The sequence below is a fragment of the Vigna umbellata genome, chromosome 2 (assembly GCF_029865625.1).
Source record: "Vigna umbellata cultivar VRB3 chromosome 2, Vumbellata_1.0, whole genome shotgun sequence".
NCBI classification, from domain to species: domain Eukaryota; kingdom Viridiplantae; phylum Streptophyta; class Magnoliopsida; order Fabales; family Fabaceae; genus Vigna; species Vigna umbellata.
In genome coordinates this window covers 7,366,737-7,655,094 of record NC_142166.1, presented here as the reverse complement: position 1 = coordinate 7,655,094, position 288,358 = coordinate 7,366,737, and the positions used below count along the sequence as shown (strand labels likewise).

Genomic DNA, 288,358 nt, shown 5'->3' with positions numbered 1-288,358 from the left:
AAACCACATCAATTTTGCACATTTAATTAAGAAGGTCTGATTCTCTAGCATCCCCAGTGGAGTCGCCATCTGTCGCAACCGGGATCGCGACGGGACAGCGACCCGAAAAACAAACGGGTTTGAGAAATAGATTTGTGGAGTCGCCACCATAATTTATTATGGAAAAACTATGGAAAACCAAAAAAATAAGACATGGTCTGCGAAAAGAGATTTTCAGGTTCGGGAATCGGTTACGCGTAAGGAAGGTGTTAGCACCCTATCGCGCCTGCCCAAAGGCAGTACCTTTAATTAAATGTATAAAGATTGAAGTGGTTTTTTAAATGTTTAATTTTCCCTAAAAAAAATAATATAAATAAACTATTGAGAGACAAAAATATATTTTTTGTTTTATGAACCCGACAAGAATTGATCTTGGTCCTACGTACATCCATTTAATGGACAATCAGGGATCACGTAGTTCTTTATGTAGAAAAAGGTTTGTGAGTTTGTTAAAAAAAAATATTATAGATTGATTTGGATTTTTGAAAAGTGAACACGAAAAAAGATTTGGTTTAACAAGATTGATATTTTTTTATTTTAAAGATTTTGTATTTTTTATTTTTAAGAACGGTGGGAAAAAAGGAAAGAAACCGACCATATGTCGACGCGTATCTATACTTCAAAAATCATGATTTTTAAAAGAACGTCATTTGTGTATAAAAAATAAAACCTTTAGAAAAACCTTCAAATTGCAACAAAAAGAGAAAAAAGAGGGTGTGAAGATGACGTACCTTTTCAGCTTTCAATACTCTCTAATTCTTCCTTGGTAATTTCTGTTGGCAGAGTTCCTCTAGCGTGATAATTTACTTTTCTCTATACTCTCTCGTACCTTTTCTATCTCCATTATTTCATAGTGTCTCTCTCTATTTTTTTTCCCTCCTCTTTTCTCTATGGCAGATATACACACATCGTAATATTATGAAAATCTTGTCTTAATTGTGAATTAATTGACAGTAAAACAAAACAGGGAAAGAAATTGCATGGTTGCCAGAAAACAAAATAAATAATATTCAAAACATTGATTATCATTATTGTCAGAAAATCATAATTTCCTCTTTAAAAGCAACTGATGCAACAAATTATGTTAATATACTATTTTAATTTATTGTTTATAATTATTAGCATAATATTAATTCAAATTTTTACCATATTAAACTAACATTTCAAAAATATTGTAGTAAAGTCATTATTTTATCCCTTTTTACCCACCATTAATTATTATTATCTTATTTTTTTATTATTTTTAAATATTTACTTACCCGGACGAAATTGGGTGTTGACAGCTGCTATCATGTGATTACAAGAGAGTCAAAGTGTTTGAAAATGATCGCAATCACACCTCTAATTATTTAATCTAACATTGTATGACATTGGTTTGCCATCATGGCAGAGGAATCATATCTCTTGAACCTCAAATTCTAAAATTTTACAATATTACTGATGTACATGACAAAATACTGATTATTTGTTGTTGATTATTTTGAAAAAATTACAGTTATATGTTCTGGATACGGATGGTCTACATTTAACATGGAGTCTGCCTAAAAGTTCCATTCAAGAAATCATGATTTTGTCCTATCAAAGGTTGTCTTAATTATAGAACAAATGAGTAACGAATGTGTTTTCTTTAAAACTAAATTCGTTCCATTCACCTCATCCATTTTGACAATGTAATAAATTGAACTCTCATTATGAATAGTTTTCCTTGTGCAAAATAGGTTGTTTCACCTCATCCGCAGTCACAATATAATAAATTAAATAAGATAAAGTTAAAAAAATTGACAATATTTGTTAAAAAAAGGTTAGTAAATTTAGCATCATGTTAATGACCAACTCAGGATTTTTGAACTTGTTGTTGGAGTTCAATGGTAGATGTTGTATGCAATTGAAAAACGACAAGGGTTAGAACGACTTGCTTGTAGAAATTGAATGAAAAAGCTGATTAATTGAAAAACGCGTAGAATGACTTCCAATTTAATTGGAAAAGTTTGGTGAATGAAGATTAATCTATCAATTAACGTATAGCATAACTCCCACACATCAACCACCCAGGCAATTTAGACATTCAACAAAACCATTTATTCTGCATACAACAACACCTAAAAATTCAATAAAACTCCATAGCATTCAACAGCACCGATCAACAAAACCATTTATTCTGCATAACCTAAAAATTGATACCACCAAATTTGAATGGCACATCACAGCATTTGTTAAACAGAATCTGATGAAACATCTAAAACACTCATATCTTTAACCTCAGCCTTTAACAGTAATCGAGGTTGAAACTCGCATAGAGCTTGAATGAAAAATACCTAGCCCACATATCAACGACGGCCACTACGGCGACGGGGGTCACTGGGACAATTAGGGGAAGAAGATGGAGCGTTGTCATCAGCTGGAGGGCCAGGAGGTCTCTCACTATCATGATCGGTAGAATCAGCAGCAGTTGGAGATTTAAAGGGCATTAGACATTCAACAGGAACAAGAATGTTGAACTGTTCAATTTGCGCTTCTTGAATGGACAACAAGGACACAACATTAATAAGCGGTGGAGGGTTGCAACGTCCTCTTATGACGGTGGCACAATCGTTATACTGCTCCGGCAAGCCTTCCAAGATGGCCTGAATGTGTTCTTTTTCAGAGACCGGATCACCAGCTTCGGCTAAAGAGTTAACAATGGCTTGGATCCTCTCAAGATAATCTCCAAGAAAGCCAGTTTTCTTTATCGTATTGAGCTCTGCTCTGAGTTCTTTAACCCTCGATTGCAGTTCAGAACCCATGTATTCGTTGACTGTGTTCCAAACCTCCCATGAGTGTATGCATCGCGCTATTATGGGAAAAAGGTCTTCGGATAGAGACGATAAAAGCCAACTGTACAGTATCTGATCTTGAATAAGCCATTCTTGATACTCTTTGCTTAAGATATCATTTTTCCGATCGCTTTCGCTCGCGTATTCGTCAGGAATCAGAAACTTTACAACGAACCGCTCCAAATTGTACGAGATGATGGTACTCCGAACTAGTTCTTTCCACAAACGATAATTTCCCACTCCCTTCAGTTTAGTCGGTAACGAATTTAGGAGTAACACTGGCCACGGCGGGGAAGATGTCTGTGCCGACACTGGTGCCGGTGCAGGAGTAAATGTTGGATCGGGTGCCGGTGCTGATACCAGTGCTTGTGCCGGTGCCGGTGCCGGTGACGGTGCTGATGCCGGTGATGTTACCGGTGCTTGTGCCGGTGCTGTTACCGGTGCTTGTGCCGGTGCCGAAGCTGACGCTGAGGCCGTAAACGGTTTTCCTTTTCTTTTGCCGTGTTGTTGCCGTCTTTTTGGCGCCATAAGAATGCAGAGGAAACGACTCAGTATATTGTGTTGAGTAAAATTATACCAAGCAAAATTATTAAATGGTGTTTCTCATATTATAATGATGTAAAATAGTTTAAAATTGTAATGTTTAAGTTTAAAAAAAAATAAAAAGTGATGGATGGCTGAAAGCACTTTACTTCCCGTTAGTTACCATAAAACAGTAACAATAAAAATATTAAATAAAACATTATTATAGTAAGAATAAAATTGTGAACAAATATTTATATTATAAAGTATCAAAATAAAGGCTTCGATGAACACAAAGTTTAAATCGTACAATTATACAACAACGTGGAGTTTCAAATTAATTTTAATATTAACAGATGCAATATTTTATAAAATTTCGTATATTAATTTAAAAGTGTATTCAAAATTGGAATATTACTTATTATTATTATTATTATTATTATTATTATTATTATTATTATTATTATTATTATTATTATTATTATTATTATGAATATATCTGCTACATTTTCTTTACCGTAAGCAATTATTTTTGTTTTGAAAAATAGCCAAATTTAAACACACATTCATATAAAATGATAAAATTAATATTATTATTATAATTATAAAATTAAATGTAAATAATTTTTATAATCTTATTGTTTAAAAAAATAATTAGGTTTAAAAAACTGGTCAAATTAAAAAAAAAAGTGTCAATTGAAAAAAAAATAAAGATTAAATTTAAAAAACAGTTACTTAAAAGATAAAATTAATAAAAATATTATTCTAATTTAAAAATTTATTTAAAGAGTAAAATTGAAAAACAAATTTGGACAGTAAAAAGGAGAATTATTAAAAAAATCATAAAATAAATAATTATAAAAAACTAATTATATAAGTTAATACTTTTTAAATTTTATTATATGTAATTCTTTTATTGTATGACTAATTTTAAACTCGGGTTGATGTTGGTATATGTGTTTATTAAAAGAAAATTAGAGATTGAGGAAATAATAATTATTATTTTTAAGTTTGTAATTAAGTTTTTGAATATAATCAACTTTAAAAATAATTTATATGTTTTTAATTAGAATGTTATATCTATAAAAATATAAATAGTAGGGTTTGTAAAAATATTAAAAATGAAACATATGCAAAAGTATAGTAGACTTTTTAAAAGTATGAAAGATATCCAAAAATATGTAGAGTTGACTCACTAAAAATATAAATTAGTATATGAATAAACTGAAATAGTGTGAATTGTTAGACTCATCAAATACAAACTCATTTAGTATGTCTTGTTAGACTCGTTTAATCAGTATATGAACACATTCGTCTAATGTGTATTGTTATACTCGTCTAATTAGTATATAGACAAACTTGTATAATGTATATTGCAAGACTTGCATAATCATAGAATGAATAGAGTCGTCTAATGTGTGTTAATAAATTCATCTATTATGTATATGAACAAACTTGTGGATTGTATATTGTTAAACTAGTTTAATTAATGTATGAACAAATTTGTTTAACGTGTGTTACAAGACTCATATGATCAAGATATGGACATACTCGTCTAGTGAATATTCTTATACTCATATAATAAATGTATAGTATTTTTTTTGCTATACACATCTAATTAGTATATGGATAAACTCGTGTAATTTATATTGCTAAACCTGTGTATTTTTTGTTATACTTATACTTATCTAATCAATGTATTAATAGACTTGTCTAACATGTGTTGCAATATTCATTTAAGTAGTAAATGAACATACTTGTATAATATTTATTAATAGACTCGTCTAATTTATGTGTTGAAAGACTTGTCTAATATAAATTGTTATGGTCGTTTAATAAATATATGAATGACTCGTCTAATGTGTATTGTTAGACTCGTTTGATCAATTTATTTTCAAACTTTTCTAATAATTTGTGTTCTACTTGTCTAATCAACATATGAAATCAATGTATGAACATACTTGTCTAGGATTTGTTGTTAAAATTGTTTAATCAGTGTATGAACATGGTCGTCCAATCAATGTATATGCAAACTCATTTAATTCAATTGCAAAACTTGTTTAACCAATGAATGAACAAACTTGCTTAATGTGTATTAATAAACTCGTATAATTTGCGTATGGAGAAACAAACTTTCTTATCAATGTATGGACACTCATCTAATGTTTCTTGCTAGATTTGTTTAATTATTGTATGGACAAACTCATCTAATGGATATTCTTAAACCCATATAATCAATGTGTGGAATAATTTATCTAACATTTTTTTATTACTTGTTTAGTAATTGTGTGGACAAATTCATTTAACGTATATTGTTAAATTTGTCTAATTAGTGCATTGACAAACTCGTTTAATATTTTTTTTATACTCGTTTAATCCGTGTATGCTTAGAGTCATCTAACCATTATATGAAATACCTCATCTAATGCTTTTTGTTATACTCGTCTAATTAATATATGGATAAACTCTTGTATTGTGTATTGCTAGACTCGCCTTAAACTTTTTGAATTTACATTTAAATTGAAAAAAATTCTTAGGTCAAAAAATCTATAACAATGTAAAAGTATATTGTGTCCTGATTAGATTGACAAATTTAAGAAAAATTACTATAGCCTCTATTCAACCAGGAAAACTAGATCTAGATATTATGATTCAAAATCAAAAATATTTCACTCTTCCAAGCTTAAGGAAAAATAAAATTATAAATTTAGAAAAAAAAACTATTTGTTTTCAAACCAATGTCTAGAAAAAATAATAAACAACTTTTTATGCATAAAAGATGGGTCTTTCACTAATTTATAAGAATAAATGCAAAATTGATAAAAAAAATAGGGTTAAATATGTTTTTAGTCCTTAATCTATCAAGCAAATTTGCTTTTAGTCCCTCTTTCAAAGTAAGGTACATTTTAGTCATCCTCTTTAGGAAACCTTAATTTTTCGTCCTCCAAAACTAACGGCGTTAAAAAAAACTGAGTTGGCTAACGGTGAATTGTCACGCCATTGTTTTTTTCTGACCTGAGCAAGTCTTCTGAGTTTTTCTGCCACGTCAATCTTTCTCGCCGTCAATGCCACACTGCCAACACAATGTCGCGCCGGCCAACCACCATGTGTCGTGAAACTGCCGCTGCAGAAACCCTAGTCGTCGCCATCTTCCACCACGCACATCCACCCTCAACACCCAGACGCGAGCAACCTCATCGCATCCCTCTTCCAGCTGCCACTAAGATGTTTCCTACCGATGTAGAGGACCTAGTCATCAGAGCAAATATTCTTGTTCAAACAATTCGAGATATCAATACAGTATCATCACATTCTCGGGAAAGCCATCAGAAGGAAACATTTCTTCAAGATGTTGAAAATGTTGCATTTTAAATCGTTGCATTTTTCCATTCATGTTTGCAATATGCTTGGCCCTTTTCCTTTTCTAACTCAGTTACTATGATGCAGGATGGATATTCATTGATAATGAACAGTTTCAATATCTATCCGGGATGATGAGTTCTGTGAAACAGATTTAAAAGGACCCATATTCTGCAACGAATTTTAGAAGTTTATGAAGATGAGTATGACGACTCTTTTGATGACTTGGGTTTAAGTGTAGCAGACTCTGGATTAGAAGAAAATGAGATACTTGGTGACCAAATAAATGCAAAATCAGGGAAGTCATGGGCAACAGAGAGTGGAAACTCGGTAAAAGATGTCCCTAATTCAAAATGGGGCTCTAGGAGAAAGGCCCAAGCAACACCAACATCCAAACGGCAAAGCTCCTCCTGACCTGCAAGACAAAACCCAAAAAATGCAACAGCCCAAAATACCCAAATCAAACCCAGAAACTCAGAAAATTCCTTCTTAATTACGTTTTGGATCAACAAAATCAACAAAATTATGACCCGAATCAACAAAATCTTAAATTGAGGGTCATCGGCAAGGTGGAAATGGAGATCGAAGCCTCGAGATTTGAGGGAGTTGAAGAAGAGAGAGTGTGAGATTCGACGGCGAAGTCATCGAGCAAAACGAGAACGGGCCGATCTGAGGGTCGCTCTAGGGTGAAGGAAGTGCAGAGAAGATCGTGGGGGCCGAAGCGATGGGGACCGAAGTGGTGGGAGAGGAAGGGGGAGAAAGGTGAAGTGAGGGTTGGCGTGGGAGGTGATCAGGAATTAGATATCGGAGGCGTTGCGAAGTTCCTGGAAGAATTGCCGACAGTGGCCGTAGGGGGCGGCGGAGACCGTGAAGGAGGGGTCTTGCCGTGGAGGGCCAAGTTGGAGAGGAGGAACTGCTTGGAGACGGAGTCGAGACGGCGGAGGGAGATTGACTCAGAAAAAAAATATGACGTGACATTCCACCGTTTGCTAGCTCAGCTTTTTTTTAACGTCATTGGATTTGGAGGACGAAAAATTATAGTTTCCTAAAGGAGGAAGACTAAAATGTATCTTACTTTGAAAGAGGGACCAAAAGCAAATTCGCTTGATAGATTAAGGACTAAAAACATATTTAACCCAAAAAAAAATACTCAAAAAAAAATTTATGTTAATAAGAAATATTTTTGATAAATACATTACAAGAACAAAAGATAAAGATAACGGAAAAAAAAAGAATTTTAATTTATTTGTTCTTGAAAACATTTTATATGCTAGATGTAGAAAGTCGAGAATTATCATTTGTTTATATCCAAATAATATAAATAGTATGTCTAAAAACACAATATTTTATATTAAAATAAAGTCTATTGTTTTAAAGTTTTAACTAAAAAAATGAGAAAGAGAAAAAAATAACTATTGAATTTCAAAAATTATCTTTAACCAAAAAATTGATAAGAAGATTTAACTTGTATAAATAGTTATTGATTTAATACCCATAATAAAGGTGTAAGAGCCTGAAAATAATAAGGCTATTGAGCCTTATGTTGAGGCAGTCAGCCCATAAGCTAAGGACCCATGACCTTAGGAAGGGGTTTTCTAAAAATCAGAATTCCTTCATTTTGCCAGCTTTCTTTCTCTCTCTAAAACCCTTGCCCTAAAATTCTCTCTGCCTTCTCTCTAGATTTTCTCTTCACTGAACCGATCAAATTTTGATTTGAAGGTGTTTCCGCGCTTGCTGCACCAAGGGCTTCAGTTTGAACCGAACGTTTTTCCATTCCGACCGGTAAGTGTTTTTTTCCCTTTTCTTCAACCGTTCTTGAACCTAAGCCATGCAACTTGCTGGTTGCCTATTACTGGTAGCTTTTCCTTTAGTTTCTCTATCCCTTCCAACTATAAGAAATGTGCTCTGCACCAATTTTTGGTGGCTTATAGGTGCTGTCAAACTCGCCTCTGTGAGGAGGTACTGCTAGAGCATTCCTAGGAGTGGTACTGTTAAGCTTTCCAGGTAAGGGGAGCTAATTATTTTTGTATGAATTTATTTTATAAAAATATATGCATATGAATGTTGAACTGGTGTGCTCTTGTGAAACTGTTTTATAACTTTTATTGTATTGGGTGTTATAACTGAAACTGTGAAATTGTGCATGTTGTGATGTGATGAATTTAATCTGTTTTGAATGAGTTTGTTGGCTGAAATTGATCTTGTTGGAAGGTCTGGAGTAAGGGTTCTGTAATAGCATGTATATGGGTATTAAATAGATGTACAGGTACTGTTTGAGGTTGCTGTGAGAGGAAGTGAAAATACTAAAATTAGGCATTTCAGATTTAGAGCATAAGAGAACAAGGTAGATAATTTAAATAAATTAATTGTTAATTGTTGAGAGCCTTTCTTTGTTGGTAGGATAGAGGAACCTTAAAAACCTGAGTTGGCACATCCCTGATCATAGAGCAGCCCTGGCCTGGTCCAGTCAGTTGTGACTAGTCATATGTGCTGGCGTCGAAGGTGAGTTTGATGCGTTCAGACATCTGGGTCCTCTCCGGTAACCAATTGGGGTAAAAAAGGATCTCTACTAGGATGAAAATAAAATAAAACAAGTTGATTGTAGATGCATAAAGTTATCATGTGTTAATTTCTAGTCAATTATAATTTTAGGAAATCAGTCACTCTGTGTTTGAAATTTAAAGTAAGGATCCATAGATAAATATATATATATATATATATATATATATATATATATATATATATATATATATATATTAGTTTAATGGTGTGTTGGTATTTCCAAACAATAACTCCAATATCTGTTTTGCACTTTATGATTTACAGGGTGGACAGTTAGTTATGATTAATTTAGAATCCAGAGTAGCCTTGATTGCAGCAAAACAGATGCCTGAAAAGAGAGTTTGATCTGCTTCTAATATAATATAAATATGTATATTTACAAGAGACTGTACGTATCATATATATATAGATATATATATATAGATATATATATATATATAGATATATATATATATATATATCTATATATATATATATCTATATATATATATATATATATATATATATATATATCTATATATATATATATATCTATATATATATATATATATCTATATATATATAGATATATATATATATATATATATAGATATATATATATAGATATATAATAAAGTAAGTATAGTTGTTTCTTATATTGAAACGTGAGTGTTAATCGATAATTATATTACTTGTAGGTATGTATAAATTGATGCATTTTATGAGTTGTTATGGGTTAGTTGGAACTGTTTGGTTCTTGGTATTGATTAACTTAGATTCAATTGTGGAGATGTTATTTTTATAATTTGTGAGGGGTGAGTAATGTATATTGTTGAGATTGTGCATATGTTAATTGTGGCAGAAAGTATATGATTACAAAGTGATGAAAGTATGATTCAAGTTGTAAATCAAGTTCCATCTGTGTAGGAGCTCTTGGTGAGATCCTTAGTGTTTTAGAATGAAAGTAGGAGCTCAGTCTTGGGGGTCATTCTGAAACTCCAATCGCTAATCATACTCAAGTAGAGGGATTAATCCATGTGGTGAGGAGTAGCAGGAGGTCTTAGTCTTGGGGGCTTCTAGTATGCCTCAAGGCCCGGAACAGGCTAACATCGTGAGTGTGGCAAGGTGGGGAACCCAAGTTTCATAAGTCACCACGAGTGCAGGACCAACCACAGCTCGACTATCATTTTAAAGTCCGGACGAGTCAAGTCTAGAAGATGACATGCTAGGATGTATGCCTTAAACTGCTTTGATTTAAGTTAACTCTTGTGTGTTATGTGCTTGATATGATGCATGCTTTTATATAATTAGCTCACCCTTGCTTGTTTGTGTGCTTGTTGTATGTGTTTTCTTTTGCAATGATCATCCACTTGGATGTGAGCAGAGGAAGATGAGGTTTCTTTGGAGGCAACATTGGAGAGAAATGAAGATGATGCTGCAGCTTAGACTCACTAGGAATTCTTAGTTCTTTTATGTCATTTTGAAGAACCTTGTTATGTTTTAAGTTTCAAATTTTGGACATATTTTGGAATACTCTAGTGCTTGAAGTTTTAATTTCTTAGTAAATTCGGAAAGACTGTAATCCTATAATACTTTAAGTACATCTCTTAACTGCTTTCTAATATTATAAATTGGTGATGTCTTTGCATATATATCTGCTATATATTTGGGATGTCACAAAAAGGTCATTTCACTATAATAAGGATACATGAAAATTCGTTAATCTAATTTTGTCTATTATAAATAAGTTAAATAATTATACCATCTTGGGATGACAATCATTTTAATTCAATGATATATACAATAAAAAAGCATTCTTACTGTTTCAATATCAATTAAGTATTTTATAAAAAATTAAAATTTACATAAAAGAACATAATTTTATCGAATATCCAACAGCAAAAGACATTTCTTCTGTGAAACATTTAGAAAAGGATTATAATTGTATAAATTTCATAACAGAATATTAACAATTGAATAAAAGTGAAATAATTATATAAAATATTTCACAGTTACACATAAATAAAATCTCATGTTAAAAAGCATTTTTTTAAAATTATAAAAAGAAAACAAATATTCAAGTTTAAAAATATTTTAAATGTCTATTCCATTAATTTATCTAAATTATAACGAATTTTTTTATACATTTATAAAGATTAATTAAGCAAAATTGCAAAAATAAATATTAAACTAATAAAAATTAAAATTTAAACATAATTTTTTTATTTTTTGAACTTCTGAGTGGTGTAAACAAGATTTACAAAACGTTAAATTATTATATTACTTTAAATGAAATATATTTATTCAATTACAATGATAAAATTATATTTATGAGAATTAATTAAAAAATAAATATAATTATATAAAAAAATCATCAAAATAGTATTTTACGTGATAAAAGCAAATACCAAATAAAAATAAATAAATAATTGAAATAGACCAAACATACACCATTGAATAAAATCTCATCAAAGAGAAAAAAATGTATATTAATGACATGATAAAATAGAAAATACTTTTGGAGATATAATAAAACTTTCTAACTAAATGAACCGTTAAAACATAATGAAAATTGTATTAACAAAACAAAAGATTTTCAAATAAAACAAAAATTAAAGATAAACGAGAATAAATAAGATAAATGTTTATATTATTAGGTAAATTAAAGAGCATTAAACACTTAAAAATGAGAGTCATATATTTTGATGTGAAAAAAGATAAAATGAGGACCAAATTTTTAAACAGTGTTTAGTTTTCGAGGACTAAAACGAACGTTTCGAAAAGAATGAGGACCAAATTATACCTTACTTTGAAAGAGGGACGAAAACCAGAAACGGCCAATAGTTTAGGGACTAAAAACATATTTAACCCAAATATTAATAAGTAAAAATAATCAAATGTGATACCTAACGTATTTCATTAACAGAAATTCATAATATATCAGTTTAATGTAATTCTAAAAAAATGTGTAATTAAAGTTGTGATAAGAAAGAAAAAACTTTAAATATGAATGAATTTTGTAAATACAAAATAAACCTAAACAATTATAAGAGAAAAAGAAAATTATATATATATATATATATATATATATATATGATAAATTATGGATATTTTAATAATTTAAACAGAAACATTAGAAGAACAGAATATGTATTGAAACGGATTTAGGTAGAAGGACGAGGTATGTATTGGCATGAGTACTCGTATATACTATGTCAATACGAAAATTTTTCATCAAAATTGGAACGAGCTTAAATAATACCCATAAGATAAGTTCGTTTGCATTCGGTTGATAATGAGGACTATGTTAATTTTTTTAGACTGTGTTTGTTTGGAGTGAAAGAACTTTCACGTGAATAAGTGACGATGGATTTGGAAGAACAGCGTTGTTCTTTTGCGATGATTTGCGACGATTTGCTCGGATATAAAAGCGATGATTTGCGAGAATACACTGTTGAAGGCATCTCGCTTTAGCTGCGAGGATTTGCGATGATTTAGCATAGAAAGACTGATATGCCCTGTACGGAAATTGTGAAAAGCCCATACTGTTGTTATTCGATTCTGATGTTTAATAACCGATTACAAGCATATTAAATAAGTTAAAAATAAACACATGCATTGTGCTTTCACGTGAAAGAAGCCATGTCCTGTGGTTTGAAGAGTAAAGTGGATTGTGGCTGCATGTGATGACCTAATTTGCATTGTCCTGGCCATGCATATCTTTAATTTCAAAATTGCTTTTGCAGCCCATTGCAGTGGCGAGATTCCCTGTTTGACACAACCATTCACTGGCATTAACTGCAAAGGAGAGAATCGTGGCAAAGAGTTTTGAATTTCAAAACAATAACCATCCACACCATTAATAAGATGGTGGTTGGTAGATAAGTTTACATAGAGAGACAACCAAGTTTGAAGAGGTTTACTTCCACCAGCTTTGCCCGAGTATGTGTACTGAAGTATTGCCTTCAGAGTGAGTAGCTGTGGAGGAGAGGTAATGTTTCTTTCCGTTTTGATGTGGTTGTTGCATGTAGAAGCATTGTGATTTAGTTGAAGAGGAAGTCAGTCGTGAATGGAGGAGCAAGAACGTTGTTGAGGATGATGAGCAAGAACGTTGTTGATGATGATGAGCGAGTGGATGAAGCTGACCAAACGTGGAAGCAAGGGTTGAAGAAGTGAACTTGTTGACGGCTATGTATTCGGAAAGAAGAAGAGATGATTCGGTTGGAGCTTTCGGCAGGAGTTGCAGGCGTAATCGGTATCCGGTTGCAGCTTCTGGAACTGGGAGGCGTATTCGGTTACATCGACGCGTATCCGGTTACAGCTTCTCCAACAACTTCGTTTAATGGCGTATTCGGTCACACTTTCTTGTATCCGGTTACAGCTTCTCCAAGAACACGTATTCGGTTACACAGTGACTTCTCCGGTTGCATGCATAGTGTGCGCGTGTTTATTCGTTTGGACTGTCGTCGTATCCGGTTCGGCAGGTTGTGGTGTGAGTTATTTGGACTTCCATATATGCATGCCTTCCTCCCTCGCATTCATTGGTTAGCTCTAGCGTGTTAACGTTCGTGCATGGAAGCGATGCCACCGTGGGGGTTGTAGAGAACGGCGCAGATGATGGAGGTGGGTTCGTACCACTACCATTGGAGGCAGACACAGACGCACCCATCAGATGAAGAAGGGGAGGAGGGAGATGTTTGGCATGGAGAAGAAGATGAAGGTTTGTGCGGTGGAGGAGAGGTTGATGGGGATGGAGGTGGAGAAGAGGAGGACGACGGTGCTGTTGAGGTTTTACGCCAACGTTTTTAACCTGTACATGCAGGATAAGCCCGAGAGTGATTCGGTTTTCTTAAGCAACAGCTTAATCATTTAATCATTTGTATGTCTTGCAGGTTTATGTAACGATAAGGTGCATTTGGTAAGGTACGGGTAAGCTATGAAGGTGCATAGGATTGGTAAGCTACGGAGAATGTTACTCATTCACATGTCCAGTAAACATAGTTATGTATGTGTCCAATTTCATTCCTTGTATACCGTTTTTTTATTTTTATTGTTGTTGTTTCACACTTTCCCTGGCCACAACAAGACCATTTTTCACATCTCGAGAAGTACTACAAAACGTTTGTCCTCCTTTCTGGACCTGGTGATTTTCCAACCAGCAAGTTTTGGACATTTATTGGTATAAACAAACATTTTGGTTATCTTTCTTTCTTTTTTGTTGATGAAGACTACTATGTTGATGTTTATAACTTTGTCTTTGTAATTAATTGCAGTTGTAGTCCGAAAAAACTCATGTAACTGAGAGGCTCACCATCTTTGACCAGCAAGGAAAACAGGTGAGGGATAAGAACCTGTTTATTGTGTCCAATTGGTTTTTAGTTGTAGTGTTAAAGACAATGTTCTTCTTCCCATAACATGTGTAGCTTATTAATGAACTTCCTTTTATACTATGATTAGAGATCTTTGAGGTGGAAAAAACTTGGTGGGTGTATGTTAATAATTTTTTACCGGTACCTGGTTCAGCTTCCTAACTTGCTGTGTTAAATCACTCGGTAGAGTGAGTTAAAGGTAGATATTTAAGTTTTTAGTTTCTTTTAACCATTATATGATATAAGATATTGATGTCCTTTTTTTAACAGGTTCATTTTGGAATTATCACTCATTTTATTTGAATATTGACAATTGAAAGTAGTATCTGATTGGGATCTTACTGTGAGTGTGTATTGAATCTTGGCTGAAGTCTTAAGTCTTGCTGAAAAATCTTGCTTGAAAGCTTCATAAGTTTCTTCAATAGGTATGTTTCATATTACTATATTTGATTAATATGCATGAATGTGGTTTATTTACTGAATAAATATCATGTATTTTGTTTAATTATTATATGAATGCATGAATATTGTTAAATAGGATATGATTACGTGAATATATGAATTTAATGATGTTGTTGATTTTAGTTGTATGTATGTATAAAGTTGTTAATGAGTATGTATTTTGTTAAATAAATATAGATGGAAAGAGAATTAGATTTATCATATTTGGACCGTGAAGATATAAATGATGATGTGGTTGGTGTAAACTTCAATATTATCGCATTGATACGTCAACAATTACAAATTACGACTTCATTGGTTGCACTAACAATGTTATGCATTGTTGCACACGCGTTGAGTATCTTGAATATGTACTCTAGTGATTCGAGTAGTGTAAGCAATTACCTAGCAGACAGAGACCGTCGTAGGGAGAAATTAATGTCATATCTTGTGCATACTAATCGATGTCGCGACATCATTAGGATGGGTCCAGAGGCATTTATTAATCTTTGTGAGAGACTAAGATCAACCGGGTTAGTTAAGGACGTCATTCGGTCGACAATGAAGCAACAAGTTGTTCAATTTCTTCATATAATTGGCCATAATATTAAGAATCGAAGTGTCGCATTTTTCTTTCATCGATCTGGTTCAACGGTTAGCAGACACTTTCACAATGTCTTGGATGCTATCTTAACTTTGGAATCCGAATTTCTAATTCAACCCTCAGGAAATGAGGTTCATCCATATCTCTTGAACAACAATCGATTTTACTCGTACTTTAAGGTACTCATATGAACATATTTGTAGATGTTATTTGATCAAAGGATGATAACAAATTTTGAGTTATATGATGACTTCTTATTTTTATGTTTAGGATTGTTTAGGGGCCATAGACGGTACTCATGATCGGGTAAAGGTGCTAAGATGTGAAGCTCCGAGATTTCGAGGAAGAAAAGATTGGCCAACTCAAAATGTGTTTGCGGCGTGTGATTTTGACATGAAATTCACATACGTTCTTACTGGGTGGGAAGGCACTGCATCTGATTCAAGAATTTTAAAAAATACTCTTGATCGAGATGATTTGTTGGTTATTCCCCAAGGTGAGTGTGTACATTGCAATGTCGAAGATTTTATTTAGTAGTGACTAATTACCTGTATGTGCGAAAAATTGTAGGAAAATACTACCTTGGTGATGCTGGATTTATGTTGAAAAGCATAGTTTTAACTCCATATAGAGGCGTAAGATATCACCTTAAAGAATATACACGTAGAGGACCACAAAATCCACGGGAGGTGTTTAATCATAGACATTCATCGTTGTCAAATGTTATTGAAAGAACTTTTGGTGTTTTGAAAAAACGATTCCCTATCATTGCAAGTGGCACTGAACCACGCTATGGATTAGAGACAATGACAGACATTATATTAGCGTGTTGTATCTTACACAACTTCCTTCGTGGCGTGGATAACGATGACTCATTAGTTGATGAAGTTGATCATGAGTTGAATGAAAAGGAAGACCATAATGTTTCATCATCTCAAGTTAGAGAAGAGGACCATAGGATTGGTAGTAGTATCAGGGATTCTATAGCAGATCATATGTGGCGAGATTATCAAAACTCGTAGTTATTGTATTTTATTGTGTTGTATGAGTATTTGATGTTATGGGTATGACAAGAACATTATATTAAGGATGTTTAATGTTAACATCTTACCATTTTGTTTATGAATTAGGTATAAAATGAACAGAGGTAAGGCAGCCGCCATTGAGTCCTCTACTCCTACTAGAGAGTTCATGAAGTGGACAGAGGACATGGACGCACGTCTTCTACACTCTATGATTGAGGAATCACGAATCAGTAATAGGGTTGGTGGAAGCTGGACATCCCAAGCATATAGTAACATAGTTGATCATCTTCATAGCTCTGGGTATGTCGCAATTACGAAAAATAATGTTAAAAATCGTCAGAAAGTGTTGAAAGATAAATGGCGTGAGGTACATGACTTGTTTTCTGGATTGAGTGGATTTGCGTGGAACCCGGTTAGTATGACATTTCAAGCTAGGACGAAGTTTGGATGGACCTCATTCAGGTATTTTTAAAAAAACTAAGATTTTGTGGATCCTTATAATACATAAAAGAACTAGTGTGTTTATTTTGTTTGTTGTTTTAGTCGAGGCCAACTGCGGCAAAGTTGAGAGTTAATAGTATGAAACACTACGATTTAATGGTGGAGTTATGGGCTGTTGATCGAGCTACTGGGAGTGGTGTTCGGACCGCTCGTCAAGCACGTCCAGCGGGTTGGTCCTCGTGTCAGTGTTGATTTGAATCAGAATATTGAGTACATTCCAGAACAGTTTGAGTGGACGGGGTATAGAGACCCAACTCCACCATCACCTCCTCCATCTGTGGATGAATATAGTCCAGGACAGACTCAATATGTGCCTCCCGTCCCATCCGGTGGAACTTCATCCTCACGAGGCTCGAAAAGAAAGGCACATAATGTCAATATCATTGATTCTCAATTTGATAAGTTGACGACCAGCCTGGACGGTTTTCGCAAATGTACTAAGCGCATCAAATGTACATTTTGGTGTAATTTCTGATGCAGTCGTGCGTCAAGTCTCAGCAATGGAAGATAGAAATCAAATACTACGTTCCCAAACAAAGATCCTTCGTCGCACCCCGAATTACACATATACAGAGGCGAACATTTATGAAATGTTGAGTGCTATGAACATTGCTGATGAAAATTTGCTAGAGCAATGTTATGATTTCTTATGTGGGGTTCGCACATAAGAAATCATAACACTGTTCGAGTAAGTTTTCATCAGCAATGTTCATACCACTCAACATTTCATAAATGTCGCCCTTTGTGTATGTGTACGTCGATGTGCGACGGAGTATTTTATTTCTATCTTCCATTGTTGAGACTTGGCGCACGGCTGCATCAGATATCACACCAAAATGAATATTTGATGAGCTAAACTCATTTGCGAAACCATCCAGGCCGGTCGTCAACTTATCAAATTGAGAATCAATAACATCGACCATAGGTGCCTTCCTTTTTTAGCCTCGTGAGGATGAAGTTCCAGCGGATGGGACGGAAGGCACAGATTGAGTCTGTCCTGGACTATATTCATCCACAGATGGAGGAGATGATGGTGGAGTTGGGTCTCTAAACCTCGTCCAATTAGGCTATTCTGGAATGTACTCGATATTTTGATTCAAATCAACACTGACACGAGGCCCAACACGCTGTTGACGTGCTTGACGAGGAGTTCGAACACCACTCCCAGTAGCTTGATCAGCTGCCCATAACTCGACCATTAAATCGTAGTGCTTTATACTATTAACTTTCCACTATGCCGCCGTTGGCCTCGACTGAAACAACAAAAATATCAAACACATTGCTTCATATGATGTATAATAATGATCCACAAAATGTTAGTATTTGTATAAATACCTGAATCAGGTCCATCCAAACCTTGTCCCCAGCATGAAATGTCATACTAACCGGGTTCCACGCAAATCCACTCAATCCAGAAAACAAGTCATGTACCTCGCGTCATTTATCTTTCAAGACTTTTTGACGATTTTTAACGTTATTTTTGGTTATTGCGACATACCCAGAGCTATGAAGATGATCAACTATATTACTATATGCTTGGGATGTCCAGCTTCCATCAACCCTATTACCGATTCGTGATTCCTCAATCATAGAGTGTAGAAGACGTGCGTCCATGTCCTCTGTCCACTTCATGAACTCTCTAGTAGGAGCAGAGGACTCAATGACGGTTGCCTTACCTCTGTTCATTTTTTACCTATTTCATAAACAAAATGGTAACAAATTAACATTAAACATCCTTAATTGCTTATAATAGTCATACGCATAACATCAAATAGTCATACAATACAATAACATAAAATAACTACAAGTTTTGATAATCTCGCCACATATGATCTGCTATAGAATCCCTGATACTACTACCAATCGTATGGTCGTCTTCTCTGACTTGAGATGATGAAACATTATGGTCTTCCCTTTCATTCAACTCGTTATCAACTTCATGAAGTAATGAGTCATCGTTATCCACACCACGAAGGAAGTTGTGTAAGATACAACAAGCTAATATGATGTCTGTCATTGTATCCAATCCATACTGTGGTTCAGTGCCACTTGCAATGATAGGGAATCGTTTTTTCAACACACCAAAAGTTCTTTCAATAACATTTCTCAACGATGAATGCCGATGATTAAACAACTCCCGTGCATTTTGTGGTCCTTTGCGTGTATATTCTTTAAGGTGATATCTTACGCCTCTATATGGTGTCAATACTGTGCTTTTCAACATAAATCCAGCATCACCAAGATAGTATTTGCCTACACATTTGGAACATTTACAGGTAATTAGGAACTAATAAATTAAAGGGTTAAATATGTTTTTAGTCCCTAAACTATTGGTCGTTTCTGGTTTTCGTCCCTCTTTCAAAGTAAGGTACAATTTGGTCCTCATTCTTTTCGAAACGTTCGTTTTAGTCCTCGGAATTTTGGTTTTAGTCCTCATTTGTTGCTAAATGAGGACCAAATTTTTAAACAGTGTTTAGTTTTCGAGGACTAAAACGAACGTTTCGAAAAGAATGAGGACCAAATTGTACCTTACTTTGAAAGAGGGACGAAAACCAGAAACGGCCAATAGTTTAGGGACTAAAAACATATTTAACCCTAAATTAAATGTTGAACATCCCAATGAACACACTCACCTTGGGGGATAACCAAAGGATCATCTCGATCAAGAGCATTTTTTAAAATTCGAGAATCAGATGCAGTGTCTTCCCACCCAGCAAGAACGTAAGTGAATTTCATGTCAAAATCACACGCCGCAAACACATTTTGTGTTGGCCAATCTTTTCTTCCTTGAAATCTAGGAGCATCAGATCTTGACACCTTAACACGAACATGAGTACCGTCTATGGCCCCTAAACAATCCTAAACATAATTTACAAAGTGGTTATAAAACTCATAATTTCTTATCATCATTTGATCAAAAAACATGTACAGATGTGTTCGGATGAGTACCTTAAAGTACGGGTAAAATCGATTGTTGTTCAATACATATGGATGAACCTCATTTCCTGAGGGTTGAATTAGAAACTCAGATTCCAAAGTTAAAATAGCATCCAACACATTGTGAAAGTGTTTGCTAACCGTCGAGCCAGATCGATGAAAGAAAAATGTGACACTTCGATTCTTAACATTATGGCCAATTATATGAAGAAATTGAGCAACTTGTTGCTCCACTGTCGACCGAATGGTGTCCTTAACTAGCTCAGTTGATCGTAGTCTCTCACAAAGATTAATAAATGCCTCTGGACCCATCCTAATAATGTCGCGGCATCGATTAGTATGCACAAGATACGACATTAATTGATCCTACGACGGTCTCTGTCTAGTAGGTAATTCATTACACTACTGTAATGACTAGAGTACTTATTCAAGATACTCAACGCGTGTCCAACAATGCATACCATTGTTAAAGCACCCAATGAAGTGGTTATTTGTAATTGTTGACGTATCATTGCGATAATTTTGAAGTCTACACCAACCACGTCATATCTATATCTTCACGATCCAGATATGATAAATCTAATTCTTCATCCATCTATATTTACTTAACAAAATACATATAATTTATGAATTTTATACATACAACTACAATGAACAATATCATTAAATTCATATATTCATATGATCATATCCTAAATAACAATATTCATGCATTCATATAATATAATTAACGAAAATACATTACATTTATTCAGCAAAATAGACTATGGTCATGCATAATAATTGAATATAGTAATATGAAACATACCTCTTGAAGAAACTTTTGGAAGCGATAATTAGAGATTTGATCCAAGATACGGAAGATTGGCAACGGACTCACGGTTATATCCCAGATAAGATACTTATTTCAAATGTAAGTATTGAAATAAATGACTCACAATTGCAAACCAAACCTGTTCAAAAAATATATCAATATCCTATCTCATATATTACTTGTAAAAAAATTAAATTATTTGCCAAATATCAACCTTGTCTTATACACACTACTTGCAGCTTCAACAAACTCCACAGAATGACTGAACAACTTAGCAACCTCAACCACTGAATGCGTTAAAATTTATAACATACAGCCACCAACATTTATGTTCTGTTTCGTTTCATGCAAATTATATCTCCTTTTGTTTTAACACTTCAAGTACAAGTAAGTACTTCGTCTGTTACTACAATACGTACTTCAATTAATTTTAGAAAAAAAATACACAAATAATTTGGTTGATGAAATTTTATCTCCTATTTTTTAACACCTCAAGCACATACCTTTTAATTACTGAATTAATGTAATATTAAAAGGAAGCTTTTGTAATTTTTTTTGCTGTAAAAAGAACTATTTGTGTAGTTTATTTTAAAATCAGACAACGAATATATGAACTTTACGTTAGGTTTAAAACCTACAGATACAATATTTTGGGACAAAATAAATTACATATTTTTACTCTTTCATGTTTATGTTTATATTTGTCTATCTCTTAATTTTTGCTTCGATTTGGTTTTCTTACATTAGATTAAAATTAATAAAATGGTAATTAAAATCCGTCACAACAATATCTATGGGTTCAAACATGTTTCTACAAGGGTAATTGACACATTGATTCTTTTAACAGCAACAATAACATTTATAATTTGCAAAAAAAAATTTAAAAATCGTACTTCCTTTTTTTTCTTACATGGATGGGTGAATTGATTGAAGAATTGTGACTAGAAACATTTAAATCAAAATGTCTTAAATTTTGTGACTTAAGTATAACCACTGATATTAAAAATGAATTCTTAGTAAGAAATATGTATGAAAAAAAGTCCCCATAAAATTTAAAAAATAAAGAAAAAAAATTGAACAATTTTATTAATATGATAAAATTGATTAATATATAAATAAAAATGATCTTATAAAAGAAGATTTTGATTTGGGTAAGTATATATACCTGAACAAAAGAGTTGTTTGCATAGCTTGTTTTTCCAGCACCACCGTTCATGCGCAGTACCTGGGCTACTCCATTCTTCTATCTGATATTCTTCAATGCTTTTATTTTTTCTTCTGATGTGTGATTCTAGTTCATACCACAGACACATATTTATAGACACATACTGATGATGAGCATGCTCTTTTTCACAAGAAACTCGTGTTTTCTTAATTATAAATAAATAACATTATCTTGAAATCTCATCAGAAGTTATTATTGATCCAAAAGTTTGCAGGTTAAGTATGTCTGCCATCAGTTATGGCTTAACGTCACTGTGAGTCCTGTATGGCCATAAAAAGAAATTGATTATAATGATTATATGAACCTCTAATCATAGTATAAGGCAAACTTCAGTAATAAGCTCTATATTCTAAAGATGGCTAACCTGGACACCTTACTAATCCCTCACTGCACCTCCGTCAAATACTCAGCTCGGTTGCTTCCCAAATATTTGATATTGTAACCAAAACCTGCAAAAATATAGCAATGGTTAAGCCTGCTGCCAGTAAATTCCATTTCCAAAAACAACTTCTCTCCCTGTGTCATTCCTCCTGCATGTACACTTTAATGGAAAGCAATATGCGCCCAATATATACGGCGGACTACACTGCTGTCGACGTTGCCCTTCACCCAAAACACAACCCTCCTTCTCCACCTAATGCAACCTCCATCCATCCCCCTCAACCAACATATTTCCTCAACCACTCGACCCTTCATACTGTTGTCCATGTCATCAACGGCCTTCTTCCTCCTCCGCACACCCCCGTCTTCGTCTTCACCTCTTCCAGAGGTCTTCAACCTGCAACAACCACGTTAATGTGTAGCAAAAATTTCCTCACCTGAACTTCTCCACACCTGCTGGACCTCACTCTCGGATAAACACTCTCAGCACACAAACAACACACAAAGATCTCTCACTGCCGCAAAAGCTGGGCTAAGTCTCACACTCTCACACTCTCACAATTAATAACTTATCTACCAACGGCCTCTTATAAATGATGGTGTTACTGGTCAGACTAACTTTTTGAATTTCAAACAGGAATCTCTCCTTTGCAGTGAATTGTTCTCTCAACCAGGGAATCTTGCTGCTATCCAATGCTGCAAAAGCCTGCCTCCACACAGTCGAACCTCCTCACATGCCAAGCCACAGTATTATCCCTTGTGATGACACAGTGCGGAGTAAAAAAAATGAAACCTATGATATGTGTACGTATCTCATCACGCTTTTTTAAATTATCCCTGAATTATTGTAAAAGCACAGATACTAGTGTTCATTACAAATCAACACAAATCTTTGCTGATATGCGAGATGCTGAAAAAGTGAAAATCATCGCAAATAGCTGCATTTACATGCGTTGTATTAAATCACGCCAATCGAACACGGTTTACCTGCAAACCCATCCTCGCAAATTCTTCTCTACAGTAAATCGCCTCATCCGAACGCAATGTTAAAGATTTACTGACGTGAATACACACGTGTCAATATTATTTTTCACATCAACAAATCTTTAACTTTATTTGATCATGAGATTACATTAACTCATTAATAAAAAATTTTGAGAAAGAAAATAATTCAAAATTTAAAGACAAAATCTAATTTTACATTAAAATTAAAAGATTAAAACTTAATTTAATCTTTTAAAATTAGAAAGGGATGTATGTTTCTTAATTAATATTAGATGATTTTGACTTATTAACAATATACACATTATACATAACATAAAAATATAAATTGAAAAAAAATTTAAGCAATAGTTTATTTTATTGTTTATAAGAACAAATAATAAAAATAAAGATATAAGTATTTACAATTTTATTTTATTTTTCTGTAATTTGGTATATTTCTTAACTTATTTACTATTTCTTTTATATATTGTTATACAATTTACATCTTTACTATACTATAATAACAAAATATCACTACATTTTCATGAACTATTTCTATAAAGAACATCTCATAGATTGAAAATTTAACATTAATTATATTTTAAAAATTTAATATGGAATCACTAGCCTGATAGAGTTTTAGGTCAGATTATGTAGTTATGGTTGTGTGGAAAACAATTACATATCCATTATTTTCACATCTTTTATGATATGTTTTCGTTTTCAAAACAACTAAACATATTGGTTTAGTTGCACTTTAACCAAAGAATAATATTAATATAAAAATACATTTTATAATTTACAAACAAAAAATGTATCAATTAATATATATTGAAACAAATTTAATCTTTGTAATTATTTTTATTATTCATGCATATTACTTATTATTTTATTTTAATTTTAACTATTATTTAAGATATTTAAAAGTAAATTAAGCTGACTGGAGTAAATTTTGATAATGATTTCAAAAGAATAAGAAATGTTATTTTACATATATATAAAATTAAAATGTTAATAATAGTGATCAAACAAATTTATTTAATGGAAAAAATATTTTTAAATGTGTATTTTGTAAAATGAGTTACACGTTATAATTATTATATTATAAGAAAAAAGTTGAAAAATAAAGACTGGAATCAGAAATTTTCCAATTTACATTTTCTTTTAACAGTTACCTATACCTTTTGTATTTTAAGAAGTTTGAAATAATTGCTTAAATGGAAAATATATGTATGCAAATCTTGTTCACATTTGCTAATATTTAATGAAATTTTTCATTATAAAGTAAACATTTTATTATCTCGTACACATTTGCAAACATATTAGATAAAAACGTGATATTTAATGAAAACTTTCGTTATGTAGTAAACATTTTATTATCAACTTGTATTTCTTTTGTTAACAATTTAGTTAAAGTATATTAATAACCTTTGATTAACCAAAATTGGTCGTATATAAAAAATATTTATTTCTATTATAACTATTCAAAAGATAAAATAATAAATATTGCACTAGCAGAGGTAAAAGATTTTAATATCATTTAATTATAAATTATTATATAATAAATAATAAATCTGTTATATTTCATAATAATTATCTTAAAATTATATTTATTTTATTTAATGAAAAGATAAGTGATGATGAGGTATGTCATTAAACTTACCATAACATAGTCTGATCTGATTACTAAACTTAGAGGATCTGTATAAAAAAATTATTCATTTTTATTTCTATACCTTTAGAAGCATAGAGAAAAAACTAATTTGAATGCACTAATGTTGCAAAGATTTGCTTATCCCATCAAACAATAACAATTATGTTCCGTTAGACTTGAATGAAATTGATGACATGAAAGCGCCTTACATGAAAGTGTCGATAATAAATTTTATATTGAATAAAAATTATACATACATGATAGAAAATTGTTGATATGTCATCGTGAAGTACCCATTCACAGCTAAATTAGCATTTGGGTGTAACAAAGGAATGCAGAGTGTAGCAGGATCAAAATTCTGCAACTGATATAAAATCACCTTTTGTCAAGTATGTCCATCTTCAAAGCTATTGATTAACCTTCTTTCGTTTCATCATCTGCCTTTGCATTCTTTCCAGTCTCGAGTCTTTGTCGTTTGACTATCTTTGATTTACTCCCATCCTGGGGCTTTTGCCGTCGGACTGCAGAAAGGGAAATTAAAAAAAATGTATAACATCCAAGTAAAAAACCAACAAAAGCATGAAACTAAATCAGCCACTAGGTAAAATTATTACAGAAACTAAAATCTGATCATCGGATTTGGGATGCAGTGAAATGAACAGAAACTCCAATATTAAACTAATGCTTCATTTTTAAGAATAATGGCATATTATACAAGCTATTTTATATATAAAATCTCTCAAAGAATTCAAAGTTCTGTATCCTCCTTGAAAGATACTCTCAAAAGCTTCGTCTTTTGCCACCTCTACCTAGGTAATTACAAAAATCATTCTTCCTCAAAGGTGATGAAGCGCAGCTCTGAGTGAAGGCATTCAAAAGCACTGGTTAAGACTATAAATAAATAATAACAGTAAAGGTCATAGCTTAAGCTGATGAGAACCCCAGCAATCATACAATGTTCATAACTCATATTCGATATACACACAAGCCAGATTCTTTTCCAACTGAGTATTATTTTCCTTTTAAGGTTAAGAACATTATATACTGCATGAATTATTGTGATAAAATGACTTTAATTGTGAAACAGTCCTCTGCTTAAAAAGTCTTGAGGATGACAATATGAGAAAAGATGCTTGGGAGATGATAATCGCTTGGCTGATTCATGTATATATGCTCACACATATATATATACAAATATACCTGAGCTCTTACATCAGAGATATAAAGGCTACACCAAGACTCTAGATGACAAATAGAAACAACAAAATACAGCTTTTTTGGTTTTCCAAGAGCTGGTCAGAAGATAAGCTAAACTATTCTAACACTCTCCTTCAAGTTAGAGCATACATCTTACATGTACCAAGTTTAGAACATATAATTTGAATTCGAGAGAACCTCGCAAGAATTTGACCAAAATATCTACACACTAATCATTGAAGCTGACAAATTGAGTGCAAATTTCCTTGGCCAACAACTCCTCTTGAACAAAATAACAATAATTTCCAAGTGTAAGATTCTCACAAAATACAGGATAGGAGACAATATGAATGTTGATTGCTTCTCACGAAAAACAAGATTAGTTCTTGTCACTCAACAAGCTGCACTAGATTCAGTGCTTGCCAAACATAAGGATGGTGGCCGACAACAATGGATTGTGGCGGGTGATGGTTTCCTCACTATATAATGACAGACAAAGTAGGATCAACCTCCTCTTATACCAAATTGAGAGCAATCTTTCATGTGATTCAAGTATATGTGTGTGTGTGTGTGTACGAGTTCTTCCATTACAGATCCAATGGGAAGATACAAAAAGACCACACTAGGACTCTAGGTAAGAGATAGGTACACCAAAAAACAGCATTTTAGCTTTCCTAGAGATGGTCAAAGGATAAGTTAACCTATTCTAACAAAAAGCAAGTGAGGATTTAATATTTAAAACTTACATCTCAGACTTGTTCCAGCAAGGCATGTCAATCTTGACCGTGTGTTATATTCAGCTAGTGGTTTCTCTCTAGCCACCATTCGAACATCCCAGACACGTATACTGCCATCAGATGATCCAGATGCCACTAGGTAAGGATCATCATCCCCCGTAGAACCATCAGTATCCGTGAGCACAACAATACCTTTGACACGGGAAGTATGTGCATCTTCCAAGCAATATGCAACTTTTCCAGTCTTGATATCCCATGCTGTTATACTTTTGTCCTCACCACCCGTGTAAAGAAGTCCATTCTGCAAAAGGAATAAAAAAATTTAAAATATTTAAAAAATAATCAGAGCTAATTAATTGATAACACCACACAAATTACAGAGTCCCCTAACTCTGATCATCCATGCCAAAGATAGTTCACTCCACCAGTCAAACCGGCTATGGAAAAGGTTACATACCACTGGAATAAAACATAGTCATATACCATACATACCACGACCAGTCCCAATACCAATATCTAAAACCTCAAACAAATATTTTCATAATAGAAGATTTATATTACATTCACATGTATTACGCAACACTATTCTTCCCTCTCTTGATTGGCAGTAAGAGAGAAAATTATATGGGAATTACATACACATCGCACATCATTTAAAATCCAGAACTTCCTGCATACCAGTGGTGTCTGTCTATATTATAAATATGTAGACCATTAATTCATCAATAAAACATACAACAGAGCATTTGATTATAGATTACTATGAAGCCAGCACTCCTCCAAAAGGCAAGAATTAACATCAATCAGCAATGCCAGTACCAATATTTTCCTTTCTCCTTTTCCATCAAAATTAATGATTATGAATTCCTTATCCGAGAGAACATTTCTTCTTCTTCTTACAAGATAAAGAAAATGCATCATTAACATACAAGACAAATCAGCAGCACCAAAAGAAGAAACAGAGAAAATTAAAAATAACCAACTTGATATTCGATGGTAATTCGAGAAAACAGAGAAAGAATCTGAAGCAGCACAAACCCTAGCAGGAGCAGCGCAGAGAACAGGCTTGGAGCATTCCAATTCGAACAATATGCGTGCATCCTCAGTCTGGTGGACAGAAACCTTCTCCTTCGTGGCCATGAAAAAGTGGTCGCCGGACGCATTGAACTTGACCAGAGTAGCTTCCTTGTCGAGGCGCAAGCAGCAGTTGCGGCGGCCGCGGACGAGGTTGACGACGGCGAGGCAGTTGTCACGGGCAACGGTGAGGGCGCGCTCACCGGACGGGTGCAGGGCGAGGTCGTTGATAGCAGCGTTTCGGTGGACGGAGAGCGTGGTAAGATGCACGAAGCCGTCCGCGTCAAAAATGGCGAGGGAGCCAGCGGCGTCGGCGGAGATGAGGTTGCGGGGGAAGGGGAGATTGGGAGGGCCGTAGAAGGAGAGGGCGGTGACGGAGGCAGAGTGTTGGTGGAGGGAACCGAGGGAGGAGGCGGCGGAGAGGTCGTAGAGGTGGATGGTGTCGTCGTCGCCGCCGGAAGCGACGACGGAGCCTGAGACGGCGACGGTTTTGATGGAGGAGAGGTGGGAAGGGTAGGAGAAAAGAGGGGTTAGGGATTGAGATTGGGGCTTTAGGGTGAGACCCCAGATGAATTTCTCGTACGAACCTGCAACCAAACTCATTTTTTTCACTCCTCGCTCTTCTTCCTAAAACCCTAGGGTTTTTTAACCACTATCTCCTCTCGTTGCAACCTTGGACTTTTGAGGTATATGTGCTACTCTTGTTTCTTCAAATATTTCATAAAAAAATTAATAGGGTTCAAACATTTTAAAAAGAAAAATCTACTTTATAAACAATTATTAGTGTTTTTATTTATTAACATATGGTTATTGTTCTTAGTTTCAATAACTTCAAAATTATAATCTTTATTTTCAAGTACTATGAATACTTCTGCAGTTATTTTAGCAAAAAAAGTTATCAAATGTTATAATTATTGATTACTTCCACAGGGACGGATTCAGTGACTTTGGTATTATAGTCATGTGTAACCATTTAAATTTTACTTGAGTATTTATTTATTAAAAAAAATTATGATGATATAAATATTTTAATATCAAAATAATAAGTATATTCTTCTGTCAAATAACAGTGAAAATCATATTTGCATACGTATAATATAAATTAAAGATGTTTAATAATTTAGAATATGAACAAATTTGACGATGGTGTATATAGTTATCTTTTATCTTATATCCGATTTAAACACTAAATTATTTTCATAACTATGTATAAAGAATCTAAATATTCTTTATATTCAGACAATTTATTTTTTATTCGTATTTACTGTAATAAATTATTCTAAACACTTTTATAATTATTTATTCTCATTTATATGTGTTATGTTTTCTTTTTGAAAAAATTATGTGTTATTTAGTCTTCAAATAATTTTTACATATTTTTTTCTTTAATTTTTAAATATATTAAAATTCAATAATTTGCTAAAATTATTGCACCACGAATAAAATACGTTGTCCTATATTTTACCGTTTAATTTTAATTTTCAAGGTATTAACCAAAGAACTAATAACTTGAAAAACAATATTATATATTGTATTTAATAAAATAGCTAATTGTAAGACCCATGAAAAAAAAAATATATATATTTATAATAGTAAATTTTAGCATTTTATTAGTAATAATAATTTTAATGGATAGAAAAATGTAGATTTTTGGATATAAAATTATAGTAATTCTAGAGGGAGAGCTTCAAATTTTTGATAACTTATTTAGGATTTTTTTAAGAAAAGTGAATAGTAAATAGTAAATAGTAAATAGTGAATAGTAAATAGTAAATAGTGAATAGTAAATAGTTAAAAAAAAAATATTAAAATAAATTGTGGAAGAAAACACTCCACGTAGAATTAATGATTAAGAGATAAGAATGGTGAATAAAAAATAATTTTTGAATAGTAAAAATGAATAGTAAAAGTGAATAGTAAAAATGAATAGTAAATTTTTTTGGCTATAAATAGCCTAGGGGGGAAGCTGAATATTTACACCAAAATTCTAGAGAAATTGTGAGAGAAGAGAGTTGGAGGAAATTATAGTTGAAGAGAGAAAATTCTGGAAGTTTCTGGAGAACGGTTTGAGAAGAGGAAACTAAGTCTGGAATAGAGGTAAGGGGAGTTACATTTTGTTTGGTATTATTTTGAGTCTTGTATATGTTGCTTTTGGTTGATCTTAAATCTTGAGTGTGAAGTATTTTGTTTCTGTATGATTTTGAATTTTTGATGAGAACATGCTTTTGTGCTTAGATCCAAGTGTGATAGTTGTAAAATGTGATGTTGATTATGTTATGCATATGTATGCTATTAATTGCCTATGGATGGATTAGAAGTTGTCTAACCGGCTCTGCCAGATTCAACTTCTTGTTTCCCCATACTTTATATTGTTTTCCTTTTTCGTTTTTATTTTTGGAAGGATTAGAAGTTGTCTAACCGGCTCTGCCAGATTCAACTTCTTATTTCCCCAAACCTGTTATTATTCTTATTATTTAATTACGTTGTATTCTTGGAAGGATGAGAAGTTGTCTAACCGGCTCTGCCAGATTCAACTTCTTGTTTCCCCATACTTTATATTGTTTTCCTTATTCGTTTTTATTTTTGGAAGGATTAGAAGTTGTCTAACCGGCTCTGCCAGATTCAACTTCTTATTTCCCCAAACCTGTCATTATTCTTATTATTTAATTACGTTGTATTCTTGGAAGGATGAGAAGTTGTCTAACCGGCTCTGCCAGATTCAACTTCTTGTTTCCCCAAGAGTTTTTATTAAGTTTATTTTAATGATTGTCAAACATTTGATTCTTCTCCGTTGACTATTTATAGTAAGATTTTATTATTGTTAATTTGTTTGTAATATATTTATCTTGTATGATTTCTGTGTTGAATGTATTTTATGATGTTGATATGAAATTATGAATCTGAACATGATATGAGTTTTATGAGGAGATTTTGTAATAGTATGACATGAGTTGAGGAAAATGAGCATGATATGAGTCTCATGGAGAGATTCTATATTGGTATGGTATTAGTGTATATGTTGATGTTGAGGGTCCTGTTGTTGGTGGTTATCCTAAAACTCTAATAATCTTCCAGTATCAATTAGAGAAGGATGTGTTATGTGGTGAGAGTAGTAGGAGGTCCTAGTCTATGTTTATAGACATTAATGGATTAACCTTGTGGGTGATATGATATATTATATTTGGCCAAAATTTTTGTTGTTGAAATCACCACAAGTGCATGACCACCCGAGACTTCCATCAACATTATATCCGGATAATAGAGTCTAGAATGATAATTGCATTTTACATGAATTTATGGTGAATGTATTACGTATAGCAATAGTGTAATGTTTTTCTTTGAATGTTGCATGGTAGCTCACCCTTACTTGTTTGTTTGTGCCGGAAAAATCTTATTTTTGCGATGATCGTATAATGTTTTTGTTATACGGGAGCAGATGAGGGAACGACGTCTGAACCAATTCAAGTGAAGGAGGAAGCAGCAGAAAAATGAAGAATATTTTAAGAAAAAAAAAATAAAACATAAATAAAATTAAGAGTGTTTTATTTATGTGTGAAATTATAATGTATTTCTAGTGTGAACTATGTTACTCCTAAATGGAGGATTGTAATATTGTACGATGTTTTCTCTATTAATGAAATAAATTTGGGTGTGAGATGTTTTATATTTTGGGGTGTTACACTAATACTATTTTAAATTTTAAAGGCAGATCTTTAATAAAAATCATAATTTTGTTTTCTGTTTTATTTCCCTAATCTTGAGTCCCTTAATTTTTATATTGAGTACAACATAAAATTAGCCAATAGTTTCATAAAATAACTCATTTGCATTTTATTAAACAATAAATTTCAGAAGCCATGTTGATTTAAAAACACTAAAACTCCATTCTTTTAACATTAAATGGTTTTAATATAAATAGTTTTTTTATAAATGAGATTCATTATTTTAAAACACAACATCTTTTTACAAATCACTTTTTTATAGCTCTCTCACTTCTCACTAGGAGTTTCCATGCTTTATTATTGAAGAACCAAGATTGTAAGATTAGTCTTGGTCGTGAGTTCTTTAATTTGGACCAATCAGTTTCTTTGAGCAAGTAAGTTAAGTTTCAACCATTTTTCTTTGGTCATTTATTGTATTTTTTACATATGGGTCCTACTTAGCTTACATGTGTCTTTTGAGTCTTCAGTTTGAGTCTTTGATGATTAATGGTTATAACGATGTACCTTGATCGTGTTTCCGTTATTCATAAGAGTAGATAGAACTTCCTGAGCATTTGGAGTTGTTTTAGGACCCTATAGTTGTTTGATTATTTTTTAGGTAATGAAAGCTAGTTACATTGATTTTAGCTTATAAGCAAGTTTTGATTTATGTTTGTATGTTTGTATGGCAGTTGGATTGTATAATTGAGTTGTTTGATGAGATATAACCTTGATTTAAGTTGGGAAGCTTGAATTGTCTTAGATATAATGTGATTGAAACTCTGTTATGATTGAATGATTGAGTTTGTATATGGAGTGAATTGTATTGTTGAAATGCATATGATCTACGAATTAGTGGGTTTGAACATATGTGGTTGGTGTTAGACTAGTTTTGTAGGATTGGAATGACATAAATCTGTAGAATTCGGTTCTACATAATTGTGCAGACTCACTCAACAAGCCTATATTCGTTGGACATAGTCAAAGTCAGAGAGTTCACTAACTTAAAGGTCTTTGGGCAAGAATATACTCGTTGGACGACTTTTTAGAGAATTTAAGTTTATAAGTTCTAATGGTTTTCTCGTTGAGCAAGCATATTTGGTCGTTGAATGAGTGTGCTTTAGTTGAGCGAACAAATCTAGTGACTGAGTGAATGGGCTTTCCTTGAGTGAGCAGATCTGGTGGTTGAACGAAAATACTATAATTTTAACTAAGTTTTCATGTACCTCTTATGATGTTTTAATGAGTGTGATTATATGAATGTTAAAAGCAATGTTTGGTTTATAATATGATTATGAGTATGTATGTCGTTTGTTCATGTATAATATAATGACTAGTCTTTTATGTGTAATTGAGAAAGATTGGAACCAATCCAAGAAGGAATTGATGGTGATGTTGTTAGTGTCTACTTTGACATGTAGGATTCTGAAAGTAGGTATCATGATATACTACCAACCATTCAACTCATATGGAGATGAATAAGGTGGAGGAGAGAATGGGACGAGGTCTTCACCCTAAACTTTTGGTCTCAAGTGTGAAAGATTAACTTCACAAGTAATAGGGTGATAACCCCTGCATTTATGACTTTGGGGGATATATATACCACTATGGGTGTATACTTATATTGAATACGTATGTCAAAGCATCTGAATAATTGAGTCTAAGGTAAACTCATTATATAATTATGAGTTATATAATGTTATAAATGTTGAACTAATATGTGATGTGTTAAATTGTTTGTAAAATTTTCTTTTGAACATTAGTCTTTTTGATGTCTTTGGTGTTTATTTATTTATTTTGTAATCACCTTATTGGTATGAACCAATAATGGATAAATGTTGAAACATCTTTAATGAATGACAATGATGATGTAGAAGGACTTCTTAGTTATCTAGTAGTTATCTTTAACTCTTTTAAATATATTTATTATAATAATTATTTTTTCTAAATAACTATATTAATGTTATATTTATAAGTGAAGACAAATATATTTTATTTTGTTAATTTTATAATGTCTTATTTTATCAAATATATTTTATTTTATTAATTTTATAATTTCTTATTTTATGAGTGATAAACAACTAAAATTATAATATTTCACAAAACATGATTTTTTTTATTACATAATGTACAAAAATCTTACATTTTACTTTAAAAATTATTGTAGTTAGAAGAATCAGATCGAAGGTTTAATTATTCAACTTCTGAACAAATAGACTAAGGTTATCAAAGATGATTCGGCTTTTTTAATTAATGGGTCAAGGGTAAACGCACGGTCTCATGTTGGGTTAATAAACTTTTTTTTTTCTCTTTTAGAAGATAATTTTAAATATAAGAATTAAAAAAAATAAAATACATATTTCAAAACTTATTTCAACATTAATAAAACTAATTTTAAATTTTAAATATGATAATTTGATATATAAATTAACACATCATAATAAAACAGCATCACCTTTAATTTTTCAAAATATAGTTATTAAAAGTCAAACACATAAACTTACAAGTCATTCCGGGCTTAAAGACAGCTGGATAGGCCTATCCATCTTTGAAAAACTGTTTTTTCGATTTTAAAAATTGCAATTTTTTACCAATACTTATTTATGATTCACTCAGTTGATAACCAACCTATCATGTCGAAGGAAACAAACATCATGTTCACTGTTTTTGTCAATACTCTTTCTCCACAACTCCAAAAAGTGTGGAGGTGTGTGTTTGTTTCTTTGTTTCCTTTCCTCAAGACACAAGGAGAAATGTTGCACAGATATTGCAAGAAATATTGAACTACAAAATCAGTGGGGAAGGGGATTAAACCCCAAATTCCCAAGTAATATATTTTCTATTACTTTCACTTAATATTTTCCCCCTATACTCAACCAATTTATTTTCCATTTTGAGACACTCTAAGTACATTAGTTTCCCAACTATGACAGTGGTTTTCTATGTATAACCTATGAAGTAATTTGAATCACAGAAAACAGAACTGTCACCACTCACCCAGCCTGCAGATGCAAAAACATCTAATACTCAGTTTGGTACATCATAGACTGATACAACAAATACTGAGAAGAGAGCATCTTACCTAAGTTTTAGATACAAAGGACCAAATTTTTTTCCATGCGTTAATCAGTGTTTTATGAGCAGAAACATGTCCTTCCATCACACTATCAGCTGCAGGTCCCACTTCACGGACAAATTTGACAGATTCTGAAAGCCGATTCAGAAGGTTCATCAATGCAATTACCTCATTCCTTTGCAGCTGCAGCTGAAAGATCGTCAAGTTCAATTTATAAGGTGTTGGTCAATTAACAATAGTGTGAAGGGAGGAAGAAAAAATAAATTCTGAGGTAAAATGTACTTACTGTTTGACTTGAGTTTTCTTGACCATCAACAGAGAAGAGAATCTTTAATGCAGTTCCAAGACCAAGAACCTGAAGCTTACCCCATAATCGACACTTCTCACATCCTATACAATCCATCAATGCACTGTTTCCACAAAAAATATATTATTCAATTGCCAGTGAGATAAATAAATAAAAAAAGAGCGTAAAATGAATCAGTAGTAGAATAATAAAACGGAGAACAAGTGAAAGGATTGGTCACTTAGTTGTCTTATACAATAAAAAGTTATGTTCAGATGCGATCAGCACTCAAAAAGTCCAGATAAACCCACTTCACATCCATCAGTATGTGGAAACTCAAAAGACTAAAATTCCAAAGCATGAAGATGAAAAAGGAAAATCATACTTATCAATTACAGGATTTTTTGGGAAAAATCCAACCTACACACTTTGATTCCTTCCACAAATATTATTTTGTGAGCATTACTATGAATCATTACTAATCAATTGTCTTTTCTACATATTTGTTAGTAGTATGAAGCCTTCCTACAACAGACTAAGTCACAACAAGCATAGAAATTATAAATGGATAATATTTAGCTAGCCCAGAACCAAGTCCACTAGTTTTCAGTAATACCTGATGTTTCTAAATTGTTGTTGAATTTGCAGTTTTAGCTCAGGTCCACTTTGGCCTCTCCACAAATTAGCTTCATCAAATGGAATCGGACAAGCAGCTTGAAGCTTGGGGTTATGAAGTAGCTGTTTTATCAAGGACTGTGTCTTAAGGTCCTCATAATGGTTACCTGTATCATACTCTGCCTGTTCCAGATAATCTGCAGCCTAAAGAAGAATAAAGAGCAACGTAGATTGCATCAAGAATATAATTAACTAGTATTTTTAAAAGAATAAAATAGCAAGATTAATCCATATATAGATGCACAGTTTGTGACGTTAAACCATCACATTTTATACTCACCTTGGTCACTGCTCGCAGCACAAAGAGAAAAGTGAAATACAAATTGCTGACACGATCAGGGTATTTTAGGACTCGATCATACACCAAAGTAAGATTTTGGCCCCACTGGAATAATAAAAAAGAAAGAAGTTAGATATTGAGATATATTTTTCTTATGTTCAGTGAAATATATTGGAATAACATGGGTATGCCACAAAAATAAAAATGCAGGAAGCTTTAAAATGAGCTACATCCAAATTACTTTAGAGTATAGAACGGCCCATAACTTTGAGGCTCAAATATGCAACAGCTATATTAATTCCTCCACCAATGCAAATTTCTTTCCAAACAGAAAACTAGCTATTGCTAGAAAGAGGAACGTGAGATTTACCAAATTTGAAGTTTCATCAAGTAGATACTCAGCAGCTATATGTACTGATATGGAGGAGTGAAGACCGGATATCAATTTATACAAAATCTTTTCCTCTTGGCATAACTCTTGAGACGGATCTGCAGAAGACATTTTGTTTTTTCAAAATAATGAACCATAGAAACCAGAGAAAAGAAACTCCCCTGTTATTAACATTTCAAAGATATCTTTCACTAAAACAAATGATAAGAACACAACCAATATCCATCCTACGGAAAGCAAGACAATGTATAATTAATGCATACAGATAGAAAAATTACTGGATTTACATTCAAAATTACTGGACTGTCAATTTTTGACAATATGAAAGGTACCATCAAACAACCTAAAATCCAAGGCCTTTTCAAAATATTATAATTTGGTCGAATTATTTAAGTGAATAAGCTTTTCAGAGAAAACTCACATTTGGGGCAGTTCTCAGAGTAGACAGCATCCCATATCCTTCTTGCAGAAGCACCAGAGTAACCAGTATACCTTTCAGGATTCAGTTGAAGATTCACGTATGTCATCTCGTCTGCAAATGCAAACATGGCTTTCAATTGACACACTTATTTTTCATAGAAAAATGTTGAAAACATCATAAAAAGATTTAATAATTTGAATAACGTGTTGCCACCTGTTAAAAAAAAGTTAAAAGGCACTTTTTCTAGAAGTGAATGCTAACTACACTGTTTGCTTTCTGATACTGAAAACCAAGGGCTGATCAAGTTGAAATTTAATCATAGAAAGAAATATCTTGCAGATCAAGATATCAAACAAAACGATTCACAAAGATATACTCATTAGAGGAGTATAAATCTGATGTCACTCAATATACTTAAGAATCCTAAATTTTATACTTCACTGCTAATATCTGCTATTTCACTTTCACACAATTAATTTGGATAAACAACAACTGATAGCACAAATAATTTAGATATCAATTAGAATATAGAGTAATAACGCACCGTTGTCAGTCTCATCATCATTTGTCCATGGATTGTCTATTTCTGTCCATCCTCTGAAAACTTTACTGTCTAAAGTACGGTCAACAGCTGCCTGAGGTTTACCTTCTTGACAAACAAGATCATTCATTGAGAAGGCATGTGGCTTCTTGAATGATTCAGGGAATTCACTTTCTGGACATTCACATACACTACAGTCCCGCAACCGGCACATGCCGTCATCGGGCCAGAAAGGACAGTCACACCATAATTTCACCTATAAAAATTTCACCCACTAAATTCAGTTGACAATGCAAATGAGCATGCATAGACTTGATTGATTCTAAAGCATTGATTCATTCCAACAACATAAGTGATTTTCCCTAATTTCTCATACTGTTGATCAATTCCAAATTCAAATATTTCATGGATCAAGAGAACCTAAAAAAATCACCAATAGAACACAATTTTGGAACCAACATAAGTTCTTTTAGATAGGCCTCTCAATCCTAAATTGCGCTTCTGGTGTGAACAGGATGCCAGAAATCTTTACAAGTAATAGAAGGGATAGAATAGAAACCAATATAAAATTGGAACACAAAAACACACATACAAGAAGGGCCTAATAAAAACCTAATAGTTTATCAGGCTCTAATCAAACTTAAGGTAACCATAAGTATCAACAGAAAACAAGATGATCTTAGTCAACAGGAAAAATGTAGGCATAAAATAAGATGCACCAAGAAGAAAACCTTAAAATATCGAAAGAAAGGGGTCTTCACGAGTTCTTGGAGGGAAGGGTTCAATACTTCCTCATTGAGATGGTCCACAGTTTCGTAATCACAACAACAGTCCTCTACCATGCCACTGAACTTCGGTGCACCCTGCAACCAACAAAGAGAGAATTGCACAAACAATATAAAGGGGGGGAAAACATAAACACAAATCATAAAAAGACACACTCTTTGTCCAAGATTCAGAATCCCACAACCCTAAAATAAAAAAAGAAACTTAAAATGTGGGTTTTCATCAAGAAGAGTTCATAGAAATTACCCGGGCACACTGACAAGCTCTATCAATGGCTCCAGACAGAGAAATTCTGGTAGAAGTTTTAGACGACACAGCCATAGCAACAAACACAGCCACGAGAGCCATCAGAACCCAAAGCCATGGCACTCCCCAACCCTTCTTCTTAGGCTTCGTTTCCACCATCACAGTTTCCAATGCCGGTGCTTCCGAAACAAAGCACCGAGATTTTTGGCGTTCTTCGACGGATCCCAGTGTCGTGAATTTGGAAGGGGAAATGGAAGCGTTCTGCAAGGTACTAAGTTGAGGGCAGTTTTTGCTGTTTGCAGCAGTCAAGGTCGTCGGAGTGAAATAAATGGGCGGTTGTTGGTTTCGATTTTTGGTTTGTGCAAAACAGTGTTCGTAAGAAAATTCCAGTGTCAAATTCGGACACCGTGGTGGCTGCGTGTGGTTACGTGTTTCAACCAATAGGAGTCCATTTCATTATTTTTTTCCCTAAGTGTTAAGAAATGAAAATAATATTTAGATATTGCGGTTTCACAACTAATTCTTATTTTTCTTTAATGGATGGAAAATTTCTTTCACCTCTTAAACAGTAAATCTAATAGTTTATGGTATTTTTTTAAAACTACTCCTCAAATGTTAGCTTTTAATTTTTTATATTTATTCACTTTTTACTTGCATAATTATAAAATTTAAATAAGATGGTAGATTTTATTATAATTTAACACACACAAGTCTACACAATGAAAGTATAACATTTACTTAATTATGTTATTTTTATTTAAAATGAATTAAAATATTTTCATGTATTATAAAAGAGTAATAACCGAATAATGTATATATAATAACTTAAACTGCGTAATATAATTAATGAGTTGACTCGTAAGTAAAAATTACGATACTTTAAAATTAATTGAAAAACATTAAATTATAAATACATTAAAATATATTTTTATTTATTCCGGTGTGATAAAAGTGATAGTTGAAGGTCAGTTGACAATCATGTTTTCACACATTAAAATAATATATTTTTATCAGTTAAACTAAATATAATTATTTTTTAAAAAGTCTATTTTTACTATGTTACCTCTATGATTTACGTTTACATATAATTTTACTCAACACATATAATTCAACTCTATAAATTACTTTTACATATAATTTTAGTAAACACCTGTAATTCAAAAAGTTTGTTTAACAATTTTCAAGTTCTACCTTCGCTTTTTTTTTCCCTAAGAGCTAACTTTTTTGTTGCAAATAAAAAAGGAAGTGTTTTAAGAAGAAGCTAAAGTTACAACTTTTAAATAGTCTTCAGTTTTGACTTTTATACAACTTTTAGGACTTGTTTTCTTGAGTGGATTTGAAGATAAATTTTTTTGTCATTTATTTGAGTGAATTTGGAAGTAAATGAGAGTGGATTTGGAAGTAAAGTTTATGAGAATTAGTATATAATTTATATTGACGTGACAAATTAAAAAAATTTATTTTCAAATCCACTCTCGTTTACCTTTAAATTGACTCAAATAAACGACAAAAAAATTTATCTTCAAATCTTCTCAAATCCACTCAAGAAAACAAAACCTTAAATACTCTTCAATATAGTTTTGACTTTTCTCATGTGTCATATATTTTAAAAGTATATAATTTAGATTTCGAGGTTACGAGAAAATTATTTTTTTAGTTAAAATCCTTTTTATAAAATAAAGTAACAAGAAATTTAAAGTCGTAAAGATTTTTCAAAGTTTAAAATTAATCAAGTTTTATTTAAAAGGATTTATTCTTTACATGATCACTTAACAATGTAATATATATATATATATATATATATATATATATATATATATATATATATATATATATATATATATATATTCTATCGGTAATCAATTGCACTTGAGTTTTGTCTTTTTTTGGAAGAAATGTTACTAGTAATAGTATAGTCAATTATAACATGGATTAGATTAGTGGATTACAACATGCAAAGTATGTTATGAGTTTATATAAAATTATTAGTTTGTTATGTCTGGAGAGATTTTTATTTACAAACGTCTTTTGTAATTTGTATCTAGATTTTTTATTTTTATGTTAAAATTGTAGCAAAAGTTGGTAGTCAACTTATTATGTTTACAAGTATCTTTTGAATTGAACAACCTTTTCTCGTAATGATTATACTAATTTTAACATATGACAAAATATATTTTAGATGTGATTAATATTTCTTTTATGGTAGATAGAGTATGATAAATAAATTTGCATTGTGTAAACAATATTTGTTTTCAAAGTGTTGTTTGAAAATTTTTAAGACAAAACACTCAGGTTTAACAAATATGAAACTTGTTTTCTATTGATGACTTAGTTGTCTTTTTTATTAACACACTTAAAACAAGATATTAATTCATCTTATAATCAAAATGATTGTTCTAATGTGAAAATTAGATTCATTAATCAAACTGATGAGATAAGATTGATTAGCGATTAGATCATCTAGGTTTAACAATCTTGCTAGCCATGTCCATAATTGATTTTCTAGAACTTATTTTAAGAATATGTAATTGATTATAAATATACTATAATTGATTAGTTTGCAAGCCTAGCGCTATGAAACTCTATAATGTAATTGACTAATTGGTAAGGTTGATTGATGGATGACTTTTTGTGTTACACAAGTCTTATCAAATAAAACTAAGTTTTCCTTTAATTGATGTAGTATATAGGTTAACCTAGGTCAGTCCAAAGAACTATGTCAAGTGAGTTCATTAATTGAATCCATAAGAACATGTTTTGGGGGTTTTAGTGAAAACAAAAATAGTAACAAATTAAACAACATTGTTGAACTTGAAACATGAAAATAATAACACTATAGAGAAGTTCAAGACAAGTTTTCTCCAGTAGTTCACACTTAGAAAAAGTACAACAAAAACTCTCCTCTCAAACTATTACATTTCCTTTAATACATAAAAAACTTATGTTCCTCTTGGTTGTTGCCACCAACCCCAAAATCAGAATTTTCCACAATGAAAATTTGACAAGCTGCCAAAAGTTGTTTTGTCTACTGCCATGGCAGTGCACAACCCTAGCTTAACTCCATTTGGACCATTCCATATGCAAATTTGTCACCTCAACAAAATAGAAGTCTCACAGCAAGCAAGTTAGTAACTCAATAGCATAAAAGCATGACAACATGGTCTTGGTAGCTTAGAAGCACGATAGCTTAGTAGGTCGACGTTGTAGCAGCTCGAGAACTTAGTAGGTCAGTAGCTAAAAACCTCGACAGTCCAAATAGGTTCGTACCCAACAAGTCGACATCCCCTGACACTTAACAGATTGAGCTATAAAACCTAAAGCTTCCTAAGATACACAATCTAAGCTAAGATTTAAAATAAAGGAAACAAAGATGCTAAATGAGTGTAATAAGCTTCAATATGAGGGTATAGAAAATAGATTTATCAAATACGCCTACACTTAGACTTTTGCACTCTTGGACAAGACCAAATCTAAACAACCTATGACACTAAACTCATGCAAGCACAAACCCAACCATTAAGAACTGCAGATCAAATATAGGAAAATTTGGCAACGACCATGAAGACAACAAAGACAAACATGAACTAAACAAGACGAGACTAAGCCAAGAAAAGTTCAAACATTGTGAGCATATTATTTCAAAATTATGAGTAGAGAAAAACTTCATCCATCAAACCTAGAATCATTTAAACCATTCATGAGCATGTTTAAAACATTAAAGACAAGAATCTCAATCAAAGTCAAAATTAGGATCAAAATTTACAAACTCTTTGCATGTGTATCACTCAATTCTCTCATGTGTTTCTAGAAGACTTACACTCAGCACCTCATGCAAGCATGCAATGTCATATGCTTGAAAAACCTTTAATTTTTACCATTCAAATGAATGCAACTCAAAATAAAAAAGACTTTTATGTGACTTGTGATGTGGTCAAAGTAAAGATAGGATAAATAAAGGAATTCAAAGCTAAAAACCAAAGAGAAGTGAGCAAACAATGGAGAAATTTGTGAAGAATAAGTGCAAATTATGTTTCAACAAAAGTTCATCAATTAAACCATAAAACTCTTTTTTCTTTTTCTTTTGATTTCTACTTCTTCTTATTTTTCCATTTTCCCCTTTTGTAATTCAATGCATACACTTTTTCAGTTTATTTTTTTCATATTTTTCAATTTTTCTCATTCATACACCCTTCCAAACTCTCACAATGCATAAGAACATACTTTGCACCTCTTCTCTCACACTTAGACTTCTCAATAGGGCTCAAAATAGTTCCAAGATTCCTCATAAATCTAAGGTTGGGTTGATCACAATTTTATGATCCAAGGCTTATAACAAGGTGAGAAATCACCAAGAAATAAGTCAATTAGGATAAAAATAGGTTGCAATAGAGAATAATGCAAGGCAATGGAGAATAATAAAACAAGAGTACAATAAAAAAGAGTTCAATCAAGTTATGAATCACATTGCAAGCATGAATAAATCACACAATGAAATTTTTTGGCTCAAAGCTTACTAAGGTTAGCATTCATCAAATCTAATCCATCATCTAATATTTCATGAGAATCTGACTAAACACAATGCATGAACATGTCAATCAGGCTTAAAAACTCTAACTAAAGACGGAGAATCAAAATTAAACATGTGCTAAAAACCTTCTTTGCAATTAAGTGCAACTTAGCAGACTTAAACAAGGCTCAATCACAACATTAACAACCGTGACTAAGACAACAAAGATAAACATATTTAATCCTAAACAACACGCTCGTCCAACAGCTCGGAAGCTTGGCAACAATCTAACAGCCCGCAACACTAACTCGACTTCCAGTAGGTCAAGTTGTAAATCCTAAACAAATAACAGAAACTAACTATGCTAGACTAAAAATAAAAAGAAAAGAAAAATGTAAAGTACAAAAATTAGTATCTAACTTAATCCGGCCATATATCAAAATTAATTTTTTTTCATTTTGATACAACACAACCTACTTTCTACCATGTTATTCACTATGCTAAATTTACTATTACTAATCACACAAACTAAAAAGAAATAACACTCTACTACTGAAATTTCAAACTAAGGTTAGAAGTTGAATATGTAGTGTAGCATTCTCATGCTCAACAATTTTGCTAATCTGTTCATGCATGTAGTGATCTTTTTCTCCCATGCACTTTGCTACAGTTGCAACAACATCTCATCTAGTGAAGGAGTTTGGAAAGTACAATCCTTGGTAGCTTATGGTAGCAACAATGGCTCCAAATCAACACAATAATTAGTAGGTACATCAAAGGCATGAACTACAACATCAATAGATCTAACACCATTATATGAATATAACTAATTTGAGGAAAATTAACACATATAAGGAGGTTAGAATGTGAATTTATTGCACGATTAATTTCATCACAAATAGAGTACAAACCAGAATTACAATCACATGAAATATCATTTTTTTTTAAAAATTGAGATAAATCAAAATCCAAATCCAAATCTAAGTTGTTTTTAGATTGATCTTGTTTCTTTTCTTTTTCCAATTCTAGAATTGGTTTTAGTTCCAACTCTTCCTCCTCTTCTTCAATCACATGTTGCATGATTCTTTGTTGTTTCAGTTCAATCATCTCAATAGCTAGCTCTCCAATTTGGGTTTTAAGGTCTTGAAAAGTGGTACCACACTTTGTTCAACATGTGCAACCATCTGAGTACATCTATAAGTTATGTGTCATGTGATCTTTTCAATCAAGAAATTTGCATTGCTCTATGCCTGTGGCTGCAAATATGACTCAAACAAATGATTATAATGTCTCAGAAAATTGTTCCATTGGCTCAAAATTTGGTTCATCAAAATGGTTATAATAAGGCTTAGAAAATTATGGCAGCTGCTAGAAAAATTGTGACTCACTATAAAGGCTGCTCAAATGATGATTGTCCATAATATGGTTCAAAAAATTGCAACTCATAATGATTACAACGCATGTTAAAATTTTGTTGTTGAGCATTATGAGACTCAGAATAACATTCAAATGCAAACTAATTATTTAAAGGGAGAGACATTATATACAAACAAAAGAAAGAAAATCAATCAATGAGACTCAATGGAATATGTTCCCTGACAACAACATCATTTTGATAATAATTTTTTTTTGTGTTGCACAAACCTTACCAAATAAAACTAAGTTTCCCTTAACTAATGTAACATAGAGGTTAGTCTAGGTCAGTCAAAGGAACATTGTCATGTGAGTTCATTAATTGAATGCAAAATAACATGTTTTAGGGGATTTAAGAAGTATAAAGAATAATTGTGAAAATAGGATGTAATAAACAACTAGTAAAATGTAATGTGCTAAAGTTAAATTAAAATCAATGAGACTTAAATTAAAGGAGCACTAACTAAACTAGTATGCAACAAGGTTAATTAGAAAGGGAAAATGAACTAAGGATTATGCATACTTGAAAATGAAGGAGATCTTGAAAGAACTATAAATCAAAACAAGTGAATTAATTATCCAAATAAGGAATAAAAGCTAAAATGAAAGAGATGGTTAAGTTGGTGCTTAAAACTCGGCATAATTGTGATTGAATACCAAATGAAAAAAAATCAAACTAACAATAATAAACAACACTAACCTTGCAACTGAAACTTGCTATTAAAAACCAAAAACTAAAATCAATGGAAGGAACAATAAATAAAAAGAAATGGAATACTGAAAAGAAGAACTTAAAACATATGACATTAAAAATGAACTTGAATCAAGACTACACCATAATATTCTATAGAGAAGTTCAAAACATGTTTTCACTGGTAATATAAGCACCAATCATTGAACATGACAACTAATAGATATTTAGGAGAATGTAATGGCAACAAACTTGACTTGAGAAGAATGCAACAATACAGTGTTGCAAAGCAAGAGTAAGTGTGAAAGAGAAAAAAAATGGAGTCTGAATATTATTCTAAAAGTTTTTTAAATACTCTTTTATTGAGATTCTTTAGTAATCGATATAAAATCTCACTATTTTTAGATGTGATATTCTTAGAATTGTTTTATGGTATTTGTTAAATTAATTATTAAATATCTAATATAGAAAACTCATAAATATTACAATTTTGCTACCACATTTTAATTTACGTAATTAAGGTATAAAATTATCATAGAAAAATCCTTTTACAGTAATTCAATCCAAAATGTAAAATTTCAATAATCATACCATTCACTTAGTTAAGAGATTTCTACCATATTTCCCTTAAAAGAACACAGTAGTTTAAAAAAAAAATATTTTCAAGTTTCACAAAAATTATTTTATTGCAATCTAATTAAGTTGACATTGTTTTTTTCTTTAAACATTTGACACACAATGTTACAAATCAATTAATAATATCTGTAAAATTTCTTACAAGAAAAACATTTGAAGATACTCCAACCAACAATAACAATAAAGTAGAAAAGAGAGTAAATGAGCAGTGACGGTCAAAGAAAGTGGAAAAACGGTCAAACGCAAGCGGAGTGCAGAGAAACAGAGATTGGGATTCGGAAAAAAGGAAGCTTCCCATGTCTTCACATTTCCATCACGGTCAAATTTCATATCCTCTGCTCATCATTTTATTAGGAATTTTCCAAAATAAAATCAATATATATACATCTAAATTTTATTTTAGAAATCAATTTTATAAATTAAGTTAAACTTCAAATTTATTTCTTAAAATAATATAACAATTTTCTAAAATCTATTTTAATCAAATTTATTAAAAATTCTATTTTGATTAAAGAAAAATCAATTTAAAATATATACATATTTCATTTTCATTTACAAATTAATTTTATAAAAATAAATTAAACTAAAATCATTTTTAATAAAATGTTTTAATTATGAATCATAAATATAAGACCATTTTCATGTTAGAATTCTAAATATTAAATAGAAATAAAAAATAAAACACCCATCAATACATTGTCTTTACGTCTTAAGTAAAGAAAAGAAAGATGTTAATTTTTTAGATAATTAGATTCAGGTTTTACTGATGTTATAAGTGAACCTCTTCTATTGTATATCCAAATTTAAAATATATATTTTAAATTTTAAATGAAAACATCATTATGAATGAATTTTTTAATTTGATTTATTCTAAATTCCCTTCTTAACCGCATTTATTGTTGTTAAATCTATGCTGTTATCTTATACAAAACTAGTTTAAGATCACCACAAATTATATATATATATATATATATATATATATATATATATTATATAACTCAATATAAAAATGCATTAAAAAATTTATGTCAAAATCGATATAATAAATAACTCAATATAAAAAAGCATTAAAAATGTTATGTCAAAATCAATATGATAAACAATAAAGACATGAAATCTTAGTTTCATCAGTGATCACGATAATCATTTTCTGTGCACAGCTGGTCTCACTTTTAATCGGCGTGCCATGACATGTTCCTTCCAATTTTTTAATATTTTTGTATGTTATTCAATCACCGTAACTTTTCGTTTTCTCTTCATATATTTGGTCCCTCCAAAAGAGGCTCATCACGCAACTTCATTTCATATTCTTTTTAATTACCTTATTCCAAAAGTATTCAATATTAAATTACACATTAATTTCTTTTCTTTTTTTAATGGCACAAGTAGTAATAATTTATGTCTCTTAACAAATTAATTCAAATTTTAATTTTCCTTCCTTCTCATTGAGAAATTTTTTAATTCGCACATATGTTGACGATTTATACACTGGTGTAAAAACCATTTTATATATTTAAATAAGTAAAAAGAACTATGTTTAACAAGGTTGACAATATATATTTAACAAGAATCAAAATTTACATTTTAACTAGGAAGATAATTAGATCATAGTCATTAATTCTCAACTTGAATATCATTCTGAGGGAAGACTACTTTATATATATAATATCATTTCAATAATGCAATTAACCAACCCTAATTGCAATTTTACCATAATAGTGCTAATTAGGGAAGAATAAAACTTTAAATATAAGATTTTGACTTAAAGGAAATTATATGCAGATTCAAACCCTACAAACTTTGAATAAATTTCATAATTTATTTTTGTCCCTTTTTCTATGATTGTTTTGAATTACATCATGATATGCTCAATGGCATATCTCTTAAATAAAAACAAAAATGTAAACTAAGTATTTCCATGCCTTGATAGAAACATAAATTTGTGTGCTAACTTTAAGCATGAAGCAAAACCATCATTTTCAGCGTCATAAATAATGAAATTAAGAGTTCCTACGAGTCTGAATATTTTGTTAGTCATTATTTATTTTTTTCATCTATAACTATTTTATAGAAATCAAGAAAACTATCTGTTTTGTCTTGATAAAATAGTTATTTCCTTTTGAAATATTAATTAATTTTAAATTTACAAGGATATTTTCTGAAATAATATTTATTTTTAACTGTATTCACCCTACTTATGACATTTTTTCATTTTATTTTATATCTTTTATCTTACTAAATGCATAATTCATGCAATGACGGGTGTTAGAGTGTTTGGGAATCAATTTTTTTTTCGTTTTTTATAAACAATGATTGAAATTAATTTTGAAAATCAAACCTGGTTTTGCTTGATTTAATTGAATATAAATTTGAATTAAATCAATATTTTTGTGATTTTTTAGATTAATTTTTTAGTTTTTATATAAGATTGTTACTATATTAATTAATATAACATTATTAACATTTTATAATAAAAATTATTAAATAAAGAGATTTCTTATAACATTTTAAAAGGAAACAGATGAAGTAATAGAAGAAGAAAAAAATATTTTAACTAGAGAAAAAAATATAACATGTAAATGAGTTGAGCCAAAAGAAAAATGAATACTTAACTGAGAGTTTACATTCTCAAGATCATTTGAATGGCACATTTATGTTACAACATTTAATTCAATTTAATTCCAAAATTTGGCTATTTATCATACCATGACCATGCATGACAGAGTGAGGTCATTCTGCAGCCTTTCCTCAGAAAAATAACAAACCACAGAACAAAAAGTGAACAAATCCACAATACCCAATTTGGCTCAACATTAGTTTTTAAAATCACCAAACCAACCCATTCATACTACAATAGACTAATCATCATTTCAAAATTCAAACATTAAAAAAAAACAACATATATACATCAATTTTTTATTTTTTACTTTTTCATTAAAATATCTCTCGGCCTGGTTCACTTGTCTCGATTTCATCCTTGTTCTTCAAAACAATTTGCATATATTTTTTTACTTCCATATGATTACAGTATTATTTTAATTAAAAAACTATTTCTTAGAAAAAATAAAAACTTTGTAAAGATGGAGAGAGTGAATCAAAATATTGGTGAATTATATATAATCATCCATTGAAAATTACAAACATGTCTAGAAATATTCAGAAACATTTGATAGAACACAAATAGAGTTGTGTAACACCTTTTCATCTACCTATTTTATATCAATATGGATCTATCAATATCATTGCTCCATATCCTACCTTATCTATTTTGAGATTCACATAAAACAAGTAAATTCAAAGCCATAAAGCTCCAGCTTCTTTGAGGAGTGGAACCAGGGTGCCATTTATGTGGCTGGCCATGAGGGTTTGCACCCCACCCACAAACTTCCCACCAATGAAGACAGCAGGAACAGGCTGCTGGACCCCAGCAAGCTGGTGGAGGACAGACCGGATTCCAGCACCGTTGGCCTGTTCATCAAGCTCCACGACAATGGGGCCGACGCCGAGGCTGAAGAGGAGGCGCTTGGCGACAGTTGACATGCAGCAGTCGGTGACGCTGAAGACGACGACGGCGTTGCATGAGACCAAGTGGTGCACCATCTCATAGGGTCTCATGACGTTGAGCCCTAGGGAGAGTGAGGAAGAGGGTGGTTGTGGTTGTTGGAGCGGTGTTGGGTCGACTTGAGTGAGAGATTTCATGACTTGCATGTTGATATGTTGGCGAGAGGTTTTGGAGATAAGGAAAAAGAAAGGAGTATTGGAGATTATATAGAGCGAGACATGGTTGAGGTGAGATATTTTAATGTATGGAAATGCTGGGAGACATAAAATAAGATAATATGTTGTTACATAGTATTGCATGGAGGTTTGTGTAAGGTGGTATGGCATGAGTCAAAGTATAGTGAGTGAGTGGAAAGGCACAAAAAGAGTGAGTTTGACGAGGAAGTAGTACAAGGGAAATGAGAAAAGAAAAAGAGGATCATCGATTGTGAATGTTAGAGGGTAAATGAGAGAGAAAGGTTATGGCGTCAGTGTGTGATCTTCAAATAAGGAGAGATGAAAAGGAATATTGAGAAAGAAGAGAAGAGAAGAGAGAATCACACTTTGTTTGAAGGAGAAAGAGATAGGAAACAAGAATTCAGAGGAGACTGACACACTTCATACATGCATGATAAGCAAAGACAAAAGCTGGTACACATGCATACCACATATATATGCTGCTCATTAACTTTTTCTAATTCCTCTCTCAAACAACCTCTGCCTATGTTTTTCGATTTTTAGGAAACAATTAAGCTTATCGTGAAATTTCAAATCTTTATATACTTTTTCATGTCACTATTAATTACCATAGGACAACAAAGGGTTAAATGTATTGAGAGTATGTGTGGAGTTAGAGGTAAAAGCAACCCAATTTCTCAATGTTTTAAACTTTTTTTTCCCTCAACTTACTTATCTAAACATGTAAATAAGAAAAAAAAAGTATTTATAATGTGAACACTTGATTTTTTTTGAATTGATTCTTCTACCTATCATACTAATTTCATGAACACGAGAATCAATGTTAATTGTATTTTAAAATAATTAATAATAATATTATTTCAGTTTTATTTTAAGTTAACATATAAAATACTATTTTAGTATTTAAGTGGAGATTTTGATTTAATTCCCAAAATGAGTAAAATGTTCCATAATATATATTATTACATAATAAATTGTTTTGAAATTTTGCAAATTGATATTTAAAAAGTGCAATTAAAAATTACTTAACTAAACCTTAAAAAATAATTAGAGGAATTTGTACACATTTAAGTAATACATACATTCTTTTAAAGACTAAATTGTAATTGGTCTATACCATCAATAGAAAAATCTAAAATATATCATTTAAATCTTCTCAATCTCATAATAAGAAAATAGTTTATTATTGATAAATATAATTGGTTGATAATTTAAGTTTATTGATCGATAACTAAGAATAAAATTTCATCGATAAAAGGGTCATTAATAAATTTTACTGACAATCACAAACTTTATCGATAACTATCACAAATATACTAATAAATATTAGTCAATAAATTAGCGATCAATTTAGCCATAAGTAAAATTCGTCAATAAATCTTAGGTTTAATACATCATTTGGTCCTTACTTTTAGGGGTTTGGTTCAAAGTGATCCTACATTTTAAAAAAGTTCAGTAAGACCCCATATTTCTTTAAAAAATGTTCAATCCGGTCCTTTTTGCTCACGCCGTTAAAAACATAACGCTGCAAATGCCACCGTGGCCAAACCTGAGTAAGCTGTGTAGTTTGATGAATATGTGACACGTTTGAAAAGGTTGCACTGTGTAAATACTTAAAAAAAATTAAAATGATGTAAGTTAGGTGCAAATCCCAACAACCACACCACCTGCAAATCTTCCAACCTGGTCCAAAATCACTCTCTGATAATGATAGAATGGCAACGCCATTGCCTTTGCATCAGAGGCTTCACCCCAATAATCCTCACCTTTGGATTAACCCTCTTCACATAACAATCGCCGCAGAGGAGATAACTCCCTTTTCCAATAACTCCCTAGGAAGTTTTGCCATTATATTATAAGCTTCACGAATCTTAAATGAGAAAATGAATTGCAAATCCTCTCTCTTGAGCCAAATCTTAACCCCAAGTTTCCCAGAAAGCTTTGGCGCCAATTGTAGAGAGGACTCAATTGCTACGTCGTAGACCTTCGAAGTGAGAATAGTCATCAAATAACTCAACGCATTCATCACGCCGTCGCCACCACTGTCAGATCAAGACCGGTGGGGAACCGCACCGACGTATCCTGGTGGGTACTAGAGGGAATCCGACAAGACCCGAGGGTGCGGGGGAGCCACTAACTGGGTATCTTTTTGCAAGTGAAGAGTTTCAATACATGTGGGGGCCACACTAAGATGAAGAGAAATATTATATTTTCTTCCTGTATAGTGTAGACATTGGAATCTAGAGAGTTAGAAAGGGTTCTTGATATTGACATTTAATGGTTTTCGTGGTAGCTACCTTGGGAGGGAAATCATAATATGGTTAATATCAAGTGCATGAAATTGTTGTTGTGCATGTGCTGTTATGTCCCTTGTTGATAGGTAAAGTATGCAAATGATATTCTGGGGTTGCATGAGTGGATTATAAGAATGGTGAAGGGTTACAGGCTAAGTTTTTCGTTGTGCAGATTTTAAATTTTGGGTCTATAAAATAGGTCTAGGGAAGCTAAAGAATTTTTCTTTGAAGATATAAAGATTGATGAGAGAGGTGCAGAGGTTATCTAATGGTCATAGTTTTGTTGTTAATAAGCAAGGATTCTTTTAGTTATATTGATGTTGTCCTAACAGTGAAATACCTAGTTTTATGGGTTTAGAAAATTATATCATTTTTGAGTTATTATTGAGTGGAATAGTATATAGGGTGATATAGGGTGGAATTTGGAGGTGAGAGTATAAAACTGGTGCATTGTTGGGTAGTGTCCAAAGAAATATTCTCTCTCTAATCAATACATCAATATCTTTCTCTTCAACCATTAAAAGTCATTTACGTTTCTCTCTCTCTACATTTAATTCTTCAAACAGTCATTTACGTTTCTCTCTACATTTAATTCTTTCAACCACGTATTCATCAAACTGCACAGCTCACTCAGGTTTGGCCACGGTGGCTTTTGCACCGTTATGTTTTTAACGGCGTGAGCGAAAAGGACTGTATTGAACACGAAATATGAGGCCTTACTGAACTTTTTTAAAAGGTAGGATCACTTTGAACCAAACCCCTAAAAGTAGAGACCAAATGATGTATTAAACCTAAATCTTATAATTTGGTCTTTTTCTTTCTCCTCCCAGTCTTCTTATTTTTCTTCACTAGTGGAAAATGTACTTTTTATAGCGATTTTTTGTACCTGTTAAAATTCACCAACTATAGAAAGTAATGTTATAGCAATTTTGTTTTGTAAATATGAAAAACTTTTTTACATTGGTTAAAAAAAACAAGTATAAAAAGTGATGCCATGACAATATTGTCATAAAATACAAATATTTTATACAAGTTGCAATCCAAATAGGTATAAATTTTTTTTATACCTGTTAACCTTATAACAAATATAGATTATTGATCTATAGCGGTTAAATATTATAACACGTATGGAATATTTTACATATTCAATTTCTTTTTTCCACAATACTTTCTCTTCTCTGCAAAAATTCATTCTCGTTGTCATTGTTCTCGTTTGATCGTCGAGATGGTTGGATGAAGCTCATCTTTGGCGTTTGAAGTTGTTCGTCACATCTTCTATCTCACATTCACTCACTCACGAAGGAGCATTCACATCTTCTTTGCCTTATTTTCTCTCTTGAACATCATAGAGCATTTCTCGCGTTGTCTTCCTCGAGATTTCAGTGGCGCGAGAGCTCATCCTTCACCATCACAAAGCATCTTCCTCACCTTCAGGTTAGGGTTTCTTTCACATTTCCTCATCTTTAACCGATTGAAACTTCATTTAAACACCATTTCAACTTCGAGCTACATCTTCCACCGATTACAATCACATTCTAGTGATTATAATCCATTTCCACCGTTTAAATTTCCTTTTCCACCGATCAATCGATCCATTCTAGGGTTCCTTGGTTTCTTTAGGGTTTTGCACCGTTTAAAACTCTTTCGACCATTTGTAATCCCTTCCCACCCGTTTAAAACCCCTTTCGAGTTCTCTTCATGATTTTCATCGTTCCCCTGCATTCCTATACTATGAATATACATGGTATGGTGGTATTTTATGACATCAGAGGGCCTGCACTCTTCGGCTCAGGCTCTTATTCATGGAGTTAGATAAAAGTTTCAAACTTTCTAAGAATTAGTTAAGACTATGTGGAAATCAAAAGACACTTTCAACCTTACAGGGAGCTGCTGTCATGAAGAGGTTTCATGTGACAGTTTTTGGACTATATGTTGATTCAATATTTCTTTGCCGTTTCAAAAACAAAACTTTCGTGCATTGGTTAATATATAGTTCAGTCACCCCTAGGCTTGTGAATTACTATCTTAATTTTCAAAATACAATATTTGTTTAGTTCTGAATATTGGTATGGATGTTACAACTGCGTTTAGTAGCTGTTGTGTGCTGGGTTTGAACTGTATGCATATGTTTATACCTCTTGCTCTTTCAAACCCATTTGCACAACTTTTTCAGTTTCAGAAACCATTTTGCTTGTTTCTGTCTCTGCCTTTTCCTTGACTCGATCGTAACTTGATGAAAGTAAATAGAAACAATGTTCAAGAAAATTAGTAATTTGAAAACAAAAACAATATGATAATAATATCAAACAGCCTATATATAATCCTTGTCCTACCCAAAGTACCACAAATCATAATAGAATCAGTATTTATCAAAGAAGACTTGTTAAGAACGAAAAAGTTAGATGAGTTATCAAGATTGGATGTTTAAATAAAATTTTGAATATATCATTATTCATTATTCACAATTTTGTTAAGACAAATAATAACTTATTGGTCAAATCACTCCTGCTTTCCGAATATCATTTTCATTAGGGCTTCAGCTGCAGCAAGCAAGCCCATGTCTCTCAGAATAGCAGCTTTAATAATTACCAGAAGAATAAACCCTGCATTTCATCCCCAACTATTTCTCACTCATAAATACTTCCAAACTATAAGAAAATTCATACTTAATATTTGATAAAAGTATACTCTAACAAACAAAAACTAACACTACTCAGTAAACAGTGTCAGATTCACATCTCACAAACAGTAAAATCTAAAATAATATATATTAATTTATTAGCATCTATTTTCGAAAATCAACGTCATAAATAACGTGAATAGAATCCATATTCTTCCTGCCCTTAATTCCTAGAAGGATCCTTCGTTTCTTTTCATGGCTTGTTCTCCATGAAAAGAACATATAGTCTTAATTAACGATATTGTCTACCATAATACTAAGACAGTACATTTTGGATGTCGTTTTTCAAAACATACATAATCAACACGTCCTCTATGGTGATTTGAGTATGATTTGCTCTCCCTTGAAATAAGAATTCATTTTATGATAACTAAGAAGACATTTGTCCTTCTTCAAGTTGTTGGTCTTAAACATTGAGAAGTTTTAAATATTTGAATCTCCAAGACATCTTTTGTAAACGCCAACTTTCTCAAAACTTTCTACCTAATGTTGATTTTTTACACAACAAGTTAACCAACTTTATTTTTGCATACAAGCCTTGACCAAGTCTAGATACAAGACAAGAAAACTTTATTATCCAAACTACACAGGAAGAACAATAATTTTTAAAAAGATTAATAGTTCCAAAACTTATTTTAGAGAAATCTTGGGTTAAAATAGTCCAAAATAATATATTAGTTGTTGTTTCTTGTAATAAATAATCTAAGCTAATACATTCTCAAAAAAGTGTTACGAACCGAAATTAATATCATTGTGTAACATAAAAAAATATATGATAAGTTTTTCACCATAATAAATAGTCGATAATTAAAAAAAATAACTTGTATATTTATTAGTCTATGTACATTTTGGGAGTTTGGTTTCGACCGGTTTATATTAAACTGCCTTTTTTTATTTGTAAGAAATATAAAAAATTAATTTTTTAAGCTTTGCTATATATGAGTTTTTGATTTAATCTTTTGTGATTTTTTTTTTATTTTTCATCCTGTTTTGAAGTCACTATTTTTTATTCCTAACCTCCACTTCATAACTAGTAAATAATATAGCTATTACCGATCTTAGAATTTTTCTTTAAGTATTATAGATATGCTTATGATCACTTGATTTGTTATAGTTAAACCCCCAATCAGTTTATGGATGTCACATAATACAAGAATACAAAATTAGTGATTTTCAATTTCGGGTGAAAAAAGAAAGAAAAAAAAATGTAGAAACTAAAACCAAAACACAATCATTTATACCAAATAAAAACGTATTTACTTTTAAAAAATTATTAAAAAGATTGAGTAGAAAAATCATTATCGTGTTGCTATTTTTCTTTATTTCTCCCCTTTTCCGTTTATAATTTGAGAAGCTTATAAAAATTAGTGAAGAAAAAAAAAAGAAACACAAAAAACATATATAAATACAAACAGAAAAGAAATCACCACATCATATTCTATCTAGTTAGTGGCAAATAAACCACTTCACTTACTTTTCTTTTTGTTTTTCTTTTTTTCTTTCTTTTTTCCATTTTTATTGCGTACTGAACTTTTCCTTTTGTTCTTGCAACACGTGTCCCAAAATCCATTGTTGGTGTCCAAAACCGTGCTGAAACCATTCCCACTTTTTAATAGGAATGAGACATAGTGATAAGTGGTCACGACCAAACCTAAGAAGAGTGTCCACGTTTCAGATTGTTAGGAGTTAATGTTGGTAACCTTGGCAAATATGAGGTTGCTACTTTGAAAGGTGATAAAGCTTCAATTTTTTATTTTTTTTGTCTTCCTTCTTTGAAGAGAATCTTGTTGTCAAAAAGTAAAAGATGTGTAAGAAGAAGGGGAATGAGAAAAGGGTATGGAAAGAATGATAGGATCTAGAAAAGGGGGAAGAACGTAAATAAAGGAAAGGTGCATAAGTGTAAAGTAATGTTCTTGAAAGTGATTATGACAATTTTGTCGAACTCAAGAATCATCCAGAATCCTCTCTAAGAAAATTGGGAGGAATGATTCGAGGAATATAGAAATAATGGATTTAAATAAATTTGAAAATAAATTTTATTGTAAATGTGAGAGATTTAATTAATGTGATAAATTGGAAAAAGTTTTTATAAATTAAAAAAAATAATATTATCAAAAAAATTTATGTTAGAACGTAATATAAAATGATAGGATTAAATATGTTTTTAGTCCCTAAACTATTGATCGTTTCTGGTTTTCGTCCCTCTTCCAAAGTAAGGTACAATTTAGTCCTCAATCTTTAAAAAACGTTCGTTTTAGTCGAAAAAACGAACGTTTTGAGGACTAAAACGAGGACTAAAAACAAAATTTTGAGGACTAAAACGAACGTTTTTCTAAAGAATGAGGACCAAATTGTACCTTACTTTGGAAGAGGGACGAAAACCAGAAACGGCCAATAGTTTAGGGACTAAAAACATATTTAACCCAAAATGATATTAAGATGAGTTAGAATTATTTTTAATGAATACAATTTTTTAATTATAATTGATCTGTTTTCACAATCAAATTGTTAACACAGTTGAACTGTCTTTACATCCAAGATATTTCTACATCTAATTGTCTCTACAACCGAGCTTTCCATAGTCGAGTTATCTCAACATGAAAAAAAAACAAATAAATGTCTTCACCATCATCATTCTATCACAGGTCTAACAACTCTCCTAACCTAACACCACCAAAAAGTGGCAAAAATCTCCTAACCTAACACCACCAAAAAGTGGCAAAAATGACACACTCAAACCAGGTTAGTTATGTAAAACAACATATTTCACCTGCAAATTTCTTCACATGAAACAGGATGGGATGAGAGGTTGATCCGCTATTCCACATTTACACTCGCCTATAAATTACTCCAAACAGAAAGAGAAAATAATTGCAAATTGATACCTCCTATTTCATTTCAATAACAAATCCATGCAAAGGAACACTACGTAAGACTTATGAGAAAAGAAGAAAAATAATCAGGTTTGAGTATTCCAAAATAAAAATGTAAAAGAAATTTAAACTAGTAATACTTTCGTATTGAAATTTATATTTAAGGGATTTGTGTATCTTTGTACAATTCATAGAAAAATTTAGTGAAAATTCTACTTCTTGAACTTTTATAACACAAGGGAGGTTGGGGGAGAAGGGTTAGCACCTTCAAAAATGAGAGAAGAGAAACTCAATTAATGATTTCATAATTTTGAAGCACTTACGGTTATTGTTCGTGGATAATGACTGATGTCATTTACCGACGGTATTATAGACATATATATCTACTGGTAAATTGCGAAGTCCATTATCAACGACTATAGCTCGTTGACAACTATCCAATCTCTAATCCGTCAATAAATGTGTTTTACTGACGAATCATCAGTCGTCGTTAATAATGTGTCGGTGATTTTAATAATTATTGTAGTGATAATTTCACAATTAACATAAAATTTCAGAATCAAAACATCTATAAATTTTGCAAACATTAATGAAAAAGCTGATAAAGTTAAAAAGTATAAAAAAAAAATCAAATTTAAAAATATTTCAAATGTTTATTTGCTAATTTTTTTCTTATACACCGAATATTATATTGAAGGAAATCACACAAAAAAATATATTCAACTAATAATTCAAATTTAAAAATAAATATTTTTAGCTTTTAAACTTGAATAAAATTTATAACAATAACATTAAATTGTAAGAATAATTGAAAGATCTTTATAGTGATGGTAATATTACTCTTATAAGAAAGAATTAAAAGATAAAAAAATTAAGTATATAACAAATCATCAAAATAATATTTTACGTAATAAAAATAAACAATAAATAAAAATATTAAAACAAGTAAAAAAGAGAAAACTTGATATATAACATCATAGAAAAAAATATAATTAAATATATGATAACACGAAAAATCTTAAAAATCTAAAAAATTTACTAAATATTAGAATACTTAAACTATTTAAAGATAATAAAAATTGTTTTAGCAAAACATAATTCTTTTATATAAAATAAATAAGATCAAAGATAATAGAGCGAGATAAGTTTTTATATCTAATAAATGAATGACTTACTCAATTAGACATTTGAAAGAAATTTTTTGATGTTAAAAAAAATAAATAATAAACAAAAATATTAAAAATAATCAAAAATGATGTCATGTGATACCTAAAATATATTTTATTCACTCATAATCACAGAAAAAAAAAGAAAAAAGGTAATCAAAATTTTGAGAAGAAAAATATCTCGATGATATGTTTGAATTTTTTTGAATTAGCCAAACAATTATAAAAGAGAAGAATAATTGAAAAAAAATTGAATATTATTCATACTATTATATTTGAAGAATTTTTGTGAATATTGTTGATATATATATATATATATATATATATATATATATATATATATATATATATATATATTATGTTTATTTTGAAATATTACAAATTATATTAATAATTTATAATTTTATAAATATATTTAATCATAAATTATAAATTTTAACTTTTGAAAATTCTTTATAAAACTATTAAAATTCAATAAATAACTCGTATTTAATAGACTTAGATATCTTTTATTATTCAATTTGAAGTCAACATTATTTTTGAACTCTAGAGATAGTTTGAATCTCATAAAGTTGAATTTAGGCCACGTTTAACTCTTACTTACTAGAGCTAAATCTTCACAAATTAAAGAGTAAAAGAGGAAAGTTTTCAAAATAATTTAATTTGAGAGACTGAAAATCATTTTTACGAAAATATAAGAAAATATACTATAACTAAACCTTGTCAACAATCTAAATGTTATACGTAAAAATAATTTGCAAGAAGCTCATCAGTTAACGAGTCAATCTAAAGTCCGTAAATGAAACAAACGTCATTTCTCTTACACTTACATAATTTCAACTTTGATCCCCATAAAATTTTTATTTATATTTTTGAATGTATAATTTAGAATATATTTTTTTTAATTTTAGATTATACATTACATAATACAAAATAGAATATATAATTCATATTACATATTATGAAATATAAAAAATTATACTTTAGATTGTATATTTTAAAATAATAAATCAAAATTGTATTATATTTCGGATTTTACAATACAAGAATTTATAGAAATTTAATATAGAAGTGCATGAACAAACTGTTTTAATAAAATTATGAATCACGACTTTTGTACATTTGTAATGCAAACATTCTTTGGTTTGAAAATGGACGAGACGTGGTGGTTTAACTTTTTTATTCTCCAAGTAAAAAAACTCATCTTTAATTTTGTTTCTATATATATCAAATAATAAATATATACTATGTTTTCTTCAAATGTTAATCACAACAAAAGCTATTAAAGATTCAATGTTTTCCTGTTCTCTCTCAAGTCAAATGTCAATGCAGAACTTGTATTAAATATTAAATAATACAAGAAAATTAATATAGGGTTTTAATGCGGCAAATAATAATTAGATAAATATTAAATAATTATTAAAAAGAGTAAAAACAATTAAATACATACCTTATAAATAATTTACCAAAAGATAAAAGAAAATTTAATACAATTTTGTTTAGTTTAGTTAATAAGTTGAAGATATTTTAATAATTTAAAATAAATGAATACGAAAACAAGAGCAAATATTGAGCTGACAGTCATTGTTACAAAAGGTATGTAGATGAAGAAATAAATAAATATATACCTAATCATTCATATTTAAGAAAATAAAATATTCTCATATTAATATTACTTAATTCAAAGTTTTTACTTTTACCTATCTCTGCCAATTGTTACATCCACAAGTACTTGTTTCATAATAAAGAAATCCATCGTACAAAATTAAAATCATACAGTTTGTTTTCATTCTAGTACATTATCCATATGATATTTATATATAAACAAAACAATTATGCCACATAAAGATAAACGATCGTGATTAAATTTTTATATCAAGAATACTCAAATATTACTGACCAATATATATCAAGGGGATAACATAAAATAAAATCGTATACATCATAATTAACGTCTTAAAATAAATTTAAAAAATAAATAAAATGGTTTATTAATGATAAAAGTCTAAAGTAATCTAAGTTAAATCCTAACAAACTATCTCCACGGCAAGTCTCTTGGTAATACTTCCACACGTGGTTGGACCAAATGTTTTCTCCGAAACATCAATGGAACATGCTTTTTCGCCAACACATTCCTATAAAACCAAACGTTTAAGTTATTATAATAAACATGGTTATCACCTAAAACAAATCTTAATGAAAATAATGCAACACTGAAAGAGAATTCTACCTTTTGCAAGACGGACAATGCATTCATTTTGCTTTCACAACTGCCTTTAGTGAATGCTCCACACACTCCTTTGGGATCACCAAAACTTGCAAATTTAATTGCAGAAATTGAACGATCTTGGCAAGACAATTCCAAGGTCTTGTTCTCGTATGCATTTCCACATGCACTACCAACAACGATAGTTTGGAAGTTCACCATAGAAGGATTACCACCCATCTCCGCAAACAAAACCAAGGTATTTTCACCGTCGTCACGTAAAAAGGAGCGAGGAACATGGTACCTGAACGATCGAAAACATAACTAAATTAATATATAAATAATGATATCATAACATATTTTACATTCATTTGATACAGTACAGAAGTAAAATAGTTACTAAAATATAAATTTTTGTATTTTTTTAAGAAAAAGAAATAAAGCGTAAAAAAAAGTCAAATTAATGTAAAAATTTTATGTGTCAAAAGAATAATTTTTCTTAATATATTTTGCAATAAATATATATATATAAATGAGTGGAAGAAGGTAGTAGTAAAACCAACCATCTTTGTGTCGGGTTCCCACAATTGGTAACACATTTTGTGTCAGTGTACTCTCCACGGTAATCACATGGCTCATCACTGCAACCTTCTGCCTCAGCCAAATAATTCGGCCAAATACGTCCAAGATTTTCACCATTCACCCATGCATAGCCTTTGCCCATTCCTTTTAGATCTACCACAACAGGGTCTGACCCCATAGGAGCTTCAAAGGCGGTCTTCATATTATACACACATTAGTTTGATTTTGAGTTATAATTAAACCAAACTGCCATTGTAATTCAAAACAATATTTTTAAAAATTAAGATCAATTACCTTGTACCAAGTGAGCATTCTGTTTGTGGGTAATTCTTCAGATTCCCAATTGGTAGACAAGTCTTCACTAAACAATTCATGCTTCCAACCATTCAATCCAACTTTGTATAACCATTTGTGTGATGATAAATCCTTGGTGATGATTTCATCATCTTTCACACTCACCAGCTCTATTGGCCCAACAAGACCGGAATGCCACGTATCAAAGTATGGTCCATAGTTCTACATTTCAATATTTTACAAAACATAAATCAGTAAAATACAAACAAATAAAAAATAATTATTATTATTGTATAAATTTAAACCATGAAGGGCTATAAGTAAGAACCTGAAGTCCAACGGTGACACTAAGCAAGCTTATTGTATTTATTCCATGCTTGAACTTAATCTTTGACTCAAATTTATCATTGTGAATTCCATACGTGGCCCAATGAGAACCTTATTAAGTAAAGAGTTGTGAGAACTTGTTATAAATTCTAACACAAATAATACAATGTTAATTAACACATGAATCTCAAATAATACCAATATGTTCTCCATTAACGAATGCGTGAATCACATGACCGCTACCATTAATCCTAAGAGTCGTATTTTCACTCCAAATTGGATCATCATGCTTGAGATGAAGTCTGTTACAGAAAGAAAAAATGGTATCATCAACAACAATAAAGAGGAACAAAAGAACTTAGAAATCAAAGAAAAAGGTTAAGTGGAGAGTGGTTACTTTGTCATGTACCAAAGATAGTCACTGGTATCACTGGCCATGAGTTTTTGATCAATAAGTGCATGTGCTGAGATGTTGCTTTTAGCATGAAGAGCATTATCGATATTCTCTGACCTCCAGGTCCATTTCAAAGCTATTGACTCTTTTTCTTGTTTATTTTCTTTCACCATCAGAGAGGTTTGAACATTCACCTTGGCAGTGTTATACTCTTCGTGTTGACAATTAGGAAGAAGACTGACCGACCATGCTGGAATTGTATACTTATTTCCTCTAAATGTTAGGGTGGCATCAGTGGTGGTGTTGGTGTTGCTCAAGAAACAACTTGACGATCCATTCGTGGCATAAACGGTGGCCTTAAATTTGAAAACACATTGTTACAAAAACTCTAGTCTTAAAAAAAAACAAGTTACCAACTTTCTTATTATTTTCGAATTCATATACACCTTAACAGAGTTTTCCAAAATCTATCTCGGAGACTTTCCCATTAGTGAGAGTTTCCTCCATGGACTTTAAAGCACTATGAAGCTCTTTGAGATGACCCCATTTTGGTTGAGCAATGTTGCCTACAAAATATTAGTAAAAATGGATTAGAGGTCAAAGTGTCAATCCATGAAGAGGATAATCAATAAAATAAATACATATAATATCTAAATAAATTCAATTACCATATTCGTCAAGAGGAGCATCATAATCATATGTAGTGGTGATATATGGACCTCCGGCGGTTCTACCGAAATTAGTCCCTCCATGGTACTAAAAAAAAATAGCACTTTAGTATAATTGAACTAAACAACGATACCATGCATGATTAATGTTTTCAATTGTGAATTTTTGTTATTGCTTACCATGTAATAATTTTGGAATGTGCCTCCGGTTTGGAAAAATCTAGCCACAGAGTAAGCAACATCTTCGGCAGTCCTGTGTGGATCTTTGCCACCCCAATTCTTGAACCTTAAACTCATCGAAAAAGAAAAACATAAATATAAGCTCTGGTAATAAAAATGTTGTTTTTAATTAAGAATTTGGAAAACGAATGAATAATATTAGACTTACCAACCAACCCAGTTTTCGGTCCACATTTTAGGACTGTTAGGATTATTGGGTTGAAAGTTGTCACAGTACCAACCATTGCAAGTATTGATCTACACATGAAATTTAAAAACTATTAGCTTCACTTCACATATTAAGTATTTGACTCATAACATAAAATGCATAAGCAAATACCATTGGTTGAGGAGCATCGGACTCTTGACACATGATCCATGGAACTCCAACGTTCAATGACTCGGCCATATTTGCACACCAATTTATGTAAGCTTTTCCCGCTTCTCCATAATGTGAAATTACGTTACCATATTCATTTTCAATCTAAAATATCATTCACCACGTTAGGATTAAACAATTCAATGAAACCATTCTTTGAAGATTGAAAGGAAAAGAGAAAAGTACCTGAGTAAGAATTATGGGACCATCTTGAGAAGCAAAAAGTCTCTCTTTTTTCACCATATCCACGATCAAAGTAGTGAAATTTTGCATTTCATTCTTAGTTCCAAAAAAAATAAAAGAAAGTCAACACTAATATATTTTGGATAAAATTATATAGAAAACAACTAAATAAAACAAGAAAAATTAAACATTACCATAAACACATCATTGACAGTCCTGATCTCAACACCAGGTAGATTGTATACCCACACAGGAATCCCTCTGAAACATGAAAAAATTTATAAACTTGCATTTCATAAAAATACCATAAAAGAGATTGAAAAGAAAGGGTGATCAAATAATATACCCATAGTTCCATTCGGCACAAACATATGGACCAATGCGAAGAACAGCATAGAGACCAGCGTCTTGAATGGTCTTGAGAAATCTAATGAGATCGTTGTTGCCGGAAAAATCATAAACACGACGAGAAGGTTCATGCGCATTCCAGAAAACATATGTTTCTATTGCATCTAAACCTCCTTCTTTGGCTTTCTTGATTAAGTCGGGCCACATCTACATATGATTAAATTACACTAAGATTAAATTAATCTGAACAAACCATATCAAATTAACAAGAAATCAAAATAAGAGTAATGATTACTTCAGGCGTGCTTCTAGGATAATGGATCGATCCTGATATAAGCAATCTTCGTTTACCATCAATCTTGATGGCCCTTCCATCCTTTGAAACTTCAATTGCACTGGTGGCCAACAACAAAACCAGTAAACAAAATGTCAAAGAAAAAAGCTTTGCAGTGGCCATAGTGACTTGAGTAGACGTAAAACCGTGTGAAGGTAATCTTAACCTTGTTTGTATTTATAGAAGAAATTGTTAGTTTCCTTCTGTTTATCATATCTTTCTATATCTATGTATTTATAAAAGGAATTGTTAATTAGTTTCCTTTTGTTTATCATCTATCTTTATCTTTATCTAAGAACAACATTTTCTTTTTCAACAGAATAATTTTCTGTTTCGTTTGCTACTTATCTGTTTTAATTAAATTTTGAAAACCTTTTATACATAATTTATTTTTAAATAATTATGTGAGTGCTGATTTATTTTATTTCATTAGTATAATTATTTTAAATTAAAGTAATTGTTATTCAAATGTCATTGGTTATTTTATATTTTATATTTTATTATTACGTTATTATAAAAAGCTATCAACTGGTTATATTTGAAAAAGAAATTATACCCTTTAAATATTAACAAATAGATAGAGAAGGAGATCAATTATGTTAGTTACATTTAAGGTTGCGTGATTCCAAACCTTATTTACATCTCCTTTTTTTCATTTTTTTTCCTTTTGTTATTCATTTATTTAAAAATCAATCAAACGATTATACAATTCTTTTTTATCTGTTTTTCTTTGGCTTTAATTTTCCGTTATCACTTTACTCAACCATTTATTATTTTCTTTACAAATTCACATTTGTTTTTCGAATTTGTGAAATTAATATTTGAGTAAATTTTTTCTTAGTAAAAGAATTATATCTCTTTGAAATCTTATTTCAATCCTTTTCTTTTCTTTAAGAGTAAATGTTATTTGGTTTTTGTTTTGTAATATATATAAACCTACAGTATGTGTTATATATATATATATATATATATATATATATATATATGAGTTTGCTAACTTATGTAATTCTGTACCAAATTTTAGTTGACAAAAATACTCTTACTATAAGACCCATGAAAAATATTTACTTTAATAGTAATAATTTTATTACTAGTAGTAATAAATTTCTTTGTGAATGGAAAATATAATAAGTTTATAAAATGTGGAAAGATTAATAAGAAATTTTGGTAGCTTAATTTGTAAGACTCTTGAAAAATATTTATAATAATAAATTTTAGCATTTTATTAGAAGTTTTTTTAATGAAAAAAAAATGAATGAAAAAAAAGGAATAGTGAATAGTGAATAGTAAAAAATAATAATTAAAAAATTTGAATAGTGTCAAAGTGATAAGTATGCCACGTTGGTGCAAAGAGGATCAGATAAATTTGAATTAAAATAATATTTTTAATAAAATAAGGAATAGTAAAAAAAAAAACAAATAGTGCCAAAATTTTGGCCTATAAATAGAAATCAGAGGAATGGAGTTTTTGGGCACCAAGAAGTAGAGAGAATTATGATAAATAAGAAATTAGGAAGTTTTTGGAGTAGGAAGAAATTTTAGAGTAGAGGTTCTGAAGAGTTTTCGGGGAAACAAATTCGGAGCAAGAGAAGTCTGGAATAGAGGTAAGGGGAGCTAATCTTTCTATGCCTTATGTTATTATTGTTTGACTATTTATGTATTGAATTATTGTGTATGTTTATGTGTTAGTTATATATCTATTCATGCTTAAATTTATGTGTTAATATTGTTATATAAAACTATGTTGTTATTTTGAATCTATGAATAAGAAATTTGTTAAAACAAGTTGAGGAACACTTTGGCTAAGGAAAGACTTGGTACTTAAGTTGTCCATTGTGACGCACCTCTCTTTCCTGGAAGTCTACTCAACAAGTTTTTAACTTAAATCTTGTTGAACAGATTATGTACTATTGAACTATTGTGCAATATATCTCGTTGGAATGAATTCATGTTATTGGGGTAGATACGAAATTATGAATTTTAATTGTGATGATTGTAATTTATTATATTGAATTTGAATTTATGCGTCTGAACATGATATGAGTATTATGGGGAGATTTCGTAATGGTATAATATGAGTTGAGGAATGTGAGCATTGTATGAGTCTTGTGGAGAGATTCTGTAATGATGTGGTAATTGTGTATATGTTGATGTTGAGGGTCCTGTAGTTGGAGGTTATCCTGATACTCTAATAATCATCTAGTCTCAAGTAGAGAGGGATGAATTATGTGGTGAGAGGAGCAGGAGGTCCTGGTCTATGTGTCGGTTTTGGACATAGTGTTGAAGATTTACCTTGTGAATGGTATGGAGTATTTTGGAAGTATATTTGTAAGAAAAAGTAGAAGTCATCACAAGTGCATAACCTCCCGTGACCTCATCAACGTATCATCCGGATGAGTGTCTATTAGGTATTGTGGGACGAATGTCTAATAGGAATTGTGGTATGATGGTATGAGGGTGTATGACATAATTATTATATGATGTTAGTATCAAAACAATTATGCATGTTTTATAAATGATTTGTTGCATATTAGCTCACCCTACTTGTTTGTGTTTGGGTATGTACGATGATCGTATAATTCGTTATACGGGAGTAGAGGAATGAATGTCGTCTGATCCAGTACCAATGAAGAAAGAGATCGAAGAATAAGTTAGAAGAATTCAAGTTATATTTATGAGTTTATAGTTGAAATCTGAGTTTAAAACATGTATAGACATATATCAAATATGAATTTTTTTTTTAAGTGTGAGATTACGGGATGTTACCGTAAATGTAATGTTACGATATATAAATTATGAATTATCCAATGTGAGAATTTGGGATGTTACACTTACATATTATGGATTCTAAGTTTTAAGGTTAAGGATATTTGAATAATTTTTTTATTTTAAATTAAAAATAAAAATTATTAAAATACTCCTATAGTTCATAATATATGAGAGTATTTTTGTCAATTAAAATTTAGTAGACTTTAGGAGGTTACATAAGTTAGCCAAAAAAAAAAATATATATATATATAATAGGGGTTTGCTAACGCGCGTACGCCTGTTTTTCAGTTGGTACATTTTAGCAATGTGTACCGGGTTTTAATAGACAAAAATATCCTTATATATCATGGATTCTAAGTTTTAAGGTTAAGGGTATTTTAATAATTTTCATTCTCAAAACTTAAAAAAAAAAAAAAAAAAACCTCAAACCCTTACTCACCTCTCTCATTTCTTTCAATCCTTTCTCTTTCATCTCTCTCACTCCAACCTTTTCTCTGTCATCCCGTAGCCCCAATTGAAAAAAATCAGAAACACATGCCTTTAAAAAAATTTCCTTTGTAAAGAGTTGAGTCATTGACATATTCACCTTCAAGGCAAAGGTTCATTCAAGATCTCTTCAATTTCACCATCTTCACTAACCTCTCTAATTTCATCATCTGTATTTGTTGAATCATCATCTCTAAAAAAACCCTTCAGGCCAATTACCAATTCTTTAGGACGTCATTATGCTTGTGAAAATTAGATAAAATTATATACGACAAAAATTATAAAATGAAAACTCATTATAAAGTCATTTTTTGTAAGAAATTGTTTAACAACTAAGTGTTTCTAATTTTTTTCCAGGCCAATTACCAATTCCTTTGATGTCATTATGCTTGTGAAAATTAGATAAAATTAGATTAGACAAAAATTATAAAATAAAAACTCATTATAAAATCATTTTTTGTAAGAAATTGTTTAACAACGAGTATTTCTGATTTTTTTCAGGTCAATTATCAATTCCTTTATGCTTGTGAAAATTGGATAAAATTAGATAAGACAAAAATTATAAGATGAAAACTCATTATAAAATCATTTTTTTGTAAGATTGTTTAACAGCAAGTGTTTCTGATTTTTTCAATTGGGACTACAGTAGGGATAATAGAGAAAAGATTGGAGTTGAGAAAGAGGAAAGAGAAAGAGTTGAGAGGAATGAGAGAGGTGAGTAAGGGTATGGGGGATTTCTTTTTTTCCTTTTTTAGTTTTGAGAATGAAAATTATTAAAATACCCTTAACCTTAAAACTTAGAATCCATGATATATAAGGATATTTTTGTCTACTAAAACCTGGTACACATTGCTAAAATGTACCAACTGAAAAACAGGCGTACGCGCGTTAGCAAACCCCATATATATATATATATATATATATATATATATATATATATATATATATATATAAAATAATGTTTTAAATATTTAGCAACATGTTTGACTTGGACAGAAACAAAAGGTGTGACAATAATTTTAACAACCTTATGTTATGTATTGATAGAGATTAAGGAATTGTTAATTTCATTATGTTTATCATATTTAACTCATAGTACAAGATTTTGTGCTTCAACAAAATACTTTTCTGTTATATTTGTGTTGCTTCTCCGTTTTAATTAAGTTTTGAAAACCTTTTATACGTGATTTATTTTTTTATAATTATGTGAGTACTAAATTTTGTATTGTGTTATTTTATTTCATTAGTATAATTATTAAATTTTGTAAATCTTTAATAATTAAGTAAATTTATGTATGAAGTTGTGTTAAAATAAATATAGTGTAGGTTTTTCTTATTTTGTCACTCATTATATAATAATAATACAGTTTAGCCAATTAAATTAATTTAATATATAGAGAACAAAATCCAGTTAAAAATGTAAAATATAGTAAGTTAAATTAAAAAAATAGTTTGCATAATTTTTTTTTAATTTAATTTAGTTTTTATTTAATTTAGTCTCCTAAAACTTGTAGAATTAATTTTAATGTTCGAGTTGAGAATACTCAGAATAATTTTCAGGTAAACAGCACCTTCCTTGCCTAATGTATGTAATAAGACATGGAAATTAATTAATAAACTGATTTTTACTTGTGTGTGTTTTACTTTAAAGATGTCATCAATTAAAGTTTAAGCTTGTATTTGTTTTTGAAAATAAATTTGGAAAGTGGATTTGGAAGAAAAATAGAAGTCAAAGTTGAATTGAATTATAGGGAAAAAGTTAAGATTTGAATAAAAATAAGAGGAAATATTTTGAAAATTAATAAATAATGAGATGGATATGATAGATTAAAAGTAATAATTTAATTGTTAAAAAGATAAAATTAATAATTTACTTTAATATATTAAAGTAATTGAACTTAAATTGTTAATTAATGTAAATTATATTATAATAAATTTTGAGTGATTTTTTAAAGTGAAAAAATTTAATATTGATAAAAATATATTAAATTAAAATATAATTTTTAGAAATTAAGATGAAATAAAATTAATAAAAATTTTAATTCATTAACTAACTCTACTTAAAAGAATGTAAATTTTTTATTATTATATTATGAGAGATTAATTTGGATTGTGATATTAGTTTATACTAGCTACAAAGATTTAAACACGATAATGCGGGAAGGGAAAATGAGAAATAGAATGATATTTGAATATTTTGGTCCATTGATCCGAACTTGCATAACCTAAAAAAAATTATTATCATATTTTAATCTCTAAATTGGATGAAAGCCTTTTATTTTATTTTACTTTTTTATGCATTCAACGATGTGGCAATATCAAAACAAAAGAATTTTTTATGAAAAATAACAACAACACTCTATGCCAATATAATAACCACATTATCATTATTCATTTTTAAATAATATTTCAAACAAATTTATTATATATACAAGTATATTTGAAAATACATATTTATAAAAATATATAAGATATATTATTTACTAAAAGTTATCCAAGCATAAACACATTTTTATATGATTGGCTGGACAATTTATATATATATATATAATTTATTAGTTAATTATATCTGATTTATTTTCATTTTTATACACGCGAATATTACAATAGCTTGAACAAATGGTAGAAAGCCAAATGGTCATGTATTATTTTAAGAAGAACGGGAAAACGACAAAAACAGGAAAAAATTGAGCTGAAATAAGTAAACATGTGATTGCATAAAAATAAAAAAAATAAAAAATAATCAAATAACAATTCTCTCTCTATATAAATTGTTTAACCAATCATATAAAAATACGTGTATGCTTGGATAATTTTTAGTGAATAATATACTTTATACATTTTGTTATAAACCCCTATTCACTATTTTTCAATTATATATCAATGAAAACCTATCTTATTATTCTTTATTTAATGATAGAGATTAATTAACTTTATTAGTTTGATCAGAAAAACCAATTTAAATGTTTCTTAAAACTAATTTAACATATAAATTTACTATTATAGCCAAGTCCATATATATGTGATTAGCGCAACAAATCAACTAATTCAAAGATGCACTGCGAAGATTATAAGTGTATGATTATATTCTACTTTAATTAGTAGTCTTCATTTTTTGTTCCCGGATATATAAACACATTAAATACTCAGAAACAAAAATTTTACTATTTCTTGTTTTACCTATTTTTTTTTACTATTTATATACTGCGATTATATCTAACTTAAATAAATATATAAATAAAAGTATAGATAGTTTTTAAAAATATATATATAAAATATCACTTAATACTTTAGGAAAACAATTTGATGTTTTTTTTTAATATAAAAGACAAAAGTGAGTGGTACCTTAGTTTGAAATTATTCTTGTTCTGTCTAAACATATATGTTATGAAGTAAACCCTAACTCAAATGAATGGGTTGTTCTATTTGGATTGTTATTCTACCAAAACCTAACTCAAATGACCACATACATCGAACAATTGACTCAGATACGTACTAAGACAACATAATATCCATGAAAAAAGGTCTTTACTAATATTGGTGATTCTTTCTTCATACGATATTATTTTACACAGTATCATTTTTTCTATTTTTTAATCTAAAGTTCTTGATTGTATTTCTACAATTTTTTGTTTAAGAATCACGTGATTAAATTTTCATAAAGTTTCTGTGATGTTAATTGACCATTAATTTCACTTTATTTTGGTTCCATGGGCAATTATAAATGTGGTTCTTGTGGAGTACCAAGAACATGGCGAAGTAAAAGGATATATATGAATTTGAAATGAATGTTGAAATTTCATGCTTTGAATATGACAAAGGATATGGCAAACGTTGGAAGCAAATCTTTAATTTTGGGTTGAGTTTCGGGTAAAACTTTCTTATCTCATTATTCCTTTAAAAGCAAGCACTTTGAGAATCATGGGATCATTCATATTCTGTTCCAAAATCATGAGAAGCATGTGTTTAGAAATATCACATTCACTTAGATTTTTCATAGAGCATAAGACCTAAATAGAAAATATAAAAACAACGTTACAAAGTATAATATTGATTTAATAAAATTAATAAAATCTAAAATTTAAAACGGGAAAACAATTAGAAACTTATTTCCGTGTCATTTCTATTATACACTTGTGTTTATATACCTGCGCATACGCAGGAGTGTTTTTTTTAAAGTTATTTTAAGTGAAATAAAATATAATTATTTATTAAAATATGACAGAAAAATATGTATATGATAGTTTTTCTAACAAGGGTATAGAAATATGTTCCTCAAGTTTTTTTTTGTTTTAATTTTTGAAAGAGTGATAAGTGTTTAGGATAAGTTAATTTTGACATAAATTTGATACTTAATTTAAATTGATTTTGTTAAATATATGAATATCTAATCTCAACACTTGTTTTGAAATTTTTGATGCTTACATAGAGTCAAAATAAAAAAAAAATAAAGGAAATGGAGAAAATTCAATCAATTTTAGACAGAATTGATATTGGTGCAGCTGAGCAACAATTTTAAGACTTGAGCTACACAGAAAAACTCACATTGAAGGAAAACTTCAAACACTAAATCTAAGGCCATGAAGACTCATTCTCAAAGAAGTTATTTTAGGGAATACAACATCGAAGCATTAGGCATGAGCCACAAAGAAAACTCACACTGGAAGGAAACCCCTATAGCTAAAGTCACACGTGTTCTGCTACTACAAGAAAAAAAAACCACAGTTACATACGACCAAAACCCGTATCTAAGGCCCAAAATCCACATGTAAAGTAGTGTTACATACATATTATATACAGACAAAAATCCGTATGTAAAATGGTCGTATGTAAGTTACATACAAATATAGTCATATAAGTTACACACGAATATATTCCTATGTAACTTACATACATATATATTTGCATGTATATTACATACAGATATATCCGTATGTAACTTACATAGATATATTCGTATGTAACTTAAATACGAATATATTCCTATGTATTTACATACGGATATATCTGTATGTAATGATATCAGAGGAGGCAAATAAATGTCCTACATGTATCAGTAGCTCTACTAAAAGACCTGGACACGCACAATTCACATATAGAGTCAGACTTAAACATTATATATTGCACAATTCACATATAGAACCAACAAACATTTCACATACACTTAAATTAATCCTCAAAGAAGCATTGTACATCAATACATAGGTATATTTGTTAAAATCAATACATAAGTATCCAATAAATAAGTTCTAAACATTGTGTAAATAAGTTCATAAACAGGTTCTATAAATAAGTTCAAGAGTAATGCAAATAAGTTCTAAAAAATGCCTAATAATCTCGATAATCATTTATATCTTCTAGTTTTTATCTTGTGGTTGTTGTTGTAGTTGAACATCATTGTCTGACGAATTTTGAACTTGAGAATTTTGGGGCTGGAAAAATTGTTGTGCAACTGCGATTGTCGATCGCGGAAGATATTGCATGATGACGCCAGTAAAACCTTGAAACTGTCGACGTTGCTGATCATGGTGTGCTAATTGCGTTTAGAGATCAAAAATCTCTTATACATTAGGTTGCTTACTAGAAGAAGATGCATGTGTTTGTTATATTTAACTATCGACGTAATCCTCTTAGAAATCAACATTTCCAATATACGTGTTTATATATATATATATATATATATATATATATATATATATATATAACTTAATCTACATATAGTTTGTATGTGTAGAGAAACATATAAATGCTCACACGTCCACATAGTAACCAAAATAACTTTCCTTTTTATGAATATTTAAACTTTACATTGCATTCATGAATTTGTTTATGAAAATACAGGTGGCTAATAATATCAAAATTTTCTAATATCAATTAAATTCATTTATTCGAAATACGAATTATATTCATATTTATATATAAAAGGTATTAGGCATTGATTGTGACTCGTACGTGGGTCAAATCTTGATAAGATATCAACCTTAAGTTTTATTTATTTTTATTGAAAATAGTCAAACTTTTGTTGTTTTTAAAATTCTATCCACCCATTCGGGTCTGTTTTAGAGATGATGAAAAGGAAAAAACAAAATAGAATATTTAATTTTATCTTTATAAACTGCTTGAATTTATTTTAGCCTCTGCATATAATTAATTATGTAAATCGTAGATTTGATCAAAAAAAGTTGTTAGTAATTTTTCTTTTTCAATTTCTTGTCGACATCATTCGCATATGTTATCACAACCACTCTTTAAGCGACAACAACATATAATATATTATAAGGATTCATATAAAATGACGTAAGCTAGCTCATTTTGTTATTAACATTATTGAAAGGCTTTTAATACGTTGAAGTTTCAATTTGAATATTAGTCTCACACTCTCGCTCTAAAAAGAAGTAAAGCTTGTAGAGATATTGGATGAATTATGATGATTTAGAAAACAACAATGTTTTAACATAATTTCAAAGTTAATCAGAACTAATTTTTTCCTATCAAGAAGCAAACTCATGTATTTATTCAACATTTTCATAATGCAAACTATACAATTGGCATAGTTGTATACGAAGGGAAGTTGTTACATTCATAGACCTAAATAATTTTGATCCATCTCTTCAGACAAAAGTGTTATGTCCATTTCATGTAGACAACACCTTGAAACAAGATGATTCAATTTCAACACTAGAAATAATGTGAACAAGATCGGATTCACGTGAGTTTCTGCTTTTCAAAATTAGGGTTGATTGTGACAAAATATTAATTCAAATGTATAACGATCTTGCTTCCTGGTGGTAGTTCTCATTGACCTAAAATGTTGGTATCCTTAACAAGCTGCCCTGCCATATAACATCATGGGATATTGACCTTGTTATTAAGATTGGCCAAGAAACCATCTACTATCTAGGACATGCTGCCTCAAATTATTGCGTCATGAATTTCACCCAAAAATAACAGCCATATATATACACACACACACACACTTTCAACACATTAATTGAGTCCCATACAAAACTGAGTTGGAATTATTATTTTACGGGAATCAAAAATAAATTTGCTAGTTTTGTAAAATAAGAAAATATATTATATTGTATTTAAAGATGAGACCTAGTCTAGTAATAATTTGGAGCGAAATAAATATAAGATGTAATATGTTCTTCCAAGAAGAGGAAGATTTCACAACAACACATGTTCCACTTTTCTTCGTTCTTTAATGTCGTTGTCATTGCAGGGGGGTGTGCTTGTAAAACATTATGTGATAAAATTGAACATAGATGTTAGAATTAAGTAAGTTATTAGAATTAAGTGATAATGTTAGGAATTATGAGTTTAAAGTTCATTGAATATAGATGAGAAAATTGAATATATAAATACTAAATCATAAGATTTATCTTAAGGGTGATATCATAATCTCATATATGAAGAACTAATATATACTTCATTATTGCACGGCCCCATTATCTTATTATACTATATAATATTATAATATCAACTACTAAATACAATAATATTTATGCATGTTTGTGACTTAAATGAAATCATATGGAAGAAAGATATATATATATATATATATATATATATATATATATATATATATATATATATATATATACCACAAGCTTTTTTTATAACCTCAAATGCTCTATTATAATGATGGAAAATGAGACATTTGTTGGTATTAACCGTGGGAAAATGATGTATTTATATCATTTCCTATAAGAAAATTCTTCAAGTCTATTTATTATTAAAATATTAAAATACTTTCACATCAAATTTATTCGTTTAATTTTATATATAATTAATCGTTCGTATTAATTTTTTAAAAATCTAACAAGTAGTTAAAACTTTGGTAACTAAGGTTAGAGAACAATTTAAACTTTAATTCACAAATCAATTATAATTTTTTTATTTATAATAGACTATTTTAGATGCTAATAATTTTTAGTTTATAAAATGGTTTCTAACTTAGTTAATACTAGTGCAGAAAAGAGATACGACAACGAACAATAAACGCAACGTGACTGCAAAAACGAGTTGCAAAGCAGTGATAGTGGTGAAAGAGTGATGGTGGCCCAAGAGTGACAGTGGCCTTCGAGCTAGAGACGAAGTGAGTCGAGTAATAGATGACAAAACTAGTCTGTAGAGGAAGGAAGAAGAAAACTCTAAAATGGTAATCTGTGTTTTCTTTTGCCAATATAATCCTAGGAAGACATATGACAACATTTGTTTGTAAAATCGATGATAAAAAAGTTTTAATAAAATAAAAAATCATAAATTTCAATGGTAATTTTGAAATTTTGATAAACCTTTTGATCTAGGTTGTTCAAATAACCGAGGTCATATGTCCTTTTTAGAAAAAAAAAAGACAATTTTGAAATTTTGTTCAACATTTTGGCCATCGTTGCAAATAGTAGATATGACATTGGTTGTTCAAATAACCAAGGTCACATGTCCTTCTTAGAAAAAAAAAGTGACAAGTTTGCAAATTTCATCAACCTTTTGACATCGGTTATTTAGTGAATCGTTGCAGAAAGTAGATACGACAATAGTTGTTTACATAATCAAAGCCATATGTTCTGTCTAGAAAAAATAAAATAAAAATATATTGGTTGTTTAGTGAACTACTGCAAAAAGTAGATATGACAATAACCAAAGCAAAGTTATAGGTCTTGTTCAGAAAAAAAAAAATAGTGAAAATTTGAGTTCACCTTTCGGCTTTAATTATGTACTAGTCAATGCCAAAAGGTATATATGGCTTGGATTATTTTGTAACTGGAGCCATATGTGCTTTTCAAATAAATAAATAAATAAAAAGCACAATTTTTTAAAAAATTGAAAAATTTGGCACACCTTTAAGCATTGATTCACGATTAATTGATATTTAAAAGTGGTATATATATATATATACTTTGTTTCACCCCTTGAAAAGTTTTCAGTGAAGTTGCAATTTATATGTCAGGACTCCAAGTATATATATATTTGGTTATGAATAGAAATGTACGTGAAGAGTATAAAAATAAGACTTACAAAACTTCTTATTTTAGGAATTTTTATTAGAGGTGATATGTTAGTTTTATGTCAAATGTTCGTTGATATTCATGTGTAGTCAACATCTATTCTAAAATGATAACATCTAAAATATTGATTTTAATGAGAATTAAATTACTTACTAATTGTTTCTGCAGACATGGAACGAGGATAACCGCTTGTGTAAGTTTTCTGTGTGTCGAACGTTCGGGGTGACCTGTAGAATACACTCCGACCTTAAGTCAGAATGTCTCTTTGTAGGTCTTTTGTAATTTAATAGTGAGTAGAACCTCCAAATTAAATTCCTATTTATGAAGTTTAAAAGAATCTCACCAATTAATTTACCTCTTAATGATCATTAATGCAAATCTTAACCACTCATCAATAGTCATTGTAATATTAACTGCGCATTGATTATGTTCAACTGTTGTGGGACTGAGTGAGACGCTTTCTTGTGCATTAATCGCTCGATTCTCTCCATCCAGTTCGTCACCGAACCCGATCCGTCAGCTATGAGCCCATAGTAACACTAATTTTTTACGAAAAAGTATGAACATATTTATTTTGAATGAAACAAAAATTGATCTTTCTCCTCCATATTTTTATTCATTATAAAAAAATCAAGGTTGTATAATTTTTTTATTGATTAATGTTTTAAAAAAAATTAAAGGTAACATTATTTGTTTAGTGAACATTTTAATTAAAAATTTTAATTATGAAATAAGTTCAAAACTTAATATAATGATTAATAATTTTCAATTTTAATTACCAAATAAGTCTAAAATCTAACATAATAATTAATTATTTTACAAATTATTATGTATGTGAATATTTTAAATCAAGGAAGTATTCCCATCAATACAATAGTATATAGTTTTTAAAATTATTATGTAATTAAATTTTTTAGTTATAAGTAAGTCAACCAGACTCAACGTAACTACATTTTTTACTTTTTAAGTATTATACGAATGAACAATATCTTTTAATAAAAGAAATGTATGCATACTAACTAACACTATTTTTTCTATATATTAGAAAAAAAAATACAATCACTTAATATGAGACTAAACTACTAGAAAGACCAATTTTTGAATTTTTCTCACATATGTATTTTTGCTATCTTGTTAATATATGGGCATGTATTTATATGTATAAATGCTTTGGATGATTTTACCACTAGAATTATTTTTTATATGTATTTAAAGTTTTATTTAAGAGCCCTTATACTTAAAAGGAATAAAAGCCAAATGACCACTCTAATTCCAATGGCAAAAAAATAATGTTGAATCTGATTAAGTTTAATAATTCATTCAATTAATTTCAACTAAAGCACAATTAGTTTCAACATCGCATTCAAACAAAAAATAATGATCAAATAGCTTTATATTTCTAAAATAGTCTAAACCGAGCCATAAACATTTCCATGCTATTGTTACTACTATTACTCATATATGCACTAGGACTCATCATTAAAATCATACAAGCCACACAAAAAATAATAATACACGTAAACCTTTATTTTTACGCATCTAATTAAAATCTATATTTTTTATGACATATTTATACATTTCTTTATTGTAAAATCAATAATACTTATATTTTTTTCCCTTTATTTTATTTAACAAAAATGTATTTACATGAACATGACAAAAGGAGTGGTACCCAACAATACTGCTTTGGGCCTTGCATTCTTACGTAGTATTCCTCTTATGTCGGCTAATAAGAAGGCTAAAGTTTCCTAATAAAACATTTTTCCACTTTTTTTTTCCAATTAACACACATGGCAATGAAAATTACTCATATACCACATTTTGCCTTTATTTATTAAAATAATACTTAGAATTTGGTTTCAAAAATTCGAATTCCAAATTCTTTTTGTTGTTATTGATCAACAGAGGGTTGAAGTTCAGTTTTTGATGAACTAAATTCTAATATTTACAAAGTTAATCATGATATTATAGTAAATAATATAAAGTATGTTCTCTATAAGATTTTTATTAACATATGTGTAGTTGGGAGAGAAAAATTCACATTTTTCCATTAACAAATTTTATTTTCCTTTTCTCTATAGATTTTGAAAGTAACTCTTACAGTTATTTATACATGGAGATGATATAATGTTTAGATGGTTTGGTATATTAATTGCAAGATAATATTTTTTTGACATAAATACATTTTTCCTACATATATTTTTTATTTTATAATTTTTTCAATCCAGGTTAACCTGTTCTTTTTTGGCCTATCTTATATTTGATTCGTAAAAATGGATCAAGTCTAAAAAAATACATGTTAATTATTTTTATTTGTCCAATATAGCTTTTGGTCTGCAGTTTATATTAAAAATTTAATAACTTCATTTTTATTTAATTAAATTAATAAAAATAATAATTTTTATAAACTTATATCTTAAAATAAATAATATTCATAATTTTATAATTTTTAAATTTTTAAGTACAAATTTATTAAAAATAGAAATAGTTTTGAGATGGATTGAAACCATAAATAAATGCAAAACAAAAACTACTTTTGAATTATATGAAAAAAAATACGTAAAAGAATAAGTTGGTCAGAAGAAACACATAAAACATGCTAGATTTTAAAAATTTAACTCAATACGAATTATGTAAGTTAATCAACGTTGATGTGCACGAACGGTGAATTATGCGAACCAATACACTAAAATATTCAATCCACATAAGATTACCATTTTTATTTAGAAATAAAAAATTATTTTTTAATAATCAAAATACTCCTAAAAATAATTTTGAACTTATGAGTAAAAATACATTTTTTTCTTACTGTAATCTGAGTGTATATATTATAGGTAGAATTTCGAACACATTGTTACATACTGGTACGAAATGATTAATAAACATTATTTATGATGATAGAAAATTCCAAATTTTATATTTGTATGTGCGTCCAAATTGATTGTCGCATAAAGTTGGTGTATAAATATGCTGCTTAACTCTCCCGTCTTATCTCATAACAATAATAATAGTAATCCCTTCAATAATTGCTTTCTCTCTCCGAGACACAGAAGTTTGTAGCAACGTTGTATTGTGTTGTGTTTGATGGAAGGAGGTGTCGCAGAAGCCGATGTCTCTGCCTTCAGAGAATGTCTGTCTCTTTCATGGAAAAACCCTTTCGTTCTTCGCCTTGCTCTCTCTGCTGGAATTGGAGGCTTTCTCTTCGGCTACGACACTGGTGACTAAATTCATTTCTATTTATTTAACTTTATTTTTCATTTACAAAATTAATTTACTAAATTAGAAAATTATACACAGGAGTCATATCTGGAGCTCTCTTGTATATCAGAGATGATTTCAAAGAGGTCGATACAAAAACTTGGCTTCAGGTAATCTACATTTCTAGTTTCTTCCAAATTTCCTTTATTTTTATGGACTTTTATACCCCTGTCAAATTAACCATACTCAGAACGCCACCCATTCCAATAAGGACAAAACAGGGTATTTAGGATCCCATATTTCGTTTTTCAACTTAACACTTTCTCCTTGTCCTTTCTGATCGGCCGGTATTAGCTTAATTCGTTTTTCTTAAATGTAATATAATATAACAATTACAAAATGTCTTATAAAATAAGTAGTATTTTAATATATCTTATTGTTAAGCAATTTTATAAAATATTCGTTTGTAAAAAAACTTAGAATTATTTATATATTATAAATTAATCTTATTTTTTAATTAATACGAAACTTTCAATCTTATGAAACACTTATAATAAGAATAAGAGAAAATAAAATTAAGAAAAAAAAATATATTAATTTAGGTTGAAGTAGTTTAACTTAGAAAGAAACTTCTTTTATTCTTGTAGACTCTTCTCGAAGTCTTTATAAACACATTTTCACTTATTCATTTTTTATTATTTTCTTATGCCATTCGATTTAGTAAATCCGCATACGTTGACCAGAGATAATATACATGATAGTTTGTGATTGGATAACAAGTATTTTACACAGTTTATATATATTTTTTCTCTTTATTTATGAGAGAAAAATAAGATTTTAATTTTATTTTTTAAAATAAGTTTATATCGGGATTTTATTCAAACTTTAGATATTTTACTAGTTTCCTTTAAAAATCTGATAAACAAATAAAAATTGGTATGCATTAATAAAAATAAAATGTGTCTTAATGATATTATTTTGAATTATGAAAATAAAATTTTACGTTATTATTTTTGCACCAGATCTTTTGTTATCTAGATTATTTATATTATTTCATGTTACTATACATATTCAGTCACGTTTCATACATTGTAGATGAAATAATTTGTTTTTTATTATTCCTACATTCGAATAATGAAATTATTTATTATATAATTATTTTACTATTATTTCTACTATACTTTTTTAGAAAAACTTGCATAAGAAAACCATAAAACAAAGATGGTGGTGGTCACATTCTAAGCGCAAATAACATTAACCAGAAAACTTGCCTAAAAGACAACTCATAAAGCAAATTGGGTGATGACGTAACAATAGGAAAATGGTAAATATGGATGTAATAAAGGCCGTTATTAGAAATTAACTCAAAAGCTTAATGTGAAAATCTTAAAGAGAAAATGAACTAGTATATTCCAATTGTAGCATGGACTTAACAAAATTAAAATATTGTAGATAGCAATAGTAATTAATATTGTATGAAAAAAATACTTGTTTTTTATTGTATTACACAAAATCAAAACTTTTTTGATGGCCACAATTTCGTGAAAATTGTATTTATTATCTTAATTTTTTGTACAAGTAATTGGAGTTAAACTTTAGGTTTTGACTAATGAAAGAAGGTTGTGGTTTTGAATATAGGCCACAATTGTGTGGTCCCAATAACTCTAAATTTATAGGAACACAAAACTCAAGTGGTGATAATATTTTTGCAAGTTTCACTCTGAAGCCGCACCATCCCTTATATGGAAAAACACTAATTAAAAAAATAACCTTAATATGCTTGTAGACAAAGATTTGCAAATAATTCGATTTAGGTTAGATTCTTCCCATCAACAATTTTTCTGTTAATCTCATGAACAACTTTCCTAAATGGTTGTGACATTTCTAAGCTCATAATCAATTAGCTTCTTTCTTGTCAAATATTTTTCTCTTAGTGTCTGTTATTACCATGAATCAAAAGTAGTAACGCTTTTTTTTTAAATAATTCAATCAACATAAAGAAAACCATGATAATATACTGCAAAGTTCAAAAATAGTATCATGTTATAAAGCAAGAGGAAAATAACTCATATAATTCCTTTTTTTCTTTTCTTGTGTTAATATATATATATATATATATATATATATATATATATATATATATATATATATATATATATAATATATATATATATATATATATATATTTATGTGATCGTTAAAATAGATATCAACGACATTGTTGAACAAACATTATATATAAACTAAAAAAAATTTAGATAAAACTAATTTTTATAAGTTAATTATTTTCCTTATGTTTTTCTCTCTTATGAATAAATTTGTCCAAACCCATAAATGTCCATTCATAATGTTTTCAGTGGAACAAAGAAAAAAAAATCACTAAAAAAATCATTAAATAACAATACTAAATTAGAAATCAATAGATTAAATTTGAGATCAATGCATAAAATAAAAATTATTCATATCTAAAATAGTCTTTAATATTAATAGAAAAATATAATTAGTTTGTTTATTAATGTTTATTTAATAATTTTCTTGTAAAAAATATTATATAACTTAATTGAAAGATTTGACATAGTACACATGTCATTTTTTTATTGGATTTAAAATAAGCATAGTAACTAATAAATAAGTAAAAAATAATACAGATTCAAAATGTTATAAAAAATATGTATTAAAATATCTTTTTTCTAATCGTTATCAGTTAAAACTTTGTTGTTCATGAAACAGGAAGCAATAGTGAGCATGGCACTTGCTGGAGCAATCATAGGAGCTGCAGTTGGTGGATGGATCAACGATCGATTTGGAAGAAAAAAGTCAATAGTTGTAGCAGATACCCTCTTTTTCATTGGGTCTATCGTGATGGCTAGTGCAATGAACCCAGCAACCTTAATTGTTGGTCGTGTATTTGTTGGCCTTGGTGTTGGAATGGCCTCAATGGCATCCCCTTTATACATCTCAGAAGCATCACCAACAAGAGTTCGAGGAGCCCTTGTTAGTCTCAATGGACTTCTCATCACCGGAGGACAATTCCTTTCCTATCTCATCAACTTGGCCTTCACAACTGTGAGATCACAACACTATATATTCTCCATATATTTTTCATTTCCAATTTAGCAATTCTCATGAACGATGATTTATTCAGGTACCAGGAACATGGAGGTGGATGTTGGGAGTTGCAGCAGTACCAGCTCTGACACAAGTCATATTGATGGCTTTGCTCCCAGAATCACCTCGTTGGTTGTTCAGAAAGGTTACTACTATTAGTGCTGCTGATTTATTTCTTCTGGTAAAATTCTATGTGTTCACTTCTCTATCTTTCTGGTGTTTAACAGGGAAGAGAAGAAGAAGCTAAAGAAATTTTGAGGAAGATTTACCCTCCCGAACATGTTGAAGATGAGATAAATGCTCTGAAGGAATCGGTTGAAATGGAAGTGAGGGAAGCTGCAGGTTCTGACAAAGTGAGCATAATGAAACTACTGAAAACCAAGACGGTGAGAAGAGGTCTATATGCAGGAATGGGTCTTCAAATCTTCCAACAGTTTGTGGGAATCAACACTGTGATGTACTACAGCCCCACCATTGTTCAGTTGGCTGGTTTTGCGTCCAATAGGGTTGCACTGCTTCTTTCACTGATCACTGCAGGGCTAAATGCATTTGGCTCTATTTTGAGCATATATTTCATTGACAAGACTGGGAGGAGGAAGCTTGTGTTGTTGAGTTTGTGTGGTGTAGTAGTTTCCCTTGTTGTTTTAACCGTTGTTTTTCATGAGACCACCACTCACTCCCCGATGGTTAGCACAATCGAAACCTCTCACTTCAACAATACCTGCCCTGGTTACACCAGAGCTACGAACCCTTCTCAATGGGATTGCATGACGTGCCTCAAGGCTTCTCCAGAGTGTGGCTTTTGTGCTTCTAGAGCCAATAAGGTAAATGTATCACAAACCTTTCATATTAAGTTCATCCTCTAACTCTTGCAAATAGAAGATTGAGACAAATCATGATCTTGATTAATGTTTTTATAGACATTTAGACTTTGTGTACTTCTTCAACAAGTAACAAGAGAGTTGTGGGTATCTTTTGGACCAAACCCTAAGATTTTGTGATTGAACTTGTTTTGTTGAGTCCTAAATCCTAACACTAGTTGAATTATTGTACAGCTCTTACCCGGTGCATGCTTGATTTCAAATGAGAGAACAGAAGAGGAGTGCAACAAAGAGGAGAGGGAATGGTACAGTAGGGGATGTCCTAGTAAATATGGGTGGCTAGCTTTAATTGGGCTAGCACTGTACATCATATTCTTCTCACCGGGGATGGGAACAGTTCCATGGGTTGTGAACTCTGAGATCTATCCCTTAAGGTACAGAGGAATCTGTGGAGGAATAGCATCTACCTCCAACTGGGTTTCAAATCTCATTGTGGCTCAGTCCTTTCTGTCCTTGACACAAGCCATTGGGACCTCATCCACATTCATGATCTTCATATTCATCACTGTTGCAGCCATTATCTTTGTCATTATTTTCGTGCCAGAAACCAAAGGACTTCCAATTGAGCAAGTGGAGAACATGCTCCAAACAAGATCCTTGAACTTTAAGTTCTGGCAGACAAGTCCTCAGTCTGCTCAAGTACCAGACCAAAAGCATCAATCAGTTTGATTCACTCGATCATCTGGTCAAATTAATTCCTGTAGTGGTACTAAAAGAGTAAGATGATGCATGTTAGATTTCGCATTGTATATTTACTGTATAACCTTTTAACATTTGGGTGTCTGTGTATACTATTTATTTGCTGTCACAGAATATCTTGATTCCTACGTTTGATGACACAAAATTAGAAAAAAATTACAATAGTAATAATTGAAAAAATTATTAAATCTTTTGTTTTGGAAAAAAGTGAAACAGGATTTTGGGATCAATTTGATCCATAATTTGTTTAAACTTTTAGACCTAAAGCCCAATGCTGTTTTCAGTCGTGGATTTCATAGTTTTGTTAGATTTCAATGATTAGCTACGTTATATTCTTAAATCACTTTTTGTATAAAATAAAGGGTGGTGGTGTTACACAAATACTTCATGTTTTCCTCAACCTCCATTCATACAGGAATGAAAAAAAATTTGCATTAACAATTAAATAAAATCTGGGACGAATAGTTGGTATCGATACATATTTATTATTTGCGGATTACAGATAATAGATATTTTAATATCTGTTTATAAACAATCGAATACTGATATTATATCCGTATCCGTAAATAAAATTTTAATTTATATTTTATTAAGTTAAATTTAATTAAAATTAAAATTAATTTATATTTTATAAAGTTAAATTTAATTAAAATTTAATTTTAATTTATATTTAATTTAATTATATTATATTAATATATTTTTTTAATTTTATTTAAATTTTATTTTAATAATTTATAGAAATATATTTTTTTAAAATATTTGTAGATATTCGTTAATTTTAAAATACCCAATTTTAAAATAGGTATTTTTTAAACTACTATTCATGCTAGGAAATTAATTTTTTTTTCATATTGGGAGTAGACACTCTCGATGTCCCATCTATTATCATCCTAATCCAATACCAATAGAAAAACAATATTATGAATATTAGGTTAAAATATAAATCAATCAATTAGAAAAGTAGAAAACATTATTATTTTTTATTTAGTGGTGGAAGGGCGTAGAAAAATGAAGAGAGAAATAAAGGTGAAGTATACTGAACTACAATATTCCATACTCGAAGAGAGAGAAAAAAACCACATAAACGAATAAATGGTGATTAATTTTCAGTAATTTTACGTGTTCCTATATTGCACAGCATTTCATGAAAAGAAATCATTAATTGGGTTTAGAATCTTTAGATTCAAATCTTAGTTTGTAACATAAAGATAAAGAAGATCCAAATCTTACCAAGACAGATAAAGAATGGATTTAACCAAGAAAGAATAATCTCCATATAAAGTATTGAAAAATAATATGCACTTCATAAGAATATCGAACATACATTTTTTTTTCTTTTTTTACATAAAAGGTGTCTTATAATATAATACTTCTCTTTTTTTCAAATAAAATTTTTATAGTAATGATTCTTCGTGTCTTCAAATCTGGGGCTGTCACTTTGTCAGTATAAATATAAATCAATAATGTTTGCCATTATTTGTAAAATAATGTATTTGTAATAAAAAAAATAAATTTTGCAGTTGTGGCTTCTATAAAACCAAAATAATTTTTTTGTATAAATATTTTTCCAAACTATTGGTACAATATACACCACGAATTATTTGCTCACTAGACTTGAATTTTATGGCTCCAATTTTGCCAAAGGTATTTGTTCTTCAATTTGATGTTCCTATTATTCAAGAGTACACTGCTATTGTTTCCTTTAAAATTGCTAGTAATGAAAAAGCATGATACTATTCTTAAATAACACTCTTTTATTTATAATTGGTTTAAATTATAACCGAAATGGTGATAAAGTGAAAGAAAGGATAAAACAATATAGAAGCAAATAAAATAGATGTGTTGTTTGGATTAATAATATAAAAATAATAAGGAAACACTATGCTTCTATTTGTGAATTTGGATGAATGAAAGAGTGAAAATAAATAAGTTTTTACAATAAAAACAGTTTTTTTATTTCTTTTAAGAACTTGATATATTTTTTTCCCTTTATTTTAATAGAAATGCATGCTTTTAGTTTTAATTTATAATGAGAGACTTGGAAAATGTAGTGACTAACACCAATTTTGAAAATACTTTGACAAAAGAAAAAAACTATTTTACTCAAATAAACTTAAATGAAAATCTCTTATTTTATAATATAATACTTTTTTTAGAATTAAAAACGAGCAAATTAATCCAAGACCATTTTCCCATCCTAGGTGGACCTTTTTTTATGCGCAATTAATCCATTAAAAAATAATTTTGTTCTATTTTTTTTCTTCAATATTCTTTTGCTTTCCCTATGCATAAAACCAGGTTTTTCTAATTAAATATTGTATATATATTAACTTGCATATTTAATTATATCACCTCAACGATCGTTTTCTGCTGTATACAAATATAATTCGACACATGTTAAATCCACACGTTGACTTAATTATAGTAGGGTTTAGGCAATTTGCACAAAATATGAAGTTTAAAAATTATTATTGATGGGTTGCACTAAAATAATTGAAAAATTGCACTGATATAGCAAAACAATTCAAGAACTAAAATTATATTCTCTTTACATATTATGTCTTAAAAAATATGTTCATAACGAAATATTATTTTTAAAATATCGTAGGTCGTATATTCATGAAAAGAAAAACTATTTCTTTAGCTTGGTGGTGTGGTTTTATCAATTCAAAAAATCAAACATTAAAATGATCAATATATATACGTGTCGACCTTCAGCAAAACATGTTAGAGGAAAGAACAAAAATAATAATAAAAAAATGCATTGAAAGAACATAAAGAAAGAATAATAGAAGTAATATATTTTATTTGATGCGAATTCCTCCACCAAGATTGAGAAATCATTATTTGGGCAGAGTTTTGATAATTTAATTAATAAGAGTGTGACTTTGGTGAAAATTGTTGTATTAGAATTTGTTACTTAGTGGAAACGAAAAGTATATAGAAAGTGGAACAATGGATGATAAATAAGAGAAATGAGACAGATATCCACATGCGAAGAAAAAAAATGAACCGAACAAGTGCTTGTAGGCTTTCTCATAATGTTTTGGTTGAAAAAAAAAACATTTTTCACATGTTTCTCACTTTTACAAACCAACAATTTATGTTTTCTGATGTTCAATCATTACTCGTACTGGATTTCGCCTCCTCAAAATGGGTTGTTGGGGAAGTTTATTATATCTCACATTGTCTTCCATCTTTAATATTCCATTCTTCATCCATTTTCAAATTATTATAATTAGGTAAAGAAAGCAATGGCGTTTTTCCTATTTTCATTATATATGGGGATATGTGTTTTATTCTAAGTATAAGTGTTTAGGAAAAAACAATCTTTAAGGGAAATGGATGATCATTTGCCTTAAGGAACTAGTTAATGTGTTTAGGAATAAATGTTAGATATTTTGTTATTTATGTTAGAATATTTATTCACAGAAAAATTAATCATTTAAATTTTATATAAGAAAAAAGAATATAGAGGAAAATAATATATACGTGCTACATGCGAAAAAAGGATATTTGTAACGACAGATGACAAAGAAGATATGCAGAAAGAATGACAAAATTTGTTAGGCACTAACACTATAAACAAGACAACGAAGAAGGAAAGCTTGCTAAGATGCAACTTTGTTTTGCGTTTCATGATTTATTTTTATATCAAACTATTCCTTAAAAAAAATATTGTATTTTGGACGTTCTTGGTTAAAAGATTAATCTCCGGACAAAAATAAAAGTAAAAATATTGTATATTAAGAAAAAGTTATTAACCATTCAATTTCCTAACACCATATTTTGGAATAAACAAAATTAGAAATTAAACTTCTAAGAATGTTTAAATGGTACATTCGTACATTAAAAAATGTGTGCATCAATATATATATTTTAAAAAAATTATACTGAACATATAAAAAATCTATATTATTATTAATCATATATATATATATATATATATATATATATATATATATAAATTGTAATATATTTTTTTGTAATAATTGCTTTAAAAATTACATGAACAATATTTATGGTTTCATCATACCATAAACTTATTTTTTAGTGAAATATAGACCATTAAAGGCTAAATTTTATTCTTAATCTTTGTGATTAACTTGACGTTATGATTTTGTAGGAAGAAATAGAAATTTCCCGGAGATCCTTATCACTAATGGAATCAGAATCTGAGCTTTTACAAGCTTATTATCGTCCGAATATGAATTTTGTATCGATACCCCAGAGAAAAACGGATACGTATAAAGTACGTATCTTCAATATAAAAGAATTGTGTGAACTTTTTTGGTTCCTTCCACTTTGACTCCTTTCAACTTTTTCTCTTTTTCTACAACTACACACTATAACTTCTTTCCAATTTTCATCTTCTTCCTTCCTTCTTTTCTTGCCTTTTAATTATTCTTTAGGCTTAAACCTATCACCATCAATGCCACCATGTCTTTTCATTTTATCATTACTTTTTTTTTTTCCTTTTCTTCTTCCATCCATTGCCTTTTCTCCAAAGTTCATGCTTCTTCCATCTCTTTCTCCTTTTTTTTTTCACTTTAGATCCCTTTGAACAAGGAAATAAACAAGGCTTTTTTTTCACTATTCTTTATGGTTCTTGTCATAATCAATTATGATAAATCCCACTCATCATTTCTCAAGTTCATGATCAATAATGTCAAACGTAGGTACTCTTTTACTATGAAGCAAATTCTCAAATCCATTGCCATTTTAACTTTTGACATGCTATTTTTTTTTCCTTTTTTATATATATTTTGTTTTCAATCTCTTGTTTTCAACAAAAGGGGAAGTTAAATACGCAATTAAAAATTAAAAAGTCGTGAGTGTATGTATGTTATTGCGCTATAGACAATGATAATCATGATGTAGGGTTTAATGTGATTCCTTCGTCTATTTTGTGGTGCTAGGGTTTTGCCTATTTATTATTATATTATTTTTGTTACTTTAAAACCTTATAAATGTGTTTCCAATAAATGTGTGTCGGAGAAGGAATGACAGAAAGAGCTAAAAGTGGGTTGATGAGAATGAAGCACACGTGTTTGAAATATGTTTTTGAGGTAATGTGAGTGTCTAAGAAGGAATGGCTTTAAATTTTGAAAGATAGAAAGGTCGGTTTGGTGTTATTACAAACTTATGTACATTCCTTTTGATTCTTCAGTTTTCTTAAATCTAATCAAGAATTTTAGAACAATTATATATAGATATTCTTATATATTATACATTTTAGAGTAAATTTGATTCCCACTCATTAATGTTTTTCTCAAATCGTATCGAAATTACATTTTTTTTTTAAAATGAAGAAACTTTCTTTTGTTGTAGAACATCAAGTTATTACCTAATTTGATTACACTTTTTTTTTTTAGTTTTAAAAACACCACTTAGATTTTAGTAAGAGGATAAAGGTAATTAAAATGTATTTTGAAAAAAAAAACATGGGTGTCATTATAATTATCGTCTTATTCTTCTTTTTATTAAAATATTGAGGTTAAATCATTCATTTGATTTCTATAATTGAATAAAATTGATCTTTTTAGTCCATATTTTTCAAACAATTAGTTTAATTTTTGTACATATTATGTTAATCTGTTTTACTTCTTATACATTCAGATGATAAAGTGGATCAAAATGGCATTAGTAGAAACTAATTATATGACCCAAAAGATAAAAGTCTTCAATTTACAGAGGTTAATTGTGTAATTACAAAATTTATAGTCATTATTCATCTGTTTTTACTATATAAATGTGTATTTTCATAGGTTTTTTTTTTCCTATTGAATCATATTTTCCCACTTTCTAAACTAGGGTGATCTGTCCTCCACAACTATATCACTAAAGAGTAAGAACTCAATAATTGCCAAAAATATATTAGTAGAGTAGAGTAAAGGTTGGAGTAAACTAGGCATTTCAAATTATTGAAGTATAACCAAAGAAGGAACTTCTTGCATTGTGTATTGGTGTGGAAGATAAAATATATATTAATTTCTCTTTATACACTAATATATTTTTTCATACAAAATTTATAAATAAATTGATAAGCATTTTCTGAAGAAAAATAATAATAACTTCTTTTAAAAATTCATGTAGAACTAAAAGTAAAAATTCAAAAAATTATATGAAAGAATATCATAAATTAATTTTAGTTTATTTAGTTTATATACAATTTTCCACTTTTTATTTTACTATGAAAATATTTTTCCAATGATTATAAACTTTTGGATAAATAGTCAATTAGTACAATAAAAAAATTACATTTATTATTACAAAAACTTTAATTTTATTAATTTTTTACTTTATAAAAAATTAAGGTAATAAAACACATATTTTGTCTTTAGTATTATCACTTTATTTATTCAAGAAAACTTTGATGTTAATATTCAATAGCCCTTAAACAATCACTAAATATAAAACAAATCCCTTGAGCAATAATTTTTCAATAATCCCGTGTGATAATTATTAAAGACCAATATTCAATTGTTATAACTATTAATAAAATTTAAATAAATTAAAAAAATAAAATATTTATGCTAAAAATATAATCATACACAAAAATAATATGGTTTAGTTTGAAGTATAACCAAACTTCTACGGACGTCTATAAGAGAAATTTATTATAAATACAATATTACAATTCAATTTTTTCTTTCAGTAAATTCTTATTCATTATAAACAATACAAAGAAAACACAAACAATCTTTCTCCTTATATAATCAATAAACAATTTTAACATACATGTCTCAGAAAAAGTTATAAAACTAACACTGTATTTACAGATATCGGATGAAACGGATTTACAATTGTATTTGCGTTCGTTTGGAGGAATTCGGAAGCAATAAGAGATGATGATTTGTGGGATACACGGATTTCTTCATTTACGCTGATATCCTGAAAGTCGAAGAAAATGCATTTACAAGGTTCTGAAAACTCTATGCATGCTCCTGAAATCGATTCCAGAAAAAGATGCAATCGATTCATGATGTAAATTGCAGAAAAGCTGACAGTATCCATGGTGGTCCAAATATATAAGATTTTTTTTTAATTTTCCTGAATCATATATATATATATATATATATATATATATATAATTAAATATTTTTAGCTCTTAAGTTTAATATACCATTGAAATTCACTTTAAAAATAAATAAAACAATCATTTTAACTCAATTAAATTAAACATTTTCACCTATTAAACACATTTTTTAGATAATATGAACTGATTTTTCAAATAATATGGTAAACAATTCAAATATTAATACAATATATAAAGAAATTTAATATAATTAATTTATAAGATTAGATTCATTATTTTTAAAATTTAAAAATTAAAATATATTTAACTTTATATATAATGAATAATCCTTGGAATCCGTGACAGCAGAAATTGGTGGTGTGAGTAATTATTGCGTAAATATGTGGAGGTGGAGGCCAGAATGGAAGGTAGTGGGAGAAGAATGATTATTGCAGTATGATGTAAGAATAGAAAAGCTAAAGTTCATCATTTACGTCTACTGCAACAACTTCATCATAATCCTCCAACTATGCCCACATCACTCTTTGACACGTTGAATCACATACATATCTCTCTGCAACAACTCACCATTCCATGCCTGCTTTCATTATCACTCTTAATAAAAGTTTATCACAAAAGAAATAAGAAAGATGTATAGAAATATTTTTATTTGTTGATTCAATTTTATTCAAATCTATATTCAATTCAGCCCAACCGATTAAGATGAATTGTTTCACTATTTTTCTTTTTAAGAATTATGATTGTGTAACTCCTCCATGAGCAAAATGCAACATTTAATGTAATCATCCTATTAAAAAATTGCATGAAGACCTGTTGCACAACAAAACCAGATCTAGGTATGTAGCAATGCAAAATAATGACAAGAATTTAGAAGGACATCGCCATAAGTTTCCTATAAAAAAAATATCAAAAGACTAACTTTTTCTTTATAGTTTGAGTGAAAAAAATTTAAGAAAGTTATATATTTACTCGGTGAATTTCATTTTGCTTTTCAAACAAAATGAGTTGTTTGGATGAGTAAATAAAATAAAATTTAGGAATTTTAAAAATGTATTTCAAATAATTAAAATAATAGAATTTGAAATTTATTAAAAAAATAAGAAAACAATGTTTTTATAAAGGTGTCAATTTAACTAATGATTCATAGACTAATCTTAACCCACTCTTAAATAAGCACACATCTTATTTGTTCACCAAGTTGACTTGAATTAACATTTAATTGAGCTGTCTCAGCCTAGATTGACTCAAGTCGACTTTTGATTCGGATTGACATGTCTTGACTTTTGGTTCTAATTAGTTTGACTCAGCCTTTGACTCGAATTTCTTAATTTTTTTGGTTGTGCTGACTTAGATCGGTCTTCGGCTCAAGTTATCTTAGTTTGACTTTCGATTAGAACAATTCGACTTGAACTTCGACTGGACTCACTCTACTCGACTTTTGAATTGAGTCAACTTTATTTCAAGACAACTAGGTTTGACCTTTAACTAATGTCAGCTAGACTCAATCTTGACTTAAATCTATCTTAACTCGAATCTTGACTTAAATCTAACTTAACTCGACCTTTAACTTAATTTAAACTTGAATTTTGAAGAAGGAATAGTGTTGGTGGCGATATTGGAGATTATAATTAAAAATATTTCAGTATAGTAATCATTACACTAAACATTATACTCATTATCACTTATACTTAGAAAAGTATGTTGAAAACTATGTACTAATAAAAATACCAATACAAATAGATTTCATATAAGTAAATATTGTCAATGATAGATTCTTAATTAGTCTTTCCTTTACAATAAACTCTGCTGTTTTTATTATGATGTTGTATAATTGTTAAATCTTTGAAGATTTGACAAGGGTATCTACTTTTATCACCTATTGCGGTATAAATGTATGTTTTAGTTTAGTCTTGTAGGACAGGTACTCATAAGATAGTTATTTTTTGTTTTTTCTTTCTTTTCCTTCTATAATTTTTTTTTAAATTTTTTTTGTACAAGTGTTGAGACAATTGTAAGACCCATAAAAAAATATATATATATATATATATATATTTATAGTAGTAAATTTTAGTATTTTATTAGTAATAATAATTTTAATGGATAGAAAATTGTAAATTTTGGATATAAAATTATAGTAATTTTAGAAGGAGAGGTTCAAATTTTTGGTAACTTATTTAGTAAAATTTTTTAAATGGAATAGTAAAAAGTAAATAGTAAATAGTAAAAAGTAAATAGTAAAAATAAATTTTCAGCATTAAGATTCCTTAGCATGGAAGAAAGTAGTAGGTAGAAATTAGGATCAGATTTGGTGAGAAAATGATTGAAATATTATTTTTAAATAATATTAAAATAATAAATAATATTAAAATATTAATGAATAGTAAATTTTTTTTTACTATAAATAGCCATGGGAGGGAAGGGTATTTTGCACCAAGAAAAGAGGAATCAAGTGAGAGCTTGAGAAATAGAGAAGAAAGAGTTAGGGAGAAATTTTTAGTTGCAAGAAGAGTAGAGGTTCTGAAGGGTTTCGGGGAAACAAATTCGGAGCAGGAGATTAAGTCTGGAATAGAGGTAGGGGAGCTAATCCTTCTTGTTTATGATTTTTTTTATCCATGTTATGATAATGAATATGAGTTATGAGTATGTTAAAATTTTGGTAATGGTAGTTATCTATTCACTTATATAAATTTAGTTTTCATTATTATAATTTCTTATTTTCGAGTTACTGTTGTGAAAATTTTCTATTAATTGTTTTCACCGTTGGATTTAGCTAAAATTTTAGTATGTGAATCCTAAGACCTATTACTAAACTTTGACCGTTCGGATTTGAAAATAGAAGTCTGTACTTGGAAAAATAAATACTGCAAGTTTGAGTAAATTAGTCACCCTGTAGTTCTGTTACTAAGTTGTCTCGGTAAAAATATAGATTTTGACCTATTTAACCGTTAGATCAACCTCAAAATTTGATATATGATTCTTAGGACATATTAATACAATTTGACCGATCGGATTTGTAATTGAAGGTCTATGTTTAGAGAAAGAAATTTCGAAAGTGTGAAACAATCGGATGAACACTGTATTGTTGTTCTTAAGCTATCATGGTACAAATTTCATATATATTTCATCTACCGTTAGATTGAGCCCAAACTTTAGTATGTAATTCATAAGACATATTAAGTCATTTTGACCGTTCAGATTTGTAATTAAATGTCTGTGATTAGGGAAATTAGTTTCGCATTTTGAGTATAACCGAAAACCACTTAAAATTCTGCACTTGAGTTACCTCGGTAAAACCTCAATATCTATCTAGTTAACCGTTGGATCAACCTGAAATTTTAATATGTAGTTTATAACAAATAGTGAATTATTGTGACCAATCAGATTTGAAATCGGAGTTACAGATTTAGAGATATTAATTTCGTATCTTCTCAGGGATCTTAATATTGCTTAATTTCGATTTTTTGATATCTATATTAAATTTCGGTGTTAATATTATATGCTGTTGTTTTAAATCTGTAAATAAGAAATTTGTTAAAAACTAGTTGAGGAACGCTTTGGCTAAGGAAAGATTTGGTACTTAAGTTGTCCATTGTGACGCACCTCTCTTTCCTGGAAGTCTACTCGACAAGTTTTTAACTTAAATCCTATTGAACAGATTTTGTACTGTTAAATTATTATGCAAAATATGTTGTTGGAATGAAAATGTTTGATTAATTCATGTTATTGTGGTAGATATGAAATTATGAATTATAATTGTGATTTATGCGATAATTGTATTTTATTATACTGCATTTGAATTTATGCATCTGAACATGTTATGAGTAGTATGGGGAGATTTTGTAGGGGTATAATGTGAGTTGAGGAATATTAGTATGGTATGAGTCTTGTGGAGAGATTAAGTAAATGTTATGGTATTTGTGTATATGTTGATGTTGAGGGTCCCGTAGTTGGAGGTTATCCTGATACTCTAATAATCATCTATTCTCAAGTAGAGAGGGATGAATTATGTGGTGAGAGGAGCAGGAGGTCCTGGTCTATGTGCCGGTTTTGGACATAGTGAGGGGATTAACCTTGTGAATGGTATGAAGTATTTTGAAAGTGTATTTGTATATAAAAAAAAAAAGAGAAAAAAAAAAAAAAGAAGAAGTAGAAGTCATTACAAGTGCATAACCTCCCGTGACCGCTCATCAACTTATCATCCGGATGAGTGTCTATTGGGTATTGTGGTGTCTATTGGGTATTGTGAGACGAGTGTCTAATAGGAATTGTGGTATGAGAGTGTCGAACATAATTATTATATGATGTTTATATCAAGGTAATTATATATGTTTTATAAATGATTTGTTGCATGTTAGCTCACCCTACTTGTTTGTGTTTGTTTTGTTTGGGTATGTGCGATGATCGTATAATTCGTTATACGGGAGCAGATGAAGGAATGTCGTCTGAAACAATACCAAGGAAGAAAGAGATCGAAGAATAAGTTAGAAGAATTCAAGTTATATTTAGGAGTTTATAGTTGAAATCTGAGTTTAAAATATATCAACGGTGAATTTATAAGTGTGAGATTACGGGATATTACCGTAAATGTAATGTTACAATATATAAATTATGAATTATCCAGTGTGAGATATTGGGATGTTACATTAATGGTATCAGAGCAGTTCGTCCTTAGGATGACCTCTGTGTTGTGGGTCTTCCGTGTCTTCTCTGTGAAGAATTGAGTCTAAATGGTATAATTTACCATTTCCTCTAAATCTAGATAGTAGAGTATTGTGTCTAATTACCATGACTTTTACCATAGATGATTTTCCTTTCTTAATTCTGAGGGTTTGAGGAAATATATTAGAATTAGTTAAAGCCTTGATAGGGAGATATAATACTAGAGTTTAAGTTTCAATGGATGAGTGAAGATGTTGGTGTTTAGAAGTAAATTTTTTAGAAGTTTCTAGAACAAAATTAATAGATGAGATATCTTACGTTTCACAAAAAGGAGTTGAGTTCAAAGGCTAGATTAAGATAAGCTTTGGATAAGCAGGAATGTGGCAAGGTTTGAGAAATCAGTTTGGTTTAGTATATCAGTAACGTTAGAAGTCAGAAGAGAAGGAAGTATTGATGAGAAACAGAGTGGCATTGTGTGAGATTGGTAACATGGATTGATGTATCAGCGATGATTGGAATCTGAAGAAAGAAAATGGTGGAAGATTTGAAGATAAAGTTTAAAATAAAAAGGGATAGGAATACTGAAGTAGATTAAGAATAAATCAAATATTAGACGAAGAAGAGTAAATAAGAAGTTGTATAAGGCATAAAGAGGATTGAGAGAAAGTTTAATAGGAGGAGAAATTTATAAGTTAAGAGAACATGATGTCTTTAGAGAAGAATGAAGTATTGGAAGGATTCTAAGCTAAATGGATGATTAAAAGGAGATGGTTAGATTTTTTCAGTAAATGCATTAGAGATAAGATTTGAGAATATGTGAATTTGGTATGAGGAGTAGTGGAGAAAATCCAGGTACGAAAATTTTGGCTTTCGGCTTATGCAAATATTTGGTATTTTTATGATAGGATTAAAATGTCATGATTTATGGTTATAAATTTTATTGATTTTGGAATATTAAAGTTAGTTGAGGTAGTGTAGGTTGAATTGATATTATTATGAACATGACAAGATAAGGAAGAAGAAGAGTTTGGAAATAGATAAAAAGGAGGGTTGCAATGTGATTAGGGAATTTGGAATAAATAAGAAGTTGTAGGTTGTGATTGGAGAAATTTCATCAGGTATAGTTATGTGGTAGTATTCAAACCTCAATGGTGATGTAAAGGATGAGGATGAGTATTTTAGGGATGTCTGACCAATGCAAGTGAAGGATAGATATTGCAGTCTAGGGTATGATCGAAAGGATAGTTTGGTCATGTTACAATATGTTTTTAGAAGTTTATGGTCTTCAAGAATTGTGAGTTGATTGTTGAACATTAAGTGTAGTTAAGGGTGAATGCAATATTATCGAGAATCAGATAAGTTCATCAAGGACGAGTGAAGGAAATGATGCATAATCTTAAGTGTGGAAGAGTTTCTATGGATGTTATAAAGCATACTCAATATAAGTATTATTTTTGGACAAGTCCTTGTTAAATGGGTATAGAAAAGAAAACATAAGGATGAATTGTTTAGTAATAGTGTTTTGGACTCCGTGTAATCATCAGAGTAATTAGAAATTTTACGGAAAATAGAAGTATAGGGTAAGGTGGAGCAATCTAGTATAAAATTTTGGTAAACATAAGTGGCTTTTGGAGGCGTACGATTTCTAGGAGTAGAAACTGTATTAAATAATGGAAAGTTGTTACGGAAAAAAAAAAAAATGATTCTTAGAGTTTAATGGGGTCATGGAAGTCTTAAATAGGGATCTATAAGGAGAATTACTTTCTTGTTATAGTAGGAATGAAAAGTTTTATGAAATCTTGTGATTAATAGTTTATGAGTGATGAGTTCTTTTAAAACATTAATGAATTATTTTGAGACTAGTGAGGTATGTTTAATGGTGGTTTTCATGGGGCTAAAAGTGTCAAGTAAAAGTGTTTTGAAGGTTTATGATTTTAATTTTTTCGTGAATACATTTCAAATTTGACATGCTAGAAATTTGATGCACAAAATAAGTAGAGTAAATGAATTTACAAGGAAACTAGGAGATAAGGTGAAATAATCATAACTTTATTTCGAATTTTTGAATTTTCGAGGACGAAAATTTTTTTTGTGTTGGGGAGAATGTAAGACCCATAAAAAAATATATATATATATATATATATTTATAGTAGTAAATTTTAGTATTTTATTAGTAATAATAATTTTAATGGATAGAAAATTGTAAATTTTGGATATAAAATTATAGTAATTTTAGAAGGAGAGGTTCAAATTTTTGGTAACTTATTTAGTAAAATTTTTTAAATGGAATAGTAAAAAGTAAATAGTAAATAGTAAAAAGTAAATAGTAAAAATAAATTTTCAGCATTAAGATTCCTTAGCATGGAAGAAAGTAGTAGGTAGAAATTAGGATCAGATTTGGTGAGAAAATGATTGAAATATTATTTTTAAATAATATTAAAATAATAAATAATATTAAAATATTAATGAATAGTAAATTTTTTTTACTATAAATAGCCATGGGAGGGAAGGGTATTTTGCACCAAGAAAAGAGGAATCAAGTGAGAGCTTGAGAAATAGAGAAGAAAGAGTTAGGGAGAAATTTTTAGTTGCAAGAAGAGTAGAGGTTCTGAAGGGTTTCGGGGAAACAAATTCGGAGCAGGAGATTAAGTCTGGAATAGAGGTAGGGGAGCTAATCCTTCTTGTTTATGATTTTTTTATCCATGTTATGATAATGAATATGAGTTATGAGTATGTTAAAATTTTGGTAATGGTAGTTATCTATTCACTTATATAAATTTAGTTTTCATTATTATAATTTCTTATTTTCGAGTTACTGTTGTGAAAATTTTCTATTAATTGTTTTCACCGTTGGATTTAGCTAAAATTTTAGTATGTGAATCCTAAGACCTATTACTAAACTTTGACCGTTCGGATTTGAAAATAGAAGTCTGTACTTGGAAAAATAAATACTGCAAGTTTGAGTAAATTAGTCACCCTGTAGTTCTGTTACTAAGTTGTCTCGGTAAAAATATAGATTTTGACCTATTTAACCGTTAGATCAACCTCAAAATTTGATATATGATTCTTAGGACATATTAATACAATTTGACCGATCGGATTTGTAATTGAAGGTCTATGTTTAGAGAAAGAAATTTCGAAAGTGTGAAACAATCGGATGAACACTGTATTGTTGTTCTTAAGCTATCATGGTACAAATTTCATATATATTTCATCTACCGTTAGATTGAGCCCAAACTTTAGTATGTAATTCATAAGACATATTAAGTCATTTTGACCGTTCAGATTTGTAATTAAATGTCTGTGATTAGGGAAATTAGTTTCGCATTTTGAGTATAACCGAAAACCACTTAAAATTCTGCACTTGAGTTACCTCGGTAAAACCTCAATATCTATCTAGTTAACCGTTGGATCAACCTGAAATTTTAATATGTAGTTTATAACAAATAGTGAATTATTGTGACCAATCAGATTTGAAATCGGAGTTACAGATTTAGAGATATTAATTTCGTATCTTCTCAGGGATCTTAATATTGCTTAATTTCGATTTTTTGATATCTATATTAAATTTCGGTGTTAATATTATATGCTGTTGTTTTAAATCTGTAAATAAGAAATTTGTTAAAAACTAGTTGAGGAACGCTTTGGCTAAGGAAAGATTTGGTACTTAAGTTGTCCATTGTGACGCACCTCTCTTTCCTGGAAGTCTACTCGACAAGTTTTTAACTTAAATCCTATTGAACAGATTTTGTACTGTTAAATTATTATGCAAAATATGTTGTTGGAATGAAAATGTTTGATTAATTCATGTTATTGTGGTAGATATGAAATTATGAATTATAATTGTGATTTATGCGATAATTGTATTTTATTATACTGCATTTGAATTTATGCATCTGAACATGTTATGAGTAGTATGGGGAGATTTTGTAGGGGTATAATGTGAGTTGAGGAATATTAGTATGGTATGAGTCTTGTGGAGAGATTAAGTAAATGTTATGGTATTTGTGTATATGTTGATGTTGAGGGTCCCGTAGTTGGAGGTTATCCTGATACTCTAATAATCATCTATTCTCAAGTAGAGAGGGATGAATTATGTGGTGAGAGGAGCAGGAGGTCCTGGTCTATGTGCCGGTTTTGGACATAGTGAGGGGATTAACCTTGTGAATGGTATGAAGTATTTTGAAAGTGTATTTGTATATAAAAAAAAAAAGAGAGAAAGAAAAAAAAAAGAAGAAGTAGAAGTCATTACAAGTGCATAACCTCCCGTGACCGCTCATCAACTTATCATCCGGATGAGTGTCTATTGGGTATTGTGGTGTCTATTGGGTATTGTGAGACGAGTGTCTAATAGGAATTGTGGTATGAGAGTGTCGAACATAATTATTATATGATGTTTATATCAAGGTAATTATATATGTTTTATAAATGATTTGTTGCATGTTAGCTCACCCTACTTGTTTGTGTTTGTTTTGTTTGGGTATGTGCGATGATCGTATAATTCGTTATACGGGAGCAGATGAAGGAATGTCGTCTGAAACAATACCAAGGAAGAAAGAGATCGAAGAATAAGTTAGAAGAATTCAAGTTATATTTAGGAGTTTATAGTTGAAATCTGAGTTTAAAATATATCAACGGTGAATTTATAAGTGTGAGATTACGGGATATTACCGTAAATGTAATGTTACAATATATAAATTATGAATTATCCAGTGTGAGATATTGGGATGTTACAACAATCCTGTCCCATTTCAATTTTTAAAATAAAAAAAATAGTAAAGATAAACCTAATTATTTTTAAAATTAAGAAATGGTCACGAGTGAATGTTGAAGTTAGGATATCACTTTTGATAGACCTTAGGAGTAAGATTTCCTCCTCCCCTATATAAAGTTAAAGAAGCATATTATCCTTAAAAAAAGACATACATAAAATTATTAGAAGCAGGATGGGTTAGAGACCGTTTCATGAACCTTAAAAACGAAGACAAAAGTAAGTGATAATGAATGTATTCTTAAATAATATTGTTTACGTTAAATATTTTGAAATGGATTATAAACTTATATTAAGTGGGTTCTAACGTTTCTTGTATCTCAAAGACCTATTTATGTCCTTTTACCATGTCTTTAACTTCAAATTATAGCTAATTAATTACTATTATTATACTTTTGAGAGTTTCTCAAATTACACTTACATCCCTAGTACTTTCCTTTATTAAGTCTAAGTGTAAAGTTTTCAAACTTAAGGAATGTGCATGTGTTAATCATTGTAATAAACTTTGGGGACCATATTCTAATACACTAGCCCAACCCAATATGATGACAAGTTTGACCTAATATATTATGTCAACCTATAAAATATATAGTTTTATTTTTTGTATTTATTTCTTTCATTATACATGTAACAAACAGATAAATAATTATAAAATATAACATTATACAAAAATATTTAATTTGTAGTTAAGTATCTAGATTTTCTGTGTACAAATTATTATATGAATATATGCATATAACTCGTCGTTATTATTATTATAAGAAACTGTTGGTTAAAGTTAATTACTATAGGATAAGCTTTTCTAATTTGTTACCCAAAATGAACCATCAATTTTATTATCTTTCAGGCGGCATAGTTGTAGGTATTATATACTGAATGTTCCACCAATCTATTAAATTTTTCTTTTTCATAATAATGAACAAGCTCGAAAACCAAAATTTGATAATAGTGACAAAAATACAGAGTTTAATAATAATTATTATTTCAAGTGTAAGGTGAAAGGTTTAGTGTCTTATAGGCGATAAAAGGATAGATGTTGGTTTACAGGCTACAATGTTATGTTTGGAAGTTATTTGTAAAAGGAATACTAATGTTAAAATTAGTAAAGCTTTGTCAGTAAATATAAATGAATACAAAATCATACATTTTTTATTATTATTATTATATATATTTATTGGGGTAACCTAATTATAACTTAATTAAAAATAATCATATTTTATCTTAAATGATTCAGCATTAGGAATAATCATTTTATTATAAGACTGTTATAATCTCTTTAGTACAAGACTGTTAGATCTGATTTTATGGCTACAATTAGATTTATTTCATCTAACTAATTATTGATTTTTATAACTTGATGGTCATACAATACAATAATAATACAGTAAATTAATAGTATAATACATCTTATCATAATTCCCAAATTATGTACAGAGAATATATGTAGTTACAAAAGGAATTTCAGGTTTCATATAAATAAATATAACAAGATTAACAATTAATCCGATCAAGATTCACTGTTACAATAACAATATATATATATTTTTATTTATTATTATTATTATTATTATTATTATTATTATCAAGTATTTCTTTTATGATCTTTTTACATTTTTCATTTACTTCACTCTTTTTATTATATAATTTTCTCTCACAAAATAATTATTGTTTTGACGTCTTACTCGCCTCATAAACCATTACTTTTGTGACTTTGAGTTTAGATTAAGAATATTTTCTAATATGATATGATAACATTGCATGAAAAGTTTAAAAAGTAATTATTTTATAATTTTTTCAATAATCAAATAAAAATACTAATATGTTTTCTTTTTTTCTTCTGAATTTTTTTATATAGACGCACTCTTTCACTGTTTCAGCAGCCTGGGTTTGTCAGTCAACGACATGTATCCGAGAGAGTTGCCATTACCGACTTTTATATTTTTTTAATGAGAATATTCTATTAAAGAATATTAGAGAATCAAATATTGTGTTAGTTATAATTTAGATACTATTATAATTTATACAAATTTATGTATATATTATTCTTTTAATAGATGTAAAATTATAGGATCCTGTATATATATGGTACTCTACTATTTAAAATAATACTTTAAACCTTTTATTATGGTATCAAAAACCAAACACTGATATCCTCTATAATATAGAAATCATTGTTTTTTTCTATTGAATATTTCTGATGGCTTCATGACAATCAATCGGAGAAACATGATTCTAGAACTTCCGCTGCTTCCAAGAGTTATATTTCTAGTCTACCGGATTTGTGACCAAGTAAGGTATATCTAACTATGCCCTTAATCTTTTTGTTGTTACTAAGAATAGTGATTGGATAATTGATTCGGGTGCTACTGATCATAAGACTTGTGATCCTCTATATTTACTAATTTTTTCTCTAATTGTTCTAAAACTGTTATTATTAATGTCAATGGGATCTTATCTCCTGTAGTATTTAAAATAATACATCAGAATTATTCTTTAAACCTTTTATTATTATATTTGTATTTTTTGTGCATTGTTTATGATACATTTCACTTCACAAGATAACAAATATTGTAAAAACGCGTCGTTTTCAGATATACAAAGAAAATTCAAATATATATCATGTGATGATACCTGTCCGCATAGAAAAATATTAAAATTAATTTAAACATATTCTTTACGTATATAAGCAAAGACAATCTGAGATAACAAGCAAAACTTTTCAAACTATAGTTGTGATAGTTGAAATTTTACTATATTCTGTTTACTTCAATAATTTTTTAGATTAATTAGGTTGATATCTATACGTCAGTAGAGTCACGTATATTATAATTTTTTATTAATATTATATTATTGTATTCTTAATTAAAAACAAAAGTTCTTAATCAAATTGCAAGAAACCATGAATCGATTAAAATAAGATAGATTTGTGTGTGCAAAAATAGTGTGGTGTGGAGTTTAATTTAGACGCTTCCTTGTGCTGAAAATTAAAATTCAAAAAATTTGTTGCTGCCAATGTAGCCATCAAATTTTTAGTTGTTAACAACTCATTGAACCAATTTATATCTTGTTTTAATTTAATTAATAATTAATACATATTTTAGTGTTATATTTTAATTAAACAATTTGACATTTTAAGAAATCAAAATAATGTATTCGTTTAATACAATAAATAATTAAAATAACTTATTTTATGACATTACTTTATAAAATTATATATTTTTAAATTATACTATTTTAATGTAATAAAAATATACATATATTTACAAAAGTAACGTTCTTTATTAGTACGGTTAGGTAATAATTCAATATAACTCAGTTAGGTTAGATTGAATTTCACTTACTGTTAGGTTAAATTTAATTTACTCTAAGCTAACCTACTTTTATTTACGTAATAGATTTATTATGAACCTTGTATTATGAATACATTATGTTATATTTTTCTTTTCACAATGTAATTACTTTGAAAAACCTTTTTATGATTTGATTTATTGTAAGATTCATGAAAAAAATAAAAAAATAATAATATATATATATATATATATATATATATATATATTATATTTATATTTATAGTAAATTTTAGTATTTTATTAGTAATAATAATTTTAATGGATAGAAAAATGTAAATTTTGGATATAAAATTATAGTAATTTTAGAAGGAGAGGTTCAGATTTTTGGTAACTTATTTAGTAAATTTTTTAAATTGAATAGTAAAAAGTAAATAGTAAATAGTAAAAAGTAAATAGTAAAAAAAATAAATTTTCAGCATTTAGATTCCTTAGCATGGAAGAAAGTAGTAGGTAGAAATTAGGATCAGATTTGGTGAGAAAATGATTGAAATATTATTTTTAAATAATATTAAAATAATAAATAATATTAAAATATTAATGAATAGTAAATTTTTTTTTTACTATAAAGCCATGGGAGGGAAGGGTATTCTGCACCAAGAGAAGAGAAATCAAGTGAGAGCTTGAGAAATAGAAAAAAAAAAGAGTTAGGGAGAAATTTTTTAGTTGCAAGAAGAGTAGAAGTTGTGAAGGGTTCCGGGGAAACAAATTCGGAGCAGGAGATTAAGTCTGGAATAGAGGTAGGGGAGCTAACCTTTCTATGTTTTTTTATGATTTAATAGTTCTATGCTTTTATATTATGATTTAGTATTATTTTATTACTATTCATATATTGAAATTCTGTGTGAATATTGTTAATGTTTACTGTATGTTTATCTATGTTGAAATCCGGTATAAATATTATATGCTGTTGTTTTGAATCTGTAAATAAGAAATTTGTTAAAACTAGTTGAGGAACACTTTGGCTAAGGAAAGACTTGGTACTTAAGTTGTCCATTGTGACGCACCTCTCTTTCCTGGAAGTCTACTCGACAAGTTTTTAACTTAAATCCTATTGAACAGATTGAGTACTGTTAAATTATTATGCAATATATTGAGTTTGTGTGATTTATGCAATGATTGTATTTTATTATATTGCATTTGAATTTATGCATCTGAACATGTTATGAGTATTATGGGGAGATTTTGTAGGGGTATAATGTGAGTTGAGGAATATGAGTATGGCATGAGTCTCGTGGAGAGATTCAGTAATATTATGGTATTTGTGTATATGTTGATGTTGAGGGTCCCGTAGTTGGAGGTTATCCTGATACTCTAATAATCATCTAGTCTCAAGTAGAGAGGGATGAATTATGTGGTGAGAGGAGCAGGAGGTCCTGGTCTATGTGCCGGTTTTGGACATAGTGAGGGGATTAACCTTGTGAATGGTATGAAGTATTTTGAAAGTGTATTTGTAAAAAGTAGAAGTCATTACAAGTGCATAACCTCCCGTGACCGCTCATCAACGTATCATCCGGATGAGTGTTTATTGGTATTGTGGTGTCTATTGGGTATTGTGAGACGAGTGTCTAATAGGAATTGTGGTATGAGGGTGTCGAACATAATTATTATATGATGTTTATATCAAGGTAATTATACATGTTTTATAAATGATTTGTTGCATGTTAGCTCACCCTACTTGTTTGTGTTTGTTTTGTTTGGGTATGTGCGATGATCGTATAATTCGTTATACGGGAGCAGATGAAGGAATGTCGTCTGATCCAGTGCCAATGAAGAGAGAGACAGAAGAATAAGTTAGAAGAATTCGAATTATATTTATGAGTTTATAGTTGAAATTTGAGTTTAAAACATGTGTAGACATATATTAACTATGAATTTATAAGTGTGAGATTACGGGATATTACCGTAAATGTAATGTTACAATATATAAATTATGAATTATCCAGTGTGAGATATTGGGATGTTACATTTATTAACTTGTTAAAAACCTTCTAAATTAATTTTTGAAAACATTGTATTATTTTTTTAATTAAATTAATACTTGAAAGTCATTATTTTGTAATAAAATATGTTGTTCAAAAGTTTGACTAATCAAATCTAATAATTAAAAACTTAACTCAATGTAATCCGATATTATTTTAATAGATTAATTAATAAGTTGTCTAAATTTTATCCAACCCAACTCAAAATATCTCTATGTAAAATTTTCTTATATTAATATACAATCAAAAAGATTAAAATACACAATCTAACATATATTAACCATTATTGTCTAATGAAGTTTAGTTAAAAGTTTACTTCAAAATATTACATTAAAACTTATGTTATAAAAGTTTATATTAATCCAATTTTTCTGACAAGTCCTATGGAGTACAATCTTTACTAGATTGACCTATTAATCCATTCGAATCATATGTAGCATTTGATAAATATATCTAAGGGTCAAACTAAAACTCAATGTAAATAAGCCTAAAGTTTGGAAGTCAAATCTATCTCTAAAAAGATAAAAAGCTTAAAAATAAAGAATATTATCCACACATTATATTTCTTCGTTATAAATATGAAATTGTATATTATTTTAATCATATACAAACAATTATTTCATCCTAGCCGAAATTCTCGTGGTATCAAATCTAGGTTAAGTATAGCTTATACCACAAGCTTAAAATCACATTCCAATCCCATATTATGCTCCAACCTTTAGAACGACAAATTTCAAATGTTTTGATATAATACACTCTGACTTTTAGAATGACAAATTTCAAATTACTTTGATAACTTGCAATAAGTTAGTTAGGCGGTATTAAAATATGGATTAAATATATTTTAAAAATTTTAATACCGTTTAATTTATAAATTTTAAAAATAAATAAATATAATTATTTTAAATTGTATTTTAAAATAATTATTTATTCATTTTTAAAATTGAGAATTAAAATATATCAAAATTTGATATATGGATAAATTTCAATTTTGTATGCAAATTAAGAAAAAAAATATATTTAATCTTATTAAAATCCTACAAATATTCACCAAAATCTGATATACCATTCCAAATTTATATATAAAACATATTCAAACAATATATAATACAAAACTTATAACAATTATCAAGATCAATCTAATAATATATATATATATATATATATATATATATATATAATGAAATTCCTATTATATATTAATATATACTTAGCTACAATCTTTTAAAAGTCAGTTGAAAATTTTGACTTTTATCTCTTCAACGACTTAGGATCGATTATGTAACGAGAGTTCTAAAAAACAAAAGAACTGATATAATATTTTTTTAGTTAAAACTTTAAACTATAACATGTTGACAAAGGACCAAAATAATATAGAATTATAGTTTAAAATGAATAAAAAATACATAAATTGGTATAATTAAATAGGCCATAACAAAGTGAAAGATCCCCTCTTTCTTTTCTCTCTTTTTCTGAAAGATATTCTCTGAATATATCTTTACTAAAGGCATACGGAGGCTTAGAACTTTCATTGCGACCTAAAATTCTTAAAGACCATCCACAGCTTTCCACCCAAGTTTAAGAAAATATTTTAATTTTGCTCCTTCTACAACCACTAAATATTTTTTCCCATATAAAAAATTAATTTATATTATGAAACAATGTACGTAATCAAAAGTTACCATCTCTTTCTTCTTTCAACCATTGTAAACTTAAATATTTTTAATTACCATGAAAAACTACATTTCTTTATTAACTGCAAATATTAATTTCTGTCCTTCATATATTTTAATAGCTTACATGTGCATATCTTTCTTTCTTTGTACTAGTATGTAAGGATATCATGGAAATCTTTTATTAATTATTTTCAATACATTTTTCACCAATTATATTTTTTAGTATAGGATTAATAATTGGATAGGTGCGAATAAAAGAAGTTCGAAGAGGTTTGATGAATACACAAAAGAATCTAAGAAAAAAATTGTTGGAGACAGTTTTGGTGCGTAATTATGTTCCAAAAGGAAATATAATCCAAATATAAAATTTGGTGGAAATAAAAAAGAATCGATTCTACCCTTCTATTTTCATATTTAGATTCATTTTTCTTTTCTCTAGAGCTTCTACAACCTTCCTCAGAAGACTTTCAAAGGACATTTAGTATTATGCAATAATTTAGGCATCATAAAAGAATTGGTACCACTCCAAAAGACTTCTTACCAATGTAGATATCTTATCTATATATAAACTCATGTTCATCTCTTATTTATCTTATGTGGGACTTTGTTTGTATCCAACATAAAACACGTTTTTAGCATATATTAAATTGTTTAATATATTTTGTATGAAACCTGTTTAAAATGTTAAAAAGAAATTAATGTACTTTGGATAAAATAAACTATATTAATTCATTTTAAATTTTGATAATAAAAATATATAATAATTTTAAATATAAACTAATTTCAATTTTGTTCATATATTAAAAACATATTCAATCTTAAATATACTTTATTATTTTTAATCATTATATATAGATATATATATATATATATATATATAAAACAAAAAGAAGTTATTGTGAAAACAATAATTTTGATGCTGTGTTAATAACAGTCTACAAATATTTCAATATGTGTTTTTGGCCATCACTTTGAGAGACATTATTTAATATTTTAGTTTGATTTTATTTAAATCAGCTATAAGCTAACATGAAATTCGAAATAAAGATCACACGAATGTTAATAATACTTTCTTTCTTAACAATTTCTTTCATATTCTCTTATAATTATTTTTCTAGTTTTTTAAATTTAATGTAATCCACCAAAACAAGAACATCATTAAAAAAGAATGCATTCTTTTTTACATTCCTATGGCCAACTATTTTCATTCTCACTCTACCGTTCTTTATCATTTATGTATGAAGTTTCTAATTTAATTTTATTTTCTGTTCGCAATGTTTTAAAATTATTTTTTACTTGACAAAAAAAGCTCTGAATTTGTAACTTTCAATAATACTTTTAACGTGATTTTCTTTCAAATCCAACTTTTAAGTTTGAAAAATATCTTTGCTATTTTTTTAAAAATTATTCTTAAGAAAATGTTAGGTATAAGTTGATTGAGTTGGCATCGTGTGAGCGAAAGAATTAGTGTAATTTTTTTATTATCAACAATAAAAATGTATAAGCTGATTTTGATTTTTATACACATGTTTTGAGTTTGCATGGTCCTCATGTCTATGAATAGTTATGATATTTCATGGTGATTAAGATTGTTTTTAGCAAAAAGTATGAAGACCCTTAAACTAAAGCATCAGTGTCTTCCTTTTCTCATTGTTCCTCTTATTTAATCTAATATATAGAAATTATGTGTATATAAATATTTTTTGTTTATTTTCTAGATTTCAGGTAATTATTAATAGAGATATTCCTTTAATTTACTAAGAGTGATTTAAATATTTTAATGAAACATCAAAATTCATGCCTTGAATATACATTAACAACATTAAATGAATGGAATATTCAACGACTTAATCTCCATTGTGTTCGTTTCTTTCAAATGTAAATTATTTAGATGCATACTTTTTTAAATTGCAGTTTTTACATTCATTGTCATAGTAACTGTTGCGAAAATTGTTCACATTCTACGATAATGAGATATAAATTAATTATATGGTCATAGTAAAATCTTGAACTTAACCAAGTTTTATGTATTTTTAAGCTGGTTAAACTTAAGCCTATCAATCAGAAGTCAACTGAGTCATAAGTTAGAAACGAATCTGCATTATGATAATATTAAATTCAATAACCCTAATGCCTTTAAGAACTAGAAGCTAAAATTCAATAAGATTGAAATAGAATTAAGAAAAATGTGTCTGAATATTTTTTTCTCATTTCTCTTTCTGTTTCTCTCTATCAGACACAGCTAAAATCTAGACACATCCAAAGAGAAATTTTGCAAGTTGTTGAGGGAACTTTTGTAAGTTAATGCATGTGCAGGTTTTCAGTTTGTGTGCATTGAATGAATTTCCTGGACAACAAACGTGCTGAAAGGAACCAAACAACAACATCAGAACTTTGTAGAACAGTGTCCCACGGTTCAAACACAGCACTTTATGTGGCAACAAAAAAAGAGCAAAATCATTTTCCTCCGATAAATCAAACTCAATCTACGAAATTTTATATTTCAATTTTCCCTTTTAGTTTAGACTTAGCAATATCAATTGTTCTTTCTTGCTTCTTAGTGGACCCTAATTATACAAATTATATTCAATGCCACGATGTTTTACTGTATGTCAATAATTATATCCATTACATCATGTCTAATATTAATATAAATCAAATTATGCTAAGATAATATATTATTTTTTAGAAACGAAATAGCTTATTTTATATCAAGTAACTTTATAATTAAAATGATATAAAACTGATTGTATAGAGAAATTAAATAAAACAGAATAAAAAATGAAATAAATTTCTTTAGAAGTTCGTTTTAGTTTATGCATAAATTAAAAAAAATGTAAAAGAATTTATACAAATTAACCTAAATGTAATTTAAAAATAGAAAACATTATTTCAATTTATTTTCTTAGTTTTTCCTTAAAATAGGTAAAACAAACCAAACAAATTCATAAAAAATGATTGGAAGATAACAAATATTTATTAAAAAATTCGTCTACAAATAGATGTTTTAAAGAAACAAGTTTTGAGTTCCAACATCGAAGATAGTACTAAGAGTTAAAATAGTGAGACTACAAAAAATGATTGATTTTTTAGACTTTTAAAGTCAACAAATTGAAACGTTTAGCAAGCATTATATCTTTATAGGTTTGTGTTCCATTTATAATATTATCATCAACATATAGAATCCGATAGAAGGAAAACACTTGTGAAGAGGACTTTTTTTTTTGAAGAGGTTGTTGCATAACATAAACAAACACAAATGCGATCCTTATTTTAAGGTTACCCACGTTGAATTTAGACTCATATGACACATAAATGTAGACTGTAATATATATATATATATATATATATATATATATATATATATATATATATATATATATATATATATATATATATAATATATAATATAATATATTTCTGAAAGTAGGTTCCATATTTAAAAGTTAGGTGAGACAAGCACACTACTGTGGATAGGATCACAATAATTATATTTTTATGTCTTTTAACCATTAAATAATGTATGAATGTATTTAATATGTAATTGGATAGGATAGAGATTATGATACACTAATATCATACGTGTATAGTGCATTCTGTATTTAATATGTATCAAAATTTTTTTACAACTAACTTTTTAAATATAAGTTTTATGACGAATTCATCATATGTTAGTAGGTAGACTAAGTAAATTTGAATGTATTAAAGTTTGTGTTTTTTTTTCATTAAATTCATTGATTTTTCAACATTGCTTGGGATTTGAATGTCAAACTTGTTGCTACTAGAGGATTTTTCTCGAAATAACTAAACCTTCGTTTTGCCCATGGCTTTTGCACTTTCATGATATTATAAAGTTGCATCTCCCACATGTGCTTACATGTGATAGTTCTTTTTATTTTATAACTGAAGATTTATTTATCTCGTTGATTGGTGAATTTAATAAGTACAAAATGTTCTTACGTACTAGGGTTCAAATGTTTTGAGAGATTTCAAAATTTAAAAGTCAAATTGTACATTTGGATAATATTTCCGGCTTCTTATTAAGCATTTCTTATTTAATTGCACATATTTTTCTTCTTTACACCATTGCACAACAATAACTATATTTTATCAATGAACGTGGCAATCATCACACATTACATTAATCCTCCACCTTATTCTTTGATAAAAAAAAAAAAAAAAACATGTTCGAAATTTGAAATAAATAGCCTATAAAATAAGTGGTAGCAGAGTCAAATGTTTCATGTTCTGATTCGAGTAAGTACTTATTTTACCTAAAGTAATGACTTACATGTCAACCCTAAATGTTTTGGATAAAATGTATGGTGTGGTCTCTACCGCACTTAGATTAATTCAATGTTGTCAAATCATCATAAAATGATGATGGAATTAAATTCTGCCTACTTTTGTTGACTACGTATATACAAACATCATGCCGACTTGGTTATCACAAAAAGGAAAGAGGATTCACAAATATTTATTTTATATGACCAAAATTTATTTAATAAGATTTCTTTAATATTAATTGTAAAAGAAATAAAAAGTAATTTATTTATTTTTTGAGAAAAAGCTAATTATTTAGTAGTTTCTAATTTTATTTGGTTAAAATTATATTTTTCACTGTCATGTTATAAAACTATCATGTTATAATACTTTCTTATGTTATAAAACTATCATGTTATAATACTTTCGGAATATCAGAATTATTAAACCTTATAAATATGACATCTCAGAATATTTGGCTTTTAAAAATTCATTTTTATCATAGAAAAAATCCAATATCGTGTTGAAGAGAATATAAATTAATTATAATCCTAAGATTTTATCATAAAAACATTTGTATTTGATGAAGTGTCAAAACATATTTAATAAAAATTTATTAAATAAGTAAACAAAGAATAAGAGGAGAAAGTCATATTATCTGAAAAATTACAAAAAAATCAACAGGAAACAAGTAGGGATTTCATCGTCTCATACTTATTCTTGAAATAAAATTTTATTTTCATTTCTTCCCATATTTAATGATAAGGAAATTTTGTGCTCTATCTCCATTGAATAAAAAATATATGTCTCTAATAATAAAAGTTTCACGCTACACTTTCTTTTTGAATAGTAAATATATCCATTGAAAGGCATTCTTAATAATGTTGTATACATAATATACTTTTGTTATGATGACCATATCCTGCAACCGACTGCATATACAAGTCAAAGAAGCAATTTGAGAAAGAGAAGCTAAGAAATTTAAAACTTTGAAGTCTGATACTGAGATCCAAAATTATGGTGTATGTCCACAACTCTCACCAAGTCACATGAACGACGAGCTTCCTTAAAGCATGCAGTGCCACCAATGTCATTATCTTCATTGAATGGCCTCTTCACCATCAACCCTTCATTATTTGCTTGGAGAATGGCAAGAAATCGTTTGCAAAGGTTGTTGAAGAGGGTACAACTTCAACAAGTCAAAAGGAAAATGAATTCCATGTCCATGTGAGTTTCTTCAAAATTATGGTAAATAATATTTAAGAACTAAATTTTAAATCTAATTGAATTGTATAAAATCACTTTATAAAGTAATATTTACATTCTTTTATATATATTGAGCTAACATACACAAATTTTTCAAAAGAAAAAATGAATTATTAAATACCATATAATTTCATGTATTAATTATATATCAATAAGTTCAATTTTATCTTTAGAAAAAATACTCTAAAACCTTGCTTATTTAGCAACACATAAGACTATGTAAGATGTATTTAACGAGTAATGAATAATAAATAAAAAAATTATCTTACGATGAATTGTGTCGATGGACACTATATTTAACACAAAAAATGTTCATTGTAAATTCATAAAAAGAAATGAATAGAAAATTTTTTGTTATTAGGCTCACATACATTTAAAAAAAGTCTATAGATCATGATAGAAATTGTACTGTATGAGCGAACGGTCCTGTTAATAAAGAATATCTAATGAATTGGTCGGTCAAACAATATCAATCGACTGTTATTCTTAAATCATATTAAGATTAATAATGATTAATTTAAGTTAAAACACATTATTATCTGTTAGGTTGAAATTAGGCCAACACTAATTTAAAGTTTGTTGTATTGCATTATGTTTGTAATATTTAATATACATTTATTCATAACTGTTGAATCTTTTCTAATTTAGATTGAAATATCTTCTTTAGGTAACGTCTATAACCAAACGAAATAAAGATGAACGATGATCTATACAAAAAAGTTAGACAAAAAAATTTAAAAAACTATTAACATTCACCTTATAAACGAAACAAAAATTAACAATTTTGTAAGACTTTTCAACATAATGATATCAAGATATACACACTCATACGAAAGATCATTTGAACTGAATATATATTATTAAACCGCATTAGGCACTAAACCAATTTCCATATTAGTATAAGCTAAAAGAAATGATTATAAATAAGTAAAAATTCTAAAGTAAGCATTATTAATTTATCATGTGAGTTATACTTCGTCTACTAGTCCTTTCAAGAACATTATATAAAAGACATCTCACCTAAAGAGGAACATATAAAAAGACATCTCACATCAGAGAAGACATAATGAACAAAAAAAAATCTTAATTTTATAAATCAATCGGTAACAACTTCTAAGTTGCACCCTTTTTACTGCGTTTCGAATTATATTTTAAAGGCTGATTTAATTCACAATCTTCTTTGAAATTCAATAATAAAAAAAAAAGGGTTTTAGTTTTCAACTTACGAAATAATTAAATTGACTTTTCTTTATAACTTTAAAAGGTCACATAACACTTCTAGAAGCAAAAAGATCAAAATGAATTCTTCAAAAGGACTAAAAGGGAATATTAATTAACCTTAAAATGGACATTAAATTTATCTAATAAATTATAAAATTTAGCAGGTTATAACTAGAAAGATTTTCCATCTTTCAATCAATTACTTCCAAATGTGATTGAGAAAAAAGATCAATTTCAATACATAGTTAAGCAGTAATGGCACCAATAAGAATCATCCTCTCTCTTATCTTTGTTCCCTCTTTTCTCAAAGGCAAACGGCATTGCATGTGATTCTTAGAAGAAAAACATCATAAAAAAAATAAGGATTTCCATGATTCTTTGCATGTGAAGTACCATAGTGGGCATTGCAAGTTGCAACAACTAAACAACAAAACATTCTGGTTGTACCTTCGTTGTTATTCACTGCCATGATATGTAAACGTACCCACTTAATCATGTGGTATTTTTTTTTTAATTTTTATTAATAACTTATAATTGAAATCACAACTTGAATTAACAGTACTTTATCAAATCACTTTGAATTTCTTGTCCATTTTTGCCTCCAGAGTGTCGTATTTGTTTGTTTAATTATTCAAAATAGTGTCACATATTATTCTTTGTTGTCTCAAGTGATTCATGTGATTTTGGAGTACTTGGTTACCTTTAAAGCTATCATATGGTATGAAACATAAATAACTTATATAAGTTTTCATGCATGTAAAAACAAATTTGTTCGTTTCATTGAGTAAATTTGGCTGATTTTGAATAATTTAAATATCTTTCATATTCGTATGAACCAACTTTTAAAATTAGTATGTAGTCAAACATTAGACATCTAAATACCTAGACAATGTGAGAAATGCTTTAATAAATGCATGCAAGCTTCTTCTTTTTTTTAGTAAAGAATTAATCAATAAAAAATATAGTAGAGTATTTGAGAGGTGTTCTAACCCTTTTACAAAAAAGACGATATAAGGGATTCAAGAAGGCTAAATTACGAGCCTCAACAAAAAATTATTGTCTTATAATTTTTTGTCCTATTCAATAATTTTTGTTAATATCACAACTTCCAAAACAAATTTAAACCCATTATCCACCCTGAATACAATACATAACGATATACATCTCAAAGTACAAAGAGGACAAAGTTATCTTATAAATAAAGAACCCTTAAATGATCTTTTTATTAAAATCACATTTTTATTAAATACTTTTAATTTAGGGTTAGAGTTGGTTTAAATATAATGAAAAATTTTAAAAGTGGACAGTAACACTATTAGTTAAAAATTTTAAAGAGATTAAAAAGTTTTAGAGTAACATCATTACTTTATCTTATTTTTAAGCTCTTAAAATTTTAAATCAACAGTGTCAGTTCTAATTCTTAAAATTTTTATTATAATTTTAAACCATTTGTAATCATAAATAAAATATTTAATAAAAATATGAATTTTAATAAATATATTAATATAATATTTATATAAAAATTAAATTTGGTCTCAAAATATGACAAAATTTCTCTATTTAAACTAAGATTAAATTAAATAAAATAACAAATATAGACATCAAATTGAATATATTCTTTTAAAATATAAAAATTATTTAAAAAAATAAAATAAAATAAGTAACATAAAAAACACGATCCACCTATACTATTTAATGTTCATTAATTATTAAATTACGTTAAAAGATCAAATTAAATAAATTAACGATGGCCAAACTGAAAAAGAAAATATTAATACTAAAGTAAATAAATAAAGCGAAAATAGAAACGAAATTAATATTTAACCCTTTACTTTATTAATTTATCATTATTTGATCGATAATCTAGTATTTATAATTTTGGTTTAATTTTCAACTTACGAAATATTTAGTTTAATTTTATTTTGGCAATGATATTGAAAATACCTCGTAAATATTAAAGCTAGAGAAATACTATGATAATTAATATTTCGTTTCCACAAACATAGTAAATAGGTATTATATGTTTTAAATTAATCTGATTTGTGGAAGATATATAAAACAAAAAGGTATGACCAAAAAGGTTTTTTTCATCAAAGATTGTCCCAATTCTTTAATCCTTACTTTAATATATTAACTACTTTTGTCAAACTCTTTGGTTTCAGGATAACTAATATGCGGTAATATCACTTGACACCTGTATTGTAAATTAATAGTAATAAATAAGCATCTAAAACTAAACTTTATCTTTGTTGGAACTCCTATTACAGATTATTAATAATGAGTACACTGAACACAGAATTATATATATATAAAGTTGACTATACATATCTACTTAAATAAATTACATGCTTAGCTGTAATTAAAGCATAATTAAAAAGTATGAGATATTAATGAAGTTGAAAAGTGTTGTTTGGATTAGAAGGTACACGTGAAAAAGAGTAATTGGATGAATATGAGAAAATGAAAAGCAGATTATAATGTTATTTGGTTGGAGGCAAGAATTAAGGGATTTGAAGAGAGGAGTTAAGAGATTTGAGGAAAAATTTTGTATTGATATACTTAAAGAAATATTTTAATTGATAAAAGAAAATGATTATTATTTTACTGTAGAATTTGATATAAATTTAAATTTAAGTAGTGAAAATTATATTAAAATATATTAAAATGGTTATTGATAAAGAAAATTAAAATTAAAAAAATAAAATTATAAATTATAAAAGGAATTTATAAGAATAAATTTCAAATATATTATTTTAAATAATAATTTGTATATTATTATTTTATATTATCGGTAATAAAAATATATTAAATTTGACATAGTAATAATAAAAATTGTCCACATTATTAATAGTAAATTGAAATAAGTTTTCAAAGTACAATTTACTAATATGAACCCAATAAATTAAATTTAACAATTTTGGAAAGTTATTTAATGCAATGTAAATGTATCAATTCCATCTTTCAAATTTTTCAAGTTTTGTCGAATATTGTTTCACAAAAAAATGTCAAATTGGGAAGACTATCCTAGATATTAATTATGCTCATAATTTGTGTAATCTTGACATATTCATTCGAGACTCCATTTGACTATATTGTTTGCTCAAAAAAGAGCCACAAGTGCAAACATTTTCCTTCCACAGCAAAAACACACTAGTAGGAACTCCCCTAACCAAATAACCATCAACCTAGATGCGACTTTGTTGTGAACGAGGAGCACCAACCACTCACGAACACTAACCATGACCAAGAACCTGGACACTGAAGCAACACCAACAACAAACCTTAAAAAAAACACCAAAAACAAATATATCACACATTAAAAACATTATTCCACACACATTAAAAACATTATTCCACAAACATTTTGATGAACCCACAAAGGAAATAACCAATTTGAGGATACATTTCATTATAGTGGAATCAATTTCATTATCAACAAATATGAAGGGAATCGATTATACCCTCCTTGCAACGACAAAAATCACATAATCAATTCCAACATCTCATAAACAAATTCTAACACCTCAAGAATTGATTCAGCCAAGTCAATAATTGATTCGAACACTAATACAATCAATTTCATCACTCCCATAATCGATTCTCTTGCCATTTTAACATGTCAAGAATCGAGTCTAGCTCTTATTTTACACACCAAGAATTGATTTTATGCTTACACCACTACACACAAAATCCATTCCATCTCCCTCTTACATAGCGAAGAATTGATTCTCTCTCCCAATAATTAATTCCAACCCACTTGCATTCACCCAAACACGAAACCCAACATTCCTATTCCCAATAGGAAATGCATTCCCACTATGGTTGAGCAGTAAGACCTACAACACTAAAACACACAACAACACCAATTCTCACCTCACTGGAATCCAACACTTCTCTTCGACTTCACTTCTCAACGTAGCTAACTTAGATATGGGACTTTACTATGCCAAATAAATACATCAAACCTTCACATTCATGGCATTTTAATAGAACCACCAACCTGTCTTTCTCCCTCTATGGTCAAAGACTCAGAAATATTAGAAGAATTTGAACTATGTGTGTTGGGAATCTCATTGTACCCATGTAAGAATTTTGAGTATATTCTGGAAAGAACCTTATTTCAAAGTAAATCCAAATTAATCTCTCCCTCTCTCATGCAAATATTCGCTCTCAAATTCACACAAAACCATGAAAACAAACGTGAGGACGGATGACAAATTCATTCTCACACTTTCACTGCAACAATGTGGCACGTGGAAACAAATATAAGCTAAGAGTTAAAAAGATTAAGAGCCTATCCTAAAGTTCAAATCTTAGAATTATTATTTGACAACAATATTAATGGTATTTGTAGAGAGGTATATTTTGCAAGATTTACATCATTGCATTGATAAGAAAAAAGAAGATAAAGTTAGAAAAATTTTGAAATTAGAATCGCAAATTAAAGTTGATTTTCCTTAGCATTGTTGTCTTGGTTTAGCATGGGAATAATGGAGTCTGATCCTTTGAAAAAGTTGTTTGTCATATTTTGTGAAGCATGAAAAATGTGATAGGAGAAATTATCCTTGCCACTAAAAGGTATTTTTGGAGCCATTGTGGAACCAAAAGTTACTTTTAGCAATGGTCCCTAGCATAGAAATTTTATTATTTCAAATAAATATCAATATTGCATTTTCATTCAATGAGTAGATAAAAAAAAGATATTGTTTAGAAAAGAAGACTAAAATGTTTGAACAAGTACCAATTAACAATTTTGGTCTATTCTTCTGGCTTTGGCAATTTCATGAAATTTATTGATTGGTTTAGAGCCTTAGAGTTATTGTGTCAAGTCAACTTAGAAATTAAGTGATATTAATTAAGTAAACAAGGTTTTCAAAATTAATTGAATTAATTAATCATTTAAAGCGAAATTGTTTTTTTGTAAATTTAAGATTAGCTTTTGTATCCTAAAATGAAGTAAGCATAATTGAAATACTTAAAAAAAATGATTAAATATGGTATTGAGTTTTAGAAAGGCCTAATGGGTATCTTTCCGTATACTTGTATGTCGTTTAAATGGTTCAAAAGGTTGGTAAAAAATAAATAAAATATATTTGTACACCTTAAAAACTAAAATTGACTCTAAAGTAAACCCTTTGATCATGAAAAAATGTTTTAAGTGTTGGAAATACATCCCTCTTTAAATAAGAGATGTAATTTTTATGCATTGAAATTAATAAATAGTTTATTCCAAATTCTTGGAGTATTCTTTTTAATCTTGAAGAGATGTATATTTATCAAGTATTCGTAATAAACAGAGGTATTGAGAGAATTGGAAACATTTAAAGAGTAGTTGAGTAATTTAATTAGTAAATTAAAAACTAGTAGTAAATTGAATATCATTTGAGAGAAAAAAGAGTTTCCATCATTTCTTGGTAAGTCATCTAAACAGTGATTTTGTGTGTTATCCTCTTGATTTGTAATCCTATTTTTATAGTGAAGATCTTATGTTGGTTTATTCTCGTAATTTTTCTTTCTCACATTAGTAGGTTTTCTACGTTAAAATATTGAATTATTTTATTATTTTATACTTTTTTTCTCTCAAAACCTATTCTAAGTTATAAAGAGGAAATGTTTTCCGCTTCAGCTCAATTACCAATCCTAAGTCCCACAATAAAATAATAAGACTTAAGATGCATACATATGTCAAATGTTTCATAATAACTCAAATAACATGAAGTTCATTATTTGATACATGATTTAAAATTTGTTTGTAGCAATGATGTGAATTAAAAAGAAGTAAACAAACAATACTTATATTGGAATGGATTGAAGTTTTCACTTATCATAAAAGTTTGAAGTATTTTTCTTATCACAAAGAACTAAGCATGAGACAACATAAATGGATGAAATTTCTTGAGGAACATGACTATAAGTTGCAGTATTACTTTGGGAAAGCATTGTGACAAATGCTTTGAGACAAAAATCTCTCCATGCATTATTTATGATTATAATGAAGGAATAAGATTTCATAGAATCATTCAAAGAGACTTGAACTTAATTGTAGAATTAAGATCTTATATTATATGCCTAGGAATCATAAAATTCTCAAGTGAATTTTTGGAAGAAACAAAGGAAGTTAAAGAAAGAGGCCAATTTTTGCAAGAAAAGTCGAAAACAAGATAAAAGGAAAGGAATATAAATTCTGCAAGGATTGTAGTAAAATAGTCAATTTTAGAGATAAAGTTTGCATACTACAGGACAATATATGAAAAAATTAATGTTTAAGGAAACTCATAAGAGTACTTTAAGTATTTATCCAAGTACCACAAAGATATATCAAGACTTCAAAAAAATGAGGTTTTATTGTTATTTTTGCCCTTTTATGTATATTAATAGATCAGACATAGATTTGAGAAACGTAAGTCTACATCTATTATTTTAGCAGATATAAATGTATGTATTGTCTTAACTAATAAATGTAAATTTTTCACATAATTAAAAAAAAATACACAAAATGAATCCGATTACATTAATTAATGTTTATTTATTGCTAGTAATGAGTTATTGTTTAGCTAAAGTGTAAAGATTTTTCAAAATTATTGACCATTCCAACATATCAATCAATAACGTTATCTGCTAGTTCAATTTTTTCATCCAAACCAAAAGTTGAATCTAAATAGTATTAATACAACAAATTAAAACTATGAGGAATAAATGAAATAAAATTTATAAAATTTAAAATTAACAAAAAAATTTAACTGCGTTCCGTAAACCACCGTGACAAGAGACCTCTATAGCGGCAGAACCACCATGAGCGGTGGCGACAGGCGGAGAAAGTGTTGCCTGTTGCTTACTTCTCCACCGCCAGTGGCGGTGGTTGCGCATCTGATGCCGCCTTCCACGGTGCAGTATCAAATGGGCAACTTCTTACATCATTCATTTGCTTTTACAAGTGACGTAAAAAAAGTAATTTTTACATGAGCTGAACAAAATATTACGCATACTTTAAATTTGGTATAAAATTAAATAAGTAATAAAATCCATTCAAATAGTATCAGTGAATTGACATATTTCTTTAATAAAAATGGTTTTCCTAAGAGAGAGAAAAAAAGCTCTTTTATATGAGAATTTGAAGAGATAAAACTTATACATGAGAAAGAAAAAACCAACCTTCTATCTCTGTACAGGAATCAATATCCAGAACTATTATCCATAAAAAATATATCATACTTTTTTCTTTTGTGTCTCTCTCAATTACGTTACTCATTCTAGTTCACACTCTTCTCTTCTATTTTTATCACTTTTTTTATTTTTAAAGTATGTTATATAAAAAGTTTATATGAATAAAACTTGTACATTTTCAAATGCAGTTTTATTTCACTGAAACAAAAATAGACTTAATGTGCTCTATAAGCCGACCAAGTTGACTTGTCGACTTTTGCACTGTTCTAATAAACTTTGTGGACCCCTATAGAATTAAATCCAGTACTTTTTTTTAACACTTTCTTTTAAAATTACCACGGTCTATTTATATATATATATATATATATATATATATATATATATATATTTTTAAATAATATTTTATATTTCTTTGAAATTAAAACTAGATAAAAATTGAAAAAAAATTATAATATATTGATAATTTTATTTAAGCATACAACCTGATGAAAACTTCATTATATATTTATATTATTATTATTATTTTTAAATGGGAATGAGAGAGATGCATCACTCACAATATATCTAAGTTTTAAAAGAAAATTGAAATGAAGCTGTCATTGTGAGAGACTAGGGCCATGTTTAGAAATAGTTCATGAAAATGAAACACTCATAATTCACCTTTTAACAAGCCTACGTAATGGTAATTTTCTGTTTTGGTTTTATTATCTCATATATCAAATTTAAAGGCATGGATTAAAAAGGTTAAAATAAAAAATAAATTATATTTACTGTGAAAATTTACTGATATAACATATGGTTAAAAAAAATTAAAACATCATTGCAAATCATTCAACAAAGTTTTTAACAATTAAGAACATTATAAAAGACACTTTTTTTATGGTTTGTATTTAAGAGAAGAATTTATTTAAACTTTTTACCATTTTGGCAAGTCCATTTTTGTTAACGTATCTTGCATGCCAGATTGATTATTGTCTTTATCCTTCATATTTATTTATTTTTTCTGTGGTGAGAAAAAGAATTGATCTTTAATATTAGAAAAGAGAGAAGTGAAAAGAAAAAGAAAAGCATTTTGACTCCATTATTAGTGTCCAAACTCGTCATCATAACATTTTTGTTCCATTATAAATACACTACCCATTGCAGTCTCTTCTCTCCGTATCTCAAACTCAACACACACAACCTTTGCTCAAACAAAAAACACCAACGTTGTTCTTCCTCTTTCGCTTCTTCTTTTCTCTTCCCATGGAAGGAGGTGTGCCTGAGGCTGATATCTCAGCTTTCAGAGAATGTTTATCTCTTTCATGGAAAAACCCTTACGTTCTTCGCCTTGCTTTCTCTGCTGGAATCGGTGGTCTTCTCTTTGGTTATGACACTGGTAAATAACAGAAAAAGGAAAAAAAAAAAATCCAACTTACCATACTCCATTTTTAACCATTTTCTCCTCTCTCTCTCCAAAAAAAAAAAACATAAAAAATCTTGTTTTGTTTTTCCAGTTTCGTGTAATGAAACAACCCTTTCCTCTGTTTCTCACCATTCCCACTTTCATCTGCAAGCTTTTCTGAGTTCTAACCACAAAATCACTCATTTATTATGTTGGAAACTGCTGTATATTGCTTCTGGATCATATTAATTATGATAGATTAGTATATTTCAAAAGGGTGCATGAGTTTATTTTTATGATATGATTAATATATTTACATAAGCAGATAATAATATGATTAGTGTTGTTATAATGGTTTGTTTGTAATTGGGTTGATGATTGTAAGTGCAGGAGTTATATCTGGGGCTCTGTTGTATATCAGAGATGAATTCAAAGAAGTGGATAGAAAAACTTGGCTTCAGGTAATATTAATCTTTGATGCAGTTTCAGTCTTTCAATGAATTCAAAATTCTTGTGACTCCAAACCTACTTTCATGGACTTTAATGCCCTTTCTTACATCTTCTCTGTTCTCAGCCACCAACTTGCACAAAAAACAAACTCATCTTTTTCTATGTTTCAAACACTCATACTATTATAATCCACATATTCCATATTTTTACACACATGAGAAATAATAAATATATCTTTTTACATATAATTTTTATTAAAATAGCTTCCTCTTTTCAAGAAATATTCTCAATTTTAAATAAAATAATTATGATGGTCGTAATTAAGAAAAAAAAAGTATTTCGTCATTTATTTTTGGGCAGATTAAAGAGATTAAAACACTAACTAGTTTAGGAAGAAGATGAAAGTTTGTATTTGATAATCACTTGTCGTTTTTACTAATTTTGAGGTAAGTTTTCGTTTTGCCGTATTTAAATTGAAATTTTATTAAAAAGTAAATATTTTTGCCACCAGAGTTAACACAGAAAATCGATCCAGTATTTGGTAGTAAAGTTTTATTTATTTTTTCTATTTTTCATATTTTATTCATAATTTACTGGGAGTGTGAAAACCATGACTTGGTTTCTCAGTGATATATTTTTCTTATTATCTTTAAAGATAAATCTTAACTTAGCACGAATTAAGGGTTTTTTTTCAAGATAATATTATTTAATGTTCGTTCAAGAACTTTTGAATTCCATGATCCCGATTCACGGGATGAGATCCAGTTAATTAAATTAACTATTATTTAATATTATTAAAGTAACCCAGTTTTTTTATTCCCATAATTAACATTGCCCTTGCGTATATCTAAGCCCTGAATTCGGTTAATGCTTGTTTTAAGCTTTATTTGCACATTAAATGAACTGCCGTCATGGATTTGTTCCTTTCACGTTAGGATGCTTTGGAAAATGAACCTACCACAAACCAAATACATGGTCTGTGTTAATCACACTGTAAAATATGAAATAAATGCAATTTATAGTTATAAAAATCTAATTTTAAAATATCATTTTATGGTGGGTGATGTTTAATTAATGAAAACCTTTCATTTTTACAACAGTACTCTTTTACTTGATTGATAGAGTAAAATAGAAAAGCAATATTTCTGGAGATGCGTGCGTATGAATAAATGTTTTTTCATATATTATAATACAAAATAATAATAATAATAAATTGAAAAAGGGTATGATCACCTGAAAAGTTGACATGTGTCTCGTGTCACAATCATGTGTTAGCTGAAGAAATGTTCCGTTGGTCCCGTTGGGGTGTTGGCCAACAAAGCAAAATCGAGCACCAGCTACAGCAACCACTGAAAATCCCCCAAATCCATATTCTTAACCAGCGTAATCAATCATCAAACAGTTAATTAAGAGAAGGAAGTAACTTGTGGTTCACTTTAATTCTAATTTAGTTCCATTCTTTAATTACTACTAAATGGCCTCTTATCTGTGATAAAGGTCAGATTTTTGTAATTTTTTTTTCAATTTTACTTTTTTCATCTAACTGTTTGAGTTCAATTTCATGTAGTATGTGTCAATGAATTGGAATTGTGAGTAAATTACAATTGGGGTGCCACAAATCTGAAACTGTGGTTCTTTGCTGTGAAAGAAATTTATGGTGATGTGTGACTTTTGGTATTCTCATTTTGTGTGAATTGTAAAAAATCTCAGGAAGCCATAGTGAGTACTGCAATTGCTGGAGCAATCATCGGGGCTTCAGTTGGAGGATGGATCAACGATCGATTTGGAAGAAAGAAAGGAATTGTTCTAGCAGATATCCTCTTTTTTGTTGGGTCTGCTATTATGGCTGCTGCGAAAAGCCCAGCTGTTCTCATTGTGGGTCGTGTGTTCGTTGGCATTGGTGTTGGTATGGCTTCAATGGCATCGCCCCTCTACATTTCAGAGGCTTCACCAACCCGAGTAAGAGGAGCCCTTGTGAGTCTCAACAGTTTTCTCATCACTGGAGGACAGTTCCTTTCATACCTCATCAACTTGGCCTTCACCAAGGTGGGAGAAACTGTGCTGTCACTTTTCACTTTCTTACAAATTTTTCAGACATGCCTGATCTATGTTGGTGTTCATTAAATGGTTTTTTTCATGGATGCGATTCCCCGAGTGTCTCTGAAGCTGTTCTCTAATCAAAATTTATAGTTTAACCACTGAATCCATGGGGTAAAGAGGGTATACTAGGGTGAAACTTTTCTGATACTGATTGAAAAATAGTAATAAACACATATAAGGAAGGGCATCCAAGTTTTTGTCATGTATCTCTCCTTATTGATAGTGTTAGATGGGCATTAGCTATTTAATGTTTACTAGGAAAGAAATTGAACATACATGAGAGAATCCATTTCCATTTGCATACAGAAGGTTGGTTTTAAAATTAAAATGTGGTGGATCATTGAACTTTTCTCTGGGTGTTCTTTTGTTCATCTAGTGTATGGTAAATGAGTTTGTTCATGTTTTTGTCATTCAGGCACCAGGGACATGGAGGTGGATGTTAGGGGTAGCAGCAGCACCAGCTTTGGTTCAAGTTGTATTAATGTTGACACTCCCAGAATCACCTCGTTGGCTGTACCGAAAGGTCGGATCATCATCGTTGATCAATTTTCATTGATACGTGAAACTGTAATTCTTAATTTTTGTTACATTTTTGTTCCCACAGGGTAGGGAAGAGGAGGCAAAAGCAATTCTGAAAAAGATTTACCCGCCTAGCGAAGTTGAAAGTGAAATTCAGGCTTTGAAGGAATCAGTTGATATGGAAATTAAGGAATCATCAGAGAATGTCAGCTTGATCAAACTGTTGAGAACCCCAGCTGTGAGAAGAGGTTTATATGCAGGCATGGGTCTTCTAATCTTCCAGCAGTTTGTGGGGATCAACACTGTGATGTACTACAGCCCCACCATTGTTCAGTTAGCTGGTTTTGCATCTAACAGAACAGCACTGCTTCTGTCACTCATCATAGCTGGTCTGAATGCATTTGGTTCAATTGTGAGTATATACTTTATTGACAAGACTGGGAGGAAAAAGCTTGCTCTGATCAGTTTGTGTGGAGTTGTGTTCTCCCTGGCTATGCTAACTGTCTCTTTTCGAGAAAGTGAAATTCATGCTCCAATGGTGAGTGCCATTGGAACCTCTCAGTTCAACAACACATGTCCTGATTACAAAGCAGCTCTGAACCCTAATGAATGGAGTTGCATGACATGCCTAAAGGCTTCACCGTCTTGTGGTTTTTGTGCTGCCGATGACAAGGTACAAATCCATTCCACCCTTTTTCATTTTGCCAACACCATGTTTCGATTTTGCGGTTCACAAAACTCTTACCAATTACTGGGAGGGAAGGGCTAGAAAACAAGTTATTTCAAGACCACACATAATTCATATGGCTGGATTTTGCATGTCTAGTTATTACTGTCAATTATTGGGAGGGAAAGCAATGAAACAAGTTCTTTCAATTCCAAATGTTGACAATAATTTTGCATTTTATATCCATTGACACCAATTTCTGTTAAACTTGCAGCTTTTACCCGGGGCATGTCTGATCTCCAATGCTATCACAAAGAATTTGTGTGGCAGTGATCATAGGGCATGGTACACTAGGGGGTGTCCTAGCAAATATGGTTGGACCGCCTTAGTAGGCCTTGCTCTTTACATAATTTTCTTCTCACCTGGGATGGGAACTGTTCCATGGGTTGTGAACTCTGAAATCTATCCCTTGAGGTACAGAGGAATCTGTGGAGGAATGGCATCAACAACTGTTTGGATTTCCAACCTCATTGTTTCAGAATCCTTTTTGTCCTTGACAGAAGCTATTGGGACAGCGTGGACATTCATGATGTTTGGAATTGTAGCCGTTGTGGCCATTTTCTTTGTCGTTATATATGTACCTGAGACCAAAGGGGTTCCAATGGAAGAAGTGGAGAAGATGCTGGAACAAAGATCATTGCAGTTTAAGTTTTGGCAGAAGAGATATTCTGGCACTGAGAAGCACTGACTCAAGCAAGAACAAAGAACCTTGTTTGAGTCATGTTTAGTTGTTGTAGCTTTAAATAGTGAATTAAGTGGCTTGTGAAATATGGTATTGACAATGGTTTCTTTGGGTAAGATTTGTGATAGTTAGAATTTTAGCCCTAATGTGTATGTAGTTGATTAGCTGGGTTGCTGAAAATCCTTGTGAGATCCCTAGAGGATTGATATTAAGTTCTTCTTTGTGAACTAATAAAAAATATTAAATTATTATCTATTGCTTTACATTTTCTTGAAACTTATTCAATATAAAGAATTTGATCTTCTAACGTAACCATCTTCTATTTGGCTTCTTTTTTCTTCTTTACACCAGCTAATGGTAACAACACAAGAAAACGTTTGAGAAAGTATTTTTCTGTAGCTTCTTGCAGTCCCTTTGAATTTTGCACTGCTCTGAATTCATATTATGATAAATAGGAGAAAACGTTTTTTTTTATTAAAATTAATACAAGATTCTGGTATTGGTGGAAGTTAAATAATGAAATTCACATAATAAAAATTAATCTGTCGAAAAGTTAATATTAGAAAAAGTGTATATTTTATTAGCATACTCGAATCTGGACAAATTTAAGTTGCAAGTGTATCTTCATGGACAATTCAGTGTGTGGGTCAAATTTAAAGGATTTGATACTTGGTGGGCATCCACCCGTTGGTGATGATTTCTAATGAATTCGTAACTTCAATAACGTATTAAAATTATAAAGCTTGGATTGATGCTAGACAAAAGGAACGCATAGCACAATTATACAAGTCACATAACACGTTTTTTATATTGTGCTCCATTTATTGATTAATGCAAACTAGAAATATAAAAATATGTCCTACTGTATTTTTTGTATTTAATTTATTAGAAAAAGGCATGGGTGATAGTTAGAGCTGGTCCAGTTTACAGGATTTCGTCGTCTTCATGAGTTTGAGTAAAAAAAAAAGTCTATAAGACCAAAAATTTCACATAATTAAAAGTTCACATATCAAATCCCAACAAAAAGCCTTATGGCGCAGGCTAATCTACGAGCCAACTTTTAAAGTAAAAAGTTTATTTCAAAATAAAATATTTAAATGATCTTCATAAAAATATTTAATTCAAATTTAAACTCAAGTAAAGTTAAATAGGACTTTAAGTTAATCTAAGATGTTTCAAGTTGTTTGCCATGAACTAAACAAATCATGTCTAAATTCTGTTAAGATAAATTATGTCTACTTTAAACTTAATTCAAGTTGAGTTAGATCTATCTCATTTAAGTCAATTTGGATTCATGTTAAATCGGGTTGAATCAGATCAAATCAAGTCAAAACTCGTATTAATCCTGAAACATGTCAAGTTCATGTTGAATATTATTAAAAAAGACTTCTAAGAGTATATTGGGCCGAATATAGTTGATTTCGTATTAGATTGAGTTCACTTAATTCACTTTAAGTTAAGTCTAATTAATTTCACAACACATTAAATTAAATTAGGTCTCCTTAAGCTAAATTAGTTAGATACATCTTAATTAAATTATGTCAAATCCAATCCACCTGTAGAATTGAACTAGTCGAATTTAACTTAATTTAACTTAATTAAAATCAAATTGAATCAGATTCACACTGCGTGAATTAAGTAAGTCTAATAAGATAATCAAATTCATTTTCAACCATCAGCTTATAGAGTAGGATGACTATAAAAGGGGTGTGTACTCCTATCATTTATTGGGAGGGAAAGGACAAGAAAACAAGTTATTTCAATTCCAATTGTTGTCAGTAATATACATTTAATTTTACATATTATATTTATTAATAGCGTCCAGAACTATTTGGATTTTCAACCTTACGCTTTCGAATCCCTTTCGTACTAGACAGAAGCCATTGGCACAACATGGACATTGATGATGTTTGGAATTGTGGTTATTGTGTCAATTTTCTTCTGTCATTGGTTTTGTAGCCGAGACCAAAGGATGGAATAATAAGAAGTCTCGTTGTTGAATGAGAAAAACAATGCTTTGAAGTGTGGCTCATATTACTTGAAAACAGCATCACATCATATATTAGCCCCAAAATCAAATACAAAATCCTTATCCAACAAGACAAACCTCATACTGCTTAACCTCCACTCACTAAGTCAAAGAATTAGCAAGTAGCAAACACCTTCATCAAATAATTTCAAAAAATCACATCACACTCACCTATTACGGTATTTAATTATGAAGTTTTTTATGCCATATTATTTCTATTCTAAAATCTTAAAATAATAAATATTTTTAATCGGTTTTTACTGCCTATCAAAAAATAATATATAGATTTTTAATCCTAAACAATAGAATAATGATTTCGTAACTTATTTTCATCTATGTAAGCTTAAATGTACACCAATTTTCTACCAATTACTTGCTATCACCAACCTTACTCTCCAAATTTTCTTTTTATTTTTTTCATCTCTGAAATTTCAGCCGAAGCTCCTTCTACTATTACTAGCTTCTTCCATTTGTGTGCTCTAGTTTATGCATCTATCACAAACAAAAACCTAATAATGATTAATTAACACTGTTCAATTTGCTTTATATATTTAATCCTTAATTTTAAATTCATTAAATCTTAAAAGTACACTATAAGCACTTCTCGGTACACTATATATTTGCTCTTAATTATTTCTGTATGATACAATAGATCACTGCATTCGGTTCATGAGTTTATTCTTTTTGCTACCAGCATTCTTGGTAAAGACCAAATAAATAAATAAATAATCTATAAATATTTACCTTGCATTCCATGAATTATTTATTAGGTTTTATATTTATATATCTTGTTAATTAGGAAACATTTTCATATATATTTTGTATTATATAATTCAGAATATATTTTTAAATTACGTATGAATTTAAATTTGTATAATTTTTAGTATGTTTTCAAATTTTACCATAAAAAAAATATAAAGCACGAACATTTTAAGCTTTTTAACAATTTATGGGAGAAACTGTGAAGTGCAAAAAGTAATTGGCAAAGCTAAAACCCTAAAATGGCCCAACCCAATAATTTGTAGCTTGGGCTGCCTATCTGTGAAACGGAATAGAGAAAGAAACCGAGAGTGGTGGGAACGCAGAGAACTCCAAATACATAACGAAGAACTCAACGCCAACACCCAAACCACACAGAAACTTGATACATAGAGAATCTGAAACAGAGAGCATTGTCTGAGGTCATCGTAGACGGTCGGATGTGATGCAGAAGTAGTTGTCATATGGTTTAAGTACGTTTTCCTTCATTATACATATATGGCTGCAATCCACTTTTGATCTTAGATTAAATGTAGATAATATAGTAGTTTACTTTAATTATGATATGATATTCTTTTCAGGTCTTAATGTCTAAACGATCATGAATAGGTTGTTAGTACCTGTTTAGGCTAGAATAATTTTTGTTTTTTGCTCACTGGGAATCCTTATGTCAAGAATGCATGTCTTGAAAACTTGTTGTACTCGTTTCATTGGTTTTTTCATTCACACTTGCCAATCAACTTTGTCTATGGCTAACGTCATTATTCTTATTTCTAATAACGTCGTAATTATTGCCGCACACCTTTCAATTCAAGTGACCAACTTTCGAGCATGAGAATACTGTTTTTATGTGTGTAATTTCGTATAGTCTTATTGTATGAAATTCTTGAAGTTGGGTACACATTTTCACAAGGGCGTAAATTGTTTGTTGGAAAGTCTTATGGATCAAATTCTGTTTCGAAGACTTTACTTTAACATTCATTGTTATGTGACTGATATATTTGATGTTTTTGATTAACATAGACGTGCTTTTTTCTTCTTTGGGAAATTTAATTTGTAGTAATATGCCATTACCACCCTAAATTGACTTCTTTATGTGGTCAATTATTTCAGCAATAATTACAGTTATACTCACGCAGCAATAATTCCAGGAAAAATACACCAATTTTAAGAAAATGTTTATTTAGGTAATTTACAGATTATAATTTGTACATAATGATATACGGATCTGACCTATGGATTTTGATCTGTGTGTACTCAGTTACTTACGGATTTAGACTGTACGTAATTACATATGCCTAGTTTTATATCTGTTGCAAGAATGGCTGTCGAGGGAGACAATTTAATAGTTCAGGTTCATCGAAAATCAAGTTTATCATTTATTTGAGCACAAGAAGATTTGAAATTTAAGGAGTATTAAGATAGTCTTGGTGCATGAATACAAAGAAAGCAACTGAAAAAGCTACAGCATAATCTCAATAGTGACTTTATTATCTATATCCTCCACTGATCCAATCAAAACCCTCCAATTATCATTCACTATTCTTGTGTAATATCTAATCTAATCTAATCTGCATGTTCTTTTTTCTTAAGCAACCTAATTAATCTCTTATACTTATGGTTACTAAATACCAGATATTGTTGATGAAGAGGGACTTCAACAGGTTATATTTGATAGATAAACTACTGTTACGGAATATGAAAGTGGAAGAGGTGAATCAATGTCAGATTCAAGAGTGGTATCCAAAGTTAAATATATGCCCTATGTCTAGACTCAATTTCAAGGTCCAAATTCATGCACACAGAAACAAACATAGGCAACAATGTTATCTCAAAATCTATGCTCTATATTTAGACTCGCAATTTCAAGGTCCAAATTCATGCACACAGCAACAAACATAGGCAACAATGTTATCTCGAAATCACATCTTTTGGCCCCGGAGACCCAAGATTCTCTCACAACCCATTTGGAATATTTGTTCCGGGCTTGTTCAGATGCTTCTTTGCTTCAACAAGTTAGACAAGTCCACACTCAAGTCGTTGTTGGTGGTATGAATGATATTTGCTCACTGAGTTCCAGAATTTTGGGCCTGTATGTTCTTTGTGTTAGAATCAAGGATGCAGGAAACTTGTTCTTCAGGCTTGAACTGTGCCACGCTCTTCCCTGGAATTGGATGATAAGAGGGCTTTACATGTTGGAGTGGTTTGATTTTGCTTTGTTGTTTTACTTCAAGATGTTGGGTAGTAAAGTTTCACCTGACAAATACACATTCCCTTATGTGATTAAAGCTTGTGGTGGTTTGAATAATGTGCCGTTGTGTATGGTGATTCATAACATGGCTCGATTGATGGGATTTCATGTGGACTTGTTTGTCGGTAGTGCTTTGATCAAGTTGTATGCAGACAATGGTTATATTCATGATGCACGACTTGTGTTTGATGAATTGCCCCAGAGAGACACCATTTTGTGGAATGTGATGCTTCATGGTTATGTGAAAATTGGAGATTTTGAAAATGCAATAGGGACTTTTCGTGACATGAGGACCTCTTATAGTAGGCCTAATTCAGTGACATATACTTGTATTTTGTCTATATGTGCTATGAAAGGGAAATTTTGTGTTGGTACTCAGCTTCATGGTCTTGTTATTGGTAGTGGATTTGAGTTTGATCCTCAGGTAGCAAATACACTTGTTGCCATGTATTCAAAATGCGGGAACCTTTTAGATGCTCACAAGTTATTTAATACAATGTCACAAACTGATATAGTAAGTTGGAACGGATTGATGGCTGGATATGTACAAAATGGATTTTCAGATGAGGCTGCACCTTTGTTTAATGCAATGATCTCTGCTGGTGTCAAACCAGATGCGGTCACTTTTGCAAGTTTCCTTCCTTCTCTCCTTAAAACTGGGAGTCTTAAACATTGTAAGGAAGTTCATGGTTACATAGTGCGACATAGGGTGCCTTTTGATGTCTATTTGAAGAGTGCTCTTATTGACATATACTTCAAGGGTGGAGATGTAAAGATGGCATTCAAGATTTTCCAGCTGAATACTTTGGTTGATGTTGCGGTTTGCACAGCTATGATATCAGGTTATGTACTTAATGGGCTGAATACGGATGCTATAAACATTTTCCGGTGGTTAATTAAAAAAGGAATGGTTCCTAATTGCCTAACCATGGCTAGTGTTCTGCCAGCTTGTGCTGCAATGGCTGCTATAAAATTAGGCAAGGAGTTGCATTGTGATATTCTAAAGAAACGACTAGAGAATATAGTTAATGTGGGATCTGCCATAACAGATATGTATGCAAAATGCGGAAGAGTGGATCTTGCGTATGAATTTTTTAGAAGAATGTCCCAAAGAGATAGTGTATGTTGGAACTCAATGCTTTCAAGCTTCTCACAGAATGGAAAACCAGAAATGGCCATTGATCTCTTCCGCCAAATGGGAATTAGTGGAGCCAAGTATGATACTGTGAGCCTATCATCTGCTCTCTCTGCTGCTTCAAATTTACCGGCACTCTATTATGGGAAAGAGATGCATGCCTATGTTATAAGAAATGCATTTAGTTTTGACACTTTTGTTGCAAGTGCACTGATAGATATGTATTCTAAATGTGGAAAACTAGCTTTGGCTAGATGTGTGTTTGACTTGATGGACGGGAAGAATGAAGTGTCATGGAACAGCATCATTGCTGCCTATGGAAACCATGGTTTCCCTAGAGAATGCCTTGACCTATTCCATGAGATGTTAGGAGCTGGGATTCACCCTGACCATGTTACTTTTCTTGTCATACTTTCTGCTTGTGGCCATGCAGGCTTAGTTGATGAAGGCATACACTACTTTCGTCGCATGACTACAGAATATGGTATCAGTGCTAGGATGGAGCACTATGCATGCATGGTAGATTTGTATGGTCGTGCTGGCCGTTTGCATGAAGCATTTGATACTATGAAGAGCATGCCATTCACTCCGGATGCTGGTGTTTGGGGGACATTGCTAGGAGCTTGCCGACTCCATGGCAATGTGGACTTGGCTAAACTAGCTTCAAGACATCTTGTAGACCTGGACCCAAAGAATTCTGGATACTATGTATTGCTTTCTAATGTACATGCGGATGCTGGTGAGTGGGCAAGTGTTCTTAAAATTAGAAGTTTAATGAAGGAGAAAGGAGTTCAGAAGATACCTGGATATAGTTGGATTGATGTTAATGGGGGAACCCATATGTTTTCTGCTGCTGATGGAAATCACCCAAAATCTGTTGAGATCTATTTGATTCTGAAGAGTCTCCTTCCTGAGCTGAGAAAACAGGGTTATGTTCCTCAACCATACCTTCCATTGCACCCTCAAATCATGGGCAGGCATTGAAACAAGAATGATTGATTTCTTTCGTATTCTCAGTAATAATCATAGCAAATACTTGATGCAACTCATCATTTTAACATAACTTCTATCCAAACGTATGAGTATGCTTTAAGTTATCTCTTAAGCAAGTTATTACGTTAGAATTATTCTTCGAAGGTATATTTCCAATAGTCTCACCTGAATCTAGTATTTACTTGAGAATTGTACCCACATGGTTTGTGAGCTTCATGATTGGCTAAATTATTTCAATCATTCTTGTTACTTCTACCTTCCTCTGTAACCCACATTGATGACTTGTCGAACATAATTCTCCTTCTTCTCTTTTAATTTTTCTTTTTGTTGAATTTATGCACTCCAATCTCTTGTCCCATTTACCATAACAGAAATTTTTGTTATGTTCAGGTATAAGTAGATTCATATCGAAGTCTTGGAAATTTTGTTGACTTTGGTTTGGCTGTTGTACTTGTATGTCCTTGCAATGTATCTTAGGGCATGCGGTGATGGGAGAATTATCAGCGGTATATTCTTCTTTTAGTTAAAGTGTGCAAAATGCAGGAAATGAAAAGATCAGCAATAACTGTAAGGGCTCTTAATAGAAAAAAATAAGGCCACTGTTTATCATTATTTGAAATTGAGCAAGGAGGGATTTTGCTCTTTCATTCTGCTCCTAAAAACTGTATTGAATAGCTTACAATTACAACGTGTAGAACAAAGTATGCCTTCCTGTCTTCTCCATTTTCCTCCAACCGAACAGTTTGCAACTATTATTATCAAAACAAGCTGTTAGTTGTGTTAATCAGCTATACCTTAGTTTGACAAACCTTTGTTACCTTCTAAGATATGCTTTATATTTTGCTTAGGTTGGAACACATTTTCTTACATTAATTTATATTATTTGTTGTAGTTGATGGAGAGGAAGTGACATCAACAGTATATAAATTCTGCATCTATTTTGGTGATGAAGCATTTCATAAACAAGCCAAACAAGAAATTGAGCACAACTAACGTGGCTTATCATATTTGTCCTTTAAGAGGTAATTTTCCTTAAGTCCAAACCTCTATTTAATTCTATCTCAACTCAACAATATGCGTGCAGTTTTATCTCTGCTGCAAGGAGCGTTGTCTAGGTAGGGAGACAGTTTAATAGTTCATATTTATTGAAAATCTAGTTTACCACTTATTCTTGGACAAGTTATGAAATTTAAGGAGTATTAAGATAGTCTTGGTGTATGAATACAAAGAAAGCAACTGAAAAAGCTAAGCATAATCTCAATGCAGTGCTTCTATCCTATATTTACTTAGATTTTCCTGCCTTGTCAATGGTGACTTTATTATCTATATCCTCCACTGGTCCAATCAAAACCCTCCAATTATCATTCATTGTTCTTATCTAACGTCTAATCTAATCTAATCTGCCTGTTCTATTTTCTTAAGCCACCCAATTGGTCTCTTATACTTGGTTACGGAATACCAGATACCGATTGTTAAAGAACAGGGACTTCAACAGGTTATAGTTAGTAGAGAAACACTGTTACAGAATATTAAAGTGGAAGAGGTGAATTGATGTCATATTCAAGAGTGGTATCCAAAGTTCAAATCTGTATCCATCAAGACATTAATTCATCAACTTCCCGAGTCATTTATTCAGTACCTTCTTGATGACTCAGGGCCCTTCCTGTTACCTGTTTCTGTCTTAAATGAAGATGCATTACCCAATAGAATTCATAATCCATATGTGGAAGAAGATTTTAAGGTTTCAGAGGGATCTAGAGATGAAGCAGAAAGTTTTCAACCACCTTCTTTTCCAGAACTAGAATTGAAAATTAAGGAATCCATTGTGTACCTTAGGGGTGCAGTCTTTCCCAAGCTTAATTGGAGTGCCCCAAAAGATTCAGCTTGGATAAGTACTGTTGGTACCCTTCGGTGCACCAGTTTCAGTGACATTGCACTTTTATTTTGAGCATCTGACTCATTGGTCCATGACTTGTGCCATGCGTATGATTCATGCCAGGATAAATCTTCAGCCAGGCCCCATAATTTCTTTCTTGCACTCTGTAATGGTATCCATCTCTTCAGCCAGACATGGAATTTGATGTTTCGTACGAAATCATAAGTTAATTGGAATTTCTCAACGAGAGGTTATTACTTTTTATTTATGTTTTACTTGAAAAGAAGAAGGATTTCCTTTCATTGATACTAGCTTTTTTAACAATCATGTGAGGGCTAAATTTGAGTCAGAAAACTACACATTGGATGTTTATATAACAAAGGATGAGAGAGTGAAGGTTATAGATTTCAACCCTTGGGGTGCCTTTAAATTGCCCTTGTTGTTTGCATGGGATGAATTAGAGCAAATTTATACTAGAGGAAATGATGTGGAGTTTAGAATTGTGGAAGATCGTTGCGCTGTTTGGCAAGGACTGCAAACAGCTGTTTTTTTTATTACTTGGATACCAGTCCGGGAAGTGGTTGGGAACAATTTCTAAGGACTGCAGATGAAGAGTTAAGACAACAATATACAGAAGCTGATGCATGACAATTATCTGCTGTTTCTCTAAATTATTACTTGATGTAGCAAGTAAAAAAGTAGCTTTTGAATGTGTATTTTGAGTTTCTTGACAAAGGGGAAAACCCGTGTTTGAAAGCATTACCTCACAGAGGATGAAGATTTCTTGTTTAACAGAAACCTCTTAGTCTTTATGGTTGTTAAGTTTTTTTGTGGAACTTCAAACATCAGATATTCTTAATTAAAGTTTTTATGTTAGTCATTGTATGCTGCTACCAATTTCAGGCCTTCGGATAATTTAAGTGTTGAAACTGACGTGACAATTGTGTACTATAGTATCATTTACTTATTTTCAATAATATACTAACTAAACTTTGAGGAAGTTTTGTGGGTAACACTGGAAATACAACATCAAATCATTGTCCCATGTAAGAACGTGTGTTACGATTGTGTTGGCACCAAGTGTTAGGAGCTCAAGTTCAGTAAGCTTGTGGTTCTTAGATTTATGCATATGAAAAAAAAACACTGTTGGTAGGCGTCCTTTCATGTCTGAGCATATACTAAAGAAATTTGTTTTTTAAACTAAAAAATAAGTGCACCATACCAGCTATCAACTTCAATATTATGTTTTACCAATTATTTTCCAGGTTAATTTGTATTTGTTTTAGTTCTGGAGGCATACACTTCCAGTTAACATGAATTAAAGATGCAAATCTTCTTTTCACCTTTAGACTTTGTTCACTTGAATAGATTTGAAGGAGAGTGATTGAATGAATTTGAGAGGATTTGAAGGTAAACTTTTTGTTATTTATTTGAGTGAATTTTTGAGGTAAGTGAAAGTGAATTTGGAAACAAATTTTTTTAATTTGTCACATCAATCAAATCATATACTAATTCTTACAAATTTTACTTCCAAATTCACTCTTATTTACCTCCAAAATCCACTCAAATAAACAACAAAAAATTTATCTTCAAATCCATTCAATCACTCTCCCATAAATTCATTCAAGTAAACAAGTCATTAGTGATTAGTGATCTGATTTTTATTGACTATGAGGATGAGTTCTTGCATTGTATTGCCGTTGAAATTATAAAGCAACATGAAAGTTAAAGTTTGTAGAGTTTAAATTTGTTGCACTCTACAAGTGGATGGATAGTGTATTTACTGTCTGAATTCTATAAAATTAAAAAGCGTATGTAGGTTCAACTATACCCTTTTTGTTCTGCATCTTACCAAATATTTCTAAAACATTTTTAAGTTCTATTGAATGCCTCCCATAGATAGGTAAACCTATTTTATTTTTCATAGTGAAATAAAAATGTAAAACTTTGTTTTTTCTTTTAAATGTAATGATTATCTCTCTTAGTTGTGGGTTCTTTTACGTTGTTATCACGTTTGTATCGAAGGGAATGCTTGTGAATTTCATGACAGTTACATTTTGCTGTGTTTAGAAGGGAGAGGATAAGATGAAGATGAAGTTAAGCTTGAGAAAGAAGAAAGAGTGAAGTGAAAATAAAGTACATGACTAATTGATTACAGATGCATGATGCATGAGACTTTGAAGGTGTTTAAAGTGCACCAATGTTCTTGAGACCAAGAACAACCCCAACTCCAATGATGTGGCCGACAGCACCACAGGCCAAGGTGTCTGCAAGAGTGAACCCAGCAGGGTCACCAGTCTGCAAGCCTGAGTCCCTCACCTCCAGCTTTAGCCCTGCAGTGGCTTTCCTGTTCGCTGATGGAGCCAATCCAAACCTTCCAGCAAACAGCATCAGGCTTGTAGAAGCCACCATAATCTGTTCAACATTTCAACAATCTCAGCTATCATATTAAGAACAATCCTATAAACAATATTCTCTCTCACTTCTTTTTCATTGCATATTGAACAAGAAACGGTATGATTGTTAGCACCATTCTGCAGACCCACCAAGCAATTCACATGATTGAGGCATGTATTAACAAGAATTTCTTATGTACCCTTCGGAAAACTGAGCTGTTATCTATTAAGCTATGCTTTGTAATGTACTCCAATGAAACAACAAAATTTAGAAATGAGTGAAATTCATAAGATCCTACCAGATTAGTGGATGAACCAATGTAGTCACATCGAACTCCCAAACCACCCTTCCCCTTGCGCCTCATGGGTTGGACAGCAACCTGTCAACAAAAACATACCCAGTTATCATAATCACAATACAATTGAAACTAAAGTTCAAATTCTCTATTCAGTTCTTTTTTACTGTCTCCTTACTGATTTTTTAAAATAACGTTGATATATTAAAAAGGTTTAATATATTTTAAAACATCAAAATTAATATCCATAAATGTATTTTGAAAACTAAGCAGAGAAACAACAATAAAAGCTCAGCTGAAAATCTATATTATATGAGCAGAAACAACAAGATCATGTGCAATCTGTGTCTAACATATATCTAAACTAAAAAAAAGATGGTAAATTTGTAAATATAAAATGTGCTGACCAAGTTCTGCACAGGGGCAGCTGAGAATTGGGGTCTGAGACCAGTGAATTGGGGGAGAGTGGTCATTGCAGTGGTTGCCATTTGTTAAAACTAAGAAGAGGAAAATGAAAATATGTTTGGTTTCTTCTCTCTGAGTCTCCCTTTTCTTGAAATGTTTTGTGGGTTTCTTCTGTGACTGTGATGTATCTAATGGCAGCCACATGAGGAATTTGTGGCCTCAAAAGGCCAAATTGAGATGGCCAAAGATTCGTTAGTCCGATGTGGCATTATATGATTTGGAGGAATGGATAATGGATAATGTCTTAACAGCCACGATGTAACACCCTCTTTTTAGCATAATATAATTATTTATTTATATTATTTAATTAGATTTATAATACAAAATAAAAATATTTTATAAAAATAAAATTAAGTTAAGTTTATATTGGAAAGAGAAAAAAAGTTAACATTAAGTTGAGTGTATAGTCATTTATTCTTTTTTTTTTCATTTATATTTATTGAGTTTGTGATGTTCGATAAAAATTGGATTAAATTATAGAATATTTAGTCCATATATTTTATATAATTAGTGATTTCATTCAACAATAATGTCTCAAACTAAGGTCATTTTAAGGAGTAAAGGTCAACTATGGGAATTACATTAAATTTATTTTTTCTTCCTTATTTCAGGATAATAGATAATTGGAATAGATTTTGAAACCAACAAATATATAGAATGAGACAGTTTAATACTAGAATAGTTAAGAAAGTTGAATCGCCGTTGTGTTATAAAAGTTTATATGATAATATTAGGAATGTTCCCAACCTAACTCATAAAAAAAAATTAAACGCGATCCAAAAAATTGATAATCAATTAAAATAAATTTGTTTGGATTGATTTGGATCTTTCTTTTCTAGAATCTTGACAGTTTAAAACTGATCCAATGTGTCTCACTTGGTTCATACTTGCAAATTTGTGGCAGAAGAGTAATAAAAATGTTATGTTTGACAAATGAATGAGTTGGAATGAGAGCTATCCTTGTAATGTGAAGCTCATTATTAATCTTGAGGGAGAAAATTCAAAAGGACTGATTTTGAATTCTGTACCCATGAATGCAAGTTTGTTATACATATAAGTGATAGTTATCCAATGATTTTAATTTCTCGAAAATCTAAAGATGGAGAGGTACATTTCCAAAAATAATTTTTAGCTTAATTTTCCAAATAAACATGCTTTGAAAAACTAACTTACCAACTCAAAATAAATATTTTGCCAAAATTGCATGCTATATTACTTGTATTAAACTTAATATAATAACAAATTAAATATTTCAATAAAATAATACATGACCTTTTGATTTTAAAGCTAATATAAATACTCACCAAACAAAATAAAATCATTCATATAATTAATAATTATTAAGAATAATTATCATATATAAAAAAAAAAATCTACAAAGGTTTGCCTAGAGTAACTCGATTCTCCTCTTTAACTATCATCTAAAATTATTGATGAAATTTTTGTAACAAAATTCAATAAATAGCATGTGAAAATAAAAGGTTAAAATGCGAATTACTTTTAAGTTTAATATGATAAGGAAAACACAACTAACCCAACTAAGTACTGATTTGGATTTCATATTATAGGTAAATTTTAAGCAACCCATCAACGTCTAGGCTTCATGCATAAGGAATATTCTTGGTGGAAGTTGTTTCTACAAGAAAAATGATAACATGCAATCCAAATGTCTAAAAGTGAGGTCGATTCTTGCACTGATGATTGACATGGTTTTTGGTATGTTAACAAAGCATCAAGACGTTTTTTTTTTGCCTATACTCTTTCTTCACATGAGATATAATCCAATCTCTGGCTGACTTGAAATGAAACCACCAAAACCAAACACTGATTTTAGCTCCATACAGATAGCTATACAAGAAGCTTCGAGGCCGCGATCCATTTGCGACATGTATGCAGGCAAACCACAATCTTACAGCCTGCATGTCACCTTATCATCAGGAAACCATAGTGTGTACATCTCTACAATCCCTGCATCTCCAACACGCTGTTCAAACCACCACTCACCAGTAAGATCAGTGATAACTCGCATTTGCCATTAATTTTTTGCTAATAAGCAGGGAAGAGGCAAAAGACAAGGCTAGGCCATACTAAGGAATATCCGATGAACTTTGTTTCCAGATACTTGTCATGCAGAGAGGAAGAAGAAGGCATCAAATATCTGCCTTCTGTATTCACTTTCTTCTGCTATAATATATTCCACTGCCAGAATAGTTATGATGTCGATGTCTTGATCCACTACCCCTGCCACTGTTTCCTTCCAAAGTGCTACCACGGCCACCAGTCTTGTTACCTACACTCTGCATCCAGTTTGCTGGCTGGGTCCCTAATCCATTAAGCTCCTCCTCTTCTCTGTCATTATACTCCAAAACAAGCCTCTTGATGTCTTCTTTCTCTTGAAGCTCGGCTGCTTCTTTCTGTTTTGTACTCTGCACCAGTGAGGAATTCCGAGGGATGAACATCTGCTTTGTTTGCTGCTTGTTTCCACGCTTCACAAGAACTCTCACCTGAACCTCTTTGTTTCCACCAGTATCCTTGTCCAATTCCTCATCACCACTTTCCCCACTAACTCCCCTCCCGTGGTGATCCTTGGTTGATCCCTCAAAGACATTCATTGGAATCATCATGTTCAATGTAGGACGACCCCGTAGTTCTTGCCTTCTTTGTTCCATACTCTCCTACAGAACATATGAAGCAATTACTTTGAAAAGTTAGAAATACCCAGACATAGCTAAACAAGACAGAATATATTTGAAATTACAAAAGATTTTTGAAATTTAGGGATTGGATGGAAAAGAGCTAAGAGAAGACAGAATATATTTGAAAGAATAAAATCTCCAAATAATTGAGATATAAAAGCGCAAATCAGTTCACAGGTCTCCCACCTAGTCAAACCATGAAAGGTTTGAGACTTACCCCCAACAAGTGATGAGGCTATTTCCAAAAATTGAACATGTGACTTCTAAGTCAAAAAGTAGTGACATTACTGTTGTGCCAAAGCCCATTCTCATTGTGATATATTATAAAAAACAAATAAAAACTCATTGTACAAGTGCAGCTCAACAAGTTAGCATGGACCAGCTCAATAATTAAGATAGTCTACTAATGAAGTTATAATCGTAATCTAATATCCAAACAAATATGAATAGAATCATCTATCTGTTGTCTCCAGTTTTCCTTTTCCCATTCTTTTTAATTCCAGATGATGTTCAATTAGAGGAAATTAGATTTAGTTTTTCTTTATCATAATGGCATAACAGTAGAAGTCCTGGGAAAAAAATTTAAATTCACAAAGAAAGCATCAAACTTTTGCAGAAATGTAGAAGGAGCAAGCAAATACAATAAATTATGCAAATACTTGCCTGCACTACAGCCTTGAGCTCCTGATCGAAATCAGCCTCTTCCAGAGGGTCCACCTCCGTCACTTTTTGTCTCACATGCACTTCATCCTCCTCATCGGTAGCAGGTCCAGGCCCATCATCGTCATCATCTTCATCATCCTCAGTTTCACAGCCATCATCATGATTCTCTTCATCCAACTCTTCATCATCATGACCCTCTACATCAATTGTGTCACTCCCTGAATCAGTCTCACTGTCATTAACATCATCTTGCACTCCATTTTCCTCCGTACCATTATCAATTCTCTGTCCATTGCCAACCACAGTAGTAGTGGAAGTGGTCCTACTTGAAGACTTCTCATTGTCAGAATGTTTTTCACCACTAGCCTTATCAGCAGAAACTATCCGATCATGTTCCTCAAGTTCTACTAGAGCTGCATTCACTTCTTCAATAGAAGTGTAACGAGCCATATTGGGTCGTAAGTCCGCAAACAGATCCTGCACACAACAGATAATGAATAAAAACATTAAATTCAAGACAACAAAGATACATATACCATTTATCATGGCAAAATAAGACTACCTCTGTCCCAAAATGACTGCAGTTTAAGGTTTTTTCACATAAATTAAGAATATAAGCGTTACTCGAAACATTTTTACTAAAATAATCTCATTCTCTCATCTCAATAAATGCATTGCTTTTATTTGCTGCAAATAGAAACATCAATATAATTTATAAGTGGACAAATTATGAAGAAAATAATTACTTCGTTGAAAATCAAGAGTTTACCAATTTGGAATTCAGGTTAAAGCCTACGGGGGTAGCACAACATGCTAGTTATATAAACAAATCTGGTTGATACTAAGTTCTCCTTCAAAAGGTATTCCAGTGTGGTCATGCGAGCAGATGATGTTAGTGACCATTAAAAGCAAGAATAAACAAGAAAACCAATATACCTTTTACCAAACAAGAATAAAGAACAATTAGTTATCCGAAAGTGTCAAATCAAAAATAATAATAAAATTCAAGAAAGCAGCTAGGAAATTCTAAAGCTACTAAATCTTCTGCTCGTCAAAATTCTAAATATCCAGATGTTAGCTGCAATTGCCAAATAATGACATATAAGGCCACTAAAACAAATACATATCTATAGCATTAGTAGCCCAGCATTTACGGAAGAAAACAAAAAACTATAGCTAAATCAAAATCAATAAACAAACAAATTAGCATATTAACCACACCCAAATAATGAAATACAATTAAGAAAAGGGCTATCTGACTGACCTGTAAGTCAAATTCAATGTCCAGAGGTAGTGCTCCTTTGCTTAAAATATACCTCTGGAAGTGTATTAGGAACCGATCAAGTTTCCTCTTAGAAGAGCCACGATCAAAGTAATGCCCACAAGTTTCAAGTAGAGTAATGATCAACCTTATGCGAAAACAATCTTCAGGTGGATCAAGTACATCTTGCTGATAAGATTAAAGAACAGATTCCATAATCACAAGAAGGCTCACACAAAAACAAGTAAACTGAGTCAAAGAAAAACATTGAAGCATATCTACATTCAAGCCACATGTTGACCGCATAGTTTTTAGCAACAAAGTGTGCAGTAAAATGTGGTAAAGGAAGCAGAAGATGTATAATAATGACAACGCATCAAAAAGTAAACCCATTTAAGTTTAGAAATGTTTACCGAGTATAGTTGCACTTACCTAGTTCAATTAGAAAATAAGATCTATGAAAATGCTGAATAATGAAAGAGAAGCAGTTGATATGAACAGAGTAAATGACATACAAAGTTGTGCACATTTTGAAGATGTCAAGCTCACGAATCATATTATAAAACAACAGGAAAAAGTAGTTTAAGAGTGGAATAAGACAAGAGACATACATGTCATCAAAGAACCAATTTGTCTTTATACTAATTCAACAATAGTGGAGCGTTTGTGTGTGTGTGTATACTTATTTCAAGGCTTGATAGGAATATACAAAGGAAAAAGCAAAATCAACGCACATTCATAGATCAGGAAAAGATGTACAATCGAATGCCATGAGAAATATCATCAACAGGCCTAGAGAAAAAGGGTAATTCATGTTACATATGTTAAAATGGTTTAATATCCCTTGTTCAGCTATTAGAAAGCTGCATTTGTTGAGTCTGGAAGGATCGGTTTGTACCCCTATTTCTCTTATTGAACATTGTCACACATACACATACATACATACACATATACATATACATACATACATACATATATATATATCTATATATATATATCTATATATATATATATATATATATATATATATATATATATATTAAAAATCTGCCACTGGCCACCATCATCTCTCGCCTTCCACTGCTGGCAACCATTTTTATGATGAATTCAAGGCAGAGTAGTCAATAGGTGTTGTGTTTTCTTCATTGAAGGTAAAGGGGAAACTTTCTATTTTAACCTATAACCCACGATTTTCACTCCCCTCTTTAGGAAATCAGCCCTACCCTCCCACCATATGCCTCTCATCTTCCTGCATTCAGCCTCAGTATTTCCAGCAGTGTTTCCAATGAGGTTTTCCAGTGATACTTCTGGTGGCACTATCAACTTAACCTGCAACTTCCGACAAAAAAACTTCACAATTCTTTCTTCTTTCTTTTCTGTTCAGCTGCAATGCTTCACCTGATCATCCACCCTCTGCCACTCAACCCGTTTGGCCAACCACTTCTTTCTGTTTTACTATTTTGGACATGGTAATAAGTTGTTTTCGAACTTTTTCTTTGGGCTACTTGGTCACGAAACTTAATGAGATATGATTTTAACTTTTTAAGTATTTTTTAATTATTTTTAAGCAAGTTCTATACAATGCAATTTAAGTCTACTTAAGGATCAAAATAGCAATCATCCGCTACCACTATCCTGCTATAGCATAATGTAAGGTGGCCGCTACACACTGTTGTTGACATCTGTGGTTCACATGTGACTTGTCAAGTTCAATCCAGCCCACACACAGTTACACGCTTGTTCCTTGATCCATAACTCACACACTAACAACTCAAGTGCCAACCATTTTCTGTGGACACATCATTCCACCACTGCAGTATTTGCTGAAGCTTTGTTGATCTATTCCAAGCATTATTTTTTCACGATTGCATACTAGTTGGCAATCTATTCCAAGCCATAACTTTTCCCTTTTGCATACTGGTGAGCAATGTATATTCCTTTTACACCCTCTTTCTTGGTGTCTTCTTCTCGGATCTATGTTCTATGACATCTCCAAGTTTCTTTTGCATACAAGTTTCTTTTTCTCCTTCATTGAATCTAAATTTTATTCTATCTGTTCCTTCTTTTTAATCTTATACAAGTCAATTGACTAAGTCCTTATATTTTTGGAAGGACATGAACATCATGGTCTCTACTATTTTGAAATGCAGTCATTGGCAGCTTGTGCTGTTGTCTTGTCTATGTTGAAAGAGATGCTAAAACTCAGTGTTTGAAAATTAATTTAAAATTGAGAAGTGATAATGTCAAAGTGTACTTCAAGAGCCAAGAAACATCTAAGAAAAACATTCAAAATGCTCAGTTGAGAGTTTTGGCTTTTGATAAAAAAGGATCAAATCATCAGTTTAGCCAGCTCCAGCTTATGGAATAAGCTTTAATTGATGATTTTTCTTCTGTCCATATATAGTTTGGTCGGGAAAAGCCATTACAACTCGAGCAATAATTATTTTTATTCATGCACAACATGAAGGAAATGGGTGTAGGCAGGATTTTATTACATGCAGTTGCAAAAGCTACAAAGGACTTTACCAGCTGAGCTAACTGAGACCTGAAACCTATGGTTGTTGGTTGTTGGTTGTTGATTGTTGATTGTTGAATAGTGATATTGCAAAACTAATAAAGACCAAACGAAATTATAATGAAACCAATGATATTGCATCCTCAAATCGTTCTAAATTGAATAGTATATCATCCTGCCTTTATTGTATCGTCCCTCATATCTCTAACAAATTTAACTTTTTATCAAAGAGAATAATAAACTATTGGACATTCAAATAAAGTAATACTTAAATGGGCAAGGATTTATAATAAAAAAGAAAAGTTGACAAAAGAGGGAAGTGTATAATCTTCATACTGACTATGGAAAGGAAAGCTCGTGAAAAATTTAAGGCACAAACAAATTTTGGTACATATCGAGTGGAAGCCTTTGTTTTAAACAAACATACTTTCAGGTTTTAGCAATACAGACTGTGAAGATTAATTCCTTCTACTCCTAAAAATAGGTAAATAGTGAAAAACCAATACCTCTGATGTCCCATGACCATAGACGAGAATGAGATAAAGTGTCTCAAAAATAACAGAAGAGTCTACATGCTCATAGTTGTAAAGCTCCCCTAAAAATCGCATGTAAGCAATGCGTCTTTGCTGCATACTGTAGTCATTTAACTCCAGCCCAACTCTAATCTCCTCAAGAACCTGAAAATCTTATCCAAAGTCAGAATGTCACTCCAAGAGTGCAAATCTTCTGGAGTGGTAAATCTTCAGCAAAACTCTCATCCCTTGGAAATACTGTTCGTTCTATAACTTGAAATAGTAAATTTTTCATCATTAAACAAATAAAAATAATTTGGTTATTGTTAATGTGTTGAATTAAGTGTATAGATTCCAATTGAGGCAACCCTTGTTCAGTCTGACAAAATTCCCATGCAAACAGGTAGGCACTGCTGAAAATATGCATTATCGTACAATCAAGAGACCACAAATCAAGAGTAATATCAAACATACCTCATCAACAATAGCTACAGCAAATTCATCATGATAGCGACTTAATCCAGCAGCAAGAGATGCAATGAGGTGGATCTGACCATATTTTCCTTTGTAGACCTTCATGAAGCACTTCAAAAGATATGTCTCGCATTCATTCCAGGGTAATTTACGCAGTTGCCTCAGCACATGCTCAATGGTAGACTTGTCAAGATCAGAGAAAAGTAATTTTCTGATATACTGCAATGAAGATGTCATTAAAATATGAAATGATTAGGAAACTTTTTTGAGACAAAAAAATAAAAATAAAAATCTCACCTGATGCAATGGAGGACGAACTTTAGCTACTCGTGCAGATCTTTCTGGTGGTTTGCAAAGGTAGTATGCATTCTCCACTAAAGTGCTATGTCTCGGATCCAAATTTTTTACATTTTTCAAGCGCATCAGTATCTCCAACATGTTACTCATTCTTATACTAGTTTCTGGAGACCGATACAGAAAACGGCCACATGTTTCAAGAAGATTGCAAGCTACATCAATGTTGTGATGTGTAAAATCATCTAAACAGGCCTGGAAGAATGAGAAGAGATCAATCAAGGATTGAATTCATATACGAACACATCAAGATTACATAAATTCGTTCTCTTTGACTCTCAACAAATAGAGAAAGGGTTCAATAGATTTAAACCTGGAGCAAGTAAAGGGGGAAACATAGAACAAATTAATTCTGTTAGAATAAATAGTAGTAAATAGAACTTATTGTGCTTTGTATTGAACCTAGTTCCTAGGTGTATCTCTTCGAATTCTCATCTCTTCCCTCCCATACATTGCATCTAATGTATCCAAAATGATTATAAATATGAAATCATAAGAGAGGGAAACATACTCTCTCAAATTCAATTAATTCCTTTGTATTATCTTCAACTAATTCAAGATCAATTATTCATAACCTGTTTAACTTAGTCAATTATCAAGATAGAGATTAGTTGTCTCAACCAGATTGAAAAGATTTTTCTCAAGCATTTGGAAGGCTATGTTTCTAGAACTTATTCAAGAGAGTTTACTACAGCAAGTGTCAGATAACTCTTTCGTAATTCATTACTCATAAAAGGTTAAGCGCAGCTTGAGAACAGGTGACTAACTATCATATATTTTCCTCTTTTCAAGATATTAGAGAAAATAATTGATTGGGGGTGTGGTCGAAGTAAATGACAGTCCAAAGTTTTCAAGTAAGAAGTTATTTATTGGTTTTGTCCAGTCATTAATAACTTCATTATGTTTAGATGATAGTAGAAACATCCATTATAAGGAGTCCAATTGAAACAAAGAATATATGTCTCCTTGCCATCCAAACCAAAATAAATGAAGTTTTCCAGAAAAAAAAAAAAAAAAACTGGTAATGACAATCTTTCACTTCATTACCAATCCTAGGTAAGATTTTTTTCTTTCGGCAACATACTTACCACAATGTTTATATCAAATTCATAATGAACAAAAAGAACAATTTCTTAAATTTACATTGAGCAAGGCTTTAAACAAAAGATTAGTTTGGCTCTCTATATCTCAAAATAATTACAAGACAAGAAAAGAAAAAACTATGGACAACTCAAGAATTTTCTTTACCCTCATCCTAGTGGCTAGTTGTATCCTTCCAAATAATCTATAACCTACAAACAAGCTTGCTCAACAGCTACATCTCATCAATGGGGCAAATTCCCAAATAATTTTTTATTTTGAAACTTTGAATGAATCTTTCAATTTCGAGAAATTAAAAAGAATCTGAGGAGTCTTCTCCACACATGAACCAGGAAAACATATTGTACCCTAATAACAGAATTAGGGGCTATTTGTCATACTAGGAAAGACCATGGCACCAAAAGGGCATTTGATCCATGAAAAACTTTTAAATCATTAAATATGGAGGATAACAAAGTATAATTCGTCATAGAACTTATCAATACCCAAGACTTCCATATCAGAAAATAAATAAATAAATAAAAGGGGAGTTTTAATAAAACGCAACATATTCATGGCAAAACTGAACCGTCACAAAAAAATTGTAATCATAATTGGAAGGATCTAGCTTTCATTTATAAAAATTTGATTATTAATATATTGTACCTTCAAACAACTGAAAACTAGGCCAGGAGAAGCAATTTTGAACTTGCAAAGTTCTCCAATGAACCTGATGTTCCTTATCTTTGTCTCAATGTTCATCTGGTCCTGTAAAGACATTTCAAAAAAACAGCTAACAAAAGTAATCAGCTAAATTTGGAGCAGAGGGTAAAATATTAATCATATATGAAAAATTGTGTAAAATAACCTTTTTATTTATTAAGAAATTGAATTCCTCCTCCAGCATTTGTAACAAAATGGAGGAGACATCCTTCATACAAGTTGAGAGTGTGGCAACCATGCGTGAATAATATGCTAACAGTTCTAGAGATGTCCTTGGCACATTGAACAGAGCCCTCACAAGCTTTTTTCGATTTGATTTTGAATTCAGATAACAGAACTCAACCTAACATGTTTTAAACAAAAAGGCATAACAATTAACAATGACAAAAAAATTAACAATACAATGTAAGAACATAAGAATAAGTAATAGAGCAAAACAAAGTATCCTCACAGTTAATTGATCTATAAGGTCCCGGCTCACACAACCAGGAAGCCTCTGCAGTAGAGCATCCAAATTTGTCCCTTCAAGACTTCTGAGTTTGTCTTTTTCATTTTCCCCCTTTTTATCATTATCTTTTTCTTTTTCCTTCTCTCTGTCCAATTCTTTAGACTTTTCTTTTTCTTCCTTCTCCTTCACTCTTTCTGTGCTTTCTGCCTCTGGCAAAGCATTAGACTCTATAGAGATCTCTCCACTTTCATGGGTGGTCTGTTGACCTTTGTCTGATTCAGGTACTATTTCCTAGATAAACATATATCTTGAAGTAAGTGAGTAGTTTCAGAAGGGTGGTAACGAAAGAAAAAACACCAACAGGATGTTTATATGAGTAAATGCTTATATTATTCTTTCAGAGAATTATATGGCACAGTGACTAAATTGACAGAAAAAGTCTTTTAATAGAAAAATCATTTTATTAGACAGAAAAGAGGGATACAAGAATGCACACAATAAGTCCAATACAAGGACAACCAGATATAAGAAATATGAAACTAAGTAAATTGTCTAAATTTTATGGCTTGTTCAGAAACAATCACCAATGAGTTCTTACAGTTGGTTGGTCTTGACCCTTTGCAGATTGATCACTGCTTTTTGGCTCTGTTTCTCCCAAAAGCACAGCAGGAACAAACGCTCTAGAGAAAATAATGCAGGAAAAAGTTCCTTATAAAATAATACACTGTTGAACAACTAAAAGGAAAACTTCAAACCATCCATGATTACATCAAAACATTAAACAGGAAAGAATACAGAAATCAACTGGACTAATATATTTGTTGCAGAGAAGTATTTTAGAAGAACAAACCTAAGATCAGGTAAACATTCATAGAAAGTCCTTGTATCTTCATCATCCCATATTGGTTCAACAGCAGAAGAATCTTTACCAGAAGCAGAAGAAATACCCTCCTCACCACTGGTAACCCTAGTCGTGTGTCCATCCTCTGGCATTACAGGAGGCTGCATATCAAGTGCTTCTGCTAATCTATTACGAGAAAATCATAATTACAGGATTGAAGAACAAAGGAATAATTAGAGACATCAGAGAAATATTCACTCAAGAATCATTAAACATTTAGTGTTCATTAGACAGGAAAGTGAATGACTGAATTTAAGAATAACTGAATTCAGTGGATAGTGAAGCAGAGCTATCATACAGTTTGTTGGATCAAATGACCAACTCGCAGATGTGTTGACTAAGTCATTGAGGAGACCTCGGATCGAGTTTATTTGTTCCAAGCTTGGTACTTACAATCTGTATGCTCCAGCTTGAGGAGGAGTATTAGAATAATTACTAAGTCTACTTGTTAGTGTAGTCAGTAGGACTAAAATAGGGGGTAGTGTGTTGGGTTATCTCTAATCATTGTACCTAGCAGTCTAGGACAGTGACTTGACCTTCTATCTCTCTATTGTATCAACTCTTTATCTATATAAATAACAGAACATGAGAGGTGTCTTTCAAGCCCTCAAGAACATATTTTTATCTCAAGTCATACAAAGGCAACAAATTCTTTTAACCAATTTGGGGTACCAGGCCAAGAGAGATAAACACTTGCTGGAGGGTGGAGCTCACCTCAGATAATGGAATGTTAACATATAGGAACCCACGAACCTAAATGCATTATGTTTCTAAAAGACAAATATTTCCCTGAACTAACCTAACCAACATATAATTATAACCAGATTTGCCTCAAATTTGCTTGACTGAATGTCTCACTAGACCAAAGCTTTCAAGACACGCATATATGCTAGTGATGGAATGAAATATGCATGTAAAGCTACACATGTAAACCATAAACTGGGGTTCTTAGTATTTCAAGAATATGTTTAGTCAGTATACACTAAGAACATATTCAATGAACAGCAATGAAATAGTCAAAAGTAAACAAAACAACTTACGATGAAACATTTCTGTATAAATGGTCATAGGATTTACGAAGCTTTTCATATGAAGCAATATTTTCATCACTAAGCTCTCCTTTTGCGTTCAAAATCTTTGAATTTTCATGCTCCATTAATCGAAGTGACTGTCACAAAGCAAAATTGAGCAATAATCAAAGAGGGCATAACAACCTTCTGTTTGTGAATGACCTTTTAGAAATACAATTCTCAGGTTTCATACTATATTTTTTCTCTCAGAAATCTCTAATACATGTGTCTGTGTTTTAGTAGGCAGAAGCTCTTACAGAATGCTCAGACTGAAGTAGTTCAGCAGAAGCATCATAAAAGGAATAGCATGCTTTCCGGAAAACTTTCTTCTGATCGGCTGTGATGTTAAGGCCTTTAAAAAACTGCATCAGAATGTCAGTACAGGATAATATAGAATTCAGCTAGTAAAAGAGAACAATCCTCCATTGATACAGAGTAATATAAAAATCCGAATGAGGGCTGTAGTTAAACTTGCTATCATGATGAAAAATGACTAAGGATAATTTGAAAGTCAATCAAAATCTAAAAGGAAAAAAGGACAAAAATAAGCTATAGAAGGCATGAGAATATTCTACTTAAGATTAATATAAAAAAATACCTCTTCATGAATTTCCGGCCCACTAACAGAGAGTCCAAGAAAAATTCTCCCCTGACGAGCAAAACTAGAAAGAAGGGTCAAACTTGTTTGTGCAGCATCCCGATCTTTCAGCTGTTCCCCATTCGTAAGATCTTTTATGATATTTATAAAAATGCCACCATCTTCAATAACTCCAACAAAGAAAAGTTCCAATAGAAGTTTCAGGGTGCTGCGCTTCTTCATTGCCTTCAAGTTTCTATCAGCGTCTGACTCATCACCAGGCTTTCCAGGAGAGAAGACTTTGAGAAGCCCTTGAATCAGGCTTGGTGCGAAGTCCTTGTACCTTTGATGAAGCAAAGAACAAATCTTTCCAAAAAGAAGCAAATGATGGAGCATATCAGAAGCAAGTATTTTAAGTTAAGATATGCACTATATAAAGTAGTATAGAAATAAAATTTCTGTGGAAAAATCATCTGTGTGCTAAACTATGTAATTAATTATTTATCTTTGATCAATAGAAGAACGTTTAAGAAAAGGAAGTGTTGTGCAGTACAGTTACCATAATTAGAAATTTATGACAAATTTAATTAGACTTGATTTGTATGGTTTTTCTTATCATTGGGTGAGAGAAAGATATAAGTGCAGTGGAAGAAGAAGATGGAGCACTATGCCAATAGGATCTTGGAGTTCCAGGTACAATTAGATTTTATAAAGAGAAAGAAGGAGAGGGAGAATTGAAGCAAGAAAATCATACTTGTCATTGCATTAAAATTCCATAACAACAAACAAAGATTATATTGCTAAGAGTAGCTTGCTCTACAAGGAACAAACACAGTTACAGCCAACTGTCACATGTCATCTGGCATGGCTGAACTAACTGCTTGCCCTACAAAGAACAGAAACAACTACATTTGGTTGTCACAACAGCTACCTAGAACTAACTGAAAAGTAACACCGTACAAAATTCACACAGTAACCATATCTTATCAATGGATTCCCATGTTTCTGAGTAAAAAACATCAAATGACAGAAAACAGGGTGAAAAACTGCAAAAGCTCGTACCTGAACTGCAGCTTGTATATCAGAACTTCTAAGTTTGGCATCACATATTGCAGTCACGGCTTCACTGACAAATTTGCTTAAGTTGACACTTCTCAACTCATCCATCAGAGATTCACGCTGTTCCTCATTGATCTGCTTCAGCTTCTTAATAACTGCAGTGTTGCGCTTAATACTGGAATCCAATGTCCTTAAGAATCCTGAATCTGCAAGTAAGAGGAGATTGATTATTATTCATGTAATTAATACTAATACAATACAACAAGCATTCAACAGGTCAAAAGACCTTGTTCTGCCACCTCCTCCCTCACTCTTCCTTTGTTCTTTCACTTTCAGTTGTTCTGCCTATAATTGCAACTTCATTACATTTTTAAGTTTAGGTGAAACTCCATTCCTTGGGTTTTGGAAACACTTAGGAATCATGCTCTAAGAGAGGTTGCCGCCTATTTCTTAAGAATTATTTATCCTACGTTTGGATTTTTGTTTCAACCTCTAAAAATTACTTTTAACCCAAAAAGAACCAAGGGGATTCTTCATCTACCGTAGTTTAAATGTGAGTTCACTCCGCTGAAATGATTACCTAAACAAGCAATTAGATCTTGGAGCCAAAAGCTTGAGCAATTATTGTCTACATAGGAAGGATAGAACAGTGAATTAAGGGTAATGTTATTTCAATTTTAGAAATTTTCAAATTTCTATGGTTATAGAATGGTGTGGAGTGAATTTTGAGGGGAATACCAAATAGTAAATCTATAAATGGTGCCCGTGATTTTTAATTACTACAGTACACACAGGAATGCTTCTTAGTTTCCAACTGAATTGTGTTGCAGGGATATGAACATTTTGGATCCAAAAGGACTCCCAAGGCAAGAAAAATTATCAGAACTTACCACTGACTTTCTACACTGTTCTGAGATCATAACTTTGGTGATCTTGAGTGACAAGAAACTTTTCAAGCTTTCAATTTATTTTAGGTTTAAGTTTCAAAATGGCTTAATTTAAATTATTTTACTTGACGAATAAATTATTTGCATGGCATGTTCATATTTCTCAATAAAAGCCATGTATTTTGCTTGCTTGTGCTATTTCTGTTATAGCACAGTAGTGAACGCTCATTGTGTTATAAATCATTTAAATAATGGCTACTTACTTTCAAATAAAGAAAAAGGAAGCTTCTTATTCTATTCCTCTAGACTGAGGCAGGGAGTTTAATATAGTTTGAGTGGAGAGTGCGAAAAATTGTTGCAAGACCCAATAATCTATTATTCTTGGAATAGCTCATTTATTTTTCAAGCAGAATTATAGAAAGGACTTAAGTTATGGTTTGTCATTAACCAATAATCAATATTCACAAATTGGATTTGGTTATTATAAAATTTCAAAGTATGAGGTATTTGGAAATGAACTGTGCTTTGAAATCCTCCAGTGAAGGCCCAATAATAGTTTTCATATCTCCAAGACACTCCCCTCAGGCAAGAGCCTTTTGGACTTGAAGCACAGATAATGTAAAAGCCCATTTCTTAATTTAAGGATCAAACACTGATGATTTGGTCATAAAAACTGACACCAAGCTACAGACCAGTTCTTTTAAAAGCTTAACCTATTAAGGGGAAGTACATGAATTGCTTTTATATCTCAAATCATGCACTAGTTTAAAATTATACTGAAAACTTACATACTAATTTGCTAAATTAGAGCGGCTTCTATATTGAACAAAAACTTATCAAATACAATAACATTGACTAATGATAGTATTGTTTAGACAACAAGAAGCTTCCAGGATGAAAGAAGCAGTCCAGAATCACATTCAAAAAGGAGCAGCTCCATCTATCTATCACCAGAATGTGTCCGCAAATATTTGCATTAGACAACACAAACTAAGGAATTATATTATATAAAAACTAACATAAGAGTGTCATCAAGATTCATTTTCTCAAGTACTGAGTTTCCCATTTATCTTCCAATACATGATCTTTGTAGTAATACATACTGCATGCAGTATCTGTCTAAGCAATAGTTGTCAAAGGTAGAAGCTCTGAATCATGTTAAATCAATAACAAGATAAGAATCTCTCTGATCACAAATGTAATTCTTGTGCATTTTTCCAATCAAGTTTAGCACATCATGCATAAGAAAGGACTTTTATTTACAAATGTAAAACTATTATTATTCATCTTAGAGAGCCATTTTGTTGCTTTCTGATTTCGTTATGAACGAGCTATAAGACATAAGGCCGTGATGGCTACGAAGATCAAGTAGTCTATCAAAGGTACTCAGTGAGGGAGAACTTAACTCATGATATTCTCTCCAGTAAATTGAAGAATTACATACATTCCTATTGGCAGCAAAAAATCATTTAGCATATAAATAATTATTCAAAACTAGCAGAAGATTAACTAACCAGGCCTTTCAGGATTCAAATTGCTTTGACGTAAAGCCATCTTTGCCTCAACAGACTTTTTTATTTCCTCAAGGCGAGCAACAGCTTCCTGCATAAAATTAGAGAAGTCAGGCCTCAACTAAGTCATCTTGCAAGGAATGAACTTTCCACAATCTTCCATTACACACAACTTTTCATTCACCAGACAAAGTAAAAAGACAATACAAAATACCCATCCACAAATTCTAATGAATACCAAAATTAACAGCCAATTTACAGTTACCCTTCACAAAACTGCTAAATTTTCTTACTGAATACTCACAGAAAGTGAAGAGAAGAAAAAAATAATCAACCAATAAAGGCACCATATAATCATGACAAAAAAAAAACTAAACCATTTATGTAACTCGTGAACAAACAAAGCAGCCCACAAAAGAGTAATGCTTAAACCTCATCGTCTTGTTTGCTGTTACTTTCATCCTCATGCTGATCCATATCGGTATATTGTGCTCCTAAAACACGTCCCTGCGCAGCAACAATTGGGAGAACACTGACATGAATTAGCTTAGGGTTCAGCGCGACAAAAGAAAGTTGTTCCCCAGGCAGAATAATAGTTGAAGAAAACTGCAATTGAATGGTTAAAATACGGTGGCGATAAAAGGCGAGACAGCACATGCATAGATTTAAGGGGAGAAAACGGATCAAAGATGAAATTACCTGTGTGAGAGTCGTAATTTCGGGTAGATGAGCGAAGTGAGTTTTGGCGTAATCGTGACAGCTTGCTTTGAATGGGAAAAAAGAGAGAAGAATAAGAGAAGAAAGTGGTGAGTATTTGTTTGATATTTGAAGGAAATGGTGGTTTTGTTAAGATGATATTGCGAATGTGAGAGATGAGTCTCTCTGTTTTTTTGGGTCTTATTTGCAACACTGTTCATGTGAGTAAATGGAAACCACCTTAGAACAAGAGTGAGCCAAGGAACTTAATTATTTATTATTATTATTATTCATAATTAAAAAATTAGCAAAATAAAAATAACAGCAGCCGTTTTCAATAAAAAAAAATGTCAAAAATGAATGTTGTCAAATAATGATAAAACTAAAAAAAAATTATAACAACTAGTTTGAATTATTTATTGCCAATACTATTTTTTTAATCTATTTGTAGCCTACTAAATATTTATTTAGATTATTAAAATTTTAAAAATAAAACACATAAACTTACTATAAATAATTAAAGTTCAAATTTAATTTATGTTTCTTATTATTAATTTTTACTAGTGGAGATAGATGAACAGTAAAAACACATGTTTTTTACATGCCTGTGCTTTTATTTTATAAAAATAAAAGATAAAATTATAATTAAAAATTAATTATTATTAATAAAGAACTAAGAAAATATTATTAAAAATTATACTAGAGTTATAAAAGTTTGTAATAAAAATAATATAATTATTAATAGTTATTGTTTTATTTTTTATTGTTGTGTTAGATAGTCAAAAACACTAAAAAATAAAAATATGAGATGTGTAACATAATGTATATTTTAGAGTGATATAATTCATGATGAGTGATAAGAACCATCATTATGGTTAATTTGTATTTTTAAGTATTTTTTAAATGCAATGATAATGTGTTTTTTAAAATTAGAAAATTGTGACTTTTATTATTTGTATTAAATCATAAATTTCCCTGTGTTTCTTAAAACTTTAAATCTTAATAGTGCTTTATGATTAACTTTTTCATTTTCCTGCCTCCACTCTATCATGTTGTGATCCTAATCTAAATAGATGTTTAATTTAAGTTAGTGTTTGTTATCTATTCTATTGAAGCTCTTCATTTTCAAATTATCCTCATGAAGGTGTTACTCAAAGTAAAATTGTATGAGTTCTAAGAGATATGACAAATCATTTGTAAGGTATACAAAACACAAGTCAATCTCTTTTTCAAGGATAGGATAGCATGTTTATAACTTTTTTTTGTTGATATCCATATAAGAGTTAACATAAAGTCATAATCTTCTAATAAATCTCTGACATAAAATATCTTTAAGCATGCATGCTGCAACAATCATTTCAAGACATTTTTAAAATAATTTTTTTTTCAATAAATTGAATTTTGTTCCTTTAAGAGAGGTTCAAAAGATGACACATGCTAGTCTAAGTCACAATAGTTTATAATATAAAGTTAAAGTGTAGTAGGATGTGCAATTAATGTAATTTATATGAAGTGAGATCCTCTCAACTGTGTTTGTAGAATAACAATAATTATAATATGATGATGAAATAATAATAGTTTTTAATTTTGAAATATTCTTAATAAACTTTAAGGAGTTGGACTAACCAAAAAGGAAAAAAACTTAGATGTTATTAAAGGATGCAAGAAAAAATACTTAGTGTCACACTACAACATCACATGTTAAAAAAGAATACAACTCTAAATAAGAAAAGAAATGGAGTAGAAAAAAATAAAGAAAAAATAAAAAAAATAAAAGAAAGGTTAATTAAATTTGTTGGATAGATATATGAAGTTTGTTAGCCATTTTCAAAAATTGTTGTTGGGTAAGTTAGGTACAAAACTTTTCTTCTCCACAACTTGTCATTCTCAAACTGATGGTTAAACTGAAGTGATAAATAGAACTATTTATCAACTTCTTAGATGTTTTATAATTAAGAATTTGAAAACTTGGGAGGAATGACTACCTATGTAGAGTTTGCTTACAATAAGTAGTTCATTCTACTACTAAAATGTCGTTTTTGAGATAGTATATGGTTTTAATCCTCTAACTCTCATAGATTTGTTGCTTTTACAAATATAACTAACAAAGATGATCTTGTCAAAGCTACTTTTATTAGGAATTTGCATAAAGATGTAAAGGCTCCAATAGAAAAGAAGATGGAGAAGTTAGCTTCTAAGGCTAACCAAGGGGGAAAAGATCAAACTTGAACCAAGAGATTGAGTGTGGGTTCACTTCATAAAGGAAATGTTTCCTTCCAAAAGGAAATCAAAATTCCTATCTCTATAGGAGATTGACCATTTCAAGTTCTTATAAAAATTAATGATAATGCTTATATTATTCATTTACCTTATGATTATGGTGTAAGTTATAGTTTCAATATCAATGACTTATCTCCATTTGATGTAGGTACGAAATTGAGGACAATTTTGCTTAAAAAAGGAGGATATTATAGAGAACTATCTCTGAAACCAATACAAGAAGAATTGGAATAGGTATTTGAAGAAGAATCGTGGTAGTCCAAATGACTTATGAAAGGTCAAGGAGTAAATGATTAGAAGAAAATATTTCATTAAACCTCATGATGAAACAAGAAGCTGGAAACTCAAAGTATGAAGATCATAGCTTATAGTTCCGTTAAAGAATAGTTTGGAGTTATTCTGAGTCCTTGTAATTTCATTTCAAGACTTGAAAGTCCATTGGACGAGCCATGGGTCGTAAGGCGAGCATTTATTTTGAGTTTTACAAAATTTAATAAATCACTGGGCATTGTTTTCACTGAGAAAGTGAGCATTAGATGACAAATCCTAGCGTTGGACGACGAGTTCGTTTCAATTTTCTGTTTTTTGTTTTTGAATTTTGAATTAGTTTTTGACTCGATGTATTTGAGCTTATCTTTAGAGTCGGAAGTGTTTAAGTTTATTTATACATTTGTCAAATATAGAAGTAAATACTTTGATTGGTCATTTATGGAATTAAATGTCATTCAAGAGAGGATTATCTTTGTTTTTTTTAATTAGAACACCTTTTAGAGGTTTGTTAAGGATGAAGTAGAAAGATTGCTTCCAAATATAAAGATGTTCTATTTAATGTAAGATAATAAAAAAAAAAGGTAATTTTACAATTAGAATTTTTCTTTAATTTTAATTTCTGAAAATCTGTGAATATATCTCTACTCTAGTGATGCAATAGTTCAATTGTAGTTTTAATTATTTTTTTATTGAGAGATCTCAATTTAATTACAACAAAATTTGTCAATGGTTTGAGATGCAAATTCAATATTTTATTGAAGAATTATTATGCTCTTAAAGCAAGCGAGTAAAAGTAACAAATAAATTATATTGTGTATTTAAGAACAAAATAATTGAAAAGACTTAGTATAAAATAGAAATATGGTATCCCTAGAATATTTAAATTGGATAGTTTCCTTATTATAGATAGGTTGACCAGCTTTAACAAGACACAAATCGCCTTGAATTGCTAAGATTGAAGAGTCTATGGGTTCAATGGATTGAAATTTCCTGCAATTCACAAGCACATTTTTCACTGTGCATGGACAGTTATTAGTGATAGTCACAATCCACTCTGGGTTTCCTTCCACTTGAACTCCTGTTCTCTTTTGGCTTGTAATCACATCCCATAGATAACATTCACCAAAACCTAATACACAAAAACATAAGTTCTATGTATAATCAACACAGAAAATCTTCTAATTTATTATGAAATTTCTATTACACTCACTTTCTATGCTAATTTTAGTAATAATTTGTATAGAAAGTTTTATCATACTTATGATTTTACCATTGTGTCATTTATTATATTGAATAAAATATAACTGGTATAATAAGTTATTATAAAAAAAACTACTTTTGCACGAAAACTAAAATTTGTATATATTTGAAAGAAACATTACCTTGAGAAATAAGAGAAAGGAATAATATAACTATGCCAAGAATTTTGATGGTTGAATTAGCCATATAACACAAATGTAAGATTTGATTCTTAAATTCGTTTTGTCACACTACAACTACAACATGAGTGCGTTGCATTATTTATAGATATTGTAAATTAACTTACGTTTATTACATTATTTATTGGTGAGAGTTTTTGGGATAATTTACGTTTGAAATGAATAATGTGTAGATGAGTTATAGTGAAAAAAATTACGTTGTTTTTGCTGTGAATTATTTGTAAAGAGTTATTGAATACAAGCTATATGATGTTATATAACACTTATTCAACTAAAAGTTTGACTAAATTATTAAATAATTAAATGCCTTTTTATGTATCTTATCAAAGAATGTCACGTGCACACACACCACAAAAAAGATGGCTGGAAATTATCCTTCTTTTTTTAAAATTTCAAAACATATTTTTAACAATTTTTAAAAACGTGATTTTTTTTTTATAAAACAACTATTCAACATTTCTCCATTAAATAATACAGGGTTAAAATTACGTTATATTTGTTATGCATAAACTTCTAATTTCACTTTCGAGGATGAAGTTATAACAATTTCACTTTTAGTAATAAGTAAAGAATTAGAGAAAAAAAATCGTATTTATTCTCCTATTTTTAGAAGGCTTTGTATTGTAAAAAATTTATTTCCAATTTCAATTATATTCTCACTTTCTCATATATCAGTTATTCAATCTTATGATGTTGAATATGTGACTGCAAAATTGGCAAGAACCTTGTGAAAAGGAAAAAAAAAATGTTTATTCAGTGTTTGTATTTGATAAAATGTGATGTTTAGAATGATGCTGTTGAAGATAAATATAATTAGAGTTTATTCAGTAGTTGTTTCCAATAATTATTACAAACTTATTCAATACTTAGCTTGTTTACATTAAGCTATAGGTTGAATAAAGAAAAATAAATTTTATAATGAAAATTCTTTAAAAACGTATTATTAGGAAATATATATCCAGTTTATATTTTTGAAATCAAGTATAAGTTGAAGTCTAGATTAAGAATAAAAGAAGTCCAAGTTAAGCATAAATGGACAAAAATAAAAATATATAACAAATCTGTTATTTTAAATTTTGAATTTTGAGTTGAAAGTAGATATCTTGTAATAGGTTTTTTTTTATAATTTATTATTCATTAAAAAATCTTTTTTTTTTCATTAGGAAAAATCTGCATTCAATTACACCATAAACAATAGATCATAATCAAATAAATAATAGATAAGAGGTTACACTTTAGTATTTACATACGTATATTAGTTTCTCAATAATCAGTTCATAGTTGCATGTGTAAATATTGACATTGGTAGAAATGCTAAAACACTTATAAGAATTGAAAGATGAACTCTTTTATTATATAATGCGAAGAATTGCACTTTCATATGATTTTTTAAAAACATAATACTATATGGTTTTTCACAATTCTTCATCAAATTCCTTAAATAATATTTTAATTTTCCCAGAAAAGAAAAAGTACTAATTTTCACTAAATTGATTATGATAGTAAATCAATTTTTTCAATGATTAAAATTGTAATATTAAGAGTTCTTTAAATTTTAAGAAAACTATGCATGAAATGAATAATATATCATTTAAAAATATAGAGAGAAAAGAGAATTATATAAATATTTATACCGATTCACTCTATTATAAGAATTGCATCTTATTGTTTAATCAAATTGATTGGAACAATGTATTATATTTTCAATTTTCGCAAAAACTCAAGAAACAAGACAATAATACAGACAATCTTAAACTTTACAAGACCCTTTAAAAAAATGTATCATTATCAATCTTAGTCAAATTCAAATATACCAAATAATTCTTTTTATAAAAAAAAAAACAAGATCATCTTCGGATGTATCACAAGACAAGATGTATCACAAGATGAAAAGAAAAGATACATAAATGATCACAACGTAATTTGTTTAATCAATGGTCTTAAAATCATCTGATTCAATAAAGAAAAGTTAAATGATTTGTTTAATCCGGATTCATGCACAAAGACAACCAAAATAAATACCAGAAACATACAGAACTACAAAATCCCATACGGTTTTCGAAACCTTTTTGATCGAAAAATTGTCTTGTGTTGAGCTATGCATACACCTATTTAGAAAAGATTTCAGTGTTATAGAGCCATGCCATGCACAGTATACGGATACTTCACCTTCGCACAAAAACGGACATATAGCATTACGAGAATTGAGATGTCTAATGGGGAATTATTTTTGCTCGACGACTTCAAGCTGTTACAAATGTTAATAGCCATTATTTTGATGCCATCGACTTCGGAAACGAGAATAGCAAACAGTTTAATTGTCATCCGATACAAGAAAAAATTAATAAGGTTGAAAATAATTTCATATTTCCTATAAAACTGGTGAATACAAAAGACCCCCTTCAGCAAGAAAATTGGTACAAAGAATGAGCACTTGCATGTAAGCTACAAAATATAAACAGTGAGGGAGAAACGTAATTAGTGTGTCCTAGAATCATCCACTTAAAACTACGTGAATAGAGTTACAACGTCTCTACGATAACCTCTTACAATCAAAATCCTTGGTACATTCTCCAGCAACAGATCCATGTACTCCATATAGAAGTATGCTGGGTGACTCAGTGGAGGTGGAGGAAGACTTACCAATACAACAGCAGCCATTCTTGAATATCTCAGAATTATTGAATTGAGCTTTAGTGTTGTGTAAAGAAACTTCTCCACCTGCTTCTCGTTCACAACCACAGGCTTACCATCTGCCCTTAGAGGAGTACCTTCTTTCTGTGCTCTTACCTTCATCTGGGTTAAGTAATCATCAATTCTCTGCTGAGCACTAGTAAATGCTTCCGACGACTCGTCTTGTGGAGACCCACCACCCCCATCCATCTGTGCATCCCATTTCATTGTTATGACAAAAACTTCCGCTTGCATCCGAAGATCATAAAGGAATTTTTTCACATCAGCTTTCAGTCCCTCTGCATCTCCATCGTCTTCTGCGATACAGAAGACCTGAATCTTGCAATTCTCAAAGCTCGCCTTGGTAAGAAGGAGCTGAGAGAGAAGCAGCATGAGACCACCATCTCTTACAATCCAGTACAAATCAATCGTACCATACTGCCTCTGGTACTCATTCGGCCATTCATCAAGACCCTTAACTATAACCACAGCTTTGTTTGCAACAATGCAATCATTGATTATCCCAACGAAGGTGGCAGGGATTTCTGTCAAGTTTTCCCTTCGCCAAATTTCTGGGTAACGCATCACCACAATGTTTGGCTTGAGATTGCCCAGGCCCATTGTCTGAATAATACCACGGAAGCCTTCAGACATGTTGGGGGCTACAACAATCTCAGCCACACCTTCACAATTTTTGTAATCAATGTAGGTGCTAAGTTGTTTACAAGCAGTTTTGGCATCTTCAGCACGTTCATGGTAATCACCATCTAGTATAGAGACAAATATGGACATTCCTCGACCTTTCTTCTTCATGCAGTTCGCAAAATCTGCAAGTTTGGGATGACATGGAACGTTTTCTGGCAGTTTGCCCCAGGGTCGGCAAAATATTAGTGGAATTGGATACCAATTTTTTGGGTGCACTTGGCTTGCTACAAAAATAAGTGGAAATAAGTTGCTAGGGAAACCTAAATTTACAATGACAATACATTAACAGAAAAAAAAAATATGAACAGTATAATGCTATAATAAAGCTCTTTCTATTCGTATAAAAACATTTATTTTGACCCTTTTTAAACAAAAACCGTTTAACAATTTTTAATTTTATCATATGAATCATCAGATTCTTACTCTAAATGGTAATGATATTAAAAACTGCAGATGATAAATTAGATCATTAGACATACTCGCAATATCAGAGAAAGTAAAAGTCATCCAAGTTTTAACTTAGAAGTGCTATGAATGAAATTTATAATCAAGCAAACTGTAGCGAGTAAAGGCTTAATTTGCAAAACATTTATCAAAATGAATATTTATTGTAAAGAGACGAGCCAAATTATGTCAAGAATTTATGTTCATCATTATCTTGCAATGTCTATGATAAATATTAATTTTTTTCATAAAAAATACTTCTAAATGATCATCTTTCTTTCCTCTTCCCTTGGGGTTGACAAGGCATTTGATGAGAAACGTTAATTGGACAAAGGGATGAGTAATCAATTTGTTACAATAATAAAAAGGTCCTAATTATGATGAAGCTCAAATTCAAACGAAGTTTACTTCTATAAAATAGAATTTTTCACATCCTGTACATAAAAACCCCCACCAAAAGAATCAAGAGAAATCTAAACCCATGATAAATGCAGATTGTATCATTAATAATTCAGAGATAAGTCAGAATGTTTTAAACTCTCAAACTGCAGATAATTCTGAAGTCTTTTCATGGGGAGTAAAATTGTTTTTTTTAACAATGAAAATATCATTATTTCCGAGCCTAATCATCAATATTAAGATCATTTCTATACAATATAACTCAATATATAAAAACAAACAGAAACTTGGTATAAGGGGGATCAGGCTGCACTAGTAACCGGGAGAAAGGAGATGAAAAATCTAAGCCAATTAAAATGATAACTTTTCCAAGATAACAGGAATGAGACATCATCAGACCGAACACCTTTTGGGGGTTAGGAAACTTTCGAAAGGAGAATAGACTAGTGGATCAACAAAATCTATTTCGAGTGCTTGACCATTCAATCATACATACATGACAAATTCAACATTGTCATTCTTTTCTGTATTGTATCACCTACTTGAGGAAAGCATATGATTGAATTTGAATGATACATACCTCCAAGAGACCGAAGGCTACGAAGTGCTAGTTGGAAATAGGCACTTTTGAAACCATCACCCCAGTCCCCAGCCTTTCCTTTAATGCTCACGTACTTATATATGAGGCTTGCAAGGGCCAAAGATACCACAGTGAATGACCAAGAGATTAGGAACATGATCACTGCAAAGCAAAAAGTTAATGATCAAAATCAAGTTTCAAGATGAACACTTTTGAAGCCGCAATACTATAATAGTACGCACCTAATGAATAATAGCAAACTGTTTATAGATTCTCAATACTTCATTCCTCAGACTCACCCAAATGATAAATTTAGTATTTGAGAAAAAATTGGAGTATTTTGACACTGCATGCATTGCTCTCTTCATATTGGTCATTTCAACAACTATGAACTAGATCTGCAATTATCCCTCATTTGATTTGTTCTACTCTTCTCTATAATTATTTGACCTTTATCTAATTACTATTTGATACTCTTATTTGATATTTATATAATTATAATTTCTTTCTTGATATTTGACTCCGAAGAAAATAAAATGTGTATCCTTTTGACATTGAATACTTGATAGTATCATGTTCTCTTTGTTGGGTCTTTTATTCCTTGTAAAATGTTATTTAATTAATATTTGAAACAATAAATGAGGGAGTACAAACACGAGTATACCTATTACCAGATAGGGATGGAGAAGAATTTTTACTTCAGGGATGGAGATGAATTTTTACTTCGGGGATGGGGATGGGGATGGGAGTCAAACCTATACCCACCCTATCCCATTGTCATCCCTATTTGTCAGCATGGTGAACCACTTTCTACAATTTATGTGTGATAATCATTGAAATGCAATTGTTTGTAGTCTTGGGAATAAAAACGAAGCACCAGTCCTAGCATTATTATATGAATGCAGATTATACCATCTTGATAGAATTTAATCACTGTATTTAACCATCAATTGGAGAAAACTTATGTCACATTGGTAAGTGAAAAGATGAGCTTGAAAAAAGAGAATGATTTTATTATTTTCATTCATAGTAAGTACATTCTTCTTACCTCTGTTTGTAGCAATCTAATATTCTAGAAAGGGAAATAAGGAAACATAATAATCTAGAAGATCATACACATGTTTTCTCTAATTAGGAAGATTTCATAGATATTTTCTCTAATTGAGAAGATTCTATAGATATTTCCTCTAATTACAACAAATGATTGTATAGAAAATGGATCAGGAAATAAAACAAGTTGATTTCCCAGAAGAAGTAAGAGTGAAAAAGTGTTTATTTCCAAAATGTAAGATATTATAGAAAAGAATCATTCTAGTTCTCGAGGGACCAAAATCCTATCAAAAAGATATTTCCTGCCCTTGTAAGCTTTTCTCTCATTAGTTTATTTTATACAAACCTCCCTTGCTCTTAACTAACTCCCAAATATGTGTAACTAACATCAAATAGCTTTATTTCAACTTCTCATATTTCTTCTCTCATAACCTTTGTAATAGGAGGCCAAATCCTATCAGATTGCATTCCATGCTTTATCCATGGAATGAACAATACAACTTTAGTGAAAAAAAAAAAACATAAGGCATTCCATTAGAACCAGGAATCACCATCCATTCCCAGAAAAATGGGATGGGAAAAATGGCAATTTCATATCCTCATTCATTTTATAGAATAACAATTATTACCCTAGGGACTAAAGACTACAAAATGCTAGTTTGTTAGAAATAGGCACCTTTGAAACCATATTTCCCGTCCCCAGCTTTCCTTTAATGCTTAGAGTATACTTACTCTCTAACACCGTTCATTTTAAACAAACTGTTTCAACAACTAATGCTTGAATAAGTGAAAGAGGTTAGGTTAATATGTAACAACTAAGCTTCTTTCTACAGAATCCCTATAATAAGATCAAATTTTCTAGTAATGAACAAAACATATACGAAGTCATTTCATACAAGAGAAACATATAGATAGCAAGGGGAAAGTGCCACAAGATTTTGGCAATTCAAATAAACAAGTGGGAGACATTTAAATATTCTCTCAGCTCCTAAAAATAGGTACACCTGAAACAAGAATGGTGCATATGATTACTATGAGCTTGACCAATGGTGAAGTAGCAGCTAGCTGACAGCTATCCCATTCATTTGTATGTATTGGTTTTTAAATGTAGTTATTATACATAACAAATCTAGGTTTACACCTTACAGCTGTAATATCAGTAGTACATACATAGCCCTTTCCAGTTTTACAATAAGGCTTCAATGCAAGGTTATATACACTAAAAATACCATAATATAGGGCTTCTCAGTTTTCACCACATCATTTTGTCTAAAATGTTGTAAATGGTGTGATTGGGTAAACAATTGAATTAAGCATTTATTTAATAAGCTTTTATTACATTAGTGCTTATATCATAACTTTGTCCATAAAACTTCATAGGAGTCAATGAGTCAAACTATTTTAACAAGCTTAATAAAGTTCCCTATAAGCTTTTCAGACACATCACTAGAGCCATACATGGTGTGCAACTGTTGGTATCTTTAGTGCACTATCTTTAATCCATATCTATGTCTATTTATTATGTTTACATAAAGAAATTCCAATCATCCTACATGTATACTTCACACACCAGATAGTAGAACAGACCATATCTAAAACAGAGAGATCTTTCACATTTGAATATATCGAGATGAAGAAAAAATTGACTGAATTAATTGGAAAAACAAAGGGAGACAACAAACCTATGCATAGTAATGCTCCCACAAGGGACATACTCCAATGGTGAAATTTCCACCGAGGACGCCAACTAGGGGCATCTAGTAGATCAAGAAGGAAGCAGGATAAGTTGACACCAGTGTAACATAGAAGGAAAAACATAGTTACAGTTGGAGTGATGAGATCCAGATTCCCAATAATGACACATCCAATACACAAGAAAGCAGTAAAAAGGGTAGCAACATGTGGTTCACCGCCATCTGCAGCTTTAAAGTAATTCAAAATAGGTAAAATATCATCATTGGCTATCGCTGCAAGCAAACGCGGGGCACCAGTCAGGCTCTGAAGAGCAGCACCCATAGTCGAAAGAATAATTCCAATTTTAATTAATGAAGGAAAAGGCCAGGCAACTGTAGCTGTGAGTAGCCTGCACAAAAGCTCAAAATCAGACTTCAAACCAGTGAACAGAATTTCTAAATGACAAGGACAGATATAATATTCCTAATATATCCATATCTCCATAATTTATTTTGAAACATAAAATCCTAATATTCCTAATTAATCCACACCCTCCTCCCAAAGAAAAAAAGAAACAGTGAATGTTCAACGTCAGACCAGGATCAGATACATATTAATACGGGATAAAATACTTTGAAATACAAACAAAAAGGTAAAAAGATGAAAAGGGGATTTATTTGGTGCAACATTTAGATAGAATAGACATTTTGAGCTAATCCATTTATCTTGTTTTTATTTTCCTTTTTCTCTTGTTATGTGGAAGCCTGATCTTCCTATTCATTTTTTTCTCAGGTTCCTCAATAAATTCACTTTAAAAAAGAGAACTTGAATTGCATTACCATTTGCTGATCATTTACATCAGCCAGTACAAGCTATATATAGACATTGAAATGGATGCTAACCTATGTACTTTTGGCTACAAATCTGTACATAAGGTAAGTGGGAAATTATGGATGTAACTCCTAATTAAACAAATAAGAAAATAAATTGTACATGACTGTGCAATACAACAATTTTTTCTTTATATCGAGAAATACTATACGAACCAAAATTACCTGTCAGTTAAAAGCTTCTCTCTGCTGGCAACAGAGCCAAACAGCACCAAAGAAATAAAATACAGACAAGTAGTTGCAAGAGTTGCTGCTAAAGTTCCAACAGGAATTGATCGCTGAGTATCTTTCAGAGAGGATGATCGGTTAGAACCCGCCATTATTCCCGTCACAGCAGGGAAAAAGAGGCCTACCAATGAACTGGGAGAAAAAGAAAATCAGAATTGAAAAATATCAGAAATCATAAACTAGCAAATTTTTCCCACATTTGGTCCCAAAGGGATGGGGACCTGCTGTAATTTTAGTGGTCTTAATTATCGGAAAAAAAAAGGCTACTTTAAGGTGATGAAAGTCTTTCCCCAACTCTTCCAACAAGGTTGCCAAACTTGGCCCTCTAGGAGAACTCACACAGCCCTAGTATGCAAATGGAACTCTTGAGAGTTTCCATGCTTCCAAAATATTGCTTAAAAAATATATCATTGTACAGTATTGTCAATAGCAAAATAGTGAAAAATCCCAAAAAAGCTGAAATTCTGCTATATCATATAGTGTTGCGAGCAAACATTGAAGCCACATGCAGCTGAAATAACATTTATATATTTTATAAAAAATAAAAATAAGGTATACACCAATAGAAGTAAGCTGATTAAGCATGAACATGATATTAGCTCGAAGTCAGAATGGTAAAAAAAAGAATGCTCATAGTTAAAGAAGTCTCATTGGTAAAAGAAAAAATAAAAACTAGAGTAGCTCCTTGAAGGTTACTTTACACAATTGTCCCACATACTCTCACATTCACAAACTCTCCCTGAACTTCATATATATCTAACTAATCCCACCCATCCGGATCCAAATCCTCTTATAACTTATCAGTCACATAGGAAATCTATTATGCTGCCACAAGTCACTAATTTGATATTCCTGATTCTGTCACTGACACATTTCTCTACTTTCCATCCTCTTCATTACGGAGTAGACCTTAGTTAGTAGGAGGTCCATCACAGATCTTATAATTGTAATTAGGAAACTATAACAACATTCATGATAGCTCGACAATAACAAATATTTTTAACTGTCTAACACCCTTATCAACTCAGCATAAAATCCAAGAATAACTCTTGCTCCTGGAAGTAACAGGTTCAAATCCTACAAAACAGCTTCTCTTACGGGATTTGAGGTTGTATACATCTAAATTTTCCCAAACTTGAGTTGGGAACATTGTGCACTACGTTGACCCAGCAAAGGAATTCAAAAACTAGTTAAAAGACTAAATAAACCACTTTTAAAAAACTTCGCCACCAAAATTGAAATGTTTTAATAAAAGGTTAATGATATCATTTTCAACTTCAAAAGGTAGAACTTACACGACCTAAAAATAAAATAAAAAATTGAAGAACACAAATATCGTATTCAGCCATTACATATGCAGATTTAGTCTAACTAAACTCATTGTTATCATAGTCGCTCCAATTCACCATATAGAACTTGGTCAATTGTTAAAAGTAGAAAAACTTTGTTCACAAATTATTTACGGACAAAGTAAAACCCAAAGCCCACGGATATTTGTTTAGGCTATTCATGTCACTGTGAAAGTTTAAAAGGCAGAATAGAACGGTATGTGGTTAAATGAGAAAAAGCTGGGAAATCTTACTTGAAGTCCCAGGTTACCGAGCCATCAGTTTGTGGAATTCCAGCATTATTAGTCTTTTGATAATCTGAACTCCAATTTTCTCTAAATGTCTGTGAATTCAGCCCAGTAATTCCCTCTGGATTAAATAAGGTAAAGAGGGGGGAAATGAACTTAATTAAATCAGTATAAATAAATCTGAAATACAAAAAAGATGGAAGAATGAAAGGAGAGAAATCCTCAACATCACACCATGGAGTAATAGCAATGGCAGCGAGAGCTGTTTCCCTAATAATTGTCTAGATTTGATTCTCTTTTCTGTTTCTGCTAAAATTTCTCTTATCACTAATTTCAAACTGTAAATTATACCGTTTTTCTCTTCTCTAAATTTTGTTTATCTGCTTCCGAAAAGCAAAAGGTTTCTTCAGATTTGAACTTCCAAATACATTTTATAGGCTTCGATAGGATCAAGTTTGGGAAACTTTTGGTCCAAACCATATGAATTCAGATAATTTTTCTGTGAATTTTTTATGGTAAACCATCTTGATTAGGATGGGGTTGTCCAGGTCAGATCAGGTCACTGGGCACACGAAAATTTAAATAATCATTCCAAAAATCAGACACATATTCAGAAGAGAAAAACCATGACTTTAAACAAACACTATCAGGTCACCATTCTTTATCAGAACACCCAAATCAAACCTTCAAAGAAGTTGACTTGGTTTGGGTTCCTCAGGTTAACCAATAGTTAAGCACATCCCTACATTTGACATGAAAAGGCTGATGATTTGAGAGTAAATTAGAAACCTCAGGTTAACCAATAGTTAAGGACTGCAAAGACAACACAGAATAAAGAGTTCAAATTCCACATCCTCATAGACAGAAAATGTGCAGAACCATTCAAAGAAATAAGAGACTAAAACGCAGTAGTTTCTCCATCAATAAAAATAGTTCCTTTAAAATGGAAGTTCAAAGACTATTTGGTTTGGTAACACTTAAATTTAGAGAAATATTTCTTTAAAGAAAAGCTCTTTCATAAATCTGGCTAACAAGAATAATTTGTCCAAAATAAAATAACCAAAGCACATACGTAAACTGAGAACCTTGGGTTAGGTATGTTGTGATTATAAATAATTTAAAACTTTACAATTAGATTTCGTTGTGTACCTTACGAAATTAAGACGGTCTTATGAATATATATTGTAATCCGTACATTGTATTAACTATCTATGTGTATGCACAATTTAATAATTTGTCCAAAATAAAAAAACTAAAGCACACACGTAAAGTGAGAACCTAGAGTTAGGTATGTTGTGATTATTAATAATTTAAAACTTTATAATAAGTATTTTGATAGGATATAATATGATAGGTTATAATGGGTAATAGGTGTGTAGGAGAGAGAAAACAGTTTAGGAATTAATTGTTCAGTTTAGGAATTAATTGTTCAATTTAGGAATTAATTGTTGTTGGATAGTTAAAAGTGGGTTGCCTTTATAAGAAGGCAAGGGGGATATGGTAGAAAGGGAAGTTTTGGGATATTGATTGTAGACAGGTTCATTAGACCTGTGAAGGGGATTATGCCTCTGGATTGTGATTGTATAGACAATTTCTTACTGGGAATATAACAGATTCATTTCATTCTTTCCTATCTACTGTTTTGAGAGAGTGTGAGGGAGTTCTTGGCTAGGTTTCTCGTTCAGAAACATAACATATTTGTTCTGTGCACCTTTGGAAATTAAGACAGTCTTATTAATGTATTTAGTATTCCGTAATTAGCATTCGTTCTGTGTACCTTAGGAAATTAAGATGGTCTTATTAATATATTTTGCAATCTATACACTGTATTAACTATATATGTGTATGCACAATTTAACTAAGTCTGCATTAGGCACTCCGGTATATTCACTAAAAATTAGTTTTCCCTTTTAGATTTAGATTTGGATTACATAAAATGTCTCCAGATCCATTAAACTGAAATTAGAAGTGTTTCAAGTTCCTATTCTGGAATATTTAGTTATGCCTATGAAATATCATCATCAGTGCTCTTCATGTTCCTTTCATTTCATCCATTTGATAACAGCTTCTTATGTGTAAGGAGGCACATAGTCTTACCCTAACAAGAAATTAAATGACGCAAAAGGCCCAAAATTTATGTTTCACATTCCTGAAAATCAACCGAAGTGTTACTGAATTGAGAAGGTCTCTATACAAAAACAGTCTACATGTAAGCAAGCCTAGGAGGAAGCTAAAATATGGCTTCTTTTAACAGGAAATTGATTGCAAAAGGAAATGGAAATTGGGAAAAGGGGACAGAACAGAAAAACAAACCTGTGGGATGGTCCTTCCTTGCCACAAAAATTCCCAAAAATATGCAGACGACTGAAAATAAAACAGGTATGAGAAAAGCAGGTGCAACCCGATTTATCATCTTCACACCTCCAAATACAATAAAGCATAACAAAATAGTCACAACAATCCCATATATTTGCAAGTCATGAGAACTTGGACTCTCTATTGGTTGTGTAACTGCAGTCCCGTTAACTTGTGTGGCAGCCTCTGCACTTGCAATACAAATAAATATATAATTATATAACATTAATAACAATAATAATAAATCATTACATAATCAAATTGCTTGATTCAAACATAATGATTACAACAATACAACAATAAAGCATAACCCTAAACAATAATAAATCATTACACCTTATCAACTCAAACTCTTAAGAAGTGAATTTTAAATCAAACTCAAGCCTAAAAAACCAATTTGTAAGATAAGATTTACACCTACTTATATATTTTTAATTGATTTTATCTTTAAACGATGTGAGATTTCTAAAACACACTTCTCATGTCGAGACATATATATTTCGAGCATAGAACTAGATATCTGAGGTTAGTCAAATAGTGGACCAATAGCAAGTGGCACAATAAACCAAACAAACAACAAACCTTATTAGGATAAGCTCTAAATGGCCATGATATTATCTTAGAAAATAGACTCTAAGTCTAACTCAATTCTACCAAAATCGGTTTATAAGGTGACATTTACACCCATTTATATAGTGTAAATTGATCTTCTCTAGTCAATGTGAGATCTCCAACATAAATCTTAACATCATAGAAATGAAAAAGACATTATTGAACGCAAAAACAATGTAATAATACACCAATAAAAGAAAAAAATACTGCCTTTTTTTGTCAATCTAAAAAGAGAATAGTGACTCTTCCTCTCCCCTTCTTCATGGCAAAAAATGCAAAGGATCCCAAATTATAGTCACCATGGAAAAATGTGATGACAAAATCAATCTTAGTTGAATGGCCTTTAAGCACAACTTCTTTGCGCTGCATGATTTGATTATTCCAATCTACTATCTAGTTCTATTATAACTAATTTAGAAAAATAGAAACATTTCGAATAGCTATTGAAATCTTTATGGTCTTTCTGACATGTAATAAACAACAACTAGTAAAGTACACACACACACACAAACAGAGAAGAGGGATCAAATTACCCAAAGTAACTCTAAAACATCTCTATCATTCAATTCCTTTTAATCTAAGAGTCTGAGTGTTGATGTTGGGCGTGGCCAATCCACTCTAGGCTATATTTATGTTTAATAGCTTATCAATAGGATAAGGTGTTTTCCACTATAAAAAGTTTAAAGCTATACCTTGAAACCCCAGCACTAAGATTAGTTACTCAATAAAATGAAAGGTGAAGATGAAGATAAAGAGTAACATTTACATAGTTACATTCGGAACAACTCAATCCCTTTTCATATTGTAATCAACAAAAGTTCCCTTTTTGTATCCCATATATATGTTAGCACAATTATAAAATTCTACAATTCCAGTATGCCAATTTCAACAAAATTAGGAAAAAATTTAACACTACATTGAAAAGGATAAAATAGCAATTAATTTTAAAATATTTAAACTTGTTACCTCTAAAGATCCCAGCAGCAGGAACTGCTTTCAAAAATGTTTCTACAGCTCCCAATACATAACTAGAACCACAAGCAACAGACAAAGAACTTCAGAATTAATTTCATATATCAGCTATCATAACTACAATTCTGTTACATACATAATCCTCCTAGCCTGATTTCCTTTTAAGAGATTAAAATTAAAAGAGATTCATATTATACACTTACAGTGCTCCAGCAACAGCATTTCCAAGGAAGAAGCATAGACCAATGCTAACTCCAACTTCAGGACCAAGGGCTCGACCTATTAGATAGTAAGGTCCCCCACCCTACACCACACACAAGAAAATACTAAACTATATCAATTATTAATGCATCCTAAGATTTACTTAATTTTTTGGAAAAATAAAATGCAATCCTATTTACACTTGATCACTTGAAAAGATTTTGTATCGAGTTTTCAAACACAAATTTAAGCTAAAAGGAAAGATAAAGAAATATGCAAAATTCTGATAGAACACACAACAAATAAAATTGTGCTGACCTAAATTTTCCTTTTAAGGAGAAAAGAAGCTGTAACAAAGTTGGGACAAAAACCGCCTTAGATCTAAGTGACCTTTTTTAGAAGACTTTACTTTTGACAAAACACATGGTGCATTTAATAATCGCATAGCTTACTCAAAGTAAAAGGAAAATAATTAGTAATTATTTTTGTCACAAGAACACATGGAGTCCTTAAAAAGAGTCCAGGTTTTAAGAAAGAACATTCTAGTTGGTCCAACTGTATCCAATGTACCGTCATAAATATTAAATACTCAATCATTCCCTTGTCAAAAATCATAGTACCTCAACTTGAGCAAGACACGACAGCAAACTCCTTTTTCAAATTAACTAACAAGTACAACTTAAATTTATGAATAATCCAAAATAAAAGTTAAAAAATAAAGATATCTAAAGCATAGTTAGTTTTAACAATCAGATTTTGTAAAATCTGCAGTCATAGCAAATAAGCAGTACTTCAACTTACTCATACAGTGCTTACCTTCATGGCACCATTGGTTGCAATAGCACTCAATGATATTGAAGTAAGGAATGTACAGGTGCCACATAAAGAAACAAGCAACAATGTTTGTCCTATGCCAGCCATGCCAACAATCCTACAATAATGAAAACATCAAATGTTTAGCTAGTTTAACGCCAAAGTATCCAATTCAACCAAATTGAATATACCAAGGGGATCAAACAAATATTACAATAATTAAAATACAGTATCACAAAGAAATCATGAATAATGATCAATTTCTGTCATGAATTTCTCTTCTTTTTTGTTGGGACAAAATAAATGAAGTCATATTGGAAAGAACAAAATAAAACAAGGTGACCATAACATATCCAGAATAGTTAGGGAGGAGAGAGAGGGGGCCTGCCAAAGGGGAAGAAATAGGAATGCAGTACGACATCCCAACCACTCTGTAAATCAGACATGCCTACACCCCTGATACAACCATTGGCACAACAGTTGGGGGAAGGGGAAGAAATAGTAATGCAATAGGGTATCTCAACCCCTTTGTAAGTCAGATATGCCTACACTCTTGATATATAACAATGGGTCACCAACCACAGAACAGATAATAAGATCATAACACCGTTGATATAGGAGTAAAAAGCTCCACATGAAGATGCATGCAAGTGGTCCAACTAAAGGCCCAAAAAATAACAGACTGCACACGGTTAAGCCTCATTGGTTCTACCAAAGCCTTTTATAGTAACCTACAAGCAACAGTGGCCTAGGGAGAGTAAACCCAGAGCAGAAAAAAAATTCAATTTGAGTGTAGAGGTGAAGAAAGAAATATGACACAAGTGGACTAATCCAACCTAGAACATGATAGGAAGGGTTTTATCAATGAAGCCATGCACACAATACCTTCTGATTAAGACAAACAGACAATGAATATGCGACACATATGTACTTATCAATGGTATCAAAGTGGGCATGATATGTGTGTGTGTGTGTATGTATATATCATTAATTAATCTTCTCATATTTATCATAAGAATCACATCATAGGTTCTAAGTTACATAATAGAATTACTAAAAGCACTCCAATCATAACACACAATGTTGGTCCCAAAATCAAACTCATGAAGAGTGCATAATATTGGGATGTTGAATCAATAATGATTGATTTTATTCATTACAATATTTGAAGATTAGAAGTTTTGGAAGCTTAGAGCCTTTTTTGTAACCATATTGGTTCAAAGTATGCACTAATATTAACAGTTAGTTATATCCATGCTTGTGAAATCTTGGTTTTACAAGAATGGAAATAAAACAATCAGATAGCTGAATAGAGTATCTGCATTGAACTATGGAACGACAAATAAGGATGAAATAATCAATAAGATAAGTTTACAAGTGTTCTTTCAAATTCCTTTTCATTGAAAAATTTAAGCTTGCTTGACTATTAAAAAAAAATTAAAAGTGAAAAGCATATGATTGTTAAATCGTATCAGTGATAAAAATTACATAGATCCATTCATGTCATGTATTATAAGATACAAAGTCATTTAAGAATCATCTTGAGATATGAATTGGTAGATAGCTAAAATGTATCAGATTGGAATATTAGAAACAAGAATCATAAGATTATGATACGAAAGGTAAAGTTTCTAATACCCTAAGTTTCCTATTTAATGGTATAAGCTTTACTATAAAGCTCAAATAAATAAGTAATTCAATTCAATCTTAACAAATAATCTTCAGTTTAGATAAAGGAAAACAACTAAATATATTGAAAAGGTATTCATCATGGAAATGTTTCAAAACTAAGACAAATTGCTATGTTGGGATTTGGAAAACAACATTCATCACTACTTTGATCATATCTAACAAGTGGATTAAATTTCAACTTCAAACTATAGACACAATGAACTAAGAATTCCCAAATGAACAATCATTCACTCAAAATATGAGAGAAATAAGGAAGTTGTGACTTTCATCCTTTTAAACTTGAATCTGAATTGTTAATTATATTTGAATACCAAATTGTAATGTCTAATTTCTTTAGAAAATCTTTAAATTGCAATAATCATTCTCCAACAATCAGATAATTAATTCCAAAAGGCCTAAACATGATCATATATGATGTAACATTTAAAGTGATTTACAAGTTACCAAGAGAAACGAATGTAGTAGATGATGCCCAAAATGCTTTGAATACATGGAATAAATACACCCATCAATGTACCAAGTTTGGGAGCAGCAGGCTGCAGAATTAAATAAACATGTTATGTCAAGACAAAAAATAGATAATTACACATAATTTTTATATTATAGTGACATTATATAGAGCTAAGCTAACCACATCATGTCTAACAGAAAACATTCGAATATGCCACTTTTCACTTTTTAATCTCTTATTTTGGTAAATTCAAACCAAAACTCACATAACATTTTCATCAATCTACATATGAAAGTCATTGTTGTTAAGAAAGTAGACAAGATACAAATAAAGGAAGTAAAGTTATACTCGAGAAAATAGCATACCTTTGGCAAGCCAGCAGTGATAGATATATCCTCACCATCTCTAGGACTTGATGGTTGTGCAACCTGCTCACCAGTCATACTAGAGAAGGACAGGATAAAGTCAAGAAAGTTGTTTGAAATCAGAAAACCAGAAAAAATTCTAGAACTAAAATCAAATTTAACAGTGACATTGATAGGAGACACCCCTTTAGATTAAGAAACAAATTGGCCCATTTGTTTGCTCCATTTTTAAGGGATGGTTGCTTTTTAAGTTAAAAAAAAAATTCCCTTCTCAATAATTAGATAATTATAAAAGTAATAGTGTGCTCAATAACTAGATAAAAAAAATCAATTCCCTTATCAATGTATAAGTAAAAACTCAAACAAATTCGTTACAGTATATTCCAGCTAAACAGTAGCTAATGCTTCTGACAAAAGAATCCCAAAAACAAGGTCTTCTTCAAAGATTATCCTATCCACTCTCAAATTCAGCAATGCAAAGAGTTTAATAGTGTGCTCAGATGAAAATTTTTGAAAAGGCAATTTAATTTTATAAAGAATTTGAAATGCTTTATGACAAGATATGCTGTTTATAAAGAAAATGAAATTCTGGAATTAAGTTATTTGATTATTTAAAATTACAGAATTTTAAATTCTACATAAAATATAAGAATTGGAAATTCTTAATGCTCCTATCTCACTAAATTTTTCTTCTTTTTATATTTTCTCTTTGGCTTAACTTTGACTAGTTCATCATCACCTCGACTTCAATCAAGATGTCATCGTCTTGGTTAAGGTTGGGGCATCATATGTTCAACATAATTTGTGGATGATATTAGCATAGCTTGTTTTAGGTTACAGACTTACAGTTAATCGTGATTATTTTTCAATTTTCATAGCTGACACTATATTTTTGTACATACAAACTTATTTTTCAATTGCCGTTAGTCACATTTCTTCTTTTAACATTAATGGTATTTTCGATTGATGCCAACTAAAATTTTCCCGTTGACATCAAATAGCATTATTTTCAGTTGGTGTAATTTGGTTGACATTGTTAGGATTACTTATCTGCCAATGAAAGTCACGACCATTTCTTGGTTAACTTTTGCCATGGTTTTCTTGACAACATTGATGAGACTACTTTTAGGTGAATATCAACCACACTTTTTTGCTAAGTATGTAGTGTTGTGGCTAAGGATTGTAATGGTGTAATTCAAGACTATTTTTCGGTTGACTTTTATAATGGTTTTCTCAATCAATGTTAGTGAAGCTATTTTTTTGGTGAATACGAGCAAAAATAATTTTGGCTAAAGTCTGTAATGGTTATTTTTTGTCCATGTCTAAAGGAATCATTTTTTAATTAATATCAATAGTATTATTTGATGGTAATTTTTGTATTTGGTATTTTTTGTACTTAGTGGTAATTGAAACAATTTCATCCAAACAAGAAAATTAAGATTCAATAAATTTGAATAGTCATATCCACACAAAACACTTGAAATTAAAAAATTTGAAGAGAAAGCATTCAAGTATAACGTTTAGAACTTTTGAAGAAATGGTAAAGTTCCCTATTGACACGGTAAAGTTTAAGTATAAAACCCGAAAAAAAAATATGTAAACTTAAAAAACATCTACTAGCCGAAAATGAGTATCGGTAGCAGCAAGCAAGTCCCGTGTACCTTTTGAGACCAAGAATGTTGACAAGAGAGTCAAAACCGAACAGTTCCAATTTAGATTCCTGCTGCTGGGATCCATTAGGTTGCTGTTGATGAGAAGCGTTGCCTTCTTTAGCATCCGAACTCCCACTAAGACTAGTTTTCACTTTTCTGACCACAGAAAAAAAAAACTCAGAATAAACAACAGCAACTCATCACAATCGACTAACTTCATTTCCTTTACAACTAAACAGAATCGCACTCACACACAATATCAACTGGACACAAGTGACTAGCTTACATTCATTCACAACGACACATTATCGCACTCTCACATACAAAATCTCACTAGTTTCAATCGCAAGCAACAGCAAGTCAAAACATCGCCCAATTCTTCCGGTAGGGCACAAGTTTCTGATTACGAAACGAAATGAAATCGGCGCAATCGCTAGAGAAGAAAATTGGTGGAGATGGAACAGTGTGAATACCTGAGATTAGAAGGAATATCTGTAAAAGCAGAAGTGGAAGAAGAAGTAGATCCCGGATCTATGGAAGACATTTCGAGTACCGCGCGATCATTGGCCAAGACAGGACGATACTTGCGGCCCGAGCGAAAACCATCATCGCCGCCACCGCCTTCAATGTCACCGTCGCCATTTTCTCGATCCATTTTTTCAGATCCAAATCGCAAATCTGAATCACAAATGTGAAATAGAGAAACAGAGAACAAGCAACAGAAAATTCAGATCCAGCGTTCTAGATAGTCCTTTTCTTTGTTTACTTGAGAGAATGAAATACGAATGGGTAAGAGTATGACCGCAGGGAAAGAGATCAGTACGATGGTTAGAAGAACGAAGAAATATATGTGTTTGGAGGGAGGAAAAGAAATTGATAATTTTGGACAGAAATTTTGAATAAAATATTACTTTTATAAAATCATTTTGGATTTTATGATGGGGTTTTATACATATAATTGAATTTAATTCAAATTTTATATTTCTTATTTACATTGAAGATATACTTTTAATGAATTAAATATATTATTATTATATAATTAATGGATTTTGAAGTCTCAGCATAATTAATGATAAATCATATAATTTTATTTAAATTCAAATAACTTATTATTATATAAATAAATGGTAAAAAAATCCCAACAAAACAAGGATTTCAAATATGAACTTAAATGGGTGAACTATTTTTATAGCCAAACCTAAATGTAAGATTGAAGATGTAAAAATAATTATATTTTTGTAAATTTTGTTGAGGATGAATTTTATTATCTTATAATACATGAGGTAATAAAAAAATGTATTACTTTAGTTTCGTTTTACTCATTTTAAAAGATATTTTACTTATACTTCTTTTATTTTTGAAATATATTATTTTAGTACATCAAATGTTATTTAAATTACTTTTCTTTGGTTTATAAAGTTTAATATGGATCACTTCAAATATTTTAAAAGTAGAGAAGCTAAAAATTAAACAAACAATTTATAGGAACTAAACCAAAGATTTTAAAATTTAGTAGGATCAAAAAATATTATACCTTCTAAAATATTACCATTTAACGTTATAGTGTGTTGAGCAAGAAATATTCAAAGCATTGCCAGGTTTGTTGGTACTTTTATTGATTTAATTATTGAGTTTAAAGTGTGTCTGAGAATACTGTTATGCCAGATTTCAGTTATTTTGAGATTAAAAAGTTGGTCGGTGCTTCAGTTGTTTGTTTCATAATAGTTGAATTAGTATAAAGCTTTTATTTAAAAATAAAATGAGTTGTTCTTATATATCTAAAAATTTATAGTAATCAAAATGACCTTTTATTTTCAACTTAATAATAATATTTTTCCTATTTTTACTACAAAATAAAATTAATTATCTTATAATAATTATTATTATTATTTCAAGTTTAATCAACAAAATTTAACAGATTCTATGAGAGTTATATTTTATTTTACATCTAGACATAAAATAACAAACTAACCTATGTATAGTATTTTAACCTTTTACTATTTTATCGATACATTTATATGAATATCGATATGCATTTTTGAAAAATTTAAATATATTTTTGTTTTATTAATTTTAAGTGAAAATTAAAATTAATTTTTTTATTGTTATAACTGCATGAATTTAGTTTTTTTTAATTAGATTGTAAGTTTATTTAAAATTTTAAACGTGTTTCTTGATTAATATTAAAAACAATTGTCAAATGTTATTTTAAAATTGTTTGAAACTTTAAATAAATTTAATAAAATTAGGTTAAAATAATTAAATCTATACATTTATAAAGTTGAGTCACTATTTTAAATTAAAGTTTAAAAAAAACTAATTTTAATTTTCACTTAAAATTAATATATATATATATATATATATATATATAACCCTTTTATAAATTGAAAACTATACTCTCATCTTATCTTTTTTGAAAACTTAAGTATATAAGAAATTAAAAGTATGAACGAATTAATGAGTCTATCTATTTGAGAATCTCTCAATAATATTTAAGCTTTGATAAAAAAAATGCATTATTCTCTCTTGGAGTGTTTAAGATAAAAAGAAAAAAAAAATCACAATTGTCCTTTTAAAATGTTTGTTTATAATATTTTTCTTTTATCTTAGAAGTGTATAAAAAGCTTGAAGATATTATTGTGAAAGACATAACAAAACTAATTACTTAAAAATAAATGAAATTTTAGTTGGAATTAACTACAAATAATGCTTATATATAACTGTTTTCAGATACACTAAATATAGTTTCATGATTAAGGTGATATGGTATAAAATTTCTTCTTTTTTATATTTTAGAAATAAAAAAGTTCTCTTGAAATATCTTTAGAGAAAAGTTTTTGAAAAACCCAGTTGAAGGCTTTTTTGTATTTTTCTGCAAAGGATACGGTTTATTAAATTTATATCAATTATTTAAGATGCTTTTTTACAAATTCCAAGTATAATTAAACTCTTAATTTATTTAAAAATAAAACGTACTTATTTTCTTCTATGGTCAAGCGGGCGTTCTCTTTATTTGAAAAGTTTTCATTGCATCTTTAAAATATAATAATAGTTAAATGAATTTTGGAGAATCGTTAATGAAAAGTTTGAAAACTTTTAACTAAACTCTTAACGTATTTTTTTTTCTAGAAGCTACAAATAAAAACAAATAAAGAAATAAAAATCATCTAGAAGCTCAATCTAGTTCGAGGAAGGAGTAGCAGATTCAATTAGAGAAACATATTTATATTTAATATCAGAAAATGAAATAATTGAACATGATTTAAAACCAGTTTTTTTTTCTTATTTCATATAGAGGAAATAATATAAAATATATTTGGTAAGATGTTTTGATCTCCCCTATAAATTGATCTTCATATAGTTTTTTTTTTCTAAATAATTTAAAACTTTTTTGATCTTCATATAGAGGAAATAATTGAACACTGAAAGTTTTTTTTTTTACATAATTTGATAGAATTGAAATTGTGAAAATAATTTTAAAATTAGTTGTGTTGCAAGTAAAATTTTAATCAATTTCTATAAATTCTTATATAATATAAAATATAAATTACTTAAAGAAAAAAAAATTAGTTACTTTGATGCGTACTAAAATTTGGATGTTAAACAAAATTTATGACTGATTCCTTGTTTGTATTATTTTTAATATTGTATACATGTTTTATGCTTCTATCATGTTTCGGATATATATATATATATATATATATATATATATATATATATATATATATTTCAGAATTTTAGAGCAGATTTTTTGGAATTTCCAAAATAAAAATTCTGGAAAAATATTTTCGAAATAAAATTTCTGGAATCAGATTTCCAGAATGTACGAAATATATTTTGAAAAAAGCTTCTCAGAACAAATTTTTGGTTCTCCAACGACAGTTGTAGAGGATATTTGAATCTTGTGCTATTATTTTAACGAAACGGTGCAGTTAGTAATGGTGGGGTGCAAGAAGAAAAAGCCTAACATTTAAGCATTCGATGTTTACTAATAATTCCGGGGAATCTCCTAATTGAAACACAAAACTTATATCCCAAAATTCATGTCTGAAATTAGAGCATCTGAATAGATTGTTCTTTCATACACAAACTAAAAAGTCAAACCCTAAATTACATCCTCAACAAACATGATTATCATTCTTCAATGATACAAAGGCAAATGTTCCAAAAGGTCATTACATTATACATTACAAGTAAGGGGCATTTAGAACTGAAAAGGAGTTAGGGAAATTTAAAAACAAATAGAGTGAATGAGTCCCCACAGATATCAGAAGCACATGTTGATTACTCAAGGAATATTTTGGAGAAGTAGGAAACACAATGTGCATGGAAACTTTATATGCATATGTAGTGGGACAAATGAAAAATAAATAAACCAAGCTAAATCTACGGTTTACACAATACAGAGACATGTGTTTCCATCTGAGTTACATTTGAATGAGAAGCAGGGGCCAAGAAATTGATTAGTCAATGTGACACAGTAAGATTAAGATTTAGACACTATGAATGAACAATTGAAGACACTGATGCCTTGTCACTGATAGAAGAACTTTTCTTGTGCTTTACATGTCTTTCCTTCAACTTCTCAACCTTACTATTTCCATTGTTGTTCTGGTTGCTAACTGACCCTTCTTGAGCACTACACATCTGAGACTTCATCTTGAACCCAAGTTTCTTAGAAACAGTTCCCCATGCGCTTGATCCCTTTGAACGACCCAATTTCTCAATCTCCTGCCTCATGTTTGAACACTCCTTCTCCAGCTCAGACACCCTCATCCTCATGTTATCCATTCCCACTTTCAAAACCTGATTTTCCTTCACCGCTGACGCCCAGCCACCGTCCGTTGATCCCACAAGCCCGCTTCTCAGCTGCCTCGATCCATCCAGATTATCTGAAACTAGAAAGCAACCGGCTATCGAAGTTCGAAGCTGGAGCTGCTCAAAAAATAGAACTTGAAAAATTATTCTGATAGGTAGCCTCTCGTTCTGCGCCGCGTGCGTGCATGCCTCCAATGAGAGCTTCTGGCAATCCATCAGCCTACATAGCTGCTCTCTCTCAGACTCCACCAACCATGGGTGAGACTGTAGTTTTGTGACAGCATCGGTGAATCAGTCCAAATTAGTTAGAAGAGTGACAAGCCATGGTTAGTTGTGTGTGCATAAAAGGAAACATATTATAATTTGAAACATTCTTTAGGTGAAGTATGAGTTAAACATGAGCTGAGTATATCAAAAACATACTAAACACTAATTATGTGATGATATAAACCGATTTAGTGTGGATATGTACCTTCAAGTAAATATCTAATGCACGATATAAACCATCATCCAAAGGCCTAGCATAGTCTGGAACAGCTGCGGCAAGGGCCTGAAACTTTGGAAGTTTTAAATTGCTATCTGGGGCAACCTCTGCAAGGTAACCATCAATCAACTTGGCTACCATGGTGATTGGTGTTAATGAAGGTGATCCAATCAATTGACCATCGTCGATCGAGCATGGAGAGGCACAGCCAGTAGCCTGATCCATGGCAAGGAAATGGTCAAGAATTCTTTGCACACAGTCAACATTGTACAGTGTCTCCATGGAGTATGAGAAATTTGGCATTAAGAGATCCTCTAGAGTAGCTTGGTCAAGCTGCATGCCGATCCGTTTCTCCAAATTAGATATGCAAGAAGGGCTCACTCGTAGAATCATGGCCGTTCGAAGTAGACCAAACAAGAACTTTGTTTGGACCAGGCCCTTCTGCATAGGGAGCAAACCATCAATCTCTTCCAGTAGAATCTTCTGGTCATCTTCAGACAGTGGAGACCCCATGGCTCCCTGTGTCAGCCGGGTGCTGGACTCACCGGAAACCTGGCGTCGGTTTAACATAGGCAGATATGTTTTAGCATAGAAAGCAAGAGAACCAGCAATAATCTCCTGCCTAATGCCTCGCGATTCCATGACAGCTACTAATCTCTTATAAAGTGGTAAACTCAAATTTGATACATCCTCATACCACCAATCTGCACTTGAATTTTTCGGTCTTGCACCAGTACTTATTCCATTCCACAAAACACTACCACCAGGGCTCTGCAAAGGACCGCCACGCTCCAGCACCGGCCACCCAAATAAATTTGGGTCAGTAGATGCCTTTGCTGCTAGTGACTCGATGCATCTTTTCACAATGTGGAGCTCTTCAGCATGGGCCAAAACATCATCACAGGTTTCAAGTGCCCTCAGAGAGTCTTTCCAACTGCGGAGGACCACTTGATTGAAAAAGGTTTCAGCTTGTGAAATTAGATTACCTTCACCATATTCCTCAGTCATTTCTAGACGCTCTGCAGCACACCACAGGTACACAACATTTGATGCTGTAAGTTCAAGTTTCACCCCATAGCAGAATTTTGCCACGAGTTCAAATGTTTTGGCACCACCAGGAATGTCACCGAGTGGTATTGCGCATTCTTCCTCTGATTCAGGAGCCTCGGCGATCATTCTTTCCAGAACCCCACTTCTAGAGAGCAAAGGAAACTGCATTAAGCATGAATTTGATTTAGCTTAGTTCACAAAAAACCTTACACTCAAAATAACGAGAGAAAGCATTTAGATGGAAATATATTTTGACTAAGAAGTTAATATCAAACACGTACGACTGATATATTGAGGAAAATGGAGTTATGACTTGGCACTGTTTTCCAAGAAATGGAATAAACTAATGTCCTTGATGTATTACATTTTCATAACGTTCCCAGACAATAACAACATTTCTCAAATTTTTATTAACACAAACATGCCCAACGATAACTACATTAACAGTGGCAATGTCTTTATTTTGAACAGCTATTATAATGACGGCATAATCCTTAAAACCTGATCTCTATCCTTCATGTAAACTTTAGCATATTTTTATGTGACTAGATCAAATTCTAAACCAGTTAGAAATTTAAGGAAACTGATGTTTGAATAAGGCACTAACTGGATGTGATGAACATAAACTAAAAGAATAGGTGTATGTAGATATATTATACCTTGTGAAGATGGAAGGACATCTCTCCAACTTCAACAACTATATCACTAGGAAGCCCAGTCGTACAGAACCTATGGATAATAGCAATGAAAATGACAGATTATATAACAGAGATGAAATTTAAAATAAAAAGAAAAATTATAACAGGCAGATTGCATCTTTAATCAGCTTGAACTCAGAACAATCATATGTATAAACAGCTCACTTTAATAAAGCCATGACAGAACAGAAAAATGCCAGCCTTCACTGTCTTGTAAAAAAATCATATTCCAGATTAATCTCAAATTTATTTCAGAAGAGTAACGAAAGAAACATAAGAAAGAGATAACTAAAAAATTAGTAATAAGTAGTGCATTGTCCATTAACTGGGCTATCTGCCTATCATGCAAAATAATCAATTGATTGCTTCAGAGATGGTATACTGAGGCAGATTGATACCAATTCAGACAACAAACATGAAGAAGAACTTAAGATTAGTTCTTCATAGACCATGAAGAAAATAAATCAAATTAAGCATTCATAGAACAAGATAAAAATCTTCATTGACAAATCCATTTTTATCACATTGGCACCAAAATAGAACAACCCTCGTATCATACACAGGAAGAACAGATTAGACCTTTGCCATGCATGCATGTTTCACCAATTTTATCAAATTACTAGAAAGAGAAGGAACCCATTGACCACTTTTCATTCACGCTTTACACGTAGGTCTTGTGCACCAAACCTGAACTTGACATATGAAGATCTAACAAGAAAAACTAATATAAAGATAAAGGAGTTCAATATTATGAACAATATAAACTCTCGACGAAACAAGCAAGCATTCAGTACACGTACAGCTTAAAAGTAGATAAAAACGTTTTTCCCAAGTTTAGACTTCACAACACAGAAAAAACGTCACACTCGAAGAGAGAGGAGAGAGAGAACACAAACAACAAAACTGCAATTTACAGAGCAAACAAAAGGATAAGGCAAGATACCAGGCCTGCCCTTGACGCTGAAAAGCATCAGCTTTGGAACCCAGTTTCACGCAGGCCATTTACTCGAATCCTCAAAAGAGACAACAATTGATGAACAAAACCAAGTGAAGAACAGATCTAACACCAATTGAATTTGAAACACAATCAAACCCTTCACAAACACTGTACCACGCAGCACAACTTGGCCTCAAATTCACCCTCCAAGAAATTGATTCACAATGCAGTTTTTTTCCATGCCCTTCCTCAAAAGAGACAACCTTTATCAGAATTTCCGGCACCCAAACAAACCCAACAGGCCGAATCCACCACAAGATTCAATCAATATAACACCACCACCTCAAAAACCCTAGAACCACTCCACTATTGGTAGGGTACAACAAAACACAAACACCCACTTCCCAAAAAATAAAAATCGACCCCAGAAACCGAAATTCCTTATCACCACTCAGTTTAGGTCAACAACCCAGTTCTCTACCCCTAACAAACAAACAAACAAACAAAAGGAAAAGGCCTAAACCAAACTAACGGAGCCAGAAGGGGCTAAACAAAAACCACTCAAACCCATCAAATAAAAAGTACAAACAGTAACATTTTGGTTAAATAGAAAGCATTGACTCCTCTAAATGCAAGCATGTGTGTGGAAAGTTTTAATTTTGGGACATGGGACAATGTGTAACATTAATGGCTTTGGCATCTCAAAGGGCAAGCCTCAGCACCCTAGTGGGGTCCGTGCCTTCAAAAACACTCATTGCTCTTTTCTCGAGCATGGAATCTCCATTAATAAAATATTAATAGTAATAACAATAATCAATAATTTCTATCACTAAGTAAACTGGATTTGACTTGGGAGAACAAGAACGGTTGAAGATGGAAGTAAAATCGGTTTGGTATTTTGTATTTATTAGGAGAAATTCCTTTGTTTATTGCGAGTGTCGGTTTCTTAGAAGCGGAACGAAGGCCCCCAGCTAGGCCATGTGCGTTACCAGCGCACCTGCCGTTGAGTGTTGAACTTCAAAAATCACATTTTTATCTTTCTTTTTCTAATTTCTTTTTGGCCCAATCAGAATTTTGTTAGTCAAAATATTATAAAGCAGATAATCAATTTAAAAATGAAAGTTGTTTAAAAAATAATCGATCAATTTGCCAAACCAAATTCCACCTTCCATTTTATTACTATTCTTATTTTTTCTGTTTAAAATAATATGAAAATCAGCATTTCGCTCTGTCAGTGATCCCATGGAAGAGACTACACCAAGAAAAAACATAATCTTCCAGAAAATCATGTCAGACACGACTGCTTCATTTTCACCTCTTTTCTTCCTACATCCCATTAGAAGAAAAAAAAACTTCTATTGTTTTTTTTTTTTTCACGGGGTTGATTAAAGAAAATAAAAAATTAACTATATTTTATATGCCTTGATTGTTCCGTGCTTTTTAAATTACGGATAAGATAATTCCGAATAATAGAATAGATATTACGGAACCTGTAATGTAGTTTTTATCGGCTTAAACGTGTCAGAATTGTTTTTAATCATGCATCTATTTTTTAAAACTATGAAAGTACGGTGGTTCATTTAATGTTGGATTTCTCTATTGGTTGATTTAATGTGTAAATTTCTAAAGTCATCTTCTAGATTTGATAATCTCATATTACTTTGTTAAAATTTATCAAACTTAGCATTTATAATTTGTTTAACTATTAAAATATAAAAATTAAAAATTCTTGAAGTTTTTAATTTATGAAGATAACCGAAAAGTATATATTTATCGAGCTTGAAAACAAATTTTTCAGATTGATCCTGATTAAAAGGATAATATGAACAATGCAAAATATAAAAAATAAAATATGTTTTGCTTTCTGCCCTTTTACAGTTTTTGGAGAGTCTTATCCATGAAGAGTATAATCAACATTTATTCTGTAATAACATGTTTGTTAAGTGTTTGTATAAAAAAGTGACAAAAGAGTTCTCACATGGTTTGAGTAATTTCTTATAAAGTTGTGGTTCGTTTATATAATATCATTTTGAGGTGTTTGTAGTAAAAAGAAATCATAATATATATGACTAAATTTATATGATGTTTTAAATTCTCAATTTCCAAATTATGTGATAAAATCCTAGTAGAAATACAAATTTTGTTTTCTAGCCATATTCTAATATCTTAAAGTCTAAAGTACTGTCAAATGTATATATAATGTGTTTAATAATTATCCGATCAACTATAAAATGACGGTGAATTATTAAGTCGTTTAGTTAATACACTTTAATGATAAATCATCAAATCAATAATAAATTATGAGTTTAGATGATTAGTCAAACAACTCAAAAAATTGATATTGAGTTCAAATGGTGATCTAACATAGTGGACGACCATGCATTAAATTAGACATTTTGAACAAGACATGTAAGACCTAAAGAAAATAGGGATTTTAAGAATAAAGTTTGGTTAAAATTTGAGTATATTTTTTTTTAAGAGTTAATATGTCTAATAAGGTATTATGCGTAAATATCTTTGTTAAAACATAATTATGTTATTTCTTTAATGTTATTCTAATAAAGTGTAAAACATGTTTTGGTATGTTTGTTGGGTTGTGATATGTGTCTTTGATAGTATCAATATGATGGGTTGACTTGTTGATAAAATGGTGGTTTAGGATTGAATGATTGTGGGATTAATTCTAAGTAGAAAGAAAGTTAAGGAAAACATTTAGTTATGTGTATTTTTTCTTAGGGGTAAAATGATTTTTTATCTTTATTGATTGGTGTAAAAATTAAATAAAGGGGGTGTAAGTAGTAAAATCATTCAAATTAAATTAAAATAAATATAAAGATAAAGGTTGAATGTGGAATAGAGGAAAACGAGATATTTAGATAGATTTGATTTTAAAAATATATTATTATAAGTGAGAGAATATTAGAAATAGGGTTTGGGGTGATTATAAATACTAAGATATAGGAAAAATGGGGCATTTTTGTGTAGAAACCCTAAAAACCCTTCATCAGAGAAAAAAACATAGAGAAAGAGATAGAAGAAAGATGTTTTTGGGAGAGAATAGAGAGAGTAGAGAGAGTTATAGTAAACCTTAGTGTAAGAGAAGATTTATGATGATTTTGGAGTATGTATAAAGTCATAGTATTGGTCAAGGTGTGGGAAAACTTACTTTTGTTTTATTGTATGACGAATGTGAGTATATTCTTGATTTTCTTTAGGGGTATGGGAAAGTTTATCTTTGTTTGTTGTATGATATGCATTATTGATATTCTTACATGGAAATCCTTGTCTTGATACATGTTTATATGATTATGATTATGATTAATTATTGTTATTATTGGGCAAGGGTTTGTCTATGCATGATGATAGGGTTTGTATCATGTTATTGTTGGATTTTCCCTATGAAAGTATGTATGTTTTATTGGGTTATCCCATGACAATATGTATTGATGCTAAGAGAGGACAAATTATGTTGTTTGGGTTTTACCATATAAATATATGTTATAAATAGTGGTATGATGACTATATGCAATATGTTGAGTTTGTTTGGGTTATAATCTGCATAATGATGGGTTTTGAATGATTCAAGTGATGCAATGTATGTATTAGGATTTGTTCATAAGAGTATGTGAGACTTAAATGCATGCATGATGTATTGGGCATGTTCCTTCATGATTTTAGGTTGATGTATGTTTTGAACACTTGAATTCTGTTTACGATGACTTTCGATTCAACAATAATCGATTATCACTAGTTATAATCGATTATTTGTACATTGGTTTTAAGTTTTGTTCGGGAATAATTGATTATTTGGGATGATAATCGATTATTCTTTTCATGTGTGATGAATTTGGAAATTTGATGTGTTAAAGTTGTTGAAATAATCAATTATCATCACAGTATATTATGTAATTGTGAACTTTTAAGGAATAATCGATTATCACATTTATGACAGTCGATTATCCTATTGTATTTTTTTGTTAAAAATGACAAATTTGATGAACAATGTACGTGGACCAAGCTTGAGGAGTTGTAGACTATGATGATAATCAGAGAGTGAAATTAGTAGTTATGTTCAGGGTCAGTTTTGACTTGTGTTTGAGATTGGAGCATGAGTGAGTGTTGGGGTATACCTAAGTGTGTGGTTAATGAGCATAAGAGTGCGAGACATGTCTATTTGTTGCACCTACTATATCTTGAGATTATTTACAGATAGGTGCTCCCTTTGACATTGGTTGTTGAAAAGGAAGGAATACTCTCTTTGGCAAATAGTTATGGAAAAGAGAATGTTGTTCGAGTATTGAACTTTCCTTGTGTGTTTTCCTTGTCCTTGTGTGGTAGGAAGACATGTTTATTAGCTGAATTGTGGGACTACTCGATCATATTTGTATGGAGAGGCTACAAATAGTCTATAAGGTGTTACACAATGAACCACGAGTACGGATGATTAGCCAAACAAGTCATTGAGCTCGAACAATCACCTAACAAACTGAATGGTCTGAATATGACCAAAGTAAATCAATTCCAAAATTGTTTTATTCTAGTGTAAATCGTGATTACTTACAATTAGGTCAAAATTAGACCAACATTAATAAAAGAAATCCACTTTAAAATATATAAATAAATGTTTGAAATAATAATATAGATTACACATTAATTATAATATTCATCGTTATATATCTAAATTGATATAATTTTGATATTGGAATACCTTTTATCAATATCATCCAAAATGTTTGTACACATAAAAAAATTATTATCCAATAGAACTTGGACATTGAACAAACACATCAAAGATCAAATAGTTAACCTTACCTCACATCCAAAACATATATATTTGAAAAAATGAGATTTAAAGATTTTGAAACTTAAAAAAAAAAGTTTGTAGAGTGATATTTAAAACCCGATATTTTACTTTCAAAAATTTTTATTTTATTTACCTATGTCTTGTCCGCTTATTATAAATAAGACATCCCATTTCTAGTTCACACTCGATTATCTTTAAGTTTTTAGTTTTCAATCTTTAAAATTTGGTTTTAGCTTAAAATAGTGTTTCAATACATCTAATAACATTGATTCGCAAATATTTGAGAAAGTAAAACTTGGTTTTAAGAAGGCATATATATATATATATATATATATATATATATATAGAGAGAGAGAGAGAGAGAGAGAATTAATGTAGTAATGTTGATATTTAGCACACATGGTATAAATATTTATGACATATATATTCTTAGGGTTAAATATGTTTTTAGTCCCTTAAGTATCACACGATTTTGGGTTTAGTCCCTACTCGAAATTTTGATTGCTTTTTGTCCTCATAGTTTTGAAACTATTATAAATAGTCCCTAATTTTGGATGACGTTAACTTTTGTTTGACGTGGCTAATGGCCAGCCCACGTCTGATATCAAGTATGAGTTTATTCTCTGCCACATTTTCTTTTCTTTTTATTCCAAATTTTCACATAAGTCCCTAATTTCTTCAATGTTTACACTTCAGAAGGAACACCGCAATTAGGGTTTAGAAGGAACACTGCAATTAGGGTTCAGAAGAAACACCGCAATTAGGGTTAAGAAGGAATATCGCAATGAGATTAAGTCATTGGCAGCCATCTCACAACGTACAGAAACACAGAAGGCGAAACCCAAATCACCGTTGAACCTCCAACGCAAGGTCGTCGCCACCTAGCCTCCATGCCACCACAAAAACCCTAAGCCAATCACCTGCAAACCCCAAGCAGAAGTGTCACTGTCATCTCCTTCAAATCGCACCGTCATCGTTGAGAGAGAAAACCAAAGTCACCAGATGGTGGTTTCATCTTCACTAGACCACCTCGTGCAAGCCAACGCGTCAACCTCCGAAAACCTGCAAGAATCAAACCAAGAAGCTAGAGACACAAAAAAGCCATCACGAAGCCACTATCCCCATTCTCGCAAGTCATCAACCTCCAGACCTAAGAGAGATTTGCACAGCAACTCACGCCATCTAACCGCCTCCAAAGCAATTCTGCTCTGCGGTGAAGTAAGTCGGGCTCCATCAGAGAGCAATCCGCTCTCGTGTTCTTGCCATGACGGCAACAACTTCTTTCTTAGTGCTCAATTCAAAACCCTAATTTTGGGTAAAGGGTGAACTGACATGTGGCATGGTTTCACTGGACAGACTCTCCTGAGTCAACCCTGCACCTAGCTGGTCAAAGGCTATTATGGAATTTTGAAAAGAAGTTAGGGGCTGAAGTGTAAACATTGAATAAATTAGAGACTTGTGTGCAAATTTGGAATAAAAAGAAAAGAAAACATGACAGAGAATAAACTCATATTTGACATCAGACGTGGACTGGCCGTTAACCACGTCAAACAAAAGTTAACGCCATCCAAAATTAGGAACTATTTATAACAGTTTCAAAACTATGAGGACTAAAAGTAATAAAAGTTTCGATTAAGGACTAAATCCAAAATCGTGTGATACTTAAGAAAAATATATTTAACCTATATTCTTGTGATTAAATGTTTGACCAAACTAATTTTCAGATTCAATTATATTTTTGTCTATATTTCTTTTTAATTTCATAATTGTATTTAATTTTTATCTTTAAATTTGCGTTAATGTTAATTATTCACTAAAGGTAGGTTGGATTTAGTTGGAGGCCAAATAAAGTGATCAGACTCAAATATATTTAATATTTCATGTTCAATTTGAAATTGTATATATTTTATTCCAATTCCAACCTGTTTGTATTGTATTTAATTTTTTTACTATATTTTTATGTTATATATAAAAAATATAAAAACTCTGGTAAAAATAGTTCGCAAAAGCATGTGACAAATCTACGATCCATAACTCAAACTCATCTCTCACTTTCTTAAAACCATTCTTTTTAGGATATTTCTTCCTGTACCCCGTGGTTTCTTTCTGCACCTCTATGGGGTGTGCGAAAATTAAAATCAGTAGTCTCTATCAACTTTTTTTTGTCATGGTCTCTATAATTAAAAAGGATACGCGTGGTACAAATACTAGTTAAAGTACATTCATTGCAATTTTTCAGAAGAAAAAATTAGAGAGATAACATTGTTTTCATTAATTGTTAAAAGAAAAATTTAATTATACTAGTATATAATTTGTTTTACATAGGAATGGAAAACAACTACTACATAGTTTTTTAAAAGTTCAAACAAACATAGTTTCAATGATCTATATATACACAAACTGCATCACCTCATTCTTGACATAGCTTAATCTCTTATCTTCATATGCTCATATTAATAAAGATTGATTATCACAAAAAGAAAAACAAACAAACAACACAAAACACAAACATATATAAGGATAAACTAAATTACAAAAGAAATATCATACATAAATGATTCAAGTTGTATCACAATACAATACACTCAAATTAGTCATATTATTTTTACAATTCAACTTAAACTAACCACCAAACATTCAAAAAACATATGTTATACTAAAAAGGTAAAATTATACTTAATTATTCAGATACATGTATTGATATTTGATTTACTAGAGACGTGCACTTGTGATTACCTTTATTGCTTTACAAAGTCGTTGCTAATATCCTACCACTCACAATGTTAGCCAGTTTCGCATCTTAGGCCATCATCATGTCTTCAAACCAAGACCTCTTGTTACTCATTACAGAGTCTCGTATAATTGTGAATGCTTATTAGAGTATCATGGTATCTCCTTACTTGAATTTATATATAAATACATACACTAAAAAATATATATATAAAAAAGATTTCCTCCATGAATTCTCCCACATTCTCATAAGGTACCTCATCATTATTTTCAAGTATATTAAACAAACTTAACAACACAACACATGTACAAACCATTTGAGATTTTAAAAAATAAAACTCAAAAGGTTATATTTACTTAAAAGTTTAGAAAATCAAAGTTATATTTCACATCTTAGGAAGCAAGAGTATGATTAAGTTTCTTTTTTAAGAAAATAACTTTGGTATATTAATAGAGTTCTAGTAAATCCATTCACAAATTTTATGATAATGACTGAATCACAAATCACAAATAATTACAAGAAATTATCGAAATCATAAGTGGATTTAACAATTATCTCTTGATATAATTAAAACATATAATAACTAAATAGTTATTAAAGAAGATTCAACAATTGTTTATTTATACTATTATTGGAAAAGATTCATATATTGAAGGGTAAATCAAGAAAATAAACTGTAAATTAAGATCAAACGTAATTTTTATTTTGACCATTCTTTTATGAATACGGATTACCCATATTTCAAAGTTTTGTTTGATTTAATTAAGTAAGAAGTAATTAAAATCAGTTCAATCATCACACGTGAATAATATAATACTTTTAATTCACCAAATGCATTCGTAGTGTTAAAATATGGTTTCTGAACTTAATTGACTATAATCTATTTTATACCTACAAATAGAAAAAAAAATTACATGAAGTTTAATTTTGTTATAAACTTTTATATCGATGATACTTGTATTTTTTAAATATATGTAATTCAAAATTTATGATAGTTTTTTAATGAAAGTAATTATGTTGATAAAATAATTAATTTGACTTTTATTTATATAAAAAAATATAAAATAATTTAAAATTTTATTCTCATTAGTAAAGTGTAATTTTTATTTGTATTTTTTAATAACTTTTCATATGATAAGAATAATAAAATATAAAATGACATTATACTGTTAAAGGTCAAACAATGTCTAGTATAAATTTATTAAAAAAAAATAATTTTCTAATTTCTTTAAATAATCGTCAATACTTACTTTTGTTTACTTCTCACGTTTTTTTTTTTCTGTTTACAAAGAGTACTATTTGTTGTTTAGATCAATATATGTGATTGAGTATATCATTATATAGAGAAAAAAAGAAGAAGAAAACTAACAAAACTTTTTCTTAGAGTTGAACTCAAACCCCAATTTGACTTAGACTCGTGTGAGATTTGTACCTTTTTTTTTTCTTTTGAACATCTTTTGGAAAAAAAGATAACAAGAAGATAGATAGAAGGGTTTGTGGGACATGATCCCATGCATTTTAACCAACAAATTTTGACAAAGAAAAATTGGAAGAAAAATTTGGCAGAAAGCTAAAAGAAGGCCCTTAGCTAGAAAAGCACATGCACTACCTTAGCTAATAAGTAACATGGATAAGCATCCCACAAAATACACAAAAAAGCATTACATTATTGCAATTACAAGAAGCAAACTTGGTGTATTGCATGATTGTTCAAACATGGTTGGCCAATGCAAAAACAACAACAATAATAATAATAATAATATTAAGTCATAAAGTAACACTTTTAGTGGTGACTGAAAAAGGCAGAAAAAGAAGATAATTGCATAACATTCAAATAATTAAATCACTAATCATAAACATTACATGTATCTTAAACTCTAAGATATCACCATACCACTTCTTGCTGCCTCAGCATTCCACTTATCAAACCAAAAATTAAACACTCTTCTTAATTAATGGTTTACCATTTCAATTTTGATTCACCATTTATGCAATTTCTCTACTAAATGTAACTTACCATTACTTTAATCGATACCACCGAAGTTTTTTGTCGTTAGTTTATAAAAAAAAGGACTTTCCTTATTTTACTTTTTGTTTTTGAATAACCTTTTCACTTAAATTAGTCAATAAAAATTTTAACTTTTTAACAATGAATTTGATTTTTTTTTCTGCTTTTTTTACGTTATTTCTTTATTGCAATTTCAAAATACAGTGTATATATACTGATTTTTTAAAATATTTTAATCTTTTAACATATTAAAGTTAACATATTTCAAAAACAAAATACAAAGAATGTTTTAAAATATATTAATTTTTTATATATTAAAATTAATATGTTTTAAAAAGATAAGACAAAAAGAATCTAGAGTCAGATTTTATCGTAAGAGTGTGATTTTACTAACGTACTTATTCCGTCGTCAAGTAATTAATATCTCCATTGTTTATTATTGTAAAGGTTAAAAATGCCCAAAATCACCATCCTTGTCAAAATTGTAAAATATAAAAAAGATATTTATTATAAATTACACTAGTTATAATGCTTTTAAAAGTTATTTTAAGAGTATTAAAGTTTTCAAAAACAACCTATAAAATAGTAAAATAAGCAATTGTTCTTAAAATAAATTAAAAAACTCAATTCTGTCAATGAAAACGGCGTTTTTATCGATTTAATATTTAAAATCTGTATATGAATAAATTCATCCCAGAACACATCAAACATCAGAATAAATAATTTCTTTCCCATGAATTTAATTTCCCTATCTATCAATCTCATGATAATTGAATTTATTAGCTTGAAGAAAAATTCATCCTCTAAATTTGACTAATTTAAAAATAATTAATTTATCACGAAGTTAACATAATTTGAAACTAAATTTCACATGTCCAAGGTTAGATCATTACTTTGCTATATCTGTATAGACACAATTACATTTAACCTATTGAAAATAGGTTTTAATTTTTATCTTTTCTTGCGTGGTCCAAATATATACCCCAGTTATAATTGTAAGTAAATCTCTTCCAACATTCTTCAAGAAACCCAAGTATAATGTTCATGTTTCTTTGTCGAAAGTTTCATACTTTACCATTATTAATTAACTACCATTATTGTCAGTGTGAAAAACAAAACCAAATCAATGTCCCATGCTAACAGGTATATGTCTAATCTGAAGTTCTATAAAGCTTTTGAGAAAAGTGTTCTCTTTTTCTCTCTCTTTTTCTCTCATAGCTACCACCCTCTTCCATTTTTCTATTTACCTTGGCAATGCAAAGCTGTTCAAGAGTTTTCTCTCTATCATCTCATGCTCAACATCATCTTTTCACACACCCTTCAATGTTATCTTCTTCTTCTAAGCAGCACCGGCAACTGAAAACTTCAACCACGTGCTCTGCTTCTGATAGGTAGTAGTAGTACCTACAATTTTTCTTCTTCTTCGTTCTCTCTCTGCTGTGGTCTTTGTGCCGGTTTTCTTCTTTTCTTTGGATGCTTCTCCCTCTCTCGGGTTTCGAGCTTTCTCTCTCTCTCTGTTCTGTAAAAAAGGAGCAAAGTGGGTTCCTTTTGAACGCTTTTTTAAAACCAGTCGAAGATTCACCTTTCTGTCTTCACATTTTGCCATACCCAGATGCCCCTGTGGTGAGTTGCAAATTGCAATTGCAATTTGCTATGCGTTTCTGTATGAGTGTTCTTGGAGTGTCCTCTGTTGGAGACAGCTTCTTTGTCAGAAAAATTGTTTTTTTTTTTTTCTATTTTCAACGTTTTCTCCAACACTTTAATATCCCATGCTAATAGCTTAGATTATCTTTCTTTTTTGTTTGAAGCTTTTTCCTGTTGTTGTTTTCCCCCTATTGAGTTTGGTCACGGCAACTGTTTACATTGTGCTTTTTCTTGCAATACTCTCTGGAGTGAGTATTGAACATACTGTTCTATGGATTCTGGGTTAGTTATTGGGGTTTTGACAATCATGAGAGAAATTCGTTGGAAAAATTAATGAAGCAGGGGAGTTAAATATGTTGGGTGTGTTTATTTTGTGGCTATGGTTGACAACTGTGAAATATTTCTAATTGGGTGTTTTCCTTTGTGCCGTGTTTAATTTTTGTCTTCCTTGTGGTTTAATAATTACATTTGTTTGTTTTTTGTACTGCAGGTGACAAGTTTTGGATATTGAAATACTGAAAACATTGTGATGACTATTGGATAGTGGAATCTAGTGGTGAACCTTAGCATCTGAGTTCTTGGCAGTACAATGTTTGTTATATAATTATTTTGAAAAAAAAACTATAGAAACTTCATTAGGATATTTTTTGGACAACCTGTGACTTGTGAGATTTATATATTCCAAAATGGGTTGTGTTTGGTCAAGTATTGATGAGGATGAGAAGGTTGGTAGGTGCAAGGAAAGGAAGAGGTTAATGAAACAGTTGGTGAAAATTAGAAGGGATTATTCTGATTCCTTATTGGCTTATTTGAAATCACTGAGAAACACTGGTGCCACTTTGAGGCAATTCACTGAGTCTGATACAATTGAATTTGAAACTGCCTCTAATGGCATAGCTGAGCCATCTTCTTCATCTCCCAATCAGCCTGCAGACAAGCTGCTACCACCGCCACTGCCTCCTTTTCTCACTGATAAGAGTATGGTGCACGAAGATGAGATACTAGAGACAGATGACACCAATGTTCCTCCACTGCAAATTGATCCAAGTTTGAGTTCATTACGGCTGTATCGATGCCCTGATAGAAACGAAATGATGGAACCAGTGGAGGAGGATAATTGGGAAGAAACCAAAACAGAATTTGAGGATGAAGATGCAGAAGCTGCTGTAATTGCTGAAAAATTGCGTAGGGGAAAGCAGCAGTCGATAGAAACAGTTGATGAAAATTCCTCTGCAATAAGTTTGTATAGAAAAGATGCTACAGCTATGCCTGATACAGTTTCTAGAAGAGGGAAAACGTTGGAGGGTATAGGTAAGGAGTTGGATGACCAATTCTTGAAAGCATCTGGATGTATAAAGGAAATTGCTGTTCTTATTGATATCAGTGGAGGAGATACTCTTCTGCGACAGAATTCTGGGCGTCATGATAGTAAGGCTTCTTACCATGTCCTTTTAGGATGGTGGAAGTTCCGTAATGATAGACTGTGTTATGATTTGATGGCCATTTACCTTTTACCACCATTCTTTTCTGCGTTGGAGCATTTTAGTTATATTTGATAGTCATATTCATTGAATACTCAAACTGAGATTAGTTGGAACATTCTAATACTCATAAACTGAGACTAGTTCTTCCAGAAAAAAAAGACTGCTTATTTACATTCATATATTTGTTGAATCTTTTAGAAGTCACAGAAGACAATGTTAGATTCTTCTAAATTTTTTAAATACTGATGTCTTTATTATAAGCTATGTTTTATGAAGTATGATTGTAGTAATATACTGTCTTATCTGAACTTCATCCATCTAATAACTATCAAACTTAATCATATTCGGTGTTTTGTGATATACCATGTTGTGTGGCAGGTTTATTATGCTTAACAAATGTTTAAGACATCATTCATTTCCGAGGAGGTTTTGATGCTGACATGTTTTTACTGTTGCTATGTTATTTGAAGGGAAGAGAGGCAATTCTGCAAAGGTCTTCAGTGTACTGTCATGGAGTAGGCATTCAAAATCACCACCATCCACCAAAGATTGTGCTGAATTTTCTGGTCATAGTGAACCATGCAAGCCTGGAGCTCATTGTGCCACACTTAAAAAATTATACGCGGCAGAGAAGAAACTGTTCGAGGCAGTAAAGGTTAGCTAATGAATCTAGCTACCTGACTTCATGGATAGAAAATTAGAAAGTTGCCAATTTGAAGTCATCAGGCTCTTGGTTCAATTTACCTTCACATATTGTTCTTTCTTAGCATAATTTAAATGTGGAAGGTTTTAGTTTATTCCTCTACTTATCTTGGTTACTGATGTTTTCAATGAAATGAGTAGGATACAGAAGACCAAGAATAACATTCTTTTCTGAATATTGGAAATAATAATATTTAATGTTCTTAGGCCACAATATGTTTACATACCTATGTTTATACACATTCAGTGTTCATGGGGATTAGTATCCAGAAAGTTACACCACTTGTTATAATTCTGGATAACAGTCTCCTCTCTGTCTATCAAGAGTCCTGGATATGGTTGATATGCAAAGCGTATGCATTACATTTTCTACTAAATTAAAACCTGTTTCTTTCTCTAATCTTTCTTATTCTCTCTGCATTCTCCCTTACTAAATTTAACATGGTGTTAGAGAATTACCATCTACCGAGACCTGTACTATCACAATTCTGCTAACACATTCCTAAAAGTATGAAACCATTTTATTTTCCTTTAGCATTCTTCTCATTCCACGTGATCTACCTCATTGTTTTTATCATGGTTTCTGCCCTGCTGGTTGTAATCTTTTATAGCTCTCCATGACACTGCTGTTTTCTTCATTTGAGGGGAGGGGGTGTTTTGGCACGTGACTCTTGGCAAACCATGCTGAAGAACCTATTCACTGCATGTTCTATTGAATGAGAAGCTTTTTCATTCTTTAATTTCTCTCCTTCTCTTAAGTTCTCTCCCCTAAACGTAACATTACATGAATCACCGTACAGTAGATATGTTCATGTTGTACATTAAGGCTAGTAATTAGTTTCCCAGAACAGAGCCAAACTGAAGGGGTAAATATGTTCTAACATAATAAAGTACAAGAGAAATAAAGGAATACTGTAATAGGATTGTTTGCATGTTATTTTATCTTGATCATTGTCTTTTTTCTTCCCATCTGAATGGAAATCTTTGCTTTTGGGTTTTAAATCTCTGTGCATAATTGTCCTTGTCTCATGGTTCAAATGCCATATAATGTAGGAAGAGGGAATTGTTGCCTTGGAGTTTGATAGAAAGATGTCATTATTGCAAAAACAAGAAGACGAGAACCTTGACATGGTGAAAATTGACAAAACTCGATCATGTGTTGAGAAGTTGGAGTCTGATTTAATAAGCCTACGGCAGTGCATCAGTGACACAACTTCATCAATTTTGGAAATGATAGATGAGGAGCTTTTACCCCAGCTGGTTGCATTAACTGCAGGGTACATTTTGTCTGAATCAATGCATGAAACAAGTTCTAACTTAATGATGTGTTAATATCAATCCAACTTAATGATGAGCTTTTGGTTGTTCTGTAGGTTGGCACAAATGTGGAGAACAATGCACGAGGCACACCAAGAACAAACACTCATCTCCCAGCAGTTGAGTAACCTCAGTGATAGTCACAACACGATACTAAATTCTGAATATCATCACCAGGCTACAATTCAATTCCAGACTGAGGCCTCTTATTGGTATAGCAGCTTTTGCAAACTTGTTAAATCTCAACGGGAGTATGTGAGGATCCTCCATGAATGGATTAAGCTTACCGAAAGCCTCAGGGATGGTCAAGAAAGTAGCAATCATTCTTCTGTTCTTACCATTTGTGAACAGTGGGAGCACGGGCTTAACGACTTACCAGAAACGGTACTTTTGGTCAAAATTCGATGTCAATCTTTTTTCCTTGGGCTTTGTTTATTCTTGACAGGAAAAATAGAAAATCTGTAGTCATAACTGTTTTCCTACTTCATTTCTTTCTCTCACAACTGAAAAATCTTAACTTTTCAAAACTCAAACTATTGCAACTGCTTAATGCTATCCTGTTCTTGTGTTTTCACCTATTGTATACCAGATCTAAGTGTGAATTTAAGTCTTACGGGTAAGTAAAAGTGAGAAAGTTGAACATCATTTAAGGATGAAGACCCATACATCATTGTCTTAAGGTTTTGAGTTGAGGGTGGTATCAATCTCTTATATTGTTGGATTCAAATTTTGTTGGTATTGTTTCTCTTTTGTTAATTCTTCCCTCTCAATAGACCCATCATTTATTTCACAGAGTAGAGCAGGAGTAAACAAAGCATAGTCTAGCCAGAGTACTTGTTCTTGGCATCATTCCAATTTGTCTTTTTTCTGAATGTCTATGTAAACTTCAAACTCTGGGCTCTGATACTGAATTACAGATATCATCTGATTAACTAATCCTTCCAAAAGTTTAAACTTTTGGTGTAAATGCACATGAATGTTTCATATCAAGCAGTTTCTCTGCACAAAATTCTTGTTTCAAAACACTAATTGCATACTTGTACTAAGACTGTTCATAAGTTGGTTTGAAAGATCAAATGACTTGTTCAACATATTATCAAACATGTTCAAGAATTTCATGAATTGATTTTCTTATAAATAATAAGACTTACAAATCTGCTGACATTCTGGGTGGTTGCAGGCGACATCTGATGCAATAAAAAGCCTTTTGTCATGCATCCGTTCCATGACTTCTCAACAGACAGAGGAACACAACATTCTGAAAAAGTTAGATAAACTTGAAAGGAAATTCCAAAAATGTATGAACAGCTTGGCTGAGATGCAGCAGAGAATAGATGGAGATATAGCTGATACAAGCCCCAGGCATCCAATACATGTCAAGAAAACTGAAACAGAAGAAATTAAGAAGCAAGTGGAGAATGAGAGAGCAAATTATTTGGATGCTGTTCGGTATAGTAGGGCCATGACCCTTGATCAGCTACAAACTACACTTCCCCCACTCTTCCAGTTACTGATGGAATTTTCAAGTGCTTCATCCCGTGCTATTCAGCTTATCAATGCCCCCACTGAAGCCATTTGAGTAGATTGCAGGGATACTGCACCTCATAACTTTTTTATTACTGTCTGGTGCTTTGGATAGCATGAACAGAATATATATATATATATATGTATTGTAAATTGTGTTCTTGTCAGTTTGTTAACTGACACAGAATTGTGTTGAGTAATGGATGATGGTATCAAAATTAAACTCTTTTGTACATCCCTTCCAAGCCACAATATTCTTAATTTTTTAATGGGGGTTGAAGGCTATTTTTTATGTTGTAGCAAATGAAAAGAAAAGTAAAGGAAGAAGAGCATGGAATGATTCTATTATATAATAATATTATGAAAGTTAATTTTAAAAAAATAAATTCTTTCATACCTGCATTTCAACGTATACAGTTTCTTCATAACTTCAATAATTTTTTTACTAATCCATTAATGCGAACATTTTTATAAATAGATTTGCTGTCAATATGTTTTTGTCTCTTTCCATCTTTATAAGAACAATAAGTGTTTCTGTAGTGTAATTCTAGCACTTTGAAATTTTAAAAAAATATTGTTTTGTAGGTGTACATTTTTATAATTTGAAATAAAGTTTGGGAACTGATTTGCCTTTTATCTTGACGATTAAACTATAAGAGTGTAATTATAACACTAAGAAATTAATAAAAAAATATTTTGCTACCCGTTTTATGTACATATATTTTTTATAGTTTCAATATAATTTTTCAGTAACTGTTTTTTTTTTTTCATTTTGAAAATTATTATAATTAATTTTTAGTTATAAATATACTTTTTATTACCATAAAAAAATATACACGAGGGGAAAATAGGGCAAGGACTTTCTTAAACAAACTCTGATTTCAAAAGTGCCATGCTATTTAGTTTAAGGTTATCTCTTAAAAGATTACAGTTTTTCGTTTGTTCTCCCAACGCCAATTCTTCTTTCGCTTTGGCTTCGTAACAAGTTGTTACAGTTACTTTGCTCGTCTTCTCTCAATTCGTGGTTCTTTTTCTGAGTAATATTGATAGTGTATTTCTTCTTCTCCAGGTTAGGGTTCGATTAAGGATTTATTAAATTGAAGGGTTCTTCTTGATAATGATAGAATGCATGGTTTGAATGAATTTCTTAATTGCTTTCCATGTAAATAGGGTTCTAATTAGGGGATTTAATACATTTTTGCTGATTACAAGGAAATGTTGTGCCTTTTCATTGTTTTAATCTGTTATATGTTGTGGGTGCCTGTCACTGAAGGAAAAACGCTCTGTTTTGCATTGCTATGTAGCCTAGTTATGTGCTGAACTTCTTTTTCATTTTGTTTATGATCTTCATGGTTGTTATATTATTACCGTGTTGAGATGGCAGAGACCGGTTAATGAAGTCTTATTTAATATTTCTTTTTACCAGAAATATTGAATAGAATGCGTATAATATAAAGTTGAGGCATTAGCACCTCTGGAGGAGCTGAGCCTGGCAAAAAACAAACAAACGAAAATTTGCTAAAAGCAGCATTTTATGAATATTAACTATATCTTAAAATGGCCTGTCATACATTTGAATTTTAAAAATTGATTCTTCTTTATCTCATGTTGTAGGTTAATTTGTTTTAACTGGAGGGAGTGTTGGATTCCTTTTACCTAGGAATACTGCAACACTGAGCACTGGTGTGCTCTTTGGTGGTGATTTACTGTTCCTCAGTACCCATAGCTTGAAGGTTCCAAAGGCAAGGAAAATCAAGTTTACCATTTATTCTAGGACAAGAAGATAGGGTATGTAATTTGGTGCACGAATAAAAAGAAAGCAATTGAAAAAACTAAAGCATAAATCTCAATGCAGTGCTTTTATCCGAACTGGCTTTAGTGTTATTATAAGTATCTCAATGCCGTGCTTCTATCTTATATTTAGTCTGATTTTCCTGCCTTCTCACTGGTACTTTTGTTATCTAATATCCTCCACTAGTCCAATCAAATCAAAACCCTCCAATTAGCATTCACTGTTCTTATTTAATATATAAGCTACTCTGCATGTTCTTTTCTCTTGAGTCACCCAATTGATCTCTTATACTTATTGCTACTGAATACCAGATACTGATTGTTGAAGAAGAGGTACTTCAACACGTTATATTTGGTTGACAAACTACTGTTACAGAATATGAAAGTGGAAGAGGTGAATCGATGTCAAATTCAAGAGTGGTATCCAAAGTTCAAATCTGTATCCATCAAGACTGTAATTCATCAACTCCCCGAGTCATTTATTCATTACCTTCTTGACGACTCAGGGCCCTTCCTCTTACCTGCTTCTGTCTTAAATGAGGATGCATTACCCAATAGAATTCATAATCCAATTGAGGAAGAAGATTTTCAGGTTTCAGAGGGATCTGGGGACGAAGCAGAAGATTCTCCACCACCTTCTTTTCCAGAACTTGAATTGAAAATTAAGGAATCTATTGAGTCCCTTGGGGGTGCAGTCTTTCCCAAGCTGAATTGGAGTGCTCCAAAAGATTCAGCATGGATAAGTACTGCTGGTAGCCTTCGGTGCACCAGTTTCAGTGAGATTGCACTTTTATTTCGAGCATCTGACTCATTGGTCCATGACTTGTGCCATGCGTATGATTCATGCCAGGATAAATCTTCAACTAGGCCCCATAATTTCTTTCTTGCACTCCGTAAATGGTATCCATTCCTTCAGCCAGACATGGAATTTCGATGTTTCATACGAGATCAGAAGTTAATTGGAATTTCTCAACGTGAGGTTACTACTTTTTATCCTATTTTGCTTGAAAAGAAGAATGATCTCCTTTCATTGATACTAGCATTCTTTAACAATTACGTGAGGGCTAAATTTGAGTCAGAAAACTACACATTTGATGTTTATATCTCAAAGGATGAGAGAGTTAAGATTGTGGATTTCAACCCTTGGGGTGCCTTTACATTGTCCTTGTTGTTTGCATGGGATGAATTAGAGCGTATTTACAGTGAAGGAAATGATGTGGAGTTTAGAATTGTGGAAGATCGTTGTGCTGTTAGGCCAGGCCTTAAAACAGCAGTGCCTTTTGATTACTTGGATACGAGTGAGGGCAGTGGTTGGGATCAATTTCTAAGGAGTGCAGATGAAGAGTTTAGACAACAATTTGCAGAAGCCGGTGCATGATAATCAACTACTGTTTCTCTAAATTATCACTTAAGGTAGCAAATAAAATAAGTAGCTTTTTAATTTATGTTTTGAGTTTTTGACAAAGGGGAAAACTCTTGTTTGAAAGCATTATCGCTTGGAGGAGGCCAATTTCTGGTTTAACATAAATCTTAGTCCTTATTTATTAAGTTTATTTTGTTGGACTTCAAACATATGATATTTTTAATTGAAGTTTTTCTGTTGGTCATTGTAAGCTGCTACCAATTTCAGGCCTTCGGATAATTATGTGTTGAAACTCAGGCACACGAACATCTGTAGTGACGATTGTGTCCTATGCTGCTTAGTTTGTACCTGAGTATTTTTGAGAAAATTTATCATGTGTTGTGTGTATTTTTTATATGAAGAAATGTGTGCTTCTATATGTTTATATTATTCACATGTTTATTTACGGTTGTTCACTGCAAACTATTCCTTTACCTGGTGAGACTAATATGCATAATTCCTTTATTCTATGCAGGTTAGTTTGGTATATGTATTGAATACTTCATTTTATGGATAACAAAAAATAATCTATAAAAAATAATCTATAACAGAGGAGATATGGAGAGTGAATTACTCGTTATTGTAGTATTTTGTTTATATTTTTATTTAGTTTTGAGTAAATCTTCTGCTTAAAAAATAATACAAACAAAATTTATTATTTATGATTTTTAACTTTTCCTTTTCTCAGCACACACTTTATTCTCCGTATTGAAACCAATTTTTTCAAATGAAATTAATTGTGTTAACTTTTAATTAAATAATCAATTATATAAAATCAATTATTAAACTATTTATTATCCGTAATTATTTTAAAAAAAATCTTATTTCTAACCAGAAATATGTATTTGGTGTCTCTAAATTTTATTTATCTGTTATATAAGATCAATTAAATATTTAATTTTCATAACTATTTTACCAAAATTCATATTACTGCTGTCGGAAGAGATACTTCATATCTCTATCTTTTTTTAAAAAAGAGTTAATAAATGATAATTACTGAAAACAGTTTTAGATGAATCAGTGTAAGATGTCATAAGAGTAATTTGTAGTGGATGGTATTGTTTAAGTACAAGCATCTATTCTTAATGTTTAAACAATTTATTTTACATTTTCTTTAATTTTATAATAAAATATGAGATATTTATCCAAAATCTTATATAACAACTTCTTTGAGTTATAATTTATTATTAAACAGGTGTATGAGTGAAAAGACATACGCAAATATATGCTTATTATTTTTATTAGTATAATAATTAATAAAATAAAAAATATTGTTATGATATATTCTTTCATGAAAATATAATTATAAATCAATATTTTTTATAATTTTATTATATGTAATTTGTTTATATTATAAGTGGTTATTTGAATTTGAAAAAATATTTTACTCAAACAATAAAATTAGAATAACTTGTGTATAAAAAATATAATCTCGTTGTATAATATAAAAAAAAATTCCTTTATTAATGGCATGTAACTCTAAAATAATTTATATATATATATATATATATATATATATATATATATATAATTATAATATTAAATATCTTTTTAATTATATAAATAATTTTTTTATGGCATAAATTAGTTTTTATCATGATTAGTTATTTAAATTTTATAAAATAATTATTTTAAAGAGTAATATATATATATATATATATATATATATATAAATTTTTTATTAATGGTGTAGATTATCTTACATTTTTTTTTCATATTCTCTCATATTTCTAATAAATTCAATACCATTGAATCAATTTTAATTTTTCAATTATTTAATCTGACCTTGTTCCCTCCAAAGTAAAAACGGTGTCGTAAAGGTGACTTTTCTGGTGCCAAGTAAAAACTGAAAAGAACCCTATTATTATCATTGTTGTTGCAAGCAGAGCAACGACTTCTTCGATGGTAGTAGGCATGGCGGAGGAAGTGGAAGAATCGAATAATGCAGTCAGAATATTCGTGGGAGGATTGGCGGAAACCGTCAGCATCGAAGACCTTCGAAGCTTATTCTCCTCTCTTGGCTCCGTCCAAGCCGTTCAAACCATCCGAACCAAAGGTCGCAGCTTTGCCTATATTGATTTTCACTCCGACCCTAAATCCCTTTCTAAGCTCTTCAGCAAGGCAAGAATCAATAACTATTTTTTTTTCTATTTCTTGTTTCCAATGATTATCAATGATATTTTGTGATTCACGTAGCCAACTTCACCTAATGTTTAAGGACATTTTATTTGAACTTTTCGCTCTCAACTTTTAGGAAAAAAGAAGAAGAAGATAGAATTCTGCATAAGCTAAAACTCGAGTTTATGTGTGTGTTAAAAATAATATTTTGTTATACTAATACAGAACTACTAAAAACACATTATACTAGAAACTTGAGAGTTTGAAGAATCCAAAAGTGCTATGAATTAAAGAACTTCGAGACTTCTTGATTATTGGAATAGAAAACAGAGAAGAAAAATTACAATTGTTTTTCCAAAAGCCCCTTTCTTCAGGTCCAAACTAACTATTTAAAGAGTTAGTTAACAAATAGTTAGTTGACAATGATTAACTACTAAAAACATATATTCTAACATATACTTATGAATAAGATAGTTATAACTAACATAAATTTTTTTATTTTTTTGTTTTGATTTGATTTGATTTGTTTTCAGTGACTAATTTTAACTTTCGATTGACATGGCAGTATAATGGGTGTCTGTGGAAGGGTGGAAGGCTGAGACTTGAGAAGGCCAAAGAAGACTATCTCACGCGGATGAAGAGAGAATGGGAGCATGAAGCCCTTGATGATGCTACTCAGCCGCCTCCTAGTTCTCCTAAGGAAGCCACCACACATTCTTCCAAGTCAAATACCAAACATCTCAATATTTTCTTTCCCAGATTGAGAAAGGTCACTTGTTTATGCAGTTTTTTAGAGTGTGCATTTCAATGCTAAGGGTTGATCTTGTGATAGTTGGGTTTGGTTGTGGATAAGGGTGATGAGTAGGCAACAGGATTGGGTAGGAGTTAGATAGGTTATGTGAACTGTATGTGTGAAATTATTGTTTTGGGTTTCTTGTGTTTTGTGGTAAAGTGGAAAAACTTGATTGCACTTCCCTTGGATGCTTCTTCTCTAGTCAGAGATGAAGTTTCACCTTGTTATTCATTGAGTTAATATTTAAGTATGTGTAGGAAATCAAGATAGGACTGTCTGTTAGGATTTGTCACTGTTAGTTAGGCCTTGTCAGTTGATAGTAAGCCTTGTAGTCTACTAGAATAAATAATTAGTTCAGCTCTAATAAACAGCTGTTAGAATAAGTGTTTTATAACTTGTAGAACGCATTTTCAGAGCAATGATTTTCATTTTAAAATTAGTTTATTTATGTGTTATCCATAACTGAATAGTCATTTAATTATGTCAAATGTATCCTTGCATTTGCATTATGTCTAAAGAAATAAGGGTAAACGATATGACTTCGCTTTTACGTGCTACATATATACCTGTGCAGGTGAAATCCATACCATTCAGTGGAACTGGCAAGCACAAATACAGTTTCCAGAATATTAAAGTTCCTCCACTCCCTGTGCATTTTTGTGATTGTGAGGAGCATTGTAGTCCCTTTGTCACTGAAAGAGGGAGGCTATCTATTGATGGGGCAGCTGAAAGTGCTGGAATGAATGATGAAGAGATTAGCATAATGAATGCTGTGATGAACAAGCTACTTCAAAAAGAAAAGATTTCCAGTGTTGAGAGCCTTGGAAAGGAGAAGGATTTGTACAAATCACCTGATACTTTACAATCTGACGAAGCTGAAGATAGCACAGCAGATGAAGACGATCTCATTATTAACATGGAGACGAAGAAAAATAAAACAGCTTTAATAGGGAACCAGGAGCTTGAAAGAATCCTGGAAAATCAGGTATTTTTTTCTTCTCTATTTGTGGGTGGAGGTGGGGTGTTTAATAAATTAGGGTCTAAGTGGTAATGTCAGTTTCCTTTTAGCAAAGAAAAGGTATTCTATACCATGTAATTGTTGTTTTTAATCTTCAGGAATCCTGGTTTAATAAAACAAAAATTGCTAAGGAAGAACACAAAAATAGTATGCCTGAAGTGGAGAGAAGGAATAATAGCAATCCCAACAAGAACAAGAAGAGGAAATCACTTCCCAAATTGGAAATGGAAAGCAATGCAGAAGTATCAACAACCCCTGGAGGCAAGGGTAATAAGCAGACTCTTCCAAATAAAGTGGGATCTGGTGCACAGCGTACTGAGCCAGAAGATGGTCTTGAGGAATTGACTAAAGTTTCATGGTCTCAAAAGTCTTCATGGAAAGAACTTCTTGGTGGCGGAGGCAATACTTCTTTCAGTGCTTCTATCATATTGCCAAAATCGGACTGCAGTAAGAATCTACAAAGATCCGATGACCTGTGTGCACCTGTATCTACAATCAGTGAAACTGAAAACATGGAAAAGGAAAGAGAATTATGCAGCAACCCTACCATTACGCAAGTGATAAAAGAGCATGCTGATGCTCAATCTACCCATACACAAGTGATAAAAGAGCTTGCTGAAGCTCAACCTGCAAATAGAGAAGTGATAGAAAATGTTACCAAAAATCAGCATAATGTGGCACCGAATAAGACAGGCAGAGGAGCTTCATGGCTGCAAAAACAATCCTGGACACAAATGGTTAGTGAGAATAGCAATTCATTTAGCATTGCACATATTCTGCCTGGTATTACTTTTCCAGAGCCAAAGGCCAAGGAGCCCATCGTGGTACCTGCCATTTCCAACCATTTCAAGCATAACGGTGTAGCTAAGGGTACTATTAATGAAGCTGTGAGTAATGGCGGGTTTAAATCAAGGGAGACTATACAAGAAAAGAGTCAGCATATCAGTGGCAATGACGTTACTTTTGCTTCAGTAGTTGAGGAAAAGGTTGAAACAAGTCCCAGGGAAAAATCTCCTGAAAATATTGAAATAGGAGAAACGTGCTCATTTATGAGAAGTGCTGCATCTTTGAAGGAATGGGCAAAAGCTAAGGCCGCTATCAGTGGATCACTCAAAAGAAAAAGTGGTGAGAAGTAAGAGACAAGGTTTCCATAGGACAGAAATATCTGACGGTTAAGCAGCATTATCTTTCACATGGTTTTGTGCTATATTCACTCCCAGTTATTGTTCTTTTCGTGCAAGGAGATGAAAGTGAAAAGTAATGAAGGACAAATTGATTTTCAAAATTACATTTGCAATTTGGAAACCAATTTCCACACTTCTCTTCAGTTACATCAAGTGTGGCTCAGAACGTTCTGATTGGGACTCAGTCAAATTGGTTATTGCATCAGAAATGTTTTGTAACCGTCATGGTTCAACACAACCCAGTAAGTTTTCCGATGAAACCAGTGATCCAACCGTAGCTGAACAAGTCTTAGCGAATTGGTGACCAGGTGCTTTATCAAGTGAATTGGTGTATTGTGAGTTTTTGAGATTTTTAAGTTATAGTATGAACATTTTCAAGTTTGAAGTTTATAATTTATGAATTTTTTGATAGATTTGATTCATGCTGTTAGACAAGTATATCTGTATTTTTTTAAATTATGTATGAACTTGAGGATAAAATTGTTTTTTTTTTCCTTTTCAAAGTAAAATCGTATATGCTTACATAACATTTGACCGAATTTATTTAAGGGAATTTCTTCATGCACTCCAATATTATGTTTGCTGTACCCTTGTAATTTTAAAATTTCAATTATATCTCAGATGTAATTGTAGTTCCGAATTTTATAATATGTAGATATATCAGATTGCATAAACCGGAATGCAATTTTGCATTTCGGATGGTATAATCTATAATGCAATTTTGCATCTGGTCTGTAATGTAAATTTGTAAATTATAAATTATAAATTGTACAGTCTAAAATACAAAATTGCATTTTTCTTTATACAATCTGAAATGTAATTTTGCATTACAAATTGTATAGTTTTATAGATATGTTTTAGAAGCCTGAAATATTGTATCATGCGCGTAGAATGGCAAAATGTAAATGGTAAAATCAGCATTTTTGGGAAAAAAACCAATGATTTCTCAGTATAAGTTGTCATCATTTGCATCCAAGTCCCCAAGGCAGCAATACATACAAAATATAATGTATATAAGAGATTCTATGGTCCATTTTTAAGTGTCCTGTTAAATATGATTTGAAAAATGAAAGATGTTTGGCAAACGGGGAGGAGGAAGGAAAAAGATAAGGGTAAAATGGACTTTTCAAGTTTTTTATAAAAATATAGGAAGAAAATGGGGTGTTGGAAGAAATTGTATTTATTTAAACTAAACTAATTGAGAATTATTTAATTTGGAGGGTGTTTCCCCCTACCTCCAATACGTCTTCCTGCAACTTCAATAAACAATAATACCCTTCAATAAAATTCAATAAAATAATTAAAAAAAATGACCTTATCGAAATTCGATGAAATCATCAACAAATTTCAAAATTTATTTCAAAATTTAACAAATTTTAAAATTCGATATCAACAAAATTTGAACTCTATTAAAGATCTCAACGAATTTTGTAGGTCTCAACAATTTTTGAACTTTGTTAAACACTCCAATAAATTTTGAAATTAATTGAAAATTTTAAATTTTTTTGAAATCTATTGAAAAACTTGAATTTGTTGAAGAATTTGAAATCCATTCACATATTTATGATTTTTTTAATTTTTTTCTTTTTTATTTTTAATTTTTTAAATATTTTTTACTTGTTTTAATTTTATAAAACATATTTAAAATATTAAAATATATTAATTTATATTCAAATATTAAATTAAACTAAATATTTTTTAATTTATAAATGAAAAACAAAATTTAAAAAGATATGTTAAACGAATTTAGAAATCCATTAACATATTTATGACTTTTTAAATTTTTACTTTTTATACATTTTTTAATTATTTTAAATATCATTTATTTGTTTTAGTTTAATAAAATATATTTTAAAATATTAAAATAATAAAATATATAAAATTACATTAAAATATTAAATTAAACTAAATATTTATTACTCGACTTTAAGAGATGAGTCTCACTACTTAGCTTACTTCGTCTCAGTTGACCTACCTACTTAGTTTTAAAAAGTCATCTTCAATACTTGACCTATTTAGATTTAGTAATCAATTTACTCGGTCTTAATATTAGATCGTGAAATAACATCTTATGAAAATTTTATATAATTCATAAATAATAATAAATAATATACTTCTAAATTACATTACAAAGTATTTCGGTTAAATTGGTCTGAGGGTCGGTCATCCTTCTTTGCTATGCTCTCTTTTGATCTTCAATCTTCTCTGAGAATGCAATCCATTTTGATGAGTTGTTGACCTGTAGAAGATACTCCGCTCAAGTCATATATGTTTCATAAAGAAAGGTCACTAATTTATTATGATAGAAAAATATGATTGTACGTGGACATCAATTGTATATTTATAAGACTTGTGACAACCAAGCCCACTGGTTAACCATTAACCATTAGAACAATATATTTTTAGGCAATCAAACCCAATAATACCGTATATTTGTAAATCATAGGCAATCTGATCTATTAATACTTGTTAGTTGTCCATGAGAATTAATTTTGATTGGTATATTTCATATTGTACATATGCCCCCAAGCCCAAACAAACTCTTTATTAAAAGAGGTGCGTAAAGCTTTAAAAGAGATCGTTATATTTTGGGAGTCTATTTTCGATGCGCTTTAAGTCTTCATTCTTTTATGTACCAAACAACATATCGTGCAAGAAATTTTCTCTCTAAAAAATATACGTTAAACAAAATAGTGTTTACTTTAATTTTGTTTAACACATATTTTGTATTAATTCTTCATAATTTTTTTTATCGACTAAAAAGAATAATATATATGAAACAAATTACAAATACTGTTTAATACTCTTTCGCTAGCTTATTCTCCTTTTCTCTCATTTGTATAATGATGAGTGTAAATTTATATCTCTTTTAATCTTCAAACTTATTTTTTATCATTGAATTTTGTACTTTAAATCTTATTTTAAATGACTAATTTAGTTTGAGATTTAAACATATATTAAAAATAATTTTTGAGTCGCATAAATATATTTCATTTAATTATATTAAAAAACATAAACATAATTTTCCAAATCTTAGTACAGATGTTGTATAAGGCAAAAATTGGAATTTTCCTTATCCTACAGTGGATCCGTCGTCAAACTTGATTTCTAACATCTCCTTCCGAGTTCATGTCTTATTTTTTTGTTGCAAGAACAACACTATTCTACCATCTTTCAATCCAATTCTCCATAAATGTATACACAAACTCCGCGTGAGTTCTATATCTATCCTTAGTAATCCAAAAATCTCCAAAACACACACACACATATATACATATATGGACTAAAGCAGACCAAATTTAAAATAAAATGTATAAAAACATAATTCAACAATATCGGAGATTTTTTACGAATATGTTTCCATTTCCTACCATCGTTTTGTATTTACTTAAATAAAATGGCTTTTGAAGTATTACTTTTTGACATTTGATGTCAGAAAAAAAATTCAACGTTAGAGACGTCAAGTCAACGTTGAAGTTATTTGTTTGAGAGTATGACATTTCATTTAAGAATCTGTGTAACCTTTTTAACTGCATTTCGAATAAATAACTATATTATTATGAATTTTTTTACTTGTTATATTAAACATTACAAAGAAAATAATTATATATTAAAGTCATAAATTAATAAATGAAAATAAATAATTTTAAAATTAATTATTACAACCATTAAATTAAGCTTTTAGTGGAATCCAAGTGTTAGTACGAAGGTTTAGAAAATTCAGAAAGTAGAAGACAGGTGTGTGCATCTAGTTGGCCGATAGATTTTTGACGGTAATATATAAGCCAAAATTTTAAATGTTGAGCCACTTTTTGCATGCACCTCTTCTCTCCAGATTTCTGAGTTTCTCCTCCTTCTCTTTATAATCCTCATTCTTCTGTCTAAAAATCCTCACTTTATCCTTCTTCTGATCATCATCTAGACTGTGTGTGAGTTCTTTCTTGGTGGCAAAGTTCTTTTCCATCAATCTAGTTGTTGTGTGAAGTGGGTAAGTAAACTCATTCGTTCTTTTAAGTTTCGGTATTTTTTGGAACATGCAAGCACTGTTCAGCTTGCTTGTGTTCTTCATTTATCTTTTTCTGAACCTGTTTATGTTTTAATCCTCTGGTTGACCCATTTTCACCGATTAGAATTGTAGTGGATTGCTTTAGAAGTTGTTGTTGATTAGTTAAAGTTGTGGAAGCTTAGGAAATGTCTCGTTTATTCAAGGTAAGGGAAGCTAGTGATTTAATTATATTTTTCTATGTTTGAAGTTGATGTGTGAATGTTTGCATGTATGAATGATGGTATGTTTGATTGAATTGTATTCAAATTATGTGTTTGGCCGAGACTTGTGAACTGGATTAGAGTTCCTATTGTAGAACGTTCGGTTAGTCTAGGCGAGAGAAGAGAGTGTGTGAAAATGTGAGTGATAAGCAGTGTGTAATAGGTTTAGTAGAATAGGTTTAAAATAACTTAGAAATCACGTTTGAAGGGTTAGAGATTAAGAAAAATATCTTATTTTGGTTTAAGAATTGTTATTCAAAGATTTGTTCTATTGACCGTTCGACTGTGTTATGTACTCAGTCATTAACTGGGTTCGGTCTATTAGCAGTATTATCTATTTACGACCGTTCAGTCTAATCGTAAGTGTGTAATATTAAACTAATGTTCGGTCTGGATAAAGTATCCAAAAATCTCTAAGTACTCAGTCTAGTATAATATTTAGTATAAGTTTTTAAGAGTTTTTAGTGTAAGTTATGAGTGTGTGGTTGATGAGTCATTATTTTCTCCTATTTACTTATCTTTTTGTATCATATTTTATTATGCAATTGTGTTTAATTGTCCATTATTCTCTTAATTTTGCTATTTGGGCTTAATTTGACCAATAATTCATATTTTAATTAATTTGAATTATTTGAACTTAATTAATTCTATTATTATTTTCAGGGCAATTTTGAAATTTTATTTTGGGACTCAAAGAAAGATGACACATCATATTGTAATTTTTGTTATTTTATTTCATTGTAATTTGCATTTGAATTTCATTTAAATAGAATTTAGGTCAATTTGTAATTAAGACAAAATGGAAATGGCATAATTGGAATTTTAGGTCTTTAAGACCCAAAATCAGAGTTGGAATGGGAACTTCTTCTTCCTTGGGTTCTTACATTCAAAAAATGTAGAGTAGGAAAGTTCATCTTCTTCTCCCTTTAAGGGTGTTTTGTAGAAGCTATGCTATGGTTTCCTTTCCAACTTCAATTCTGGTTCCAATTTCTTTTTCTTTCTCTTGTAATTTAAGATATTTGATGATGAATAAATTTGTTTCTGTTTTGCTGCTGCTGTAATTAAATTCTGCTGTATTTTCGTTTTTCTGTTTTACTGTTTTCTGTATTTACTGGTTTCTGTATTACTGCTGCATTTTCGTTTCTGTATTCTGTTTCTGATATTCTGCAAATTTTGGTTCTGCAAATCTGATTCTGTTTCTTTATTCTGCAAATTCCATTTTCTGTTTTACTATTTTTTGCATTTACTATTTTCTGTATTTTACTGTTTTCTGTATTTTACTGTTTTCTGTGTTTTTTTGTTTTCTGTACTGCTGTATTCTGCAATTCTGTAATTCTGTATTTTATGTACTGCTGTAATTTAATTTTTTGTATTTTACTGTTTTTTGTATTTTCTGTATTCTGTATTTTATGTATTTTGTATCTTTCGTTTTCTGTACTGCAGTTTTCTGTTTCAGATTATTTTTTTTACTGTTTTATGTTGCTGTAATTTTATTTTGATGTTTTTGTTTAATTTATGTTTTACTGTTTTCTGTAATTTCGTATTTACTGTAGCAGTTTCATTTTTACTGTTTTAATTTCATTTTTATTCAATGTAATATGTTTTGCTGCATCTAATTTTGTTTAATGGAACTTTAATTAAGTTTTGGCTGGACAATAGGAAAATTACTATAGTTTCCTTGAGATTTCTGCACTGTTAATTGTTATTTTACTGTTCTTGTCTTGCACAATGTTTGATATGATTTAAGCTTGCAATTAGGTACACGCTTAGTTGCCTAATTTGTGTTTAATCTTCGCTTAGTTGATTAGAGCCACATATGCTTAATTTGTGGTAGCGTTAAATTGATTGAATGTGTGCAGTGCGTTTGCTTAATTCGCATTTATGAAAATTAAATTCATCTTCGCCTAGTTGATTATTTCATGTTGGATTAGAGGTGAGAGGAGTGAATAATTATTGTTAATCTGGGATTGGAAACATTGTTACCAATGAGGAGCATTGGTATCTTGAAAGCTACTGTAAAGTTTTGATGATGATAAAAGCTGAAGAATTGAAGACTCTAAATGCATCTTTGTTAAACGTATTTTGTAGAAACAAATGTATAGGATAAAATGTAATGATGTAAAAACTCTTAGAAGTTTTCGTGTTTAGTGAGTCATTGCACAAATAATCGATTATCAAGAGGAATAATCGATTATCACGAGCCAGTTTAGAAGAGAGTTGCTTGCGCAAATAATCGATTATTACACAAAATAATCGATTATCACTGTTTCATTTAATTCTGTCCAAGTCTCTGGAATAATCGATTATTGCTCAGGATAATCGAATATCACTTTTTGAAAACCCCATAACGGACACAAATAATCGATTATCGCTTAATGATAATCGATTATCAGTGGCAGTTGGGATATGTCTTTTCAGTTTTTGTCCCTGCACGAAACTAGGCTTATAAATATAGGTCTTCACAACTCTTAGAAATCTAACTTTTCAATTGAGAGTATTAGAGCTTTGTGCCTAAGGGAAGCTCTCTGTGAGTGAAAATGATCTATGCCATTTTGAGAATACAGTTTATCTGAGGAAGTTCTCAAAGTGATAGAGTGCTCTTGCTTGGTCTTGTGAATAGGAGAAGCTCGCGTTTTGTGTGTCAAAGGTCGAAGCGGTTCTCTTCAAGTTGGCTGAGTAGGTTGTTTCGTTCGTTTGTCGAAGAAAGGTGTTTTCTATCTTTGCTTATTTTGATTATCTGATTGTAATCTGCAAATCATATTTTAGTGAAAAACGGTTAATCACTATTCATAGTGATTAACGACAGGACGTAGAATCTTTTGATTCGAACCAGGATAAATTTTCTGTGTTGATTTTCTTGAACTCTACACTCTTTAAAATTTTAGCACATCAACTATTCGATAAAAGTTTACTAAGAAAATCAATTTTTGAAACTGACTATTTTAACTTGTGTTGTGACCGTTACATGCTATAATGGTACCGATTGTTCCGACAAACATTGTAATTAACCTAGTGACCAACCGTTTTTAATCAATGTTTTATTTTCAGCTGTGTTGTTAATTTGTAATTCAAAAACACTTTCAAAATCCCCCCACTGTGTGTTTGAGAAGGTTGAACTTTTGAATACTGTGAAAGAGAATTCTAAGGTGGAATGTCTCGTGTATGATTATTGATTTGTAAAGTATGAATATAGATATGCTAAGCTGGCGTTCATCCTGAAATTTTATGAGTATCATTCTCACATAGAGAGGTATATCATTTGTGAGAATAGTAGGAGGTCCTACCACCTCAGGGTGCCGAGGTAGGTATTATGGGATTAACCTTGGGTAGTAGCTTGATTGGTGTCAACTGTTACACTACCACAAGTGCAAGGACGATTGTAGCTACATATTCATACAATCCGGATGGTCAAGTCATAATGTTCGATTTATATATATATATATTTATATGAATTATGATGTTTTGGTTGTATGTGATGAATTGTATTCATTGTTGTATGATGTACCGTTCGGTTTCATATGGATTGAACTTGCATGAAATGCATATATGTGTTTATAATTAAATTACAAGAGCTTATCCTATTTTCTTGTCCGTTCGGTTTTCTTTTCCCTTGCGATGATCAACCTGTGGATGTGAGCAGAAGGCGATGAGTGTTCAGTGGAGCAAGTGTTGGAAGGCGAAGATCATGTCGCTTAAGTTATGACCGCTCGGTCATCTATTGTGTATAGTTTTGAATTGGACCGTTCGGTCAATAGATTTAGTATTCCTTTTGCAAACCGATCGGTTTATACAGTGTGTTGTATCCGTTCAGTTTATTCCTATGTTTTGTATCAAACTTATGTTACTTTGTACAGTTTTTAAGTTTTATGGTTATTTTGGATAACTGTAATGTTAAATACTTTACTAACTCTGGTTGAACTGATATATCTTATTATTATATGTGATTAATCTATGATATAATATTATGATATATTTTGAGATGTTACATTAATAAATTTCAACTTTTGAATATATTGTGTTTTAGGTTTACCCACAACTTTTAATTAAATTGAAACATTAGAAACATATGTTACTATTAATATAATTACGTAGATGATATGGAAAATATTAACACTTAAGGTCCTACTCTCTTTTTCTTTGTAATCTCAACTTAATGTTCCATGTAAATTCTGAAATAATATGCTAAACTGTTGACTTTATGTTTCTTTGTATAGTTTTGGTGTAAGTCTTTATCATTTAACTTTTACTTATGGGGTTAAGTATCTTATCTCGATTCCATCATGTATGGGTACTTGCTATCTCAAATATTAATTAGATTATTTTCTCATAAAACATAAAGGTTGTAATAAAAATATAATATTAGATTGATAATACTTTTGAATATTAAACTTTAAGAAGTAAATTGTAATTAATAAATTTTAAAATATATAAATAGTAATTGTATAAATGTCAAGTATATAAAAGAGAATACATTGCATATGAAAAATATTGCATTGAGTTTATACAAAAACAATCTATCTATTCATGATAAAATTTAGGACATGATATACTCATAGTTTAATTTGTTTTAATAATCCTTTCAAAATCTATTTATGAAGATAAGAAATTTTTGAACACTTCGCATGCATTTAGATATTTAATCCTTCCATATAATGTTTCTATACATGGAATAATAAAATATATATTTATCTAAAAATATTATATTTAATTACTTAAATAATATATATATATATATATATATATATATATATATATATAATGTTAATTATATAATAAAGGAAATATTACATTGTGATCCATTCAAATGGTTAACGAGAAATACTTATAAATATCATTTTAATTAAAACTTTTGTATTTAATTTATATTTAGTTAAAATCTTTGACAAGTAATGACTTGAGCTTCCAAAATTTTCCTAAAATCACCTCACAGTTCGGTAGTAGAAGAAAGAAGCTTAGAGAACAAATATTGAATAATAAAGAAGGCGAGGAAGAAAATAACTTTGCATATTACCTTCGATTTAGTCTTTAATAATTGAATGTTAACATATATTGAATAACATTAACTTTATATTTAGTCTTTAATTAAATTTTATAATGTTTAATTTGATTTTGCAAATTCCACACAGTTTGTAGAGTTCAATATTGATTTAAATGTTGACATATCTTATCTATTCTGCTTGTTTGGTTTATAACTTTTTTTACAATTATCCAATTGAATTGATTTTTTTGCATTATATTTGATTTAATTATTTTTAATTTGAATGCAAGAATTTAATTTTTGGACTTATTCTATGATTGCAGTTTGATTTTGAAAATCTCACACAATTTGTAGAGTTCAATTATTATTTAAATGTTGACAAATTTAACCTTTGCTGCTTTTTTGTTTTTTAACTTTTGCTATAGTTATTCGATTTAGTTGATTTTTTTTATTACATTTCTAATTCAAATATCTTTAATTTGATTGTCATAACTTAAATTTTGAACTTTTTTATGGTTGCAGTTTGATTTTGAAAATCTTACATAGTTTCTCGAGTTTAATTCTGATTTAAATATTGACAGATTTGATCTCTCTACTTGTTTGATTTATAACTTTATCTGTAGTTCTTCAATTTAGTTGATTTTTTTTTTGCATTGCATTCCTATTTCAATTATCTTTTAGTCACATAACATTATCCCAAATCTTTCCGTACACTCTTTTATAAGTTAAAGAGTAATGGTTAACGAGATATACCTGCTTCAATTTTTTCCACATAACATTGTTTGGTTTTTTTGAAACCAAAGTGTAACGTGAGTTAAAAATGAAAACAAATACAACATGTCATCGTATTTTTAACATCAATCATAATTAATATCTTATAAATTATTAAATGTATTGTTTATTTATTACTATTACCACTAGTAAAAAAAGGACTTTTGAAGGCGCCATATATGCTTCGGTTACGAAAAACTGAAGCATAAAACCCTATATACTTCGGTCACCAGTTCACCCGAAGCAGAATTGTTATACTGCCTCGGTTGATAGAAAACTCGAGACCTATGCACCTGTGAATGCTTTTTTTTCGCCTGTTTTTTTCTTGAAACACTGACAGATCAGCTACGACATCGGTTTTTCAGGAACCGAGGTGGTTAAGGAGGACTTTATACTTCGGCCTTTGCTTTTAACCGGTGCAATATTGTGATATTACCTCGGGCTTTTTAGTAACCGTGGTAATAGCTTCATTCACCTCGACTTAACCCACACACTTTCATTTGCGTCGCCCAGCACAGCTGCTTCTCCCTAAATTTTTTTTTCTCTCTGTTGAGTCAACCAAATCTGGGATATCACTCTTCCTGAACGAGAGTGCGGATCTGGGATATCACTCTTCCTGAACGAGAGTGCGGTGACTGCAAGCCCAAACCGAGAGTGCGGATCTGGGATTTTCCATGAACGAGAGTGCAGATGTGGGATTTTCCAAGAACGAGAGTGCAGATCTGGGATTTTCCATGAACGAGAATGCGGATCTGGGATTTGTCACCCGAGACAGCCCCAACGCGATGCGAAGCCACGTCATGGAGATTGCTAGCGGCGCCGACATCACCGACTGTGTGGTCTAGTTCGCGCGGAGGCGTTTGCGCGGCGTGTCCATTCTCAACGGCAGCGGGGCCGTCGTGAACGTTACTCTTCGCCAGCCCACGGCTCCTGGCGCCATCCTCTCCCTCACCGGCTCGTTTCTCCCCGGACCATCCCCTCCTGGTGCCACCGGTCTCACCATCTATCTCGTAGGAGGCCAGGGACAGATCGTTGGCGGCGGGGTGATGGGCTCACTGGTGGCGGCTGGTCCAGTTTTGATAATGGCGGTTTTCCAATGCAACTTACGAGAGATTGCCTTTGGAGGAGGATGATCAGGAGCAGGGTGGTGGCGGCGGGTCTTTACCGAGGATGGGATCTGGTCCTGGCGAAGCTTCGTCGTCAATTTCTCTGGTCCTGGCGAAGCTTCGTCGTCAATTTCTCAAATCAGCCAAACACTATATTGCTCTTGAGAAGGATGATATATGAGTCTTGCCAGTTAATTAATTAACTATAATAATATTATTATTATTAATATTAAAAAAAAGACCTTACTGTCTCGGTTATGGTCACAACCGAGGCAGTAGAGGTAAACATATTGGATCGGTTGACTTGACCCGAGGCGAAATCATTCAACTGTGGGCCTCGGTTCAAAACCGAGACATAAAACTCTGGACTTTTTGCCTCGCCTGTATATGCCTCAGTTCAGGAACCGCTATCAAATGACGAAAATAACCGCTGTCGTATCCCCTGACTGTACTAGTGTAGATTTTTTTAAATTAAATAAAAATATTTTAAATAAATATTTTTAACTCATTTGAAAATCATTTCATATTATTTTTTAACATTAAAATCAATTTTGTAATATTTATTTTGTATCTATTAAAACTCTTTTATTTATCACATCACTTCAATCATTCACAAACTTTCATCTTCAAATCTTTTTAAAGAAACAATATCAACTTTTCCTCAAAATCTACTTAATCTATTTACTTATTTTCTCTTAAATTCGTTAAAATGAAAAATTCATCGACTCAAATTTGTTGTCGACCTATTTGTAGTTATTAATTCTTGCGCGAAAGAACAATGAAAGTAAAAATTCGTCCACTCATAAATTTTTATTTTATTTTTCTCTTAAAATAATAGAAATTTAAACTCAATATTTTGAAATAATTATTTTGTAGTTATACATTGCTGTGAAATGATCATGATAGTGGTGAATAAACTCTACCATAAATCACAAATAGTTAATTTAATAATTAACCGTTGTTTACAAAATACTACATTTTGTAACACCTACTCGTGCAAGTTGTAACATCTCAAATTCTCACACTGACTTTTCATAGATATTATCAATATTGTACATTTTTACAATAATATACATAAAGTCATATAAGGAAATCCACACGGAAAAATACATAATTCTTTCAACCTCACATAACACACTTATAAAGTCTTTCTCTATACTTTACTACTCTGCTACCTCCGACTTCACTTGTATGGGTTAGTTGTTGTTCCCTTGCTCCCGTATAACAGATAAGTTATACGATCATCGCAAAATATGATTTTTCCGGCACAAACACAAATAAGTAAGGGTGAACTACCATTTAAAAAATATTTCATCACATATTTTATATCAATTAAATATATTGCAAAATAGTTTAACAGTACATAATCTGTTCAATAGGATTTAAGTTAAAAACCTGTCGAGTAGACTTCCAGGAAAGAGAGGTGCGTCACAATGGACAGCTTAAGTACCAAGTCTTTCCTTAGCCAAAGTGTTCCTCAACTAGTTTTTAACAAATTTCTTATTCACACATTCAAAATATTTTTATATTAACAATATTACACATAAATTCAAGCATGAATAGTTATATAACTAACACATAGACATACACAATAATTCAATACATAATAATTAACATAAATGCATAGAAAGGTTAGCTCCCCTTACCTCGTCTCTATAATTATTTTTCTACTAGAAACTGTTTTTCGAAAACCCTTCAGACTAGTCTTCTTACAACTAAAATTTCTTCCTAACTCTTTCTTCTCTAAATTTCAAGATTTCTCACTTGATTCTTCCTCTCTTTGTGCAGAATACCCTTTCCTCCCATGACTATTTATAGGTAATAAAATTTACTATTTAATAATTTTTTAATATTATTTATTATTTTAATATTATTTGATTTAATCATCGATATTATTTTAAAATTTACTATATCTATTTGATCAAATCTCATCCTAACTCCTTTCATGCTACGTAGGAATTCATATCCTTTCAATTTTTTTTTTAACAAAACTCTCTTATAAATTATGGAAATAGGTTTCGAAAATTTTGAACCTATCCTCTGAACCATTTATCATAATATTTCTATTATATTTTTTTACCTACAAAAATTCTTACTAATAATAATAATACTAAGAAAAATTTCATATTATTGATTAAGGTAAATGTTTTTATGGACTTTACACAAACAAACACGATTAAGTAGGTAGTAAAGCGGCACAAAAAACATACTTTAAAGTCTGCATAATTTTTTGCATACAATTCTCCATTAACTTATACACAAAGTTTTATGATAGTAAAACTCCGTGTGAGTTCCATATCTATTTTTAGAAATCCAAGAATCTATCTCCATTATTATGTTATATTTATAAATTTCTTCTAATAATTCTTACAAATTCTGTACTAAGACTTTTAGGCAAATGTTTGAACACAAGCAATTTTGACGTAGTTGAATTGTTTAATCTAGATTTGCTGTTTGGAATAAGTTAGAATAAATTGCATAAAAATATGTAATTGGTTACCTCATTCATGTTGTAATTGAAAAGACGTGGTAGTAGAAAGTAAAAGAATAAGAAGAAAGCAGAAACTTGTATATTTTATCATATACATGTATATATATTTAAAAGAAGGATAGAAGAAGTAAAGGAGAAGTGACATAAACATTTTATTTAAACAAGAACAAGTTTGAAGATGGAAGAAAGGAAAGATGGTAAGTAGTCCTTGATCCGATAAGGGTGGAAGAAGGAGTGTAAAAGAAAACAAGAAAGAAACATGGGGATATGTGACTGGCAGCCGGGATGAGATCAAACGTTGGTGAGTCCACAGGCATTACCGGTTACTTTTGCCAATCTACTGAGCGCCTGTCCAGCTTTAAATGTATAGGGAACAATGGGAGGTAGGGCATCGCCAATGCAACTAACAGCTTGGTCAGGACTCAAGCCCTGAAGGACGGAGCAGCAAGAAGAAGACTCCAGCGCTCTCAACAGACTGAGACACGCACTATACAACCCAGTTGTGTTTATAGCACTAGGACATGGCGGAGGCCTTTCAGACCTCACGACTGATAGCAGACTGAGGGAGAGGAACACTGGGAAAACATATTTCATCCAACCCATTTCACACACCAAATTATCACAACACCACTTCCTTACTCTTCTTTTTTATTCTCAATCATTAACAACTCAACATCAATGCCCTATTTATAGCCCACTAACTTCTGCTTTTCGGCTTCATTTTGCTTAACAAAACTAAAACTAGATAACCCTTTCCCTTAATTATAAAAATTAATACTTCTTTTCATTTTTTTAACTTAACAAACAAATTCATTCAATACTCCTTTTATTTTGCTCTATTATGACATCTTTTTTTCGATTTCATCTAATTATTGTAGAAACATATCAATATATTTATGTTGTAAATTTCTTCTTCTAACATCGTATTATTATAAAATTATAAAATACCATATTACAATAATTAAATAAAATAATAATCATATCATTTAATTTCAAAAATAAATATTTAATTAAAATATGTTTTCTTAAATAGTTAATACACCATAAAAAATTAACCCAATTTATCATAAGCTTAACTTAATTATTAATTATGTTGTGTGCCGTGTTCTCGCTGCCAGTTTCATAACGACTTTTTGGTAAGGTAATAATTCTTATTAATTTGCTTAAAAAGTGACTCCTTCAATGATGATTGGTTTTATTGTATACCCCAACTAGTGTGGTAAAATTAGACCCCACCCCTTTATTGCTTAGATTAATGGATTATATATTTATATATACATATTTAAAATGTTTGTTATTTAAAATGTTTTTTAACTGCATAAATATTTTTTATTTACTTATACTAGAAAAAATAAATAGAATTTTCTCCAAATACTTTCATACACACACATTATCAATATATTTTCTGTAATCTTAGCACATATGTTTTATAAGGCAAAATTTGGAATTTTCAAAACTTTGTGTTGAACCAATAAAGGGATTTTGTTGCCATTTAGATTGTAATTTTATTTTTGGTATGCTTGTTTATGATCTTTCTTATCCTATAGTTGATCCGTCTTCAAACTTGATGTCTAATAACATCTCCTTCTGACTTCTCATGTCTTTTGTTTTGTTGCAAGAACAACATTATTCTACCATTCTTTCAATACAATTTTCCTTAAATGTATACAAAGTTCTATGTTCTTAAACTCCGTGTGAGTTTTATATCTATCCTTAATAATCCAAGAAACTCCAACACATATTTTTTCTGAATATCCATTATGTCATATTTATAAATTTCTTCCAATAATTCTTACAAAATTTTCTCACCATTTTGTACAAAGTCATTTATACAAATGTTTGGACATAAGCAATTTTGACGTAGGTGAATTGTTTTATCTACATTTGCTGTGTCGAATAAGTTACAATAAATTGAATAAAAATATATATTTATTTAAAATGTTTTCACTTAAAAATTATTAAAATACTCTTAACCTTAAAACTTAGAATCCGAGATATTTTTATCTACTAAAATTCGATACACATCGCTAAAATATACTAACTGAAGAATAGATAGCAAACCTCATAATTAGTAAAAGTAAAAAGTAAAAAAAGATAAATTTGGAATTTTAAAAAAATTAGAGAGGTGTAAAAAGAAGTGGAAGAATCATCACTCACGGCTTTAGTATTCAATTTTAAGAGGTCAATCTTATTACTCAGCTTACTTGGTCTCAATAGACCCGCTTTAGTATTTGGCCTACTCCACCTCAGTACTTGGTTATTCTCAATACTCAATCTATTCAGCCTCAATAGATCTTGAATTAACATCTTATTTTATAATGAAAACTTTATATAATTCATAAATAATAATAATAAATTTCATTTAAAATTACATTACAAAAAAATCATAATTTTTTATTTTATTTTTCTCTTAAAATAATTCAAATTTAAGCTCAATATTTTGAATTAATTATTTTAAATCAATTCTCCATAATTTTTTATCGACTGAAAAGAATAATATTTGAAACAAATTACAAATGTTGTCTAATACTCTTAAGCTATCTTATTAAATAATGTTTGTAAATTTGTACCCTCATTTAGTCTCTAAATTTATTTATTTTTATTTGAGTTTTATACTTTAAAATATTATTTTAATTAGGATTTTTTAAAATGGCTAATTTAGTTTGAGATTTAAAAATATGTTAAAAATAACTCTTTGCATAAATATTTTTTATTTAATTATATAAAAAACATAAACAAAATTTTCCAATTCATACACTCTTTTTCTACATTATCAATCTATTTTCTTTAATCTTAACACAGATGTTGTATAAGGCAAAAACAAAACATATAGAATGAATTGGAATTTTCAAAACATTGTGTTGAAAGCATGTAGGTCTTTTTTGCGAATCTTTAGGTTGTATTTTTATTTTTGGAATGCTTGTTTGCCGCTACATCTCCCTTATCCTAGACTTGATCCGCCTTTAAACTTGATTTCTAAGATCTCCTTCTGTGTTCATGTCTTTTGTTTTGTTGCAAAAACAACACTATTCTACCATCCTTTCAATACAACTCTCCAAATAATGTATACTTAAATTCCGTGTGAGTTATATCTATACTTAGTAATCCGAGAATCTACAACACATTTTTTTTAATCTCCATTATGTCATATTTATAAATTTCTTTCAATAATTCTTACAATTTTGTACTAAGAGTTTTATGTAAATGTTTGGCCATAAGCAATTTTGACGTAGGTGAAATTTTTATCTCCATTATGTAAATATTTATAGCCCACAAACTTATGCTGTTGCTTTTCATCATTTATTTTCATTTAACCAAACTAAAACTAGTCAATGCTTCCCATTAACTATATATAAAAAATATACTTCTTTTCAATTTTTTTTAACTTATCAAACAAATTCATTCAATAGTCTTTTTATTCTTACTTTATTCAGATAATTTCTTTTCAATTTCATCTTATTATTGTTGAAACATATCAGTATATTTATGCTGTAAATTTCTTCAATTAACATCATATTATTATCAAATTATAAAATACCGTATTACAATAATTAGATAAAATAATAAACATATCGCTTAATTTTAAAAAATAAATAATAAATACTCAATTAAAACATTTATTTTTTTCAATTACTCAGTACATCACAAAAATTTGACTAAAAGGTTCTCAAATTTATCATAAACTTAACTTAGTTATTAATTATGTCGTGTGCCGTGTTCTGCCAGTTTCATAACGAGTTTTTCTCTTTATTAATTTCTATTAATTCGCTTAAAAAGTGACTCCTTTTCATGTATTAGAGCTCCTAAACACGTAAAAGCTAATATATATATATATATATATATATATATATATATATATATATGTATAAATTTTATGGTATAGCCCAACTAGTGGGGTAAAATTAGACCCCACCCCCTTTAAGGCATAGATTAACGGATTATATATATATAATCGAACTAAATTGCTCCCAATTTAAAATAAAATGAATAAAAATATAAGTCAACAATATTGGAGGATTCTCTTAAAATGTTTGATTTCCTACCATCATTGTGTATTTAAATGGTTCTTGACCTCTATTATTTTTTACTTTTAACGTTAGAAAACAAAAATTATATGAAAATGTTAAAGTGACATCAAAATAAATATTCAATAATGTTGGTCATTTAAAAGTCTAACGTCCCTCAGCAATGCTTACTTACCACAACAAAATAAAAGCAATATCCAATTGATGTTATTTCAAGCTAAAATGAGAGAACATTAGATATTTGTTAGTATAGTAACATATATCAAATGTTGCTATAAACTAAAAATATTATTTTAATTGTATTTTAATTTTACTTTTGCATTTTATTTAGATTTTTTATCATAATCTTTAACCAAATACTGACTTGATGATTAGAGCATTTTTTAGAATAATGAAAAAGTCGTGAGAAGGTAACTTTACATATATATTCGATTTCGCAAAAACATAAACTTTATATTTAGTCTCTTAATTAACTTTTAGAAATTCAATTTCTGTGAAACTTTAAAATGGGTTTATTATTTTGGCCATTTTCGCAGAAGGTAAAAGAAAACGTAGAAAAATCTAATATGTAAGTAGGTGAAGACAACCCAAGTGGGAAGGTCGGCAGCAACGCAAAGCTCCACCTAAAGCCTTAGAAGTTCAACATCACACGTTGACAAGTCGGAAATACGTGCTGAAAGTTTGACAGCATGCTGTAAAAGCTGAGCACCGTGCATAACCGTTCGACAACACCCGTGGCTCAGTGGATTATCTGATCAGAGTAAAATGCATTCGTGAATTCATGAAAGAAAATCATGTCTGGGTAAAAGTAAACAACGTAACATTATTTTGTTATTATTATTGTTACTTATTTTTTTTATTTATCTAAGTCTAACTCAAGTTTACAAAATCAGTTTATAAGAACAATATATTTAACAAATAATAAATATCACAAAATCAGTTTATAAGAACAATATATTTAACAAATAATAAATATCATTAGGATAAACTTTAATCATGACTCTGATATCATATTAGAAGTAGACTTTAAATCTAATTCTATCTCCACAAAATTAAAATAAGGTTTGCATTCACTTATAAATTATGACCTTATTTCTAATCAACGTCAGATTTCCAACAATTATTATTATTATTATTATTAATAATAATAAAAAATAAAACCAAAACAACGATATCTTCCTGTCATTGGAATCGGTTCCAAAGTTATAGGAATTAATTTTATTTTTCTTTGTAATATTATGAACTCAGTTGCAGTGGCCTGAGAATCAGGTCCTTGTCTTTTGGTTACTCCTGTCTCATCACAGAGCGTGTAATTAAGCATGTTAATTTGATATTATCTGTTGGGGATGTACTTAAAAGAAATATTATATAGTAAATATATATTTTTATTGAAAATACCTTTACTTGAGACAAGATTAAAAAATGACTCATTTTCAAATGACTCATTTGTCCACGCATCTGTCTGCGACTTTTGCAAATAGTGATTCACGTCTAAACAAACATGAATATTTTCTGTAGAAGAGTTGTCCTAATGTTAAACATTCATGAATTATATTGTGTGGCGTGTGCTACCTGCGACTTTGATAATGAATGAATCGCTTTTTGGTACAGTAATATACAAGACGTTACATTGAAACCAACCATTAATTGGATTAAAAAGTTATTCCTTCTCAATCTGTTAGAGCTCTTAAACAAATAGAAGCATATACATGGTACACATTGCTAAAATGTACCAACTGAAAAACAGGCGTACGCGCGTTAGCAAACCCCATATATATGGGGTTTGCTAACGCGCGTACGCCTGTTTTTCAGTTGGTACATTTTAGCAATGTGTACCAGGTTTTAGTAGACAAAAATATCCTTATATATCATAAATTTTAAGTTTTAAGGTTAAGGGTATTTGGATAATTCCATTTTCAAAACTAAAAAAAAAAAACCCTCAAACCCTTACTCACTTCCCTCGTTCCTCTCAATATTTTCTCTTTCATATTTCTCACTCTAACATTTTCTCTGTCACCTTACTGTAGCTCCAAGTGAAAAAATAAAAAACATTTACCCTTAAACAATTTGTTTTTGCAAAGAGTTGGGGAATTGACATATTTGCCTTTAGGCAAAGGTTTATTCAATATCTCTTCAATTTCATCATCTTCACTAACCTCTCTAATTTCACCATCTACAGATGTTGAATCATTATCCCTAAAAAAAACCCTCTAGGTCAATTACCAATTATTTCATATGTCATTATGCCTGTAAAATTAGATAAAAGTAGATAAGACAAAAATTATAAAATGAAAATTCATTATAAAACATTTATTTAAGAAATTGTTTAATCGTGTTTCTGATTTTTTTTCCATGTCAATTACCAATTTCTTTGGATGTCATTATGCTTGTGAAAATTAGATAAGACAAAAATTATAAAATGAAAACTCATTAACAAATCATTTTTTGTAAGAAATTGTTTAACAACGAGTGTTTCTGATTTCTTTTCCAGGCCAATTACCAATTCCTTCATATGTCATTATGCTTGTGAAAATTAGATAAAATTAGATAAGACAAATTATAAAATGAAAACTTATTATAAAATCATTTTTTGTAATAAATTGTTTAACAGTTAGTGTTTCTGATTTTTTTTCAGTTAGGGCTACGATAGAGAAAATGTTGGAATGAGAGATGAAAGAGAAAGGGTTGAGAGGAATGAAAGAGGTGAGTAAGGGTTTTGGTTTTCTTTCTTTTTTTTTTAGTTTTGAGAATGAAAATTATTAAAATAGCCTTAACCTTAAAACTTAGAATCCATGATATATATAAGGGTATTTTTGTCTATTAAAACCTAATACACATTGCTAAAATGTACCAATTGAAAAACAAACGTACGCGCGTTAGCAAACCCCACATATATATCCATGACATAAGGGTATTTCTCATTTTTATTTAATTATACTAGAAAACATAAATAGAATTTTTGAAATATTTTCATAAACACTTTTTTGTACATTATCAATATGTTTTCTGTAATCTTAGCACAAATGTTGTATAAGGCAAAAATTGGAATTTTCAAAACTTTGTGTTTGAACCAAAGAGGGATTTTGTTGCCATTTAGATCGTATTTTTTTAACATCCCAAATTTTCATCCTTGATATTTCATACATAATGTAAGTACTGTAACATTTATACAATCATCATCTATCCCAAAAAATAAGAAGATCACACTGAGAATAAATAATTTTAAACTCAGATTTTAACTTTTAACACTCATAAAAATAACTTGAACTTCGTCTCTACTATTCTTTTGTCTCTCTCTTCATTTGCACTGGCTCAGACGTCATTCCCTCACCTACTCTCGTATAACACTCACATTATACGATCATTGCACAAATATAATTTTCCAACACAAACATAAACAAGTAAGGGTGAACTACTATGCAAAAAATTATTCAAAAGGAGACATAACACTATTATAACACTATTATAACACTATTATTACACATTACTCATTCATAATTCATGTAAAATGCAATAGGTTATACTGGACTCTACTATCCGAATAACACATTGATGAAAGTCTCGGGTGGTATTGCACTTGTGGTGACCTCCACTCCTCATATAACAAAATCATGGCCATAAACAACATGTCAATAGTCTGTTAACACCTATGTCCAAAACCGGCACATAGACTAGGACCTCCTGCCCCTCTCACCATATAAATCACCCTTCTCTACTTGAGATTGGAGAGTTATTAGAGTATCAGGATGACCTCCACATCAAGACCCTCAACATCAACGTGTACACTCTTTCGTGAACTATTTCGGTCAATGGATTTGTTTGATCCAAAACTTAAGATAATGGATGTAATCCACAAAAAGATTCATAAGTCGTTGTTAATGGAGTTGAAGTCACCAAATTCTGAGGAGTCGATATCATTTTATGTCTAATTGGTCCACGTATAGTTCCTCTAACCATATTTTCTAAACGAACCAGTGTCAATCCAAATTGATCTTGTAGTAGATCTGCTACAGAACGAATACGTTTATTTTTCAAATGATTTATATCGTCAAGTAGAGCCATTCCAAATTTCATGCCAATCAAATGATCCGCAGCTGTCAATATATCTCGCGGTAACAAAAATGTATTATTCTGGGGTATATCAAGATTAACACTACAGAATCTCTCCACGAGACTCATACCATGTTCAGATTCATCAATTCATGTCGTGCCACTACACAATCTCTCCACAAGACCCAAACCATGTTCAGATTTATCAATTCACATCCAACATAATAAAATCAATTCATCACGGATTTTTCATATCAATTGAGTATATTGCATAATAATTTAACAATATATATAATAATTTTAATAATAAATAAGATGAATACTCATCGAGTAAACTTCTAGGAAAGAGAGGTGTGTCTCAATGGACAACATAAGTACCATGTCTTTCCTTAGCCAAAGTGTTCCTCAACAAGTTTTTCATGAATTTCTTATTCACAGATTCAATACAAGGTCACATAGATTTTTCATTAACAATATTCATACAGAAAATCCAGAGCATGGATTTCACATATTCAATACAAGATTACATATATTAACAATATTTGCACAACAACTCAAGAGCATGAATAGTTATACGACAACATTAAAACATTAAAGCAAAAGCCTAGAAATGTTTCCAAATGTTTTTCTTGATCGAAAATTATTTCTAGAAACCTTCCGAAATCTCAAGTATGAAAATTTCTTCCTAAATCTTTCTTCTCTTTTTCTAAAATTATCCCTTTCTCTCTTATTTCTTATCACTAGTGCAGTCAAGGGAAATGACAGCGGTTATTTTCGCCATAGATCGTTCTTGAACCGATGCATATACAGGCGAGGTAAAAAGGAGTAGACTTTTGGCCTCGGTTCACAATCGAGGCAAAAAGGGGTAGGATTTTGCCTCGATTCACAGGTAACCGAAGCAGTAGGATTTTTTTTTTCTTTTCTTTAAGGACTTTTCGCTTCAGTTCATTCTAAACCGAGGCAGTAGAGTGATTATCTTCTTTTTTGCTTGTCTGTGAAAAGTTGTTTGTCAAGCTGTTCGAGTTCTCCCAGTGGATCAGTAAGCAAGGTATATGTTCACTCTCGAGAAAGGTCCCCACAAATCTTCAACACTTCATTCTTACATCGGACCACCACCCAACAACCGTGCCACCTTTACTGGACCACCACATACCACCCCGTGAAGTCTTCTTCTCCAACGACATTCTCCATAGGCAACCTGCAAGAAATAGAAACCAAGCCAAAGAACTAGGACGTCGCCGCGACTCGCACAATATCGTGACAACAGATCAGAAAGGAGGGAACTAGAAAGGCAACCATTGTCAGACCACCACAGAACCACCGGAGAACCAGGACGCCGTTGTGCACTGGTGCAAAAAAGACCTTTAACGTCACCCTTTAGACGTCTGACCCTCGAATATCCAACGTAAAAAATGACCGGTGGCATTTTTCGTAAATAAAACAACTATGTTGACGTCGGCTATGGAGGGGCTCGATGTCTAAATACTCATATACGTTGGCTCCCCCGAATAGACACCAAAACTAAACAAAAAAGTTAAAAAATAATAATTTTTTATTCTATTTAGAAGTCTGTTATGGGGGAACCGACTTCTAAAACACTTTAGACGTCTATTATTAGGAGAACCGACGTCTAAATACACAACCTAGAAATTTAAAAAGTGACTTTTTGACTCCATTTAGACGTCTGATCCCGCCACTCCGACTTTTAAAGCACTTTAGACGTCTGTTATTGGGAGAACCGACGTCTAAATGTGCAGCCCAAGAATTTAAAAAGTCACTTTTTGATTCCATTTAGACGTCTGATCTCGCCACTCTGACTTCTAAAGCAATTTAGACGTTTGTTATTGGGGAACTGACGTCTAAATACACAACCCAAGAATTTAAAAAGTCACTTTTTGACTCTATTTAAACGTCTGATCCCGCCACTCTGACTTCTAAAGCACTTTAGACGTCTGTTATTGGGGAACAGACGTCTAAATACACAACCTAGAAATTTAAAAAGTCACTTTTTGACTCCATTTAAACGTCTGATCCCGCCACTTCGACTTCTAAAGCACTTTAGACGTATGTTATTGGGGGTATCGACTTCTAAATACACAACCCAGAAATTTAAAAAGTCAGTTTTTGACTCCATTTAGACGTCTGATCCCGCCACTCCGACTTCTAAAGCACTTTAGACGTCTGTTATTGGGGGAAGCGGCATCTAAATGTCGGCATTACAACACTGCGAACGCGAGACAGCCGTTACTCGCTCTCATTGTTCTTCATCTTCGTCGTGTTTTCTCTCTATGGGTTACGCTTTTCAGGTTCATTTTCTCACTTTTGCATCGTTTTAAATTAATTTTACTCCGATTACATCACTTTTTGATGCATTATCTTTAATTTGAACCGATTAAAATGCGTTTTCATTGGGTTTTGGTGCAGTTAGTCTCGTGTCCTTGGGTGGCATTCTTCGGCGGCGATTTCTTGCGTTTTGCACTCCTCCAATTCCCTCCACTACGTTTTTAAAACCATCCAATAAAAAAATGTACAATACATTCTCTTCAACTAAAATATAAAGTTGTAAACTCGAATCACCATGAGTCAGGAGCAACCTCAGAGCGTCTCACCTAAAGCGTCCGACGTCTCATTAACGCCACCCATATAGACTTCGATGAAATGGAACGAGAAAGTGTTTTGTTCGGTAGAAAACAAAGGAGAAGGTGTGAGAAGGATGAAAATGGTGTTAATCAAAGTTTCAATTGATGAGTTCAGAGGCATGATGCATTCAACCGGTAGGAATGAAAGAAATCAATGGTTTAAACGACCAAAAATGGAGAAAACTGGGTGAGTGATGATGAACCCTAGTAGAGGCCGAAGATAGGGTTTCAGGAGAGGCTATGCTGCGAGAATGGAAATGTCTCGCGAAGGCACTGGAAGCAATGAAGTAATACATATACTGACTCGATTATACCCTTAACCGAAGTAATACATTTCTACTGCCTCGATTCCATCCTCCGACCGATGCCTATATGAAGATTATACGCTTCGGGTGGTTTCTAACCGAGATAATATGATTATTATGCCTCGGTTCTTGTTGAACCGAGGCCTATAAATTTAAATACTTCGAGTTTGTGTAAACCGAGACGTATTAGCCACGTTAAAAAAACCTTTTTTTACTAGTGTATGTAGAACTCCCCCGGCCATCTATAGCCAAAAAATTTTACTATTCAATTTTTTATTATTATTTTATTAAAAAGTAATATTCTAATCCCACCATCACCAAAACCTATCTGGTCATTCTTGGCACCACCGTGGATGGCTTATCCATTTGGTGACTATTTAATTTTTCTTTTTCTTTATCTTTTTTAATTTATTTATTTTCTTATAAAACCCTCCAATAAATTGTAGAAATAGGTTTTCACAAATTTGAACCCATCATTTTAATTATCTATCCTAAATTTTTATTTTTCTTACCATAATTTTCTTATTAATCATATTTTCTACCAATAAAAATTATTATTACCAATAATAATACTAAGAGAAAAATACTACTATGTATTAAGATGATTATTTTTCATGGTCTTACAATTTTTATTTTTGGAATGCTTGTTTGCGGCTCCACCTTCTGATCTTCCTCATCCGATTGTTGATCCATCTTCAAATTTGATGTCTAATAACATCTAAAAAAAATAGTCTTTTAAGTCTCTCAATTTAAGTTTGTTTTCAAAATAATAGACTTAATAAATGCGCGATGACATTTTTTAAAATAAAAATCCATATTTTAAATCTATTAATCTCATAAGAGACTTAAGTTTTGGTTTAAAGTGTGTTAAAATACAAACCGACTTAAATTTTGTATCTGAGTTTTTCAACATACTTAAATTAATACTTTAAGTATCTTCGAATACAACAAGACTTTAATTTCATATATGTTAATTTTCGAGCAGACTTAAATATATGTTTAACCTAAATGACAACTTGTTTCCACATAACATATGCTCTCCTTTGTATACTCAAAACACAAAACAGTTCTTTCTTCATTTTGTCCCACAGTGAGAAATTTCTTCCTTTCTCCATTCTTGCTCATGTCCAACCGCAATGAGCCACTTCCATCCTACTAGTTGTGTGTCTCCCACCCATGCTCTTGCCTTCCACCATCGTTTTCACATGAAGAGATCTCCCCACCTTTATGTTCAATTCTGATGCGAAGTGTTGTCTGTTGCTCGCGCCCTCCACCTTCATCTTCCTACGAGATCTTCTCGCCTTTGCGTCCAAGGGCACGCGTGTCAAATCCGCCGCTTCGTAGGCTGTGTCTCCCTACCCCCTCACGCGCCGCTGACGTCGTTGCTTCTCGCTTTGTCGTCTCTTGCATTGTCGTTGTCGCCTCTCACGTTGTCACGTTCGGCGGCCTCCTACTCAGTCCTCCTATCCCTAATTTCGAGCACAAGTGAAAATAATTGGTTTGGTTTATAAGGATTAAGAATTAGGATTTTTTATTTTTATTTTTAGGGTTTTAGATTTTAATCTTTTTGTTAGCGATATTTAGGGTTAAGAATGTGATTGGATTTATGGATTCTTATTGTATTTGTTTGGTTGTGAAGATGGATTAAATTGGGGGAATGATTGGTTGTGAAGATGTAATTATGTTGTATTATATTTCAATTTCATCTTTATTGTGTATGGGAACTTGAGATATAAGAAAAATAAATTAAAAATAAAAATTATTAAAATACCTTTGTGTTTAAAGTATGTTTTTCTATGAATAAGAATTTTTTATCAACTAAAATTTGGTACAAGAGGTTTTCAAACATATATATATATATATATATATATATATATATATTATTACTCCAAATTTAAAAACATAATTCAAACAACAAATATATGATTGTGCATTTACTACCATAAAAATAACTTTTGAGGTCTATTATTTTTTACTTTTGACCTCAAATTAATATTGTAATTGAAAACAGGCATTCAAAAAGGTTGATCATTTAAGGTTGATCATTCAATAATAATATGTTAAAAATAACTTGTTTTCTTGTATAAATATCTTTTAATTAAATATTATATTAGAAAATATAAACAGAATTTCCCAAATATTTTTGTAACTCTTTTTATACATTATGAATATGTTTTGTGTAATCTTATAGCACAGATGTTGTATAAGGCAAAACAACATAGAGTGAATTGGAATTGTGAAAACATTGTATCGAAGCAGTCCCGTGTAATAAATAGACATGTGTTTGTTTGTGTAGGTTAAATATATATATATTAGGAAGAGTGAGCGTAAAGTAAAAGTATGGTAGTTTTGTTAGAGTTAATGAATGATGTTATGATCAGTGTGTGATAAGGTATGTTATATATAAGAAGATAAAAGAAGGAAAGAGAAAGTAAATAATGAGAAGTCACATGAACATTTTATATAAACAGGAAGAAAGGAAAGATGGTAGGTAGTCCTTGATCCAACGGTGGAACTGTGTGGAAGAAGGAGTGTAAAAAAAAGAAAAAGGAAAAGAACACAGGGATATGTGACTGGCAGCGGGATAAGATGTTCGACACACTTTTAGTTTTCTATTATAAAAATCATGTCAAATAGTGAGTGTCCATCGACATATATCAAGAATTATGTCTATGACAAGATCACCAGGGGAAAGGGACGTGGGGGGGACAATGACCCCAGTGTTTATGGCAGTTCTAAGGCAATCACTATCTTGAAAGCCTTTCAAGTCCTTAAGGGGGAAGCAGCATGCAGGAAAGCAGAGTGGGAGAAGTCCACCAGACACTGAAGCATTCAACAAACTCGTACATCCACTCAACTCATCTATATTTATAGGACATACCCGACGCCTTTGAGGCCTCACCATTGAGACTGATAGCAGACTCAGAGAGAGGAACACTGCCAAAACATATTTCATGCAACCCATTATCACAACACCACTTCCTTACTTTTTCTTTTTGATTCTCAATTATTAACAACTCAACACCAATGCCCTATTTATAGCCCACTAACTTTTGCTCTTCATCATTTATTTTCATTTAACAAAACTAAAACTAGTCAATCCTTCCCATTACCTATATATAAAAAATATACTTCTTTTCTATTTTTTTTTTAACTTGACAAACAAATTCATTTAATAGTCCTTTTATTCTTACTCTATTATTATCATTTTTTTCGATTTCATCTAATTATCAACGTAGAAACAGATCAATATATTTATGTTCTAAAACTCTTCTACTAACATCATATTATTATAAAATTATAAAATACCATGGCCCTATTTATAGTCCACAAAGTTTTGCTTTTCGGCTTCCTCATTTAGTACAAGACGTTACATTGAAAGCATCCATTAATTTGCTTAAAAAGTGATTCCCTCTTATGAACGGTAATGTTGCTCCGTCTGTCCCATTTTTTACCCTTTCGTACATTGAAACTTTATAGTATTGTACTCGCCATTTATGACATAGATTAATGGATTATATATATACATATTTAAAATGCTTTTTAACTGCATAAATATTTTTTATTTAATTATACTAGAAAACATAAATAGTATTTTCTAAATATTTCCATACACACTTTTTGTACATTATCAATCTGTCATAAACTTATACGTTTATTATATTGCAAATAAAGGTTTGACTAAGTTTTGTTTCTGTTTCCCTTTTCCACAAGCAAATGCTAACGTTGCAGAGCGTGGCTTCCACAAGATTGCACGGTTCTTTTTATTAATAAATAAAATGGTTTTCCACTTCTAGATATTTTGGATCATGCCCTGATTCATGAACTCTATAAATAGAGCATTTTGGATCATTTTTCCTTTTTTTTTTCCTAAAAATATTTTGGGTTTTATTTTATTTTCTTTATAGAGATCCTTACTAGTTTTGATATCCTCAGAGATTCTGAGAAGTTCCTGTATCCTGGTGGACTTGCGCAATACACCGCGGATAAGTCCTTAAGGACAGTGATCTACACGTCTCAGGAAATCTTTTGTTCATGATCTTTATTATTTTATTGTCATATTTTACAACAATCTTAAGGACTTAGGACTGACATCAACAACATGTCTTTGGAGAGCCAAACCATTGTTTCCGAAACTCAGACGGTCCTTCGCGAAATCACTTTCGGACGTGTCAAAAGTCGAGGTCTTCTCTAGACAAACTTTCGGAGGCTGGCAAGGTGCTCGCAGCAACGGTGGCTTCTGATAGCATTTGTAGGGACCGCGGATGAGATGAAGAAGAGGGAAACAAGGCGACAACTTGGAGTTCTTTGGAGTTAGGATGATGAATCCTAATTTTCATGTGTCGTGTCGTTGTAATGTTTGAGAAAAGGTGTAGAAGATTTCTCTCTAGAGAAAGAAAAAGAAATAAGAAGATGAGCCTAGGTACTTCAGTAATTTTTCATATACTTTACCTACAAATGAGAGAAGCACAACCAGGTATTTTTCTCGTTTACCAATCTTAAATATTTTAAAATTGTGGGGGTATAGGTAAGTTTACTTAATTACTTGAAGAAATAACTTTCACTTTTCACCTAATGATGCTGATAAATATGTGTACTCTAAATTTGAAAATGATAATTGTGTCATTATATGTTTGTATGTGGATGATATGTTAATTTTCGATACATGCAATGAGATTGTTGCAAGAACTAAACTGTTTTTAGGATCGAACTTTGAAATAAAAGAAATGGGTGAAACCAATGTAATTTTAGGTGTTAGAATTATAAGGAAGGGAGATAGTATATTACTATCCCAAGAAAAATACATTAAGAAACTTCTTAAGAAGTTTGGGTATTATGATTTCAAACCCGTGAGTACCCCTTATGATGCTAAATCTAAATTAATAAAAAATAAAGGAGAATCATTATCTCAACCTCATTATGCCTAGATAATTGGGAGCTTAATGAGCTTTTCTAGACCTGATATTGCTTATGTAGTACTAGACTGAGTAGGTACACTCAATGTCCAAATCAAGAACATTGGGATGCACTTGCTAAGCTTATGAGATACTTAAGAGGTTTAATGGATTATGTCATTGAGTACAGTGGATTTTCCGCTGTACTAGAAGGGTATAATGATGCAAACTGGATCTCTGATTCAGATGAGACACAATCCACTAGTGGTTATGTATTCACACTTGGGGGTGGTGCAATTACATGGAGATCAACCAAGCAAACAATTATTGCAAGATCAACAATGGAATCTGAGTTTGTTGCTCTTGAGATGACTAGTAATGAGGCTGAGTGATTGAAAAACTTCTTAGCAAACATTCCACTAGGAATGAAAACCAACCCCATCGATATCAATACACTATGATTGTCAATCGACAAAAGCTATAACTAAAAAATAAGAATTACACTGGAAAGAATAGACATATACAATTGAGACACAATTTGGTAAAGCAGCTGCTAAAGAGTGGAATTATTTTCATTGACTATATGAAGTTAAAACAAAATCTAACAGATCCTTTGACAAAACTCTTGGGAAGAAATATGATTTTAGAAACATCGAGGAGAATAAAACTTAATCCACTAGCAAACAAACAAGTGATGGTAACCCAACCTTTGTTGATTGGAGATCCCATGAATAAGGTTCATATGGGTAAAAACAAGTCACTTGTTAGTTCTGATAGCACTAATTTGATTTTAAATCAAATATGTTCATTCCTATGGTGTGTGTGTGTGAAAGTGCTAGGGATTGCATTATTGAGAGGTTAAACTTTGTATTCAAACAAAGTTTCTAACTATTTTCATATCCCTTATGGGTGACGTATGATTTGCAGCATACACTTGATGAAATAACCTATATGAGTGTCAAGTGGGGCTGCTTGCATGAGATCTTGACATGATCTCTAAAGTCAATCTCTAATTAGTCAGTAAGTCAATCTGTTTAATCCATCAATTCGTGATGGGTCGAACCGATTTTGAATTTTTCTAACTCGCTAATAAATGAGTTAGGTTGAATTGACTCACTAAGTGATCAACCCGTGGTGGACCGGATCGGATCAGACCAAATGACCAGTTTTCACATCACAAGCCAACTTTTTTAAATGTTTGTTTTTAATTTCAACATCAATTTGACATCTTTAAATATGAGGTCAAAGTTTTTTGTGTGGTCAAATAAAATATAGTAGATGGTGTCAAATGTATCTTTTCTAATAAATGCACAAATGGTAGGAAATGGAAACATTGACAGAGAATGGTCCACCATTGGTGAATTACTTTATATTATATAAAATCCATTAATCTATGCCTTAAAGGATTATTGAATGAATTTGTTTGTTAAGTTAAAAAGAAAAATGAAAAGAAGCATATTTTTTTTTATATATAATTACTGGGAAGGATTGACTAGTTTTAGTTTGTCCAATGAAAAGAAATGATGAGTTTAATGGGCTATAAATAGGCCCTTGGTGTTGAGTTTTTAATAATTGACGATAAAAAAAGAAAAGAAAAAAGGAAGTAGTGTTGTGATAATTTGTTGTGTGCCGTGTTCTGATTGCCAGTTTCATATTAAATTTTTCGTAAGGTAATAATTCCTATTAATTTGCTTAAAAAGTGACTCCGTTGTGTTAGAGCTCCAATATATATATATATATATATATATATATATATATATATATATATATATATATATATATATGTGTGTGGGTTTGCTAACGCGGGTACGTCTGTTTGTACATTTTAGCAATGTGTACTGGGTTTTAGTAGACAAAAATATCCTTATATATCATGGATTCTAAGTTTTAAGGTTAAGGGTATTTTAATAATTTTCATTCTCAAAATTCAAAAAAAAAAAAAACCCCAAACCCTTACTGACCTTTCTCATTCCTGTCATCCCTTTCTCTTTCATCTTTCTCACTCCAATCTTTTTTTCTCTGTCATCCCTACTATTATCTTATAATTTTTGTCTTATCTAATTTTATCTAATTTTCACAAGCATAAAGGAATTGATAATTGACCTGGAAAAAATCAGAAATACTCGTAGTTAAACAATTTCTTACAAAAAATGATTTTATAATGAGTTTTTATTTTATAATTTTTGTCTTATGTAATTTTATCTAATTTTCACAAGCATAATGACATCAAAGGAATTGGTAATTGGCTTGGAAAAAAAATTAGAAACACTTGTTGTTAAACAATTTCTTACAAAAAATGACTTTATAATGAGTTTTCATTTTATAATTTTTGTCGTATATAATTTTATCTAATTTTCACAAGCATAATGACATCCGAAAGAATTGGTAATTGGCCTGGAGGGTTTTTTAGAGATGATGACATATGCAGATGATGAAATTAGAGAGGTTAGTGAAGATGGTGAAATTGAAGAGATCTTGAATGAACCTTTGCCTGAAAAGATGAATATGTCAATGACTCAACTCTTGTTTTAAAGGCAAGTGTTTCTCTGATTTTTTCAACTGGGGCTACACTAGGATGACAGAGAAAAGGTTGGAGTGAGAGAGATGAAAGAGAAAGGATTGAGAGGAATGAAAATTATTAAAATACCCTTAACCTTAAAACTTAGAATCCATGATATATAGGGATATTTTTGTCTACTAAAATCCGGTACACATTGCTAAAATGTACCAACTGAAAAACAGGCGCCTGTTTTTCAGTTGGTACATTTTAGCAATGTGTACCGGATTTTAGTAGACAAAAATATCCCTATATATCATGGATTCTAAGTTTTAAGGTTAAGGGTATTTTAATAATTTTCATTCTCAAAACTAAAAAAAAAAGAAACCCTAAACCCTTACTCACCTCTCTCATTCCTCTCAACCCTTTATTTTTCCTCTTTCTCACTCCAATCTTTTCTCTGTCATCCCTACTGTAGCCCCAATTGAAAAAATCAGAAACACTTGTTAAACAATCTTACGTTTTCATCTTATAATTTTTGTCTTATCTAATTTTATCCAATTTTCACAAGCATAAAGGAATTGGTAATTGACATGGAAAAAATCAAAAATACTCTGCTGTTAAACAATTTCTTACAAAAAATGATTTTATAATGAGTTTTTATTTTATAATTTTTGTCTTATCTAATTTATCTAATTTTCACAAGCATAATGACATCAAAGGAATTGGTAATTGGCCTTGAAAAATAATCAGAAACACTCGTTGTTAAACAATTTGTTACAAAAAATGACTTTATAATGAGTTTTCATTTTGTAATTTTTGTCGTAATTTTCACAAGCATAATGACATCCGAAAGAATTGGTAATTGACCTGAAAGGTTTTTTTAGAGATGATGATTCAACCTATGCAAATAAAATTAGAGAGGTTAGTGAAAATGGTGAAATTAAAGAGATCTTGAGTGAACCTTTGCCTGAAGATAAATATGTCAATGACTCAACTCATTACAAAGGCAAATTTTTTTAAAGGCAAATTTTTTTAAAGGCAAATTTTTTTAAAGGCAAGTGTTTCTGATTTTTTCAATTGGGGTACAGTAGGGATGACAGAGAAAAAGTTAGAGTGAGAGAGATGAAAGAGAAAAGATTGAGAGAAATGAGAGAGGTGAGTAAGGGTTTGGGAGTTATTTTTTTTTTATGTTTTGAGAATGAAAATTATTAAAATAACCTTAACCTTAAAACTTAGAATCCATGATATATAAGGGTATTTTTGTCTACTAAAATCCGGTACACATTGCTAAAATGTACCAACTGAAAAACAGGGGTACGCGCGTTAGCAAACCCATATATATATATATATATATTTAAAGACTAAATTACACCAAATTTAAAATAAAATATATAAAAGCATAATTCAATCGTATGGAAGATTTTTTACAAATGTTTGCATTTCCTATCATCATTATGCATCTATTAACAGAAACGAATTTTGACGCTTATTATTTTTTACTTTGGAGAAAATTTCGATTTCATATATAGAGATGTCAAATTGAGGTTAGAGTTAAAAAATATATTTAAAAGCATTATTTATCTGAGAGTACGACTATCTTTAACATTGATGAGATTTTTAATATGTGATAAATATATTCATATATATATATAAATATTATTATATTTGTTCAATTATTTTTAGTTGCAACTTGAATAATTGTTTTTATCTAAGTAATATTATATTTTCATGAATTTTTTACTTATTACAATAAACATGATAAATAAAAAATAAAATAATCATTTATTAAGATCATAAATTGATATGCAACTAATCTTTGGTTATAAATACTTGAATTGGTTGTGTTTTATACTTACCCACAACTTTAATTAAATTAGAAACCTAGGTTAGTAATAATATAGTTATGTAAATGATATGAAAAAAATTAACACTTAAGTTTGTAACATGAATTTCAAATCAGGTTTCATGTTCTTATGCAGATAACAAAACCGTATAATTGTGCATTCTCTATTCAACATGTTTAACTTCAAGAATTTTACTATAGGATCATCTTCTGCTTCTGTCATGCGATCATCTTCGTGGATAATAGGTTGACGCATGTCCTGCATTTTATGACGAAAAAATTGAAATAAATATTTTCAAACATATGAATCATTTATTTATAAACTTTACAGTACATGGTGGGTTAAAGTATGACAAGATCAATATTGAATTTATGAAGTTGGCACATACACTCGAGTGTGAGGATCTCAAAATTCATTAATCATCATTCAGTCAAGAGGACTATATCAACTCACTTCTAAAGTTTAATATCTATTAGAAAACGTATTTTATATGTCAAAAAATTTAATGTAACTGAATCAAATAGATTATATATTCATTTAATTTTAAAGTATATGCATCAAAATGTATTAAAGTTTTCAATAAAGACAAATTTCAATTTTTTTTCAAAGTTTAAGAACTAAAAATATATTTAATTCTTTAAAAAAATACATTTAAAACGATTTTTTTAAAATGTCCCAATTGATATTTTGCTTGTTGGAATAGCTTTGTTTGATGTATAAAGTGTAATCTTTCTGATTTTTGTATATTGATGTTTCACTGGAATTAAATTATTTTTATTTTTAATCTAAATGTTATATATATATATATATATATATATATATATATATATATATATATATATATATATATATATATATATATATATATATATATATATATATAAATCAGCATAACCCTCAACTAGCCCCATAAGGATGGTGCAGCAGGGGGATGGTGGTGATCCTATTCTAACATTCACCACATTCAACATTCTCGCACATGAACTCAACTCAAATATACTACTCATTCCACATTCATCATTTTCAGACCTCACCACTGATAACATAGCACATTCGAGTAGCGCAACATAACCACTGCCACCCATTTCACACACTAAACCCTAATTCTAATCACACAGTATAAAAACAACATTTAACGTAGAATATTTTGAGCCTTTCATATCGAATTCGAAAACGACATCATATCGAGAGATGTTAAATTGAGATCGACGAATTTTATCAATAAATGACTGTTAATCAATTTTTTTATTTTTTTAAATTAATTGTGATCTTTTTTACAACTCTACGAGATCTGAAAAGCATAAAAATAACAAATTTCAGTTTTTGATATTTTGTAAAGTATGAACTAATTTCAGTTTTTGATATTTTGTAAAGTATAAACTATGAACGTGTAATATAGCATCAACAACAAACAACAATGACAAACAACAAACAAGTCCAATTAAACAGCAAACAAGTTCAATTAAATAAAAATAAACAAGTTCACCCAAACAATAACAACAAACAAGTTTAACAAAAAAATAACAAAAAATAAGTTCAACAAATAAGTTTTTTAAAACGAAAACGAAAATGAAAACTAACCTTGGTTCATCGGAATGAAGTGTTGCCACACGTGAGAGAGAAAACAGAATGCGCCTATGAAGAACAACAACACAAAAATAATCGGTCAAAACAAACAAAAATCATACCTAAAGTAGTAAATTAACATGCATTTGTATCAAATGAAAGAAATATTACATGTGATGTGTTGGGATAAACTTAAATTTTAGGGTTTTATTAATAATTTTGTTTAAATCTTATTTTATTAGTTTTTGGGTATAGTAATATTTAGTTTGATTTCATAGATATAAAATAGGGACACGTAGTTATGATTTTTGGTTTATCTAGGTACAATATTATTTTATGATAGATTAAGCAGATTTTACTTTTAAGATAGTTGATATTTTAGTTTTATTTCTCCTAATATTGTAAGTGTTATGACTATTTAAAGTCCTTCAATTATAATGAATAATAAGACTCAATTTCAGGAAATTATTTGACTGTGTGTATGGTGAGATTTTCCCAACTTGATGGTCGTCAAACTTCGTTCGAGAAAAATTTGAGCAGAGAAGTCGACGTTTTATATCGTTTTACGTCGAATTACAATTCTAAACGACGTTTAATAATTACATTTATTTATAAAAATGTCACCGGTCATTTTTAATGTTCGTTATTGAGTGGTTCGACCTTGAACGTGTGACGTTTGTTTTTACACCAGTGATAATAGCATACCAATTATACCCACAAATTAGTCCTATTTATCCTAACGTGTATACCTATTTAATGCCTCTGTTTATCAAATTTATTACACATGGAGATTTTACATCATTATTTAATCGTAATTATTTTTGTGTAATAAATTTGTGAAATTTTATACAACTCCAAAAGTCATACACTAACTATTATTTTGTATTATTAGTAGATAGTGTATATAAGTTTCTCATACATACAAAATATAGTCGTTAAATTAAAAGTTGATTTGAACTGTATTTAATGTGAATATTTACTATAGAAGAGCTGACCAAATAATGTTAAACATTAAAAAAAGATATTGTGTGGCGTGTGTTACTGCGAGTTCAAAACATTAATTTGCTTAAAAACTGATTCCTTCTTATGAACGGTAATGTAATGTTGCTCCGTGTCCCGTTTTTGACTCTTTTGTACATTGAAACTTTATAAAGTAATCTACTCTTTTGTAAAAGGAAAATCATACTTTCACAACAATTTTTGACAACATTTTGATACGGGATAGTATCAAAATGAGTGGTGAACATGGAAAATGATTTGAAAAATTAAACTTACGTGGAAAGAGAATTGGGAGAAGGGCTTTCAAGTTTTGGAGGTTATTTTCGATATTCAGATTTTGAGACTTTGGTAGAAAGAGAACAGAAACTTAGGAGAGAGCGCAAACCCCAGAAAGTGTTCCCCCCACAACCTTCGCCTAAGCAGTTGTCTGAGCAGAAGCGGTCGTTCACAGAATTTATACCGTTCACCGGACCATCGTCGTTCATCGGAGTCTTGTTTGCTATCGTTCCGCGGTTTCGAAGCTAACAAAAGCACTTTGTATTAGGACACAGTAGATAACGCTTCTTAATATAAGCACTATGACTATTGTGTTTCTTTTTCATTTCGCTTTTTAGTGCTTCTTTTTCATTTCGCTCCTTCGTGTTTCTGTTTCGTTTCGCTAATTCATGCTTCTCTTTGCTCCTTCGTGCTACTTTTGGCGGCATTGCATCAAGCACTAGATATATAGTGTTTCATTCGTATACTGGGATTCAGGTATCCATGTTCCTTCGTTCCCTCCTTCTCTTCTTTGTTTCTCCTTTGTCCTTTTTCATACCCTAAAAACGCATTTCTCCTAAGTTTTTGAAGGTTAATTCAATTATTCTCTTCTTCTCTCTCCATTATTTATTTTTCTTTTTGCCCAAAATCAAAAATACCTATTAGCCAAATTGGAGGAAATAGCGTTGTCAACACGAGAGAGAGGAGGAGGGATCCTTCAATACCAAATTCCTAACAAGCGTGTTTGAGTCTTACAATCCACACAGAGATAAGGAGAGATCAAATGAAATTACAGTGAGTCAAAGAGATTAAATAAGATTATTGGTATAATAAAGAAGAAAATGGTTCCTTTTCCATGGAAACTAATTGGTATAGTAAAAAAGAAGAAAAGACTTTAATTAAATTATAAGTGGTTGAGCTTTTTGTCTAATTCCCAAAAAAAAATTTAATTTGTGTCCTCTTTTATATGGTTGTGCATTCAATTGAAAAACTATTATACACCTATTTGGATGACTGTTGAGATTTAGTATCATAATCTAGCTTTTAGTATATATGTATACATATATGTATATATGTAAATATATGAATATTTTGAAGCAAAGTGATAATATTTTCATATTCAAATTTTAATTTATTAATCAAATAATTGAAATAAATTAAAATAATATTTTTATCCTTAATGAAATAAATCAAGTTTTAAGGTAAAAGAAGTGAACAAAATGAAATCTATACAACTTCATTAAAAAAGGAAAATAAAAAGTAAAAAATGGTGTATCCATAATAACACTTTTATTCAAAATAATCAGGTTCTTTGTTTTTATTTCCCCAGTATAATATCAGTGTTGTATTGTTTTATATTTAATTTAAAAAAATTTATATTGTATAATCACTTTTTTAAGAATTTAATGATATTTTAAAATTATGTATATAATAAATGGAAAGACTTAAATATTAATTTTGTCTTTTTTTTAAATATGTTTAATTAAATTTTAATATTTATTTTTTAATTTAGTTTTAATTTTTTTCAATTTAATATTTTTTATATAGAAGTCTATAAATTTTCTCTAATTGTACTTTAGCCTTTTTTTTTTTCTTTTCAGGATTGCAATTCAAACATTAATTCCAATTGTATAAACAAACATTAGACTATCTAAAATAATTTGTGCAACTAAAATTACATTTTAAGTCTCTTTAATTCTCAATCACGATAAAGTCAATTATCACAAGTCTTATTTAAATTAATCATTTAAGCACAACTATTCCACTAAAATTTTGAAATTAAATCTAAAACACTAGTGCAATAAGCACATATCGCCTCGGTCATTTTCACTTATAGACACCGGTTCTAGGACCGGTGCATATTCCAACGAGGTAAAAAGAATGGATTTTTTGACTCGGTTTTGAACCGAATCGAAAGGTTTCAGATTCTGACTCGGTTCACAGACAACCGAGGCAGTAAAGTTGTTTAATTTTTTTTATTCTGAACCGAGATCAGTGTTGTTACGTTTGTTTGTTCTTTGTATGGTTAAACTTCTTCCTCTTTTCTCCTATTTTCTGCAATTTTTTTCATCCAAACATGAAGAACAGGAAGCAGAGAGAGCAATTTTTTTCATTCAAACATGAAGAACAAGAAGCACAGAGAGCAGACGAAGATCCAAACACCAAAATCAGATATCCAAACCAAAATCAGAGATCCAAACCAAACAAAAAATCAGAGATCCATTATCCACTTGCAAAGAAACAGAAACAAAAACCAAAAATCAAAAAGCAAAAAACGCAGTTCCTCCATTGCAGCCGCCGTCGCGGGCTCCAGCCGCACCTTCGCGGGCTCTCGCCGCGCCGTCGCGGGCTCTCGCCGCGCCGTCGCGAGCTCCCTCGCCGTGCCGCGCCTTCGAGATCTCTCTCGCCTTGCCGCGCTGTCGAGATCTCTCTCGCCTCGTCGCGCAGTCGGAGCTCTCGCCTCGCCGCACCGTCGCGAGCTGTGTCGCCTGGCCGCACCGTCGCGAGATCTGTCCTCGTCGCACCGTCTCGTGTCGTCACCGTCACCGCCTCGTCTCGTCAGATCTGGTATCGTCTCGCCTCGCCGCACTGTCGCCGCACCGTCGCCGCACTGTCACCGCACCGTCGCCGCACTGTCGCCGCACTGGAGAATGGGAGGTGTTGCAAGAGAGGAGGGAGAGGAGGGAGGGGTTGCAGGAGAGGAGGGAGGGGATGAGGGAAAGTGAAAAGGTGAAATGAAAAGTGGGAAATTGAAAACTGAAAAGGTGAAATGAAAAGTGGGAAATGAAGGGTCTCTGCCTGGAAACTGAAAAGGTGAACACGTTACGCCTCGGTTCTTTTATTAACCGAGGCCGTAACTGGAAAACGTGCATCCTTGTGCCTCGGTCCTACATTAACCCGAAGCAGTATCAGATCTTTATGCCTCGGTCCTTCATTAACCGGTGTCGTAAATTTTTTATGCCTCGGTTGTTTGTATAACCGAAGCATATAACTTCATTTTAATTTCTAAACTGCCACCGCGTCTTTAATGCTTCGGTTTTTACAAAACCGGGGCATATATCACGAGTTAAAAATGGATTTTTCTACTAGTGAAATGTGAACATAAATATGCACTCATCACACATTTCTCTTCTTCTTTTAGGATTTTTTCATATTCATCTTTTATGGTTTTTTTCACCTACTTGTTATTGTGCAGTAACCATTTTAAACACATCAAGCATCTAGGAGGGAACATATCAAGTCCTACCACATTTCACCATCGATGTTTTCTTCGTTCACAACCAAGGATATATTTAAAAATTACGAAAGATCTGGAATATAAATTATCCCGGGTAATAAATAGACATGTGTTTATTTGTGTAGGTTAAATATATATGTTAGGAATAGTGAGCGTAAAAGTAAAAATATGGTAGTGTTGTTAGAGTGAATTAATAATTTGGTGTGTGATAATGTATGTTATATAAGGACATAAAAGAAGGAAAGAGAAAGTAAATAACGAGAAGTCACATAAACATTTTATTTAAACAAGAGAAGTGACATAAAGATTTTATTTAAAGTAGAAAAAGATTGTAAAATGGAAGAAAGGAAAGATGTTTTACTTACGTTTAACTTTATCAGGTTACAATGACTTTTCATTATAAATTATAAATTATAAAATATTACAGCGTTTACTTATTTTGTTTAACGCATATTTTTGTGACTAAAAATATCTTGAACAGGAAGGTTCAGTCCCTTCCCGATCGGTCAGTTGAACCACCTACATTCAACCTTGTCAGGAAGGTTCAGTTCGTTCCCACTTGGTCAGTAGGACCACCTATGTTAAGCTTTGTCAGGTTTCAATGGCTTCGCTCTCGTGCGAACTTCATCTGGGCACCTCTACCCTCATTCAGCGTATCCCGAGCGGTGCTTATTAATATTATCATACTCAATGTCCTCATCTATTTTGCAGGTCACAAGGCAGTAAAGCACCTACAGCTCATCCGTGACACATCCTAATACGAATTCCTCATTTCTAGCCTTCAAACGTTTAACCGAAGACCAAATGGTCTCGCTTGCTCGGCCATCGGCTTCATAACCCAAACAATTTTAATATTAATTTGATTGGCTACATTTTTCTAACCATTCAAATTCGAATTGTTATACTTCTTTAGTGTAGATGACATGATCCTACACACAAATCATAGGGCAAATCAGGAGCTTATCGTCCGGGTCGTCCACAAAACTCAGGGAACGTTCTCCAAGCACTCCTGGTTTAAATCGAGAGGTGAGGAATGTGCTCAATGAACTGTCACTCTCGTCCGCTAGGAAACGTTGTCCGTGAACTCCTAAGCCAAAACCGAGAAGTGAGGAACGTTCTCAATGAACTGTTACTCTCGTCCACTACGGAACATTATCAATGAACTTGTATGCTCAAAATTGAGAGGTGAGAAACATTCTCAACGAACTGTCACCCTTATCCACTAGGGAACGTTCTCAGTGAACTCCTAGGCCAAAACCGAGAAGTGAGAAACGTTCTTAATGAACTGTCACTCTTGTCCACTACGGAATGTTCTCAATGAACTCGTAGGCTCAAAAGCTAGAGGTAAGGAACATTCTCAATGAACTGTCACTCTCGTCCACTACGAAACGTTTTTAATGAACTTGTAAGCTCAAAACTGAGAGGTGAGGAACGTTCTCAACAAGCTGTCACCCTCGTCCACTAGGGAACGTTCCCGTGAACTCCTAGGCCAAAATCGAGAAGTAAGGAACGTTCTCAATTAATTGTCACTCTCGTCCACTACGAAACGTTCCCAATGAACTCGTAGGCTCAAAACCGAGAGGTGAGAAACATTCTCAATGAACGTTTTCAATGAACTCGTAGGTCCAAAATTGAGAGGTAATAAAAGTTCTCAACAAATTGTCACTCTTGTTCACTAGAGATGTTCTCCGTGAACCCCTAGTCCAAAGTGGAGCAGTGAGAAACGTTTCTAACGAACTGTCACTCTCGTTCACTTGGAAACGTTCCTGTGAAAGCCTAGTCTAATCCGAACGACAAAAGGCATCCTCAATAAATTCTCCATAAACTTACAATGTCAAGTAAATGGTTCTATTGATGTTGGGACATGATTGGCTAGCGATTAAGTCATTGGTATTGGGCCGCAATGAGACCATCACTTAAGTTATTGATGATGGGGCATAATTGGAGCAGGGTTTAAATTATTATAATTAGGCCAATAGTTTGGATAGACAAACAGTTAATAAAATAATAACATAATTATTAAAGATATTGATAATTGATTATAGGATAAGGAAGTTGTTTTTAAGTAACAGACTGAATTTAAAGTCGTTTTAAATCTACACTAGTTTAGGATCCATGAAATAGCTTATAAATAAAAGGCTAAGCCACAAATGTACCCAAAGGTAAGCTGTTTTAATTAATTATATTGGAAAAGATAAACAAAATTTCGCAAATCTTTTCGTAACTCTTTTTCCACATTATGAATATATTTTGTGTAATCTTAGCACAGATGTTGTATAAGGCAAAACAACATAGAGTGAATTGGAATTGTGAAAACATTGTATCGAAGCAGTCCCGTGTAATAAATAGACATGTGTTTGTTTGTGTAGGTTAAATATATATATTAGGAAGAGTGAGCGTAAAGTAAAAATATGGTAGTTTTGTTAGAGTTAATGAATGATGTTATGATCAGTGTGTGATAAAGTATGTTATATATAATGAGATAAAAGAAGGAGAGAGAAAGTAAACAATGAGAAGTCACATAAACATTTTATTTAAACAAGAGAAGTAACATAAAGATTATATTTAAAGAAGAAAAAGGTTGGAAGATGGAAGAAAGGAAAGATGGTAGGTAGTCCTTGATCCAAAGGTGGAAGAAGGAGTGTAAAAGAAGAAAGAAAGAAACATAGGAATATGTGACTGCCATTATTAAGATCTATGGACGAGCCGGACATCGGACTTCACAGATAATAAGAATTTCATATATGGGGTCAAAATAAGCGGAGACATCAAGGACGCCAGTTGCTATGGCATTTTTAAGGCAAAAAGTAGCTTGATCACGATTCAAGTTCTGCTCAAGGGGGGAGCAGCAGGAAGGAACATCGAATGGGTACGATAGACGGTATAGATTTTCCAACACTTTCCGACATGAACTCAAACTTGTATTTGTAGGACATGAAAAGTTTTGAGACCTCACCATTGAGACTGATAGCAGACTCAGAGAGAGGAAGACTGCCAAAACATATTTCATCAAACCCATTATCACAACACCACTTCCTTACTTTTTCTTTTTTATTCTCAATCATTAACAACTCAACACCAAACCCTATTTATAGCCACTGACTTCTGCTTTTTCGGTTTCAATATTTTTATTTTAAAAATGTCATATTATATGCTACTCAACTCAAATATGCTACTCATTAGACATTCATCATTTTCAGAGCTCACCATTGAGAATGATAGCAGATTCAGGAAGAGGAGTAACCAAGTTAGTCCCATCAGAACACAAGATCGACGGCTACAAATTAGTCCTTTTCGGGTGTTCCTTTGCTTTCCCTTAAGAAAACTAGACAACTCTTCCCATTAATTATCGCAAAAGATATACTTTTTTCTTTTCTTTTTTACATACTTAACAAGCAAATTCATGCAATATTCTTTTTTTTTTTACATACTTTTCTGTTTATCGTAAGAGTTGAGTGTAATACAAGGTTGTTAGGCATCTTAATGTACAAGAATTTTTTTTTAATACCAACCAATTATTTTTAAAATGAATTAATTGTAAAAGTACTGTTTAAGAAAATATCACTTCTCTGTTTATTTAAGAGTTGACACTTATATTGTGTAATATATTTATATAAGGGTGTTGGGCAACTTAACATTTTTTTAAAATAACTAAAAAGAGTGTTTTTAGTCTAATATAATGTTACTTATCCTAACGTGTATACCTATTTAATGGCTCTCTTTATAACGAGATTTTACATCATTATTTAATCGTAATTATTTTTGTGTAATAAATTTGTGAAAATTTTGAAGAAAACATTAAAAAATAATATTGTGTGGCGTGTTTCATAATGAATTTTGGTACGGAAATATTTAGTACATTTAAAGCATATCCATCAATTTGCTTAAAAGTGATTCCTTCTTATGAATGGTAATGCTGCTCCGTCTGTGCGGTTTTTGACTCTTTTGTACATTGAAACTCTATGAAGTAGTGTAGGTGGCCCGCTTCAAATACAAATTGCTGACTTATTTTTTAACTCATTTCACATAACATTTTACTCACGTTTGCAAATCGGCCCGTAAAGAAATTACTTTTTTTTTTAATTTTCTTACTCATTATATAACATATAATATGATTTTAATACTTTTATTCTTATTTAATTAAATTAGTTGAAATATAAAAATATATGATTTTAAATATTCAATACATCACAAAAATTTAACTAAAAATTCTCAAATTTATCATAAACTTAACGCAATTATTAATTATGTTGTGTGCCGTGTTCTTACTGCCAGATTCATAACGAGTTTTTCTTAAGGTAATAATTCTTATTAATTTGCATAAAAAGTGACTCTTCTAATGTTGTATTAAAGCTCCTAAACAAGTAAACACTCCAATCATTATTCCTTTTATTGTATAGCTCAACTAGTGTGGAAAAATTAGACCCCGCCCCTTTCTTGCATAGATTATATATATATATATATATATATATATATATATATATGTGTGTGTGCGCGCGCGCGTGTGCGCGCGCGCGTGTGCGCGTGTGTGCGTGTGTGGTGTGTGTGATTTAAAATGTTTTTTAACTGTATAAATATTTTTTATTTAATTATACTAGAAAACATAAATAGAATTTTTGAAATATTTTCTTACACACTTTTTTTACATTATCAATATATTTTCTGTAATCTTAGCACAGATGTTGTATAAGGCAAAAATTGGAATTTTCAACACTTTGTGTTGAACCAAAGAGAGATTTTGTTGCCATTTAGATCGTATTTTTTTAACATCCCAAACTTTCATCCTTGATATTTCATACATAAGGTAAGTACGGTAACATGAGAATAAATATTTTTAGACTCAAATTTCAACTTCTAATACTCATAAAGATAACTTGAACTTCTTCTCTATTATTATTTTGTCTCTCTCTTCACTTGCATGTTCAGACGTAATTCTCTCATCTACTCTCGTATAACACTCGCATTATACGATCATCGCACAAATATAATTTTCCAACACAAGCATAAACAAGTAAGGGTGAACAACCAAGAAAAAAAATTCAAAAGGAGACATAGCACTATTATTACACATTACTCATTCACAATTCATGTAAAATGCAATTGGTTATACTGGACTCTACTATTCGAATAACACATTGATGGAAGTCTCGGGTGGTCTTGCACTTGTGGTTAAGGATGGGCAAACTGCATTGTTTGCACTGTGTTACAAACCAAGTATAATTAACTATTAAATAGTTCAAATAAACTGGATTGAACTAGAAAATAGTTCAAAAACTGAGTTGAACTATTTTTTAGTTTAGTTAACTAAAATATAATTCAGTAAACTGTTTTTTAATTCACAGTTTAGTTAACTATTTATTGTGCACTTCAGAGTGAATATACATGCTTCTGAATTGTGAAAACAGCTTAAAATTAAAACTAAAGCCTAATGCCTAAATGATATATATCAAGATGAAAACAGTCCTCAATTACAGAACATAATTAGCCCTACTGTACTAAATTATATCTATACTATAAAAACTAAATTATTTTTATTAAAATTTTAACTATACCATTTTGCGGTTCAATTTAAAAAAACTGGACTTTTCTATTAGTAATTAACTGTTTCAAATGGTAAACCGTACAATAGTAATCAAAGTAAACTGCAATTCGTCTTGGCATCGCAAACATACATAAACTGCATGTTTTTCTTTTTTTTATCTTAAAACTATTTCAGAATAAGTTTTAAAAGTTTATTTAAATTCTTAACTTAAATAAAATTTAATTGCATTGATTACATTAAAATAAATTGATAAGAAAAACCTTGGTCAAAATCTATTCATTTATAAATTTCAACAGTATAATAAATTTTAGTAAAAATAAAAATAATAATAAACTAGTATGATATATAATTATGAAAAAGTAGGATATATAAATATAAATTAATACAAATAACTAAGTTATGAGAAAAAAATAATTCATAACAATTTGTAAATAGTATAAAATGTGTTTTTTCTTTTTTATTTATCTTAAAACTATTTTAGAATAAGTTTGAAAAGTTTATTTAAATTCTTAACTTAAATAAGATTTAATTGCATAGATTACATTAAAAAAATTGATAAGAAAAACCTGAGTCAAAATCTATCCATTTATAAATTTTAATAGTATAATAATTTTTAGTAAAAATAAAAATAATAATAAACGAATATGATATATAATTATGAAAAGTAGGATATACAAATATAAATTAATATAAATAACTAAGTTGCATGTTTTATGAGAAAAAAATAATTCATACCAATTTGTAAATAGTATTAAATGTGTTCTTTTTTGTCTTAAAACTATTTCGAAACAAGTTTGAAAAGTTTATCTAAATTCTTAGAGTATTTTTTTTAAAACTAACACTTAAAATTGTTCTTTTAGAAATTTAGTTTAGGATATTTGTTTTTTAAAATCACTTTTCAATAAGTTATTTGATAAAAAAATAAATAGTATGTCTTCATTATGTTTGGGTGGAACTGCAGTTTGTTTTAATGAAGTTGTATTTTCTTACTGTTTTATAACAGTTAACTAACTGAACTACTAATAGGAAAGTTTAGTTTTTTTAAATTGAACTACAAAATAGTATAATTCAGTTTTTAATAAAAATAGTTCAGTTTTTATAGTATAATATAGTATAGATAATCTCTAGTTTAGTACAGTTAGGTTAATCATGCCCAGCCCTACTTGTGGTGACCTCCACTCCTCATATAACAAAACCGGCACATAGACTAGGACCTCCTGCCCATCTCACCATATAACTCACCCTTCTCTACTTGAGACTGGAGAGTTATTAGAGTATCAGGATGACCTCCACATCAATACCCTCAACATCAACATGTACACTCTACCATGAACTAGTTCGGTCAATCGATTTGTTTGATCCAAAACTTGAGATAATGGATGTAATGCACAAAAAGATTCATAAGTAGTTGTTAATGGAGTTGAAGTCACCAAATTCTGAGGAGTCGGTATCAATTTATGTCTATTTGCTCCAATATAGTTCCTCTAACCATATTTTCTAAACGAACCAATGTTAATCCAAATTGATCTTGTAATAAATCTGCTACAGAACGAATACGTTTGTTTTTCAAATGATTTATATCGTCAAGTAGAACCATTCCAAATTTCATGCTAATCAACTGATCTACAACTATCAATATATCTCACGGTAACAAAAATGTATTGTTTTGGGGTATATCAAAATTAACCATGCCACTACAGAATCTCTCTATGAGGCTCATACCATGTTTAGATTCATCAGTTCATGCCATGCCACTACACAATTTCTCTACGAGACCCAAACCATGTTCGGATTTATCAATTCACATCCAACATAATAAAATAAATTCATCACAGATTTTTCATATCAATTGAGTATATTGCATAATAATTTAACTCATCTCAAGTAACATTTTTAACTCATCTCAAGTAACATTTTACTCACGTTTGCAAATCGGCCAGTAAAGAAATTACACTTTTTTAAAATTTTCTTTCTTATTATATATTTGATCACATATATATTATATAAGGAGATGATAAAAGAAGGATAGAAGAAGTAAAAGAGAAGTGACATAAACATTTTATTTAAAGTAATTAAGAAGAAGGTTGAAGATGGAAGAAAGGAAAGAAGAAGGTTGATCCAAGGGTGGAAGAAGGAGTGTAAAAGAGGAAAGAAAGAAAGGGATGAGATCATTATATTTTTCTGGTGTCATATCCACATAGGCTAAGAATTGTAGCCAATGATGTACTGATGGAATTTGCAAATTCAAGGTTGAGGGGGATGCCAAGGGTGCCAACAAAGGAAGTGTAAACGCAATCAGCAGCATCGTGAACATCCAAACCCCCAAGGGGGGAACAGCAGGAAGAAATGAGGGTTGCGGGAACTTGAAGAATACCAATTTCCAGCGTATCCAACACATCCACACATGTACTCAAATCTGTTGTATTTATAGCACATTTAGCAACATTTTGAGACCTCACCATTGAGACCGATACCAGACTCAGGAAGAGCAAGACTGCCAAAACATACTGATTCCAACCCATATTATCACAACACTATATACTTCCTTACTTTTCTTTTTTATTCTCAATCATTAACAACTCAACACCAACCCCTATTTATAGCCCACTAACTTCTGCTTTTGCTCTTCATCATTTTTCCTTTTCGATTTCATCTAATTATTCTACAAACATATCAATATATTTATGTTGTAAATTTCTTCTATTAACATCATATTATTATAAAATTATAAAATGCCATATTATAATCATTAAATTAAATAATAATCATATCATTTAATTTCAAAAATAAATATTCAATTAAAATATTTTTTCTTAAATACTTAATACACTATCAAAATTTAACTAAAAAGTTCTCAAATTAATTATTAATTATGTTGTGTGCCGTGTTCTGACTTCCAGTTTCATAACGACTTTTTCGTAAGGTAATAATCCCTATTTATTTGCTTTAAAAGAGACTACTTCTAATGTTACAGCTCCTAAACAAGTAAAACCTCCAATATATATTTATTTTATTGTATAGCAACTAGTGTCTGGTAAAATTAGACTCCATCCCTTTAAGGCATAGATTAATGGATTATATATATATATATATATATATATATATATATATATATAGGTTTAATAGCCAATTTAGTCCTTACTTTGGTTGAAAAATCTCAATTTAGTCCCTCGTTATAAAAGTGTTTTGAATTAGTCCTAACTTTTAAAATAGTGGGTCAGATTGGTCCTTTCTGTTAAATATAAGTTAACAAAATTAATGGATGATGATGTGACACAACTTAAAGCTAACGAGGGACCAATCTAACACATCAGCAATGGATGATGATGTGACACAACTTAAAGCTAACGAGGGACCAATCTAACACATCAGCTTTAAGCTGTGTCACATCATCATCCATTAATTTCATTAACTTATATTTAACGAAAGGGACCAATCTGACCCACTATTTTAAAAGTTAGGACTAATGTAAAACACTTTTATAACGAGGGACTAAATTGAGATTTTTCAACCAAAGTGGGGACTAAATTGGCTATTAAACCATATATATATATATATAGATTCCTAAATAGATATTCATTTTATTTTGACGCAGTTGAGTTGTTTTATCTAGATTTTCTCTTTCGAATAAGTTAGAATAAATTGAATAAAAATATGTAATTGGTTTCCTCGTTCATATTGTAATCGAAAAGACGTGATAGTAGAAAGTAAAAGGATAAGAAGAAAGCATAAACTTATATATTTGATCTCACACACACATATATATATATATATATATATATATATATATATTATATAAGGACATCGCAAAAGAAGGATACCAAAAGTCACATAAAGATTTTATTTAAAGTAAGAAAAAGTTGGAAGATGGAAGAAAGGAAAGATGGTAGGTAGTCCTTGATCCAATAAGGGTGGAAGAAGGAGTGTAAAAGAAAAGGAGAAAAAAACATTGGAATATGTGACTGTTGTTGGAAGAACCCTTTTATGAAGGAAAATAATGGTAGAATAAAGATGTTTCGGTTGTGTTTCGGTCAGGTTTGGATTTTCCTTGCTCAAAACACTCCATGTTGTCTCTAAGGGTGGACGAACCTTGAAGACCGGACAGTCCTTCAAGATGGGGCGAACCTGAAGACTGAGCGGACCTTAAAGATTAGGCGGACCTTGAAGATTGCGCAGGCCTTGAAGACTGGACGGACCATAAAGACTGGGCGGGCCTTGAAGACTGGGCGGGCCTTGAAGACTGGACGTGGCTTAAAGCGGATAGACATTGCTCGAAACACTCCGGGGTGAAGACCGAACGAGCTGCCTAATAGTCCTCTCATTGGAACGTAGACCGGATGGGCTCCCTGGTGGTCGTCCTTTCTCCTCCTTCTTCAAGTCGTATGGGCGGGCACGTGTCAAAGGCACTCTAACGCTCAAGTTAGTAATGTAACCGAGCGGTTGAAAGAGCAAGTAATGCATGTATATTGTGCATCGTCCTCCTAAAGTCACACCTGGGACCTTTATTTATTCTAGTTGTGATGGACTTTTACCTTTCGCTCGTCTAATGACGACATAATCGCACCTTAACCTTCATTAAATGCTTAATGAGTCATTATCGTTTATAATCTAACCATGTGGTCAACCTGGGTGGTCGGCCACTCGATTCTGCTGGTCGATCAGCATGGATGGTCGACTTGGGTGGTTGGCCTGGATGGTCAGCCAGGTGGATCGACCTAGTGGAGATTCCATAGAGAACTCCCATAGTAGTCCACTCAATGATTCCACAACGAATTCACCCAAACTTCGACCGAGGGATTTTCCACAGAGAACTCTAACAGCACACTACTTGGTGATTCCCCAGCGAATTCACCTGAACTTCGAGTGGAAGGAGTTTCCAAAGAGAACTCCTAAAGCACGCCACTCGGCGATTCCAAAGAGAACTCCTAGAGTCCATCGTTCGGTGTAGAGAAGAATGAAGACTTAAAGTGTATCGAAAATATACTCCCTAAAATACAACGTGACCGACTTCTCCTAAGCTCATAATAATCCCTGCGCACCTCTTTTAATAAAGAGCTTGTTTGGGCTTGGGGGACTTATGTATTATATGAAATATACTGATTGAAGTTAATGGTAATTTATCGGTAGTTAGCAGGTATATTAACAGGTATTAATGGGTCAGATTGCCTTATGCTTTACAAATATATGGTATTAATAACTGCTTATTGGGTTTGATAGCCTAAAAATATATTGCGTTAATGGTTAATCAATGTGCTTGGCTGCCACAAGTCCTATAAATATACGATTGATGTCCAGGTAAAACAACCTTGATCGATCCTAATAAAATAGATACCTCTTTATGAAAGATATCTGACTTGAATGTCAGAGTTTCTTCTACAAACCAACAACCCATTGAAGTGAATTACGTTCTCGAAGAAGAGAGTAGAACAAGGAAAGACGACTGACCTTCATACCAATTCAACCAAAATAGTAATGAACCAAAATAGTAATGAAGGACAGATTGATTTTCAAAATGACATTTGCAATTTGGACACCCACTAAGTTTTCCGATGAAACCAGTGATCCGACCGTATTTGAACTAGTCTTAGCGAATTGGTGACCAGGTGGTTTATAAAGTGAATCGGTGTATTATGACTTTTTGAGATTTTGAAGTTTATAATTTATGAATTTTTTGATAGATTTCATTCATGCTGTTAGACAAGTATATCTAACTGTAATTTTTTTATAGTTTGTTAGCCCCAAAAGAATCAGCAGCAGCAGACTGAGGAATTGAATTAACATGAAGTTAAAAAAATACTTTTGAGTACGTGGAAAGTTGAATGAAAAGGTATTTTCAAAAATATGAAGAGTTAATCGAACATATCTTTAGATATGTTTGAGAATGATTTTTATTGTAATATTTTAGTATTATATAACATTTATTATTTTTTTATTAGTTGAACTAAAAATGATCGTTTTAACTATTGTTTACAGTATAATATAATATTACTAACTCCTATATCCAAATGACCAATGCAATACTTTATTTTCATATCTAAATATGTTTTCATATTAATATTAGTGTTATAGATTTTAAATTGATTATTTGAATATGTTTCAGATATATCAAAATCAGAAAAATTAGGTTGATATTAAAAACTGATAAAAATAATCGATTATCTCACTTTATAATCGATTATTTCAATCAAATGATCATATTTTCTTCAAAACTCTCAACAATATACGATTATCACATATGATAATCGATTATTATTGTCCGAAAATCATCACTGTACATGTTTGAACAGTTTCTATAGAGTTATAGATGTCTGTTTTAGATGTTCTTTAAGTTATTTTGGGAGTTTTTGACCTTTTCAGAACCGTTGGTGAGGATTTCAAAGTTGTTTTCCTTGTTTAGTGTGAGTATCAATTTGGTATAAACTTTTTATTACTCTACTATGATAAAACTTTTCCAATTTCATCTTATTATTGTAGAAATAGATCAAATATATTTATGTTGTAAAATTCTTCTACTAACATCATATTATTATAAAACTACAAAATACCATATTATAATAATTAAATTAAATAATAAATCATAATCATAATCATATCATTTAATTTCAAAAATAAATATTCAATTAATTTTTTTTCTTAAATACTTAATTCACCATAAAAATTTAAGGTTTAAATCCTCATTTGGTCCTCGTATTTGTGTGTCAATCTCAAATGGGTCATCGTGTTTTTTTCTGTCTCAATTGGGTGCATAAATTTGTAAAAATGAGTCAATTAAGTCCTCTCCGTTAAGTTTTCATTAACACTGTTTAACTGTGATGACATGGTCTGCACATTATATACTGATGTATAAATATTATATTACGTGAAATTTGTTATTTAAATAAAAAGTGTTTGACATGGCGGTAATTATTTTCTCCCTTCTCTTCTTCTCCCTTTTCCACCATTCTGACTGATCCAACCTCCTTACATCGTCTTCTCTACACCTTTGACCGATTAAAACCTTTGTTCCACCGATTAATCGGTTAAGATAGTCCCTCTACCTCAATCTAGGGTCTCCTCGGTCCATTTATGGCTTGCAACCGTTCTCTTCCAATAATATCTAGATGTAGAGTTTTCGAGTCTTTTCCGCTGCGATCTTCTTAAGAGGAAGCTTTGAGGAGGTATATTCGTGTTGGTGATGCTACAATCAGTTTCTTCCTCGAGCCTCCGTCTATTTCTTTGTTTATGAGAAACCACCACCGGCAGTGTCGGTCACCTCCCCCGAGCCCACCAAGCTCCTGATCTACAAAATCCCCGACAGCTAAAGAGTCCACTCCTACCTCGACCCTTCGAACCCAAACACGCCCTCCTCAAATAGCTCATCTTTTTCCTCCTCAAGTCCCGATGCGCCCACGTCATCCCGAAGTTCCACGCCTCCTACAAAGACCTCTTCAACCAGCTGGAGTCCGACCTCGCCGAAAAAGGTAAAGCCAGCGATGCCCAAGTCGTGATCATGGTCAAGCAGACCACGAGTATACCATACAAAAAAAAATAATAAATACAAGCTCAGCAGAAGGACACTCTATTTCTGTTCTGTTGCAATCTTCATTTCTAGTGAAGAGCCTTGCATGTCGTTGCTCATCCCTTAAATTTTTAGGACTCAGATTGAGATGGGGTTTTAGTTTTCAAGACTTGGGAGGAACGAAACCCTCGTCGCGCCACCACTGCCGCACCATCAGCTCGCCCTTGTCGGTCCATCGTCGCGCCTTTGGTTTTCCATCACCTCGCCCTTGTCGATCCATCCCCTACGAAGGCGAGATCCACCGCCAGCCGCCACCAACGAAGCCTGAGTCACGCCTCCCACAGTGTCGCCAAGCCCAAAATCGAATCGACGTCCTACTGCCACCTCCACGAACAGGGACCGTCATGCCGCGGAGACAAAGTCGCGGCGGCCGCCCCTACCTACACGAAATCGCGTCTGAACCTGAAAAGAAAGAAGGGAAGAAGAGATCTCGCCGCCACCTTGCTGCGACCTCGCCGCGACCTCACCATGCCTCGCTGCCACCTCGCCATGCCTCGCCACACTCGCCGCAAATGTTAAGCTGCTTTTGGATTTCGGATGGATGGATAGGCAAGGGGAAAGTGAATTTGGAATTCCTTATTCACTGCGTGCTCTGGATGTTGCAAGTGACGGGAGTAGTAGAGGATACCCAAGTCTTCAAAATGAAATTAGGGTAAATTACCCCTTTTGGATTTCGGAACGTTTATGCCTCGGGTTAGAGGACTGAGGTATTCAGAACGTTTATGCCTCGGTTGGGTTAGAGGACCGAGGTAGTAGGCAATTTCAAAAAATTAACCAGTTTTTGGTGGGACGTGGCAGAACATTAGGTCTCAATTTTGTTTTTAACCGAGTTAATTTGGTTTTTATGCTTCGGTTTTTTTACAACCGAGACGTATAAGTTCGTCGAAATTGCAAAAATGTCACCGCCTTTACATATGCTTCGGTTTTCTAAAAACCGAGACGTATGACCCATGTTCTTATCCCTATTTTGTACTAGTGGTTATTCAAAACTAAAAATTAGAAAACCAGTACAAAATAATAATCTAAAACATTTTGTTACTTTCATCTTTACTGATTTGACATCTCTAAATAGTTCATCTTTCAGAATCAATTATCTTCTAGTAGCTTACACAACCCTTTCTTTGCACGCCAAGCATATATTTTATACAATCCTTCTTCAAGTGTCCAACTTTATTGCAAAAGAAACACTTATCATATTGTTTTTGTTTCTTTTGTGATGGACCTTTAGGACCATCACTATTAGGATTGTCAATTTTCTTCCTTATGCCCTTGTCATTAGAGGTACTGGTTAGGTGAGCACTTTTAGTCCTCTCTTGCTTCAGTCTTTCCTCTTCTTGAACACAATATGAAATCAGCTCATTAAGAGACAATTTCTCTTTCTAACAGTTATATGAAACCTTAAATTGTTCAAACTGTATAGGAAGAGAAATTAAAACAAAATGTACGAGCAGGTCTTCTGACAACTCAAGTTTCAACGCCTTAAGCTTTGAAGCAATGTTTGACATCTCCATAATGCACTCTCTTACATTTCCTTTGCCTTGATACCTCATGGAAACCAAGCTTTGAAGAAGTGCACTTGCTTCCGCCTTTTCACTTTTCGCAAAGCGTTTTTCAATCTCAACAAGAAACTTCTCATCAGTTGTAATTTCTTCAGATATAGTACCTCTATAGACCTCTGGAATGTCACGCTTAATCATTATCAAACTCATGAGATTTGAGCGACCCCACTTCTCATATTCTCTCATCTCGTCAGAGGTACTTGAGTCCTTAAGAGAAAATGGTTTCTCAATCCTTAATGCGAGGTCGAAATCCATACAGCCAAGAATTATCTCTATGTTCTCTTAATCCTTAAACTTTGTACTGTTGAGGACTAGAACTGAATTTAAGTTGGTAGATATTGAAGTCATCGTAACTGTATTTTATATAAGAGAAACAAAGGAATTAAGCTTACACCGCAAAATTAATTATTATATAAATATAATTCAAATAATGGTCTATCCCATCTCAAAACACTCAATTCCCTATCAATATCAAGTCTTTGGACATAATATTAACTGCTAGAGGTATCTTGGTGTAATGATCAACATTGATAATAAAAATATGTCCAATAACAAACCTATCTTTGATTTGATTTTATCATTAAGACGTAAAATCTTATAATTATCATATTTTACCATCACAAGTGCGTATACAATCCGGCCAAATATTAATCTTCTTTTGACCCGACCAATACTTGCATGGTTATGCATAAACACGAACATTCATAATTTTACCATGAACTACTCTAGATAAAGAAGACTCACTTTAATGATTTATTAATTATCAATGACTCATTTAATAATTATAAACAAGATCAAAATTGAATTTTATTTATTTCAAATTAATTATTTATTTTATTTTATTTTAATAAAAATTAAAAAATAATAATAAATACAAAATTTCTCAAAATGGGTATGTTACAAGATGGGTATGCAGCAAAAACGGGTCTAATCATATTGGGCTTTGCTTAATTCGCTCTGCGGAAGCTGCAGCCAATAGAATCAGTGGCTGACACCACCACTCCGCCGCACCGCGACGGTTTCACCACTGCAGACCAGAAGCGCGTGATGAGACCAGATGCAAATCGCCGTCGCGGTCTCGAACCACCGCGACGGTTTCAGTAACTGAGGCAACAAATCAATAGGTTGTTGAATGTTATGACTGAGATCCCCAGAAATTATTGTATTCGACCCTTAATCTATAAAAGTAATTAACTATATCATATATCATGTTTTAAATGTTGTTATTGTTATACATTACAGTATATGAGAAACCAGAAGATGGTTCTGCATCCTTGTTTGGGCTGTGATCTTGATTAGTTTACCTCATATTCAACTGTCTTAGTGAATTACACATTAGGTATACCTGTTAATAATATAAGGTAGTGTTGTTAGAGTGAATTAATAATGTAGTGATAATTAGGTATGTTATATATAAGGAGATGATAAAAGAAGGATAGAAGAAGTAAAATAGAAGTGACATAAACATTTTATTTAAAGAAGAAAAAGTTAGAAGATGGAAGAAAGGAAAGATGATAAGTAATCCTTGATCCAAGGGTGGAAGAAGAAAGAAAGAAACATTGGAATATATGAGTGGAAGCGGGGATGAGATCAAGCGTTGGTGAGTCCACAGGCATAAACAATTAGGTCTGTGAATAGTTTGAGGAACTCATCAATAAATAGTTTGCCTGAAGCTGGAAAATGTTTGTAGGCACTGTAAAGGCAATTAGCAGTTTGGTCAGGACTCAACCCCTGAAAGAGGGAGCAGCAAGAAGAAGTGTTCACCCCATCATACAGCCCGCGACACCATTGATCTATAGACCCAACCAACCCATCTGTATTTATAGGACATTCATCAACATTTTGAGACCTCACCATTGATACTGATAGCAGAGTGAGAGAGAGAAGTAGCCCAAAATACTCACTCCATGTGCCTTGTTCTCACTGCCAGTTTCATAACGACTTTTTCGTAAGGTAATAACTCTTATTAATTTGCTTTAAAAGTGACTCCTTCAATGACTATTCTTTTATTGTATATCCCAACTAGTGTGGTAAAATTAGACCCCACCCCTTTATGTCTTAGATTAATGGATTATATATATATACATATTTAAAATGTGTCATTTAAAATGTTTTTTATCTGCACAAATATTTTCTATTTAATTATACTAGAAAACATAAATAGAATTTTCCAAATATTTTCATACACACTTTTTGAACATTATCAATATATTTTCTGTACACCTTATGATCTTCCTTATCCTATGTTTGATCCGTCTTCAAACTTGACGTCTAATAACATATTCTTCTTGTAGGAATCTAAGTGTGAGTCTAAGTCCTATATTTGATAGAAATGAAAAAGTAGAACACTATATAAAGGTGAAAGACCGATTAACCAATTGTCTTAAAGTTTTAGGTAAAGAGTCTAAGTCCCTTATATGGTTGAACTCAGATCTCATTGGTGTTTGTATCTCCCCGTGAACCTTCTATTTGATAGATCAACACTTATGAATTCATGTCTCTTTGTGAGTTTTATATCTATCCTTAATAATCCATGAATCTCCCACTCGGATTTTCTAAATATCCATTATGTTATATATATATATATATATATATATATATATATATATATATATATATATATATATATATATATATATATATATATATATATATATATATATATATATATATATATTTCTTCCAATAATTGTTACAAATTTTTGTGACCATTTTGTATAAAGACTTTTATTCAAATGTTTGGACATAAGAAATTTTGACGTAGGTGAATTGTTTTATTTGGTGTTTCGAATAAGTTACAATAAATTGAATAATAATATGTATTTATTTAAAATGTTTTCACTTAACCAAAGTAAAACTAGATAACCCTTTCCTTTAATTATAAAAAATTATACTTCTTTTCATTTTTTTTAACTTAACAAACAAATTCATTCAATTCAACACACCTTTTATTCTTACTCTATTATCATACTTGTTTCTACTCGATGGATTGAGTACTAATAACTTTAAAAGTGATTTGATTTTCAACTTCCTTCTCTTTTTTCATCTATTATATCTTCTACTCCGTTCATTTTGAGTCAATCCTCGCTCGATCTATAACCATTTGAAGGATACCTATAAATGTATTTCAATGCTTAAATCTGAAAGGATTCAATCACTCCAGTATTATACAAGTAATAATTATAACTTCCTTAATTCTATTAACATGACGAACAAATTCATTCAATTCAATACACTTTTTATTTTTACTTGTTATTCTATTATTTATCTCGTCAATTATTCTATTGAATCGGTTTGATAACCCAATGTTGAGATTAATCCGATCGATTGATATAGAACAAGTCGAGCTCAAACTATACACCTACTTCCAAGTTCGAGCAATAGAGGATTATGTTGTGTGTCATGTTCTGCCGGTCTATAGCATTAATATACTCAAACCAGATGTAGCATAGATGAACTTAGCTAAAGTAAGATCTCACTCAACAGCTAATTGGTCCAATGTGCTTCAGGGCTAATGAGTCCTATTAGATGTGGCCCATCCGAATGAACCCATGGTCAAAGAGAAAAATATTATAAATAGTGCATTAATAATAATTTATGACTATTTTTTGCATTAATTGAAATTAGAAAGCTCTTATCAAATGCCCACTTGAGCATTGAAGAGTATTTTGGAGGTATTCTTCTTTTCTTGAAGACGGGAACAGGAGGTTTGGAGGAAGGATACTCGACAGTGTCAAGATTTGTTGAAGGAATGATATGTTTGCAGGGTGTGTTCGGTTCCAAAAGAACATCTATCGTTGAAGTATTATGATGATTTAGTTTGATTTTTGTTGTGAGATGTTAATTAAATAAACTAACTCAGATTACGAAATCTGTAAAATATGCAAACCTGTAAACTCTCTCATTGATGGAACTCCATGCATGTTACTGAATTAGATGAATGCAGCAAGAATGGAAACTAAAATCCCAATTTCATGTGATGATTTGAAGTGGTGGGAGATTAAGTAATGACTACGAAAAACTAATGAAGGGGATAATACTTTTTGCAATTGAAAAAAAATTGAAGGACAAAGTGGTGGGAGATTATAGGAGTTCTTAAGAAAAGATATTGTGAAAGAAAATATATAGTTTCGTAAAGTAATTAAATTGTGGTAAATTGTGTGACTATGAAGAACTGGTGAGAACAAAATTATATCTTACAAAAGTATCATTTCAAATATTATTTCATTCAAAACTTGGACTCCCACATGATCTCTCGGCTGGCTAAGGCTTCACCATTTGCAGATTTCATAATTAAAATGTAACTTGTTGGTTTGGTTGCTTGTGCATTATGGTTTCATTACTGCAAATTTTTTATGCAGAACACGTTCTTCAGCTGAGTTTGGACTTTTGTTGCACCTGCAAAGAGACTTGAGTAATTAAACTGAAATAAATAATTCATTGGAATGCATAAACCTTTTGTGAATCGTAGTTATTAAACGGCAACAGTTGCTCAAGGTGTTGTTTGGTTGCACTTTACAAGGTGTGAATCAGAAAGACTTTTTCTCATGTAGCTCACTCCATCAAAGTACACATATATAAGTAGTTATAGTGGTCCAGAATAGAACGATAGCCCGAACACCTTTTGGTGTGGTCCAAAGTTTTTGTTATCTTTTGCTTTCAAATGTTTGTTCCCTTTCCTATGGCTCTCTGCTTACTTATTCAATGCTACGATGAAAGGAAAATTGGTTTGGGTGAAAATAAATTAAACACATTAGTATGGGTGTAAGTATACTACAAAAAAGAAGGGATTTACCCACGGACTAAATCTCTCGCTAAGGACAAAAAGTCGTCGATACTTACACTTTACCGACGAACTTGCGACGGCCTAAAAATCGTCGATAATATCGTTGGAAACATTATTGACAACTTTTCGGTCTTCGGTATTATCGACGGACTTGAAGTCCTCGGTAATACCAAAGGCCAAAAATCGGTTGGTATTACCGAGGGACAAAAGTCCTCGATAATATAGGACGAAACTGAGTGACTTTAGCGACGACTTTAGGCCGTCGGTAATGCAAACCTTATGTTTGCTGAATGAAACGATGCAATTGAAGTAGGAACAACTCTAACCAACAACTCCAAGATTGTGTCAACAGTTCTTCTTGATGACCACATTGGTGACAAACTAAGTGAGAAAGTTTTTCTTAGAATGGAATATACATCCACTACCCATGCGAAAGAGTTATTAGAACAACTACACTTTTATAACATAATTACATCACTTCCCTTTGTTCAATGATTATTAGAGTCTAAGATAAAAGGGTTACTATTTAAAGAACATAACGAGATGACACAGGCTTATTCTCCACTACCCTATCCCCTTTTTCTTTGTATGTTGTGATACTGCATAAGAGGAGTCAAAATGCACAAAAAAGAAAGAGAAAAAGAAAGGCTGACTACTTCTAACCTATTCTTTTCTCCCTGTTTTGTGTGTCATATTGGTCACTCTAGCACAACTCACGACCAAACAATAATGTACAAACATGAAAGCAACCTTACTTTGCAAAATGGACTAATGCAACACATCAATCTTATTCACAACACATGCACAATCATAGTAAAACAATGAACACTTCGTTCACCGACAAAGAACTTACCTCCATGTTACAACTTCCCTAGACGAAGATAAAGTCTCTTAAGACCACGACAGAGAAAAAAGAGAACAGTGTCCATACATTTGCCCGTGAGTGTTCTTCACTTCGACGCTCCACTGTGTAGCCCTCCAAAATGCATTGGACATAATTCATTTGTAGGTAAAATACATCTTTAAATTATTAACAAATTTAATATTTGTCGATAATTATTTATGACTACGTTAGTCGATGAGGGTATGCTTATGAGTTCTACCATTTTTTTCATACTAATTCTCCATAAATGTATACACAAAGTTGTATATATGTTACTTAAACTCCGCGTGAGTTCTATATCTATCCTTAGTAATCCAAAAATTTCCAACAGAATTTTTTATGAATCTCCATTATGTCATATTTATAAATATCTTTCAATGATTCTGACAAATTTTTCTGATAATTATGTACTAAGGGACTTTTATGCAAATGTTTGTACATAAGCAATTTGGACGTAGTTGAATTGTTTTATCTACATTTGCAGTTTCGAAAAAGTTAGAATAAATTGAATAAAAAAATGTAATTGGTTTGGTCATTCATATTGTAATTGAAAAGACGTGATGGTAGAAAGTAAAAGAATAAGAAGAAACAGACCAATATATTTATAGTAGAAACAGATCAATATATTTATGTTCTAAAATTCTTCTACTAACATCATATTATTATAAAATTATAAAATACCATATTACAATAATTAAATTAAATAATAATCATATATTTTAATTTAAAAAATAAATATTCAATTAAAATATTTTTTCTTAAATACTGAATACACCATAAAATTTAACTAAATAGTTCTCCAATTTATCATAAGCTTAACTTAATTATTAATTATGTTGTGTGCCGTGTTCTGACTGCCAGTTTCATAACTATGTTTTTCCTAAGGTAATAATTCTCATTAATTTGCTTAAAAAGTGACTCCTTCGATGATTATTCGTTTTATTGTACACCCCAACTAGTGTGGTAAAATTAGACCCCACCCCTTTATGGCTTGGATTAATGGATTATATGTATACATATTTAAAATGTTTGTTATTTAAAATGTTTTTTAACTGCATAAATATTTTTTATTTACTTATACTAGAAAACATAAATAGAATTTTCCAAATATTTTCATACACACTTTTTGTACAATATCATCAAAATATTTTCTGTAATCTTAGCACAGATGTTGTATAAGGAAAAAAATGGATTTTTCAAAACTTTGTGTTGAACCAATGCAGGGATTTTTGTTGCCATTTAGATTGTATTTTTATTTTTGGAATGGTTGTTTGCCGCTACACCTTATGATCTTCCTTATCCTATAGTTGATCCGTCTTCAAACTTGATGTCTAATAACATCTCCTTCTCAGTTCATGTCTTTTGTTTTGTTGCAAGAACATTATTCTACATTCTCCATAAATGTATACAAAGTTCTATGTTCTTAAACTCCGTGATAATCCAAGAATCTCCTACACATTTTTTTCTGAATATCCATTATGTCATTTACGGTGAGTGCAAATTCATATCCTCATTTAATCTCTAAACTTTTTTTTTTCTCATTTGTCCCGTGAAATAAATAGTCATGTGTTTGTTTGTGTAGGTTAAATATATATATTAGGACGAGTGAGTGTAATGTTAATAATAGAAGGACATCATAAAAGAAGGATAGAAGTCACATAAACATTTTATTTAAACAAGAACAAGTTTGAAAATGCAAGAAAGGAAAGATGGTAAGTAATGATTGATCCAAGGGTGGAAGAAGGAGTGTAAAAGAAAGAAGACGGAAAAGCGTAAAAGAAGAAAGAAAAAAACATAGGGATATGTGACTGGCAGCGGGGATGAGATCAAGCGTTGGTGATCTTACAGGCACTAAGAATTATGCTTACGGGAAAGTCAAGAACAGGGGGAAGGGAGGCGGGAATGACAATGACGCCAGATGTTATGGCAGTGGTAACGCAAGAATCAGCTTGTTCAAGATTCAAGTCCTGAAGGAGGGAGCAGCAGGAAGAAGAGGGGGTTGGGAGTGAATCACCACCCACTGCATCATCCAACAAACTCCCACATGAACTCAACTCATCTGTATTTATAGGACATTCATCAACATTTTGAGACCTCACCATTGAGACCGATACCAGACTCAGGAAGAGCAAGACTGCCAAAACATACTGATTCCAACCCATATTATCACAACACTATATACTTCCTTACTTTTCTTTTTTATTCTCAATCATTAACAACTCAACACCAATGCCCTATTTATAGCCCACTAACTTCTGCTTTTCGGGGATCCTCATCTATTTTCACTTAACCAAACTAAAACTAGATAACCATTTCCCTTAATTATAAAAAATAATACTTCTTTTCCTTTTTTTAACTTAACAAACAAATCCATTCAATAGTAGTCCTTTTATTTTACTCTAGTATGACACTTTTTTCGATTTCATCTAATTATTGTTCAAACATATCAATATATTTATGTTGTAAAACTCTTCTATTACCATCATATTATTATAAAATTATAAAATTCCATATTATAATAATTAAATAAAACAATAATCATATCACTTAATTTAAAAATAAATAATAAATATTCAACTAAAATATATTTTTTTTAAATACCAATGCATCATTAAAATCTAACTAGATGGTTCTCAATTTTATCATAAACTTAACTTAATTATAATTTATGTTGTGTGCCGCTGACCTCCAGTTTCATAACGAATTTTTCGTAAGGTAATAATCCTATTAATTTGCTTAAAAATGACTCCATCTCATGTATTAGAGCTCCAAAACAATTAAAAACTCCAATATATATTAATTTTATTGTATAGGCCAACTAGTGGGGTAAAATTATAGACCCACCTCTGTACGATACATTAATGGAGTATACATATATATATATATATATATATATATTTAAAGATTAAATTAGACCAAATTTAAAATAAAATGTATAAAAACATAGTTCAATCGTATCAGAACATCTTTTGCATATGTTTATCATCAGTATGCATTTACTAACAAAAATGATTTTTGGCGTTTATTATCGTTTACTTTTGACATCAGATTAAATTTCGATATCATATTTAGAGATCTCAAATTAAGGTTGGAGTTAAAACAAAAGACATTCAATGTCGTTTATTTGAGAGGATGACTTCTTTTTAATGGAGATTTATGTAATTTCTAAGTGAAATATATATATATATATATATATATATATATATATATATATATATATATATATTCAATCATTTTTAATTGAATAATTGTTTTTATTCAAGATATGATGTAATAGTTATATTTTCATGAATTTTTTTTGTTACAATAAACATGATAAATAAAATAATCACATATCAAGTTCACAAATTAACGTGCAAAAATAAATAACTTTTGAGATGAATATATGAATTCTAACCTTTAGATATAAATACTTGAATTTTTTGTGTTTTAAACTTATTCACAACTCTAATTAAATTGGAAATATAGGTTAGTATTAATATAATTAGGTAGATGATATGAAAAATATTAACACTTAAGTTTGTAACATGAATTTTAAATCAAGTTTCACACTAGTACAAAAACAGCGTATAATGTCAAACGTTCAACATCCAACCATTGAATAGACAATGTTAAAAATGGTCGGTGACATTTTTGTAAATAAATGTAATTATTAGACGTCATTTAGAATTGTAATTCGACGTAAAAGGATATTAATCGTCGAATGCCCGCGTTTGACGTCAAAAGATTAGTGAATTCAATAAAAATCTGAACTGGAGATTGAGAATTCATTCACTTTATCGTAGTGCGTAAAACTCTCTTCTCTTCTCAAACTTTCGAACAAAGTTTGACGACCAGTAATCTTTCTTACATTTAATATAAATGCATGTTAATTCTTAGCGCGCGAGACCCTCTATAGCTACCATTAACTGATAAATGGATTCGCTGTGCTGGTTACTCAGAAAGAAACAGGTATGATATTAGTTTTAATCATCGCACTTATGCTCTTAGTTTAGAAAAATATGACCAGTTACATTTTTGTGTTGTTCTTTCTGTTGATGAATTGGCTTCAGTGTCGGTGCTCTCAATGTTTAAAAATTTCAAATATTGTTTATTGATTTACTGCAAGTGAACACATTCTGAGCTGTTGATTGATAATTACTGAATCATGAAGGCAGAGAAACTATCAAGGAGCAGTGAAGTGTCCAATGTGGTTTTGGATTTTTCTGTAAGGACTGCGACTACACATACGCCACAGTTTTTGGGTCTGCCACAGGGAGCATGGTTTCAAGAGGGAGGGTTTGAAACTGCAGGAGAAGGAGTTGTTATTGGGTTTGTTGACACTGGCATAGATCCAACACATCCTAGTTTTGGTGATAGTAAATCTAATCATCCATATCCTGTTCCTGGTCATTTTTCTGGCATCTGTGAGGTTACTCGCGACTTTCCATCTGGTTCTTGCAATAGGAAGCTTGTTGGGGCCCGCCACTTTGCTGCTTCAGCCATAACCAGAGGAATATTTAATTCAACTCAGGACTATGCTTCTCCCTTTGATGCTGATGGTCATGGCACGTGAGTTCTTGGTTTTTCTCTATGGATGTTATGTTTGGTTGTATTATCTTACATGGTCCATACTCTTGATTTCATCCAACTACTAATTGGATACATAATTGGGATATATGGTTTGTTTGTTGGCATCTGCTTTACCATCATGGCTAATCCATGGTGGCAAAGTCTAAGCTGTCAGCCTTTGTCTCAACTACTGGTCTACTATTGCCACATGTTATCAGTCAGTTTTTTCACTGTACCTTAATTATGTTTTTGATGGATTATGTCCAGCTTATATATGTCCCTCAGAACCTTACAGTAATGTGTTTTCTCCTGTTTCTTGGAGTGTTGATCATGTTCTGAAAATTGGAACTGTTATAGCCCTGAATGTTTTTTAAAATATGAATTGAAAATGAACCGATGTTTTCATGTTTAACTGTCCCCAAAACTTTTTTAATCACAACATAATTATTTATCTTTACTTCTCTTTTAACTAAGTACCCTTTCTGATGTAACTAAAATACACAGGCATACAGCAGCTGTTGCAGCATGAAACCATGGGATTCCAGTCATTGTTGCTGGACATCACTTTGGAAATGCTAGTGGGATGGCTCCTCGTTCACAGTAAATAATCCGGAACATGTCTTCGTTATTTTATTTTATTTTGTTATCATTATTTTTACACTTGTAGTAATCTGTTGGATCTATAGATATGCATGATGCTATGAGTTGTGCATTATTCTTTAACATCAACCTTAATGATATGTAAATTACATTCTTCGGAGTGTCATGATTATTTTTTTTTGCTATAGTGCGTAACTGGGCATGTTAGTAGTTCGTTTGTGCTGTTCCACAGATGATTTACTTTTTTTTTTGTATTAGATAAAATGTTTTTGTTTCCCTATTGACTTGGTTTGTGTCTTTTTTATCCAAAACTGTTAAAACTTGAAAGTAGGTAATAGGGTGAAATCTATAATTAGTTCTCATACAATCCTCAGGTGATTTTTTTTCCACTTCCATTCCTGAAATTGTTACTAAACAATGATGAATATATTGAAAACGTATACTAACCCATTGGATCTATCTCAACCACAAAGTTAGTTGAAGAAAGAAAGAAGGATTGCCAAATTTTATAGAGCTCTTTGGGCTTGAATTGTGAATCATGCATAGGCCACCTATCTTGTACTGAAATCTAACTTTTTTATTAGAAGAGTGGGGGCAAAAGGGATTTAATGTAATTGAGTGAAGAAGATTATATATCCATTTAATTTTAAAGTCACTGGTAATAGACTTCTGTTTACATCAAATCGTTGTCTATCAAAACGCGGTGACAGTTCCGTAAATAAGGTGATCTTATAGGCCTCGGTTAAGAGGAAACCGAAGCATAACAAGGCTACCACCTCGGTTGCAAAGTGAACTGGTGCCTAAAACCACCTACCTAACCAGGCTTTTTGTCTGAAAAGCTAATGAAAAGGTGTTACTACCTCGGTTACACGCAGAACCGAGACAGAAAGGCTCTGTAACACGTCAAGTCAGCCACACTTGCCTGCAACACATCAAGTTAGCCACACTTTTTGAAAAGAGATACGACCTCGGGTAGAGCTGCAACCGGTGTCAAATGTGTATTAGGCTTCGGTTTTTTTTATAACCGAGACATATAAGCTTCAGATATTTCAAATATGGCAATTCATTCTTGTTTTTTATTTTTCTGCTTCCACTTTAAGCCTCGGTTTCTTCAATAACCGAGGCCGTAATGCCCTCTTGCTTCGGGTATCTTGGACAACCGAGGTAGTACTTCTTAATAAGTTCAAAATTTTCAGCCATTTTTCTCTTCTTTCTCTTCGCGCTGCTGCATTCTTCGCACCATTTCTCTTCATTGCTTCTTCATTGTCGCCATGTGTTCGCACCATTTCTCTTCATTTTCATTTTCTCAAACTGCCCTGTGTTCGCGCCTTTGCCTTGCGCCTTTGTCGCCACCGCCGTTGTTCTCTCCAAGGGCTGTTTCAATTAAAATAAATAATAAACTTAACGTAATTATAATTTAAAAATAAATAATAAATATTCGATTAAAATATATACCTTTTAAATACCAATATATATTAATTTTATTGTATAGGCCAACTAGTGGGGTAAAATTATAGACCCACCTCTGTTCGATACATTAATGGATTATATATATATATATATATATATATATATATATATATATATATATATATTTAAAGATTAAATTAGACCAAATTTAAAATAAAATGTATAAAAACATAGTTCAATCGTATCAGAACATCTTTTACAAATGTTTCCATTTCCTACAATCAGTATGCATTTACTAACAAAAATGATTTTGACGTTTATTATTGTTTACTTTTGACATCAGAGAAAATTTCGATAAAATATTTAGAGATCTCAAATTAAGGTTGGAGTTAAAACAAAAGACATTCAATGTCGTTTATTTGAGAGGATGACTTCTTTTTAATGGAGTTTTATGTAATTTCTAATATGTGAAATATATATATATATATATATATATATATATATATATATATATATATTCAATCATTTTTAATAGAATAATTGTTTTCATTCAAGACATGATGTAATAGTTATATTTTCATGAAATGTTTTTCCTTCTTACATTAAACATGATAAATAAAATAATCACATAACAAGATTACAAATTAACATGCAAAAATACATAACTTTCCGATGAATATATGAGTTCTAACCTTTAGATATAAATACTTGAATTTTTTGTGTTTTAAACTTATCCACGACTCTAATTAAATTGGAAATATAGGTTAGTATTAATATAATTATGTAGATGATATGAAAAGTATTAACACTTAAGTTTGTAACATGATGTTCAAATCAAGTTTCACACTAGTGCAAAAACAGTGTGTAACGTCACACGTTCAACGTCCAACCATTGAATAGCCAACGTTAAAAATGGCCGGTGACATTTTTGTAAATAAATGCAATTATTAGATGTCATTTAGAATTGTAATTTGACGTAAAAGGATATAAAACGTCGAATGCCCCAACGTTTGACGTCAAAAGGTTAGTGAATTCAATAAAAATTTGAGCGGGAGATTGAGAATTCATTCACTTTATCTTAGCGCACGAGACCCTCTTCTCTTCTCAAACTTTTCTCAATTGAAGTTTAACGATCATCACATGTAAGTTTTCTTTCATTTGATACAAATGCATGTTAATTAACTACTTTATGTATGATTTTCGTTTGTTTTGACAAATTATTTTCGTGTTCTTGTCCTTCATAAGCACATTCTGCTTTCTCTCTCACTGGTGATGACACTTTATCCCGACGAACTCACCTTTTGAAGGTTAGTTTTTGTTTTTGTTTTGAAAAACTTATTTGTTGAACTTTTTGTTTGTTGTTGTTTCGTTGAACTTGTTTGTTATTGTTGTTTTATTGAACTTGTTTGTTGTTGGTTATTGTTGTTGATACTACACTACATGTTCATAGTTCATGCTTTATAAAATACCAAAAACTGAAATTTGTTGTTTTTATGCTTTTAAGGTCTCCTAGAATTGTAAAAAAACATCACAATTAATTAAAATAAATACAAAAAAAATTGATTAATGTCGTATATTGACAAAATTCGATGTTAATTTAACGTCGAATTTTTTAAATTCGATGTCAATTTAACGTCTCCCGATATGATGTCAACCTCAAAATCGACGTGAAAGACCCAAAATATTCGATGTTGTATGTTGTTTTTGTACTAGTGTCATATTCATATGCAAAGAAAAAAACTATATAATTGTGCATTATCTAATGATGACCATTAGTTGTCAATGGGTCCTACCATGAATCATAAAATATTACGTTCTGTAACACTTACCCATCAATGAAGGGTGCAAGGTACATCTCTCTTTTTGACTCAAACATCCATGTTTTCAAATAAGTTTGCTTGTGGTCAAGTGTGTTTCCAGAAGATTGAATGGTCTGAGGTTCAATAAATCCATTGGTCCACAATAATTGTGTCCATGTATCTATAACAAGACAATTAAGTATAAATTAAAAAGTAGCAATTCCAATATTTAAATATGGAATGCAATGAAAAATCTTACATGCACCATACTTGTATGATTAAAATATTCAATATTTTGTCTCCCTCAATGATCTATAGTGCATCATATAGATTAATGTACAATGGGACATAACACTAAAGGTCAAATACTTTTAATTCCCACCCTAGCACTAGCAATTCTCTATTAAATCTTTTAACTTTGTTAAGAGCTTTCCTAGAGGATTGTTAACGGTTGAAAATACCGTTATTTGTGATGTAATTTTGATACTAAATACACCCTTTTTCACTTAGAAACTTGCTTGGAATCATACTTTTTCATTAAGTTGTGTGAATAAGAGAGTTGAGGTTGAATTCAATGATTTTATGACTAATTTCCCTTGTTTTTATAGAAAATGAGTTAATACAAGAAGCAGAGATGAAGTACTAAGGATATAGAGCTCAGAAATGCCTAAAAAAAGCACCAGAAGAGGGAACCGCATGAAGCTTGGGCGACTTGCAGGAGGCTTGAACGTGGAAAAATCGACGTCCACCGTCCGGGCGTCGAACCCCGAAGCCTGGGCGAAATTGAAGGCTCAAGCCCTACGAAAATCGACTTTCACCGCCGGGCCCTGTTTCGACTCTTTTGGATCGGGCCCGGTTTCTACTCTTTTCCAACTTTATTTAAAGGACCCATGCGCTCTAGGTTTTGTATCTTTGGCTGGAGCAACACAACAACACACTCTTCTACTCTCTAAAGGCGGATCTGGAGGCGGAAGCTTCCTCTTCTACTCTTAGGGTTTCACTATCTCATGCTTTTCCATTATTCATATAGTTTCTCCATGTCTATGGGGAACTAAACTCTATTTGTTGTTGGGGAATGATGTAACCTTGTGAACTCTCATGTATTTGAATTGATTCGTAATTTATATGTTTTTTCATTAATTATCAGGGAATTCATCTGTTTCAATGCTTGCTCTGTTTAACTCATGTAGTAGCATGATTTATGAATTGCATGAGTGTCGGGAGGTTCCTTACAATTTAGGTTCTTGTTGAATTCTCCCAAGGGTAATATTTCTCAAGGATGAGGGTATGAGTACTTGGTCGTCTTAAGCTCTTGATCTTCAGACTTAATTTTCTAAGAAAGCTAGGAATTGCACGAACTAGGAATTAAAGCAGACTTATTGCGCCGAGGGATCGGGTTCTAAATAATTTAGTGAGTGACGTTAATATTAATGTAAAAAGAAGAATTCTTATATACATGAGAGTAAACTTGGTGAAATCAAACCCCAACAACATAATCATCTCTATAAACAAACTTTGTTCATCTCTGTGTTACTCTACTATTGATCAATTTGCATTCATATTTAATTTTATGTCTTTGCATTTGAAACCAACAATCTCATTTTATTTAAGTCTTAATTAATTGAGTTATCACACAACTGTTTAGTGTCGAGAGTCTTCAGGGATACGATACTTGGTCTTACCATTTTATATTACTTGTGCGATTTGGTACACTTGCCAATCCATCAACAAGGATCATATTCTCCTTCTGCCATGTAATCATCTTCATGGATAATAGGTTGACGCATGATCTACATTGTAGGACGAAAGAGCTTAAATAAATATTTTCAAAGGTATGAGTCATTTATTTATAAACTTTGTAGTACTTATGGTGGACCAAAGTATGACATGATCAATGCTTTAGGCCAAGATATAAATGTACCTTAGGCCTCCTCCACAAATTGAATTTCTGAAGTTGACACACACTCGAGTATGAGGATCTCAAAGTTCATCAATTGCATTGGGTCAAGAGAGCTATATTCATTCATTTTTAAAGTTTAATATCTATTAGAAAACACGTTTTACACATCAAAAAAATTTAATGTAATTGAGTCAAGAGGATTATATCCATTTAATTTTAAAGTATATGGATCAAAATGTATCAAAATTTCAGATAAAGACAAATTTCAATTTTGCCATACGAATTGTAAATTGTAATTCTACTCTTCCAATTCTCGACAAGTCCCTTAATTACATAAGGAAAACACTTTCAAAATATGTAATTCAACTCTATAAAAGTATGTAGTTATTAGGATATAATAAGTTGTACACACTACAAAGATGTCCAATTTTACCAAGGGTTTTTTTTTACGTTACTAGGGGTTTTAACCCCCGCTAAATACGTTTCCCGCGGTTACGAAAACCACTGGGAAAAACCGCATCACAATTACCGGCGACTTTTAGCAGGAGTTTTTACAAAAACCGCTGATAATTACCGGGGGTTTTCAAAACCGCCGGTACTTGCAGGGTTTTCACGAAATCGTCGGTAACTACTAGGGGTTTCCCAAAACCGCCGGAAAATAACTTTTTTAAGAAAAATTAAGTTATATATTTATATTTAACATTCAATTAATTTTTCTATATTATGATCTCATCCAATCAATTTATAATCAATATACTTTGTTAATGAACATATTCAATTGAATAAACAAAAATGAAATTCATTTCATACATTAAAATGTGTAATATATTTAATACATTATTTGTACATAAAACTATATATTCAATCCAAATATTACATTGTCCTACATTTACTTTATTGAAATGTCAACATCAATTTTGGAAAGGAAATGAGTGCATGGACTATATTGAAATGCCTATATTGTGAAAAATTACTAAACACACACACCATGGCATGATAATTTTACATAGTTCTTGTGACACCACTGTGAATTGATGAAACCCCTTGTATACATTAAGGAACGTTACATGGTCACCATGTATGTATCAATCATCAAAAGATATAAATATATGAATAAAAGATATAGCTCATTATTAGCTGCAAAGTCAACGGCAAGTGCACCGGTCGTAGCGTAGCAAGTGATAAATATCGTTCTCTCCCAAGGGACTTGTGCAACACATGACAATTCTTCCTTTTATAACTCAATTAGACATCAAAGTCTACAAAACAACACAAGAAACTCTTTGGTATTTTATCAAATAGTTGGTGTGCAAGGAATTTAACATGTATTTACAATTTGTCATGACTAGAATTCATCCATTTCATTCTCATGCATTCACAAACATCTCAATTCCATCCAATAGGTATTCAATTTAAATTATAGGTTCAAATCATATTTCTCAATACACCAAGAACCACAATTCATGCATGGGTGATCAATCCAAAGCAAGCATTAAGCATAGAAATTGAATACTAACATGAATTGGAAAAGCATATAGCATTAACATCACAAAATACATAAGAATTCCATGTTTTACAACTAATCTCAACAAATAGGAAAAGCCCTCCATGGTGGAGAACTTAGAGTTCTACAAAATTGAAGAGATAAGGAAGAAATTGAAACCATAGAAGTGTGCATAGCCTTTCTCAAGGTTCTTTGCAGCTACTCCATGCTCCAATTGCGCTTCCCTTCGCATCTCCATCTCCAATTCGTGATTTATATTCTTCCTCAACCCAAAAAGGGCAAAATCACCATTGATGAAGCTTGAAGACCCAAGGAGGAGTGGGAGGGCTTCCCAACACCCCAAACAGCCTCCAAAGGCCTCTCCCAATCTCTCTAGGTGAAGAATGAAGTGTAGGAGGAGAAGAATGCTCAAAAACTCACGAGACCCATGTTTAAATAACTGATTTTTACACATCAACATCGTCCGCGCTCAGCCCCTTCCTAGGCCCCTGGCGCGAGAGTTGCGCGAAGACTGACGCCTAGCCCCCTTCCTGGGGCGCCCGGCTCGAGCACACCAAAAATCAGCTTCTATGCAAGTGGCACTTAGCCCCCCTGAACCAGGGGGCCCGGCCTGATTTTTCTGCACTCCATCTTTTTCACTTTTTCAGGCGTCCAACATGGGTATTTACTTCAAATTAATCTTTTATTGTCCCAAAACATGTTCTCTGGATAAGTTTAGTGATGAAATTATAAATTGTTAATCAAAGCAATATGTACATATTGATTACAATTTTAAACTATCGTACTATAATTTGTTTTTTAACATCACAGAGATGATAGTTTTCCTCCAATGAAAATAATAATAAAATTATTAAACATTTATAATTTATATTTTTAAAACTACTTATAGTTATTCTTTTTATCTATGTTTAACTTAAAATACTTATAATTTTCTGCATATAATAAGTATGTTTTATTTTAATTATTTTACATATAAAAGAAGGAATACATGTTATGTTAGATAAAATAATTACATATAGATAGTATTAATTATTACATCCAAAAGACAAAAAATTATGCTACCGAACGCAAAATGTAAAAGAGTTACGAAATTTAGCTTTATTAAAAAATAACAGTTCTTAATTATATATTTAGTCTTTTTATTTGTTTGGTTAGTTTAATTTTGTGCTCATATTTTTTTTTTCAATTCAATTACTTTTTAAAACGGTTGAATTTGATTTTTTAGATTGACATTAACGGTTTATTCTTATATTGATGAAATTTTAAATTTTTTTAATTTTTTAATTTTGTCCGTGTTTGTTTTCCATTTTGGTTATAATTATAATTTAATTTTTTTTAATGAATTAATTTAGTTTCTCTTCAATTTGAAATTAAATTAGTAATTAATATTAATTTCAATTTAGATATATATGTTAAAATATATTTTATAATTTATAAATGAGATCACTATTAAAAATTTAAATTAATTTTTTAATTTTTACATAAAAAATTCCTTAATTAAACTTATAACTATTTAAAAGTATTAAAAATATAATTGTAAAGTGATACCTGTGACATTAAAAATATTTATTGCATTAAACATTTAAAATTATTTAAAAATTATAAGTATCACTTTAAATTTACATTTCTAATATTTTTTTAAAAATTATAAGATTTAATAGGGATTTCTTTTATGTAATGTAAAAAAATAATTAATTTAAATATTTAGGTGGAATGATTTCATGTATAAATTTTAAAAAAAATATTTTAATATATATATATATAATTATAGTTAGATTGGATTACTAATTTAATCTCACATAAAAAGATAGATTGACTTTTTTAATTTAAAATAAAAAATTTAAATTAAATAAAAAATTGATAAATATGAAAACTAAATTAAAAATCAATACTTGTTTGTTTTTCTTAAATTTAACAATAAAAAATATATATAACACATGTAAACATGATATTAATGTTTATTAGAAAAATGATTTTTAAATCTAACTCAACCCCGGCTTGTATGATGAGGTCCAATAGTAGTCAGACAACAAGTGAAACAGAATACTGACATAGATTTCACTAAAATATAATAGACTACATATTAAAAAAAAAGTAATTTTTAAGTTTAACGCTTCCATCAATGTCAATCTAATAAAAATTGAGTAAATTAAATCATTTTAAAAAGTAAAAAAAAAACTAAATTAAACTAGAAAAATAAAATAATATAATTTGACCAACCGAAAAAATATTCAACTACAAGTTTATAATTAAGTAAAAAAATAATTATTATTTATCAAAAGCAAAAGAAATAATGGTTTATAATATTTTAAAACAAATTAAAGAAGTTAATATAATTATTTTATTATCGTATTTATGAAAATAATAAATGTATTACCTAATTGAATTATGTATAATAATCAAATTGTATTATTATAAAACATTGTTTATCATTTTAACTATCCTAATTAGTTTTATTTTTCATTTTTAGCATTAAATTATCTATCGTTATGGGAAAGTATTAAAACCGATCTTAGATATTTATGTTAATTCATTTAGAAACTAAAAAAAAAACTACTAATATAGTAAATGTAAGGTTGTTATAATTGGAAGTGTCGACGTGCGTACCGTCCTACGAGTCAAATCAGTTAATTAATGTCATTCCAAATTAATTTATATTTCAAAAAGATTAACCAAATTCTGTTTTAACCAACTAACAAACATATCTTTTTCTACTAATTCTAAACCATAAAAAATATATAGTTTTAACAATCAAATTATATTATGAAAAATAATTTAACTTTTGTTCATGACAGACATCATTAAAAACGCACCCAAAAACTCTCTGAACAGACGTCAAGGTGTAAAGCGAGGATCCGGAAATCAGATAGTGGAAAACAAGTTTCGGGCATATGAGTGGACGCTCGTTTTGACATGGGAAGCAAAACT

The 288,358-nt window shown here is 30.8% G+C and overlaps 17 protein-coding genes, 2 long non-coding RNA genes and 3 pseudogenes across 31 annotated transcripts; 10 read left to right on the top strand and 12 right to left on the bottom strand.

The window, feature by feature from the left end:
- Positions 1–25,426: 25,426 nt before the first annotated feature.
- Positions 25,427–28,894, bottom strand: LOC124844846 (uncharacterized). The gene is made up of 3 exons (XM_047321860.2): positions 28,183–28,894; positions 27,154–27,445; positions 25,427–25,731 (listed from the first exon to the last, which is right to left on the bottom strand). The coding sequence occupies exons 1-3, from the start codon at positions 28,819–28,821 to the stop codon at positions 25,625–25,627; spliced, it is 1,038 nt and encodes a 345-aa protein (XP_047177816.1). The 5' UTR covers positions 28,822–28,894; the 3' UTR covers positions 25,427–25,624.
- Positions 28,895–34,698: 5,804 nt separating this feature from the next.
- Positions 34,699–39,056, bottom strand: LOC148203310 (endoplasmic reticulum oxidoreductin-2-like). Of its 2 annotated transcripts, XM_088106126.1 has the most exons (10): positions 38,622–39,056; positions 38,321–38,452; positions 37,593–37,845; positions 37,049–37,159; positions 36,607–36,725; positions 36,237–36,341; positions 35,898–36,100; positions 35,282–35,405; positions 35,002–35,184; positions 34,699–34,921 (listed from the first exon to the last, which is right to left on the bottom strand). In XM_088106126.1, the coding sequence occupies exons 1-9, from the start codon at positions 38,778–38,780 to the stop codon at positions 35,002–35,004; spliced, it is 1,389 nt and encodes a 462-aa protein (XP_087962252.1). In that variant the 5' UTR covers positions 38,781–39,056; the 3' UTR covers positions 34,699–34,921. The 2 variants fall into 2 exon arrangements, with proteins under 2 accessions (XP_087962252.1, XP_087962253.1); XM_088106127.1 differs by having other exon boundaries at positions 34,699–35,184; positions 38,622–39,050.
- A 9,946-nt stretch (positions 39,057–49,002) lies between these two features.
- LOC148203309 (monothiol glutaredoxin-S10-like) lies at positions 49,003–49,595 on the bottom strand. Its single transcript, XM_088105635.1, has one exon. It carries the CDS (start codon positions 49,574–49,576, stop codon positions 49,163–49,165), a length of 414 nt encoding a protein of 137 aa, XP_087961761.1. The 5' UTR covers positions 49,577–49,595; the 3' UTR covers positions 49,003–49,162.
- Positions 49,596–60,540: 10,945 nt separating this feature from the next.
- On the bottom strand, positions 60,541–63,961 carry LOC148203308 (beta-galactosidase-like). Its single transcript, XM_088107576.1, has 13 exons — positions 63,875–63,961; positions 63,650–63,793; positions 63,479–63,567; positions 63,271–63,376; positions 63,091–63,178; positions 62,880–62,988; positions 62,426–62,788; positions 62,227–62,330; positions 62,030–62,139; positions 61,702–61,923; positions 61,389–61,603; positions 60,850–61,129; positions 60,541–60,754 (listed from the first exon to the last, which is right to left on the bottom strand). The coding sequence occupies exons 1-13, from the start codon at positions 63,959–63,961 to the stop codon at positions 60,647–60,649; spliced, it is 2,025 nt and encodes a 674-aa protein (XP_087963702.1). The 3' UTR covers positions 60,541–60,646.
- Positions 63,962–79,813: 15,852 nt separating this feature from the next.
- Positions 79,814–84,821, top strand: LOC148203307 (putative inositol transporter 2). The gene is made up of 6 exons (XM_088105962.1): positions 79,814–80,036; positions 80,117–80,187; positions 82,748–83,083; positions 83,163–83,270; positions 83,353–83,949; positions 84,181–84,821. Exons 1-6 carry the CDS (start codon positions 79,904–79,906, stop codon positions 84,673–84,675), a joined length of 1,740 nt encoding a protein of 579 aa, XP_087962088.1. The 5' UTR covers positions 79,814–79,903; the 3' UTR covers positions 84,676–84,821.
- Positions 84,822–94,321: 9,500 nt separating this feature from the next.
- On the top strand, positions 94,322–101,121 carry LOC148203306 (uncharacterized). The gene is made up of 2 exons (XR_015784060.1): positions 94,322–99,065; positions 100,923–101,121. It is a non-coding gene; the product is annotated as an uncharacterized LOC148203306 (long non-coding RNA).
- Positions 101,122–123,243: 22,122 nt separating this feature from the next.
- On the top strand, positions 123,244–128,208 carry LOC148203305 (putative inositol transporter 2). Of its 2 annotated transcripts, XM_088105960.1 has the most exons (6): positions 123,244–123,471; positions 123,868–123,938; positions 125,638–125,973; positions 126,443–126,550; positions 126,632–127,219; positions 127,488–128,208. In XM_088105960.1, the coding sequence occupies exons 1-6, from the start codon at positions 123,339–123,341 to the stop codon at positions 127,959–127,961; spliced, it is 1,710 nt and encodes a 569-aa protein (XP_087962086.1). In that variant the 5' UTR covers positions 123,244–123,338; the 3' UTR covers positions 127,962–128,208. The 2 variants fall into 2 exon arrangements, with proteins under 2 accessions (XP_087962086.1, XP_087962087.1); XM_088105961.1 differs by lacking the exons at positions 123,244–123,471; positions 123,868–123,938 and adding an exon at positions 125,236–125,424.
- A 2,847-nt stretch (positions 128,209–131,055) lies between these two features.
- Positions 131,056–137,883, top strand: LOC124831868 (pentatricopeptide repeat-containing protein At4g21300). Of its 7 annotated transcripts, XR_015784058.1 has the most exons (5): positions 131,056–131,216; positions 132,379–135,266; positions 135,513–135,689; positions 136,015–136,144; positions 136,545–137,883. XR_015784058.1 is itself a non-coding variant. In XM_088105957.1 (3 exons), the coding sequence occupies exons 2-3, from the start codon at positions 132,567–132,569 to the stop codon at positions 135,551–135,553; spliced, it is 2,532 nt and encodes an 843-aa protein (XP_087962083.1). In that variant the 5' UTR covers positions 131,056–131,216; positions 132,379–132,566; the 3' UTR covers positions 135,554–137,883. The 7 variants fall into 7 exon arrangements, 2 of the variants coding, with proteins under 2 accessions (XP_087962083.1, XP_047161917.2); XR_015784059.1 differs by having other exon boundaries at positions 132,379–135,057; positions 135,513–135,628; positions 136,015–137,883; XR_015784057.1 differs by having other exon boundaries at positions 135,513–135,628; positions 136,015–137,883.
- Positions 136,522–137,883, top strand: LOC124831865 (uncharacterized; annotated as a pseudogene).
- A 1,212-nt stretch (positions 137,884–139,095) lies between these two features.
- Positions 139,096–140,262, bottom strand: PSAK (photosystem I subunit K). Its single transcript, XM_088105959.1, has 3 exons — positions 140,098–140,262; positions 139,694–139,774; positions 139,096–139,413 (listed from the first exon to the last, which is right to left on the bottom strand). Exons 1-3 carry the CDS (start codon positions 140,176–140,178, stop codon positions 139,186–139,188), a joined length of 390 nt encoding a protein of 129 aa, XP_087962085.1. The 5' UTR covers positions 140,179–140,262; the 3' UTR covers positions 139,096–139,185.
- A 1,423-nt stretch (positions 140,263–141,685) lies between these two features.
- On the bottom strand, positions 141,686–157,802 carry LOC124831869 (regulator of nonsense transcripts UPF2). Its single transcript, XM_088105955.1, has 18 exons — positions 157,586–157,802; positions 157,319–157,393; positions 156,890–156,977; positions 154,492–154,694; positions 153,451–153,795; positions 153,110–153,214; positions 152,823–152,950; positions 151,732–151,908; positions 151,480–151,561; positions 150,885–151,172; positions 150,579–150,776; positions 150,377–150,478; positions 148,574–148,825; positions 148,277–148,495; positions 147,797–147,967; positions 144,779–144,964; positions 143,515–143,991; positions 141,686–142,830 (listed from the first exon to the last, which is right to left on the bottom strand). The coding sequence occupies exons 2-18, from the start codon at positions 157,361–157,363 to the stop codon at positions 142,327–142,329; spliced, it is 3,570 nt and encodes a 1,189-aa protein (XP_087962081.1). The 5' UTR covers positions 157,364–157,393; positions 157,586–157,802; the 3' UTR covers positions 141,686–142,326.
- A 2,328-nt stretch (positions 157,803–160,130) lies between these two features.
- LOC148203303 (uncharacterized) lies at positions 160,131–161,578 on the bottom strand. Its single transcript, XM_088107582.1, has 3 exons — positions 161,515–161,578; positions 161,049–161,261; positions 160,131–160,198 (listed from the first exon to the last, which is right to left on the bottom strand). Exons 1-3 carry the CDS (start codon positions 161,576–161,578, stop codon positions 160,131–160,133), a joined length of 345 nt encoding a protein of 114 aa, XP_087963708.1.
- Positions 161,579–163,916: 2,338 nt separating this feature from the next.
- On the bottom strand, positions 163,917–181,734 carry CCC1 (cation-chloride co-transporter 1). The gene is made up of 13 exons (XM_088105954.1): positions 181,377–181,734; positions 180,913–181,059; positions 179,252–179,330; positions 178,880–178,971; positions 176,747–176,861; positions 175,933–176,033; positions 175,724–175,785; positions 174,104–174,331; positions 171,797–171,911; positions 170,152–170,346; positions 169,105–169,505; positions 166,373–166,534; positions 163,917–165,173 (listed from the first exon to the last, which is right to left on the bottom strand). The coding sequence occupies exons 1-13, from the start codon at positions 181,556–181,558 to the stop codon at positions 164,080–164,082; spliced, it is 2,973 nt and encodes a 990-aa protein (XP_087962080.1). The 5' UTR covers positions 181,559–181,734; the 3' UTR covers positions 163,917–164,079.
- A 3,434-nt stretch (positions 181,735–185,168) lies between these two features.
- LOC124830423 (Phototropic-responsive NPH3 family protein) lies at positions 185,169–189,879 on the bottom strand. The gene is made up of 4 exons (XM_047304123.2): positions 188,897–189,879; positions 187,915–187,984; positions 186,194–187,417; positions 185,169–185,985 (listed from the first exon to the last, which is right to left on the bottom strand). The coding sequence occupies exons 1-4, from the start codon at positions 188,953–188,955 to the stop codon at positions 185,404–185,406; spliced, it is 1,935 nt and encodes a 644-aa protein (XP_047160079.2). The 5' UTR covers positions 188,956–189,879; the 3' UTR covers positions 185,169–185,403.
- Positions 189,880–199,611: 9,732 nt separating this feature from the next.
- Positions 199,612–205,337, top strand: LOC124830424 (benzoyl-CoA reductase subunit C, putative (DUF630 and DUF632)). 3 transcript variants are annotated; one of them, XM_047304124.2, is made up of 6 exons: positions 199,612–199,824; positions 200,568–201,505; positions 202,032–202,216; positions 203,317–203,540; positions 203,637–203,964; positions 204,761–205,337. In XM_047304124.2, exons 2-6 carry the CDS (start codon positions 200,764–200,766, stop codon positions 205,157–205,159), a joined length of 1,878 nt encoding a protein of 625 aa, XP_047160080.2. In that variant the 5' UTR covers positions 199,612–199,824; positions 200,568–200,763; the 3' UTR covers positions 205,160–205,337. The 3 variants fall into 3 exon arrangements, with proteins under 3 accessions (XP_047160080.2, XP_087962079.1, XP_087962078.1); XM_088105953.1 differs by having other exon boundaries at positions 199,612–199,827; XM_088105952.1 differs by lacking the exon at positions 199,612–199,824 and adding an exon at positions 199,861–200,056.
- Positions 205,338–205,974: 637 nt separating this feature from the next.
- Positions 205,975–208,687, top strand: LOC124830425 (uncharacterized). 3 transcript variants are annotated; one of them, XM_047304126.2, is made up of 3 exons: positions 205,975–206,173; positions 206,719–206,846; positions 207,208–208,687. In XM_047304126.2, the coding sequence occupies exon 3, from the start codon at positions 207,275–207,277 to the stop codon at positions 208,271–208,273; it is 999 nt and encodes a 332-aa protein (XP_047160082.1). In that variant the 5' UTR covers positions 205,975–206,173; positions 206,719–206,846; positions 207,208–207,274; the 3' UTR covers positions 208,274–208,687. The 3 variants fall into 3 exon arrangements, with proteins under 3 accessions (XP_047160082.1, XP_047160081.1, XP_047160084.1); XM_047304125.2 differs by having other exon boundaries at positions 206,719–206,892; XM_047304128.2 differs by lacking the exon at positions 206,719–206,846.
- Positions 208,688–210,150: 1,463 nt separating this feature from the next.
- On the top strand, positions 210,151–213,937 carry ROS3 (RNA-binding (RRM/RBD/RNP motifs) family protein). Its single transcript, XM_047304130.2, has 4 exons — positions 210,151–210,418; positions 210,981–211,184; positions 211,783–212,193; positions 212,325–213,937. The coding sequence occupies exons 1-4, from the start codon at positions 210,200–210,202 to the stop codon at positions 213,360–213,362; spliced, it is 1,872 nt and encodes a 623-aa protein (XP_047160086.1). The 5' UTR covers positions 210,151–210,199; the 3' UTR covers positions 213,363–213,937.
- A 4,596-nt stretch (positions 213,938–218,533) lies between these two features.
- Positions 218,534–221,624, top strand: LOC148203302 (uncharacterized). Its single transcript, XR_015784253.1, has 2 exons — positions 218,534–218,656; positions 221,317–221,624. It is a non-coding gene; the product is annotated as an uncharacterized LOC148203302 (long non-coding RNA).
- A 39,427-nt stretch (positions 221,625–261,051) lies between these two features.
- LOC148203301 (uncharacterized) lies at positions 261,052–261,402 on the bottom strand. Its single transcript, XM_088107581.1, has one exon. The coding sequence runs from the start codon at positions 261,400–261,402 to the stop codon at positions 261,052–261,054; it is 351 nt and encodes a 116-aa protein (XP_087963707.1).
- A 5,544-nt stretch (positions 261,403–266,946) lies between these two features.
- LOC148203300 (uncharacterized) lies at positions 266,947–269,015 on the bottom strand (annotated as a pseudogene).
- A 6,477-nt stretch (positions 269,016–275,492) lies between these two features.
- On the bottom strand, positions 275,493–275,828 carry LOC148203299 (uncharacterized). The gene has a single exon (XM_088107580.1). The coding sequence runs from the start codon at positions 275,826–275,828 to the stop codon at positions 275,493–275,495; it is 336 nt and encodes a 111-aa protein (XP_087963706.1).
- A 1,455-nt stretch (positions 275,829–277,283) lies between these two features.
- On the top strand, positions 277,284–279,009 carry LOC148203298 (subtilisin-like protease SBT2.3; annotated as a pseudogene).
- The last annotated feature ends 9,349 nt before the right edge of the window (positions 279,010–288,358 follow it).

Coding starts and splice junctions, on each gene's coding strand:
- LOC124844846 (XM_047321860.2), bottom strand. CDS start 28,821: ATGAGTTTGGTTGCAGGTTCGTACGAGAAATTCATCTGGGGTCTCACC. Junction 27,446..28,182: donor TCTGCGCTGCTCCTGCTAGG/GTTTGTGCTGCT, acceptor TTCCTTTTGCAG/AATGGACTTCTTTACACGGG. Junction 25,732..27,153: donor TGCTGGAACAAGTCTGAGAT/GTAAGTTTTAAA, acceptor CCCTTTCTGCAG/TCCGACGGCAAAAGCCCCAG.
- LOC148203310 (XM_088106126.1), bottom strand. CDS start 38,780: ATGGTGGAAACGAAGCCTAAGAAGAAGGGTTGGGGAGTGCCATGGCTT. Junction 36,726..37,048: donor CTCTGAGAACTGCCCCAAAT/GTGAGTTTTCTC, acceptor TGTCTTCTGCAG/ATCCGTCTCAAGAGTTATGC. Junction 35,185..35,281: donor AAGAAAACTCAAGTCAAACA/GTAAGTACATTT, acceptor ACGATCTTTCAG/CTGCAGCTGCAAAGGAATGA.
- LOC148203309 (XM_088105635.1), bottom strand. CDS start 49,576: ATGCAAGTCATGAAATCTCTCACTCAAGTCGACCCAACACCGCTCCAA.
- LOC148203308 (XM_088107576.1), bottom strand. CDS start 63,961: ATGCAAAATTTCACTACTTTGATCGTGGATATGGTGAAAAAAGAGAGA. Junction 63,794..63,874: donor GTCCCATAATTCTTACTCAG/GTACTTTTCTCT, acceptor ATGATATTTTAG/ATTGAAAATGAATATGGTAA. Junction 61,130..61,388: donor GGGAACCCGACACAAAGATG/GTTGGTTTTACT, acceptor TCGATCGTTCAG/GTACCATGTTCCTCGCTCCT.
- LOC148203307 (XM_088105962.1), top strand. CDS start 79,904: ATGGAAGGAGGTGTCGCAGAAGCCGATGTCTCTGCCTTCAGAGAATGT. Junction 80,037..80,116: donor TCTCTTCGGCTACGACACTG/GTGACTAAATTC, acceptor AATTATACACAG/GAGTCATATCTGGAGCTCTC. Junction 83,271..83,352: donor CTCGTTGGTTGTTCAGAAAG/GTTACTACTATT, acceptor GGTGTTTAACAG/GGAAGAGAAGAAGAAGCTAA.
- LOC148203305 (XM_088105960.1), top strand. CDS start 123,339: ATGGAAGGAGGTGTGCCTGAGGCTGATATCTCAGCTTTCAGAGAATGT. Junction 123,939..125,637: donor ATAGAAAAACTTGGCTTCAG/GTAATATTAATC, acceptor AAAAAATCTCAG/GAAGCCATAGTGAGTACTGC. Junction 125,974..126,442: donor TCAACTTGGCCTTCACCAAG/GTGGGAGAAACT, acceptor TTTGTCATTCAG/GCACCAGGGACATGGAGGTG.
- LOC124831868 (XM_047305961.2), top strand. CDS start 132,567: ATGTTATCTCAAAATCTATGCTCTATATTTAGACTCGCAATTTCAAGG.
- PSAK (XM_088105959.1), bottom strand. CDS start 140,178: ATGGCAACCACTGCAATGACCACTCTCCCCCAATTCACTGGTCTCAGA. Junction 139,775..140,097: donor CTGCCCCTGTGCAGAACTTG/GTCAGCACATTT, acceptor TTTTGTTGACAG/GTTGCTGTCCAACCCATGAG. Junction 139,414..139,693: donor TTGGTTCATCCACTAATCTG/GTAGGATCTTAT, acceptor AATGTTGAACAG/ATTATGGTGGCTTCTACAAG.
- LOC124831869 (XM_088105955.1), bottom strand. CDS start 157,363: ATGGATCAGCATGAGGATGAAAGTAACAGCAAACAAGACGATGAG. Junction 156,978..157,318: donor ACAGCAAACAAGACGATGAG/GTTTAAGCATTA, acceptor AATTTTATGCAG/GAAGCTGTTGCTCGCCTTGA. Junction 143,992..144,778: donor ACATTGAATTTGACTTACAG/GTCAGTCAGATA, acceptor TGTTGTGTGCAG/GATCTGTTTGCGGACTTACG.
- LOC148203303 (XM_088107582.1), bottom strand. CDS start 161,578: ATGGCTAATTCAACCATCAAAATTCTTGGCATAGTTATATTATTCCTT. Junction 161,262..161,514: donor CCTTTCTCTTATTTCTCAAG/GTAATGTTTCTT, acceptor TTTGTGTATTAG/GTTTTGGTGAATGTTATCTA. Junction 160,199..161,048: donor TTTGTGTCTTGTTAAAGCTG/GTCAACCTATCT, acceptor TTGAGTTTCCAG/CTTCTTGTTTCATCATGAGG.
- CCC1 (XM_088105954.1), bottom strand. CDS start 181,558: ATGGATCGAGAAAATGGCGACGGTGACATTGAAGGCGGTGGCGGCGAT. Junction 181,060..181,376: donor GATATTCCTTCTAATCTCAG/GTATTCACACTG, acceptor TTCTGTGGTCAG/AAAAGTGAAAACTAGTCTTA. Junction 176,862..178,879: donor TACTACATTCGTTTCTCTTG/GTAACTTGTAAA, acceptor TCATTATTGTAG/GATTGTTGGCATGGCTGGCA.
- LOC124830423 (XM_047304123.2), bottom strand. CDS start 188,955: ATGGCCTGCGTGAAACTGGGTTCCAAAGCTGATGCTTTTCAGCGTCAA. Junction 187,985..188,896: donor CAGCGTCAAGGGCAGGCCTG/GTATCTTGCCTT, acceptor TATTATCCATAG/GTTCTGTACGACTGGGCTTC. Junction 185,986..186,193: donor CATTAGATATTTACTTGAAG/GTACATATCCAC, acceptor ACAAAACTACAG/TCTCACCCATGGTTGGTGGA.
- LOC124830424 (XM_047304124.2), top strand. CDS start 200,764: ATGGGTTGTGTTTGGTCAAGTATTGATGAGGATGAGAAGGTTGGTAGG. Junction 202,217..203,316: donor AACTGTTCGAGGCAGTAAAG/GTTAGCTAATGA, acceptor CATATAATGTAG/GAAGAGGGAATTGTTGCCTT. Junction 203,965..204,760: donor TTAACGACTTACCAGAAACG/GTACTTTTGGTC, acceptor GGGTGGTTGCAG/GCGACATCTGATGCAATAAA.
- LOC124830425 (XM_047304128.2), top strand. CDS start 207,275: ATGAAAGTGGAAGAGGTGAATCGATGTCAAATTCAAGAGTGGTATCCA.
- ROS3 (XM_047304130.2), top strand. CDS start 210,200: ATGGTAGTAGGCATGGCGGAGGAAGTGGAAGAATCGAATAATGCAGTC. Junction 211,185..211,782: donor TCTTTCCCAGATTGAGAAAG/GTCACTTGTTTA, acceptor ATACCTGTGCAG/GTGAAATCCATACCATTCAG. Junction 212,194..212,324: donor AAAGAATCCTGGAAAATCAG/GTATTTTTTTCT, acceptor TTTAATCTTCAG/GAATCCTGGTTTAATAAAAC.
- LOC148203301 (XM_088107581.1), bottom strand. CDS start 261,402: ATGGGTTGGAATCAGTATGTTTTGGCAGTCTTGCTCTTCCTGAGTCTG.
- LOC148203299 (XM_088107580.1), bottom strand. CDS start 275,828: ATGGGTTGGAATCAGTATGTTTTGGCAGTCTTGCTCTTCCTGAGTCTG.